This window comes from Euwallacea fornicatus, chromosome 17 (assembly GCF_040115645.1).
Source record: "Euwallacea fornicatus isolate EFF26 chromosome 17, ASM4011564v1, whole genome shotgun sequence".
NCBI classification, from domain to species: domain Eukaryota; kingdom Metazoa; phylum Arthropoda; class Insecta; order Coleoptera; family Curculionidae; genus Euwallacea; species Euwallacea fornicatus.
In genome coordinates, this window is record NC_089557.1 from 4099510 (window position 1) to 4387867 (window position 288358).

The following is a 288358-nucleotide window of genomic DNA, read 5'->3' on the forward strand; positions in this document are numbered from 1 at the left end:
ATGAACTAAACCCTTTCATTCTTCCTGCGATTGGCTCAAATCCCTAAGTGAGTTTTAAGGGATTTTCTCTCTTTTTAGCATGTAAATCCATGAATGAATCCAAAGTCAAGTGCAAACACACCATCATAAAACCATTAAGTAGGTGGCTTTGTCATCCTATTATATATTCCAAATTCGGTGAATAAAGCTCGTTTTGAACTTATCTCGAAATGTCGCCGGTCTTTTGTGCCTCCATCTACCACAGGAAATTGCGACGTCATAATCTTAATCTGACATCGAGACAGGTATAAATAATATACAAGGCGATTGCTTTAGAATGATCCAAGCTTCGTCGTTGCGATCGTTATGTATTGATATGTGTCTCTGTATGAACGGTAGTGTTTTGAGAGTTTAAGTGTTCATGTTAGGAGATATCAATTTAAATGTTAATTGATCTGATTCAGCAGTAATTGGCAATGATAAATTTAATACCGTCATCGATTTTTCTTCAGGCAAATACCGTCATCGAGTGCAATGGTGATGACCAATCGATCTCGAGTATAATTTGCATGTCTTGCAACCTGTGATTATTGGTAAATCATGGTGAAAATTTTCCTTTTTTTTCTATTACTAATTAAGTTTACTCAGATTCCCAAAAAATTCATTTATCCCAGCAAACAAGATAATCGCCCAGCATGATGATTAAGTCGATCGTGAGATCTGAAAAATCGTATGATGGTTTGTCAAGAATCCTGAACAGTATCAAGAAGGATAAATTAGCAATGCATTTTTCTCCACTTCGAGATGTGTTGAGGATGTTAAATGAAGTCGGCATCGTCCTGCTTAATCTAAACTACCCAGAAAAACATCGGAAAAGCACATTTTTCGATCACCTATAAGAACTCAAACTATGGAAACGCATTTGCCGATTTTCATGAAGAGCAAAGATTCTGAACCTTCGTTACCTTCAGAATAATTAACGATCACAAAAAATCCGCAAATGCGTTCAGAGATATCATTCACGGACCTTCTTATTGCGTTACAACGACACCTCTAATTTAAATTTATATACTCGTGAGTACCCCCTTAATGTAAATGTAGCAGTTGTGCATTATGTTTTCTTGTCTTTGACTTCGTACAATAATGAAAAGGTTTTTTAATGCAAACGAGTCTACAACACTAATTCTGCAAAATATGGTCTTTCAGGCATAATTTATGGTGTTTAAATAAGGTGAGGGGCATCCTAGATACAGATAATAATCTGAATTTTTTAGAATTTTCGAAAAGACGAAAATCCACCAAACATATTCTGAGATATCGACGAACGCCTTAAAAGACATTACAAGGACAGTTGTTGTGTCAATAGTGGATTGAAAAGTAACGATTTTGCAAGATATTTTCCTTCCCCCTGTATAGCATTGAAAATACTTTTTCCACATAGGGGTGCGGCAATAATTAGAGGAAACGGGCTCTTTTTGCTGAAGTCGGCCAAGGCGTTTCGGAAATATCATCATTGAAAAACTGAAAAATATGCCATTACGACTATTTTTGTAAGCGGTTGATTTTAGCTTTAAAAATACCTGAAGGTTTTGCACGACATCGATTCGCTACAACTCGATATTCCCCATCTCTACGCCTACAGATGCAAATTCTCATAAAGTAGGTAATTCTCGCGTGGTAATAATATTCACGATGTCGCAAATTTACAATGATTAATGTGCCCTTTCTGTTCGTGGCAATAGAGCCGATAAAAATCCTCTAATTTATATCAGACACGGCTACAACGTATATTCAGTACCTATTAATTAAAACCCTTGTCTTGGGTTTGCGTAACGAAATTAATAAACGCTTTCGTTTTGCTCATGTGTGAGATATGGACGTACTAAATCGTAATAATGTCCTATAAGTTATACGATTATGATTGTTGTTCGGCGTATTTGTTAACGCTTATAATGGAATTATGATTCTTTCGTTGTTAGAGTAGTCGTCCATCAAGAGTAACACCTTCTAAAATCGTTATTAGTAATTAAAATTGATTTTATAAACAATATGACTCATGATACAGTAATGGGCTCCATGGGCGATATTAAGGTGATAGCAGAGAATCGTCATCCTTAAACCGTGTTCATTAAGCCGACTCTTAACAATTTAACGAAACTTCATCGATAATTATTTATCCGCAAAATGCCCTCTAATTGGCCAGTATTGTGAATGCCTGACCGGAAATGACCTATAAGAACACAATGGCGCAATTTTTTGGTTTGATCAGCCGTTACATTTAAAAATGTCGTTTTGTTCAGCTAGCGTTAGGTCAGCGAAACCGAGATGTCTATTGTGGTACTACTACCAAGGCAAAACGATTTGATCGATTGAAAATTGTTAACAAGTAGATGGTTCCAGTCGAGTGTAAAACTACGTTTCCATTTGGCACATATGGTACTACGAATTTATGAGAGCAGAATGGTAGAATGACGCAATTGGTTTAATGGCATTAATACGGGGTCAACTATTTAGAAGGTTATAACTCTAAGTGTGTATGTGTAAGAGTAAGAAGCCATTATATTCTTCGCCAAGAGGTCAGATAACCACTCTACATACAAAAGGGAGCTAATTGATTGCCGCAGGATGTCCGAATGAATAGAGTAACTTCGGATGTATGCGATAAATTCAGTGTAGGCAGCAAATGTTCGGAAACATGAAGCCACAGAATATCTTCTAAGAAGTTCGATGATACGCGAACAAATACACATGAAACATGAAATCATTTCTTAAACACAATAATGTAAAGAATGATTCAGATTTTTGAAGTTAGTACCTTGAGGCTGAGGCTGTGAACAAACTTTCAGCAAGGTTTATCCAACTTTTCAACATACATTCTGAAGTTTTTTGGAACAATTGACCACTTTGGCTGAGAACCTGATTTGTCGGGTAGTTCACCTTACTCCAAGGGCTTTTTTATGATGATGCTATGGGTTGTGCCTTCGGCAGACCCTTGTTCAGGCTCTCTAGTTTTACCCATTGAATATCCATCCTTCTTTCGTCCGCTTCTGTCACCTCTCTGTTCCTCCTATGGAGTTGGTTGCCCGGAGTGGGTGGAAAAGGCATCCAGAAATCACCACTTGAAGGTGCGGGTAGATCTTTGATTCCCTTATCTGTCTGAAATAACCTGAACTAACTAGGGTATTTACCTGGCCGAGACAATAAATGCTCTAGAAAAATATAGCAGCAAGTTCAAGGGTTGGAGGCCATTTACCACGAAATTGACCGAATCTCTTTGTCGCCCCTGTAGTTTCATTACAATTAGGTTCTTATGCCGAACCAATAAACTCCCTGGAAAACTAAAACTAAAATTAACATGCCATGAAATGTGTGGATGATATTCACCACAAGTCGCTTTATATTGCAAATTCACGAAATTCTTAAACGTGCATTTATTAAAGACGCAATAATATCACAGAAATTTACAAGAATATGTTTAGCAATCATCGCTTAAGAACACTGCTAAACATGAGTAATGAGGGGCGATTAACTGCGTTTATCCATGATTATCTAAACGCAAACATTAATAGTTGTAACAACGTTTATGGATCTGAAAAACCGTAATAATTATTGTTGATCAAACCTGCCTTGTCCATTATAAAAGCACCGACAACACACACTAAACAACCAATTTAATATTTGTGTGAATAATATTTGTTTCTTTTATAAGCATGAACGAAGCCGAATATTTGCAATTAAGATAATTATTTAAATGATAAAAGGCACACGTTATTCACTATTGTCATCTTAAATACGTGACATTTTCTTGCTTCACCTCTTCATAAATCAGCCTCATTATTTAGTAACAGCAGACCAATTTCTATATACAATACGGCTCTTTACGAAGAAGTTGTGTCACATTTTATACCACTGTAAAAGTCCCAAAAGCACCGAGAAGATCTTAACTCAGTAGCGGACAATAACTTCTGCTTGACCCCGAAAACTCTTCGGTCGTAACTTTGTAGTAAACTTTATTTTATATGTAAATTAACCCCGGTTTTATATGATGTAATAAAATTGAGATTATAAAGTGTCACGCCATTGTCCACGGGATTAGCGAAATTTGTAGGTTGCTTATTTTGTGGGTCCCCATTGAGGTTTCACCTGTCGGCATAGCCAAAGAGGACAAATAATTAATAAAAAGTACCTATAACTGGAACTGTACCGGACGTTGATAAGCTTAAACCAAATATTTGTTACTTTAGTGAAACGGATACAAAGCGTGTCTGTTAATGATGGAACAATATTGACAGTTTTAGTTTTTTCGTCTATATTACGGGAAATAATGAAGATTATCTTTTAGTGTCGTTTCAGGAAAAATTACTTTTAGTCAGCTCTGCAGATAAACCAACTTTAAACTCAATATTTCTATTGGTTTTAATTAGCCATAAACCACAATTAACCGAAACCAATTAATAGATGCCAGGCGGAAATTAAAGGCGTCCCACACGGTCGCGGTTTTCCATCATCGAGACAAGTTAATTGGCTCGCGATTACAATACCTCCAAAGAAATGAATTTTTTCAGTAATAATAATTATTGTAAAACATCACTTGAACCCTCTAACAAAGCGGCTGATGGACGTCTTAATCTCATATTATTAGCATCTCTTTCGATGAAATTGGAACCACCTTTGAACCCATCATAGAACGCACAATACGGTATTTGACCTTTTTATTATTTAACTTCGAAAGCCAGCGAGAAAAAGATTATTGAAAGGCCTGAAGAAGTTTTTGAATTCTTCAACTGAAAAGGACTAATTCAACTCCTCACGGAAGGATTTAATGCTAAAGCCTCTTGAAGAATCAAGAATCGGAAAGTATATGCGGCGATTCCGTATCTGAAGACTTTCTGCTTTTATGGGCTTTTCGGCACGAAAACCGAAACAAACATTTTTCACCCTGCTATAAACTTTATGTCAACCGATGGAGAGTCACTGAAGAATTTTAAATGTAAATAACTAAAAGAGGGCAAGTTTTCATTATTTAGAAAATGCTCCTTTCAATTCTAAACTGAAAAAGGTCATTATCTTTAATTCTTATAGATTTGGTCTCATTTTTGAGTATGACTAAAGTAATTTCTTCGAAGAATTCCCGAGAAATTCCATCTAAATAATCATCTTAAAATTCATCATCTTCAGGTTTTATCTAGTTAATTCAGACTAGACCCATTCCTTATTCCTTTTCAAGCCAGTTTCAATTTTAATATGATTGAACGCGAGCGTCAAATTTTAAACTAAAAGTGAAAAAGCCACTTTAATCGAAAAAAGAATGTAGGCAGGTGACCTTAATGGGCTCTAATGACTCTACAAGTTTAACAAGTTTAATCCTCTTTTGGTGCAAAAACCCGAAAGTGGCTTCCCCTGAAAGACTGCATTGCCTCGTTTGAATTTGTTCCGAGTACTTCTATTGGCTTTTTGTTTGACGACTAATCAGACACGTTTAGATAATTTCTTGAGAATCTTTATAAAAGCAAGGTTCTTGAGATCATCCAAATTGAGTGATTAGCTCGGTTCTGAGAACTGAAAAGTTTTTTCCATCATGTTTGGAACTCAGCATGAGAAATATTCATCTAGATTAGTTCGGATTGGTAAGGGCTGAAGATATCATCTTCGGGGCAGAAGAACGAAGATCTTATTTTTGTTGGTTCGTGTCTTTTATCACTCATTTCGGAAATACAATTGAATACATTCATCTTGATGGGTCCTCTTTTTACGATTTTTCACTTAATATTCTTGATGATTTAAACTACTTCATTTTGATCACACTATCATTCAAGAGAAAAATATCGATAGGAATGTTATTAAACAAGACGAAAACAATAAAACATCCTTTAATGACATTTTCTCAGTTGACTCAGTACTATCTCATTTTTCCACTGTTATTAGATAATATGCATTTGAGCAGAAATAATTGCAGTTGGGTATACTTATTTGCTAAAATTATCCACAATCAGAGGCGTATAGCAATTAATCATCACGGCTACTTAAGTATGATTTCATAGGGCAGCCAAGTATAATTATTTTTCGAATGTTTGCCTTTACTTAAAGTGGTTTTGCGTGATTGGGTTGTTATTCCACGTAAGCAAAAATCACTACAACAATAACCATCTCATCATCTACGTGTATGGTGGTTGTATGATTGAAAATCGAGCATAAGTCTATGTCAACTTGTCACGTAATGATTTTTTTATTATTTACTTTTTTATAATTTGTATTGTTGTCGATCCTGCTCTGCTGCATAGATACTCTTCACTTCTTTGTATCTGGTATAAGTATGAGGGGTAACTTTCCTGAAAATAACGAAAAAGGAAACAAGCTAAGTGCTGCTGGTAAAATCACAAAGCTTTTGACGAATTTTCACATTTCCTTCTGCCTTTTTTCAGATAAATTAACAATTAACCGGGACCACAGCAGTGGCGATTGTTGCAGGCACAAACCATACGAAATGAGGTTACAAGGTACCACCCTATATACCCCTTATTTGCTATTCTCCTTCCTTATCAAGTAAACTCGTTACTGTTTGAAAAATGTTGGTCAATTTTCCTCGCGAAAGCTATATATGTTGTATATACAGGGTGTCCCACAAGTGTTTCATTATATTTCAGTGGGTAATAGTACATTGAAAAATAATATGACTCCCTATATAAACCATATTCCAATAATGCTTCATTAAGAAGATACAGGGTGTTAAACTTTACTTAAAAAATCTAACTTTTATTGATATATTCAAAACCGTTTGAGATATGTAAGTGAAATTTGGCATGTTTTGAGAGTTAATGTAGACGCATTTATTTATGCAAAAGGGCTATTTTTCGTTTCACCAGTGACGTGCGTACGGACACCTCTCAGTACATTTTTAAAGAAAAACATGGTGCGCCACTGGTTTTTATCAAAATAAAAATTATTTTTAGAAGTTTAATTTCATTTAGAAGAAAAATGCTCACTTGACTCTTTTTCGTCCGACGTATCGTTTGCCAGTAAAAAATTGAATACCGTCTATATGCACGATATTCTCTAAATGGTTTTAATAATGTTAAGTTTGTTTTAAATATTATTAATTTGCTATAACATTATAGAAATTGTTCAAATTGGTGGCCATTTTGTTCAATACATAATTGAGCTCGCCTGTTCATTGATACTCTGATACGTTGAAATATTCCAGGTGTGTTTTAAGTTTAACACCCTGTATCTTCTTAATGAAGCATTATTGGAATATGGTTTATATAGGGAGTCATATTATTTTTCAATGTACTATTACCCACTGAAATATAATGAAACACTTGTGGGACACTCTTTATAAAGCATCTCAAAATGAACCTAACAAATTATAAGAACGTATGCTGCGTATTTTCTTTATACTTGCATCGTGGGTCTACAACCCGCATCTGTAGCTGGGTAAATCAATCTACAAACTTTGCCTACTACTGGGAAAGATCGGAGGAGGGCTGTGGAGTTGGAGTGGAAGAGTGTTTTCTATTTTAGCACATAAAAAAAATAGTAAAGTTTGACAACATACCAATTCCATCAAACTAAAAGGTGAATTTACCTTCAAGTTAGTCGTCGTTTCAGATATCAACAATCAGCTTGAAATGGCCCAGAGTAGATGTAATTATTTGAAGGGTCAGCTCGACTGCATGAAGAAGATGTACGGAGCAAATCGGAATAGGCTGCCTCATAGGCAAAGGAAAACAAGTAATGTACAAAGTTCGATTGGCTCCTTTGAGGCTATTGGTAATGTTTTCTTTTTTTTGAATGAGGTGTGTGTGATTGAAAATGAAAATATGTACATATGTATATTAGTGATATCAGAAGTCGAGGGGAAGGATTTTTGAAGACTTCATTACTGAGATGCAAGTAGGTATTTAGAAATAAAATAAAATTGAAAACAAGAGAGAAAGAGCATAAACTAAAGAGTTAAAGAAGTTTTAACAGGTTTTACTACTTGATAAAAAATACGAACGTTGAAGTAGAAGGCTGGGAATAATAGCATCGATTACTGATTGAAATAGTAATGATGTTTTCAGCTATTTTCCATTAAAGTTTCTGCTACTTAGTTTTTTAGTAGCTAAAAATTTTTCAAATGGAACTGTTGACTTTGAGCTTCGCGAGACCAGCATCGGCCCTGTCTCATATGAGAGCAAGACCGAAATCCGTAGACAACATGATCGAGAAAAAAAATTCTATCGCAGTATGGCAACATAATTCATAATAAAACTATTAGTATGGAAAAAAAGTAGCTATAACCGCTCTAAATTAGAGAAATGCATTACATCGGTGTTTTTTCGGAAAGAGTCTCCTCACCTGCTTTACATATGACCTCTTGCTTCTACAGGAAGAGGGGAAGATTCTTCGAATTGAGATCTCTCTAAAACGAGTTTAAATATGACGATAAATTCGAATTTCAGTCTACAAGATGATTCTCTCAATTTAAGCCCATATTACTAAACTTTCAGCTATCCAAGAGGAAAACCCCCAGGACCAAGAAGCCACGAAAGCGACTCAATCACCGAGAATACTAGTAAACTGTCCAAAATCTAACCACATCAGCATTGACAATAGAACTACCATCAGGACCATCAGCAACATTCTCAACAGAATAACCAACCCTGTCAATAAAATCTCAGAGATCGACTCTCAACTGACCACACCTTGTATGAAAATACCTTTTGAAGTAAATGCGAGTAAGGAAAGATGTCATATTCCAAACAACACTTTCTAATGGTATGGTTTCTAGTTGCTTCTGTGAAAACTAAGAACATAGATATAGTCCCAGAGCTAAAAATCGAGAGTTTAAGGAGCATAGCGCCAAAAGATCTTGACTTGAAGAGAATAGTTCGTAAATCTGGAAAGCAAACCACCATAACTAATCTGTCTGCCAGAATGGAGAAAAAGATCAAGTCTGTGAGTGCAAAGTCCAAGACAGGATTGGATGACAAGTGTTCTGCTGTAATCATGAATCGGTTGGTCAGCAAATTGAAATCTAAAAATACCAACCTAGTGGAGATTTACCACAATGAAGCCGTGAAGCATAGTTATTCTGATGAGAGTGATTTGAAAAAGTCCCGGGAACAGTACGAGAGGCATTCAAAAGAAGATGTGCCACCTCTAAACATCCATGCAATTAATGAGCACAGTGGCACCGAACAAACTTCTATAACCAAACTGACTTACCCGGCCGAGTTAACTGGACAGTTTACCAATAAATCTCTAGAAGCGCTAAGAACTGAAGTCAAGTGGGTTTACAGCAAAAACTATAAACTACCCACTGTGACTTCCAAGATGAAACAGGTTACCAAAGCCTACATTGGAAATGTTAACTTGAAGACGATCCCTTTTTGTGCTGCAATTTCCACGACGCAGAGCCACAACATCGGAATCAATATTCAACAAGTGATGAACATTATCAAGAACAAGCAGCCCGTGAATGGGATTTCACCTACTTTGATACACAACATTGGCTTGGCTGCAGAGAAGCTGAACAACAAATCATTTTTGGCGTTTGTGTCCAATATTAATTCTCATATGTCGTAAGTTATTATTGGTGACAGTTGAGTTAAAATTGACTATACGTTATGATTGCAGGGAATCTGTGTCCAGGTATCCATTAGCGAAGACTGTTTTGAACATTCGACAGCTGCGGAAGCAGGCCAAGACTATTCCTGAAGGGGCCATAGAGGAGGGTGATGCCGAGGTTGACATGGATACTAGAGAGGGTCCAAAGACTCAGACTATATTGATTACCGGTGGGTTATAATTGGGATAAAACACTGCTTCACTGATACGTACCAAGATTGTTTCAGTAACGGTTAAAAATCTTCTAAATTCTCATTAGAGAACCTGTATTAACAGGTTCAACAACATGTTGATAATTTGAGCAGCATTATTCTGCAATGTCTGGCTTTATCGGAATTTATGCTCATTTCAATATTTTTTAGCGTCGAAGGAAACTTATGACGTCACCAAACTACTGAAAATTAATGTCCAACCAGATCAGTTGCGTAACTAGAAAGTTCTAAATTTAATTTAAACATTAACACTAATTATGACTCTCATACTGATGAGAATTTCTGTTAAAACATTAACTTTGCGTAATTAGATGTCCTAGAAAATCTGTGAAAGGTCTTCTGTTTAAAGATTCGTTTGGTAGGTACCATTTTTTGGTTAACCAGCAATTTATTTTAATGTTGAGTTTATTGCGATTCGTTCTCCAGAGCCATCGGGAAATATGAAGACAACAATTCTTTCAAATTGGAAGGCTGATAAAAATTTGAATACAAGGCAATGCGCCTGTTTGACACAAAATACCAAGACTGTTACTGAGAATAGCTCAAACTTCCAGGAAAAAGAGCTGAAAAAGAGTCTTAAAACAACTACTGGAAGTCAGCTTGATACAGAAATTCAGCCAAAAGTAGCTGCATTTCGAGAGATTCAAGTACCCACCAGCACTCAAGGGAAAAATTTTTACGCCAAGGAAAAAAATCCAAAAAGATTTTTGTCAAATCTGCATACTGATTTTGAGTATGTAAACAGATAATTTTGCTTTTCATAATTCTAGTAAATTTGCCGAGAAGAATGCCATACTATAGTAGATTTAAGGACTTAATCCAAAAAAAAAACAAGCAGCTGAAAGTGAAGGTCCAATGAGGGAAATTTCAATAAAAAAATTAGACTCTCTGGAGGAGCTGCAAGAGGGAGGACGCGATCACTTTGGAGATAATATTATACAAAGAGCTGTTAGTATTGAAGCAAGAGGTGAAGCAACCAAAAGAGAAGCGAAGCCAGTTGTGTTTGTTATCAAGAGAACACAATCAAGATACCGAAATTAGGTATAAAGAGTACGGAAATCCTCAAGCCACGTTGCTGTTGACTAAGCTGTTGAAGCAAATTCAACACTGCCAGATGATATACAAATCAAGCTTAAGCGAGGAATAACTAACAATAAAAGTACGATGGTTTTTGTGGGTCATGTGTGGTGTTACTGTAAATAGTACCTGCAGAATAATGGGCACTTTTACCGAACCAGCGAATAACAGTAATTGCGGCAATCTTTCATGGGACTTCGCTCTAACCACAAATTATCAGTCTTTATGCCATTGATGACACAACCGGGGTCTGCCCTGTAATTTTGTCGGCTGGGTGACAATTATTTGCCTTTGCAAAGCAAAAGTGCACGGATTTAATTCCCTGTATTAACTTAATGGGCATTGATTTGTGGTTGCAGACAGGTGAGAGATGATAGAGGGCTCTATCTAGACCCCATTTTAAACATTTACATTTCCCACAAACCACACGTCTCTTCTGCCATATTTACGCCGTGCTTTTTTGTATGTCCAATTCATTAAGAAACCTTTTAGTCTTAATGTAGATTGATGCCTAGCGGCTGTCCTGCACGCGACTATTATTAGAGGGGTGAAAAGGTGAAAATGTCCCTTTGGCTAACTCTATTCTTAATGGGGGTGACGTGAGGTTACCTGGGTGTTAAACGATGACACGTGACTCTGACCCTTCTGCTGGCCAGACGGTTTCATTTAGTTAAAATGGGAGATTTTTATCTTTCGGCTTAATATTACGGATCTAGTTTCATAGTTTTTTGATTAATTGAACGGCACGGGATTATTTTAGTTTTCCATGAAAAACCCAAATTTGAATATCTAATCTGGGATTAGCGACCTCACTGAAGTCACCATATTAAGGAACCACAAAAACATAAATGTATTTTTAGCAAAATTAGCCTTTTAACAATGTTACTTTGCATGACTTTGCCTGATGGTTAACATATGTCTACGTGATGTAATTCCTATACCACTTTTTGAATATTAAACAGGTTGACTCAGCGATGGTTCAAGAATATTTTGCGTTGTTTTACTAAAATAATTTAATTTTAAGTGGTGAATACATTTTATAGAAAAGAGAAGCCAAGAAATTTTAAGATAGAAAAAGTGGTTTCACTTATGAAGGAAGTTCACCAGGCATCAAATCCTTTAATGGAAGTGTCTTAAGTTCCATTACGACTTTTGTAGACTCGGTTTTTTAAACTGCTGGTTCAATCTTTGCCAGCAAGGCAATTCCTATTGAAATTGGGAAATTAACCAATGCTTTGAGTTAAAAATTTCATCGTTTCTATGGTAATTATCGTACTAGCAAAATTACCAAATCATTAAAAACGAGTTTTAGGTGTCGAAAACTCGAGGCCTTTTTGTGGCAAGGAAAATGTTCAAAAGACATCCGGGCTGGTGTTTTGGCAACCTGATAGGATGGGATTCACCAAAGCTCCTACCTACTCAAAATATCGGGATGAAAGAACCTTCTCCGATTCCGGAACTGTCCGTCGGGAATATATCACCAAGGCCAGAGAGGACTAGAAGTAGTTATTATCAATTACTTCACTTGTCTTTTGCTATTTGATTCTATGTTCTTCTCTTTTTCATGTTTTTAGAAGATCTACTCTCTTTTCAGATCATTTCTGTCGGGTTGTACTTCTTTTCACCGTTCGTGCAATCGAGACAGCCTTTGTGATTGTTGCACACCTCCCCATGCTCGATATATTTCCTTTCAAGTTATAGGAAGGACCCCATTCTTCCTTCTTCCAATCACTTTGTCTACTCCTTTCTGTCCTGTATCTTGATGTATGCACCCGACAAAAATTTTTGCTTTTTATTTCGGCAACAAAAATAGTTATGCATGTTTACAATATCTCTTGAGATGTTTCTCTTTACGTTTTAGCATCCATACCTGTATGGCCGTTCTGGGCGTGTTTGTCTCAAGGGTTAGTTTCTGGTGATGCAATAGGTCGTTCCTTCAGTGGGCCTGCGATTAAACACTCTCCATCTTTAGCCATTGAACATCCATACTTCTGCCCTCCGTGTTTGTTACCTCTCTCTTCCTCCTCCGGGGTTGATTACCCGGATTTGGAGGAGGAGGCATCCAGAGGTCACCACGTGGAGGTACGGATAGGTCTTTGACCCCCAAACTTAAGGCTTGATCTTGATAACTTGTTAAGAGAGTAATTTCCGCAGAGGCGATGATATAAGGATAGATTTTTATATACTTCCGTGGTTTACAAGAACATTTTCTTCACTCAAAAAGATATCTGTCATCTAATACTGAATCTATTCCTGTTTTTTTGTACAAAGATGAAGCATTAAGTACACTGGACAACTTTATCAGCTAATCAAATATGGTTTTTGAAAAAAAACATAGTTCCTATCATTTTTACCATATGTCTGCTATTTTTAGGACAAAGTGGCCAAAGTTTGCTATACCATCTTAAACAATTTCTTTATTCTTTTTACAAACGCTCGCTTAAATTTTAAAAAGTTTTTTGAATATGCAGGAGACATGATCCTTGAATATGGATAGTTGAAGTCCCCTTGGAAATGATGTTAATATGACGTGTGTTTGCTGATATTGCGCAGGACTGCATTGTACTGCTTAAACCATATTGACGTCATACACGGGGAACTTTCTACTCTTCAGATTCAAAAATCTTATCCCTACTGCCATCTCGGAGCAGTATATTTATCGTTCTAAAACTGTAGAATCGAAGGCTTCAACAAAATCATCGTTGCTCGATAGGCTACGTTTAGATGGCGCCACGTTAAACCCTATTTAACAATAACCTCGACCTTTTTCTTTTAATGTACAGGGCACCTTCAAAAAGTTCCCTTGAAAAAACCCATGGCGGGCAGAAAATATGGTTTTTACACTTTTATGGTAAAATAGCACCAACTTCCAAGTTTTAATTCAGATGTTATAAGTTTTTTAGCAGTAATGCTACAAACTATTTTGTTATCGAAAAAGCTTTAATGCACTCTTCTTGAAAACAACACAAAATGAATTAAAGTACTTTATTAAACATTGTATTAAAAGAATACTTGTCTTGAATTTTATAAATCCATAATTTAAATACTGTATTTGTAAGATTGTTCTTTAAGCAATATATTAAATATATATCACATATAAAGCTTTAATTTTTTTAAATAAAAAAGGACTAAAAGTATATAAATATAGTGCACGATAGTCATAATATCGAAGCTCTTATTTGATTTTCCTGCTGGTAGTACTTAAGTGTACAAAGTACATTCCAACCACTCTTGCAAATTAAATGTGGCAGTGTCGGTTTCAGTTTTGTCTTTAGCTTTAAATGTGTCTGAAATCATCAAAATTAACTTATACTTTCCTCAGCTTATTGCATGATCATACCTATCATAGTTTTCACTTTAGCTCCACACATGATGAAATCATCGAACTTAACTTCACCATTTTTGTTTCCGTAACGATGCATCAGCACATTGACAGCCCGATTATTGAGGCGGTACCCTGCAGATTGCAGTGCATTCCTTAATTCAAATCCACTGAAGGTACCCGATTTGTCAATGTCGTACAAAGACCAAGCGTTCTTCGAATATAAAAGGTAATATTATATTTTGTTTTGGATCCTATTTTTACCTTCCAGTTCCTGAGAGACACCCAAAGGGACTTGAATTCATGGTATCCAAGTTTGCCTGATTGGTCAGTGTCCATCATAGCTATAAGACTTCTGCAGACGTCTTTGGAAAAACCTGATTTTGTTAGTTCTAAAAAGGAACGTAAATAAGATTTTATTTTGATAAGAAGTAACTAGGTTCTGTGCAAATTTTAAAAAAAATCCATGCAACATGCATTATTTCGATGTGTCATTTCCGTAAAAAAGAATTTCATAACAGCATGCAACACACATGTCCTCCTCACCGGCAAATGTTGCCAAAACAGGTGTCCTTTGAGCAGATTTAGGCACTATTTCCGCCAAAGGTGTGTCTTTGCAGAAGTGCCCGCAAAGTAACCCTAATAGTTGGGTCAAAAAGTTGTTTTCATCCGTAGTTTGAGACACTTCAGTGAGGGGTACCGATGAGGCATTCAGGCCGTTCTGTTCTTTTTTGTAGTAGACCCCACTTCCCGCTATCAGTTCTGCGCGAAATTAGTACTGGTTATAGTGTGATCTTCTATGTTTAAATTTTTGAACACCCCTGTATATTTATTATAATTACATTACAGGTAGCCGCAGTAGGCCAATAAACCTGACCGGTTGGTTACCTTGGCGACGGCTTCAGCGTGTCAACAGACCATTAGCATCTGACTTTTGACTTCATTTGTGTAGAAGAAGTGACCGTAGAAAACGTGTGAATTTGTTTACAGCTCAAAGGGCCTTGATAATGGTTTCTGAGTTGTGAATTTCAATTGTGAAGAGAAAAGGTTTCAGTAGAAGATGCGGACTATTCCCAAATGGGTCGATCGGATACAGGACAGCGATAAAAATGGTCAAAGGTAAGCTGTTTTTTATTGCAGCGGTAAGGGTGTTACAAAAAAGTAGACTAATTTGTTCACCACAAATTCTCTGTGAAAAAATAATGGGACTTTTATTATCCTATTTTTTATTTTGGAGTCCCGTGCTCGTTATACAGGGTGTCAAAGTTGTAACCTTTAAAATGTTTTTAATTAATATGTCAAATATTTCCCGCAGAATTGATTCTACATTTGCTAAACATATTTAGCTTGAGAAGTTTTAAATTATAAAAAGAATCTAATATTTATTGACAGTAAACAAAAATAAGGGGTTAAGATACATTTTCTCTCCCCACCCCTCTTTCGATCTCGTTTGATTCTACGCCAATGGCTTCCAATCAAAATTTATTTAAAACACCATAAATTTTCACAATTTTTTGTCTCTTAAAAAATTTTATAATTTTTTGTTTTGGAAAAAAAATTGAAATTAATGCATCTTGTAAAAGAAGCTTGTAAAAGGATTCAAAAACCATTTGATTGCCAATGATAAAATTGATAAAACTAAATTTGCATTTAAATGAAGTATTTTTATCATAAAAATTGGTCCCATCCAGGTCTAAATCCTTTCAAAATTTAACAGCAAATACTGTTCAACATACATGTCCAACACATAAACAGTAATTAAATAATAAATAAAAAAGTTTTTCTTACAAGTAGCAAAGCATTAATTTTAATTATTTTTTCTCTCAAATAAAGAACTCTATTAAAATTCTGTAAAAGATAAAAAGTTGCGAAACATGTATGGAGTTTTAAATAAATTTTGATTGGAAACCATTGGCATAAAAATAAACAAGTTTAGGGGTACAAAATGCACCTTAACTCCTTATTTTTATTAACTATAAAATTAATATTGGATTTTTTGTTTTTATAATATGAGGCTTCTTAAGCTAAATATGTTTACCAAATAGATAATTAATTATTTGAGAAATATCTGACTTATTAAATAAAAACATTTTAAAAGCTGCAACTTTGACATCCTGTAGAGCGAGCACGAGACTTCAAAATGAAAAATGGGATAATAACAGTCCTATTCTTTTTCCTCAGAGACTGTGGTTAACAGATTGATCTACTTTTTTTAAACTCTATATTGGATTATCTTTTCAGTCACAGTTTTGAAAATTCTCCCTGTATTTTGTTTTATTGTTCAAAAATCTTATAGTCTGAAGAAAAATTGGCAATTTGGTACCCCAGGAACTAACTTAACGAAAATATTTTTTTTATTGCAGATATATTCAATTAAGAAACTGTTTAAAATATTTGAGATGAAATTTGACAACATGATTTCACTTTTGACTTCTCAACTCGGACATCATAGTTCGCCAGGTAGAAAAAAAGCTGCTGCCAAATTGCCATTTTCAACTTTTGAATTAGGTACGTTTCTTAATCCAGGGTGGTAAGGCTTAAACTGTTTTCACAAAAAACTCACATACATACATATATCCAGAGGAGACAGAAATAAAATTAAATACATGGAGAAAGAAAAAGGAACAATGTTTTTGAAACAGAATTTTTTTTATAATATTTGACACCTCATGAATTCCCAAAAATCTTTAAACTTCTCTCCAAAGATGTTTTACCTCATAGTTTTCAAAATCCTAATGATGAGCAACAAATTTGTAAAGCCCCGTATAAATGATTTAAGAAATGTCTAGCAAGATTTGAGAGTTTTAGACAAGTTTGATCTTTCTTCCCCCAGTTTGTGGTAGGACAAATCAACAAAACATGCCATTTTAAATTTTAATCTTAACCATTTAAATTCTTTCAGTATCTACGATCTGTGCTTCAATCCCGACGGCACTCAGCTAATTGTAGCCGGAGGCAACCATGTCCTGGTCTACGATGCTTCCGAAGGGTCCCTTATTCAGCTTCTTAAAGGCCATAAAGATAAAGTTCACACTGTCTCCTATGCCAAAAACGGAGAAAAATTCGCCAGCGGTAGCGCTGACAAGACAGTCATCATATGGTCTAACAAACTGGAAGGGTTGCTCAAATATAGCCATGGTGATTCTGTGCAATGCGTCTCCTTCAACCCTCTTAGTCATCATTTAGCCAGCTGCTCCCTCAGCGACTTTGCTTTCTGGAGTGCTGATCAAAAGGCTGTACAAAAACACAAAACTAACGTGAGAATCAACTCTTGTTCCTGGACCAATGACGGTCAATATTTAGCGCTGGCGTTGAACAATGGAACTGTCTCTATAAGAAACAAATTGGGGGAAGAGAAGATGAAGATTGAGCGGCCTGGAGGAGCGGCCATTTGGGCTATTGCTTGGAACACGAATAAAGGGGATCAAAGTGATACTTTGTGTGTGACAGACTGGAATAAGACCCTCTCGTTTTATACCCTTGGCGGGAAGTTGGTAGGGAAGGAGAGGAGTTTAGGCTACAATGCCTTGAGGGTAAGGTACTTTCCTCAAGGAGATTACATTCTGATTAGTGGATTGAACAAGTGTTGTAAATTGTATACGAGGGAGGGGATAAAGTTGGGGATGATTGGGGAGCCGCAGAATTCATGGATTTGGTGCTGTGAAGCTGACCCTACTGGTAGTTTTGTGGTAAGGTTAATAATTAAGAAAGAATATTAAGCAGTATTAAAGAATTAAATGTAATGTAGTAGTGTAATAAGTAATTTGTTAGGCTGTTGGGTGTGAGGATGGGACTATAGCCTTCTACCAGCTGATATTCAATATGGTACATGGGCTACACAGGGAGAGGTATGCTTATAGAGAGAACATGACTGACATTATCATTCAACACTTGATTACGGAACAGAAAGTCAGGATCAAATGCAGAGATCTCATAAAGAAAATTGCAATTTACACTGACAGACTTGCTGTAAGTATCCACATGAATGCTACTCCATATGAATTTCTGTATCATCAATTTCATTTTTCATAATTACAAATTGGGTGGACACGATAAATTGTTGTATAATTTTGTGTTTTAGGTTCAATTACCAGAACGAGTGGTTATCTACGAGCTCTACTCCAAAGACACCAACGACATGCATTATAGAGCAAAAGAAAAGATTCCTCAAAAGTTGGAATGCAGCCTTTTAGTAATTTGTACTAACCATCTCATCATTTGCCAAGAAAAAATGTTGCAAAGTATGTTTTTCTCCGGTGATAAGGAGAAGCAATGGACTTTCGATAGTCCTATTCGATACATTAAAAACATCGGAGGACCTCCCGGAAAAGAGGGTTTACTTCTTGGATTGAAGAACGGGCAAGTCTGGGAGGTGCACTTGGATAACATTCACCCCTTACTGAAAGTAAGAGTGAATGATGGAGTACGGTGTTTGGATATGAGTCAAAAGAAAGAAAAATTGGCAGTGGTAGATGAAACTGGTCTTTTACAAGTCTTTAAAGCGAAAAATGGCGAGCTATGTTTCCAAGAGAATAATGCCAATAGTGTAGCTTTCAATAACTTATACGAAGAAATGCTGGCATTCAGCGGTGCCAATGCTCTTTCTATTAAAGTAATGGATTTTCCTGCACACGTACAGAAACTAAACGGCTTTGTAGTAGGGGTCTCTGGCTCTAAAGTATTTTGCCTCAATGATTCCAATATGACAACGCTAGAATTGCCCCTTAGCTCCCCAATGTATCAATTCATAGAGAAAAACATGTTCACTGAAGCTTACAGAATCGCATGTCTCGGAGTTACTGATGGAGATTGGGAAGAGCTGGCGCACTCCGCCTTGGAAAAAATGGACTTTGAAGTTGCTAGACTGTCTTTCATCAAATTGCAAGACTTCAACTATTTAGAGTTAATACAAGAGGTGCAGGACCAACAACAGAAAGGCAGCTACAATAAGGATGTTATAGTTGGTGATATTCTTGCAATGAAAGGGAAGCTTAAAGAGGCTGCAAGACTGTTCCAGAAGTCTGGACAAGGAGGTAAAGCCTTGACTATGTATACCGACTTACGCATGTTTGATGAAGCTCAAGATTTCCTGGGATCTAAAGACAACAACGAACTTATCAAGCAGAAGGCAGATTGGGCCAGAAACATCAATGAGCACAAAGCTGCAGCTGACATGTATGTGTCTATAGGAGACTTTGCGTCAGCAATAGAGGTCTACACTGAAAAAGGTTGGAGCGATCAACTGGTGGACCTGAGCAGGCGCCTGGATAAATCAGACAAAGCTTCATTAAACTCCATCGCCCAACACCTTAAAAACATGGGACAAGCAGCTTCGGCTGCAGAAATATATCGTCGTCTTGGAGACTCAGCTGCAATGGTACAGCTACATGTTGACGCGAATGAGTGGGCGCAAGCTTTTGCCATTGTAGAGGATCAACCAGAATACAACGCCATTGTTTATGTGCCTTACGCGCAGTGGTTGGCAGAGAATGACAGGTTTGTGCAAGCCCAAAAGGCTTTTCATAAGGCGGGAAAGTCTGAGGAAGCCTTCAAGGTTTTCCAGCAACTTACCACGAATGCAGTAAGCGAATGCCGGTTCGATGACGCTTCATTCTATTATTGGATTATATCCAGACAGTATTTGGATCTATCCAAAGATAGCGGGAATAAGTTGGGGTGGTACTTGCAGAAATTCCGAGATAATGAGCTGCTGGCGCAAATTTATTATGCTTACAATACTATTCATAAGTACCTAGAAGAGCCATTTACTTCTTATATGCCGGAAGCGTTGTTTAATATCTCAAAGTTCCTGTTGGTAGAAACCGCCAAGCAAAAACCCCAAGGAGTATCGCTTTTTGCCATATACTTCACCCTAGCCAAGCAAGCGAGGAAACTAGGTGCTAATAAGTTAGCTAAGCAAATGTTTGACAAAATAACAAACTTAAAGGTGCCTAAAAAGTTTGAAGAGCAAGTAGAAATAGCTACCATTGCCTGCAAGGCCAGGCCCTATAATGACTCGGAAGAGTTGCTGCCCATGTGCTACAGATGCTCTACTTACAACCCTTTAATTAGCGGAGTGAATTCTTGCATTAACTGCGGGCAACCCTTTATTTTTTCATTTGTAAGTTTCGAATTATTACCTTTAATAGAATTCACCCTAGAAGAAGACATTTCCTATGAAGAAGCTTTAAGATTAATTGACACCCCCTCTACATCCAAAGAAAATGAAGGATTTACTGAATCTATAGAACAAGACCAACAAACCTTACAACTTAGTAACTTCGAAGAAGATTCAGATCCTTTCGTTTTTAAACCAGATTTCAACCAAGAGGAAAATAAGCAATATAAACCTATAATTCTGAATAGAAAGCAATTACTCATGCTGGAAACGGAGACCGTACTGGTTTGCAAGTGGAACTCCCCTTTGCCATTTCAGTTCTTCAAGAATATATTGCCAGAACTTCATGTAACTCTTTGTCATTCATGCTTTAAGGCGTTTCACGTAGATGACTTTGAATTGCAGCTGCTACAAAAGGGATTCTGCCCTTTTTGTAGGGTGAGTCCTGATAGTATTGAAACGGAGGGTGCTACTGCTGATGAGTTAATGTTTTAAGAGTTGTTGCCTAATATTGTTAAAATAAATTTTGTTAATGCTTATCATATTACCTAATCGACTATAAAATTGAATTTGTTACTTTGAGGCCAAAAAAAATAATTTGAAGAAAAAAACGACGATGATTAAATAACGTCATCATTAAATGTCTTGCATTTTTTTACGCTAACATTTCCCAAATTCCAATGATTTATACTCACCATCTCTCATAGAATAATCTAAAATCTCCTTCAATTCCTTCCAGTCCACTTCCTTATCATCTCCAGCCAACTTCAAAAAAACTTCAAAGACCTTATCGGTTTCCTGCTGCTCTTCAGGTGAAGGCTCCGCCTCGATCTACAGGTTATAACTCCCTCAAAATTCACCTTTTATAATAATTATAATATGAATATGCAACTTTTCTTCGTAACCTTACTGACTCTATAATTAACACTCTTCGATTTCTCGATGAGAGGTTCTTCGAATGGTTTGAAAGGAGAAAAGCTAAGTTTACGTGAGAGATCGATGAGGGAAGTGGTTTATAAATGATGGGGTGCGACTTACTTTCTCGTCTAAATCGCCGTATCCAATGGATTGGTCATTTTCCCTATATGAAAAGAAATTAGCGTTAATGAAACATATGGGAATGAGAGTGTAAAATATTAAAGTGCTGCAGGGGTTATATGTTATATGTGAGCATAAGAGCAGGTTAAAATAAAATTGCATGTCTGCAGCTATATTTGATTTATTGAGTTGTTAAAAAATAAATAAGAGTAATAAAAGTGAAACAAAATATATACATATTGTATAGCTCTTTTTGAACTTATTGTTGGATGTGTTAGGGTGAGAACTTTTGCACTTTGGTATGCTCAACTCGATACTAAATTGCAAAACCTAAAAAATATTTAGGCTCTTCTTGAAATATTGTCTTTAGTGGTAACAATAACAACATTGGGAAAGCATATATTAGGCACGTACAAACTGTAAAAACAACAAACAAAAAAATGCGGTGAAGAAATGCAATTAAACATAGATAAACAATAAACAAAAAACAAAAAATAAATTCGAGTATTTTACAGAAATCCTATTTTCAAGTAAATTGTAAGTACAAAAACAATGTTTACTAGTCATAACCACCACCATTTCAAGCCTTAATATATTAAATTAGTATTTAAAAAGTCTTAATCAAATAATGCAGAAAATGTTCAAAGTGTCGGAGAAATGAGGGGTTTCCAAGGAACTAAGAATGAAAACCGCTCTCAATGATTTTTTGTATATTAAACCTTCATGTTTTGCCGTTTTATTTTCCAATTTCAATTAATTTATATTTAGAAGTAGTACAATGTGCAGGAAACATTATTTAAAATATTATTTAAAATTGGACTATCGGTGGCAAATTTTGATGAACACATGACATTTCCCGAAAAATCGACGATTTGAATATACGAAAAATTTTCCCTTGAGGCATACTCTTCATTCATCTAGCTGCCTTGCACCTTCATTAATTACAAGTCTTCGAGAAAAACGATCACGTTGTATAAAATGGAACAAAACTTATATGCAAATGTTATAGCAATAAATGAGTAGGAATAGAGGTAAAGTTGTCATTTAATAGCTGATTTTTTCAAGAAAAAATGGTGGATTTTAATCATGATATCTAATAAAATTGTTTTGTAAGCGTCTTTAACAATTTTTTTATTGATAGAACAAGAGTGGCCTTTAATAGGTTTTATCTGGGGAGAAAACTGGTTTGAATTTGAGCGCAAACTTTGGGTAATTGGATGTCCGAACCCAAACCACTTTAGCATAAAACAAACCCCCAGCTTACGAATCAATAAATCAAAGTATTGTTAAATTTATCAGCGGTATAATTTCTATGCAATCTCATGAATTAATTAATACGCAACTTTTATTTTATTCGTTCTAGGGACACTACCTCCCTAGTAAAGATATCTGGATTTTGGTTGTTACGCTCTTAGAGCCAAATTACATATTGAATTACTGACAAATTTTGTGGAAGGGTATAGCCACTGTTAGGTTGCAAATAGACGCTTCAGACGATTTATTCCCATAGATACTATCTTTCCGATAAATCTACCCAATACTTCAATTATTTACTTCTTAGATATCTCATAACTTTGAAATATCGGATACTACTACTTGAACAACTTGCTAAAGAAATTGATAATCGGATCCCCTTTATCTCTATTCCTAGACGGCTGTTGTGGCTGTGAAGGATACCCTGGATACCCCGGATATTGCGGATTCGAATACCCAGGTTGGGGATAACCCTCTGGTTGTGCATAACCTCCCGGCTGAGAATAAAACCCTGGTTGAGGATACCCTCCCGGTGGTGGATACCCTCCTGGTTGTGGGTATCCTCCCGGTTGCGGATAAGGATACCCCCCGGGTTGAGGATATCCCGGATGAGATGCGCCGGGACTCGAGGGATATCCAGAGTATGGAGCAGAAGGCGTATCATCCGGAGGAGGTGGAGGATGATAACCGGGAGCCTTCTCCTCTTCGTCTTCTTCTTCCACCTCCCGCGGCACCCTCGAGGGTATACTATCTGAAGCGTACTCCATTTTGTTCTGGTTCTCTGAGAACACTCTAAGCATGAACTCGCCCTCTTCGTTGGGATCGAAAGTGGACGGTACGATACAGTAGGAGCCAGGGGGTAGTTTGAAACGACAAGAAACCTCCCTTAAGTTGATAAAAGACGGAGATCTAGCTACTGAGGCGTTGTACTTGAAGAACTGCATGTCTAGCGGTTTGGGGACCCTGTCCGGGTATGGAAGCTGGAATTATAATAACGTAATGACTGGCAGAAGGTGGTGAAATCTTAATGAGCTTACATGATAAATAGCAAAGCCTATCGTCAACAAATCAGCACCAGTGTTGCGGATTTGTCTACGATTTTTCTGCATCAAAGCCACTATAGCGGTGCAATTTCCTTCTTCATCGCCTTCGTCCACTTCAGTAAGGGTTACTCGGTATTGAGGATTGTGCCAAAAAGAATCTAACGTATAGAAACACCCAACAAATCAATTAATAATTAAATACAATAATAATTAATACATAATTGACACTTTTATTAGACATTTCAACATTTGTTAATGTTTTGATGATAGCCGCAATATAACCTACCTAAGAAATTTCTGCACCCGCCAGCAGTAACCCCTCTAACCCATTCGCCCTCAAACACTGACATTTCCCACTTCTTCTTGTTACCCTCCAGTAGCTCCTCTTCAGATAGAGAATCTGGATTTAAGTTGCAGATTTCTACACGACTGAAAAACTTCTGGAATTCCTTGAAAGACATCCAGAACTCCCCATCGGTATCAAAAGTGAGACCCAGTTCTTCCTTGTCTGATTCGGAGATGAAGCGCCATTCAGGAGATCTACAGTTAAATTCAAGTTATGAATGATCAGGCGGATATATTTATCCATAGGAACCGTATATAGCTATGAAATGCATAGGGTTGGAAATTAATAATTTTCTATGGAATTCAAGAACAATATTCTTTAATTATTCGGGAAAAAACAGATGCTTAGAATTTTTTTGTTCCTGATAATGGGCCAAGATCCAACCCAAGATTTTTCTTTTATCATTAGGCAAGATCGAATTAATTCTAAAAACTTACCCATCACTCCAAGCTCCATTCCATTCGGACTCATTTCCCCAAGGATTCCTCAGCCTTAACAGGGGAATTTTTCCAGTAACGTTAGGCGTTTGGATATCTACATATTGGACTCTCGTTATGCTGTACGCGTGACCCCTAACAAGACCTTCGGGAGTTTGTGCCTCAAACACATTTGGATCAGGCTATGAAAGTAATTAGCGTAATACAATTAACTTTAAAACAAAGAGAGAAATAGGTTAAAAAGTAATTTTAATATCTAAAGAACATACTTCAATGGAACATCCCATAAGCGAAGCTCTTTCATATGCTTTAATCATGATCTGGAACAAATTGGGTGGTGCAGCCTCCAATTCATACATTTCAGTTACTCCCCCAGTAAAATCTTCCATCGCTTCGCATGTAGAGCCCCCTTTCAAGGCTTCATAGGATCCATGCAATCTGAAATTGGAGGTTTTGTTATAGAGAGATATTGGGGCACAAAATGCGTTTACGCATACTTAGCGTAAGCTTTTTCTAGTAAGGCACTCCAAAATTCATTTTCTTCAGTTGAATGTAAAAATATAAGTTGGCCCCTGTATGTAGGAAGCCTGTCATCTATCACTACATCCACCCATTTTCCATATTGCCAAAATCTGAAACATAAATCGTCAAAAATGGTAAAAGTTGGAGATACGAATTCAAATGATAAGTTTTATGACTCATTTAACTACTAAAAACTATATAAAATATAATTATTTACAGATTGTTACACATTTTTGCTTATATATTGCCCTGAAATGTGTATTTAGGTATGAATAAACGTGTGTCTACTTCAACTGGCATTAAATGCGGAAAAGTTATTTTATTATATTGCTCACCTAAAATGAAATATCCCTGCATACTTGTCATCGAAATCCTGATCATCAGGTACGATTTGCAGAAACAATCTGTGATACAAAGTCAAATTCGCTGCTGCAGCTAATAACCAGCAATCCCCCAATTCCCCTTGTTGCACGTCAAATCTAGAGTAACCCTCAACGAAAAATTGTGGGTTATCGCATAATTCCTTAGAATGGACACAAAACCATTTAGTACCGTTCATAAATTTAGAAATGAAAACTTACATGCGGCCTCTTCCATTCATAATGCCTGTCGGGTCTCTGGCTAAAATAAAGGGAGGAATCTGTGGCTGGAAAGTCTGGATCTTCGAACAATGCGCCATTTTCGATCTGCTCGTCCCTGAGTTTGTAGAAGTCTTGTGGCCCACCTCTGGATCTGAAGCCGGAACCTTTTTCACCAAACTGGAAAAGTGGACTTTTAACTGTTGCTTTGTAATATAAATTTGATGACAGGTAAATGAATATTTGTCGAAACACCAAATCTGTATTTGATTTTGTGGGCCTTCTAAATATTCATTGCAATTTGTGAATCAATTTTTGCTTTCCTTCTAAAACGTTAGGACTTTCCGTATTATACGAATTTGAATCGAGAAATCGCCATGAAAGCGGCACTTCCTAGAATACTCATAAGTAGTACTTATTGAAATAATTTAATATTCTATTTTAAATATTGATAACCCAGAAGATATGTGATAAATTAAAACTAAATTCACTCAATTTAATTGTGCTTTAGTGTAACACACGTAATTAAAAAATATGCGTGATCATTCTGTAGATGAATGTGGTGATTGATATTGTATGAGCTTGAATAATAATTAATAAAATACCTTGTAAATTGTTTTATTCCTGGCAAGACTGTTTTTAAAATCGCCAGAGAGTAAGGTTTCCTTAGAAGTATGCCGAAGGTTCTTTTCCAATTCTACCCTACCAACTGACAAATTTTGTCCTTCTTTGGCATCAATAAATTTGATACTATCATTCTTAAAAATCCCGGAAACTGCTTTTTCAACCTCTGTATAATGCTCCTTTTGCTGTTCCTCGAACTTGAAAGTAATTCTCTTCAAAGGCACCGGTTTGAAATTCTCTTCTACCGGCGCCACCGAATGCTTCGAAATTTTTGGTTTAAAAATGTAAGTCGCTCTCGGAGGGTTTTTAACCGAAACTTTAACAATTAGATCTTCGGTAACAGGCTTGAGTTCCCTCATAGTTTTAAACCGAACGCGTAACACTTGACAGGATACGAGATACTGGCCCTTATCAACAACCGCACTCTGTATTATGTAGTGAATGTCGATATTAAGGCGTGTATGATTTTTTTTTTAATTTGAGAGGGGAAATAACATTTAGCTCGATTTTAATAGGGTGAAACTGGATCGTTCTTATTGTTTCGTGACTTTTTTCCAGGCGTTCAGACCTTTTCTAAATGCCATCGTCCCCGCGCGAATTAGGACGATGAGGTTTGCAACAGGTCTGAAGGAAGATTGTGTATAATCGATTATCATTGAAGTGGGCCAAGGATTTATCCAATTTTAGGAAAAAAACTTAATCCCCCACGGCCTAGTGACTCTTTTGGTCTTCAGAATTCTCAAAGCTCATACATAGTATGTATCATTAGGAATTGCTTAGAGTCGACTCTCCCCCAAACTTACTTGTTCGTTTGCTTTTGTATAACAAAGAATATCTTTAAAACTGTTAAACCAAATTAAAGGACTTGAATAAACAAAATATTTTCAAATGCCAACAAATTATGAATGAAGATTGGAAAATAATAAAATTTTTTACAGTGGTTTGCAATTTTACAGCGCAACTGAAAACTCTGAGATCAAGGTCAGAAATCTACGAAAATTGGGACTTACCCCCATAAAAAGTTCCGTCGTGTTCTGAGGTAGCAGTTAGACATTTTGATTAGTAAGTAACAAGTTTTAGACTATAAACTCACCCAAGCATTCTGCTTCTGCACCTTTTCAACTTGAATCACAGGTTCCTCAACGACCTCGTCATTGAGAGTGGGATAAATTGGAGGAGTGTGCCAGGATTTAGGGTCCAGTTGCCAGCCATACCCGTTTCCATGCCAACCGTAACCATTGGCCACACCTGGTGGTTGCTGGTAGTGAATGGTTGGGTATGCGTTGTGGTATTGTTGCCACCCGATGGCGACTGGATGTTGCTGGTGGGGGTACATCGCCATTGGCGTTTAGGAAGCCTGGAAAAAATTAATAACTGATTTCATTTTTAAAATATTGCGGGTCAAGTAAATTTTTCGATGGGACATAATTTGCAGAGGTGGGTGGCATCGAAAGACGATCTGTCAAAAGAACATCGCAACATACATATAGTTTACAGTGCTTTAGCCCAAAGTTTGTTATAACTTATTTAAAACGTGATTGGGTTAATGTTCGGGCTAGGGGGGTTCGTTTCGTATTCGGCGCGAGTAACCACCCTCGTGAATTGTTTTTTCGTGATTTGAAATAGTGAGACTCATGAAGTACTCGGTAACTTATTTATTGATTTGTTTGACCCGAAATACTTAATACTGTGTGGAATGATAAAACACCCCTTTTACACAGAACAGATCACGGCAAGGCGTGTGATGGGAACCGGTGTTGAATAGTAAGTGAATATCGGTTCCCGAAATTTCTTAACGTAAACTCAAGTGCTGACGCTGATATACAGGGTGAGTCGGGAGGATCGTGCCAAACTTCAGGAGCGTGTTGTACATGAAAAATAAATGTAAAAAAACTCAAATATTGTTATCCGATTTTCGTTTGTTTACAAGTTATAGCGTAAATAAAATTAAAACATAAAATTTAAAAAATTTATAAATTTCATCAGAAAATTCCATAAATTAACTTGGTTTGGATATCATAGTAATGTGTAATGTTCAAAAATATTGCCATTAACTTCTAAACATTTTCGGCTTCGTCTATGAAGAGCATTCGTTGCGCTCCTGATTGTTTCATGTCTTTCTTTAATAGCAGCTGCAGCATTTCTAATGCGTTGAATTAGTGCATCTTGAGAGTCCACTTTTACTCTGTACACTTCAGTTTTAAACCAACCCCACAAACAATAGTCTAGTGGTGTGAGGTCTGGAGACCTTGGAGGCCAACTAATAGGGCCACCACGACCGATCCAACGTATTAATTTATGGAATTTTCTGATGAAATTTATAAATTTTTTAAATTTTATGTTTTAATTTTATTTACGCTATAACTTGTAAACAAACGAAAATCGGATAACAACATTTCAGTTTTTTTACATTTATTTTTCATGTACAACACGCTCCTGAAGTTTGGCACGATCCTCCCGACTCACCCTGTATTTATCCCTATGTCTAAGTGGTACCGCGATTTATTGCTTGCGCCCTCTTTGATCGTCGGGTTGATTAGGCCGACTAAGGCCTATCGCTGAATACCCATACTGAGCAAATTTCTCAGCTGGGGACGGTTGGAATAATTTTATCGGTGGATCGTGAACATAAAGAAAAATAATTATTTATTTTATAAATAATTTATTGTTCAATGGATTACGATCTGAATATATTGAGTTGATTCGGTCACCACATCAGCTTAAGAACTAACTAGGAAAAACATGCTCGTTTTGAGCCCCTCCCCGAAAATACCATCGTTAGCCAGACTAATAAATCTGTTGGTCTATGTTATGACTGTAACCAACAAACCCATGTAAGATCCGAATCTCCCTCGGCATCCCTAACATTAGCCTAAGACAATTTATGGTCTTCTAAACGTAACACTCGGTCATAGAATTATGTATATGTTTATACCATCAAGGCAATAAGCCTTTATGGGGTGATCATATAACTGAACTACTGGCGGAAAATTCCTTAGCAATATCGCTAATCAAAACGCCATATAGACAAAACACAAATCAGCGCTGAGAACAGCAATACAGCAGGTGGGCTACATGGGCGTAGCATTGGGGAGAGCAATATATCGCTAAATAATCCACTAATTACACTAGACTTAACAGTTAATTTTGGCGATTTATATATATGTGAGCATTATTTGTCCATATTAAAACTATTAATCAATTATCTGAAAATATTACGGGGTTCTGGTTCTAAATTCCTCCCAAGATAAGTACGAGAAAATGTTAAAAGGGCTGTCATGAATTCTCTCGCATTTCTTGTTTATGTCAAGATCATTAATTGGCATTAACTGAAAGTGGTACAGGCTTTTGGTGCCAAGCTCTTCCCCAGATTAGCGTGGGAAGAGAGGGTTGTGTATAAATTCCTTTAGCGTAGGTGAGAATTACGTTTAGGGGTTTGGTATCCGTGGGAAAAAGGGCGGACAGTCCTTCCATCTTATCGGTTCTCTCACAAAGAGGGGATGTGTTCTGTGTATGGATACCGAGTTGTATCGGAATTCCATTTTTGGTTCACGGAGAAGAAAGAAGTGCTCTGAGAATTGTATCGTTTCTCTCCACCTTTGAACCGCGAATCTTACATATATTTCACATTTATCCCATCGTTCCAAATTAATTGTGTTTGTAATTTAGTCATCAAAATTCTCGTAATTTTGTTTAAAATTATTTTTGTTTTATGCTATTTTTATGAGTCCTGGGAAGTCTTCAATATCTGAAGATTTCGAACGCATAAATAAAGTTTTCATTATTTACTTTGGAAGGCAAGTGTTAACAACTACCTCTTAATGTGCGCATGGAGCAGATGGGAGGTGATAAATGGAATTTTAGCACTAACAGTCTAAATATTGACTAATACATTACTGGAAGCTTAATAAACGAGGTTTAAATAACCATTCGTCCAGATCAAATAAATGGTACTGTTAATTCTTTCAGCGTCCAAACCTCCTTGATCTCTGAAGAATTGGACTGCTCCTGGGTAATATTTATATACTTATTATCCACTTGATCCTAAATTGGGGACATAACTGAAGGTCTTACCATGTAAGGTGGTATTGCAATATATAACACTGAAGTTCATTTATGCATACGCAATCTGGCTTGATCACTTTAACAACACCAACGTCATGATGTACATGAAATTTCAGTATCACGAACTTGTATGCACCAATACGGCAGTGACAAGAATTTAATGTTTAAGTTCTTAATTAGCAAAAATTAAAATGCAAAAACTTAATACGAGTTTACCACAATTCTCGCAGATAATGAAACCCATAAATTTCGACCTACGTAAACTAGTTAAATTAATTTGAGACATACGAGTAGGTGGCTGAAATTTACGGCTATTTATACGCACAACAGTCCAAGAAAGTTCAATTAATCTCAGTGCAGGCTAGTTTGACAAATACATTGTAAATAATAAACAATAAGCAATTATTCAGGTAGAAAGTTTGGGAAATTCTGGAAATCCGGTTAAAAATGTGATGATAATTAAATTAAATTCTAAAAATAATATAGAAAAATAAATGTGCCAATTCTTTAACATCTATGTTGGATATTGGCAAATACCCTCTTTTACGAAAATAAAACATCCATGTGAACAAACCATTGTGATCAGTAGCTTCGTCGAGGCTGATTGGTCTGTTATGCTGTCTGAACGATCGATATTCCACACATGTGACATCTTTTTCCAGGATTGAACTTGTTTTATTTTAAAATGAGATCGCTTATTGTGTTTTTAATTGAAGAATGGGCTGACTACGTTCCTGTTCAATACTTTTGTCTTGCACAGATTGCGTGCAGGCGGCATACTTCCACTGTAGAAGTCATTTTTGGATGGCCTAATAATGCTTAGAAAAACGTGCGTTGCTATGTTGTATTATGCATGTTACGCACATAAAAGTAAAAGAAACCATGAACCACACATGTGAAAATAAAAGTTGAACAACCGATAAATTTGAAAAGGTTAAAATAGCTAAGTTGAATGAAAGGATGATTAAAACCATTTTTCCAGATTTCTAGATACTAATGAAAAAATAATAATGGTGAAATTATGTTTACATTTTTTTCAATGGATTCCTTTAAAATTTGTAAGTGCTGATATTTCAAAATGTTCGGAAATAGAATTCAAGGTGAAAATACTTGAGAAGTTGAGAAACTCCAGAGAAATGTGCTAAAAAATACGTAAACAACATAGCTGTTATTGTAAAATGGGCTGAATTTTTTTATTATTATTTTTTTAAGTATTAAAACTAAGAATTTTTATACATAGGAAAAATTGGGATGTTATCTGTGTTCAAGAATTATGGAAGTAATTTTTTTGGAGATTTTCTGCAAATATTCTTTTTGCATGTTTTCATCAAATTTTTCGATCATATTGATAAATATTGGAAAAGATCTGGGAAAGGCCATCAGGTAAGTAGTTGCTTCATCATATTTTCACAAAAAAAATTGAAATAACTAAAAATTTAGCGAGTGTTGAAATATTTTTTCTTTACCTTATACTTCACCATTTATTCCTGAACTTGTGCCCTATCACCTTCCCAAAGGAATTCGTCCAATTATCAGTAACCCTGTATACAATATCCGAAATCATTCCGTTTCTGAGATATCGACTGTTAAAGCATAGAAGAAAAAATCGGTTTTTCATCATTTTTTTAAAAATGCTTTTGCCGATTTAATTGAAATCTTCGCTATTGAAAAGCAACACGATAGTGTGTTTTTTAGAAATAAAAAATCATCTAGAAATTTCTGAAGTGTGCCTTTGGAATCGGCAGTCAGAATTTTACATACAAATAGTCTAGTTGATTTTAACAATTTTCATAATTACTTTAAATAAAGAAACTAAAAAGTAATAAAATTAAAAAATGAGAATTTGCAATCAAAGGAAGACAAATGACGAACCTGTAACTGTATTTAATACAAAAATTTCTCGCAAATGCCCTTTAAAAATGTATTAGGAGGACAAAAGTAACCCTAAATCTCAGAACTATTATGATATTTTGTAAGTTGCTTTAGCTATTCCAGAGGTCAAAGACATAGGCCTATCCCTTTTATTTAAATTTAGATATTTTTAGAAATGATTTTCAAGGTAGTTTATCTCATTATATCTTACTTTCTTCTTATGTCTTATATTGTTATGAGGACTGAGAAGTCTGATCAATGTGTTTGATTTATAGCATTGTTCTTGAAAGGCTATTCAAAGTTACTAACTACTCAGAAGTAATTCATAGAGTCCAACATGTATCAAGGAACATTAAGGAAGTGTGACAATTGCTTTTGCATAACGAATGTAAAGCTCCCTAATGTGGTTCTTTTCAGATATTTCACGAGTCAGATTGCTTCTCAGACGTTTCTAGGTGGCATGGAACTCTTGAATATTTTTTTTACTGATTAGCAGCATCAAAAAGCTTCAAATAGTTTCATTTCTTTTTGAGAATCTTCATGAGCTCCACTGGAACTGAAATTGGATTTTATTGAATACCCTGAAAACTTCTATAAAGATGAGGAAGTCTCTTTTTGTAGTTCTCTTATTGCATTGACAAGGGATATTGCTTTCTCTGCTATTGGTTTTTCAAAGTTTAATATGTTTCCAAGCCATTAAATTGTCTTTATCTTTCCATTTGTTGTGGTGTTACCATTAAGAATTTAACTATGAATCATATTTCTCCTTCTGTTGAATAATAACTTCAAGGAACGGTGAGGTAGCAAAAGCAGCAAAATCGTGATTTCAAATGACCTCATAGGCAACTGCAAATATAGTATTGTCTATTTTGAAACAGTAGATGAGGTTAGGCATGTGAACGATTTGTTAATTTGCCCCTATGGCCATTTTACTATTTATTTTATTATTGTTTTTTTACTTTCATATGAATTCAATGGCGAACATGCGTCTCGCATGCGACATGGCGCCGGCGTCGATGCATGACGCCCATCACGATGGCGCAATTGCCTTCAAATTTTGAGGCTAGGTCCATCAAATCGATATACAAGACATGCCCCACACGTTAAAAACAAATAAATTCTGGTCACCGCTTTAGTATATTCATTAAAAACTACTCAAAAAACATCCCTTAGGGCCGTCCCCATGCGACGACATCACCCGCACGTAATGACTTGACGTGACATAAATGTTTATCATCATTCATGATGCCATACAAACCTCTCGACACACCTAACCGTTGAGAATACTTGATGAATGTACCAGCTGATAAGTTATCACCATAACATCACTATCACGTTGGATGGATATTTTTTCACTAGGCACGAGCAAATACTTATTGATTGTTGTCTTCACTAAACAAGCGGATGAACGGGTATTAACAACACATCAGTAATAAAATTCGTGTACTGCCGCCGTTGTAAGTCGTCGCGATGTAATTTTAGGCTAAGGAGAAAACAGTTGTCAAGGCCGCCTGGAGATCGCACAAACGGGGGGGAATTTGGTCAGTCAGCGACTTGGGTTTTTGTTGTTTGTGCGTTCCTACATGAAGGCTTATAAACAGTTTTAGAATTCCCTGAAGTCTAATCTGAACTCTAAAGTCTTATAGGTTTAAAAAAAAATTGAACAAGAGAGTGGAGCCGTCACGACGCAAAACCGAGACGCCGTGTCTAACCGTCATACGGCGATCGAGAAGCTCTGCTATGAAAAAAAACCGACAGTATTTTTATGATGCCATATTGTCTTTGTTTTATTAATAATGGTGACTAATACACACATATTAGATAGAGAAATTTATGACTCTTTAGATAGCATCCGTGTTTGTAATGTTATTATAATTTTAAAGTTACCAAATTCATATCCCACATTGGTTTTTAATTAATTGTTTGTTGGCAATGCCATAACATATCCATTGCTGTTGGAATTATTAGAATATTAAAGTGTTAAAAAAACGTTTGTTCAATTTCAAAAGATTTATTTACATCTTGATGTTCTGGTGAAGGACATGTATCAGTAAGTACTTAATTCGTCTTGTATTGAAAAATCTAAGTATCACTTTTACTACAACACTTGGTTAGGTACTGTCCTTCAACGTGTTGAGACTCGTAATAATATGTTATGTTAATATTTAGCAGTAATTTAAACGAAGCCAACAATCTTGAGTACGCCCACTTTCCGATATTCAACGAGTCAAAATAGGAACAGAACATGTATGTTATAATGGAATGTATTACCAAAATTCTAGGAGGTATTCGAAAATAAAATAAAATATACAGGAGTTGCCATTGAAGAAAAAGATGCAACACATCACGAATAATCATTTCACCTATAAATGAACTCTGTTAGAACAATTCAATTTCAAATTCGACTGTATAGATTATAGAGATAGATCGATATATTAGAAATAAATTGTACAGTTCGCGCGAAACATTGAGTGTTACTTACAAATAACCAATAATTCCTAAACATGCAGTTAGCTATGTTTGTTCGCCATCCCATCAAGAAAAATATTTAAAACTTTATATTTAAAATTTAATCATTGTGGTGTAAATTTGTTTTTGCATTGCTTACAGCTCAGTTGACTGATAATGACCTTTTTTTTAAGATATGCATTAAATAAAATTTATCTAATTGTAGTTAGTACTTTACTATAACAGTAATTTGTAATGTTAGTAATAACATTACAATTATAAATCAACTCTTAGTTTGTATAAAAACCTTTAAATGTTTTTAAATAATACTGTGTCTGTAGCAAAGCAAAATGATTGTAGATATTTCTTTTTAAATGTAATTATTTCTTATAATGTCTATAATGTAAAAGCTCGCATTCGCTCGTTAAGCTTATTTTCTGCAAACGCATTCCCGATGGGTTATCATAGTCGGTACAATAAGGACAATTTACTCGACTGTCATGTTGTGTCTCCTTCATCTCTTGAGCTGAAGAATGACAGAACATACTCAGAAAGAGTCAATTAGACTATTTCTTTTTTTTTTCTATTAACCTTGACGTGTTTCGGCAAAGTCTGATTTCATTGGTGGTTTAACGTTTTTTGCTTGTCAAGCATTGTATCTGGATTCACAATTTTTAGTTTATGCTATTTACGTGACGAACGTAGTCCTCCTTCCTTCGTCTCCTTAAACCAACATCGAATTTCTCTTGATATTGTAGCTGTAAATTGATGTCAAATACCATTTAAGTAAATGTGAGGTGGCAGTGAAAGCTGTGTTTTTGTACAAGCAATTCGACATCAGTAAAATTATGGAAAACGTGTACAAAAAGCAAAAAACCGGGCTTCAGGTAGCCACAAATGTGACGAAACAGGATCACATTGTGACTCGTGCCAAACGGGGCCAAATCCTAGGGAATCTTCGTGGGTTTAGAGGATGCACTGTTTGGTTCACAGGTAAGCACTTTCTAATATATAAATGCTCTCTTTTCTTACATGAATACTTTAAGGATTATCTGGGGCTGGCAAAACTGCAATTTCCTTCGAATTGGAGGCCTATTTAGTTTCCCATGGAATCCCAGCTTATAGTTTGGATGGAGATAATATGCGCCATGGTCTAAACAAAGACTTGGGTTTCTCAAAAAAAGACAGGGAAGAAAATATCAGACGTGTTGCTGAGGTAGCCAAACTCTTTGCAGACGCTGGCCAGATATGCCTTTGCAGCTTTGTTTCCCCTTTTGCTGAGGATCGAGAGGTGGCACGCCGCATTCATAATGATAGTGACTTGCCCTTTTTCGAAGTTTTTGTTGATACCCCTCTTGAAGAGTGTGAAAGGAGGGATCCTAAAGGCCTCTACAAGAAGGCCAAACAAGGGATAATACAAGGTTTCACTGGAGTTGATCAGGATTATGAGACTCCAAATAATCCAGAATTGGTTGTGAAAACTATTGAACACAATCAGGATGGTGTTAGACAATATACTGTGGCCGAATCAACTCAGCTTGTAATAGAAATGTTAAGAGATAATGGCATTATTCCACTGTTTCAAGAAACAGAGGGGTGGGTACCTGAACTGTTTGTACCTAGTTATAGGTTGGCTAATGCTGAGGAGGAGGCAGCATGTTTGCCTAAATTGGAGATCAGTGAACTGGATCTGCAGTGGTTACAGGTGAGTGTTACAGCTGCACTTCTCTTGGTGAAGTATTTCTTGCAATATATTATTATACAGCATAAAAATTATTGTCCCCCAAACAATGTTAACAAGTATTAGATTTTCAAAGACCAAATTTAGATATTTAATCCCTAATAGATGAGTATGAGCTGGTATTAATTTGGATAATTTCTGATCTAATGGTAGTAGAAACACCTAAATTGCTGTTTTAATACCTGTTAACTAGTTTAAGATTGAATCATAAAATAGGTATTTATAAATGTACAGACAATTTATAATATTTAATAAAGCAGTTAAAATAATGTTTAAAATTTTGCACGGTTCAGAGTAAATAAATTAAACACTCATCAAGTGTAAGTTCAATGTGATACACATTATCTAAGGCTTGGTTGTATGCTAGAAGTTTTTACATTTTTATACGTATTACTAAATCATTAATATTTTTTTCTAGATTCTTAGTGAGGGATGGGCATATCCTCTAAAAGGTTTCATGAGGGAAGACGAATTTTTGCAAACAATTCATTTTAATTGTCTACTGAAAGAAGGTAACCCCATAAATCAGAGTATTGCAATAGTATTGCCTATGTCAGCATTTGATAAAGAACGGTAATTAATGATTTAGAAAATGTTCTAATATATAAAATTTAATATATAGTTTCACATAAACATCACATTTTAATTGTCTTTTTAGGCTCAAAGATTGTTCAGCTATATCCCTGTGTTACAAACAAATTTGTTATGCTATTTTACGAAGACCGGAATTTTATTATCATAGAAAGGAAGAGAGGATTGCCAGGCAATTCGGTAAGTGATTATAGAAAAGTATCCTTAGGTACCTATTTTAACTCTTTATTTTACGTATTTTAATAATAAGGAAGTGACTATTAATCTGATAGGTTTAATGAGTACTAAATGAAAAGTAATTTTTATTAGGTACTACACATAAAGATCATCCTCATGTGAGATTAATCATCGAGTCAGGGGATTGGCTTGTGGGAGGAGATCTGGAGGTACTTAAGAGGGTGCAGTGGGGGGATGGACTTGACGAGTTTAGGTAAATACAGTTTGGGCACACATTCAATTCGTGTCCCACTTTTTCATTAGAAATATTAATAGAATAATTATAAGAATTTCCTTTTGGCAATTCACCATGTTCCTTACAATAACCTCACCCTAAGTCCGTAATAATAATTGTTTTTTTTTTAATTCTTTGTCTACACAGATTAACTCCCAACGAACTTCGTCAAAAATATAAACAAATGGAGGCAGATGTGGTTTTTGCTTTCCAATTGAGAAATCCGATCCATAATGGACATGCGTTACTTATGAACGAAACGAAAAAACAACTGCAAGACAGAGGCTACAAGAAACCTATTTTGTTGCTTCATCCTTTAGGTAGGTAGGTATGTGAAGAAAATGTGAATTGAATGCATGTTTTCCAAATATCACCAAAAACATTTTCTTATATATTAAAATTTAAATTTCTGACAGAAATCGAACCAATGTATTTTTCAAATATTATCAAATTTTTTCTTAGACCTCAAAATCATATTTCTTACAGTGTAGCAAAATTCATTTAGTTTTCCTTTCCTATTATATTAAAAGGTGTCATTTTTACTATTTTAAGGTGGTTGGATTAAAGACGATGACGTACCTCTCCCAGTACGAATCCAGCAACATTTAGCCGTTATGGAAGATGGTCTATTAGATAAAGATTCTACGATATTGGCAATTTTTCCCAGCCCCATGTCATATGCGGGCCCTACTGAAGTCCAGTGGCATGCTAAAGCTCGAATGAATGCAGGTTTGTGTAGTGTCTATTTTTTACCGATTGCGTTAGTGTGTGTGTGTGTGGGGAATTTTTCTGAATTTTCGTCACCATGAAATTCGTTTCTTCAGGGGCCAATTATTACATTGTGGGTCGTGATCCTGCTGGAGTTACACATCCAGCTGGAAAAGAAGCATCTGCTGATGGAAATCTCTTTGATAGTACTCATGGTGGAAGGGTTTTAAAGATGGCTCCAGGTGACTTTCTCTTATACTTTTTACTATAAATGAATAATTCCTAGTATTTGCATATTTTTTTAATTTATTTTTACAGGTCTCTCAGAATTAGAAATAATTCCCTTTAGAGTGGCCGCCTACGATCGTAATGCCAAGAGTATGGGCTTCTTTGACCCAACCAGAAAAGAGGACTTTGAATTTATTTCCGGTACTAAAATGCGCACTTTAGCCAGGACTGGCGAAAATCCACCTGACGGTTTCATGGCCCCGAAGGCTTGGGACATCTTGGCTGGATATTATCAGTCTTTAGCCAAAAGTTCGTGTTGATTAGTGGTCGGTTATAGCTTTAATTAAAATGTTAAATTTCCGTTATGTATATTTCATATTGTGTATTGTTGTGTTGTCCTGAAAATAAGGGCATGTTTCTGTTTTTGCTGAAGATGCAGTTCCACTAACTGGCATTTTGCGATGTCGATGGCATTTTAAAGTCAATTATAAATTCAGTTTTGAACGATTTTCGCCGATATCAATGAGTGATTTGTCTAAATTTTGTTGATAAATTTTATTGATAACTGTATGAAGTCTAAATGGTATTTTTGAAAAGTATTGCAGTTATTTGATAAAGCGAAATGAAGAATTGAAGAAATAGTTTTTGTTTCTGTGCATTTATATCATAGGTACATACTAAACGTATTCAGGGTGATTGCAAAATAGAGGTGAATCATTTTTTAACTATTTCTGTTAACAATCTTCTACCAGCTAAGATCCGGTAAATATTTTTTATACATTTAAATACCTAAATACCTCATTCTGGAAAAGATGTTCATATTCGTTCCCTTAGAAATCTTGGTCAAGATGAGGAGAATTGAAAGAACATACATAATTTCTTCAGAAAAAGTGAGATCTTTTACAAAGTGTCCGAATTCCCCGATATTCTTCAAATAATTTAATTGATTATAAGCAATTTCTATCATTGTTGAAACACTTATTCTTATATAAACATTAACGATTTTGAGATTTAGGTAAGTTCTTCAGAGATATGAGAAATTATTTGCTTAAAGGGTCCTTATTGCTTGCTTCAGTATTGAAAAGATTTTTTTATTTAAAATAAGTCAATGTGTCCATTCCAGTCAATTTTCGTGTTATAGATATATTTTATTACAATTTATTTTATTATATACCTTATTTTTTGTATACAAATATGCCTGGTGATATACGAAGTGATAAATCGAAATAACCAAGTAGTATTAGTTACTTGTATCGCTTTTGATGCGACTCTAACTGATGGATTTCAAAGGCATACCTTGCATTTACTTTTAGAAACTGCGTTTTTATATTTTTTAAATTACTTATAAGTGGAATTTAAATTTAAAAAAGTATTTCAAACCCATAATTTGGTATATTTTTTAGCAGTTGTTAAATATAAAGTACCACGTCCTCTTCTGATTAAGATAATTATTCAAGTTATAAAGGAATAATTATGTTTCTTAAAATAAACCTTTACTAAGTATTGGTGATGCTATTCTTACTTATAATTTCATAATCTTTTATATATCTTGTACAGATATATCATTTTGGAATTTTACATCGCTGTACAACTTACTTGAGTTTTGCTTTTTCGAATTTTTTTTGGAAATATTCTTATACTTTATCCACATATTAAAAATTCTAAAATTAAATAAAAGTTGCAAGGCATTTCCAGTTCCCGTTGTCACCCGGTATAATTACTTAATTGTTATTGTTAAGCTTGAATGTATATTGACTCATTATATTCTGCAAAGATTTTAACAAACAAACTTGTCTTTATTAATTATGGGGAAATAATTAATAATAATCCTGGCCTACGCATCAGTCGTTTAAAAAAATTGCAATTTCTGATTTTTTTTTAATGTTTTACTCAAAATTATTTATGTTTTAAAGTATTCTTTCCAGAGTAGGTAGGTATTATATCGGTGGAGTTTCGTTTTCTGGATGTTTTTTTCTTTATGATATTTGGAAATTTTTTAAGGATCTAATACAAATCGCTTTAAGAGCCAAATTATTAATGTGTTGTTAAGTTATCCATCAAATCAGTATCATAAAACAAGCGCCCATGAAAGCCACGAATTTAACATATTTCTGTGATCTGATTTTAAGGAAATTATTTGTAGGTGAAGTTGAGAAAATGTTACTAAACTGAAACTTAAAGTACAGCAAATAATTTAGCTTCTAAAGGATTTAGGCTTTTCTCATTATTTACAATTTTTATTTCTTATAGCTTCTAATCACCTTAAGAGGCTTTTAATAAAAATTAATCAGTTTTTTGAACGATTTTGTGATGATCTGTGACAATTTAACCTTCTCTGAGAAGCGAGTCCACGAAAAGAACGACGGATAATGTGATTCCTCCTACCCGAAGAGGTATAGCAGGTTTCTTTTTGCAAGTTTTTTCTAATTTAAACGAATTTCCTTCATGGTTTGTGATACTCAAAATCTTTGGTATCTGAGATATGGCTCGTTAGAAAAAGAAAAAATTTTAACAACGGTTTTAAGATTTTAGTTTATTTAAATTTGTGGCGGAGGGGGAGCATATAGTAGGATGATGTATACAAAAAAAATTATTATAGGTCTCTCGATCTTTCAGATGAAGTACATGCACATAATAAGAAACCAATATGGAAAATCAAAATTTTAAGGAAAAATCGCAACTCTGCTTTTGGATGAAACAGTTATATATGCACAGCAAAGCTCCTTTCAGAATATTTGGCTGCATAATAACATAATAAACAAATCTTGGAATCTATAAGGTAGAAATCGGAAACATTACCTAATTTAATAAAATCTTGGGATCGAATGTACTGAATATTGTTTGAGGCATAAATCCCTTCATTTGTTTTACAGAGAATACAAATTTAAAGTTGTCGAGTTCTTGAACAATCAGGTAAACGTTTAATGGTCAATAATTATAATCTACACTTTACATATTCTGAAAATTATTTGATTTGGCTGGTTATGAAACGAAGACGAGATATCGCCTTATGTAACACTTAAAAAAATGTCCTCGGAACATAAAAGTTTTTTTGTTATTTACGAGTTTTATCTAATTTTCTTTATCAGTTTTTTGTCATGTTTCATGTGTGCTCTAAAAGCTTTACCAAACGATTTTTTAATCATTTTCAGTTTATAGGAAATGACACCAATATTAAACGAAACAGCCACGACAAGGGTTCTTCTTATTGATTTAAAAAATGTAAGGTTCCGTGGAATTATTTTGAACGTCTTGTTAGAGACGAAAGGTATCGAACTATGTTTCATAATTTCTCTCTTAATTTTGTTACTTATTTATTAGGAAACATACTGTATGAGTTATTAGATATATTATCTGGTTTATCAGAAAATGTTTTTGTCTTTTTGGTACATTATTTGTAATTCTAATTTCTCACGTGGAAATCATGGCCCATGAATCAAAAGCGAATCTATGCGTGAACAAAAATTCCCCTTACAACAAGAAATATAAGTGTAGGAAAAATGTCTCTAAAATCACCCATTTTCTCGAGTAGCAACCGAGTTATGTCTCCATTCCAGAGGTGGAGTTTTAATTCCCACGGCTCCACAAGTTTCGCTTTGCCAGGGATCGGTCGTTCTATTCGTTTTCCTTTTTCCCGCCGGCCTGCTAGCGCCATTATGGAAATTGGAAATTTTTACACCGTTTCTTTTTAAAATTACTTTTTGTGTCCCGAGGCGACGCCTAAATGATATTGACGAATTTTGTGTTGTTTTTAGTCTATTTTTACTTTTAAAGACATTTTAGACTTTTTTTACCAGGAACCAAAATCTAGGGAATACATCTACACATATCTTTATAATTAGTGTTTACTGACAGTTAATAAAATATTTTCACAATTAAGTAAATTTCAAATGAATCAAAGTCCCTGTGGGAAACGTGGTTGTTTGAAAATGTGGTGTTCGGGTAATGTATTTATCAGCGTGTATGATTGCTTACATATATCAAGAGCTGACTTTACGTATATTGAGTATGTTTGCACAGTAACGTTTGTAACAGTATCACAAGTATGTTAGTGTTTCTTTATGAGTCATACTTATATGTTAGTGTTTTCTTATGAGCATGACTCATAACATCCTTTTCGATATTAATTATCAGCAGTCTCACAATTTTGTTCGAAATTTTACAGTTTAGTTAAACCGACAATACTTCATCATTTAACGATTTCTTCCAATAACTATATGGCAAGTTGATCTCCTTTGCTATTTGTCTAATTTATTTTTATTATAACAGCATAACTCGTAATACCGATGGATTTAAATTAAATGTTCAGCACATGAAAAACTGGAAAGTTAAACAATATTTTGTTGAAGCGCCTGCGTCCAATATTCATCTTTCCAGGCATATCCAGCCGATCCGAGTCTATCCAGTCAACATTTGCTTTCCCTCTCTCGTGCTTCGCGTCCTCTGGATTCGTTTAAGCCAGAAAACCCGCGAAAGTTGACTCGTAGAGCACAATTTAAAAAGAAGTATATTTTTATTACCCGTTAAGTAATGTGAGTGAGAAGAGTTCTGATTTGTTGGAAAATTTATGGATTAGAAGGAAAAATATATACATAAAGCCATCATGTAGACACCTTCTTTGGAGCAAGAAGGGCAAGGCTACTTATCAACACAACATAAAACATGCTGGAAACAAATTTTGTGCCAGAATTACAATAAGTGTTAGATATTAATACTTAGACCACACACAAATTTAGTGTATCGGGCAATCGACAGTAAAATGAATACTGTGTTAGTGTTTGCATTTGTAGCTTTCGTCGCCTTCTGCGGTGGACTTTCTACACCAGCTTGCGTTTGTGACAAGCGAGAATGTGAAATTATTAATGAGGTGGATTGCCCTGGTTTGGGGGTAGTTGTTTGGGATCCTTGCAAGTAAGTTTATATGCTTTTCATGGCGACAAGGGGAGAATAGATAACACCGAGATTGGGTTTAGATGAAATGGAATTATTTAATTAATTATCAAAGATTTTGATGTGTTCCTGTCAAAGAGGATTATCTCTGGTATTTAATGGTGTGTTTGCCCTTTTGACTTTATATGGAGATAGATCCGTACGCATTTGTTCAATTTAAAATAAACGACTTGAAAAATGTAGCCATAAAACTGGAATTTATCTTCATAGGAAATAGCATTTGCGAAAATCTCATAAACCCTAGTCTCGAGGGGCAAATTAAAAAAAAAGGTAGTTTGTATTAAAGAGAAACATGGGGATCAGTTAAAGTAAAACGTTGAAAATATGAGTTATGCCTTTCGTGATGTATAAAAACGCCATTACAAACTTGAAAATTAATTTTATATTGTATTAGTTTATGTTTTCATTATTTTGGGATGTTTAGTAAAGTATTAATAATTAATGTTCACGTTTTAAATTTCCAAGAGCAGACATTTTTAGAGAGATATTGAGTTAATTCAGATATTTCTTAACATTCTTTTAATCCCTTCCAAGAATTCATCAGGTATTATTGAATTAAATGTGGGGTGAGAACTATTTACAGAAGTCTATATCATGTAATAACAATTTAATTAGTGCTGAGAATCTGCAGGATGTTGTTAATGAAACAGATTGTCTCGCAAAATAAAAAATGAACATCTTGATACAGACCTCCTACAGTGCTAGTACCTTTTTATGAGTGTTAATTAGTAGGAATTTGTATCAATATGGGGACGAAGCTTCGTCTTTGAGATATGCCCTTGTCATTAGAGCTGTTTGAGTCTTCGGGTGTGTGTAATCTCCACCAATTTTTTTCTGTGAGAGGTAATTCTGCTGTGGACCTTACAACGCTGTTAGTCAGTTTGACGTGGTAAAAAATCATTTAAGCACTGCAATTGCAGGAAGCCTTTGAACCTCGATTATTTTGCAATTGCTAGAAAATTTCCAAAGTAATTTTCGTAAAATGCTATATATATAAAATCTTTATTTCCACAAGGAAAAGGGCTATCAACCGTTGTTGGTCTTTCTGCCCATGATACAAATTACTAAACTTAGCGTTTCATACTGTCCAAGAGAGAAAAGAAGAAAGGACAGAAATATTTTGAATCAGTTGCACTATTTACATTTACAGGCTGTAGTGCTCTATCAGGGTTGTATTGGGGAACTGGAGATTTGACTGTTTTGTTTGTCTTGTCAAACACAATAGGGTTACTATTGCCCAACTGTCAGGATTGTCCTTCCATTTCGTTTGCATGTCCAGAATTCTTTCCGTTATTCTTGTCATGTTGGTGCTTTGGTATAGTAATTGGTTGGATGGGTTATGTAGGGGGTTGTCGGGGTGACGTATCTTAGTAATTAGTCTGAGTGCGATTTGGTCTGTCGTCTGTATATGTCTTTTTGTTTTTTCTATTGTATTCGCTCTTATTATGTGCCCGTAGTCGTAAAATGCTATTTTTAGTATAATATTATAATCCGAGTCCTACAGTGAAATGTTGGTCAGTAATTGCTAGCTAGAAGTTTAAGAACCAAAGCCATTTGCATCCATTTACTTCTACGAAACTTTCCGACAAATACTGTCAGTTTGTCCTTATCATTTGTCGCTAACATGATTCTGCAAATAAAATGACATGGGATGTTACGTAACAAAGACATATTGCCTAGGAAGTGCTACTCGTAATTTCCTCTTTCTTGAAGTTTTCCCGAGGACTGTGCATTTCCTGAGGGGATGGCTAATGGTTCTTTTCTTGGAGTTTTGACCCGTCATACAGAACTTTATATCTGAACCTTTATTCATAAATTTGAACTTATATGAACTAAGAAAATCAAATCCGAAAATGTCTCATTAAATTCATTTCGAAATTGAAACATTGAAGTGCGCGTCAAAAATTATTCTGGAGCGATTTTGTTCGATTCAAAGTTTCTATTTTCACCCTCAGAAATCTCGAATTTCTAATGCGCCGCCTGAGATTTATAAAGAGAGTTTTCCTGCAGCTTAAAGTTTCACCGAGGCTTTACCGAAATTTATTTGCCAGGCAAGTAGGGAAGATTCGAAGAGGATTTTAATGGGCCGCTGATTCGATATTGGGAGATGATATTATTTTGTCTCGAAGACAAATATTGTGAAAATGTGTAAAAGTCGTTAAAGTCGATAAAATTTAATGAAAAGCCCAACTAAAATTAAACGGGAATTGGGAAAAATATTACTAATGGCTCTCCAGGCTATAAAGGTCGAAATTTGACCCAGTTGCGAACTTTAGGATATTATTGATTAGACTGGAAAAGGCACCATTGCCTTTGGGGTATTTTAATTTACCTAAATAAATTAATGGTCTGGTCCTGAGAAATATACAATTTCATTTCTAATCCATTCACTTTCACAGCCAAACTCTAGGGCTATGTAGAGGAGCACTGATAAGGAGTTTTCAAACTTCTTTAAAGGCATTTTGTTGCAATAGAACTTTGGAGTTTTTTCTTAAAAGCAATTAAACAGTTTCCTGCAATGCGGAGGGCTGCATCACCATTATCCTTTATTGACCGATTTCTCAACAAAAACCTTCAATGTAGTGGCCTTTATTGGTTCAACGTTGTGTATATTGTACGTATCGATAAGTTCTGGTCGACATCTGCTTAAAAAAATTTATTACCCACACACTTAAAGGCTCTGTAGCGTGAAATATGATATTCGAAAATCTCCCTCTCTTCGCACTATTTTTATCCAAGTAAATCAATCGCTTTTGACATTTCGTTGATATATTCAACGTACAATTTTATAGCATTTCGTTAAAGCAAATAATTCGCCGGGTTTTTATAGAGCGCAGTGATAAATAATAAAATAAATATTTGGATATTTTCTTATTAAAAACAAACAGTATTTTATAAAAAGTCAATGGGAAATCGTTTATTCGAGGGAATAAAATGTATTGAAACACAACTGCTGAAAGTGATGGTCTTTTCTCTTTCTTACAATTCCAGGGAGAATTATCGTGAATCCAAGATGCTAAAACTCCCAGCTCCAAGCTGGAAAGCTTAAGAAACTTCCAGGCTGTCGCGTTGTGGTTTGGGAAGGGTTCAAGCTAAATAAAATTTAAGTGGGTAGAAGGGTCTTTGTGCCAGATATAATTGTTTAGAAGATGAAATCAGAAGTGGAAAATTATTGCCCCTAATCCATCTGTTTACATCACCCATTTAGTACCGCAACAGAAAAATTAACATTAAAATCCAGGAACACTATTCTGTCCAGTTTATTAAAGATCAAGATATATCTTGTCAAGAAACTGGTGACGGCCAAAATGGATGATCAACATTGAGCCAAAGCCATTTTAATCGTTAGTATTATGTTTCCTGGATTATCCGACGCTAATTCAGAGCCATTCAATTTTATGGTGAAAAGCGAATACTTACATAATAGTCTTAATCAGAGTTTTAAAATGTAAATACATTTTTGCACTGTGTTCAGCAAAAATTGCCTAAATCCATGCTCTGAACTGATTTGTGAAGTTTTAAAATAATAATTGTTCTATGCAAATAAAGTTACGCATTGAAATTTATGGAAATAAAAGTTCGTGGAAGTTGTGATGAATGATTAAAGTTAAGCTTTGGGTATAAGATAAGTTATATGCTATAATGAAGAACGGCATTTAATGATGGATCAAAGTTTAATTCAGGCCTTAAATTTCTGCTTTACATCGCTTGGAATTCTGGAACATTAAAAATTGTTGTCACGAAAGTAGTTTTAGGAGATACAGGGGCTCAACGAAAACATTACACGGCGAATCTTAGCACAAACCTTTTCAAGATTTTATCGTTTGAAATTGGCTTCCTTAAACAGCGTGTCTGGCATGCAAAAATCTTGTGTATAAGAAAATTTTTATAGCGGAACTAACAAAGATAGGACAACTAAAATTTTCCCGCAAAAAGTCAGAACATTACACTTCATTTTTCTCATTTTCAATTATGATCAGTATCTACAGGTTCGCCTGCCAAATAAATTGAATTAGGACAATGCACAAATGCCACAAAGTCGTTTTCTTCAAATGGGACGCCACATGTTTCAGTACATGGGTTGAAAGACCATTTCATTCTGCATTCAGTAACGTAACTTCGTATTCTTACATAAGACTTTTTCTGAGTTATTTGAGTTTTGACCGGGTATATTTAAGAATACAAAAATTGTTGGAAATAAATGGTGGACATTTTGAGTAATTATTGAAAGAATTTGTAGCACTAAGCGACTATGTTTTAAACATATATTTTTTTAATATTTAAATTTCAAACTGCAGCAGGAGAGTAATTCCAAATTGTTAAGACTTGAAGTAATAAAATATTGCTTATTTTTCCCGCTGTATTGCCTAAAGTTTTCATTTTAAACTCTACTGTTTGAACTAGATCTAAAATTCTTTTAACGGGCAAATGACGATTAAAGCCATTACAGATTAAGCGAATATTTCAATATTTCGAATTGTAGTATAATCATTTAGTGGCCTCAAGTCATTGTTTCATTGCTTTTCTTTTAAATTTGGGCGATTTTAGAAACGCATGCAATTATTAAAATATGAATTACATTAAATCAATTCTTCAACGCCAAACGTGCATTATTTTTCTAATAAATTTGGAATTCTTCCCCTGTCTCATATTTTCTCCCATTATGCTTTCGTGCGAACAACCTAATAAATCCAAATGTAACATGAATATTAAATTAGCTTGTACAAAGGGAAATATAAGCAAAAGGTTGTATTTTATGTGCATATTATTGCGAGTGAAGCTGTAGAATTGTAGCGAGGTAGCATGTAGAGGAGCTCTGTGTTTGGATTAAAATTGAACGAGAAACACACGAGGCGCATGAAAGTTTTATTAGCGTAGAATGAGGTGCTGTCAGTTTTCGAGTTATAATAACAACAGTTTGAATTTTAATATATGTATGATAATAAATATGGATTTACGCTTGTGCAATTCTTCTCTCAATCTGCGACTCTGATTGTTGGAAACATCATATTTCCTAACCACAGAGTTAATGCCTTAGGATCATTTAGCATAGCAAATCATATATTGGGTTGTTCGATAATTAATGTCGTATTTTTTATGTTTTTTCAAAGTGAATATACTCATATTAATAATGAATATTAATCAATGATATAGTGGCCATATTGGTGGATGACCTTTTTCCATCTTTCGGCAAGTTGGAAAATTCCGCGTTCGAAAAAGCCTTGATTTTTAAAAGTAAAAAATTGATTTAACTCATTTTTAACGGCTTGATCAGAATCGAAATTTTTACCATTCAAATGATTTTGAAGAGAACGAAACAAATAATAATCTGATGGCGCCAAGTCAGGGCTATATGGTGGATGAGGTATCAGTTCCCAATTTAGTTTCAATAATTTTTGACGCGTTATTAAAGACGTATGAGGTCTAGCGTTATCATGATGGAACAGTGCCCCTTTGCGATTGGCGAGTTCAGGACGTTTTCTTTTGATTTCTTCGTTCAATTTCGATAGCTGACGACAGTAAACATTCGAATCAATAGTTTGGTTTCTCGGAAGCAGTTCAAAATAAAGAATACCCTTGTAGCCCCACGACACAGATAGTAAAATCTTCTTTTGATGAATATTGGCCTTGGACGTCGATTGCGCAGGTTTATTTTGTTTCGTCCATGATCGTTTTCGGACTACGTTATCGTAGACAATCTATTTTTTATCACTCGTTATGACTCTTTTTAGAAGTGGGTCGTTTTGGTTACGATTCGGCAAAGAATCGCATATGTTAATGCGTTGGGTGAGGTGAATTTCCTTCAATTCGTGAGGAACCCACACATCCAATTTGCTAACGTACCCAAGCTTTTTTAAATGCAGAGAAACGGTTGAATTCGATATGTTCAACTTTTCTGCTATCTCTCGAGTGTCATACGCCGATTAGTTTCGATTAAGACCTTTATTTTATCGTTATCAATGGTGATTGGGCGTCCAGTGTGTGGTGCATCTTGGACATTAAAATTTCCGGAACGAAAGCGAGAAAACCAACGCTGCCACTGGCGTTCAGTAAGGCAGTTCTCAGTCACAAACTTCACAAAATTTCTTCTGAGCTTGTACTGCATTTTTGCCCTTTCGAAAGTAAAATAATAAAATGTGTCGATAATGCTCACTTTGATTTTCCATCTTTAACTTAAACTTTAAACAACTTCTTGTTTTCTAATCACCTTCAATTTTCGATCGAAAAAAGTCTAAAACATAACCTTTAAAATGGCATATAATAATATAAGCGACGAGATCACTATTACTCGATATGTATAAATTAAGCCATCTATGAGAATAAAACGACATTAATTATCGAACAACCCAATAATACTGACTACAACTTCAGTGCCTATCAAAAATGTTTGAAAAATATTGAGAGAAATTTTTTATTTCTTTAATAACTACTGTGGACAAAAGATTCACATATCGAAATGTAGATCATGAATATCTTTATTTTAAAAATTTTTAGAGGTAAGTAGGGACATGTTATGTTAAGGAAATTTTTGGAAAAAAACGTGATCTTTAGAGAAAACAAATCCTGTAAAGCTGGTGCTAATAGATCAGAAGTTTTATACCTACATACTTAGAAATTTTGACAATTCCTTTCCTTCGTCAATTTGAATTATTTTAATTTGCAAATATTTACAAAGCTTTGGTGAATAGAACATTTTTCCTCGATGTTTGACAAATAAGTAAACAAATTAAATGTCTCGATTCATTCCGTAAGACGACAACTTCTTTCTCTACCGAGTAAAAAAATAGAAAAATATTTTAAAGGGCTATTCAAATAAACAATAAAAAAGCTCAAGACTTTTTGAGGAATAATTTATTTTCAAGGAGTTTAGTGTGCAGAAAAACTTTGAGAATAAAAGAGACCAACATATTCATCATCTTCAAGTAGTAATTTCAAATGCAAAGCTTTCCACATTGTTCACCACCGGAAACAGCTTTACATCAAAGGGTCCCTTTGTATTTCCTTGTAACATACATAATAAATCTCAATGTTGCATAATGTTAGGAAATTGATTTTTGTTATGGTTTAGTAACAATAATCTCCCCATTGGAACGATAATTAATCTAGAGCTTTTGTTGTGTTAATTAAAAAAATGAGTTACGGCTCTCGCTAGATATCTGGATTAAACTGATCTTTCTTATTGTGCAACCGGATTTAGGGGATGAAAGACCTAAAAATAAATAAGTTTAATGGAGTTTCATAGAGCAGAGCTCCAGCCAACAAATATTTAATGACGTGCCTTAATCCGATTCTTTGGAAATGGGATTAACATAGAGTTTACTTCTTAATCAAAAAGAATAAAGAATGTGTTTTATCACTAGGTTGTTTAATTTAGGGGAGATTACTTAGAAATCGATAAAGTTGGTTTTTGCTAGGTTGTACCCTTGTCAGCCTATATAGCTTCAACCAAAAATAGATCATGTAAATTGTTATACAATTTGCATACACATTAAATCAATTTATATTAGCATTTCAAAAGCTCTAAATCATACAGGCAGATATCGACCACAATTCAAATAATAGGTAGACGAATAGATGGAATATGCCAAAGGGAATATTTACAATTGTTCTGGATGTTAAACTTAACTTATGGACAAAATAAAATGGACAATTTTTCGCAAGCCTAGAACCAAGGAAAATGTGACTTGACTTCTTTCTGGAAATACCGCAATTGAAAATAGACATCCCTAATTTAATACGGACATCTTTAACTTAAAAATTTGATAAATAAAAAGGAAAACTGTTTAGATAACCAACTTGACAGAAAAAGGGGGAGAGAAGTATAGCAGTTCGCAAAAATCTTCACAGTACTGTTGACTATCGATGGAATGTTCTATGCTTGCTAGGTAGAAAATGGAAATAATCCTTTTGTTCATGAATATGCAAATTTTCTATTTGGAAATGTTCAGTGTGAATTACAAAAAAAGTCGGCAATGAAACTAGCATAAAACAGAAAACTAAGGTATTTCGAATGAAAAATTCCCTTTAGAGCTGCTGCCATCAAATCGCCAACTTTGTGGGAATAAACAAGCTTGGGTCATACATCTCGGAATATATGAAATATAAAAAAGGTTTTTATTTAATTTCATCCTGCTTGTTTAACTTGGAGCAGGAACTAAATAACATTTTTATAGGACTAAGTGATACGGTTATGAAGAAGTAATAATGGAGAGATATAGTTTTACGAGCCGTGGAGCAGGAAAAATGTAACTTAATCTATAACAATTAAAAGGTCCATTTAGTTTCCATATGAAACTGCTACAAGGAAATTATGGGAAACGGAGGAGCGTCCATGTAACTAAACACTTCTACCAGTTTAACGACCTTAAGCACCGGCAAATTACGTATTAATGTTCAGCTCAAGATAGCAACATACCGAAATTATAGTGGTGCTAAAAACTTTCCAAAGGTACAATAATACATTCTCCTAAGTCTTATTATCGCAAATTACCTGAATGCATCGAAACTGGCACTCTTACCCTGCTTGTAAGGGGCAAACTTACTCAATAATATAATGGTTGGAAAGGGGATAGTAGAGTTAGATTGACTTCAAAACTAGGCGATGGCTGTTTATCCAGAAGGAAGCTACGCAACTCTGGCTCTCAGACTTATCCAGCCCTTACATACAAGTACCTTTATACTTCACCTAACAGGGTTTAGTTTCTAAAGCTCTAGTTAGATTTACTTCCTCCGGTAGCCGGTTAAATTATAGAGTTAAACAATGAGTTAATCTGTTTTAAATTAATTGTATTGTGTTCTAGAGGTATTTGTATAGCACCTAAATTAAGTGTATGGTCAAGGTAAAATGCAGATTTTATTTCAAAACAGGTGGAACAGAGCTATTTACTTTAGAATGTAGTATTATTATAGGCGCAAGGGCAAGAGGCAATGTTTGATCTTATTTAGTTCGAGGGAGAGAACGTGATCTTGGGCAGAAAAGGGTTGGAGCCCTAGGGTGGGATGCGCCAGTAACACACATCTTCTAATATATGTGTGTTTGCCTTTGTGAAGCAGCTCATATACGTTTCAGAATTTACAGTAAATTTAAACGTCCATTTTATATGCACTTAACGTTAACTCAACTCAATGGTAATTAATATCATTAATTGCTTGGAACTCTAAATTCCCATGACATCGTTGTTTTTAATGGTTTTCCACTGGTATAACAAAAACATGGAGTTTAATAATATGGAGTTACACAATGAAAATGTTAATTATATGATAAATAATTCATAGCATGTAATTATATCCCCCGATTTCAATTTCCATAATTCACATAAAACTTAATAAAATTTGCATAATATATCGCGCATTCGAAATTTTATGATAATTTTGTAGAGTTGTGTTATTATTGAGAACCGCTTTGTTAATTGGATTGAGTGACAAGAAATATGTTCTCTCCTTTCTATATAAATAGGCCCATCGGAAATGTGTATTTATAACTTATAAAAAATTCAGCATCTGACAAAAAAAATTGTAGGTTTTGAAGTGCCGAATTCATTGTTCTATAAAAGATTTAATAGTTATTAACCTGTTTGCGAATTTTTATTTATTTTCAAGGCAAAGTATTCACTCGAAACTCACGATCACTGCTTAACTAATATTGACTAGAAGAAATGATGAATTTTTTTCATATTGAGAGACAACTTAGTTCATCATTTCAGAGATGAATTAGTGTGAATTTTGATACGATCATACCTGTATACATGTGAGCTTGTGAAAAGAAGTTACCTGACTCTCAAAGCTTTTACTTCACTGATCAAGTTAAACATTTTTCAATATTGAGCGATTACTTTGAGTCGCTTGTGGGTCAAATTGCTGATGTAAATTTGTTGCTCGTTCTGGGGATATAACTTTTTCATATGTAACGTAACAAGTGCATTGAAAATGATCGATAAATTTTAGGGCAATCTGCATGAAAGCCTGGATGAAAAAAAAAAAAAGTGAATGCACGCTGTCGATGAATGTTTTTCCTGGTGCAGATTACATGAATGCGTATTGTTCCAAAATTTATCGATAATTTTCAATGAACGAGCTATTTTCGGAGGATTTCGTGAACCAAATGCTATATATCTGTTATTCATTTGGGTAATCTTTGAGCTCGTAGACATACAAAGAAATTTAATTTTAATAAATATTATCGTGATGAAATTTCCATTATGGTTCATCGCAGTGATTAACGCATTTGTAAAATTAAACTTCTGAAAGATGCACTTTCGAAATTCGAATGACGAACGAATCTGACTTATTAGCATTCTCTTTTGTTCTGTTTTATGCTGAGATCAATTGGCGTGTAAATACCTATCTGAAAACATTTATCTGGTGCTATTAAATATTTCAATAGAGGTTGGTAAAGAAATTCTATTAATGTTCCATAAAGGCATAAGTGGGTAGAGGGCAAGCTGACGGTTATGCTTAACAAAGGTGAAATACTCGTATTTTTCAAATCTGTCATTAAATAATGACTTTCTTTGAGTAATAATTTTCCATGGCGGAATACTCAATAATGTAGGCATTTTCCTACTAAAACCGTTTCGTGATATTTATTATTTCCCTCGTGCAACCTAAAATAAATAGTAAGTAGAAAAACTGTGGATTGATTCATTTCAATATCCTCTTTTATTTTACTTTAAACTATTGTAAATAATAAAACTGAATTTAATAAACAACTAATATATGTAGGGTCAGGACAAGTACGGCAATTTAATATTCAATTTATTCGAGTATTCAACATTTAAAACCAATTTAGAGCCATTTAGAAGGCCATATCTTCTAGAACCACAAAATAAACTCCCCCAGCGCAAATTTCACGATACAACGTAAATTTCCTGTATATATTTCACTACCTGAGATTTACGTGACAATGCAGATAAAATCGTCATGCAGTCGCATTTCTCTGCATTTTCGCCGTCACTCTTACCATGACATTGTAATTCTCTGGCTGAGATGTAACACGAAATGCAAAATTCAGTGTTGACACTTCAGTGCCAACGATGAACATTAACTTTTAAATTTTTAGTGAGTTGTGAGTTGTGCCATTTTGTGCGTCAGAAATAGAGACTGCAACATAGAAATACTTACTTTGCCGCTAGATTTTTAGATTAAATTAGATTTGCTTTGATTGTGCCGCGTAATGGAAGATGTATCGTGTTTAAATACTTCTCTGAACCTCCCAGAAAGTGGTTCGTTTTCAAGCTATACGAACACATTAAACTGAACAAGACCGGTTTTCAGTACATTTAAATTTAAATGGTTTTTTAAGTACCATCGATCTGTTTATTTCCTCAGCTGCTCGAGAATGACACAAGAGAAAGCTATGAGGGCTATTAGACATATTGGCAGATGAGGCCCGAATCAAATATCCCACTCAAATAACTCAATTGACTGTGATAAAAATAAAAAAAGGACCTGAAATGAAACCCTGTGGAGCAATTCTTTTTACTCCACAAAATCGGAATAATGACGATTATTATTATTTTTACTTTTCATACGTACAGTAACGTTTCCTCTCACTTAAGCGTTACTGAATTAGTCTTGATGCTACGCCTCTTTTACCATAACATGAAGTTTGGTCAGTGAGATCGTGTAAGCAACCATATCAAAGCCCAAATTGAAAAAATTGAATTTATTTGAACAGAATATTTAATATAATGTAACAATCTGAATAATTCAGAGACCTGTCGCAGATGATCTCTTTAAAGAATTGCTAGAAAGCCGATGAGAGAGATATTGATCTATAATCAGAATTAACTTTGTATTTTTAAAAGTGAAGAGAATTTTGAGTAATGAGGCGTTGAGTTATTAAAAAACTTAGTCGAGTCATCCCACTTTCGGTTATGAATTATGACCCAAAGATGAATGAATGCAAACGTTGAAGAATTTTTGATTCTATTGTAGTTCGCCATATTTCGTGGTTTTCGATTCCTGAGTATTTTTATGGGTAATTATAGTCATTTTCGGAAACCATTAACCATACGAAGGGCACACTTGATACGTATTTCTGACGAATAAAAATCTATATTTTTGGTAAATAAAGAATAAATTTTAATGGCTTACTGAAACTCAAGTACTTTCCCTTAACCCTGCAAATCCATGATGACATTATGGAAATAAAAATAATATCATAAATAATGAGAGAAAACCTCCAGAAGCATTGTTTGAGCAACTTACACTGGATTTTTAAGTCGTTGCTAAAAGCTAATTACAATTGCAGAAAAATAGTATTTTAAATGAAACTAAATAATAATTAAATGTGTTTCAGACCAATGTGGCTCATTCTCTTTTAACTCGATTGAATAAATGTTAAAGGGTAGAGGAACAACATAATGGTTAATCAACGTATATTTCAGCCATAAGTAATGAAAAATAAAATATGGATATTCAAATCCCCAGCGTTTAATTAAAATTTAAAACTGCATTAACTTGAAAACAGCTTGTTATTTTTAGCCCTTTTTAATGGAGGAACACTCCAATGAGTAGATTTCTCGTCTCATCAAAAATCTATTCCCGACCCTCAATAAGAATGTCTTTAAAACTTTGGAAATTAATTTAAAACACATTTGTTCAAAAACTCCATTCTTAAATTTCCAGAGCGAACCTACTTCAAAAACCGATTAATTAGAGACTCCTGTTGAAGGGACTATTGAATAACTTCGAAAAAGTTGCCTTCTAAATGAATCCCGAGCAGCAATTTTAGGTTAATTAAAGGTCGAATTTGACCCAGTTAGGAAGTTTGTGATAGACCAATATATGTATTGATTGAGTACCGATGGACTGGAAGATTCGGACAAATGCTTCGGGTGATTAAGTCAAAAAATGCGAGTTGGTAGGAAGTCTAGTTAATCTTCAAATCCCCTTCAGCTTTGATAACTCTGCCAGTCGGCTATTTCCTCAATTTACCCTTATCTTAATGAGGGCTCATTCTTTGGTTACTAATTGCATTTTAGGCCCAGTTTGCCATCGAATGCGTGATTTTCAGGGTTTAAAGACGGCACTAACAATAGCAGCCTCTAATTACACCGGAGGTAACTTTCTTTGACATTTAAGCTCGTTTCGAACTTCTCGAGGGAGAAAATTACAAACAATACCTTCGCTATGCCACGCTGCTGTTATATCATCATTCTCGTTAAATTGCGACGTTAAATTTACGGTAGGATATCTGCGTCAAAAGATAAAGACAAACTTAGCCTATTTGCTTCAACAACAACAGGAAAACTTGCCTTATTCAAATTAAAACATTGCGTACTTTCTCGGATGGAGAAACTCCATTGTTAGAGGATGTTCAACCCTTTCAGTGCTTGCGAACTCCGAATTTTGGCTTAAATATAAATTAATATAAAATGGCATAAATATTTATTCCTTAACCTCGTCTTAAAGTACCTTTAGATGTTCTTGGGATGTGGAAAAGCAAGTAATTTGATAAGCAGTAGTCAGGCAAGTTCTATTGTGCGACTCTAAATTGTCACCCCTTATTGATTTTTTAACAAATTATTTTTTTTTAATTCAAAAGCAGCATTAAAAAGGACAAAATATATAATCTTTTGACGTTTGCTCAGATTTTTTAATGTCACTAAAATCATCGGTAGCGCAAATTAGTCGATTTATTAAAATTGAAACATAGGGCAAGTGACGCCTCAAATTAAAGGCCCGTCACAACTACAGTTAATGGTGTAGTGCAATTCAAAGGCTATCGATTCGTTTTTGACAAAACGGGTATAGATTTGATAAAAAAAGTAATATAAACTCAATTAAATAGCACGTAAACAATGGAAAAACTTGTTTGTTGATAGAAAATTGCTTTTTTTTTCGATTTTGTGCTCACAAACAGTCTTTGGTTATCTTGGTTAAAAAAAATAATAATAAAAATAAAAGTATCCAAAGTCTGTGAGCATAAAATCGAGCCCAAACCAATTTCGTATTAACAAATAACTTTTTTATTTATTTACATACTATTTAACTGAGTTTGCATTACATTATTGTACTAAATTTATACCTGTTTTCTCAAAAACGAACTGATAGATACATTTTGGATCGCAATAGACCATTGAATGTAGTTTTGATACATCTTCATTCATCCAAGTCAAGTGATACCCTTTGTGGTGTCACTTGACCAAATTGATCAATAAAAAACATTTTATGCTACTGGTGACGTAAGCAACATTAAAAAAACAAACATCAAAAAACCGATTTTTTCCCATTGAATGGTGCTTTTGAGTTTTAAAAAAATACTATTTTCTTTTTAAGTTACGAAGGAAGGGTACTTTAGAGCCGCACGGCATACTAAGTCAGGCTTGTTATTAACATCTTTTACAAGAATTTGTATAAAGTAACAATAACAGAGAAAATGGTTATTCGTGGGATCCTGCATCATTTTCACATTTTCCATCATAGGAGAATAATGTTGCACACAGCAGTAGAAGTTGTGATAGCAGTAGAATTTTGCTCTACTCTCATTTAAAACTGACTGTGAATAATATTCATCATTTACTAAATTGTCGAAGAGGCACCCCGTTAGAGGCTCATAGAAGCTCATTTAATTTTATATTTGCAAAATTCAAATGCAATAATTTCCTGTTAAAAACTCCCTATCTAGATCAATCGGATCATAATCTTATGTTAAGCATAAATATTTTCACGTATTTCTCAGGAAACTAACAAAAAATCTCGGATAGTTTTATATGTGCATTTTATTAGATTTTTTACTGAAAACCACCTATTTCGAACATCAGAGTTAATAAAAATCCAAACCAGAATTCAAAACCAAGCTTGAAAATACTGGAAAATCCAACTGATTAAGTATTATAAACCATGAAAACTTTTGCTCAACACTGAACCTCAAAATTCTAAATTAATGTCTCAATTATCACTGAAACAGTTAAATTCCCACGCCTTCCTTTATAAGGCTTATGAATATTCAGCTTTAAACTAACTTTTTAAATTATGCATTTTCTCCCGATTTCAAGAAAAATTTAAATTTCATTAAAGTTTTTCCCTGAAAGAAGGATTATTATTAGTTTCCCCAATAGTATGAAAATGTTTGCGCTTTGATTCGTTACAAAGAGAAGCGGTACTCTGGCATAATGTTAAGCCAACAGCCTCGTTTTGGATGCTCATTAAAAGTGTGAAAAGGGCAGTTATAAAAGGGCAGTGGACATTAAGGGAAGAGCACCGCATTTTAATTTAAATAGGATATTTCGGCCACCAACGTCATGAGGAATTCCGACACAGAACGTGCAATTAAAAACAAGTTTAGACTGGCAATTCTTTTGCATGTCTGCCCACTTTACATTCCTCTACTTGTTTAATTATTTTTAATTCAAGGGGCATTTGCATAGCTCTCTGGCAGATGCATTATTTCAACCTAGAACCACTATAATTAGACTCTCTAGAAATGGAAGTTCCCGGACCACAAAACTTATGTTGCAGTTAAAGTATACGAAATATCTATTTTGTTGTTTTCTGTGACATAAGTATGCTCAAATTTATTACTAAACTTTGAGGAAACATTACTATCACAACTTAATTATAACTCAAGTTATACTCTAACATACACGAAAATTTCCTGGTTTCACATTGAATCCATGCAACTTTAAAATCCAACAAACGCCCACATGAAATATAAAGCAAATTAAGTGGAGTTTTCTGTGTGTTCTAGTTACCCGTTTGCGGTTTCACATTGCATGTAAAATATGTGCATTTATGGGTGTGGACCTGCGGGTTTAATTTGATTTAGTTTGAAGCTGTAAAATAGCATTTCGCTCTGCTACTTTGTTGAAACACGACAAAGGGATTTCGGAGATTACCGAATTTAGAAGCTGGAAAATCATAAGTTGAAGGCATATTTCGACTTCAAAAGAGCGGGTACTTCGTTTTGATCCAGATCTTGGAATGCTTCTGGAGGTAATTTAAAGTGTTAAACTGTTGAGTTTCTTTATAGAAACTTGGACTGGGAATTTAACACGTTTTATCTATAAGCTTCAAATTTATATTTCTCGTAACTTTTCTTGAGTTTCTTAATGTGGAGAAACTGAAAATTAGGAAAAACTAGGTATTTGAAAACGGTAATAAATGTATATACGTTCTGTTTATATTGTAAAAAGTGAGTGTTTAATATGGAAAGGTTAACTTAAAAGCAAAACAAATTTTAACATCCTTCTCGTTATATCGCCTAATATTCAAATCATATGAATTACTCACAAACACCAGTCTCAAAATCATTTTTGAGTGTTTTACTCACCTGGATTTTATTCAACGTCAAACAATCTAAAATTCAGTTCTACTGCAATAACTTCGTAATGATTCAGCAAGTCGCATGTCTCCCTAATTTAATTATAATGGAAAATGTAGGGAAGGCATGTGAGCTTGTGCTAGAGTCGACCATTAATAACATTCCCAAGAATGGGAGCAAACGATTTTAACTCATATAAATGGTATTTCAGATTAGAAACTTGACTTAGGACACAATTTCCATTAGACAGGTTTATGGAAGTTGCTTTTATGGGATTGAATCGATAACTCTAAAGAAATATTAAGTCCACGTTTGCATGCAATTCGTCCAGGAAAAATAGTCAGAGACACAAATATTTCTCTTGCAATAACATAATATTAAATCTGTATGTGGAGCCAAATATTATTCCACATGTAACAGGGAAATTTTCATAAAAGCTTGTATTTTATGGCCATGTAATTTCCAGAAACGTTGCACACGCTGCAACTGGTATCTAATTTGCCACAAGCATACGTAAATTGTGTTGATTTGATTCTAAATTTAATGTCAAAGGCTTTTTCAGTTTTTTCTTTGGGCAATTATATCAACCACCTCATCGATCAAATGGAAAAGGAGAGGAACGGGGAGGTAGCAAATAATCCGTGTATTAGAAATTCCATAAATAAGTAAATTCTCTCTAGTGTTCGAATGCTGCTACAGACATTCCGACGCAAAGAAACCCTACATTATTAAATAACTTTTTATGGGACACTCAATTTTGCCTTTATTATTGTGAAGATTTTGGCAGGTGTTGGGAATTCCTCAAAACCTACTTTTTTGTCTCTCAATCAGACGTGGCAAATTGGCGTTTTCCCTGTTTATTCCTTTGAGCTATAAAAGACATGTCTTTCCAGAATAGATTTAAAACGGTATATTTGTCTCGAACCAGTCAGCCGTACAAAAGCAATCTACTGTTGGTATACTCTTTGCCCTTCACATCGGTTCTATAAAGAAACACAATGGAAGTTCTGATGGAAATTCTCTGCTTTTGTTATATCTCAGGACCAATTTTCACTAATATGAACCCATAAAAACTCAACAAATACGGCAACATCCCACATATCCCTTCAGCCCTTTTGAACTGCACCGTTTTATATATACCTGTGATGACGACGTGCTCAAAGTTTATCTCGACAAATCTTCCTTTATACCGGCCCTTTTAAACGTCATCGAATAAAGGGCTAGTCATTTGCATGCACGAACTTAGGGCCGAACTGTGGACTTGTTTCCAGGTACAAAGAGGTGATTTTGTTAAGCTAACCCAGAAGGACACAGGCTAATTTGTCTGGTTTCGTGGCTCTTAAGTGACTCTCTGAATTATGCAGTTTTGAGTGGTTAAACGAGAATGAAAATAGTAGTAAGCGAATTTTTCTGTTGTATAGTCACGTAATAGCTTATGTATTTGTCAAATTTTATTGTTTTGATTGATATCAATTTGACAGTGGGATTAGATGTTTTTGGAGCGCCAAAAATTGAATTTACCACTGTTATAGAACAGATTTTGCCTATCGATCTATAAAAATTGCCCCACTCTAGCTTGATTCTGGCACCTACAAGAATTTTTTTTTCGTATATTTGTTCAGTATATTTGAGACTAATGAGGATAAAAAACGGTTTTTAGATCTCTTACAGAAATGATGACTTTCTGAAAATCGGCTTTGTTAACTTATCATTTTGGGCCATGCTTTAAGTTCATCCACAGAGGCATTCATAGAGTTTTTCTATTTCTTTTTAAAAGCTCATATTAAATACGGTATTATGACAGAACTCGAACTAACGGCAACGCCCTAATTACCCTCTGTGTTCCGCTGCAATTCTCGATACGGCATTATCGAATTTTGCATTATTATAGAGCAGAATTTCCGCCATCGAGGTGCAAAAGTTCGCTTTTGTATTAAACAGCATTTACGAGTTCTTGAAAATTGCCTCCTTTGGTTTCATATATTCGGAAAAACTTGAAATGTCCAGGTTAGTTTAGATTTCACAAAGGTCAAACTGCGAAATCGCTTCTAAAGCTCATCTCTAGCCGGGAGTTACGATTTTTTCAGTTACTACTCGACTAGCTCGGATTGAGTATACAGGATTTATGGACTGAATTTCAGGTTATCGACCTGTAAAAAATTCAATCCTTTTTCTTCAACCACTAGTTATAGGTTACTAAACCTCTCAGCTACTTGCCCTTGTGGTTGGTAATCCACTAGACCACTTTAAAGGTGACATTTTTTCCACAAAACGAACTGGTTTTATATATAAGGAAAAAGCTTTTGAATGCCCGGAAGAAACTTACCAATAATTGCCGGATTGTGTAATTTCCAAAGGCGAATCACCCGAGGCTTGAATAAGGGCTAGTCGTGACGTCCGGTTAGGGTCATTGTTGCGAACTCGAGCCAAGTTTATTTAACCTAAAAAAGAACTGTCTGGGGATCGCCCTAAATAGGCCAATTTATCTGGTGCCCTACGGTCCCTTTCGTGGTTGTTATTTTTATGTTCAGGCACTCTATGTGCCAAGTCAGCGTAAACTAACTCCTTGCCATGACGACCTAATAGGTGGATTATAAATTGATAATTAAGAAATCGCACAAAATTAAAGTCAGTTCAGATTAAGACTGGTCAAGAACCATGTTGTAATGGAATGATCCGAGAAACTAGTTTTGTGAGTTATTTTTGAGTTTACGGAGAAAATCGGGTGGGTGTGGTGAGCACGAAATGGAGCTCTCTTTTCGATAATATTGTTGCATTATATAAGAGTATTTCCACACTTAAAAATAAATTCTAAAATAGCAAATTCTGTGGTGGGAACGCATTCCAACTGAATTCTGCACGAGTGGGTCTGCCTTTACAAAGTTGTGTCATCGCTCCATTCGTAATTTCCCACATATAACGAACAAAAGGAATTTGGGCTTTGTAGAGGACTTTAGTAAATACACTCTCGCGAATTCCAGTAAATTTGCCGCAAAATGCTGAAAATAGCTGTTAAGGGTTGAATAAGATGAATCGTCCTTTCCTAGTTCCTGGCAAGCGTTAATAGGTAAGTTTGTTTGACCTAAAACCTAGAAACTTAAGTGAGTTTTTAATTTGGTAAAGGAAAAACGAGTTAAAGTACTTTGAAGATTATACAAACATCCTTGAAAACCGAAATTAAAGTTTCTGCCCTTTAATGCAAACGCACAGAAAAGTAAACCAATTTTGAGCTATTGAGATCGCAGCCTCCAGATCAAGGAGATTTAATTTCTTGCATATTAATGTATCGGAGGAAATTCTCTAATTATAACCAGCAAAGTTGTTAAAGGATTGTAAATTTTATGCGAAGTCTTAATTGATTTATCTTTGCAATCAATTTTCGCAAATTACGATGAAACTCGTTTGCGAAAATATTAAACTTCTGGTATAAATCTAATAAAACTTAATCGCAAGTTTGCTGTTCAGAAGTTAAACAAATTTTAACAGTTTTAGTGGCGAAAAACGCCAATTTTCAGTTGGGTATTACAACAAACAGAAACTAGAGGAGATGAATTATGGAAAGTATTGAACATTTTTTTCTTTCTTTGAAACCGATATTCTCTTTCAAATTTCTAGAAGAAATAATGCGCATGTTTCTCCTTTGACCACCACATGAATGATTTTCCATTTGCGTGATCGCCCATTCATAATGTAAAGAACGTGGCAAAATTTCTAAAGAACTTTCCGTAACACGCAGAAGTATACTTTGTAAAGCCAAGGCTTTATCAACCGATAGATACCATACCGTTACTTAAATAAATTGGGTAAAAAAATTTATTTGGTTTTGAATTGGAAGTCAAATCACCTGCTTCTGTGCAAAAGTTAAAAATTTCAGAGTTTACATTTTTAAATTGGCAAAGTTTCTTATTTTCTTCATTATACTTTTTAACAGATTTGCTCCACTCTTTGATTAAAATTTCAAGCAGATTCAGAAGATTTAATTAGGAAACAAAATAAACGAGCAACTTTACTTATTAAAACGTTTTCATAGCAAAATAAAGATAATTAATAGAGTATTAATGGCAAATTAGTATAGAAAAAAGCACTAATTAGACATTTAAACCGGGCAAATTAGGGAATCATTAATGACGCCGCTATTGGATAGAATCAACATTGTAGGTGGAAAATCGAAACACCCTGTGGGCGGGCTTATTTATATGACAGCAAAACTGAAATTTTGTTGATTAAATAAACGGAACGAGTAAATAATTTATAATAATCGGTACTTACTGCGTTCAAAATTCATGCGAAAATGGGACTTACTAAGCTCGCTTTGGACTAATATTTAAATTTTAGATCAATCAGCGAATGGTGCAACCTAAATTTCCAGAATTGAAAATAGTTGTTGAGAGGGGAGAGGGAAATACGAGAAAAATTGTAAGTGCCTCTTTTAGAGCGTTTAAGTCTTGATCGATTTGTTAGTGATCGGGGAGCCCCTTTAAAAATAAATTCCCAACCACTGTACCCCAAAGTGTCATGCTAATCTTATTGTTAAATAAATGAAGTGAAGACGTGAGTTGCCATCAAAAATCGATGTACAGCAACACGTTTTGCCATCTTCGGCGCCGTCCTACGTTCCCGAAATTCAATTTCGGCTAAAAGTGCTAATCTTGCAGAGCGAAGTCTAAAAATGTCCCTGAAAGTTAAGTGAATATCGAAAAATCCCCAACGAGGGGAATTCCGCACGATCATATTGAAGCTTGATTTATGGTACTTTCAAAAAATTTGAACATGCACCTCATGTTCATTTTTACACACATCTGATATAGGTGTTCCAGATCACGCGGAAACAATGTCGAAAACTTTCCAGAGAGAAAGTGATTTATCGAGCAAGTTTTTCGCAAAAGTGCAGATACGTAAGGGCTGCTCTACATTAAGGCAAAACAGTTGGATTTAATCCCGATGTAAATGAGCTCTGAACTGATTACGTGGACAATAAATTCTGAATAGAGCAAGGTTTATTGTGGAACATATATAATATGATAAGCTTTATCGATTCAGGTATAGTTGATCTAGCGCACGAACGTTAAATATGGCACGAACCTGTTATTTATATGCGATTAGTTTGCTTCATAATTTCCTTATTCATAAGTTTCCAATATAGCGATTCGTGCGATTTTTTCAGATTTAAGAACACGTGAAAAGCTCCAAAGGGTCTCTTTAGAATGCCAAAAGTGCCTTAAGAGAGATGTCTCTCTTTTTCTCCGTATCGAAAAACAAACTGCGAAAAAGGAAAATAAGTCAATCGCGAGTTAATGTTTTTCACGGATATTTCTGTAAATACAGGTTGTCCCAGATTCGATTAAAAATTCCCCCTGATAGATTATATAGAACTTAAATCTCGTTTAATCTTATGTTGCTCCATTTTCTGTATCTTAACGAAATAAGGAATATAGTCTCAAAAGTAAACGAATATAAGCGCCTCTTTCAACAGTGCTGCGTGTCAGGAACATTAATCCGCCAAAGCGTTTCTTCTTCGGGCTTCCCTTTCGGTCTGATCTTCCTGCACTCCTTTTTAATCCCATTCTTTTTAATAACAATAAAAGTAAATCAATTTTATCGACACTGGAGATTGTATACCGGGCCCTCAGATTAGGCTTCCAAATGATTAATTATACACCAAAGGCTCAAGTTTTTCGCTTGTTCAACCAGAATCGCACACCTTAAGGATGGGTAATATCCATTAACATAAATCTTTCCGGGATGCCCCGATTACACTTTACGAGAAAAAGTTTGTGTACAGATTCGCTGATGGAGGCTTTTTTTTTAACGAAGAAAGCTTCCATAATTAAGGGCTTAATTAAGCTCCTTCAAGTTGAATGTAAAGTTCGCTAAGAACTGTAACCAATTAATTATACTGGAAGTTAGATGAAATTAAAGGCGAATAGGTTAATATACTGAAACTCTGTTTAGAAAACAATTTCTATGAAAACCGGGAAATCGCTCAATAATCTGCCCTTAATTTGTATTTCCTATAGGAACTATCCTTTGGGTAACTCACACTGACATTGATTTTTCCGCACTTAAAGGAAATACCTGGAATATCACGTAGTGTGCAGCTGACTGGGAACATGCAGGTAACTTTGAGCTATAGAGAACATAGAGCAAATTTTGTTTTCGCTAAGTTGGATGCATATTCCGCTCTGTTCCTGCGATCTGGAACAATGCATGTATTCACTTTAGGGTGTACATACAGCTAATCTTCACTACGGATGTCGGCGGTTGCTTTGGGGCTGTAAAGTTGTAACGCGTTATGTAATTTGAATTGTGGGTTTTGTTCTAGTGGAAGATGCTTTTGTGCTCATTAATGAAAGGGATTGGGTTGCTCCAAAGGAAAAGTGTCTTAAGTGACAATTTTAAGTTTATCAGTTTTCAGTTACGTTTTATAACAGCTATAAAAAAATTATCAGCAACAGAATGCATAGTAGAAGTCTGAAACGCTCACAATACCGTTCAAACGAAATAGTTTTGTGCATTCGGGTCTTACGTACTTCAGTTACGAATTTTTCAAGTGTGCCAGAATTTTTGTCCGTAAACATCCTTTAGAGAGTATCTGTTTCTGGAGCTCAATCATGAGAATCTCAGTAACCGTAAGAGAAACGAGATCGATTGAATTGTCGTTTTAAACTTTGAATAATTCCAGTGATATTCAGAGACATTAAAAGAAATTGAAATTTCGGAAGAGATTTTTACGTTTCTTCAACTTATTTGACGATATAACTCAAAATTATTAACACTTCGTCATCGCAACTAATTGGTGAGGACACGGGAAAGGGAGATTTTTCCGATTTCTTTTCTTCCTGGAAAATTGGCCACAAAATTTCAGATAGTCACATTTATTCCAATGAGAAGCTTATTATTTCGACGTTTCCATGCAAATTGAAAGTGTTTTGCAAACGTTTCCAGTTTCGAATTTTGCCATACAAATCTGTTTTCAAATCGTATTCAATATCGCTTTGCTTCAAGGTCGATTCACCAACATTCGAAGTCCTATTGGAATTGAAACAACATGTAAATGTTATTTTATGGTTATCGAAAGGGGCGTGAGCTTGTAATATTGCATAAGATGAAACGGCCAATTACAGTACATCTTTCATTATTCATACCCTTTTGGGAATTGATAGAAAAAGGGGTGCAAACCCTAACCAAATAAATATGATACTCAAGTGGATTCTGCACACATTTGTTCTTCGAGCCTTTGCTGTGAATCCTAAGTTTCCATGCCCCAATTTGGGCTGATCAATAATACTTGCTGAACATTCTTTGATTGAGACGTGTTTTCAGTGAACTTAAAATTTAAATATTTTTCTGTTACAATCGATTGAAAGCATAATAAAATCTATCGCGGGAAACGGAAGAAGGGGTGTGTCTTCATTTAGCCGGATACGCCTTTTGCAGACGGAAACCGGTGATGATGGGTGTGGCCTCAGGCGATCACTTAATTTCAAGTGAACAAAAAATGCGAACTTGCTGAAATTATCTTTGTTACAAATATTTTGAGCTGACGTTTAATTGTATTGCGGCACCCTTTCTTTTTTATCGCCCTGTATACCATTAAAGGAATAACTTTTGACGGAATTATAATTAATATCCTGACTTTTGCAGATAAAGCTTTCAGACACTTGTAAGTTTATGACATTTTTTAAAACCCTTTCAGAGACATGAACTTTTAAAGTTTAGGTAAAATGCTGTTGCACCAACGTTTACCATCACATCATAAAATGTAGAGTTTTCACCTCTAAACTTAAAGCGTGACAATTTTTAACCAATTTTGTGATTTTTGCGACATTTATTTTCTATGTCGTTAAACGGAAATGTGACCTATCATCTTGATCGATTACCCACTAATTTCTCCCTTAGTTTCGTGACTAATTCGCTTCAGATGAATAAAAAAAATAGCAACCCTACGCTTCGGCACTTTTTTAAATATTTTCAATCCGTTGCTGGCAAAACAAGCCAAAGTACGGGATTAGCATATTTTTCGGTGCCGGAATTTTTTGGCTTAGAGCGAGCAAAAGCGTTGACATAGACAAACTGAGGCCCGTGCTGCTTTAAAATTCCTCCAGATGCGAGAATTTGAAAAGAGCTTTTTACTTGGGGTTGTTTATTTTTGATTGATGCGTTAAGTCTCGCATTTCAACTCGTATCAATCCAAGGGCAAGGACGGATAATCGCAAATTAAGCAAAGTCTCTTGATTTGAAGTTAGATAAACAAAAGGAACTGCCATTTTATGCGCACCATCGTCACCGAAAAGAAAAATTGTTCCTGACGAAACCCACTTTGGGGAAATTAAAAGCCCGTGGAGATAATATCTGCTCTATAAATTACCTGTCGTATAAATTGCAAGTTCTAGAATTAAATAAAAACCCCGGCATTTCTTCCTTCTTTTATGCCTTAATGGAATGATACTAAGAATCTCTCAGAAAATAAATTCTGCTTTCAAACGTGATGGTTTTAACACTTCACAAAAACTGGTTCTTTTTGTTAATTAGAGTTAAAGTGCCGAAATAATTCTAAAAAATTGTGACTAAGATCGATCGTTGTTGATATATTTGTTTTTACGTGCCATATTGATGTTGAGCAAGCATTGCTGGCAACTTCCTGTAAGAAAAATGATTCATCGACTTGTCACTTGTAAAAGAGGAAGTTTTGTGAAAGTTTACATAGTAATGAAACTCCTAAAAGTTCCTCGAAACTTAAAAAAATGTACCTTGGAAATAAAACTAATTACCCACCTTTTTCAATGGCATCAAATTTTTTTTTGCCTGCAAGGTGCACACCTGAATACAAAAGGTCGAAAAATCGATAATGAAATGCAAGGACCATTAATCTTCCGACCAAAGGAACACGCTTTTTCAACGTCTACTAATGAAACCAATTTGGGGAAACAGAATGTCGGGATTATGTGGGTTTCTTTCAATAGATAAAACCGGTTCGGTTCGATTATATCCACGTGAACTTACGGCTTTGATCGGTAATTAGGCTCAGATATCTGGGTCAGTTTTGATTAAAGACTATCTATTATTTGAATGAAATGGGCGTAAGAAGTCAGGTAGTCGCGAAAAAACGCAGCTGCCTTAGCTACTGAATCAATTTTCCAATTAGATTTAGGTGTTGAAAAGTTTGGAGATATCCGGAGGAAGATGCTGGAAAGTTTGGCGCTAATGCCGTCTGGTACAGATTTTGGGACGTGTCTTTCCGGAGGCTGCAAAGGATTATTTTGACTTATTTTCAATTCACAACATGCGGCGAAAGAAGTTCGGTTTGATTTGAATAATCTTTAAACCAATAATTATGGTTACCGGAAAATCTGAGACCTCTAATAGAACTTAGCTTTTTCCAACTTTTCTCTTAGGCCATGTGTCCCTTCAGGCCAAAAACATCAACAACTTATTTATTAGTGAAGGTAACATTTACTAGAGGAAAATTTTCTAGATTGTGGACCGTCCGCTCAGAATATATATATTTTTTTATCTAAATGGGTTTTGAATCATCCTTTATATGAATATTGTGGACCCGGGACATTTTTTTTTGATTTCAAAAGCTTGGCTCAAATACATTTTGAGGACTTAAAAACATAATTTTTTTGCAGATTAAAAAAAAACAAATGCGGATTAACGTTTTACCACCCATGATTCATCACTGGGATATGCAAACTCTTGTAATATCCACTTTACAACCCAAAAAGACCTGATTACTGAAATAGAAATTTCCCATAGGAGGCTCCCTTATTTTCGTTTCAATTTCAGCAACTATTTTATGCATATTTACTTCACCTGCGGCCTTCTTCGCGCTCCACTGCGACAAAGTGGCTGAAAAGTATTTTAACTGCCTTAAAATTTTTAATGAACACGATGCATTTGCCCTCGAACCTAAACTTTACTTAGATTTTTACGAAGCAATTTCCATATTAATAGAAACAACACACGTGTAACTTTCATCAGTTTATTTGATGAAGAAATTAATAATGCTCAGATTATATCTATTATAAATAAATCCCTACTCTCCTGTATATGTAGATGCTCAAACTCGTTTCGAGAAAGCCCCTAAGAAACTCGTTAAACTTACAGGTGCGTTAAAGATTGAAATAGGAATTAGAGTGATTGAATCAAAGCGAATGCCGAGGGGATTAGGGAAAACGGGACAGAGAGAGGATGATGTGAGAGCAAGAGGTGGAAAGGGTTTATATTAGATTAAGATAAATGTTGCTTTCCTGGCAGGGCTTTTAGAGCTTTGGACATTGATATTGCTCATCAGGAACCAATTGCTGAAATTCTTTAAACTATATAAAAACCAATTAAAACTTGAACCTCTTTTTATGGTATTTTTTGTGTTTACTCTCAGCCTTTCGATGAACTTAGCTCACAAATCTCCTTCTCTTTGCGAGCAACCATTTCCGGTTAAAGAAACGTTAATGAAGAGATTCATCCCAGAAGGAGCGTCAGGAATTACCTTTCGATAATAAAGGCACTGTATCTTCCCTTTATTAAAAGTATAATATAGTCCGTTCTTAAAAATTCTATTTTTGAGCTTTAATATAAACACGAGCAAACTGGGGAATATAAAATGTAAAACGAAGCCTCGTCCTTCAACTAGATGGCTTAAATACAATATTTTCTTAAGTTCTTTAAACTTGGGACTGGAGTTTGCTTGCTTGAGTGTTTTAAGCGTGTTTTATGGAAATCAAGCTTTAGAATATATGGTGATGGGTTTTTTGGCCTGTGGCACGTTAACTAAAGTTTCCATTTCCATTATAAAGAGCGAGGCCTAACCAACTCAATTTGAAACATAATTAAAACCGGAAATGAATGAAGTATTCAGTTTAGTCGTTAAATGAAGTTCAAGGTAATGTTTAAAGCATAGATATTGCAACAAAATAAACCGAATTCACTATAGGTGAATTTGCGTTCCAGATGTGTTGGATGGATATGTATCCAGAGGCTTTACATATTAATTTTCAATTGAATTTTGTATAGAACAATTTGAAATTAGGAGTTCGAGAGTTTATAGTATTTGATAATCGATTTGGTAGCTTTTGGATTTGCCTTCATTGTTTGATGAAATGGGTTTATGCGTATGAATCTGAAATTATCAATTTGAAAAATTTGATATAAGTGATTTTTTCCATATGTCAATTCTCTAGTTTAAGAACTAAGCTCAAATTTCAGTTTCGTTGACTAAAAATAAAAAAATGCGTGTGATGCGTGAATTCTCAGTAATTTGTAATCGACAGCTTTAGATTGTCAATATTCAGTTTAAAAAATGAATTTATCAAACAAATTAAATTTGAAAAAGAGCTAAAGAGTATTCTTTCGAAATAATAGTAAGAGCATTTAATATAAGAATTTTGTTATTTAATAAATGCAGGTAATCGCAAAGTAAAATTATCAAAGAGATTAATGAATACGACCGTAATGGATTATATTTTGCGATATAATCCAAAGTAGTTTGAACTTAGTATAAGTACACATTCTAAAAATAAATGGAAAATAGCTTGTGCCTGTCAAACGTTTTGGAAAGCGTCCATGTTTTCGGTTAGGCTAAGTACTGGAGACCATTAATCTCACTCACCTAAAAAAATCACGCCACATCTTGTTTCTGCTCTGAATGACTTTTTAGGCATTCTTTCCCCTCAAACGAAAACATTAAAATCCATTTTCGAAGTTAATTGATTAATAATTGAAAAATTAATATACTTATGAGTTTTAAAGGCTCTTTCTGCCTGATCTTCTCACAATGTCAATAAGGCGCAAAGTGAAACATTTTCAACCAGATTTTCACTTTGATGTTACGATTTTTCTTCGGAGCTAATGCAAATTTCTCACAATTCCCTGCTTCACCTCTTCGAGCCTTTGTGAATATTAAATTTCCTTTTATTAAAATTTTAAAACATTTCATTTTTAAAATTTAATTTAAGCGTTGTTGCACAATTTCGCTAAAATGAGGGCTAAAATGCAAAACATAATAATATCGGCGCTTCGCGTTTAAACATGAGAAAGGAAAATGTTTATTTTTGTTACCCTCGTTTCCGAAAGGAGGTTCTTAAGATATTAAAATTCTTTAAGCATGAAAGAATACATAAATAAATAACGTAAAAATTCTGCCTGAACGTCAGACAATAAAGAATACTTTATGTGCGTTTTTCTCGCAAAAGGAGCAAGATAAATATTGAGGAATAATTGGCTTTAACATTTGTAATCGCGACAATAAAAACCCACTTTGGCTCAGGTTTGGTAAACATAAGCTGGAAACTTTTTTTGCAAACAGCTTGCAGACAGCACCTCTTGATCCGAATCAGTCGATTCTATAAAAACTTTTAAAACAACTTTTCGACTTTTATGCGAACGTTGTCTGAACACTCCAAGAATTTATATCATCTAAAAGTGATGAAATTTGTGCTTATTCTCTGAAGATTTCTATTTGAAAGCTCAGGTTGATTCAGTGGTAGAAATTTTGGAGTTCCTGGTCTACAGTAACTAAATTCTATGCCGACCACTTTAATGATGATGACATCCTCGCTAAGCTCTTTGTCAGGCCATACAATGATTAAGAAAGTTTAATTTACAACTTCATATTCGTATAAAAATCAACGACATATAATTTACAGCTGCATAAATGAACGTGTTTGCGATGTAAACAAAAGTCGTTCGTGCCATTCAAGCTAAACTTGTTCAATTCCCATTGTGGCATAGTTAAAATTCTATTGTGATTGGTTCAACTTATTCAAATGAGGTTTCATGGCGATTAATTGCTCCGAGATTCCATCAAAAATAGATTTTTGAGAACTAAACCATAATACTTAAATACGCTCTAAATAGTTAAGCTGCAAAAGTTCCTTTGAAACTTGTAACTGGTCGACATATACAGGCATGTTCAAGCAATAACCTGATTATCTGAAAGGTTACTTATACTACCCGAAACTTGTTCATTTAAGAAGCCTTTCGAAGCACATGCAAGACAGATTACTGTATACCGTGCCTCAAACTTTAATAAAGTTAAAGTGGCAAGTCGAACACGTAATTGCTGAAATTTGCAGTAATCCCTGACGGTAAAAATTTGTAGATGAGAACTTGCTTTTTATTGATCAGCTTAAACCGCGATAATACAGAAATTTTAATATAGATGAAGCTCGTTAAACTGGATGATTTGACGAATAGCATTACCGTGTTACTTTGGTTATTGGGTACTAGTAAAATCAATAAATAAAAGTTTTTGCACTTATTTGGATCAAAATAGATAAAAAGCAGTAATTTTTAATCTATCGGGCTGGGCAACTAGTTCTTAAATTTATCATTGAGCTATGAGATCAATTTTATGGGCCTGGAACAGACGCGAAATTCAAAGTATTCAGCTTTACTTAAAGGGAAACATAAATTTCAACCATTAACACTTATATTACGAAAAACTCGGAAATACACTTGTGAGATTTGTTCGCTGCCTTAAAGACATGAAGATTGTAGTTATTGTCAAGAAAAATCTTTTGTAGTATTGATATTCACTCAAGTTTATCGAATATAAATGACGAAAATAGGTTTCTCATCCACAATAACTAAATGTAATACCGAAAATATTATTAGTATGTTGCTTGGTGCCTCACTACATCATCCTGCTTCGACTTTTTATCAGCCCAAGCAATAATAATTACGAAAATTTATTTTCCAACTTCGTATCTCCATAAGAATCAGGCGCTGCTAAATTAGAGCTGCATAAATGTATGTACGTGTTTGCGATGTGAACAAAAGTCGTTCGTGATATCCAAGCTTATTCATTTTCGCTAATTTCCATTGCGGCCTATTTAAAATTCTTTTGTATTTTCTTCAACTTAGAGACGTGACCAAAATTCCATTAACTAATTTTTGTAAAATATGCTGTGTCCGCAAAATATAATATACAATCTATGATTTGATTGACACTACCTGAAACGTGTTCATTCTGAGATTTCGTATGACATGTAAGACACACTATCTTGTAATGTGCCTTAAACTTTATTACTGATCAATTGGCATGTTGAACACGCAATTGATCGCAATACAAGTTCAAATTTGCAGTAATCCATGACCTAAAAATATTTGAATGAAAGCTCACTTTATGCCCATCAAATCCAAACATCGATAATATAGGAGTTTTAATGCAGCTGAAGCTCGTTTGAAGCGTTATAGTTGGGGGAAATCAATAGCTGAATACTTTTGCAGTTATTTCAGGGGATAATTAATATTAAACGGTAATTTAAAATTTTATCTGCAAGTTCTCAAACTTGCTAATGAGCTACGATATGAGTTTTGTGAAATGGAAATCTAGGTGTATTTTGGAATATACGGGTTTATTTGAGGAGAAACATAAATTTAATTTATTAAGGTTTGTATTAAGTCAAACTGGGAAGTGATCTGGGATATTTCGCTGTCGTTAACTTATACGACCCGAGTAAATAGAAGCTCCAGATCAAAAGAAAATTTAATAAACTCCGAAGCATTCTCGAAGAAGCAGAACAGTTTGGTTCCAAATATAATTAATTGTTTTCTTTTGTATGGAATTCGTTACTTCTTAAGTCAGAATCGGCTGCTTTACGCCTTACGTGAGCTTTGGGGACAAATGGCCGCACACATGGGATAACAGGAACCTCATTAGTTTGCGACAAACTCAGATTAAGGATTAACAGTTCGAAACTAATGAGCTGGATTTGTCCTGGAGGACAGTAATTTAATCGGCAGCCGGACAAATGTGATCTGGTCTAGACTCAGGCTTAACGCGAGTTTATTGGCAAAGTTTTATCGCTGGGATTCTGGCAGATTGCGCTTAAAGTGGGTGTCGTTAGTAAATCCAGAATTGGGAAATTAGTGGAAGTAGGCTGTAGTTTCATTTTTTTGGCGGATAGATTTAAGATTTTTGTCTCAGGTTACCACGCAAATCGTAGCAAAAGTTAGCTCGAGTTCTTCCCTCAAAGAGAGTATTACAGCTTGAAGTCTCTAACTTTGAGCTTTCACCATCAACAATTGTAAGAAATTAATAGTTTTGTTTTAGTGTAAGAGAAGTAATCCAAACTAGGCAGATTTGAACAAGAGGTGACAGAAACGCAAAGGAAGCGAGTATAAAAAGTGACATTAAGATAAAATAAATCGTGAAAGATGGCAAATGTTCATCGATCAAGAAATCGTTGAAACGAGTTTTATTCTCATAAGGGTTGAAAAACTCTAATACGTTTAAGATATTAAATCCAAATAGAAACGAATCCAGGATTGTGTTATTGAGAGAACTGTTTCCACATAGACTTACTCGTACCCATTTATACAAATTGGAAAACTCTTGGTAAGGATGTTCAATTATGATCGGAATACTTATCTACTCCATTTCGAGATATAAACTAAATTTCGTTTAATTTTGTGATACCCCAAAGAGACTTTTAAAATCAATTTCCACAGATATTCGAGGAAAATAACTTAAATGTGTTCTCTACTGTTTACTACAATAGCATCAGGTTTATTGATGACGCCGAAATAACCCAGTACCTAAATTGAGTTCTTTATGTAGATAAATTTGCTGATATATTCCATAAACTCCAGTGGAGTACGAAGTTCTGATTAGAAAGGACTGTTCAAGTAATTTCCGTAACCTCAACAGGTTCTTCAGAATAGGAACTGAATAAACAATTAGTATCCTTGCAGTAATTAGTGCATCTAGATGTTCTTTCCTATGTTGTTCTATCCAGGCCATTTCTGGACACGAACCAAATTTAATTTATTCGTGTGACCCGTTTTAAGAAACATGATAACGAGCGCATAACTTACAACGCCCAAAAAACACAGCTGCAAATTCACTTTGAGGACTCAGGCATGATTATTTGCAACCAAAATTCTCTATTTATTTCCGCAGTTAATTGCAAAGCTGCACTCGTTTAAATTTTGTTCTTTTTCTTTATTCCCCATTAAAAGTTTAACGACCAGATAATTGATATCGAAGTTTTTCAGAGCCCAATGGTTGAACATTGAAATCCCACTATTGTGGATGAAACTGTAAAAGTTTCTAAAACCGAAAATTATTTGTAGAATATTTTTCAACAGCACAAGCAAATAATTGCGTTTATTAAAATGTGTATTTAATATTTTTACGGTGTTAAGTAATGTGTTCGACATTAACCTGAAGATATATTATACTGGCCGGATAAATGTGGAACAATTACATAACAGGAACAAACTGGCCAATGCAATTTCGGCTGCATGACAAATGATTGCCCTGCAAATTAATCCCTTTCCAGGGAATAATTATTCGCTTAGCATGTACCTAATTCAAACCAAAGCTGGAAATATAGCGTCAAAGATCTGGATTGGCGTGCAATCACAGTTTGCGGTAATGGTTACCACGCAATTGTACCACTGTTTTAACCTCGTGGTCAATCGATTTGGGAAATGTTCCAATTCCAAGCAAAACGAGAGTCTCCTGAGCGGAATTCGTGTTTCCTGCCTTAGAGCTAGATGCAATACGATATGTCAAGTGGAAAGGGCAATATATGGCTAAAAGGGGAAGAAAATGCGTGGGGATGTGGAGAACGAATGCCAAATCATTAGAGGTAGGCGAAAGTAATATTTCACTGGAAATTTGCTCTCTTGAAGGCCTTTTCGAAAGGATTTTCTTCAGCGAAATAATTCGGTATCAAAATATTATTGACAGTGGCATCCTAGAGGAAATTGCACGAAAATCAAACACCTCGGGGCGCCCGAGAAATTAATTAGAGCTGATGCAAGAACTTGCTTAGATAATTTAATCTCAAAATCCGTAACTTAATTTACTCACCAATCGATATCGTTCAAATGCACAGAGGCCAGTTTCGCGAATGACGCGAACTGCGGTGATTCGAATTTATAATCCCACGACACAAAAGCATCAGACTCGAACAAAACGATTTCAAAAACCTTTTAAATCCAACTAAGAGAATTGATTAAATTCAAGAGACCTTGACCTTCCCCTGACCTTCCTTTATACACGCACTTATAGACGTTTTCCTTTATTTTTCCTTTTCAGTCAGTTTATAACTCCCTGGCACGCATATGTAGGATCCAAATAAAAACAGAACTCAAGATACTCGAAGCGGCATACTCTAATGTTAGACATTCTAATGCCTTCTCAGGGGCCTAATTTCCAAAGTAGGTTATTTATGAGGTGGCCTCAAATAGGGTCTTGAGGGAGCAATTGGCCAATAATTTGTGTCAGCTGAGTAATCCACTATAGTTTTAGGAAATAGTTGAGGAGGATAAAGCCTACATAAGCCGCAAGTTCGTGGCAAACGTTGGCAAAGACAAATATTCGGTAACGTGGATTTAGGATATTGAATTATATGAATTTTAGTTAAATGGAGTTTGCTACACTTTTTGTGGTTCAGGGACTTAAAGGTTTAAATGGATTTTTTATGTATGAAAGGGTTTCTCAACTACATTATGAACGTGTTTAATGATTTTATAATGATACGTTACATAATTATATTGCATCAAGATTCTTAAAGTAATGCGGAAGTATAGATCTAGCCCTTAGATCATCAGTCTACTTTATGTATTTAAAACACTATTAGTACTAATCATGCTTCTCTCATAAAATTAATCTTCTAGAAGGATCCGTTTTTCTGAGATTACTTGGAATTAGGTATTGAACAATTTTCTTCCCAAGGAAGTTTAATTATTTTAAAGTAAAGTATAAAACTGAATGCAAAAGCCATTAAAACCATGAATGAGGTCAGGCTGGGTTGCCTGAAATCGACATCCGTATGAAAGCAATTTTTAACCATATTACGAAAGTCAAAGCTATTTACACATTTTTCTCTTTTTCAGGTGCTGTCAAGAGTGTGCAAAAACAGAAGGAGAACCATGCGGTGGCGATCTGGGGTTCAGCGGAACCTGCGAACCCGGTCTCTCCTGTCAACAACCAGGAAGAACGCCAAGTGAAGGGATCTGTCGGCCAGTAATTTTCGACAATCACGAAGATACGTGAAATTCGATTGTACATAATGTAAATAATGTAAGTAATGCTTATTTCACATAAATCGATGTCGACAGATTTATTTTCCATATAGTTGCATTAAATGTATTTGGTCGGAACAATTACTGCATTCATGGATGCGGTTACAGACCCGTGTACACATACGAATTCCCCTTGTTTTAAATTATATGATTTAAATCTAATGAATAATGCTGATATTACATGAATGCCGAAGGACCAATTGGAATTCGATTTTATCTTTTACAACTTGTTTTTTGCACTTGAATATTGTATTCGCTGCACTTTTCCTTTGTTAATTTAATTATCGTGCTCCTGTAGCAAAATAATATTGTTATAAACTATTATATTCCCATGGGTATATGTGGCAAATAACGCAATATGCAACAACTATTCCTGGGTGATTAATGGATTTTGAGCAATTTATTACCGTAATAACTTTCCACTACATAGCACACCCTTGACGCAGTCGAAATGAAATACTTAACGTTAGAAAATGTGCACAATAGTAAGAAGGGCGTATTCAACAAACCTCTGCTGTGGTGTCACAAAAGGGTATCTATTTGTGGAGCTAAATGGATATTTAAAGAAGGTTTAGCAGCAGTTTTGTAATAATTAGAAAATTTTCCTCCGTCATCTGTCTGCATAGTGGGGTGTAATCTGCTTAATTTAGAAGCTAAATTCATTTTTCTCAATTAACTGCATATCAAATTTTCAACTCTAAAGCACCTCTAACACTAAAATTCTCTTGTAACGCCGATAAGCAGAGAACTCATTAATAAAGTTGGGATAAGCAAAATCCATTTCTTATCTTTGGGATAAGTTAGCTCTAGTGGCTGTAAAAGTATCAGGTAACTCATGTGTACGCGTGCTTTATCAACTAGAAGAATCCCATATTTCATATAGAACTTGGAGAATATTGAAAGGGGTGGAAGATGTATGAGACTTCAAGTAAATTTATGTCCAGGTTTGGTTTTTATTCGGGTGAACGTGGTTTCGGTTTCTTTGTTTTATAAGTGAATCAGAAAATATTGCAGCAATTTGAAAAAAGTATAGGGAATGTTATATCGAATCGCAGATCTCGCAGGTCATGCCTATGACATGAATCGTCCAAACGAAACCAAATATCGCCTTTTATTTAGATGATTGATGATCAGCTAAATTATTAAATTACATTTCATGGGTTGGGAATGTTCCCTTTTGCCAAATGTAAAAAATATATTTGGAAAGTTATTCTCAAAAGTAGGTGCAAAACGATGACAGCCCAGTAAAGCCCACATATTCTCACAACATACGAATATCTAATAGCCATTTAACTATACAATACATATAGACAATCATATATCATAATAGTTCCACATATTATTGCTTAATTATTTTGTTTATATTTATATTGCGTTTATAATTATATTGCAATAAGGAAAAAGAAGAAAGGGAGAAGGATAGTTCAATAGTGAATCAAATTAAATTGCGGCTATGGCTTTTTTCAATCTGGTTAAAGTAAAATAGGTATTTTTGTTCTCAAACGGATTTTTATTAACCTCCCAATTTCAATATCTACATAATAAAGAATTTTGAAACCTTATTTATCAGTCGCCACTGGCTTAACGACAATCAGATGCAGTTCTGTCTTACGCACAGTATTTGTTTTTTTCCTCATCCTGTATTTAATTTGATATATTGTGTTAACTAATTTTAGCTGTGTTTACTCTTACTTGTGTAGCTAAACATAAGTTAACGCAGTTACTTTTTTCATTATCGTTAATCAAGTCTTTTAACGCAATACTCAAATGTTTTTTTTTATTGAAACAATATTACGTGTCGTGTAATCGTTAGTTCCCAGCTTTTCCTAATTGGTGAATTGGAAAAAATAAATTTGCTAGTTATTTTCAATTTGAAATTCGACCCAGTAAATTGTAAAATTCTTTAATACTAATTTTTTCACATTCCCTGTAGTTTCCCTGAACAAAAATTATATGGAAACATCGCGCTCAAATTTCAATTTAACGTTATCAAATATTCCAGACAGGCTCTACGAGATTACACTGTTTGGTCGCCTGATCGAATCAACTCAATTTAAAATAAAACACTATATGACGAACGCTCGTTCCCCAGGGATTTACCCGGAAATCATGTAAATGTTTTGAACTTAATTGGTTTTCAATATACACTCATCTCTCTACCTATTTTACAAATTAAAATCGTGACTAGATCCAGAAATAGGGATCCTATTTACATTAAAACAGGGTTTTTATTCTTCAAAGTCTACACAGATGGCTGTAAGATCCCGATAGCAAACACAGGCAAACTTCATTTAGTGCACTATAGACTGTCAGTAAAGTTTCAGCTAGTGGCTGTTCCTATTTGAGAAACTTCCTCCTCGTAATCGCATTTTAAACTATCTTTGTTATAGTTAAATGCGAGATATCTAGGCTTCCTTGGATGCTTGTTTGAGAGAGGAGCTCCAACAAAGTTTCAGTTAATTCTCAAAAATTTTGGAACTTATTTGTATCTCTAAAGAAATATCTATCTCCTTTTTCAGAAATCCAGATCTGGTTGCATCCAGAAGAAGTTTCGAATCTTGAGACCTGCAGACCAACCCCTGTAAAAACTGTGAGTCTTTAAGGTGTGGTTAACACGTTAAGGCAATGACTATGAATTAATATTTATTATGGTATATAATTTTAGTTATAAGGTAGCTGCTCTGAGGTGTGAATAAATTTGCTGAAAATTGCGCTTTGCCAGAATTCTTGTACATTTGAATCGAATTTACAGAGTTAAGAGCTCTGGCTGACCATAACTACCTATGTACAAAACGTTTTCTTTGAATCTACCGTATCTTCCAACCCAGTTAAAGCAGGCTTTCATAATTAGAACTTCACCTGGAATTATGCCAATAAACCTGCAAACAGTTTAACATTCGGATGGAAATTAAATTTCCCTTGTTATCAGGTATATATCAAATAAACCACCGCATATTTAGGGTTCTTGGAACTAATCAGCAACTCCTGTTGTGTAGTTTAAAATTTGGCTGCAACTCCTTCAAATGCGAGAATAAATCAATGAAATGATAACTAAATCCTAACGCAGTTAGGAAACTTTATACGTAGATTAGATATGTAAGAAGAAGATCTTCTTAGGCCTCTTTGGTTTCTCTGCTACCCTTGTGACTGCTGAAATTTATGTGTATAAATTTATGACAATACTCTTAGGTGAATTATAGCTTTTAAGGTTATTGTAAATGTATATTCAAATGGTGTTTATTTGTTCCTGAGGATAATGTATCTATAACATGATAACCAATAAATTGATTTTATTTATATAACAGTTAAAGTTTCATTTCATATATACCATCAAAGTTTGAGAACTCTCACCCTTGATCGGTTCGCATTATAAAGCAATGTTGGTATATCTCTCCTGACAAAACAAATGTATCCTCATTAAAATAAATGGGCTTAATTTTATTTAAGACTCTTTGTTCCAATTTCAAAATCCTATCAAACCTTCTACATTGAAACTACATTAATTTCAACCCTATTTATATACTTCGAAGGGTCTAATTAGAGCTAACGAAGTCTTTGCTAATAATGTTTATCTAATCCGCTTCCAGATTGATTTCAAAAAACAATTGCCATCCCAAAACTAATTTTCTCATAAAATTACTCCCTTTAAATCTCGATATAATCCCGACTTGTGTAAACAGTTTTAGGCACGCAACGTTTAAGCTGAAACCTCTAACCCCACTTTAGATGTTCCGATACTCTTCTGCTTTCAAAGTGCGATGTAATGGGTGTATCGGATAAAATGATATAAGCCATTTGGTTCCCCAACAATTGCTGTTCAACCTAAAATTGGTTTTCGTGTACGTGATTATGGGTTTAATGCTTATTATGGTGAAGCCAGTCGAGCAAACTGGGAAGGAAGTGGGTTTTAACAAGTTGGAAATGTTTGCTAAGTCAAGAATACAGAATATTATTTGAAAAGAGTATACAATTTGAAAATTCGAAAGCAGTATTACCCTATTCATTTAACTATTCAACGAGAGAATTATTTGCTTTGCACTTTGCATTGCCTGCATCTTCATGTCTTCTGGTTTTGTCATGTTTTAAGGGCAGAATAACTTGAATTACCACGTATAAAGAGATTCTGATTGTCTCTCTGGGGGTTCCCTGAAGATCTCAAAGAATGTTGGAAGGAGCTTTACTCTCTTTTTTAGAGAGATCCGCTGCTCCTTTCAACTATTTCAAGACAAAAAAATTATTCTTCATTTTTAAATATGCTTAATTCAATTTTAGGGAGTCTTCAAGGATTTTCATAGAGAAGTTTTTGAATTATTGACATCCTGGTTTCCCATTCAATTAACTTAACATACGGTCTCTGATAATTTTGTTTTTCCAAGTTTTTTTTTCGTTTCCTAAATTTCTTCCATCTTTGTTTCTACTTTTTCTATAACTTTTTCGGGCCTTTTCAATATCTTAGCGTTTGCCTTATCAAAAAGCATGTGACTTCTATACTAAGGTTTTTTTGTCAAGAGTTCTGTGCGGTTTAAAAAGACACTTTTAAAGACGCATATTTTTTCCAAAACACCCTCTATATTAATTAAAAAACTCACACCCTTCATTGACCTTTTCAACACGACAGTTTCTAACCATTTAATATTTCCCTCATTTCGAAATAAAACGCTCGTAACTTGCGATTCTAACACGAAACATATTCTCCTCTTCAAAATCACCCTCGATAATTCACCTTTAATCAAACGAAAAAAACCCTTCAAAACAGAATTGATAAGGGATTATGCCCCAGAGTAAGCATTATCCTCGCCTCGCTGGTCCGTTATTTCGAATTTAAAAACGCAAGGAAGATAAAATGTGGTGGATTTTTAATGAAGGATTGTTCAACGAACCGGTTGAGGCAAAACCTTATCTACACACAAATAACGATGTAAAAACAAAAACGAACCCGAAGAGTTTTAATCGAATTTTAATGAGGTAAACAATTTGAAACAATTCAGTCTTCAGCAGAATGTGTTTGTGGAAATTATTTATGATTACAAGGATGAGGTATGCAGTGTGGTTCTGAAATAATTTTGGTTAAAAGTTGTGATTTTATGAGCACACACAAAGCATACATGAACATATACAAATGAAGGCATTTTTGAGGGTAGAAGTTGGCAAATTGGGTCATCTATTGCTTTCTGGCGCTCTCACCACACGTAGTTTCATATTTATTTATTTATTTCAATGCCGTTAAACTGTTTAGCAACTTGTCTAAATCTAAACTCCTCTGATAATTTTTTAGCAGCCCTTTAACAACAATTTTTTTGTTCGAGTATTTAACTGAACTTTCTGATAAATAATGGAACACGAAGTAATGTCCGATAAGCAGCTTTAAACTCTGTCAAATTTTCAAAACTTTTTCCATACTTTTAGGCTGCACATTTCGAACTTGAAAAGATAATTTTTACGTTTAATTAGGTCCATTTTAAATTTGAACAATCACCAAGTTTTCTGCGACATCTCGAAAGGTTGCGAACATTAATTACAGTTAGATTTTATTATTTGACCACTTTCAAAGGTTTCGAAGGTCTTATTAACGACCGACAAGGTGAAAAATAGGCCTTAACAAGTTTATTATTCACTCGTATTAAACACCATTTATTACTTTGATTATCTTCTAATCTTCCTGAACCAGCTTGGATCAGAACCAGTGTAAAGCACTCATCTTATCATCAGTTGGATGTTTAAGAATCATCAGGATGTTCTGTTGCACTATTTGTATCTGTTGCTTGTCTTCACTCAGAATCAGACTGACGGCTAAGAGTTTTTAAATAAATTTTAGTAGCAGTCAAACTATCAACATACCAAGACATTTCTAGAGCCACGTCCTTCCACCAACTTGAACAATATTGTTGCCAAACTTATTTCCGTCGTCTATTCGCCATAATGCCGAGCTAAATCGCTCTTAGCTAACTTTAAATCAGGGTCATCGTGTCAGAATATTAAAGAGATCTGTCTGGCTTTCAGCAGATTAAACTTCGGTAAGCACTAAACACAAGTTTACGACCGCCAGTTGTGCTTAATAAACACTAGGGGCGAAAACATTGTGGTGGGTTCGGTTACAAAGTTACCCAGCCTGGGTAGCTAATGAAGAGGGAAACTTGCTAAGAGATAATTTTGCTTAAATAATTAGAAAAATTAATTTGCTAAGTACCAATCTGTAATATCTCAAGTGTAGTCAAAACGAAGTCTGAAGATTTCTAATTAGATGGGTAAAATAGGAATTAGTTTTGGAGCTAATCTCTTAATGGGACAGATAAAGGAACGTCTCAAAACCAACGTAATTACTTTGTACAAGAATTTTTAAACCCACTGCAAACTTTTAGGTCAAACTGTTATCGTAAAACAAATTAAACTTGGATGTTGGAGCTGAGTCCATGGAAGAAAAATTCATCGTTGCAAGTGCCATAAAATGTGATCCTTTCGCGAACATTTAATGATACTCCAGAGGCGAAGCGTGCGAAAAGGTTTTAACTTTTCGTTGAGAATATTCTCTTTATGAAATTCAATTACTGTTTTTCATTTCTAAGTAAAAATTCTCGTTTGGAGAAGGGATTGAAAAGGAGTATTCATATTTCTTCGTAAAGGCCATAACAATAAAATAAAAAGGCCTGGGTTTCCCTAATGTCTTGAAGGGCCGGTAAAACCATCTGTGTAAGGAGTTTGGCAAATTTTATTGCCCCAATCTTAAGAATATGGGAAAGATGTATTGGTTATTAATTTTGTGCGCCAGGTACATGCGTCTTTGACATTTCAACTCATTCAAAATTTGAATTTTTTTTTTAATTTGCAATAAATATCCAGTTTAACGGAACAAATGGGCTATATCAAAAGTCATGAAAATTTAAATCGCAAACTTTTCTAATTACTGCAAAGGCTTTTCATTATATGATTGGTAAAATTGCTTTTCGTGGACATTTGCTTTAGAGCGCAATAAAAGCTTCTAATATAAACTATTTCAGCATTAAATCCTCGTTTATAGGCAAATAAAATGTTTGATTAAATTCATGAAACGACGCGACGTTTGATTTCATGAACGATGTGGATGAATTATTTAGTATTAAGTACTATCAATTTTAAACCTGATTAGTTAAGTTTTCTACCGAATATTCTAACATAAAAGAAGTATTATTTAAGCAGCTTTATTTTCGACCGAATTTTTCAAAGTTGTTTCGGAGCATTTCATTTACTTGGAGTTTTTACATCTTTTACAGCAATTTGGAATATCCATTTCGAGCTTGACAAGATAATTTTTCAGTTTATTGAGGTTTAATTAGAACCATATTCGAACCTGTAGAGCCAAGTTACCCGCAAGTCTCGGTTTGTGAAAAGCTTGAGGTTTCAGGGTGAAACCAAGCGAGAGAAAAATAACATTTTCTTACTAGTCTAAAGGAGGTGGAATAATGCGCTCGTGACAGTAATGATGAAATATAGGCATTAACGACATAGGGTAAAGCAAAATAGTACCCACAAATTATTCCCAAAGCAATTTGCAGAATGCTTTATTTTGCATTCGTGCTAGAAGGAATTAAAAGTTTAATTGCATTGATAAAATAATAGATCTTAAATAGCTTTTGACGCTAAAAAACGCGGTTTAGAATGCCAAATCCAAATGTGATTGGCATTTAATGAGAATCTCCGAAAGTCTTTTATTTCTATTCAGATTTTGGCAATTTTCGTTTCTGTTTTTTGAGACACAGCTAGTTCTTTCCGATAAAAGAAAGACGAGGACAGAATTCAGGCGATCTATGGTATATGGAAAACTCCTAAAACTAAAGCTAGAGGCTAAATAACATTTGTAACAAAAAATCCTTGTTCAAGAGTATTTTGAAACAAGTTTTGTCTACTGCTTGCATGTAGTGAGTAATTTTAGCATTAAATTCGATTTCGGCTTGAAAATTCAAGTATTATTACCGAAAAAATTCTGCGTTTCCAAAGTGAATTAAAAAACCATCACATTACTATAAGGTAAAGTACGAGAGATCAAGAAATAAAATATAAGCTAAACGGAGAAAAAAAATACAAAAACTCCAATGGTCAAAAAGGAAAAGAAAATTCAACTTAATATATCTTAATGACGCATTAATTTCCACATACATATAATAAGCTTTTTTTGCCTTCTGTAATATAGAAACATCTTTTGTATAATATGGATTATATAAAAAAAAGGAAGCAGCTAATCATGCCACTCCGTACTGTTTTAAGACCTCCATTATTCAGTATCTAAATACAGCTGAAACTCGAGTATAGTCGGAAGGTATTGTGAAATAAAATATTAATGTACAGGCTAATATGGGGAACGTTTGCTTGTTAATATTTAATTTCTGAAAATTTAACTTCCATCACGTTTCCCCTTCCCACCTTGCTCTCTCTATTTTTCATTACGAAGACCGCACCATATCAGATTTCATCTAAATTGATCCTCCATTATTTCCACTTATTAAATATCCCATCAACCAATTTCAAAGGAGAACTCTCTTATAAAACACATAATATAAAATTCAGAACACTTCTCATGTCACAACCCCCTTGCTACTCACATCGCAAATAATTCAAATTGAATTCTTCATTCCGCTCAAATTTCATAATAAATAAAAAGGAGCATTTCATGTTAAACTTAAGCAAGGAACGCTGTTCCACATTAATACTTGTACCCGTTTTTCTTTGGATTTTGTGGGCTCACAATAAGAAAACAGCAGGTGATAAATTAAGGTCGAGGCGAAAAAATTGCACGGATGAATTAAATCTCGGAAAGAAAGGACTGGAGAGTGGGCAGAATGGGTTTTAGTTGGGCTTGGATGTGTGTTGAATTAAACCAAGATTAGTCATGATGAGATCCATTGATTCTTTTTGCTAAAAATTTTCGGTAAATATGAAAAAGTTGGGATTTGATGAGAGAATTTTCTCATTTCGAAGGAAACAGACTGAATCGATCAAAACAAATTTAAATTCCATTCCCGGTTAAGATGAGTTTTGTGAATGTCTCGATAAATCGACGATCGAAAAACTGGCAACTGTCATCAACTACCGAGGATTTACTGCTGACAGGCCAATTTTAAAGTTAAACTCGCACGATGCTTCTGCAAAAGTGAAATAAATGGATAAATCGGAGAGGGGATACATTGCTAGTTATTAAACGGAATTGTTCTCAACCGTCTACTATCACACTCAGAATCAACGTACTATTAAGGATTTAAATAGAATGGGAAAGCAACATATAGGTAGAAAGATTAAGAATAGTTAATTTGATATATCACAGTCAACACATATTTAAAAACTCCCAGCCTTAATCTGTCTATGTAATTGAAGCAGCGTCTAAAATAATAATTTGAAAATCTAGAAATTATCTTTTATGATAAATAGTAAATTTCCCATACTTCGATATTTCAAGTTTCAATATCTACGCTTTAATACTCACTGCAAACTGGAAAATCAAGGATAGCTGAAAGCAACTGAAATTCCTGGGGGTATGTATTTAGCCTAGTCAAGTAGCAGGTTGGTTAGAGATATAGCCAAAATTTATTAGATCAATGATACTTGCCTGTTTGTTTGAATTTTGCTGCTGTCACTTACAATAACATTTTCGTAAAAAATTACACGATTTTAATTAAATATCTTAAACCGTCTAGTGATGAAATTCCTTTGAGTCGATGTGCTTAACCAAAATTATTAAAATATTTTTGTTGGACTAAAATGTTAAGGGGTTCCTTCGATAAATGAAACCACGAAAACACCAATTTGATTTACATAAAATGGACTGTATTTAACTTGCACTTATATCAAATAATGAAAGAGTTTTGGTCTAAGTAGGAAGAGGGAGAAAGCTTAATTGGGCCGGTTACACACTATGATGTCGATCACATCCCGACACAGACGCAGCTTCTACACGAAGAGAAGAAAAAAGAGAAAGCAAAAATTACTTCGATTATCCCTTAAGTATTAAACCCGAGGAATTCCAACGAGAGGCGCACCACCACCAAGAACCCTTGCGGGCTGTGGCTACGTCGGCTCCCATAAATCGCGGCATTTGGAGAATATCTATACTAATCGCTTTTCTGGAAATATTGCAGGCCCAACAAATTTCCCATCATGGCAATAGTCCCGACCGAAAAGCTTCCTTTGACTAGTAGCATATTCCCCAACCAAAACGTACCCTTAGTTTTGGCCTGATGGGACATGTGGTCTGGCACTCAGATGGTATTCTCAGAATAAGTATCGCCGTACATGGGCGTAACATAAGGGATAAAATACAAATACATAACAAAAACCACAATTTACAACAACAAACAAAAAACCAATAACTTAAAGTCCATAACATCTTCCTTTTTGAATTATTGTATAATTCTATTTTTCTCCACTGATTTTATAGGCGAAAATAACATTATTGTGTACTAATACTAACTCAAAACTATTTATCGCTTGTTTTCTGTAAATCTTTTAAAGGGCCTAGGATTAAACCGTTCTTAACTTATTCTGCTGTTTACATTTCAGAACAAACAAAACGGAGCTTTCTTCTAACTAGTTTCAATGGAAATTAGTCAATTTGAACTGGATTTCAAGAGGAAATCCTCTGCATCTCACTGTAAATTTGCATTTTGAACGGAATTAAATTTGTAGTTAAGAGCATACTTTTGAGAAGAAAGCAGTTTGTGTATTCCATCGATGGCTTAGTGAAAAAAAATTTTCCTACTATTCGACCTTTTTCTTGTAATATGTTAATTTATTCTTAAACTTGTAAAACTCTGATGGAGAATGATATAAATCTCATTACTTGTATTTTTGCGGAAAACATGAATTTTTTAGATAAAGAACTATTATTGTTTGGCAAACAAAAAAGGGTAAGGACCACAGTAACCACCTTGATTAAAAAATTTAATATATTTCAGGAGGTAACTTTCGCTCAAACCATTGTGGATTTGCTGTGCCTGCTTACATTTTTATCGTAAAGCATATTTATTCAATACCCATTCCGCACTTTTATGTAACATGCAATATCATAAAGAGTTCGGTATCCCCCCTCCCCCCCCCCTCTTGAACTTTTCAACTCCTTCATCTTTCCGAAGAAAACTTTATTCTCAGTTATATTCAAAGCCGTCTTACGTTAGGCGAATAAAGCAAAGTTGCAGAATTGGGAACTTTGTTCGGGATAAGCTGTCGATAAAGGTTGGCACACCGTACTTTTACCAAAATATTTATATTAATCCTAAAGTTATACTGATTTAATATACAAATAAATTATGATTGCGAGTTTTTAAACTTATAATATGGCCTGAACGACGATAAAACAAAGAGGAGCATTAGCCATTTCCACAGACATCGAACTTCAGTTTTATCTGTCTCGAATAGAGCTTTCAGCCCCTCTAAGCAGGCAATATAGATACGGTCCTTGTGAATATCTTCCTGTTTCCTCAGTTATATCAAGAGATAACAGCTCGGCGGTCTGTATTACCATATTACACATTCTAGCAGCGAAATTAGCCTCATAACAGTCTTGTTTGGCCTGCAACAATATAAGCCCCATAAAAATAATTTTCAAAAATAAATTGCGGCTTACTTTCGTAAACAGGCTTGATTGAAGCGATGGCAAACAGTAATCTAACTGCAGCTGAATTTATTCGGACGTGTAACTGCGGGCCTGGCAAACTCAAAGCTAGTTACTTTATTCGGGAAACAGGAAACCATTTGCAAGCCAAATTGTCATGGAACTTAAATGGGAAATGGTATATCGTGTCTCATGATATTGGGGACCTCACATCTCCCAACGTTTTAAGAAGTTTAATTTAAAATTTTACCGATATTAGAAGGAAAATATTGGTTTAAGTGTTTACAGCTCCCAGTGGTAAGGGATTTGTTATTGAGCTTTCCTTAATTTGATTCAATTTCCTATCTGTATTTTCCTTTCCTGCAAAGTAACTGAATATTAATTACATTCAGTTACTTAATTATAATTTTTTTTCTTGTAGTCTGCAACGAACATTTCGCATGAACTACATATTTTTATTGACTTTCAAGCCGACATTTTCGCTGTACTTGAGATGGTCACCCGAGGGAATTAGAAATATCAGGAAAGGAATGGAGTGGAATGTCTACTTTGAGAGTCGAATCCCCTCGAGGTGTCTGCAAATGCAAGATGATTTCAAAGCTTATCTAGGAATGAAGAGACCTTCAAAAGCTGGCGGGCATAAAGAGGGTCACCCCAAGTTGGATTAGGGTCGTAAACATGCTTCAACGGAATTGAACCACGTCTGAGTGTCAGTACAGAGCATGTTTTCCATACGCTGACCGAATGAGCATGGGAAAGAAAAAAGGTCATCTAGAGGCAGCTAATAGGATGCAGATAAGCGAAGGATATGTTGCCCGACCCGGAAACATTAGAAGAATCTTGCCTGCTGAAGAGGAGTCGGCAATACACTGGGTAACTCAGAAGTGTCTTCACAGGTCATTTTCAGGTTAAACAGATCTCCTGGGAATGGAGGACAATGTGTTCTGTAGATATCCCTTCTTTCTGATATCAGGTATGAGGAGGTAAGGGAGCCATGGACTCTCCCTTTTTATATGAGGATTCCTATTCCACATCGTATTGGCAAAAAGGGGACTTCCCATACCGTTTCCTAGACGTGTCTAATAGGTGGGCACGTCTTAAATGCATGTGTTTCGATGCTGGCTTCCCCCTATAAGAAGCACTTCAGACTCAATTGAGAAATGAAGCCCTCTTTTCCACGTAAAACTTTTTTTACCACTAATAGGAGGATCTAGAAAGTTTTTATTTGACTGAAAAAAAATTGCTTACTCTCCAAATTTGTGTTGATCCGCAGTCATCTGAGTTTATCTTGAAGTGCCCCCTTAAGGATTCTAAATTGCTCAGAACAAACTCTTTCAACTGTAACATTTCAGTTGAATTATTAACAAAATTTTATAATGAAAGCCTCCCTGCCGTTAAGATAAAAGATTCAAACAGATGTTACCGAGCCGCGGCAGCAGCCAAACTTCCATTTTAAATTATTTCCTCCCCAAAATACTTTGAATGAATTTGTTGAAATCGCTTCGGATTATATTAATACTGCGTGGCGGATTAAATTATTAAATCAACCCACAGTTAATGTTGAGGAGGCTTAAGCACGAAATATAAAAATAAATTGGCGAAAAACTGGAGTCGTAATTTCTGCAAAAATTTAATATCTGAAAGCAGTTTTCTACTCTGTATGCTTGGTAAACGCAAAATAACCAAGTTGATGGTTAAATTGCTCGTGTAAGATGGCAGGATAAAAACGGCAATTTCCCTCTCAATCTAGCTCGACTTTTTATTTTGAAAAGCTATTAATGGCCGTTTTTGAAGCAAAAAACTGGCACAAAAAGATAGTTTATTGTTGCCAAACGTTTGGATGACCCTGAGGCTAAATATAAACCAGCAATGCTAGAGCTTTATCCTTAGAGGCACGAAAAGCGTATATTTCCAGCGTTTAGGTGGAAGGCAAGTTAAGTGTAAAATATGGTCTACGTGGTCTGGGGTTCGATTTAATTTTAAGGTATTAGGTGCCCCGGAATTCCAGCGAAGTTACTTTGTAAGACAATTTAACTCCTTTAATTTTTCCCTTTTAATTCTCCTACATTAATAAAGGAGAAGAAAATTTTACGACATTGACCCTAAGAAGCATTTTGCGTGTCACAACTTTTTGATTGACTAGGGAAGTCGGTACGTGTTTTTTCCTGTTTCATTTTCAAACAAACCACCATGCTACCCATTGAAATAATACACGTGCACAAACTACGTCCCAGAAGTGAATCCCCAGTTTAATAATAATTTATCCAGGACTAGCCGAAAGCCTTATTCCAAGAAGCTTTGCATGACTCCAGATGCTCAATATAGCCCCAGGATGTTCGGATAATAATTTTCTTCGGCTTTGTGTGCTTGCGTAATCGATTCCCCCGCTAACAAATAGTTTCCAGGGTTGTAAGGGTCGTGTAATTACGCAAACCAATCCCTTTGCTACGGCATTCCATATCGGTATCGGTATATCGAATCGGCTTTATTTCTACGCAATTCAAAAATAGCCTAATGAGAAACATATTGATACAATGCTGAGCGTTTTTTTGGAGTAAAGTGCACATAATTTCATTATGTCTAAATTTATTTGCACCAAAAAGGATCATTTGAGGCATACACGCAAATGCAGCTAAATTGGCCGTTATGTGCTCCTCTCTCCAGAACTTCTCAGGGAATATAACGTTATGAGATATTAGCCTATTAACGTAACATTGTTCCGCTGAGAGTAGCTTCTTCCTTATTTAATGCTCAATGCATCAGCTTCAAGTTCCCTTATAATTTACAACAAAACATACGCGCGCTGTACTCTGAAATTATTTATTTTGTCAGGTATGTACAAACAGGAGACAATCTGCCTCTTTTAACTGTTAAAGAAAGACGAGAACGAGAAACAACTACGCTTACAAAAGACGAAAAACAAAAGTCAAAAGAGAATATGAATATGGACAATTCAGATTGGAAGAAACTCTGAATAAAATGATGGAATTTGAATTTCGTTTAACAGTCAATTGGTCAATATCAGAAAGTTCTCGAGCGCCTTACGTTGAGAATTCCTTGAGGTCCTTTCTTTGCCTGACCGAATCGGCCCAAACTGTTGAGGCGATATAGAGCGCAAAGAGATCACTCTAGTTGAAAGAAATAAATACACCCCATCAATCAATCAACTAGCTGTAGATGCTCTCTAGTGCTTCTTCTATTGTTCAGAAATTTCATTGCTACGATTAATTAAAAATATCTGAAACATAGATTTACGTGCACTGCGTTCTTTCCATATTTACAATTTATTATTAAATTGTGTTCAATTAATAATTAATTAATTGAATTAACCCTACAATTTCAATACCGATACTGGCAAAGTCTGCCTTAATTTTCTGCTCACTGTCCGTTAAAATTACTTTGAAGTTTTCATTTCCCCCCTTTCTTCATCTAAATGCCTTTCTCTTCTATTTCATCAACGCTAAAATTCTTTTCCGGATAATATTTTCATACTTCAGTATTAGTTTTTGAGAAGTTTATTTGGAAATCGACGTGAGCATGTTAATCAATAAATGTTCAACCTGATTGTTCCATTTTTTTAGGGCTGGCTGATAGCGATGCGTTAGATATAAGAGTAAATTCCATGTTTTTGAAGACTGCAATTTGAAAGAAAATTACTGTATAAATTGTTCCGTAACTTAGCTGCATTAAAGTGACGAAAATGGCACTAATGAAATAACTTTACTTCATTCCAAGCAGCGAGAAATTAAACGCATTAATTTTAGGTTAAAGGCAACAACAAATCTTCGTAGACCGATATTCCGTTGCTACCAGATTGTTGTACAGAATTAAAGTGGCCACACGTTACACATTCTGGAACATTAAAGTGAAAAATCATCCTGTTCGCGATGAAATGAGACGACTCTATTAACTGCAACCAACACTCATCAGCGAAGATCCTATATGAGCAAAAAGCTCGTCAGTAGCCATCCACGTTAAGTCGGCAGTGAAGTTTTTCCCAGTATTTCCTAAAATTTCGATAACAGGAACTGTCCAAATGCACGTCGGGCTCTAACCATACGAAATCGCATATTCAATGACATTACAATGCTGTGACCAGACCATGATTTGACTCATAACACAGGAGAGAAAATTCAAATGAAGGGAAGTGCTACTAAAAATGAAAGTCGCTTAAATAAAGTGATGATTAAAATGGTCGAATATGGGAACTGCATAGCTCTCCACGGTATTCCACTTTCATTTTTCCGCGTGACAAGCGAGATAACAGTTTATATAGGCCCATCAAATTTGAATTAACCAATTTAGCGCAATGACCAAATATATGTTCGCAAATGAGCGAATGAGGACGACGCTGATATTTGTGATGTGAACGGCATGCACGTTCATATTTATTGTTCTCCAGATAAAAGCCATCGGTGTTTGATAATACTGTGGCAACCTGTTTCCATTCAAATATTGAATGGTTATATTGCTTCAGAAGCCAGAGGCGGAGAGCAACTTTTTGACATGAAATCTATAGAAATAAAAAAGTATTAAGAACGAACCGAGCAAGTGAATTGGTTAAAGAATTCCTACCCCATATCGGTCTGTAAAGTAAAACTTGTACGCTGCTTTCAAGCAAACTATAGAAAAAATATAATTCATCGAAATATCCCACCACTGTCATCACAGTTGAAACTTGTATCGCCTTGACATGTATATTGGAGGCGTTCATGTTGCAGTTTTAACCTTTAAATCACTGTCATGCACACGACAATTCGTTTCATATCGACCCATTGACATGAAAAGCACTTTTATGTTCGTTTTGAATATCTGTTTTGTGGTTGCGGGTAGAGATGAATGAATAACCATCACAAACAGTTATCAAGATTCAATCAATAGTAGGACTTTCTAATGTAATTAAATATTAATTAAACTGACTAATCGAATATCAGCCGTATAGAATAATTTATTTGTTTTAGACAATCTAAATTCTCCGGAGTTTAATGAAATTATCATCGAATAGAGCATTTGTCTAAAATATTTAAATATGTCTAAATGTAAAGCTGGCAATGACAGCTATCGTGCAGTTAATGTGTCTTATATCAGACAAACACGATAATTTTCCTTTGTGTCTTTAATAACTACTTTGAACCACGACAATATTTCCATGATTAGGATACGCGAAACGAAGTTCCGATCGGCACGCGGAGGTTCAGAACTTTGGTAAAACAATTAGTTATGTCAAAAAAGGGGTTGGATAATTTATCTCTCTCCACCAGCTATTTAACGGTAATTGCGAGGAATTGTCCCGTTAAATCGCGACTAATTCGGGAAATAACCGTGTCCGAGAAACTTTGATTCTAACCCAATGACCGGATTATCTATAACTTTCATTGTGATAAAGCAACTTAACGCCTCTCCATTTCTTGCTGATGAGGCGTTAACTAACATATTGAGCAAGGTTAAAACGATACTTAAAGCCCCCATTAGCGGGATACCTTTGGACGTGACCGAGACAGGTCTCTCGATATCTACACGAGGGTCGGTGCCTAAAATTTCGCTAATTTGTCAAACTTCAGTGAGGATAACTGTTCCTGAACTAAGACGGTTATTGGAACGCTTTTCTAGAAAGTTTGAGTGATGGACTTATGATGAATGACTGAGCATTCGTTAAGAATTTGTTGTTTCAGTTAGTTTTGAATTTGAGAAATTACCGGGAGGTTGAAAATTCATTGAGATTTTCCACAACACGACGATTTCCTTTTGTGTTCATACATATGTCTTTAGAACTATCATCATTGCTTAGTCGACTTCCTTACTTTCACGTTCTTCTTTTATATTTGAAATTTCATTTTATGAGCTTAATTTCAAGTTTTGATCGCGTGTTTTTCGTTTTCTCGTATACTCTTTTCGTTTGTTTTCTGCCGTTTACAGCTTGGTTTGAATTTCGGTTTAATTTCAGTTCTACTACTTTCATCTTTCTGCTTTGTTTTATCGCTTTTCTGAACTTTATAGCTAATGGGGATACCTCAGTTTGGTTCGAAAGCGAATAGCTTCGTTGATTTTTAAAATGTTCTTCTACGTCGCGTCGTTGATTTCCTCTTTGCATCCTGTCGACTTTTGATATTGATATACTCAATATCTGTTGCTTTTTAATCAAATTACCTTTTCTTATTCAACCTTTCTGTGAACTATTGTGGTAATTTTTAGCTTTCTGCAATTTATCAACTTACCCTTCGACAATTGGATTTTGTCTTATTCTAAACTTTCCATTTTAAATTCACTACAGTTTTGTTAATATTTTGACCCAGTTTAAATGAACCATAAGCAATTACGAAGCACTAAATTTCAAAGAAGAATGTTGAGTTAATTCTGCCAACTAATTTGGGGCGCAGTATATACCTCGGGGAATCTCTGCCAAGATTTCATTAGATTACCATGCAGAATTCTTTATTTATTTAAATATAGACCCAAATTTAACTGGAAAATACTTTTAACTTACTAAGCTGAATGATACGTACCCATATATTTATTTATTAATCTCACGCTATATCGAGATTATTTCTATTTTTGGTTTCATACACTCAAGAGAGGAACGCCTCAAAGCTAAGAACGTCGGTAAATCTGTGCGGAATGCGTTTGCATTAACACCTAGTTGAAGGCAGTCCTTAAAACGGTTCGTTTTACCATCAAGCCGAGTGCTCGGTTTTACTGAACTAATTCAAACGAACCGTTTTTGATTAACTTTACTGTTTTCCCCCATCTATTTCGACCCTTCATTGAAACAACCTGCACTTGTCCCTAGCGATAAAACGGTTCCTTTGCAGTCCATAAACCGGAAATAAAAGTTATCGACTGACCATTACATTTCCCAAACACATTCGCACCATTGCGAGTTTCGATGCAATCTTGGAATTGTATCGAAAGCAAGAATAAATTACTATGAATTTAGAAATTTTCGTTTAAAGAGAAGTTAAAATTCCTTGAAAGAGAATATACGTTGCAATAGCAAAAGGTGGTGGAAAAGTGAATAGAATTTTAAAGCACTTTTACGTGTAGATACCCACCGAAGAGTTTCCGTGATCAAAGACTGAAAGGCACTACAAATTCTTCAATCATTTCTACATAAGTTTTCTAGATGAGATTTTTCCAAAATTTTTGTATTGTGTCTTCAGTGGTGACGCAAACTTGGCCGGAGGCCCACACTAAAATAGTAAAGCGAATAGTCATCTTTGATTTTTTATTAATGATCCGAGATGGGTCCCAAAAAATTTACGAAATTTCGGCGCGGAAGCACTAGCCCCTTGGTACTTGCCTCACGGATCCGCGACTCATAGGAAAATTATAATTATTTCGGGAATTTCGTTAGAAAAAGGAAGCTTTTGTTTGGCATTGAAACCTGATGAAAATTTTCAAAATAATATCTGCACTGAATGACGAAACCCAAAGAAATTGTGTAGAGAAATTCTCTAGCACTCAGCTGGCGCCATTTCGGAAGAGTTCATCTAAGGATTGAGTCAGAAAATTAAAAGTATTAATAAACGGTTTAAGGGCACATTTGCATTTTAAATACGCCGGAAATTTAATTGTTATTGAATAATAACGGCTTGTAGCTTTATTCATGCCCTTACGAGAATTGAATGAGACGAATGGGAAAAATCCCATTTGGATAATTCAGTTGCATTCGTCTCAACTCCAAGCTAACCCAGTATATCCAAACTTGCATATCGACCGTCCCAGTACCTCCTGTATAATTTTCCGGGTTTAAATAACAATTGACTCGAAAAGAGCTACCGAAACGGAGTACAATTAGCCAGCAAAATGAAACAACTGGAATGCTTGACCCAATTTACACTCCCAAATGACCGTCGAACAAATCTGCACATTTCGTGCATTTACATTGCAAACTCGAGCTTTCAGAGACCGAAACGGAGTTAAGATTGAGACTAAGTGCGATGGTTAATTTTGCGGGTTAGTTAAAAGCTTTAGATAAGCCAGAAATTCCTTTTGCTTAACAAAAACCTAGTTTGAAAACGTATTCGATTTTGCATTTACCTTCAGGGACATAAATCTCATTTTCAGTGGGGTTTTTGCTCTCCCTGCTAATTTGCAAATCGCCCTCTAAATTTACGAGGCGAGCAGACTTTTTCCATCGTGTAAGACAACAATTTGCCCAACCAAATTGTCTTGTTTATATTCATGAATTGCCTGGATTTATGGTATTGTGCAAATATAATTATACACGGAAAACATCGAAAGGGTCGTAACATTTACAACCTTCCCGCTTTTCCAATAAATGACTACTGTTTTTATGAGAGAGGACCGTTGAACTGTTACCTTTCTAAATGTTATTTTTTTCAACCTCCATTTTTTTTTAATGGAAATTTCCTTAACTATGACTCATTCCAGTGATTTACTTGTTACCAGAGAGGCGTGCAAAGGAGGAGGCACAATAAGAATAATCAGCCTAGATGCAAATCTCCGTGAGCTGCCTCCAAACTTTCGCTGCATCCTGTAAATCATACTGAGAGCCCCATAGTGACTCCAACCCTATATATTTCCTTAATGCCACCTTTTTGTGGCTTATAAGCGCGCCTCAGGCATTATTCTTCCTTCAGGCAAGGAGAGCGAATTGAAACTAAATTGGACTATATTGTATGAGTGTCTCATTTGCCTTGATATACTACTTAGTTGCCGTCATATATTTTACCCAAATGGGCATATATGGTGCCGTTAACCCCATAACTTATACGGTGCTTCGTAGGATTAATGTTAATGTTCACTGGTGATCAGTTTGAATGTTAAGAACCTTGACACGCACATGAGATGAAAACCTCATATGCAGTGGCGTATTATGATCTTTTGGAGTCAAGAGCTTGGCTGAAGGAACCATTCGCCTCCATATAAGCCAATATTTACTTGTAATCCTGTGTCTCCAAAAACTTGCTTTCCCAAGCTCGGGGATATTCGTAAGCTTCTATCTTGGTAGGCTTACATCGTATCTGCTGCTTGCTAAGTACCTTCTCCAATTATCGCCGGCTTGCGGTCTGCATTCGTGGATATTTCTACGCCTTATTTCTATTCCTAGATAGATGTATTACAGATCTATAACTTAGATTAAAAATTTGAGAACTTTGCTCAAAACTACATGTATTTCCTTATGAATTTCTAAAACAATTTCAAATATTGAAAATATCCACGATGCTTTCTGGGCCACTTTACTGACCACATCTTTTAATTAAAAAAAAAATTAATGGAAGTTCCACGGATGAAGAATGAGAGCTTCCTACAAACTGTATTGAACTCGCCTTTTTTAACCAAGATTTTTATTTCTTTACGAGTTAAAGGTTTGGCGTTGTATATCTCCCAATTACACATGTTTTCGTTGATCTGCCTAATTAAATTTCTACAGTGATAAGGCACTCAAATTTTCCGGATTAATTCCGTTACAATTGACGTTGAAGAAGGTACATAAGGAAATGAAGATGAAAACGTTAAAAATCTCAGCTAGATGAAGAATATCAGAAATTTTCTGTAAAGGAACAAAGAGTAAAAAATGATTTAATATAAAATAAAAAATATCTTAAAAGGCAATAAAGGTCTCGATGTTCAAAAGCCCATCAGAGCTTTTAGCACTTTCACATTTCGCAAGAGGGCCAGGAGATGGCTATTGAGAGAGAAAAAAATGCGAAAAATTTGCGATAAAAAAAAGACGTGCACATCACAACTTAATTATTTCGCTGAAAGCGAATTTTCCAGGCCGATAAGCTGCGAAGCTGAACGTTACCAAATAGGAACATCCCGTTTGCATATTTAGGCCTTCGAAACACGTAATTTTTGAATTTAGCTGGACGATGCAGGAAGTCCAAACAAGCAGGACGTGTCGGGACATCCAATAAGCTCCAAATGAGAGTTTTGCCTCGCCTGTCGCCATTTGTGTTTCAGTGCATTGTTTTTTAGCAGCGGTTATGAATAGAAGTAGTGAAGATTATCTATTTATGAACTTCTGTAAAAAAAACACAAAATTCCAATTTTGCGAGAGTTTTAATTGTGCTTTAAAAGCAAGCTTCGCACTTAATTACACGATAAAAAATTTACCAGCATCTTCTTTAATAATTAAAATTAGTTGCTGCATCTAGGCAGCCGCTCAGTTACGGCTGAATTTCATCCGTCTAATTCACAACTCAATCTCTACTGAATCCATCAATGAGGCTTTATGCACACTAGTGGCAATTTCATATTCCATTGCTTGCCATTTCAGCGTCTGTTCTAATTAATTCGCCTTCATCTGGAGAAGACAGTTACCGATTTTCCTCGTAGGAGGGCAATTTGTAAATAATCGCATTTGGGGATTGCGAAAAAGTCTTCACTAAATTATTGACCTGAAAGCCAATTTCATGTACATTCCCTTGAGTACAGTGAAACAATTTTTCCTTATCGCGGCTCCTTGTCAAGCAACGTCTACGAAATTAATCCTCCTGTTCCCTGTGCAGGATAATTTTCTAAATAGTTTCCTTAAGACCGGAGTAAAGGCCTTTAATTAATTTTAGTACACTATGCAAACGAAAATTCATTCTTACTGGATTCGTTTTAAAGGGCCTGTGGGGAATTACCCTTAGATTTCGAGACGGTTGGAAAATTAATTTGCTTATGTTGCTAGACGCGTTGAGGAGCAACTTCCATAGGGAAGAAATCAGCCCTTAAAATCAATCTAGGATTTCCGGTCTGTCTGGGACTATTTAAGAAGTTTACTGCTCGTGCTAAAAATGATTTAAAATAGTTTCTGATTCGTATAATGAAACTATTGCAGTTGAGACCGCTGTTGTGTTCAGAAGGTTTTTGTCAAGATTCGGACTTGAAAAAACGTCCAGATCACTCTAAATTTACGGTTTCCCAGATGCAATTTCGCACCAAAAGCAGCGACCTTTCTAACTGTAGCCAAGATCTATTGGTACCCAACCATAATATATGTAGGGAGAAACAGTTTTGAGGAAACGAGTAATTTACATGAATAGCAAGACAAATCGGGCAAAAAGCATCTGTTGTATCGTGCGGCAGCAAGAGCTCGTGCAATAATAATGTCTCACCTCAAACTTAAACATGGAAAGGGCATTACGACAAATTGCGACGCTTTCCCATTGTCTTGGGTTACATTTGTTTATTTGCACAAGTCCTAACATGCCAGCCCCCTTAAAAAACATTAACTCTTTAAATTTAAATAAAAACTACCCCAAAATTGCTGTTGGAGCTGCTGTAATCGCTCTCAACAAGATAAATGAGACGTAGCACTGTTCCAGACATCGTGTTGAAATAAACTTTCCAGTGACTCACCAATGGAAATGTATCGGAGTTAATGGTGAATATTCATTCATGTTGTCGAAGATCTGCATTAGCAGACGCAAATTAAAACAAGCCTACACCATGGACGAGCCGAAGCATGAAATTTGGTTACACGCAATGCTTTCATGTGCTGGTGTGAAATGCCACTCGACCTGAGCATCAGCCACCAATGCAGCCACAGTATTAAAATACAATTGATAGTTTACTAAAATATAAAATCCCAGAAAGTATTATATTTCTTGAAAGAATTGGCGAAACTAAAAATGCTAAACCGACCTCAGATTCGTTGAATCCGTATATTCTTTTCGCGTGCTTATTAATTGGCCTTACTGATACTTGATAAAGAAAAATCTGGTTTTTGAAGATGTCAAAGTAGCTTTTTTGGCAAAAGATTTGACTTATGAAATTTGATTGGCATGTGCAACAGAACAAAGCATTACATTTGTGTCTCTTTCCGTCCTTATCTGCAATTAAAATAGTCTCGGTATATACAACATTTGACTTATATAAGAACTAAACGAGAATATTGTCAAGGGGCCACGTATAGTCTGGCACGTGTCATCATTACTCTGGTCCATTGGGAACATAATAGGCCATCTAGGTCTTTCGTAATATTCATCAGGCTCGTCCTAAATCGCAGGCGTTAACGAGGTACTGCTTGATGTTTTGCGCATATTTAGAGTCAACGGAGGCGCATCGTTGCCGTCATTATCATTATATTTTTTTAGATAATAATATTTTAGTAATCATAATATTAAAAATAATTATGATATACCAGGTGAACAAACAACTTCGACGAAATGCGTAATTTACATTAATGAGACAACCCGAGAAAAAAGCAAAACCTCGAGCAGTAATAATGTCTTATCTCGCACTTAGATTTAACCACTCAAGTAGCGCTACTGTGAGTCGGTACATTCTCACGTTGATTTGGCTCTATCTGCCCAGGTCCTCACCTGCATTACCGAAATATACATTTAGATGTACTGGGCTCTGCACCATCCATATTAATTATCTGGTCGTAAAACTTTTAATGGGGAGTAATACAAAAGAACAAAACTTAAACAATTGCAGCTTTGCATGGTTTAGAAAATTAGTTGCTGCCTGGAAAAGGAAATTCTACTTTGAAATAGATGAACTCATCAAATAAATCTGTTTCTGCGTTAATATCAAAGAACATAACTGAATTTGCCGGCCCTTTACGTTCAAGGAATTCACAAAAAATTACTTCAAAATCCACAAAATTCTGAGGGATCAGTTACGGCAACAAGAATACCTGGAAAAGGGTTACGCGAAGTCAAGCCACCTCAGGCAAAAGCAGATCACATCTGAAAAGAAAAAAAACATTTTGGGTTATGTACGTCTTGAGAAACGAATGGCCCGACTTGAGAATGAAATTGGAGCAATCCATGAAAAGCTAAAAAAGCTGTAAATGAGACTTTTCTCAGATGTGTCGATTTTTCAAAAGGTTTCGACTCTGCAAAGCCCGATCCTTTGCAATGCTCTTTTATAGACCGGAATATTGAAAGCTGCAAAGATTGAACAGGCACTTTGATATCGGTCTATGAATTCACAACCGAGGCACTAAACACGTATTGTCATTTAATTGGGAATTTCAAAGAACTTAAAGTCATCTCTGTCACATGTGTATATTTTCCCCACTAGGGTTGCAAAGTCGAAGCAACAGCAGCTGAGCAAATATTGACTCTTACGGCTTCACAGCAAACAGAATTTATTAGGTTAAGACAATATTAAATTTTCTGATGGAGCCAATAAAATCCAGAAATAGGGTAAACATAAAACTGGTGGCAGAAGCTATATAAGGCAGAGAACACAATATGCTTCGAATGTTCGCGATCATCTTCGACAATTTATCCCCTCAACTGTGGAAATCTAATTGAATTTCCTTGGATATCTGTTTCTTTTGCATATATATTTGCCTGGGCTTCTAATAGATTTCCTCACATTTCTCTCGATTTGCCGAGCAAAGCTCCTTTTGTGTCAGGATTCTGAGGTATAAATTACGATTTACGTTTTGTCGGGGAAAATTTCTATTTATTTGATACTCTCTCTGTGTATATAAATCTAGAGGCATATAAATTCGCGTCAGGTCTATTTGGGACGTTTCTAATTGATTTCGCCTCAACCCTTGAAAGTATCTTCATTAAATCAAAGTAAATTTACGGAAAACTCTGTTTTCGTAACACTCATTTCGTTCTAATCCGCGGAAAAACGTTTTTCCTGTAATTTGGCCAATCCGGGTTGAGGGATAAATTTTCCACCTGGAAAATAGAGATTTATTTTGTCTCGTAATCGTATCTTTTTGTTTTGGTTGAATAATAATTTCCCTAAAGCAAATTTACAACTTGTGCTCTGTTCGCTTTTCCTTTACATAATATGCGTATGAACGTCCCTTGGGATATGGGTCGGATCCAGGACAAAGTTGGACAACGATTTACCCAAGAAAAAATCTGAGAACATCATATAATTCATGAAAATCCAGGCAGTGGTGCAATACAAAAACATTTGGAGGGATTAATATCGTCTCATATATACATGGTGTCCGACATTTTTTTAGTAGAATTTGAACCACGTATTTTACGCATAAAAATAATGTGAGTTTGCTACACAAGCTATATTTGAGAAACACTGTATTAAAGAAATACAGAGTGTTGAGGTTTTATATTTTTTTCAATTTATTTGTTATAGACAAGTTTAACACGTGCGTATATATGAAAGATACATTACGTTCTACACATAAATTAGAACGGCGCTATAAAAGCAGCCGAAAATATCTAAAATATTGAACAGTTATTTTAGAGCAGAATTTCTTATTCGTCTTATAAGTTCTTTTTGAAAATTTGAAAATTTACAGGAGTAGAGTATACATTTTCCTTCATAAACCCCGAACCATAAAAATCTAGCAGTGTTAGATCGGGCAATCGAGAATGCCAAGCAATAGGTCCTCCGCGATCTCCCCATCTCTGCGGATACTTCGCATTTAGACAGTTCTTCACCACCACAGAATAATGTAAAGGACATCCGTTTAATTATGCTATTAACATATGCTCAAAATTTGAGCTAAATATTTCAAAAATTTTTCGACCCATCAAAAATAAATTGAAAAAATATAAAATTTCAACAACCTGTATTCCTTTAACGAAGCATTCCTCAAATATAGTTTAAATAGCAAACTGATATTACTTTTGAGTGCATATTAAAATTCTGCTCGAAACAAATCCGGGCACCCTGTATATACATTAAAATGTTTTGTTTACAGGTTATATTGTATACTGACACCATAAGGATTTAATTTTGATAAAAGATGCGCATCGTTGGGCAACGTAGATTACTTATATTTTGATTCTTTGTTTAATTTAGATACTTATCAGTCTTTCGCGTTTTCTGCGTATTTTGTACCGTTTTCGTGTTATTTAGTATTGACAAAAACATTAAAGTGGTGGTCTCAGATAATTGGAGGAGATGCGAAGCTGTTTGCTGTCTCGACACGTCTGAAGAAGCTTAAAAGTATTTTAAACCTCGCAGGAAAAATGTCGCTAAAACTTACTCGTTTTTTTTTTATGAAAGTCTATGAATTATTATAAAATATACAAATTGTTCCCAATTGCATCGAATGCGGACCTGGAAATGGCATTTAAACATAAGCAATGAATTTCACGTTCCGAATAGCAAAATAATCTGCAAGGGTTCCGTTTCGAATTTTCCTGCTCGGAGTTACGGAACTCTATTTTTGAGACTTCCGAAGCTCCCATTCCTGGTCATTTTCATAATTTTTCCTGGAAATTGTGATTTATGTGCACCTGCGAGTTGTTCCTATCTCGAAATAAAGCGCAGTTCTCCGTAATGTTTCAATATAATCAGGAGAAATATTCTATTTGAAAATGCTCGGCCTTAATCTGCTTGTTGTTACAAGAACACTGCTAATTTTAAGTTACCCACCGTCATTTCTATTGACCTGCAAGATGCAGGGGTAAAAGGGACATTTCCTCTTCATAAAGAGCTGTCACGTTGTTTTCGTACATACTGCTCTGGAAATAGAGCTAAGCCGATAACATTCGGTCTATGGATATTCGGCATTGACGGAAATCGATTCTTAGAGCTTACCGCCTTACTGGTGACACCGTACACCCAGCCATGTTTACACGAACAAAAATATCAATCTCTGACGTATAGAAATCCTGCCGTTGCTCCCTTAAAAACCAATTTCCCTGGGAACTTGTGCGGGACGGAAGTCTGCTCCTGCATATGTAATGCATTAGCAATTCGGCACTGCAGTAACAGGCAATAATCTCAGATCCGACCAAATCCAGATAATCCAGAGATACGTCGTTATCCTTCTTGAATAACATCGGAATCAGCATATTGCCTCGGGTTCAAAAAAAGTTATGGAGTTCTATTTGTTAAGAATTATACAAATATCCCTGAAATTAATATCTGAGGACAATCGATCTATTCAAACATGATTTAGTTAAGGATAATTTAAGAACTCTGGAATGTATTTAGTTAGCTAGTCGTAGTATAATCAATTTTGTTTAGGTTTAGTCTAGGCGATACCATGAGGTTCTAATTTATTATTCTGGGAATATTTAGAACCCTTTGTTAGTTTTTCGTTAAGGAACGACGCGAATGGACTTTGAAAAGACAGTTAGTTAGGTTTCAGACTTGAACACGAAGATCACGCATCGCAGCTCAGATGCTAACTCACAACTTATTTATACCTGTCATTATATTGTAATCAATAAAGTTAAGTGCAATAGTGAAGGTTACCATCATAAACAGTTTCTCTGAGACTGCAAAACTCAGAGTGGTCCTCCCGTATTAATCCAGTCAAATACCAACAAAGCGTCAAGAATTTCTGCAACTTATAGGACCAAAACACTATTTAGTATCTTTTATTCTTTCTGTTATTTTCTGGCTGTTTTATGTTACTGTTTTTTGTCCAGAATAGGTGACGGATAAAACTGGAAATGCTAACAAAAAGCCGATTTCGCGGGCAATTAACCGAAAAAGGGGAATAAAAACAGGATACATGAGGAATTTGATTAGACTGCTCGAATTTGATATCAGAGAGAATGGACAATCGACAGTAACAAAATCAGTAATTTGTTCAGGTTAAAATTCATGGATATTGGAGAAGAGTCAACACTCGATATTTGTGTTATTTATTAGAAACAGCTTTGTTACTGGATGTAAAATTTTAAATATGTGTAAAATGCAGAGGATAATTTAAATCCGAGCATAATTTTTAGGATCTTGGAAACTACAGGCAAAATAGCATAGGTAAAATTACGTAATTAATTAGGCGACAAAACGTCTTTGAAAATTCTATAAATATCCAGAATTATCTGAAAATTTGAAAAGTTGTTCTTATTACATCAGCAGGAAATTACTCCAAACTATGGTCTCTCCACCTGCATAAACGACCAAACTTGGCTTCATATCGTTATATTCTAACAACTGAGAACCGGGAGAGATAAATAGAACAGTTCATTCAAAACATCTGTCCGTCGAGCAGATGTTCAGAGTTTCATGGCATCTGCACTCTGGGCCTCTGGAATTGTTGATTTGCAGAGATTCAGCCCCAACACAGAGAAATAACTGACACAAGGTCAATAAATGCTTCTGTAAACATCTCCCATAACAATATTCAATACTATAATATGAAAATAATAATTAGCTATTTTAGCCATTTTAATTCACATCCAAGAAAAGTATGATTATTCTTAAGGGAAATCTCTACCTCACTATTATGAAATATTTAGTTTATAGGATATTAATGGTGGAGGTCGCATTTTCATAACCTTGTAAAACAACATAAGGATAAGCTTATATTAAATAGTTCAAGTGCGATACCCCAAATTTGTCATTCAACTTTGACAATTATTATGAAAACAAGACACGTATTTAAAACTTCCTGGCCCTAATCGCTTTAACATTACCATTTACAATTCCAACCATTTCAAGCCCAACTAAATCTGACCTTTTCAGATGATCTTTTATCAACTATAGAACAAATCCACTCACGACAGTTTTAAAAACAAACAGTATCCAAAAAAAGGGAGAACATTAAGTAAACATATTTACCCTCTTTCATTGAGTTTAGTGAAATTGACCTTACTAAACAGGACCCTTCTGCTATTTATAGCAAAAAATTCCTGAATTTTCTGCGAACATCACTCGTGCGGCGGAAATTATCACAAATTACGAAATAAACAAGATAATATGTTCGGGGTTATCCCACTGAATTTTGTTTGGTTCTTTTGTGGAAGATCCCTCCTCGATATAAGTATTGTTTGAAAAAGGTTCATTTTTTACAATGTCCATTACCAACCCTCACAATAAAATAGGGTAAAAATAAACATCACAGCAGTTTCATGGAAGACATCTAATTTCGTCGACCCCAATCCCTTGGAGAATCAGAAGTTTGACAAAAACCAAAGAGACGGCCAACACAAATTTATCTTGTTAATGTCCGAGTCCGGGATTATTTAGCTGGACTTTTCTGGGGGTTGGAAATGGACAACATAGAGGGTTTAAAACTTTTTCTATGAATAAGGCCCTGAAGGGATCGTAGCTATTTTCCGGTCAAAAAAAAGGAGCATTGAGGATATAAATTTAATTCAGATGACAGGGAAAGAAAAGAAGGAACACTGCCCTATTTCGATTTACTTTGATGGACATACTTTACAAAGAAAACTTTGGATCCTTTTTTGGCCCTAATAATAATGGGGATCAACGAAGTTAAACCAAGAGGGCTTATGGAACGTCTATCTATTTTGGTGATGTTCTACATTTTGTATGCCCCCTATAATAGTTGTCATTGTTGAAGTGGACGACACGTAAAAGCTTCAATTTTTCAAATAAACAAACTGTACATATATACCTATCCCTGTAGGAGCAGTATCAGCATCAGAAGTAGCATTATTTCTTGATGAAAATTTTTTCACTCATAAGGGAAAAAAGATAAACATTTGAAAATTTGGAGCAAATTACTATATTAAGTGTGGCCTGTCATGCGAAATTTGCTGTGTCTATGTAATTTCGTTTTAATAAGTCACCAATGCCGCAATTTTGCTAAAAATGACTCGTTATTATTCTCAGTTCTACTTGATGTTAATAACTCCAAGACCCCCATTATTTCCAATGCAATTACTTCAACAAGTTCTAATCGACTACTTAATTATCATCCCCAATAAAGGAGGACAGTCAGATGATTTTGTTCAAAAGTTCCTCATTAATTAGTCAATTTTCCGTTTCGGAAAACGAAAAGGGGGAAACATCCCTCTAGTTATTGACGATTCTCCAGTTTTAATGGGTTTAATTGACAATTTCAGAGTCGAACTGAGCGATACGTGTGTATTTGCCAAAGGGAATATCAAACGCTCGCCGAAAGGGCGGATATTCGAAGCTTTATTGGCTTGATTTTAAGTTGGAAAATTGAGTTAAATGAGTTCAGGAGATCCTTTAAGTGAAGCTATTTTGCACACAAAATTCTTTATTATACTATTTTTATTTGAGATTCCTTTGTCACCTTATTACATTCTACATATCCAATATGCACGTGCAAAACCCACATCCACATGTATATATCCATGTATCACCTATCATTGTTATCTAGGAAATATCCCACGTAAAAGACATATTTTTGTATTATTTTCATATAGTTTCAAGGGTCCATAAAAAAATTGTCTTTAAACCTGCTTTAACTCACCCTTTGTCTAAAAATAGGATAGTGATACCTACATACACATAACTCAATTAAAACTTATTACACCAGCGAACTTTGGGAAACGCATAATTTCAATGCCGAAAGCAAGATTACAAATATTACAATTAAAAGATAAATAATTGATTTCATGAAGAGCCAATTTATTACCCCAAAACGTTCTTCGCTGTCCGCAAAAACATTCCGAGTAAATTAAATTAAAACCTGTACATTTTTCGTGAGTCTTCGAAGTTCTTCGGTTAAACGAGCTTCCTTTTAGACCATCAAGAACGTGCCAGGAGTACGGTATGAGCTAAACAGCAACATCCATTATACTGACGCGAGGAAATTATGATCCTTTATCGGAGCCACGTTGGAACTTGGGACGTTTTTCATAAATATGTCGGCCTAAGGAAAAGTTTCCTTCGAAACGACCCACGTGTTTACGAAAGAATATATAAAACAGAGAAAAACAATATTAATCAATTATTTTTCAAATATTGGTGTGCACGGTGAAATTGCATGCATGCAAATCCGAAATCACAAAAAAGTCTATAGCCAGATCTCAATTCAAAAACTTCTCTGAACTTGAGTATTGTAAAATTCTTAGCCCTCATCGACCTATATAGACACAGCAATGGGTTCGTTCTAACTTTGATAATAAAGAATTTCACATCCTTCCTCCATCAAATTTTCCAAATCTTGATACGTAAGCCACCACTGAATCCTCCGACGCCTAATATTACTCAATAATCTCTATCGAAGATAAAATGAACTAGCTTATCTAAAAAACTCGAAAATTATATATTGTAAAATTCTTGTTCGTCATCTGTCTATACAAACATGCATACGTTACGAAAATTCATAGTAAAAAATTCCCGTTTTATTTTTTCTTCGTTTTAGCGAATCCAAAGGTGAACTAAAGTAAAAAGGCGTCTTCTTTGTTACGTCAAAATTTATGATTTTTATGAAACAATTAAACCGGAATTAAGCACAAAGTATGAATGGGTGAGACGTATAAATTAGAAGTTTTAACAAGTTTGCGTTAATTAGAAGCTATCGCGCTCGTAACAATTCGGCCTGTATTTTCAGTTTGCACGTTTCGTTATCATGTCGAAGCTCTCGTCTCTACTTTGTTGAATAATTTCAAGAAATTGGTTTTAGTGTCAAATATAGTTGAAATTACTTGAACAATTGCTAATCCAAGAATTACAATAAATTAAACTCTCAACTGAATGCGTCTTCATGGCTTAATATAATGAATAATGAATGAATTTTCTCTGCATCGCAAAGTTACTTTAATAAGGCTGCTTAAATTTAGATTTGGCAATAATTTCTCGTCCGTTCATATTGCCGGCTCCATAAAGACACATAGAAATGAACGATTTGCTTTCAACTATAACGCTACCTCTAATTTAATGGAATAATTTATCTTGTTTTGAAAAATCGAAATAAGTTATTTAATCTGAATCTTAAAGTACTCGAAGCTTACCCCTTGAACTGAAGATATACTTTTTTGACCCCACCTAATATCTGTCAATATACTTATTTCCTCTTTATTAAGGAATCATGTATTATTATAAATTTTATGACAGGTAATTTTCCAAATATTCTTTTGCTATTAGAATTTTAAATAGGAATTGGTTTTCATGACACCTTCTAGGTCATTAAATCAAAATATTTCGTTCCCAAACCCTTAATTTCAAACGTAATTTCTTTCCGTTTTCGTAGTTTGATTTTCGAGGCTTACCTGAGGGTAAAAACCAGGGACGTTGCAATTAAGAAGTTACATTTTTTTTAGTATTTATGGAGCGGTTTACAGAATATTACTTTTTATGTGGGTCATTACTATAAACTTATTTTTCACATACCCTTGCTTTTCGGGATGTTTTCTTAGAATTTGAAAAGTTCGTAGACTCTAACTTGGCATCTAATTAATGGTAAAACACAGCGACCTATTTACAATTACTTTTCCCATTTAATTTGAAATCCAATTATCCAGATTGTTATAATTTCATAAAACAACAAATATTTTCACTAAACTCTCATTTATAGTTTCCAACACAATTTCAGCGATTTTAAGGTTTTAGTATCTCAAATTAAATATATTTAACTAATAAACATGCTGGATTTTCGCTTGAACCTTTTCAATGTAAATTCATTAATTTGATATTTTTTTACTACATTTAAAGATTTCAAAATTATGAAACAACTGGCAATTAAATCTCATCATAAATTCATGCATTTATTGTCAAATATTGCAAATTAGTAAATTTTGCTGCCAATAAGACTTTTCGTTTACTGCATTCAATTCTAGAGGTGAAAAAAGTAATGTAATTCTTAGAACAATTTTACAGTATTTTTTTTAAGATCTATATGAAGTATTGTGTGTTAAATTACCTTTTTCTGTATGGCAATGTTAAAATATTTTGTTTATGGAAAAGTTTTGTTTTCATCTCTCTATGGGAACTTCATTTTGAATTCTTACACGTATGTATTAAAAATAATAAATTTAAAAACCCAAGGATCCTTCGTGGCTATCGTAACTTTTCAGTGACAATCACACTATTTTAACGTGTTTCATATATTGTTAAATACAGGGTAAGTCGGGAGGATCGTGCCAAACTTTAGGAGCGTGTTGTACATGGAAAATAAATGTAAAAAAACTTAAATGTTGTTATCCGATTTTCGTTTGTTTACAAGTTATAGCGTAAATAAAAAATTTTAACTAGGATTCTATTTACCATAAACGTACCTTTGGTATTAGTGATACTGATACTGCTTGATGTTTATTTTCGATTTCAATTAAAGTGTTACAAGATGTAAAACATTTATTCAAATTTAGAATATGCAAATATGGTTTTTATAATGGGAATGCTAGAGCTACTGCTGAAGAATATAGTCAACGGTTTCCACATCAAAGACATCCTTCTAAAAACGTATTTATCCGAGTGTTCAACAATTTGTGCGAGACCGGAAAGCTTCCCAGTGCCAACATATCATCTGAACGATCTACTGAACAAAGCTTGGAAGAAGTAGAAAATATCCTGGATCTAGTAGAAAAAGATACAACGACCAGCTCATGAAGAGTTGCTACTCAATTGGGCATTCCACAAAAAAGAGTAATAAACACATTTCACGAGCAAGGCTTATATCCATATCACCTACAGAGAGTACAGCACTTACAACCCGGAGATTATGCTAAACGTAGGGAATTTTGTGGATGGATCAATAATAATTATGGTGTTGTATCAAGAAAGACATGAAACAATCAGGAGCGCAACGAATGCTCTTCATAGACGAAGCCGAAAATGTTTAGAAGTTAATGGCGATATTTTTGAACATTTACTATGATATCCAAACGTTAATTTATGGAATTTCTTATGAAATTTATAAATTTTTTAAATTTTATGTTTTAATTTTATTTACGCCATAACTTGTAAACAAACTAAAATCGGATAACAACATTTGAGTTTTTTTACATTTATTTTTCATGTACAACACGCTCCTCAAGTTTGGCACTATCTTCCCGACTCACCCTGTATAACAGTGCTGCATCTGAAATTTCAGAAAGATGATACATTTCTTCAAAAGCTACAATTATCAATTAACTATATGAATAATTTTTTCATAATTGCACAGTAGCCTCTTTTTCTTACCATAAAAATAATTTTTACACTTTTGCGTTTGAAATAACACGACCATAATAACTGGAAAATTGAATCTAGGAATGCGAAAAAATCGCGGATTTTTTTTTAATACTGTATAAAAAATCCTTTCCATAATTATTTTTGCTTCAAAAAATAAATTTGGCAATGTTGCATCTGAAGTATGCACCGCGTAATAAATAGGAATCTAATCTTAAAAATTGTAAATAATAATATATTTTTTATGATTAAAAATTTTTGACAATGATAAAATGAAATTTTATGATGAATAAATATTCGCTAAAAGACTATATTGACTTCAGTTTTGAAGCGTTATGCTTTTCTGATGAGATTAAAAGAATTTCAATTACCAACCCGTACTACTTATGGTAGATAGATAAAAAGTTGTTTATCAATTCCTTCCCCTTAAGACAAGAAAAGATAAATGTGATAATATTACAGTTGATATATTAGGACCACAATCAATAAAACCTATAGCCCAACATTTTTCAAAGTGATGTTTTTCTGAAAATTTGATGTTTTTAATTTAGCGTAAAAAAACTTCTTCCCTCATCGCGTTAGCTGTTATCAATGGACGACTAGATCAATAGGGATCATGAATGTCATTAATTTTCCATTAAACCAATTTAAGCACATTTCTGACCAAAAACCTTAACACAGTACTAACAAGAAAACTTGGAGAACAAACGACGAAAAGATACAAGCAAATGAGAAACCGATATGAACCCTATCTGGCTCTCTGTTCAGCTCTCCGCCTCCTCAAAAATTTCACTTTGATCTCCTTTTTATGGACATTTTTATTCCCCTATCTTTAAACCGTTGGGCCTTTCCGAGAGAAAGAAACACTTTACAGACTCGCGAGTTTAAAGACGGAAAGATGTGCCGCTATCGTTAAAATTGAATTAGGAAAAGTTTCGAGAGGAAACATTATATGTTTCGAGGGCGCTTTAGATAAAAATGCATTACAAGGGATGTTATCCTAACAGAGGGAGTTCACGTGAGGGTACTTTTAAGGGTGCACTATTTGGGTTTGTTTTGTGTATAAGTTATGGCCAGAGCTCGAAACTGAAACATCTGGCGAGATAGGGAACATGCAACATCGTGTCAGCTGAGTGGAAGTGTTGTTTCAATGGCTCCTCTAATGGGAATACTGAATGGCTCAGGACGATAACGGGATGATACGTGCATACAAAACTGCTACTGACATGTTTAGAAGCAAATGGAATTTCAATGACAAGTCCGTATGTTTCTATAGACTGACGACGGTTTAAGAGTTTTCAAATAATTGCAGTGGAAAAGAGCTGATATTTTCGTTTCGGATTCTTGTGGAGTGTCAAATATTTTCACACGATATTCAGGCAGTTTTAATTTGACTTTTTTCAAATATTTTAAAATAGTTGAAGCATCTAGGTCACATTAAGTCAGATGAATGGCGGGTGCATCTAAAAACGATCGTTGAAGGGCTACGTGCAGGAAATATTAAGTGACGAATCATGAAGGTATTAAAAATCTATGAGATATGCTGAAATTCTCTAGCCAGAGTGATTTATGTCGTGTTGCTAACGCATTTTGCCTATTTTGTATTAGTTGAAGTATGAGTTTATAGGCATTCCCAGAAGTATTGAGCACGAGGGATGTCCTCATTAGGTTCATGAATAAAATATTCAGATAGACAAGTGTCTATCTGAAGGTACAAGCTTTTCAATGATAATGATGTTGTGTAAAGGTCATTAACTATAATAAAATTGTTTATACAAGATGAAGACTATCAATTTTCTCACGTCTCTATAGACCGACGACGGGTATGAGTTTTCGAATAATCGTGGTAAAGACGAACTGATATTTCGTTCCAGTTATTTTATATCATATCAGAACAGCATCAGTACGGTTTTTTTGCATTTGTTTTATGTTAGTCGAAGCATCAAGCGAAGCGAAGGCATGAATAGAATGAGGCAGGATATTCCTTACATTTTGGGAGGAGTTCGAGAACTTTCTAACGCTAATTACATTACGGAAGACTTATTGATTATGCTGAAATTCTACTATGGAGGCAATGACTTATATTGGCATATTACTAATATATTAATAACATATTAGCTTGCATGTCTCCATAAATTTACAAATTGTAAAGGTTCAAACATTATTGTGATTTAGAAGAACTGATGTTCTCCTTGCTGATTGGTGTGAGATGTCAGGTATTCTTTTGGGTCGATTGAAGCATGGGTCTAAAAGCAATAATACAAAACTAAGTTCAGGAACTGCCTCGTTAAGTTTACGTATGATCAATTTAGATAGGGAAGTGTTTGTGTAGAAATACAAAAATTTGTTTAATAATTGGGTTGTGGAAAACTTATTAGACTTGCTGAAATTTTCTGTACCATCATGGATGCTATAAGTTTTCTAATAACATTTTCCCGCATAAATCTAATTTCTCCTTTCATTGCATTCCCTCATAAAATAATAACCTCAAGGTGGAAGTACACGTAATAAGAAATCTTGCTGCTTTAGAGGCACATGAGTTCTCCTGCACGGATCCGCTATATTTTTATAAAATTCGTATTTCGTGCAAAGGCAAAGAGCAGGAATTATTGGAATCGCAAAATTAGATGGGAGTGCAGGTTTCCTTTAAGCCTCTTTGGGTAAAGATGACGAGACTCCTAGGAGAAGGCATAATTTCATTGCAATTTATCTCTGAAAAGGAAATTGGACATGCTTTGTTAAATTTCTTATTGAAGATAGCGTTCTGATGGCTTAAAGGATGGTTCTGCAAGGCTCAAAGGTGCATTCCTCCTAACCTTCTCAATAAAACAGGCTCCACCTCCCTGTTTAAAATGTGACATAGAGCCGCTCGGGCGTCTCTATCCGAATGTGGAATGGCTGGTGCAGAGTGTAATTGAAAAAGAGCACCACGATAGCACGTTTTAATTTAAACTACGTGCTTACCCATTGCGGCACGTCTCAAACATCTTTTGAATTTAAAGCTGCTTCGGGATATTTTTCAGAGGATTTTTAGCGCGTTTGTACCGACAATGGTTTTGCCTCTGTGATAGGTAGAGAAAGGACCGGGTTTTACGAATAATGACGGCCGTTTCATACAGAGAATGTACATCTTTACTGCAGAATTTAAATGCGAATTCTTTGGAATTATTTACAGGATCCTCAGCTTGTTATTGTTCCCAATGGTCCAGATTAACAGACATGAGAAGACTTGAACAAAAAGAGTAAGTTGAAGGAGGTAAGATCTGATGTTAACCTGATCGATGCGATAATCATTTCATGAGATGAATTAAGGTGATATCCTCAAAAGCGCTTATTTTGCTTTGACGAGGTATCATTCGAAGTATGATGCGTATGTCTGCGGTGTGTGCGGTGAGGAGCTTTTTAATAGTGCCTTCATCCTATATAAAAAATTATTCAGATTTATGTTTGGGAGTTTGTTCAAAAGAATGAACCAAATGTTTGCTGTTAAAACATGCGATTGCTTGTCCTACTGATAATATAGCCACGGGAGTTCCATCAGCCACGAGGCTCATGATATGACAGGCATTAGCTTGCTTGCATTATCCCTAACTAGATCTTCACAAATGAAGCACTCTTTAGTGTATAGTACGAAAAAGAGTTACAATAATTTACCTTCGATCGTCCAGCAATTGCCCAATCTGAGGTTGTTTCCTAGCGTGAACACCCCAAAATGACCAATAGCCGGACCCCGAGGGACAGTGGAAAGTTTCTACTTGTTCCGAGGACTTACTATACTATAACACAGAACCATTTTTTGTTGACTAATAAGGACCAATAGGCTGAGCATTAGTTTAGGTGCATGGCGAAGCTTGCCAATTTGCTTCTTGGAAACGTATTGAGAGATTTCAATCCAAGATTGAGAAGACAACGACTAGCTTGCGAGTCGAGATACCATGAAAATGTTTCGAAAATCTTCAATATTGGTTAATGCTAGAATATACATCTACGCTGGAAACCAGAAAACTTGAAATACATGTTATAACAAGAATTTATTTCTTTTCTATGATATAAATGAGGTATAATTGCTTCATTCTGTTGAATGATAAACTTTAACAGTTCATCATCTCTCCGGTGTTGCTCAAAAGTAGCAGTTATTAAATTTACCAATTTAAAGAGAAAACTAACTTTTAGCTGCTCTATAAATCGCTCGTGTAGGTTCGGGAGTTTAAACTTATAATTGGAAGTTCTTTAACTGGTTCTGTTACATAAATTGAGATACATGCACACGAGAGCTCGGACTTCCCTGAAAGCTTCATTAGAGCTTTAGTACTGTTACTGAGGAGTACTTTAGCTATTATTGCCTTTTTTATATCGTAAAAAATTGTTTGTGCAAGTTAATAATTTCCAAATAAGAAACTTAACTAGGTCAATTTTCCTTCATCAATACCAAATGAGTCTTATTTACATCTTCGAGTCTGAAGATTTCCATTCATTCCATTCAATATTCCTGATCGATTTTCCTCAGTAAACATTTTATTAAATTGAAAAGTTTCTGCTTAATTGGCAAACATAAAGCCGCATCCGTAAATTCCGCAAAGCATTTTTTTCTGTGCCAATTTCCTCAGATTGAGTGAAGCCTTGAGAAAAGAAATAAGCTGACATTAGTAAGCCACATTAATTATTTAATTAGTTTTTTGATTATTTAATTTGTACATGTAAGTGACACAAAAAAGTTCTCCTCGGGGAAATTGCAGTATGAAGCAAATGCAAACAAACTGAATTGGCAAACTTTTCATGTACGCCAACAGCACGTGCAAAACTTGCCTGAAACTCCCAGCACTCTCATTACATTATCTTTGAAGGGTGTTTTACGACGTGCATCGAAATTGACGAGAGACGCTGTTTACCAGACACAAAAACCGAAAACAAAAGCAATTTAAATGTTAAAATATCAAAAACGAAAGCCATTTACCCCGGACACTTTTTGTCTGGGGCCTAAAGAGGACAAAGATCAAAAGCAGATGAAATTGGAGTGATGGAAAAAATTGTGGCAGAAAATTGAAAAGCCAGAAGCAATAAGATTAGTTGGCATCAGATGGATTTAGATAAAGGAGGGCGGAATATCGTTTAAATTGGCTTCTTTGAAAATTGACCTTGACAGGCCTACATATAAGGGAGTAGCAAGGCAGAAGGGATTTTCCTATTACATTTTTTTTTCATTAAAGAGCTAACGCCCTTAGAGGAGCGAATTTGCAACAAGACACCAAAACGAGGGCAACACAATGGCTTTTGTTCGACTATTTAAAAAGCCGATTTGCTTTGTTCAGCAGCAGGTTTATCTGAAAATAGCCTTTTGTTTTTCAAAGAATGCGCCTCTATAAATACGAAAAAAAAAACATTTTTCTGCAAGAAATTAATGTCTGCTAAAAATGGCCTTTTGGCAGTTGCCGTAGTCATCAAAAAATTGTTTCGTCCTAATTTTATTTTCAGATAATATTTTAATAGTAATAATCTAGGATTGTTTTTCTTGTTAACATCTAATTATTTTAAAACGAATATTTTCCATCAAAAATTTTTTTTGTGTTAAAGTCAGGCATATTCTCCAAAAGCCTACGCCTTTACAGGCTAACATCCGGCAGAAGCTTCCATTTTATTATGTTAAAATCCTGTTTTTGATAATTACTTTGATAATTTGGTCGGAAAAAGTTAATAAATAAATTTTTATTAAAAAACTTTTAATGAGTTACATGTAGCAATAATATACGCTTTTTTTGCCACGACAGATGACGCCTTTAATCAGCCTGATTACATGAAAAGAATAATGTTATATGGCCGCCATAGAAACCATTACAAGGTTGTCAATTTTTCTACTGATAAGCAGGTGATTAGTTTCTTTTTATTAAAGTACTTCCTTCACATACATCAACAGATTTCATCAATGTAAATTTATTTCTGTGTTCATTCGACGAATTTGTACTACTTCGAGTAACCAATACTCGGAACTCAGGTTTACATGTGATTTTTTTGGAAAACGAAACATGTTGTTAGCTGGAAAAAACTAAGACTTTCTATAAATGTTATGAGCTTAAAACATACCTACATAATTCTGGCAAAACCTCCCTCCATCTAGTATTAAAGACAAAAGCAAAACTTTTTAATAAAAGGCTTATAAATCTGCAATTGAAAACGGAAACTGTCATTAACTAAGCAGAATTTGCGGTTGACAGGGCAATTTTCGAGCAAAACTCGCTCCGTATGATAATGAAATATGAACAGAAAGTTGGGGCTCCCGAAATTGAAATCAGGGAAACTAAAAACTGCTTCGGCGTAGTTTTGTTCCGCAGCTTGAAGTTGTAATCAATTAAATGAAAACAAATTGTGAGTCGCCGATTTATTTTCGAGCGAGATTTATGTCTTAGTTCGGGATTTTAAAATCTCAAATGTAAATAAACCTGCATCAAGTTTTAACTCACTGTAATCCACTTTCAAAGCCGATTTAGCTCAAGTATCCCGGAAAGTGAAATTTGACACCGTTCCCTTGTATGATTCCGTCATTCCGGGTCCGGATCCCTAACGTTTATAGGGGTAAAGCGTTATAGGCTCGGGCACAACACACATGGGAATGGACAATCAGGTTTTATGTATTTTGAGCCCTTTCAACTTCCCGGATTACACTTTAAATATTTCCCATCCGGCAGCTTTCGTTCGACATTAACGTCTCTTCCATTTCAGCCTCGATCTACCCTTGAAATATTTATTTATTATCACATCAGAAGCACAGAGATGTAACAATTGAATTTGCATTTAAATAACGTACTTAAAGCTCCAAAATCCGCGAGAAAATATTTTATGCTCATTTACCCTAGATTTATTGTCCCTCATGAAAAAATAAGCACATTGACAACATTGTAATTGCTCAGGTGCCAGTAATAACGTCATAAAGGAATTTGCTCTGTGTCAATCACTCTTTTAAAGCACGACATGGGTAACTTTTGCAATTTTTGTTTGAATGATACGAGGTCGAGATCGTGAGGGCTCAAAGAAATATAATATTTGGAGGTTTGGAGATTCGATACTCGTAGTGAATTTTTGTAATTTTTTTTTCTCAAATTTTCGAAGCTTTGCGCTTAAACCTATGACCATGGACTAATAATCACTCGAAATTCATTGGCGTAGCTACTTTTATTTTTTTGAGGTTAACCAGTAAACGAATTATTTATACTGACATTTCTCTTGAGAAATCCCAACTAATATCATCAAGCAGACCTAACGACTTAAAAGAGCCGTTTTATTTCAAGCGACTGGATATGGCGAGGGATTTTTTGGGCCCTTTCACTTTAGACAAATTAATTTGAAGGAGCGGGCACGTCCAGATTACGGAGCACTTACAGTAATAAAGGGGCGGCTTTAGGAAAACTCTTTAGGATTGGATTGAATAAAATCAGAATTCGGCCCAATTGCTTCGTTTAGCTCGAATTACACGGTTTTCCGGGGGATACGTTATTAAAAACTGACTTTCCAGCCCGTTTAAATCCATTGCGCGGGTGAGAATAACGACCCAAGAATTAGTCAGTCTAAGTAGTTTTGTCAAAAAGCGAATAAAGTGGCAATTTCGAGAAAAACAAAAATATTTAATGGACGAATAAGAGAACGGGCACCGAGCGAGGAATAAAAGAAATGCAATCTAAATTAAAGAAGTTGTAAAACGAGTTTGCGACCAGAAATATTCGTACCGTGAAATTGATAATCCGATCTCGCAGAGCTGAAATTCCAGAAATCCAAGATGCATTAAATATTTCACGCCTCAAGTAGTTTTACGGAAAATGCTTCATTTATTAATTGCACAAAAACAAGCGAAAAGTAGTCATATTGCGCTAAAACTTTGAACTACCTACTTGCAAAAAATTAGAAATTAATAATTTTTTTACTAAGTGAAAATCAATGATTATACTGAAAAAAAAAACGATTTTATGTCATTCAAAAGGCCAAAACATGCGAAGCTTAAAACTGTAAGACCTAAATGCCGTCAACTTTCTGGAAGCTCAGGAAGCCCACTAACCAGTACGGAAGTCTACAGACAGCCTGTCTACATATAAATAGAATACACTCACTTTCATGTGAAATGCCCTACCCAGTAGTAATAATAATTAAGTTTTGCAATTTAACAAAGTAATTCAGATAGTTTCAACAAAAAAGAACAACATTTATTAATTAAAAAGCCAATAATAGGTGAAATGGCCTCGTGTAACAATGCAAGCATGTATTCTTCGCGGCATGCACTGCAACAGATGATCAATATCCTCCTGGGGAATTTCATTGCATGCTACCCCAAAATGGTGTCGTAGGCCATCCAAATTGTTTGAAGGCCTCGGCAAACTTCGAAGACGGCGACTCATTATGTTCTGAAAATATTCAATAGGTAATAGGTCCGGTGACCGTGCAGGCCAACACAGCTTTTCCAATTCTACTTGTTCTAATACTGTACTATTCTAATGCTCGCCTTCACTCTTCTGTAACAGAACTCGTTGTTTGAAACCGTTGTTCTCCAGAGACCATCCATCTGAGAAGTCGATTTTCGGATTCGTCGTTGATACGGAGTGGACATTCAGCTGGACGATGTCGTTTTGTCAGACTTCGAAGACCAAATTCGCGCAACACTGGTGTGATTCCGACGCATTTTTCGAGCAATTTCACGAAAAAAAACTTCCGCCCTCCTTCATGCCGATAATTGGCCCTCTATCAGAATCCGATACATGGGAGAAATTTCAACCCCTAAGGGCGTTTTAAACTGTCTCGATAACGATTCAGAAACAAAATAAACTAATACTTCAATGTAAAGATTACTTTTTTTATTAACAATCGAATAAGAAATCTAGAAGATCGATGGCAAAAAACCCAATGGCGTTCGTTCTTTTTCACTGAAATTCGTATCATTCGATGAGGCATTATTTTGCCAAAATTACAAGACTTAATTATTATTATTACTCGGCAGTGCATTTCATATGACACACTGAGTGTATAAAGGGTGGTCCAATAAGAGCGCCTCGGATGGTTACGGCTTTATTAATGGTTTTGATGAAGAATTGTTTTTACACTTATATGTACGACCTTATAGGGCACATTTTAAAAATATTATCATTTATACAGGGTACGCAAAAAAAAAGATACAATGCAAACTTACGTTTTTTTAAATCTAACACCTTATATTTTTTTAAATATTTGAAATTAGATTTGCCCTACAAGCTCGACATATACAGTAGCGACTAAAAGTTTGGAAACTTTCTTTAAAATAAAGTATTTAATAAAAACGCCATCGTTTCTTTTTTTTATATTTTAAAAAAGTAATATTTTTAAATTAAGATCAAGTATTTATACCTATATAACCTAAACAAATGTTTCAGTCTAAATATAATTATAAAGAAAAGTATTATTCTTAGATGACAAAAGTTTGGAAACCATTTTCTAAAAACTAAAATACCAAGTAATAATCATTTTGAAAATAAAAAATATCAATATTTTGTGGCATATCCCTTGGCTTTAATCACAGTTAAGCATCGTTTATGCATTGATTCCACAATCTTTTGACAAACATTTACAGGAATTGCCTGCCATTCCCGTTGAAGAATTGCAAATAATTCTGCACTATTAAATGTCAGAATTACGAATTTTCTTCCCCAATTTATGCCAAAGGTATTCAATTGGGTTAAGGTCAGGTGATTGAGAAGACCATATTAAAACATGCACAAATTTTTCTTTTAACCAGTTTTTCACCAAACGCGAAGCATGTTTTGGATCATTGTCGTGTTGAAAGATCCATTGTAGGGGCATTTACCATTCTGCAAATGGAAGCATATGATTTTCCAATATTTCTTTATATTTAAACGGTCCATAATGGTATCAATAGCCACTAGAGGGCCCACACCAGATGAAGAAAAGCAACCCCAAACTAGGACATTACCGCCACCATGTTGAACGGTAGGTATTTGATATTTTTTTTCAAATCTCTTCCTTGCTGGTCGTCGAACATACTGTATTTCATCACTTCCGAAGAGTTGGAATTTACTTTCATCATTGAACAAGACAGTGCCCCATTTTGCAAATGTCCAATCTAAAATTTGCAAACTGTAAACGGGCTTTACGATTTTTGTTGGATATAAGTGGTTTCTTTGTAGGTCTTCGTCCAAATAATCCTAGATTATTTAGTGTTCTTTTTACAGTTGTTACTGACACTACGATGTTATATTTTGTGAATAATTCACATCAACAGCGGTCAATCTAGGATTTCCATTTGATAACTTTTTGATGATTGCTTCTGCTTTTGCTGTTAGCTTTTTAGGTCTTCCACTTCTACTCCTATTAGCAATGGTATTATCATTGCGATACCTCTCCGAAATCTTGGAAACACTGCCTTTTGGTATTTGTAAATTTCTTGAAATGTCGATTAATCGCTGACCGCTTAAATATAACTCCACTATTTTATTTTTCAAATCACTCGAAAAACATTTGGTTTTAGGCACATTGCTAAACTGATCAAAAATAATTTGCGATATTAACCCAATATAATCGAATAATACTCTGTTTTTGAATGCAGTTTCCAAACTTTTGTCCGCCGACAAACTGCAAATATTCAATAACAACATTCTTTCGAACCATAAACAATTTTTTTCTTACTGGTATTTGAGAAAGTGAATTTATGTTTATCAATATTCTAAAAAAAATAAAATTGCCCTTAAAAATTTTGAAATAATTCAAAATTTAAAAAGTTACTAAACTTTTGGTCGCTACTTTACGTGTAAAAACAATTTTTCATCAAAACCATTAATAAAGCCGTAATCGTCCGAGGCGCTCTTATTGGACCACCCTGTATAAGTGAGAAACCGAAAACCAAGCATGCCCGATCAAGGCTTAGTCAAACTATGCCTTTTTTGGATTAAAGATTGTCAGTTTTCTTCCCTCTCCATGACCTTTCACGAATTTTGATCATTCTCGACCCCGCCGATTTCTTATCTACAAACTGTTTTTAGGGATTTCACTTTCCATATCTTCTTCCCCTCGAAACCAGCAGCTTCGCGTGGTACCAAAAACATTGAAATCATTCAAAACCAGAAATATGTCAACCACAAAAGACAAGATTACGGCGAAGCGCAAACAACCTCGGCGGTTAAGGCCTTATCTCCAGCTCACCGTTATTGTTTATTAGTGTAAATTGCTATTGTACGATCCTGGCAATGTCGCATAGGTGGCGTTTCCCGTTTCCTTCTTCAGAACAAAGAGGGGTTTGACGGCGCGTGAAAATTTACGGGAAATTGTTTCGGAAAATCGCGACTTCGTGTCGAGCTGCTGTCGTTTTGTGTTACTTTTTAAAGTTTACGTGTTTCCTACAACACGAAAGCCCGCCTGGATTTCGGAGGACGCACGCTCTCCAGGTCGATCAGCCGTGTTTCTTATAGTTTTATCATTTCCCCCGTTATAGACAGATTGAAATTTATCCTAAAACGAAATATGAAGTGTTTTTAACGTCACAGCTTTGTTTTATCATCAACTCCTTAAGTTGGCACAACGCCAAGGCACATGGACACCGACGATCAAGGCCTGGACCTTAGCAATCCACAAGGCTTTCTTACTGACCATAATAACAATGAACAGCCAAATGTCGACCAATCAACCACACCAGGTGGGCACAAACGGAATTATGAGTAATCCGCATAAATTCATTTGACTTAAGCGTAACACCATTAAAATAAAAGTTGAGAAGGGACCTTCTCAATTAATTTTCAGAACGGGAAGAGTTTCGAAGTTGATTAAATTAGAGAAACGTTGCCATTTTTGGAACGTTTTAATTTGCAGGATGTACAATATTTCCAACGTAGCGTTAGTTTATGAGGTTTCGAAAAAACGTAAATTGACCGATCATTTTGCCAATGTTTAATTTTAAAACTATATGCGTAATAAAAAGTGTTTAATACAGAAAATTCTTAAAGTTTTCCTTTCGCCAAGGGAGAATTTTCAGTGCGTATCTCAAAATCATAGTTAAGGCCCGAAATACCGGTGCTAAAACACGATTTTTAAATACGTTTTTTTTTGCCTTTTAAGTAGAAACCCGGTTAATTTATAAATATGATCTCCGATAATTCATCAGCGAAAAATCCATCATTAGTATTTTTTAATGTTTTATTATTCCGACGGGATCAAAACATAACATTTGACTAAGTACTAATCTGAAATACTAATAAGTGTCCCCGTGACTACCCCTAGGTTTTTTTTTTTTTTTATTTGATATTATAGTGCCTCGACTGCGTTGTTCATTGGCACTCGGTACGGTGTTTTACATAATCTGTAACTTACACTATATACAATTATATATATCAATGTCTTTTAGAAAGTCAATGACGTTTCTTTGATTTTCTATCGTGCTGAGATTCTCTCGTAGATCCGGTTTTATTCTATGTAGGGTTCGGCATTGGCTATATTGGGGGCAAATTATCAAGATGTGCTCGCATGAAAGTGGTGTATTACAGGTTATGCAGTTAGGGGGTACCCCTAGGTTTATATATCCGAAAAACTATATATATCCTTAAATTACAAGGGTCAATTTCTTCGATGTAAGTTTGTTCACATTTCTATTAAGTAAATATAGAAGTTAAGTAAAGTTTCGATGCACATTAATTAATTATTTTATTGACTTGATGGCAAATTCTCATATTGAGTTAATAATAGTATAATATATTTAATGTAAGAAAACGCTTAAAATCAATATATCGTACTTCAATTGATCTTTGATAATAGTTCAAATAAATAGTTTATTTTCGATTCGTACTAAATTATATTTTCAATTTAAATGAATTTAGTTAATCTTAACAAAGGAAATTGCTTGAGGAATAAATTATCCCATACAAATATGAATTAAAATTAACATACATTTATCAAAATTACAGTACTTTGAAATTTAAATTAATTTGTAACAACTATCCAATGTTAACCACCATCACCATTCAATTTCAAATACAAGTTTGATCGATTTCCCGATATTTGCAACTGGATGGTGCATGGTAGCAAGCGATTAATTTTAATTTCAATGTTTGCTATGTATGGTTTAGTTCTTCAAAATATGTTCTGTTTGAAGTTTTGTTTCTCGCACTTTAAACATTTTGCACCCCGAAGATGAAATTAAATAACTTCCATCAGCTTTAAAGTTTAGTCTTTCGCTGAGCATCTCTTAAGACAGTTAATGGCCCTAAATGCGTTTCTATGTATAGAGATTGTTATACCATAAAATGGCCAAAATTTGTTAAACATTTATTAAAGCTTTTTTTCAGTTCTCTGCAGTATTCATTTGAGAAATTTTATCGCATGCCGGTCTAATTTTTAAAGTTAAAATGTGACATGAAAAAAAAAATCGAAAATGCTTATGATGGATTTTTCACATAAAAATAAAACAGAGAAAATCGTGGTTGAAATGCAAACGAAATGGGCTTCAGTTTAAGGGCAAGAAATCCAGGTCCGGATTTTAAAAACTTGGGTGGTATTTCGTGGAAAGATTTATTATCTGCGAGGGGATAAATCTTAAAAGAAATAACTTACGATAGAATATTCGCTCGATTAGCGATATTTAAAAACATCCTTCATGGAAGATAAATTTTTCCAGCTGTTTCTTGTAAATTTTCTGTTAGACATATTTTTTATATATCAAAATTTTCCTTAAAAATTTACGAAATCTTCATTTTTTCCTTTAAAAAAATAGACGATGTACTCAGTGTGATTTTAAGGAGAAATTAGAAACAATTCATCGTATATTTTACTAACATGTCTGTTTCATTGCACGACACTGCCTAAGAAGACTGCAGTCGTGACAAATAAAACTCGAGTTTCATTATTAGAAACCGGACCTACAAAGCAGTTCTTTATAAGTTTCCTTTGTTCAGGTGAAAACTTTCAATTACTGCAGCAATCTTTTGTTTGAACTTGAAGGCTATTATTCCTGGAAACTTTTAATAAGCTTACCGTTTAGTCCGGGTTTATTTCTTGCATAGACGTTTTAGACGGGGCAAAAAAGAACCTCGAAGACGAAGAAGCGATCCCCATAATCGAGTCCGAAGATGGCGGTTCCAGTGACAACACAAGAAGGATTTCTTTGTATGAAATTGCTGGGAAGAAAACGGCTGCACAAGGTAAAATTCTTTAATAATTGAGTTTTAAATAGGGAGTCTCATACATAATATAATCCTCGTTTCGAAACCCAATTTTCCAACACGCCTTGAAAATTATCAATTCCTCTTCTCTGTACCTTCAGGAAATTTTAATTCCCTAATAGACTTAATGAACTGAATTTCTGTCCAATTAAATTGATTCCACTTGGCATTCGTACTTGAAATTTTGATAACTTTCCGTTTTCTCGGCACGTTTAATGAGCTAATTGTGTTTTGATGACTTCTTTAACTTCGTTTCCAGGTTTAATGGACATCGCCCTTATCACAGCCAACGCTAACCAAATGAGGTATCTTCTAGAATTCAACAGAGGAAGCCACACCTATCATATCACTCTCACTTTAATCATCGCCTCACTGACCCTTCAAGTGGCAGTCGCCATGTTTCTGATCTTCAAAGGACGGTACTACGTCAAAGGGCAGTCAAAATCTGCCAGAGCTAAATTAATCAAGAACTGCGTTCTTTTCGGAGTTTTTCTCATCACTGTTGTTAATATCTTCATTGCCAGCTTTACTACTATGGACCGCACGTGAAATATATCATTATCAGCATCATTACAACATCTTCTCTTATTTTCGCACTTAAAAGGGATGAAAGTGTCGCCGGCAGGGAGGAGCACCCTTAAGGCCCCCTTCAAGTCGAGGATTTTTCGTGTCAAATAAATAACACGGTGTTGCGTCTACGATGTATAAAACTTTAGAAAAGTTCTTTCATGGGACAAATAGCTCCACTTCCTGTCTGGGCTCTTATATTAATGAAGTTTCACTTGTGTTCCAAAAACCACATTTCTCAGGGAAGAAGAGCTCGAAAACTAAATAAATTCAGTATATCAGATCCCGGAATAATGATGCCATGAATTAAAATATAGGCAAAAACTGATCTTTTACGAGGGTTTAATGACGCTTTGGGAAATTAACTCTAGAGGTTTCGGTCGGGGTCTGAAATCGGTAAGAAGTTAGATTGAGGGTCAGTTGGGGCTATAGAGGCGAAAGTCGTGGTAATTTTGTGTGAGTAATTTGGATGAGAAACATATGTATTTACCGTTTAGTATTAGATAACTCAATGAGGATAATGCTTAATTGTAAATTTTACGGGCGTAACGCCCCAAGAGAAAACTGAAATATCCAATTTACTTTGAAGCAAAACCATATGGGAAAATGTTAATTCAGCCCAAATGGACATATTTCTCAGGAAAACTCTGCCGTAACCCATTATTTATGCTCGCACACTTTTGCACACAAATTGGAATTAGAAAATGTGATAATGAAATTGAAAATCACAAATCAGAATAATAGGTAGCTCCTGGATTTAACCCACGATAACCCAAACCCCGGTTTAGACGTGACCTACATAACTGATCTATAAATTGACCCCTCAAACAAAATGTTGCATCTCCATTGCTATTTTCATCGAATGCATTACATTCGCCATAAAGCTCATGCTAATTAAACTCTGTTTAACTAAACAAACAATTTTACTCTTCCACTATTAGCATTTCGCCAATTATAACTGCTAACAAAGTTCTCTAAAACAGTCTACACTATTAAGTACTGCAGAAACTTAAACTGTGCAATAAGGCGTAAGAGGGTACGTTTTAGTTCGCTAACTTAATATCATTATATGCATTCCGAGTGCAACTTTTCGTATTATCTAATTCTGTAGGAATAGTATATGCGAGTAGAATTCCTTCGTTTCAATGCCCAATTTACGGATAAGTTTTACGATTTATTTATATCCAAACTGGTGAAAAATATGGCGCACTTACAGGTGGCGGAATTTGTCCTATTATTGATTACTCATACTTTTATAAATTGATCTGTTCAGCGAAATGAGAGAAAATCGTTTAAATTCTAATCTAAAACACAGCCGAGCCGAAACATTGCATTTCTTCCTGCTTGGTTGCACTTCCTGCTGCAGACGCCACTGTGTCTTCCGTGATCGCGTGTGCATCCGTACCGTTAGAGGGCGCCAAGGTCAGACGTGCCTTCTTGGCCAAATCATGCATTGGCGTCACAAAAGGACTTTTATTTCAGGGAAAAGTGTCCGGAGTGACTAAGCATTGTTTTCAACTGAAAAAAAATCATCACGAAATATTGTATGGTAACACAATAAAGACGCCAACTCTTTGCAATAAAAGTGTTATTTTTGGCGTATTTGCTACCTAAAAAGTTTTTGAATTCGTGCACTTTATAGTCGCAAGTTTGTAAAGAGTTGCAGATTAAAGACGCCCACCAGGGCGCTATTTGGTGCTTTACACGAGTTATTGGATGCACGAGAATTTAAATTTTCCGTTTTACGGCAGCTAAATTGTGTTTAAGGAACGGCAATGAAACAGAGAGTATTTTTGTTTCTACATGAGAATACCTAAATTTGGATTGTGTAAGGTATTTATCGTAGCAGCGAGGAAAATGGAAACGAATCAGAAATGGCGAACGCAAATATTTTTAACTTCACTAAATATGGATGAAATCCGACTCACTGCAAAGAGGTTTACTAAATTCCCAATTGCATCAATTTGAATAGGAGGGTATATAAATGAAAATATAGGGAAACTGCAACGCAAGACATTAGTTAAATATTAATCGGACAGTTTCAGGAGTTTCAATAATAATACCCCATAAGCTGGATTTCCCTGCTCTTCTCTGCAGAAAATTCGAATGAAAATTTTTTTTTTAACAATTAGCACAAACTCTCTTCAACTTTCAGCTCAACTTCCAGAATTAAATTAATTTGAATTAAGTTTGGTCCTTTGCAGTGCAAGATTGCAAGTGTCAGATTCGCCGTGTGAATCCCTAAACTTCTAAAATCCCCGGAAACAGCGTTGGGACATAATAAACGTAGCTAGAATTATCTCTGACTTTAGCCTTTGGAATTACTTTACTCCCTCGGTGTTGCACTTGAATATTTCCTAAATGTCTTTTTGTGTGGAACAGTTCTAAACGATCTCGAAATCCCCCTCAATGAAATAAAATTGCATCGAACGCATCCCTAGGCAGAATATTGCAAAAATTCACTTTGTTTCTCCCGGACTAGAAGAGGTGCAAATGAACAACTTTTGACGAAAAACAAACCGAGCAACATCAATATTATGATTTTTCAGTCTCGCAAAGCCTTTTTAGTTTTTATATCGATTTTGATAATCCTTTCAAATTAATTGTAGGCGTTTTTATTTTAATTATTATTAAATAATAATTTCGCCAAAAGTTCTAATTAATTTGTCATTACACAGGATGACACCAAAAGGTTGTTTTAGTTATTTTATATGAAGATTGGTCAATCTGAGCCCCTCGGGTCACAGCAGTTTGTCTCCATGAACTCACCCCAAATCTCCGCTTGGAAGGACGGATTCCACGACAGTAGACTTATCATATTAAATAGAAATACTTAATAACGACAAAATACTGATGTCTTAATTCGGTTATTCTGAGTTTTATAATTCAATAAATCTTGTTTTGGGTAGGGCTGTATTAAAATGTTGTGTTATATGGTCATAAGCCTAAAAGATAGCGACGAAACGTTATTTATTTGGATCAGCCCATTAAGGCTGGCGCCACAGGTGATTGATTTATTTTAAGTATAAACACTAATTCTCAGTTTATACATAATATTATAAAAGTGCAATAACACCATGATCGTTCCCCAAATATCTACGAGAATAGCCAGAAATGTATTTGGAAATCGGATTGAGATAAATATCTCATACAATGTTTACTCATCCGAACTTTACTGCCCAAATTTTTGGCACTGTCCTGGTGATGATTGTGCTTTGCAGTCGTTAAAATTGGAACGAAACGTAGTTCCTGGATACCCGAATAAAAAAGAGACAGTTTATTGGAAATTTTGAAAATAATTCAGAGATTCATCTGACAAGCATAGGGCAAATTGGAGACTGAAGGAAAATTTGTGGGCAGGTGCTATGAAAAATTGGAAATTTTAGTATCTGAATGTCGAAAAATTTAAATCACCGAAATCAGAAAATGTACTCAGAGAAACTCTAAAAATTAGAATTTTATTAATTTTTAATACTCAAATGCATCTGAAGAATAACAACATGAACTACGCATATACTGAAAACTTTGTAAATTTCTTCACTTAAAAAATATTATCTTTGATTAACAGATATCCGAAATGAACGATTAAAAAACTCACTCAGAACTCAGAAACCAATATTTGAAAGTTTTAGATTCTCGATTGATCAGTATTTCTCTCTTTATATAGGATCTGTATATTTTGGAAATATATACTTATAAAATCATATACCCTAAATATGTGAACAATATGGCACTCTGTATAGGCCTAATAATTTTATACACAATTTTTAATGCGTTGTCTGATTTACATAATGGATGGATTGGAAATGGAAATCTGAAATAATTACTATTGACTGGCTATGCATATTTTAAAATATTGTGCCTGAATATTCATTATCCCTTTATGCATAGTTTTCATGTAATCTCTTTATGAAAAATAGGACAATTTTGAGATTTATTTACTATGAGTATGGTACTTGGAATTTTTATTATTTGCGAAGCTCTTTTTTGGATGAGTTTTGGAAATTTCCTAATAATTCTATCTTCAATATCTATCTGTAATTGTGAATCTGAACCAGTAGAATGTCCGCAAAGCGAATTTGCTTCCACGTTTCTGTTATATAATTTAATTCATATTCGTTCCACCTAATTAATTAATGCGTGTGTGTAATTTTTGAAAAATTACTATCAATTATATTTTCCCATTTAAACTGATTGTGCTTTTCTCCGTATGCATATGAAATGTACTCAAGAATATTAAAAAATCTGGAAATGGATCGAAGTTCAATTTGCAAAAAGCCTCGTTAAATAGGCGCATTACTGCTATGTAGGAGGATTGCTACACTGAAATTTTTCTTCCATCACAAAAATTGCCACACCTTCTTATACATTAGTTTTATCAGTTTTTGCCAATATCTGGATGTTAGGCCTTGTTGCCGATTTTTCGTTGTTAAAGGACAACTTTCAGCGAAGCATGGGTAAGTAATAAGAAAGGTATTTTAGTGCGTTGTTATGGCGACATCTCGCCTTAAAGTTATTGGGTTAAATGCGCAACATTTCCTGTTTGCTTTGTTAATGTTCACGTTTTGATGCAGTTTTGCCTACAAACATAATTTTATCAGTAAATATTTGAATTGCACATTTAACATATTGTTCACCCTAGAGAATGAATAAATTCATAATCTTAGCTAATATTTGAAACCCAAGATAACTAATATTTTCTAGATAGACAATCATATATTTTATTTATATTTTGCAATAATACCCAAGATTATGGCAGTATTATGCTTTAAAATGTTATATACGTTAGAAGGGAATGATCATTTTTTCTTTTGTTTTGTCCGGGAACAATGACTCACACGCAAGTAAGGGTCTTTGGGGCGGTGAAATTGCACATCATTTTCAATTAAAAGTAACTGAGAATAACGTTCGCCTTAGGACTTAGACGAAAACCCCTGTTACTGATTCAGTGAAAAAACTGTGACACTCTTCAGAATTGATTGTAATTTACATAGGATGAGTTTTAAATGGCAGATCAACTCTGCAATATGTTACAGGGAGATCTTCAGGTAGAATGAGAAAATTAGCAGAAAAAGTCTATTTAAAAAAATGACGATTTGTATTTCAGCTGCTCATCCACATATAATTTTTTACAGAATTACTTACTAAGAATCCAGTCTTCTTTTTAATTTTAGGGTTCGTTACATTATGTGATGCCATATCTTGTGGTACCCAAAACGCCTTTTTTCTAACCGGTTATTTCGCAGACACGACTACAGTTATTACACATGCTGTTTCTTAATTACGTGTAACCAATTTAAGGGCGTAATCTTGGATACATTTCATGTAGAAAGTCTCTAAATAAACAAATGCACGCAAATGCTTCGCTTTCAAAACACAGAGTATTAAAATATATATTAAAAGAAATCAAAACGTTTTCTTTAGATATTTCTAATACGGCTCCACTTAGGTTTTCAATTGATATAAAAAATATAAATATAATTTTTTGCTAACGTTTAAGTGGCAGTTGGTTTACAATCAGGGCAAGGTTCACTTAAGACACATAAACGCCTTGTTGCCATAGGAACGAATAATAAGTCTTTATATTATAATTTGTTGAATTAACTTTTTTGAGGTAAAAAGAAGTTAAAAACGATATCCTAAACGTACGCCACTGTCGCATGGAAAAAATATGAGTAAATTTAAATATGTTGAGCTTTTTACTAGAAAATTGCAGGCTAAAATTCACAAATTGAATTGGAAACATATTGAAATTAATTAGAGATAACGTTTTTTTATGTATATTTTAACACCCTGTATTTTGAAAACGAAGCATTTGCGCACATTTGTTTATTATACATTTTTTTCTTGAATGCATCCATTCCTGCGAATCCATTATCGATGAAATACATCCAATATTACTCCTTTAAATGTTCTGCACGAAGTTAAGAAAGGCCTTGTATAATTAATTTTCTTCTTGTTCTAAAATACACGGCGCTTTATTTTAAAAATAATTTTTTTTATTTCCAACACAGTACATCAACCTCTCCAAATCACAAAAAATCGCCTGTGTCTTTATGTATATTGTGTTCAACCCCGGACAGTGGTTTGCAACACCCAATTTCAAGTGCTTATTCCCCATCCGCCATTTTCTCCAAAATGAAGCACGCACCGCTAAAAATCCGCGTAAAACGCAATCGCATCGATAATATCGGTGCCCTCACGCACCTCCGACTAAAATATTCGAAAAAACGCGAACAAAACGCGGCAACAACGTATGCAAACACCGTTTAACAGAACTAAGCCGCTTCCTCCAATCCTCTGGTTAAGTCAGTCTGCCGGCGTATATAATCACGAATAGACGAATCGTGCGTCGATCATTCGACCGCAACATAACCTGCAAAGGCGCGTAATCCACCGGACACGGGACAGTGGGACTTTCAGTGACGGATACCCCCAAATTCGGACACATAATTATGCGTATTTGGACCGAGAGCGTTGCAAATCCGACCGCTGCCCCTGTTTGAGTACTCTCAAACCGGAAGAGTTCCCCAATACCGGAAAGTTACACTTGAATTGTTGTTTTGCCCGGACGCCATGAGGACTTTGACCATTTGGGTGTTCCTCCATTTGGGATTTAACAAATTAGGTGAGTCCCCATAAGTTTCAGAGGCGCAGTTTGCGGGAATAAACATAGATTTATGCGTGTCTAATTTGGCCCTCATAAGGATTAAATAGATGGGTGATAACGGTATAGCCGCTGATAAAAAAAAGTTTGAAAACACAATGTACTCGAAGGGAATCGTCTAAAAAAATTGATAAAGTTACTCCTCTGGGGTCTCTAACCTGATGATGATCTGAAGATCTATACAAGGCTCCAACTATGAATATAGTGGTGTCACTGTAAGCGTAGAGGTAAAGTTAAATCAGGTGTTTCAATAGTATTGGAAAAGTAAACAGAGTTTGATCAGTGAGTTGAAGCATGGAGATAAGAGAGCGATCAATAAAAATTCTTTGAATGATTAATAATCCAGGATTTGCAGTGGAACAAACTGGCGAAAGCGCATTGATTGCCGGATTCTGACCCCAATACCTGCTACATTCTTTAGAGGGTTATGAAGGACGACAAACTGTTAATGGGGTTGAGAAAAACGCATGAATTGACTTCCATCTACTTACCATAAGTAAGCAAGAAATCGATCATTTTTTTCTAAACGAGTTGAAAAAATAAACTAATCTGAAGTAGGTACCTGGGAGCATGGACATTTGTAACAAAATAATGGGCCTTTCATTCAAATTTCCAGAAAAATTATTACATTTTCATCTAACGAAAAGCTATTGAAACCATAATAAATCTTATTCACAAAGTCAAACTACATAATCCTGAACTATCTGCTCAGGATCAAATTATCAGCAGAATTAACTGGTTGTTTGCTTTATTACTCTGAACGAACGTTACGGTAATAGGGATTTTTGCATGAGCAAGATTTCATTTTATCCAAAAACCTTATAGATACAATCAAAAGCAACGTAAAATGTTCGTTTATAGAAGCTTCATTATAATACTTCCAATTATTCCAAATTTATGCTAAAGCGAAATCTCGTTTAAGAAGTATTGAACAAGTTTGGAGGAATACTGAAATCGTTTTATTAACAATCCCTAAATTATTCATCTATAAAAACATATGAAGCATGCAAATCCCTCCAATAGGATTTTTAAATGCAACAACTGATTGTATCTTGAAACAAACCATTTCGAACAAGGTACAATCCACTCATAAAATCATAAAGATGTGTCTCGCAGGGGAAATAATTTTAGGGATGTGATGAAACAATTTAAGGCAGATAATAAAATATTACATTATGCATAGAGATACAACAGAACTCGTCACTCCAAGTGCCCTGAAAGTGCCCCCCACAGGTTATCATATTAGGCCTACAATGGCGCACCTCTTGATTGGCACCTTTTCGCCAGAAAATTCTTTGTAAATCTCGTTGATTTTCGTTTATCCACCCTTGGAGATATCTTTTTTCCTCAACGCCAATTTCGTAGGTATGTTGTTTAAATTTAATCGTTTCAGTTTATGGTTCAATTCACTTTCTTTCTTCGTTTAGACACTCCCATCAAAAACTACTCTCAGCTTTAAGGTACTGTTCATTTTCTTGAGTACTGCGTGATGCTGTAAGCAATAATTCAGAGTATTGCTATTCTAAATTTCATACTCTGCGATCAATCATATGTATGCGTGTGTTCCGGCTCTTGATGTTCCTGCATGAATCCAATAAAGCTCTTACTTAATGTGTTTCACCATTTTTATCACGATATAGAAATATTAATTTTTTTCCTACTGTAGTACTGAATTTCCTCTTACATTAATGTCCGTTTTTTCTTTAAGTATTTCAATCAAGTACCATATTTTGTTCTCTTGAAATTTTCCCGACATTCAGCGTAATACCATGATAAACAATTATATAATGCAATTACACGTCATTATTAGCTAACAAACTGCAATTATTGACAATAAATAGTTCGGATTATTTGCCATTGATAAATGTGTAAATAAAACAATGGCGTTAAATGAATGCAAATTAAGACCGTTTATATTGTTTCCAGACATTCCGATATTGCCTTCGTTGACATGGCATTAACACCTTGTATCGGTTGTTTTATAGTAATTAATTATGACAAGGCTCCTTTGCCATGTCAATCTGAAACGCTAATCCTGTGTCTATACATTTCCACTCAAATGAGATGAAGAGAGACTAGAGAAAGAGAGGGATGGAGGAATTTGATTCAGAAATAAACTAGAAGAACTAAATACTCTTATTGTGATAAATGATGTCTTTCGTCGTCCATTTAGTTCAGATTTTTATCATCGTCATGATCAAAGGTATTTTAAAATGTCCGCAGAGACATTTTTTATAACCGGTAAATTTCCCAAAACGTCCGGTTGTTTGGCAATTTTCTGGACAAGGAATGCGTCCTCCCACATAACATACGGTCGATTTACATACATAAACTGAACGTGGTTTTTAGATTTATAAACTCTGCACGAAATGCCCGTTTCAAAGTTTATTTAGCTATAATAATTCTACACATTTTATCGGTGGAAAGGAATTTTTATCGTGCCAAATTCTATGCTTTTGTTTCAAAACGTTCAATCTAGTTTTGCGCAACAATCCTTCCTCCAGCTAAATTGCATTATATAGAAGACCCCACACATACAAAACTTTGTTCCAGAATATGGCAGTGAACATCAGCAAGTATCTCCTTGAATACATACAGGGTTCCGCAATAGTACGTCAGACTTCCTTAACTTATATGCCAATAAATTTAACAATATTTTTCTTCTGCAGCGTTACACAGCACATGAAGGCGAATTTCCCAGAACTTATTTTCTAATGTGCAAGGTGACCCCAAAAAAATGTGACGATATACGACTTCGTTATTTTAAACGGAACTCTCAATTTTTTATGGTATTTTTTCAGTTCTCGTAAAATTTTAACGAGAGTTTATGTAAGGTGTCCTACCTTTAAAATTTACCGTTTTCGAGTTAATCGGAACAATTTGGCGAATTTGACGGCTGTAACGTGCCACCGAAATCGGTATAGTGCGGTAACTGCTGTGAATTTCGGAATTAGTTTCCTGGGGTCCAAGTAGGGCCTAATACGTTTTGACGTGTTTTCATTTTAAAAGTCTTCCACAAGCCCTCAAAATAGGAGTCCGAAGTTGCCTGATCTCAATCCTCAATAATTTACTTATTTCAAATGGAATACCCCCATTTTCTCAACGGCATCGTGTCCAGAATTCAAAAAGCTACAACTTTCGCTAACATTAACCTATCCCTAATCCCAGACATTTCTAAATTCCCAAAAACTGCCACATTTTAGCTTTTAAATGTTTGGATAGTCATGAAAAATGTCATTTTGACAATTTTGTGATTTCTAACATCTTCTGTGGTTGATGAAATATGCTTATCATAATGTGCAGTTTACCGTTGTCGTGGACATAAAATAATAAATAATTATTCATTTGTCAGAACTTTATGTGTAATTACTTTCAAAAATTGTGGATATTCTTATTGAAAATAATGAATTTTTGAAAGAAAGATTAGATTGATATGATTTTTGTTTTGGGAGAAAATTAAAAAAATGTTTTCTGGCCAGTAAATCTTATGTTACTCGATTTCCTGCGAGACACCACCTAGAAGCGATCAGCTTTAATAGATTACTGGGGTGATTTCTGCAAACTGGAAGTCTCAACTATAAAAAACAGCAAAGAACAAAAACTGTCAGAAGTAAGATGAACGAATTAGCGATTTTAATAAATGTAATTGAACATTCAAACATTAGTCAGCCACGGGTAGCAGGAGAAGTTAGTATAAGTGACAGGTCAGTGCGGGGAATATGAAAAGATCATTTTCAAAAATTTCCGAATAACTCTGAAACGATAAGTTTTGAAGATAGGGTACGTTATATAAATTGACTTTAAAATTTTATGAAAAATTCGAAAATAACAAAAAATTGAGAAGTTACCTTCAAAGCAACGAAATTTTATATGAACCTTGTATATTAAAAAATAATTTCCGGCAATACGTCTTTATGTGCTGTATAACCCTGTAGAAGAAAAAAATTATTAACTATATTGGTACAGAAGCTAAGGAAATATGATGCACTATTGCTGGACCCTGTATTTACTCCCGACATTCTCAAGCGATACGTGTTGATTCGCGTCAGTAGTAAATAAAGTCAATGTAAACTACAAAAAAACGTTATCAGTGCATGTGACATTCCTAAAATTCCTCAAGAATTAGACGATTGTAAATATTTGCAAAAAAATGACATAAAATGCTATTATTGCTTGTTTTATAGGTGTATTGTTTTGGGAATTTTATAGGAAACGATCAACAATTTATTGCAAAACTGTGGTTTATGGCTTAATTACTGAAATAGTTAACATAATAGAGTAAAAAAATGCAGTAAAAGGTGATTGAAACTTTTCAATAAAAAAAATATTCTAGAGTTCAAGCTGGAGATAAAATGTCGGCTATAAAGTTGATAATATGATTTACTAAGTGTATCAATGACCTTTATTACCTAACGTTGAAACAAAACTTTACTGTTCAGCAACAAGTACTTACGTATATCATAAGAATGATAATAACAATCATTACAGACAACGACATCAGGACTATAATGACTTCCACCAGGTATGTTAATGGTTATTAGAGAAAAGTAATGAGCATCATAAAAACAACTTTAGAACCATTTGAGGACTTACAGAATTCTTTACGTTAATTCAGGTTTCATAATTTATATATTCAATGTTAAAAGCTATTCTTAGGGCACAAAATCCTGTGCTGATCTGCGTCTGATTTGACTTGTTTGCTTGGAATAATATAAATCAATTCACTGAATTTCAAATCCTTTCGCTGCTCAAAATATCGATAAAAGTTATTCGTGGTTAAAAACATCGAATAGATTCAGGTTAATTTAGGATCAATTTGGTTTCAATTGCATACTTCTACGAGCTTGTTTAAGTTCGGCCTTGAAATCGAGAAATCTTAAAACTATTTTGAGTTAATCAGATCCTTTAAAACTGAGTTTAAAGTTTCAGCGAACCAATTCAGCACTAATTGAATCCTTTTTCTGACGTAAAAATTGGCTTTGGGAATCGAGAAATCCTAGAATGATTTGAGTCATTCAGGTTCTTTAAAAGAGCTTCAAGTTTCAGCGAATAAATTCAGTGAATTGTCATTTTTCAGACCTTTCTAGGATTTGAAATTGAGAAGTCCTACAATTTTTTTCTTTAGGGTTCTGTGCATAATTCAGATCAGCTTTCATAAAACGAATTCTTTACAAATTTGCCATCATTCAATAATTTACTTTGGGACTTTTTATTATTGCTGTTGTATGTAGTTCGTGCTGCAACACAAACTACATAGAATGCATTAATGAGCATGGCCTCCACAGAACAAAACGCGGACAACTGACTAGAGTTAGTTCGTACTCTTAATACTTCAAAGTTTTCAAGTTTTTTGGGGAGTATATGCATTTTTTGCAAAATTGAAATAATCTGTGGTGGTATTTTACACAGTGGTATTCTCAGGGCATTTTTAATATGCAAAATAGCAAGTTTCTAAAGTTGAAATCAAAAGCGGTCTAGACATATAAAGTAAAAAAAGAAACAACACGGAATAAATGAAGCTGAAGTATTTCACATTGTGGGCAATTTAAAAAACTTGGAATAAATATTTTCTCCAAAGTATATCTATTCAAGCACGACTTGATTAAATTCGTTATTGAGTCCCTTATTTCACAAGCAAAGAATTTATCAATAAGAAACCGTAAACAATCAAAAGTTCGAGAAAGATCGAAAGAGACCCAGGTACTACTGATACATTCCTTAACATTTTCAGGCAAAAGACATATTAGCAAGTCTCAGTTTAGATCTAAATCTTTCTCTTCTTGTATTATAGACCCATGATAAGTTAGTAATTTTCCTCTAATTTTTATTTTTCAACCGTCGATCAGCACCGCATCCTGTTTCCCAAAACGTGAAATTCATTACAACCCATTGTCGGTTTCAATCAGCAAACTCGATTAGTAATTTTGCAATTATTGTTGTCAGCAATATACAGTAAAATCTCCATCTGGCAATTGATGATGAGGCTAAAAACTGCCAGATTGCTCGGATAATGCGAACCCTCGTTCGGCCATATAGCGAAATTACGATTTCCAGGACCGCATTATCGAATTTTGCGGACAATGTGGAAATCATTATTATGTTATTGTGCAATGGCTGACGTTAATTTGTATTTTACGCTAAAATCTTCCTCAAACATGTTTATGTAACCGGTAGTTTTGTCACTCTAATTGTCTTAATTAGTCATCCGAATATATTGCGGCTTTGTGACCTAGAGCGAGGTCGATAACTCGTACGTCAGATTTATTCCCGTTTTAACAAAAATAACAACAAATTGCAAATTTTGAGGCCTGCCTGATGCGATCATGTAAATTTAGATAACAGCCTCGAGTATCCACTTAATGACTGATATTTTTTTATATGTATACACAACCTGAGGCTGCGTCAGAAAGCTAAATGAACAGCTGATGTAGATGTAACGGTATTCCCTCGCAAATTTGGCAGCAAACGAAATATTGGTGTGTACAACTTGTCGGAGTCGGATCCTATAAAAATACAATCACGTATTCGTGTAATGACAAATTGTTATTGGCACGAGGATCATTACTCGGATTTATTTTTGAATTTATCGACTTGGACGAAAATCAGCCTCAAACTTTTGATACAACACTGAAACGCATTCGCAATAAAAGTTTCAGGGCAATCGCTATTTATACACTTCCACCAACAAAAGAACATTAGGCTCTAATTGTGAATCCCATTGTTGCTGTTTCCCTTTGGAAAAAAAAGTGCCAGACGGCCACGACAGGGCAGGAAAGTATTCGTAATTAAGCCCTAAGAGGAAACTCTTAATTATTGTATTGCGAAATAAATCAAAGCCTGCGAAGTAAGTTTTTTTTTAATTAACCTTTGAGTTCCGCAAAGGACGAATCCAAAAGAAGCTTTACATTGTAGTTGTTGAGGGAAATAAAAAAACTGCGTCAGCCACATCAAAGCGCAAGAAAAAGTGGAGCTCTGGTTAATCTGGAACTGTGGGAACGTCTGGATTTAACTCTAGAGAAACGTAAACGCATAATATGAAAAACCGCCCAAGATAAACTCGGAACCTTCTGCTTGGAAGATTTGTCCTAGAAAAGTCCAGGAAATAATAATTCAAAGATTATTACTTGTTCCCTGTATCTTCAAGATGCTGATAATTTATACCATACAATGACGCTCCCGAGAAGTAAATTTCATATAGATACACGGAAAGATAAATTTAGTACATTGTAGGGATTAATTAGTTGATATTAAGAATGCAACTACCCACAAGTCCGTTTCTGTTCACGATCGTTCGGTGCTCATCAGTAAACGTTTGTGTAGTTCAAGGGTCTAGTAGTGGGGTTTCACGATTTCAAAAAAAAATTAATCTATGATAAGGTTGCACTCACTTTAATTTGACTTAGCCGATGGTAGGCTATTTCCTATTCAAGCCTTGATAAATTTGGAAACCACTCGTACGCCTGTTAAAAAAAAGACTGACATACAAGTACATCTTTTTTAAGTACGCGTATACATAAACCCTTAAAATAGAAATATCGATGTTCACGATAAGCAAAACACACCTTTAATTCAGACACGCAAGTATTTTAAATCAACATTATGGTTTCGGTCATAGATAAGCAGTGAGTGTATGAAAAAATAATTAGTCATGTATCTATTAATATTGCATAACTAGAGTTTTGCGCGAAAATTTATAAGTCAGTTGTCCCTTTACTGGTTTCTCTTTGATCTATTTTTAAAGATTGTAACGCAAAAAGTTGTAACAAACATTGTTACTTCTAATACGTTTTTCTTATTTCATTTATTTATGTTGATGTAAGCAAAATCCGACACCTGCTGCGATAATGTAGTGACAACTTTGTATGAGTTAATGCATGCATGTAGCACATATTTCAGAAGTGCGGTTCTAAGCAGCGATTCGAACAATAATATGCTTAAGGTTGGTGTGGACTTTGAAACGATATGAAATCATGATAATGAATATCAACAACTAAGGCGATTGTCGCAAAAAAATATCGTAAACAATGTGCAAAAAGCTGCCACAATGCGCACTATTGCGCGCAATGTGTGAATAAGACTCAGAATTAATATTAGAAAATAATATTTTTACGAAATTACCCCAGAAATAACGGAGGTCCCTTCCACATTGGACTACGAAATTTCCATTTTTCAATACCTTGACTCTCAAAATTCTAATGGTATTTGCGTATGGACACTAAATCTGGATCACCCGTCAGTTTCATGTCTTTAAGCACATTGCGTTATCATACCTCGTTATCCTTATGCATATTGAATATTCGAAATCCAATATAGCAGTTTCCAACTATATCTCTAATTAATTAATGTTAATAGATACGTTGTTATCATAAACCGCAAAATTGGCAGCCATGCAACTGCACTTCTAGCCCAAGCTTGAAACCTCAACCCAAGCACTACTATAGCTAAATTGTTTATCAAAGGAAGATAATATTCCTTAATTTAGTGCTAATGCTTGTGTGTGTATAAAACATTAATTCATAAATAAACCTCACTTCATAAAATTTCTCGGAAGCTTTCAATTAACTTTTAACTTTTAACAGACGATTTGCTGATTAAAACGCATCAAAAGTAATGATCCCTATAGTGAAACGAAATGGGAGCGTATTATGCCTATTGAGGGCCTTTTATGGTACAATTTCTTGAATTATGTAACTTGCAGAAGATGGATATGTGGAAATCTAAAGAAATTTTCAAACCTGTTTCAATATTATACGAGACAATAAGATAAGATAACGTAAAGTGGGTCAAGATTTGTGCCGAATAGTAATAGTGGTTCAAAACTAAGTTAAATAGGGTAGTACCGTGTAGTAGAACCTACCATATAAGGTACATAATAGAATAGAGCTTTTCAGCGGAATTTATAGTTTTATATAGATTTGCTCGAACGGTAATATCCTGTTGACTATGTCATTGTATTCTGACTGAACAATGGGCAATAAGTTTGAGAATTTTTGCTGAAATTATTGATGGTTTACCTTGATATGGGTGTTGTTCGGTGTTAAAGTAACACCTATCTAGAGGATGTTTGTAGGAGTCATATATCTAGGAGAGTTTGTCATTTAAACTTTAGGTAAAGATCCTTGGAAGAGTGAATTCCTACTGAATTAGTGCCTCTTTCAAACAGTATATCGTAGCAATTTCTTTCGAATCTGGAAGTAAAGTGCATGTAAATCTCACATAGGATACCATGGTCAAATCTCTGCTATAAACAAATCCTTAATATTTTTAACTACAAAGTCCACTAGTAGAAAGGCGCGGCTTCGTGGCTTGTTTGATTTAAATTCTCGTGAATTACCCCGCAATCCATTTCCAGATTTTCAAAAGGCGCCTCTGAATTCAAATTTACGACACAATAGCCGTTAGCATGCCCCTTTTGTGAGTTTGTGCCCTACATAGGCAAGAGAAAAATTGAGCGAGGAATGTGGAAAATAAATTGACTCGTGGGGTTAAATGCAATGGGACTCGCTTTAATTAATAGGCACCAGCGCCTATTTTCAATCTTTTATCGTACAGTCTTGGCCTCGGAAGGGGGCTGTTTCCGGCCCTGCACATCTCGTTAACCATTAACAGATTTTTCACTCGCGATTTGCGTAATAATGAACAGGATCGGATCACCTGCACAAGTGCATCGATATTTTTAGTTCGGCACACACACGATCTGTTTGCATTAAACATTCCAGATTTGCTTATTTTGCACGTCTAAAGCATGTTTGCACATTTTTGATCAATATATTTGTTGATTGTATCAAATTTTTCATCATTCCTGATGGAAGCTTATTACATAATGCGTTTGAGCCAGAGTCAAGGTTTCCGTAGGAAAAATTTCACCGTCAACTAACAGTAATTAGTGATTTATTATGTTGTCACGAAAACAAGGCGACTCTTGTCGTCCTTTTTCTTCATACTAATATATAGTTATATTACTACCTTGTACCCAGCGAAATGTTTGTTCTTCGTTATAATAATAACCACCATCACTCCTCATCTCCACTTCCTAAACGGTGTTAATATTATTATTTACTTAACTCGATAATATTATGTCATGCCATTAAAGTAACTATAATGTAGTGTTTACGTACACTTATAACCCAAATATGGGTACCATTATTTCAAGATAACAACACTTCAAACTGCCATGTGGGTACAATAATTTTCTCTTTGAGAAAAATCTGTTTACACGTAAATGGCTCTTTAGGCAAGCTCATTATACGACGGTACTGAGGGGGATTAGGTCCTGTTTTAAGTTGTGTTTTCCTATATAGTGCTTAATTAACTGCTTAATAGCAGAAAAGTTTTATTGAGTGAGTTGTGAGTTTGCTGCTAATTTTCGTATTATATTTTAATGCGAGAGCCGAAATTGTGCATTTATGGAATTGTAGAGAATTGTTATAAACTATGCAGCAGTTCTGCAAATTTTGCAATTACGATCTGCTAAATCTCACTACTAAATCAGATTAGAAATTTACAGCTATAGTTTATTCAACAGAAGAATGGATGGCATAGGCACCTCGTAAATGGTAATAGATACAGACTTGGTTATATGAGAGAAAACGATACTTTGTACAACAAATAAAAGATTAGTAGGTGTGACATCTGGGTGAATGCGATTTTTTCAATTAATGCGAAAAACTCACGAATTAAAATTTAAATATCCTCAAATATCCTCATGATTGGTTGGCAAAAAAAACAAAGCAATTAAAATAAGTTATGATTCATATCAAAAACTGAGGGATATTTCATGTTGCTACATTTCAATTACATTTACCCTTCCTCTTGCGCCTATTATTTCATGCATCAATAGATTGTAACATGCAGAGCAAATTTGACATCAACTATAATCATTATCACAAAAATATTAATTCCATTTGCCCATCGCTCAAACGTTGAAACTCGTTTTAACGCCAAATTAACTTTATCGGGCTTTTGGCCACATTTGATTGCAATACTTTTAATTGTTTATTAAGCCCATTTGTTCGGTTTTTTTTAACACAATTTCAGCACACATCAAAATGTTTTAGGTTGCTACGGTATTACAGGCCATCGAGGCCATATACAATCGAACGGGGTTACAACGACACGATATCAGAGGTTTTGTTCGCTATAGCCGGGCGTCCGTTATATCCAATTCTAGTCAATATGTCCATACATATACAATATTCGTCTTGGCTGACGCTAATTGTGTTCACTTGTGTTTGATTAGGGATGTAAACTATAGCTGAAGGGATTAACATTAATTTTATATAAAGTCAAATGGACATCGACAGATTTGTAGGTTGCTCAAAGTTTAACCTCCAATACTAATAAAATGCAACTAATGGAATCGAAAATCGGGCACAATCGACTATTATATGGGGATTCCTCGGTGACAAGATTATCCCCACAAAAACAATACTCTAAAAAATTCTTCCTCGAAAAGCGTTCGCTAAAACCGATGGTTCTTATAAATGTGTTCGTTATATCCGAACAAGAATAGCACATAATTAAATAAACACTTTGTACATTCGTGACATTTCGTTCGTTATAGACCAGGTTCGCTATAACAGGGTTTGAATGGTACTGAGCAGGACTTTCATGCATAAGCGAAAAATATTATATTAAGGCGAGAGGGCAGTCCTGCAGCAAAACTGGAGGTGCCTCATTTTGCAAAAGAATTCTTACCCGGTTTTTTACAGTTCCTCAATAAGTTTTTCCGGAAGTTCAACTTGTACCAGACATTTAACTGAATATTCATTTTAAAAGTAATGTTCTCTCATTAAATAAGGACTTCCTGTGCTTCAAGAATAGCATTTTTCACACTCCTCTGGCAACACTAATCGAAAATGCAATAACAGGCTCAGTTACCATCATCTCTTGGGTTTTGTAATCTTTTCCACAGCATACAACGGGACGATCGTCCACTCCCTTAAAGTAATTTAGTTTATTTCTTAAGGTTACACTGCACTGTTTATTACAACATTAAGGAATATTAATTTCAACGTAGTACATAGTAAAAGGCAAATGCCTGAGTTAGACTTCATACATTTAAGTTGTAAATAACGTAATATTAACGATCTTTTAATTAAACCCGAATCAAAATAAATATTTTGAGGTTATGGTGGAACGAATAAAAGAGACATCTGGGAGAAAAACCGCAATATTATCGTCCTGTCTCTCTCTCTCCGTGCCTAACAGATATTCTATCCTTATTTGGCATTCGTCTGGACGTTTCGAAACTCTGTCTTACCTACGATGACACATTGACCCAGTTTCTTCGGAGCTATCTCTTTATTAAATGGACTCTCCCCTTTAGCGGGCGCTAACGACTTCGCAGTGGAATGTCTGGAATGTTTACGTGACATAATATTTCGAGGCGCCATGTGTTTTCCATTTATTCGTATTCACCTTGAGTTAACCTTCGCGGTGGATTGTGGAAGAAGCGCGGATATTTCAACATTAAGAAACCCTTTCAGTCTAATTTGGCTTTCAACCGAAGTTTATTTAACTGTTTAACTTAAAATACAAATAAAACTGAACTAAAAAAACAATAAAAACTGTTGAAAATGTTCTCCTTCCAAGATGCAGGACTCTACTCTTTGCCTCATAGACCAACAAACTATCGAATCTTCTTTTAGAAGTATTGCGAATGATGATTTTAGAAAATTTGATTAAATGTTACGAATTGCTTCAGATTGTTGATAACTGAGCCGGATAATTATATTTCCTGACTTCCTTTAAATTTTTAATTTTTTACATCGTTAAATATTTTTACGAATTCTACAAAAAAAGTGAAATATACGAAAATACATATTTCACGCCTCTCAATCTATTACGCATGAATTATAATTGACGTTTCATGCACGCTGCAACGTGCATAAAAAGGATTTTATAACTCATGCCTAATTACTAGTGAAACAATATTAGAACTTTCAGGTCCTGCATCTCCAAACACTTTGAGATATTAATAACATTTTTTCACTGCTAAAAGCGTTAATTGATTGAAATATTGATGCACTTGTAACAAAAAGTATTGTGTAGTATTCTTCTGTACGAGCCTTTAAAGTCCTGGGAGCGTACAAAACTTTCTGTTGCGCGTAGCGTTTGGCAATATGTCGCGTGTGCTGCAAAGACCTTTTTATAGACTTACAATATAAGATTCTATGTTATGATGAATCTGTGTTTCTAGCTGATTGCAACAATTTTAAAGCTGATTTTATCTACGTTGTTCTTTCGAAATAATTTTAGAATTTCCAAAAAAATATTCGTAAACTCCTTGAAAACTCGATATAATCACACACTTCGTATCCTCATTACTCGTTTACTTGTGTCTCTACGGAAATTTCTGATATTAGCAAATATAATGTAGCTTATTTTTTCAACCTAAATAAGATAGAGAAAATCTCTAAAATTGGCAAAACTTTCCAATCTAATGTCGCTATAATCGCAACAGTATAGTAAATATACATATATGTATGTCCACGTTTGTTCATATACGACGTATGTGTTCATATTCTACCTATTACTATTGAAAATTTCCATAAAAGCGGATAAAAGCGATGTTAATCATGCATTTTTCTTGTTTTAGTAATGAAGCAATTAGTTTGTTAAAATTCCGTCGATCTAGTGGTCATTGTTCTAGAAAAATGCGCTCGTTCATTAAAGGCTAAATAAGGAATCTGAAGCACTCGACGTAAACAGACAGAAAAATAAAAATAGCTGGTTATAATCTCAAAGCAGGGTTCAAGAAACCAATAATGGTATAACGTAAAATTGTACTTATGAATAATTTCAAAAAATATTAAGAAATATATTCTAAATTGATAAAGACTGAAATCGTCTTAGTCGTACTTTCACTTTTTCAGCTCAAATTTGATTGATATGATTTGGATTTGTTGCCGCTTTTGTTTACGTTTTTTAAAATGCAATTTCACAAATCAAATTGTTTTAAGTGCCTAAGGTACAGATCATCAAGGCCGAGCCCATAAATCCCATGTATTTCACGCCTCTCAAATTAATATTCTTTTTATGGTGAACTCATTTTCTAGCCGATCTAAAACACTAATTGATGTTATTTTGTGAGAGATAAGTGCTCGTGTATCGATGCCCGCTAATTGCCATTGGAAGAGGATTGAAAGAGTTTTTGTACATCAAAAGAAGCAGATGGGCCTGTCAAGAGTGTTTTCATGTAACGCAAGACATTGACACAGATGATGTTGGATTTGTGGGTCAGTCTTCTCCTGCTTAAATGCACAAATTTTGATTTATCGCTTGACGCAATTCTAACCAATTAATAGGCCTTCACGATCGTTTAGTCTGATATAAATAGACAAGAATATCTGTTTCAGAACAAATTTCTCGGTCTATTTAATTACCTAAAAGTGAGATTTGTATATACATACAGGGAACGATTAAGATTATCGCTTTACAACCGCCGATAAGATCTTTGACTTCAAGCTCAGTTCACACTTAATTTGTTAATTGGAAAGGTTTTTTAAATTATTGTCAGTAGTGAGATAGCATCAACTAAATTACGTAACACAGAAACTATTATAGATTAAATGCGGTTTCAAACGGGCTTTTGCCCTTGAGGGGTACGTTATCTGATTGTGATATCCAGGAGTGGACTGGGGTGCCATAATTTAGGGACATGACCCAACGCCCCACGTGACACGTCCAAAATTCGTTTTGCAATTCATTAAAAGTCAGTAATAGATAGTGTTTCAATTCAAGATTTTGCACACTTGCTGACGTCCGTAAAGCAAATTTGAATATGGCGGAATTTGTACAGAACTATAGAGAAGGTGGAAGCATTTCACGACTCTAATAATATAATATAACGTAATATTATTTATAATGTTATATTGTTGATATGGATTATTATTATTTTGAAATTGACAAGAAAGATTTTTAAATAAAAACCTCTCTCATAACTTTTATTATTATTTATTTATTAAATCTAAAATCTAAAAAGAAAATCTTATTTAAGATGGCTTCAAAGAGTATTTAGTGAGGATATAGGATAGGTCTACAGTTACTGAAAGAGCAGAAAACTGCCCTGTATCTTCCAAAAAAGCCGTGAGTCATCAATTCTCTTTTCACCATTTCTCATATATGCGAAAAATAGCCCTTCGCCCTGATATGATTTATTGTTACCGTTCCTGAGCTTTTCATTAATAGGTAAAATTGAACCATACTGTAGGAGTGATTAATATCGAGGGTGGTTTTATTTATTCCTCAACCCCTCACTATATTTCGTTACAATCGATCGATACAGATTGATAATGATTATTTCGAGTGAGATCGTGAAGTTTTAGAATTCCAGTTTTAAGCTTATTTATATCTGGTTTCCTCAAATATTCCCTGTATTATACTAATTCTAAACTTAAGAAAATTATCCTGGGGTTAGTTTGGGTTAAGCACATTGTCTCGTTTATTGAACTATTTTTCCCCCAACTTGGACTTGTTTTTACGTAAATATCAATTTCCCTCGAAACTTTTTTCCATTTTATCATCGATATTTCCTATATTCAACGACTCTATAAACTAAATTGGTTTACTTTGCAAATATTTTCAATATCATTTCAATTAAAGTACCATCTCTATTGATGTCAATAGCACATGTACTCAATCTGTATCTGTGGGTGTCTGAATTTTCAGTTTCTTCAATCACATGGGAACAGTCTTCATCTAAGTGACTTTTGAATTTAATTAATATCGATATAAATCCATTATGCTAATCGAAATTCTTGAGCATCAAAAATAGCTTGATTATTAAGCCCGATTGAGCGGATCTGCCTTAATTAGTTTGTATGTTAATTACCCTGCCGGATGTCGATATACTCTTAATATGGCGCTTGTTTTTGATACAATCATCCCAATCGGGTTTACTAGCATATCAGATTATAGATGTAAATTTTTAAGCTAATTATTCTCTGTTTATTAATCCGCGTAGTTTTTACGTCAAATCCGTGGCTTTAAACGGAGGGATTCTCCTTGGAACAGCTGCGCACTTCGTTAACATTCCTGTACTTGTATACATTGTAAGTACCACTAAAACCACGGCCATTAAAAATCGAAATGGAAATACATATTTTATTTTCCTGAAACCGTGTAATTAGCGAAATAATCGCAAATAACTCTCGAAGTCTTCCAAGGTATTCATTATCGGCAAACCGAACGGTTGGGGCACTTAAATGGCAACATTTTTTACGTTCCAACTCGTAAAGTTTCTTTCCCCCCGGTCCCCCCCCTTTTGAAAAAACTGGGCTCTGTTTAGCCTTTGCCTGTAAAATATGGGATTAATTACATCTCGGGTAAAGGGTAGGAAAAAATTAATGAATATCTGAGCGATAAATTATCGATGCCGCGTTTTGTTTAACGCGTCGTGAATAGCGATAATTACGAGGTCATAAATTAGAAGATCCCAGCTTCAGTTCCTGGTTAAATTAATCTCTCTAACTAAATGGAATGTGCAGTATGTTTCTTATTTCTAAGGCACAATAGCTAATCGTCTTCAAGTTGAGATAAGAAACTGGTAAAATTCTGGAGAGGATTAGACCATCAAAAGATGTAAATAAAAATATTTTCCCTATACAATACGTTTAATATAAAATGTGATTTTACGTATTTGCTTCCACCTTTTAGGTGGATGCAATCAAAAAACAAGTTTTTGTAATGAGCAGAAAAATCCCAATTTTCTTTGCTCAAATTAACACCTCTTTCCTTGTTAAACTTCCACAGAATTTCCTAATCCTCTCCATTTCGCAAAGTTAAGAATATATAAAAATCAGTAGTGCAGTAACATTCTCCTTTAATGCTAGGATTATAAACATTTAGTATTTTTGAAGAGAAACTCTAACGAGTCTTTACCTTGAAATTCGATTTGTCACTTGCGCACCGTTCTTTTCTCATAAATAGATCAACTTGGATTAAGTTTGCGAAAAGAGTAATTGAACTAGAGATACCAGTATAGTGAAGCCTACAACTAGCTAATTGGATCATACATACATAGCAATTTTCTTGTAAATCTATCATCTAGGCAGGAAAGCTATAAAATATTCCACGTAGCAAGAAAATTGCTGTGGCCTAAACTGGTCTCGCACGTCGGTAATTTAGCAAAATATCTCTCAGTATTTCACATTTTCTGAACTTTTCCCTTAATTTAATTGCAAGTTAAATTAGCAAAGTTCAGAATTTGAGGAATTTTAAATCAAAGACACACTGGACATGTGATGTCAAGCATCAAATGAAGCCGAGACACCTCATTTTTTTTTTACAGTTCCTTGGAACCAAACAATGACGTTCATCATCCTAATATTCGCCTCAAAGATTCGCTATTTTTAATAAAAAAAAAAAAAAAAAAACTGCAGCTGGAAAAAACCGAAATAGTGAACTAAACAGAGGTCAGTGAGAGGGACCAACGGCTAAAATATTTACACATAACCCTGATTGCAAATGTTTCAATTGTTGTGATTTAACAGAACCAACACAAATTGCGCTTCGTGACGTTCACTTATTTTGACATTGAAACCTCAAGCTCTCTTCAGGTTTCTCCGACAAGAATGCCTTCACAGAGGCCGACAGCCCATTAAATAACATATTACGAATATGTAAATCTGCGGGTCATACCTTATCTGTTGTTAGTCACACGAAGTGTTCGCAATTTTGAGGTCAACAACTTACGGCTGGATTGTTTGTGTTTGCCAAAAAGAAGCGTTTTCTCGCTTTATGTGGCGTTAAGACTATTCCTTCCATATGAAAGCCGTTACGTAACCCTCGAGGTGCAACCGGTTTTGTTTGGTCTGCTGTTTGCACATCCCAACTCGTCCAGATACTCTTGCGATATCTAACAGTGAGATCATTAAAATTCAAAAAGTACATGATTCAGACCAGGTGCAAGGATGCACAGTCTGTATCCCATTTTTAGCATTAAATTCAGCAGAACTAATAAAAGGAGGGTTATTATAAGATTGTAAAGCCACAGAGGCAAAAGCTCCATTCAGGAGTTTCAGGTATTTGGAAAATTACATTTAACGATTGTTTCTGACTGTAAAATCTACACTTCTCTCAATATGTGAACCTAAGGCGATAAATATATGGAAAAATAATTTCTATCATCGTTATAAAGCACTTTTCTGTGAACGTTAAATCACGGAAATCAAAAGGCGCTAAGTGTCGTCCGAAAAGGTCGAGGTTGCCATATGAGACAAACTGTAAAGAATGCAGCCGTGACACACTGTATGTGCTGGAGACCCGTACTTGATTATTTTTAATTAAACCATGAATATTGTTCGACATTTGACTTGTCCATAAATCTTACAGGTAAACAAATTGAATCCCATACACAAGGACGATTAATTTTGAAACAATCTGGTGCCTGCAGCCGTGAGAGGAAGTGGCGACAGTCTGTCTCCAACATGGCAAATTAGAAATTTTCCCAGTTTAGAGCCTGCTCCCAACTAATCGCATGTACTATTCGAATTTTGGAGAGAATTTTGCATATTCCACATCCCAAAGGAGACTAAATTATTCAGACTTGTTTAGAAACTTTCAGGGCAGAAACGCAATTTTAAATTTGAAGTTTCCAGCACATCAGTCAGAGAAACAAGGAAACTAATAATAGATGATGTGGGAAAAGTGCAGTTTGATCGCAAATGAAAGATATACAAGGTGATTCACCAAGATTGATCAAATTTAAATCTCGAATACTTTTTTGATTTTTAGTGAGTAGACTGCGATTCGTATAAACTGTTGGAATGGGAATCTGTCTCAATTAGAAACCATCAGCGATTTTCTAAGGAATGTGATGTTCACAGATGAAATTTCATTTTTTCGTAAAATTGTGGCTAAATTTCACAATAACCACATTTGGGCGGCAGAAAATCTGCATGCTCTCATAAAATAATCATAATCAAGCACAATTTTCCTTTAACATTTGAGTTAAATTTATCGGTTATCCGTCTTGTGATAAAAGTGAGTAAAAATTTGAGAGTTTCCTATTACCAACTTCTCCGATGTGCAAAATTTTGTTGGAATTCCGCGTTACCGTCCGGAAACATAATAAAAATCAAAATGAAAATTTTAATTTAAATATCCCGCTTCTCGAAAACATACTTAGAGAACTTTTGCAGATCCATGTCAATATGACTTTTTTCCTAAAATTCTTTGAAAACAGATTGACAGCGCATCCTGATTCTTGACTAAACGAGCTTTAAACATTTTTCTAGCAGAACGGAATGGCTTGAACGCTACTGATTTTTCAGATAAACCATAAATGTTCCAAAAAAGTTGAAGTTGAAGCCATTTTCGAAATCATAATTATCAAAATAACGAACAATGAAGAACTGCTAGTTACTTACCTCTATTAATGAACGTGTTAATGAGTTACTCCAATGGTGGGTGGCGTTATGGAAACAACAGTTATTAAGTTAAGTTCACGCAGTGGACTACACAAGTCATGAGTGTAAAAACTGAATTTTTAGTTCCCAATAAAACCTGATAAAAAGAACTTATGTAAGACTAAAGGTATTAAATATATACAATTTTAGTTTTATTTTCTAAAAACTTTGTTCCAACCAAATGCAAGTTAAGATTTAAGAGCTACGAATCTAGAATCGTGAAGTTTACTTACTAGCAAATCCGATATCACACTTTTCTAACGTTTTCCTTTCCTGTTGGTATGGAAAATTATAGGCTGGTCCTCGTTGGCTTCCTGATCTTCTTCTTCATGAAAATAGTAACTATGAAATAAAAAACATACCATGTGTCTACATCAAAAATGATTATAAAAGAGATGAGGAAATATACCGAAAAAAGTCGATTTATTCAACTAATTTCACGAAGCACGGAAAAAGGTGGAAAATGAAAAGACTATATCAAGATTTAAAGTTATGCTCTTCGAATAGCGGAACCCGTTTAAAATTTAAGAATCATCCGTTCGGATCATAAACCAGAAAGAAAATTTAAGAACCACCGAAAAGTTACACAAAAGCTCGAAATTCGCATGTCCGGGAAATTCACCAACCAACGAAATGCGACAACCAAATGACCACTGTACCATTCCATCTAATATAATCTCATCGAAACGAAATATTTTGTCTTTTTCTTCACAACGCCTCGAAGTGGAACAAAATGGAGAACTACGGCTACATCCAACTGTTCACGATGAGAAGATATTAAATATTAATGGTTGACTTTCATTAATTGGAAAACAAAACAAGAAAACAAATTTATTTACATTAGTTAAAGCAGCAAGCAAATTCCTTAGTGGCCGCAAGTAAAACGGCAAGCCATCACAACTAAATACGAGGAAGTATCAGTGCACGCCAGTACTAGAAGCAGAAGAGAGAACCATAAGACAATCAGTCGATCGAACGTAAAGAAATCTACATAAATAAAACTGACGAAACAAAAATGACACAGTTACATTCAAAATACAGAAATTCAGAATTCAGAATACAGAAACAAAAGATACACGAATGGTAATCCCACCGGTACTTATTTCCAGGGCAAGTACTTAACAAGGACACAAGTACGACAAGGACTTCTCAATAACTACCTACAAATGCACTGTGAAGGCTTCTGGGGGCTTATCTATGTAATATTCCTTCTAAATACGATTAAATCATGAAGTTACTATTAAATCACAAAATATCATTAGCAAAATTTAGACTATGACAATTGCGCAAACGGAAGTTTCTAAATGAGCGTCTTTCTGGATAATACATGCAAACGAATTCACAAGTTAAAGGTGTCTAAATTAAAAACGAGTTTTCCTTAATGTCCTCTATTTTTTATATCAAATATCAAAATAAGAGAAAATTTACGTTTACTCAAGTTACTGATGTCTTTCTGGAAACTAAACAAAAGCAGATACTTTTCATATAAGTAACGTTTCTTATATTAGCCAACTAATTTTGAGCATGGACCAATATGTTGGAGTATGGAAAACTTAACAAGGGAACTTGGCATCCCCGTTTGATTTATGGCTCCTTGCTTCTGGTGTAATTCCCGTTGCTTTCGGACATTGCAACTAGTCTCAAAGACCCTTTGTATTGTATAATCCGGTGGATGTACCATTTTATCGACTCATCACTGTATCAACGTCTGACCTCTTCTCGTCCTCATTAATACGTCGACCTACGTGAATAACCAAAATCTATAATACGTCAGTCAATAAACACTTTTTACGTCTTTATTGCCCAGTATTAAGATGAGATCATGCCAAACCCAAACATCTTGGTAAGGCACGACAGTTCGACATTTCTGATTGGGTTAATACACGAAATTCTTGCTCGGTGTGTCAGACAGTTTTTGTAAACATTAAAACCCATAATGTAATTTATTTGCCAATTACATGACTCATCGGTGGATATATTGTTAATATAAAAATAACACTCTATAAGTAACGGTATTTAAACGGATTACGAAGAGTCATGGACGAAATGATAGGAAAAAAACGTTAACTTTTTTTTTTAATGCAATACAACGGGTTTTTGCAGTAGTCTTGTTCCTAAGAATGACGCTTTGGAAGATGATGTTTCTTTTGCAATTTCCGAAACAACCCTCAAATAGACGTATAAGCGATGTTTCATATGCGGATAGGTGCAAATCTATATTTTTATAGCTGTGAAAAATGCCCCCGACAAACTGCGCCAATCTGCATTTAATACCCTGAGAGACCAGTGACCATTCTTAATAAAATTCCCAAGTAGCAGCATCCGGCTGGACGTAAGTGGTCGCATTATTCATCCAAGTAACGACCCATCTCCGACCGATAGTCTTATTAATATTCCAACAAGTAGCACCACTACTACCAGAGCCGACAAATTTGCATTTCATTCGCTCAAGAAAAATTGTATTGTGCAATCGGTTGGAGAAGGAGAAAGAGAACCTGATGGCGCCCCAAGAACTTAATGGTTTTTAAATTAAGCATTTCGAGAATGTCCTTCAACAAGCCGAATTGTATACGTTTATTGTGTTCCTTTTGCCGCGATCCGTTTACTTAAGATTAATGGATTAGGATATTCGTTCGGAATAAATCAGTGAAGAACAATCAGCGTCGTCACTATCGGGACCTAGCTACGACGTCTTAAATTATAGAAAAATAATCGAGCTGTGATCAAATTTCGGCCCCATTCGGAACAATTTGATAATCGTGTTCAATACCAGAAATGATCAGATATGCAACGGATTCACGTAAACTACACACTTAAGATTGTTTGGTAATTTTTTGCCTTAAACCCATTCTGTATAAGGTTTTTATTCAGTTTCCCTTCTTGCGATGTATTGAATGAGGCTTTCAAGACTCCGGCCGGATTTATTTTACAGCAAAATGCATGAAATAAAAAAACTTCTCTGCAAAGTAATCTAACAAAGCCTTTCCATTGAACATTTTTCATTCAGAATTCATTAAAAAACACACACACACACACACACATATAATTCTTTAGCATAATGCGTTTTTCTCTTTCTTCATTGCTCTGTATACGTTGTTCGGAGAACTCATGTATACATATTTAAAAATGTTTCAAATTTATATTCGAGTTACTTCTGAATACCCAAACAATGAATATCACTGAAGGTCAATATCTTGTATGAATATTTTCTCGCTGATCCACGTTATGTGAGATACCTTCACGTCACTTCGGGTTACTCACGGAAATGAAACAAATTTAATAAATCATATTTTCCATAGTTTTCTGGCCAATTCCAGTTAATATTTCACAAATTAATCCCCAACAAGTATCTCAAATCTTAATTCGAGTAAATTCGAGTTATTTACATAGCCTAAAATATCTTCATGCGAATTAGGATTACTCTGAAATTGCCCAGAATGTTAGAGTTGATCAAGGGGTAGATAGCATTAATGTAATTTATCACAATTTAATTCATGCAATTTTCCGTTTGCGCAGTTAAAAACATCAAATAAAGCTGTAATATATTTTGAAAACTGGGATTAAGCAGCTATTAATTCTTCCAGGAAATTAGCCATTTATAATACAAGCGATGAAATCTGAAAACGGCTATATAAATTAATAAAGCAATCCGATTAAATCTGACCGGACTATCCCGTTGGCAAGCTTTATCCATTTCGCATCCATGATTTAGACGTGGCTCTTTTTTCATAACCCGGCTCTCCCATTCCATTCCCATTAAAACTGGTAATTTTTAAATGGAAGAGTTTTTAGGGTCCATTAAGGCTTAATCGCGGAATTAATGATAAACTCGGCCGAGTTGTATTTTACGCTGCCAGACTTTATTATTTTTACTCCTCCCTCGCCCCCTCGGAGTTTTTGATTGCTCAGCCCCAACAATCACGAAAAACGCAATTTTGAGGGCTTCCTCCTTGATTTCCCGATAAAATCGACGAACCCTTAATAGCATCTTGTCTAGACGGGGATATTGTCTAGCCACTTTGAGTTACAATAAGTTTTTGATCTTACACAGAAGTATAAAAAATAAAATGCCGTTTAGGAAATTATTAATAAAATCTCCCAAAGCCGAAAGAAGGAAAAGTTAATGGGTTCATAAAAGGCGCATTGCCATCTCCGGAAGGATCTAGATCCGAACTTTTAATGCGGTTAGACTATCTAGGGACTTGCACTGCTTTCATGAGGGAATTTATAGCTTTCAGATAGGGCCCATATTTAGAAAATCGGCTGATGGCGCTTTTTTCTTTCAGCTTTTCCGAAGGTCAAGAAACCTCTATTCATGAAAACCATAGTTATGGTACAGTAACATTTGTTGTTTTAGTATACCACTTCTAAGAAAGTTCGTGGAACACCTTTTGTTATTGTTTTTGCACTAAAAGCTCCTGTCTAGGGGAATTTATTATTATTACCTTGCTGAAGTGCGATTTATTGTTGACTATGCAAATTAGATTGTATTTTATGTTTTGCGTTGAAGTTTAAGTTTACTACCCTCTCCATATGTTCACCGGTATCAATAGGTCACCATAGAAAACTGGACTAATTAAAAATGAAAGTTTATTTCTTTTGGCATGAAATTTCGACTGCGAAATACATATATCAAACGACCCGAAATAACTTTATGGTACAGATGCGGACTTTATTGTTTGAAATGTAAACATTTAACTCTATTATACAGGTGGTAACTATTAAAACTGTTGGCACGCTTCGTCGTGTTTGCATAACATTATATTTCATAAAGTATGCATTTTCTGTACAGGGCCTTGTTTATTTTGGCAGTGACCCGAATAACGGAGAAGAAAGGTTGTCCCACAAAAAGTGAACATTTAACGTTGCCACGTAGAGAACTTTTGATTTAAGCATGGACAGAACGTTCTTTTGAAAAGAGACTCGGTGCTAGTTTAGGCTCGAATTAGACCGAAAAGAGATCATCGATTTGGGAATACGTTACAGTGTGAATGAAAAATACGTTTTTTGCAGCGACAAAACATACGTCGACCCGGTACCAATTGATGACTGCATTTTTTATACCTGAAAATCTGTTCAGTCCCGATTGTGTTTCAAGTCATTTTAGCGACCAGGAATGACTTCTAAGACTGTTTAAGTGATATGTGTGAAAGACCTGTCCTTCATCTACCTCGAATCTGTGTTAACTTTTTCTGGAGATGGCATTCCTCCACTCCTCGCTACTGCGACGATCTGAATAATACCCCATTTCTTAACAATTAAGTAGATGATTTCTCGGTTTAAATGGATCCATAATTCAAATATTTTCCGAATGTGAGCTTGTGGTGCTAATACTTCCATTCATCTTTATAAGGCAACTGCAACGACATATATTCCATTTCTCGTCGAAGATGTATATTTCCCCTTATCGACAGGGTCGGACTAGGTTTCGGTCTTTCGGCGAAGCAAACAAATTGCAAGTAAAGAATTATTGTGGCACGAAAGTACCAGATAATTTTGCAGACTCATCTGAGAAATCAATCAAAAAGAGCAATTTAGAAATCGGTATTCTTAATAGGAAGATCGTCTTAAAAAAATGCAACTGCTATCCTAGAAAAGAAGGTTCTTTTTTCGTTTTCCCAGTGTCATTTTCATTAATAATTCCTTCAGAGATTTATAACCACCTCCTTTTTCCTACAAGCTGGCTAAGATGGATAGTTTAAAATGGATTCGTGTTCTGGCAGCTTTACCAAGATAATATTATCCATGGAAACGTTGAAATAAAGGCCGAGTAATGGTCAGTTTTGTGGTTACCATGGCAGTTATCTTGCAAGCACAGTTAACAGCAATGGATTTTTCGATGTCGAAAATCCAAAGGTGCATCAAGAAAAAATCTGAAAGTATTTAGGGTGTTTCCTTGAGGAAATTGCGGATGAGCCAGAGTTGTCGACGTATATTAAATTTGGAGCGGGCGCCACTGCTTTATCAATACAACCCTTGTTTTAGATCTCGGCTTTTATTGAATTATAGATTTCTGCGTGGTTAAGACGCAGAGGCGTATCAACAAAAAAAAAATTCTGAAGACGGTGACAGATTTGCCACCAAAACATTAACGAGGGCTGTTCATCAAGCTCTTAGTTACAGGCTGAATAGTTTTAAATGCAAGTAGCATCGCTCCTGTAACGGATACTAGAGTGTGAGGTGTTATTTCCAAACAAAAAACACACAAAAAATTAACGATTCGCCTCAAACGTGTAGAATATATTCTGAATTCATTGTACATTTTAATCTTTGCCAGTAAGTTCACAATCAAATTAAGTGGACTAACTCCATTTACTTTCTTCGACCTTGATTGAACCTTCGTCCCATCATCCCGTGCTAACAGAGTTAGGCGAACCTGCGTTACTTCTGGTTAACTCTCCGTGTTAATAAATTTGTGAACAACTCAAGAGCAGATTTAAATAAATGTGCTGTTGACCTTTTGAACCCTTGGAAGCAGACAAGCCAATTTTGTTTAACAGCGTGTCCATAGTCTGGCAACCCAATTTATCTAGCATTTGTACTAATAGTAACTGATTCGTTCGGGCTTTTGTTAGCTCGTCTGAATGTCACACGAGTGCTTATAGGTGAGGAAATGCACTTTCACAATGCATTGAAAAGAGCTGGTATGGCCACAAGCAGTGAAGAATGAAAAATAAGTACCTAATGCAGATAATAAATGGGAACATTAATCATGTATAAATTTCTGCTGATTGTTAGTGTCTGTGCTCCCATAAATTGACTGAAAATCAGGTGCCAATTTCCATTTCAAACGGTGTGAAAGTGTGTTTACCTGCTTATTGTGTTCTCAATGATCTATGTTGAACAGGACTTGCATAGAATTCAGTTTTTCTCTTATCCATGATTTATAATTCAAAATAGAGCATTCCCGAGCAAAGTTCTTAATTAACAGCCGGTTTTTGAAGCGCGAATAACACGATCGAAGGGTAATTGGGTTGATTTATACAAAAGCGATAAGTCTGTGCCGATTTCCAACAACGGGCCTATCATTTGTTTGATTTATTGGTTTCACAGCATTAATATTTAGCATTAATTTTTCACTCTCAATGGCAATGACAAGTTTTAATTAAAAATCCAGCTGTCCAAAACATTCCTTAACAACTGTCTAAAGGTACCTTTATTAGCATGTTTGCTCGAGATAATTAACCGTATCTAAAAAAAATTACCAAATAGACACGCCTGGCGCCATTCAATTTCAAGCCTGCTCAAGTTTCTTTGCTCTGAAATATTGACAAGTTAATGCGGCTTTATGGAAAGCGAGGGCGTTTCTTTCACTCCCTTTCCATTCGATTCTTGACACATCAACATTATTTTAATTGATGGCAATCAGGTCCGTTTCGCTCGGAGGCCGAGAGACTCTCGAAGGTGCCACGATGAAGTTTCATTTGTGGCGCTTTCATTGATACTAAAAATCCAAAAATTCTTAGCTTGTTTAATGTGGGCTGGCGCCATTTTTGTGTAATATTGTTTCAAGAATGGCTGTGCAAATCAAAAGTTTTAACGTGGTATTTATTCAACGATTTTCGCGGTCGAAATATCCGGTATACTCGATGGTTTACCTCTATTTGGATATATGGTTTCAAGCCGTAAAGACTGTGATATATGATTACGCTTTCCGTACTGACTTTTATTTGTCCAGGTAGGTGTATGGAAATTACTGAAAAATGCCAAATAAATATTTGCCTTCGTTTCTACGCCTGATATGGGGAACTTCGAACGGGACTTTATTTCGTTGATAACCGAAGAGATTCATAAAAATTACTTAAAAAATGCCGGTTTTAAAGATTTTGGCCAGGTTTTATATTGGTAAAGTGCATGGAGACTTAAAGGAGATAAAAGGTTTTTTCGTGTGCAACTCCGCCACTTCAACATCTCCTGCTCGTGTCTGGGACGTAATTCACAAACAAAGCAAAAGAAAAAAATAAGCTTGTAATATCTCTGTTAAAACTTGTTTAGTGTCTGTGGTATCGACTGGATCGTAAATAATAAGACACGAAATTTTAAAAGAGTCGTCTTTGTACACGTAATTTAAATAATTTTTTTTTATATTCAACTGATTCAAACATATTTTTCCGTTTAAAACAGGATAAAAAGGAAGTAATAAAGAAACGTTCCAAAAAGTATTAGTTCTTTATGTCAACTTAGCTTAATCTGGTCGGAAAATTCAACCATTAAATCCCGGGAGCAGTTTTACCAATCTTCCTCCCTTGGAGATATTTTTTGATTTTGAAATATTTCAGCGTAAGAGTTTCTAGGTCATGCAAATCCGATGATACTTAGTTGGTGATCGAGATTGACATATCCGAATTCGACCTAAAAGATGATTAGAGTTTTATCTCCGAATTTAAGATTTCTATTAATTGCATAAAACGCCCGTACAATACCTTTACCCTTCAGATAAGTATTGCCCATGCTTGTTCTAAACGATACTAGAGCATTAAACGTCTAATGGATGCCGTTCTTCATTGTGATTTATTATTTATTTTAAAACTCCCTCACAGATTTGTTCCGTATTCAGATATAATCAGCACTGCTTGCCCCTTCTTAGCCACGAATATTCTAAAAGCTACGGTTGTTTAATGATGAAATGTCTCTGGTCATCTACGTTGCTCTTCTAACACTAACTGTGGAAGGTCCATTACAGTACTTATTTTAAATTTCTAGTGGTAATGCCGACAGCATTGAGATGAAATTCGGAAATCCGGCATTTTTGAAGTGAGAGTGGTACCTTCAATGTGATCATTCATGAGTGTTCGATGTCTCTAATTCTTCACCTATCTGGACCTTTCACCAGGATAAATGTGCATTACCTCAGGGATTGGCAATTTTCCATGGAGGTGAAAGCACTACATCACTAACTTTCACCGTTTGAGTGAAAAACACTCCTACTTCTTCGCCTCCCATATGTAATGAGTAAATTGTCCCAATGCACCGTGACTTGAATAATTTACAATACACATTTACTTATAACAACACGTTTAATTAAGCAATTAACCAAACAATTTCTCTTGCCACGTCCTAAAATATTGTTAATTAACCTAAAACCCTGGAGGTTTTATACAAGCTAATATATCACGGCGATACAGATCACTTATATAGATTTGCATAAAGTACGTACTCGTGTATGTTCGCCGATATGGTCACTCGGTCGTAAATCTGGTTTCGAAGGAGGCTTAAAAATGTTTTTGGGTTAACATGGTCACGATAACTTACGGTTAGGTTATAATTAATAACCGTGGAGGTCGTTCGTTTATGTATGAATCGAATGTTGTTTTTTTGAGATTCTGGAATCGAAATCAATTATATTCTGGTCAATCTGAACATCAAACGTGGGCTATTTTAAGAGCTGGAAGGCTATTTTTAGCACCCATGCCACGGCCATATGGCTAGCCATCATTGATATACGTTTATAATTCAGGAATGTAATGTGAATTTTTCAGGAAATATTTTATTAAAAACGAAAGGAAATTGGTTACATATTAGTTGATTACTAATAAATAAGTAGTCGTCATTACTGTTATCAATGTCATCAGTAAATATTTGGCCCGATTGATTGGACTTGACCTCCGGAGGAGAAATTTGTTTTTATTTATCGCCTACCCCATAAAACAAATTTGTTTCTATACACTAAAATTCGACCGTGGAAAGAAAATAATAGAAATGACCTTGATTCTCAATCGCAACTAAACACATATGCGCTTGTTCCTCTATTTATATCAGTCGGTAGGTTATTTTGAGCCTTTCGGTTATTTTCAAATTGCAGGAACTCAAAATTGCAGCTCTAATTTACTTTTGGAGCGGGAAAGGTCAGTAGCCATCCTTCAGTCAGCCGTGTATCCCTGAGTTTCTTGCAAAGCAACCTTTCTACCTTCCGCGTGCTAGAAAAGGAAAATCGCTGGTCTTCTGGTTGAGTTGTATGATAGAGTCTCAACATTGTATATCTGTTTCGTAAAAAAAAAAAAAAAAAACACTTCACTGAAAAATTTTGGATGGAAAGGAAGCCGGAAAAGGCAGAGAGCTCGAAAAAAATAATCAGGAGTTATATAAACATGGAGAAAATTTAAAAAATGACCTTATAATCTTCTTGTCACGGCGGCAACAAAAACGTGTGAAACCTTATCAGCTAATTACCATAATAAATCGACCTAACCAAAAGAATAAATTACTCCTGACAAAAAAGCGATTTACTTACTGTTTTGATTACTTTTACATTAATGCCTGCTTCAGTTTTATTCAGAGCTTTAGTGTCGTTTGCGATAAAAACCACCAAAAAAGCACTTTTTGAGCTTCTGAAAATGTTAATTCGCCAAACCAAGAACACACTGCCGTTGTCCGTTCCAGGTCGGATTATAGTGAAACCGACACCCACTGAAAAATGTTAAGAGTAATCGAATAATCGACCCACGAGTCTTGCAAACTTCTGTATTATGCAAACTAAGCTCTCAAATTCTTCTAAAAATGATTTATTGGGTTAATAGATTAGGACCCGCTAATGATTGTTAGTGTGGTATTGCTCAGAAAGGTATCGATTTACCCTAGCAACGGCGATCTGTCTACACCTAAAATGCCATTAATTCGATATTCGATATGCGTGCTGCCCGATAATGCCAAGGATATCGATTATCAGTGGAAAATCTGATACTTTTAAAACATTCGCTTAATGTTTTACACGTGAACGGAATTGGGATCGTTTACATTGCTGCTAGGTATCTTCTCATATTATAATCTCGGGATTTTAGAAAGTTAAGCTGTGATTTGCGAGAATAATGTGATGTCTTGTCAGAGAAGTGCGAGATAATTTTATCATTGGAAAGAGACGTTTCGAAAGTCATTCTCGTAAAAAATGAATATTGCATTCTTCTTAGTTTTTGTTTGCTGTCTTGTCCTTTTCTCTTTGTCTTTCGATTTTTTATTACACCCAAGAAGTAAAAGATATTTTTAGAATTTTTGAAAATCACTATTAATGTGAGAACTTTCCAACAAAACTCAAAGAAACAGATAAATTTATCGCATTTAAAACGACCCAGTCCTGAGCTCTCAGATGATGGATATATTTTCCAATAAAGAACAACGAGTTGATATCTAATATTATTTATCGAGAAAGGGTGTTTTTCATCTGAAACGAAGCAATTTGAGTTTCTGAGTAATGAGACTGAAGTGTCTAACAGAGAGTATTGCATTTTTTGTGGTCACCCCAACCATGTGTTTGTATCTGAATAAAAATTTTGGAAATAAAAAAAAAACTGTCGATTTTGGACTTCCTAATTATTAAACCCATCAGAGAAAAATGAAGGCAGATTTTATGAATACTAAATCCAGAGTTTTCAGTAGGTATTTAATATGGAACGGTTACATTGACAACGCTGACACTAAAATGCTTAATAGATTTTTAGTCTGAAGGAAAATTTGCCATTTTTTTAGAATTTCCATATATTTTTTACATAATTTCCAGAACGAGAAAAACCAGAAGGCAGTTTTCTCTTATTAACTTTTCATCACCGCTCATCACAGACCTTTGTCCAGCAAAAAGACAAGAGCTATGACGAGTTTGTACGAGCCTGAAAGGCACAGTAGTCACGATCTCGCATTTACCAACGTTTGAATGGCGTTAAAGACATAATCAAATACGATAGCATGAACAACAACGTTTTTTCTAGTTAAAAAGCCCATTTGATTGATGGTGGGTAAGGTGTGTGACTACTTGTTGTTTGTGTAACAATATAACTCTCACTATATCAAGTGGTGTTAATGACATTCGTTAACTGAAACCTTATATACCTATATCTCGCTCTTTCTCTCTCACGCGGACAGACTGTAACTTATCTACTAACATTTGATTTTAAAGCAATATGTTTTGTTAAAACTATACAGGATTAGTCGGCAGATTCGTGTCAAATTTTAGGAGCGTATTGTACATGAAAACTAAATGTAAAAAAATTCATAAATTTTACAGAAATCATAGTGTTGCGTTAATAAATGTTCAAAAATACCGCCATTGTTTTTTAAACATTTTTTACTAACTTTAACTTTAACTACGTCTATGAAGGGCATTCATTGCGCTTATGATTGCTTCGTGTCTTTCTTTAATATAAGCAGCAGCATTTCTAATACGTTGAATTAGTGCACCTCGAGTGCCCACTTTTACTCTATACACTTAATTTTTAAACCAGCCTCACAAACAATAGTCTAATGGTGTGAGGTCTGGAAATCTTACAGGCCAACTAATAGGACCTTCACGACTAATCCGACGCCCTGGGAATTTTTCGTTTAAATGTTACTTAAGCTGTCGAGCAGAATTTGCATATTCTAAATTTGAATAAATGTTTGGCATTTTATAACACATTAATTGATCTCGAAAATACAGGTCCAATCAGTAGCGGAATCACTAATAACACGGGTACTTTCATCGTAAATAGAACGGTACTTAAAAAACTATATACCCTGTAAGTTGTAAACAAATGAAAATCGGATAACGACATTTCGGTTTTTTTACATTTGGTTTTCATGTCCAATGCGCTCCTGAAGTTTGAGAACATCTTCCCGACTCATCCTGTACACCTGTACAGATGTGCTAGCTGAAAATTAATTGCAATTTCGATATGGGTGAATACTTGTGTAAAATTGAAGAGCCATGAAATGTCTTTTCGAGTTCTAAAAGCGATAAAAGCTCAATTTTATAACTTTTATGTCGCTGTAAAAGTTTACCAGTCAAGGATAATCTTTCAATTTTATGGGATTTCTCAAGGGAGATGAATAAATTTATGTGATTTTGTATTTGTAGGTGCAAAAACAAAATCGAACTGAGAAAATAAAATTGATCCTGCAAAAACAACCACGGAGAATGTAATACCGGATAATATATTACCTGTGTTGTTTTCCCTACTTGTATTACATATAAATCTTTTCTACTTTCCGGACAGCTGCACTGATACTATATTGATAATTTTTTATTTACGTTTTTCCCCTTTTTTTTCGTAATTTAAGAATTTAAGAGCAATTGGAAGAAGCTCCATGTCCTATAATTTTTAGAATTTGCGAGGAATACTGCTAAAATTTAGAAATTTGTAACAGCAACACGATTAACAGAAAGCTTGTATATCGAAAAAACTGTAAAATTTTTAAAGACGAAACTTTTAACGGTGAACTGGGTCAAAAACTAGACTCTAGACTGCCCCAAGGCTTCACTCTGGTGAGTCGACTCATGTTTAACAAATACACAAAAAACTGTCAAAATTTAGAATCAAGACATGTATGCAAATTTCAAAAGATATCACAGTATCGCACTTAGTCCCAATAAGTCGAAAAAGAACGTTTAAATGATTCACATCAACATATTTCTAACCTTTTTACATTATGAACTTTTATTAATAATTCGTCGGGAGTGAATGTAGTTCTCTGATATCAGAGTAGGAAGCAGTTAAAACCTAGCAAGAAAGTCCTGCAAAGTATAAACATTTCAAAAGGACATTCTAAAAATAACAACTTAAACTATATCTTAAGAGGTATCAAATTACGAAGAAGTTGCTCGAAATCGAGTTTTAAGCACTGCTTTTTAACATGATAAATTCGGACTGCTAAGAACTTGTGCGATGATGCTCATATTCAGGCATTGCTTTCGATCGAGTTTCAATCGGAGATAAATTTGAATCCTCATTAATTTTAATCCGGAACACTGTTAACACATCAATTATATATTTGTTATCGATGTTTTGGAATTATAATACGTCGACATTTGATAAAGAGGAGAAGGAAATGAGGATCAAAACTAAAAAAAGTAGATAAAACCATTGGTAGAAAAGAAGTGGGAGAACTACGCAGTGATGAGAAGTGAGCACATCGTAAAAGGATCGTTGGAACGACATTTTTTTGCAAATTGCTAAGAGTGTAACACTTAGTAGTGTCTAGGGCCAAATTTGTTATTCAACTGATAATTAAAACAAATTGAGGAAGAATCACAGAAGAATGAGATCACGTGATGTAAAGAAGTTGTAGAGGTAGTGTTATGCAATCTCTGAAAAAACACATTTTTAACAAACATGATCCGTTTGTAAAAGTCCCTATTTTAATGCTTTAATGTGAACAGCACCATTTCCGTATTTTTTCATAAGAGTTGAATATAGCCGATAAAAAAAGACGACAACCTCTTGAAACGATTAAAAACCAAATTAATCCCCAAAGCGTTAAGGTTGACGTTCAAAATTTTCTCTCCATTTTTTGCCATTCATCCAAACAGCATATCAATTTCAGCAACATACACACCGTGGACCGTAAATCATTTTTACGTCATTAACATTGAACATACGCGACGCACGACATTCTGTTTATTGTGATTTGCATCCATTTTATTATTCTCCGTGTCAAGGCGATCATAACTCACTGTCTCTTGTTACCCAGGAAATCTGACCATCATTAAACTGATCATCACGTAACAGATACGTTTTTCACTCCAGTCCATTATTACTTTGACATGCAAGCGTTAAAAACAAACGTGTCTGGTCTACTTTAAATGACAGACTTTCGTCATTTTGTTGATATAGTAATGAAGAATAATTATACAGGGTGTAACATTTAATCTGTAAAATCGGATTATCTCCAAAATCACCATATAAAGGAATGCTTAGTGTTAAGTTGTAATCACTCTGAGACGGAGAGGAGGAAATGTATTGGTGTTAAAATTGATTCCCCCCGCCCTCACGTGGAGAGGGGATATCAATTTTAACGTATTTAACTTTTTAATTGCAAATGGCAATCCTATTTTTTTACAAATTCTAACACAGATAAAAATACGAAAAATTTGCCTGAAACATGTTTTTCAATTCATGCTAAAAACACTGTAATTAATGAAATTCAATTTCTCTTTCGTTACTCATTTACCGAAAGGTTTGATGATATCTGCTTTGGAATTAATGAAAACGTGAATTTTTGCATAGCTTTTATTTAAAAATAAATCCTCGAACTGGTGTCTCTGAACTTCAACGGACTTATTTATCTGTGCGTTGGAGAGCCCTTCACTTCTACGAAGTTCGTCTTCTGTAATATTGTTTATAATTCGCAGAACCATATGCTCACGTGTCGTTCGTATTTTTTTATAAGCCCAATCTGTGAGATATCCCCACAAAAAGAAATCTGGCGATATAAAATCTGGAGATCCAGCAGGCCCATTCACCGGACCAAGTCGGCCGATCTATCGACGACGGCTAAAATTACGATTGAGAACTCCCCGTGCAACCGCAGAATACTGACCTGAATGTGAAACCATATGCTCGGATACATCTTTAAGTTTGAGTCCTGGAGTAATACGGGAGGTTCATACTCCAAAATATTCCAGTATAAGTTTACTGCGAATGAGTACCTATCCTACGTTGACAGTTCAAAGAAGCTGGTATTCAATTTGTCAAAGCTAATGCGGATTTGCAACGCTCCAGTAATGCACGTTGTGCTTTTTAACCGTACCATAATTTCTAAACGATGATTCGTCAGATGATAAAATTGAGATTTCGTTCTATCTGTCCAGATGCCCACTCAGAAAAGTCTAAACGATTTTGAAAATCTACCGCTACGAACTTTTTGTATAAAGAGATATTATTGGGATGAAACATGTACATCCTCAGCATTCTCCACACACTCATATGAAAAATTCATGATAATCCTGATATTTCTTTTGTGCCCACTTGGGAGTTAAATGCCACACCACCCAGGAGTGCAATTTGATTGTTTTCTCCACGCACAGTAGTAGGGCAAGTTCTTTTCTTCTGATTTAGAGTCCCTTTATTATTAATTTTTTTTTAATCACACGATAGAAAGAAGTTCGGGATCGTGTTTTTTTTTTTCGGAAAATGCTTAACGTAAAGATCGACGGCATTATCTAAATGCTTAACAGTTTCTTCATATCTCAAGACCCTTTCGATTTTCTCTTCTAGGGTCAAATGCTCCATCGTGACGCGGTATTAATAACAGAATGTTTAAAAATAGATGTTTTTTTTGTTTACGTTATTTTTTATTTGTCAAGTTTCATTACCATAAACTTTTTTCTTCAATAATTTTTTTTTAATAGAAGTTTCAAATTTAAGTTATGAATTGATATTCGCTTATTACGGTATTTTCTAGCATGCATCTAAACAAAGTTTCCGACAAATTTTTCTTTATTTTTAATCGTATTGTCCGAATTTATAAAAACAAGGGTTGCCATTGGAAATTAAAAAGTTTACCCTCACCCCGCCCACACGGACAGTGGAGGCGAATCAACTTTAGCCCCAGTACATTCCCTCAGAATGATTACAGCCTGATACCAAACATTTCTCTACAGGATGCCTAGTAATGGAGATATGTATTTCGATATTCCAGGTTAAAAGTCTCATACTGTATACAGAGTTTCCAGGCGAATTCTGGACATAGGAGATTAACAAGGCCAATCGGTTTTTATTTTTTTACGCCTGCACGAATCACCCAATTGAAAAACTTTTACATGGAGGTCTTAGTACTCAAGATCGGCCATCATTTCGCAATTTTTTCGATCTTTTAGTTTGAGCGGTTTTAGCTTAAAACGCCTGATAATTTCAAAAATTTCTGAAATTGAACGTCCCCGGTAATAGTTCAATGACATGATTGGTCAGAGTCGAGACTTGGTGCTTGTTTAATTCGGACCTTGACGCTGACCAATCGTGGCTTCGAACGGTTAAGCGGGACATAGAAATTTTTGAAAAGTGGAGACGTTTTGAGCCAAAACGGCTTTAATTAGAAGATTGAAAAGTTTGCGAAATGATGGTAGGTCTTGTATAAAGAAAAAAAAAATTTCAATTGAATAATTCGTGCCGAAGGAAAAAAGAACCAATTTACCATGTTAATTTCCTACGTCCAGGGTTCGCCTTGTCCCCCGGAATCAGTTGCGCATGTGCATTAAATTTGGAAGCAAACGTGTAAGACATCTATTATATGTATTAAAAAGTAAAAAGCTTTTAGATGCTAAGTCAGTTTAAGTTCTCTATAATGCAATCCGAAAGCTAAGTTGACAACAAACTGACATCTCTAGAAGGTTTCTATTGAATTGCTGTTTTCAAGCAGTAAATACCTATCCTTCAAGCCTATTTGCGTATACGCCGCGAAGCGAAAGATTGGCAATTGAATTGAACATCGATGACGTAACAACTACAGTATACAATTCGTCAGATACACCCGTCAGATGCAATTTGTATCAAGTGGGAACGCGAATAGTTGTTCCTCCTGTATGCAGATGGGATTTTAGCCGATGGCGTGTAGAGTTGCGATCTCATTGGGTTAATGGAGCAAAGGGAATTTTTTTTTGTTTTTTCCACCGTTGCCGTCCTCACACTTCCCTGTAACGCAGATTCAAGCTCAGCTCTTAACGTATTTGGAAAAAGGATTTATTTGGAGCTTAGCAACTAAAAATAAGAGGAAATCGTTATATTTATACCAATTTAGGATGGTCGATCACATTAGGTGGGTCCGAAAGTAGTGGCATGAAAACCACGTAATGTAAATCAAGAAATCATATTACACACAAGTATTCCCGGTACACCGCTGGATTTCATTAAACTAAAAAAGCATTATTTTATTCTTTTAAAAGTTAAAAAAAATAGCCCACAATAAATAAGTTCAAAGCGATTTGATTGCCTGTAATTAATTGAGCTTTACAGGGGCATCCATTTTTATAATTGAACATATTCCGGGACATCCAGTTGGATCACACAGAATAAGTTCGATATGGCTGTAATTTGTGCAGAATTTTGCAGAGTTTCACATATGTGTGAGTGTATGAAATGATTCAAAACGTTTACGCATCAAAATATTTGCGGCCTTTGGAATTGATCAGATTAGGGCCTACGGCAGTGCTATTCGTGGACATGGTAGAGATTTTTACGTTTTTAAAACAGCAGCTCTTTAATCTTTTTTTATTCCTATGTGGAACACCTTGTAGAGTTTTGAGGATGTGTTGAGACTAAACAAGTAAAGCTTTATAAGAGATTCACTGATTTGAATAAAACATTCTTAACTGAAGTGTTTTCTAAGGCGGCTTATTGCGCCTTGTCTGAATAATTATTTTTAAAGCATTTCTTATCTTAAATGTTGCTGTAATATTCCATTCTAACAAAGCCGTTTAATACAGAATTTAATTCCCAATCCCTGGATCTCTCGAAGATTGAGAGCCCGAAAAGTGCTCGATATTAAGTCCCTTCGTGGGACGTCACTTTAAATATTTTACAAGAAAATCATCTTTCAGACGAAGTAATTAACTTGCAGCCCACAACTTGCCCACTCACTCATTGCTCTGATGATTGCATCCATTATTTAAATACGTGTGAATAAAATAAGACAATTTCCGATCTAATTTCAGTTAAAAATTACACGGTTTTTGCCTTTAAAGAAGTTTAAAGTCTGAACAATCCGGGCCAATGAAGTTTCCTCCTGAAGGAAAAAGTAGTTACTTCTTAGGAGTTTGGACTGAAAGGCGAAACTAACTCAGTCCCCACAGCTCCAAATTTAATAAATTCAAAGTTTTCTCTGAATCACCAGCGTCGTATAAAACTTTTAAAGTTTAAGTGATTAGCGGTGTATCTTTAACCAAGTTAACTTGTCAAAACTTTCGGCCAATCTTCCTTTTAGAAAAAGAGGGCAGTTGTTAATCTCTTCTTTAGGAGCTGAACATATTATGAATAAGCAAACGCCTCTGTGGGGAGAATTTTCGTTATAAAAAACGTGTATAAATTAACCCTAAGAAAATGTGTAGTCAAATTTACGATCTTTCAGCCATGTAAACGAGATGGGAAAGAATCTAAATAAATTCTTCGTAGATGGTAAATCGGCGGTATTAGCACTTAAGTTTTATGGAAATGGCTTAGCAGGGTTGTTATGAGCATTTACTTTGGGGCTTACAACTAGGGTAAAAGGGGACGTAATGGCCCCGTTATTTCATAGTCAAATAAATCAAAAACCTTTTTTCTTCGCACCACCATCTCGGCTATTTTAGGTGTTCTGGGCCAACAAAATCGATGTCCATATCGCTGGTCTAGTCAGATTTAATTAAATATCATCAAATAGTAAAAAAAAGACAAATACGCGAGTATGTACTCACTAAAGACGTGCTTCCGGATGTTGAACGAGCTCTCTTTGCCTTTTGTGCCTCCTTGCTTATGTTTTCTGAGAAAATAATGGACTAATGGAGATGGATGTAAGAATTGTTGAATACACAAGGGGAGTGCAAGATGGTATTGTTATACGAGTCGCCGGAGATGTTTATTTAGCCATGGAAAAAGTGGCTTTCAAAAGCCAATAAGGCAATAAGGTCAGTTTTTTGTGCGCTGGCAAGTTCCTAAATAAAGCAAATGATGATGGGATAACTTCGTGATGGGAAAGAAAATTTTGTTTTCACCAAAATTCCCTGATGGTAACCGCAGAATCTGATACGCAGCAAAATGTTGATACAATGATAACAGATACTAAAAATTACACAGAAGATATGCTGCGGATCTCGATTGCGAGCGCCATGCCCAAGTTAATTGAAGAACAATAATGATCCACCTTATCTGACAATAATTCTGAACAATGTTTATTTCCAAATTTAAAAAAGTCAAATATACTATGGAATGCATCAGGCAGTTTTGTTGTAATCAGCGATAAGTGAAGATAAGTACATTAAATCAGACAACTTAAAAACGGCAATATTTACTTAACCTTATCAAGGGCTTTCAAAGGACATTCCGCAGGGTCACAAAAACAGGATAATAAAAAAATTTATTTTTGATGTGGTATTAAACAAAATTTTTACGTTTCAGTCCTTTAGAATAATGGAGTAAACCATTACGAAGCCGGTTAGGAGATACATAGTATATTGAATTTTGAAGATGTTTTAATAAAAAATAAACATTTTAAACAGGAATAGATTTATGGATACGTTTGAGAAACGCAGGTTTTGGAAAAACACCCTGCTGCTCTAAAACGGTGATAAATATAAAATCGTTAAGTTTCGTATTTTATATTCGTTCAGAATGTAAACACTTGTCAAGTTCGTTGGTACGAGTGTCTACAATTTATTTGTTCATTAAAGCAATTTACATTGATGTGTCCTCCAGTAGATAGAAAGAAAATGTTTAAGATTGCTTCAAGGTAAAATAAAAATACCGTTAAGAAATTAGACAAAATTTTTTTTTTTTTATGTTATCGTTATGTTGCTTCGCACTGCTACGTGGAATCGGTGACATTATATTCGGAATTTTAATCGACAACCCTTATACAGGATCTTCATATTAAGCTATGCATTTTAAAAGGCAAATAAAACCTTTCTAATCAAAATAAAAAAATATTTTATTAGACTAATATATAGGGTGTTACAAATTAGTAGGGCAATCCGCTAACCACAGATTTTTTGAGCGGAAATAAGTCGACTTTCCTTATGCGATTTTTTTCTTTGGAATTTTATACTCACTATACAGAGTGTTAAAGTTATTAAAAAATTAATTTATTTGGTAAATAACTTCGGTACTTCTTATCGTATTTTAATGAAATTTTGTAGTGATGCACAATTCGATGAGGCGTTCTTTTCCTGTAATTTAGGTAAAAAAAATTTTAACCGGAGAAGGGAAATTGGGGGTCACGGTCACGTCCACTCCAAACTTTTTTTTGCGCGCGTCAATGGTGAACGTGTTTAATTTTTTAAAAAATTTTTAAAAATACTCTTTTATCTTAATTTTTCGTTCTTGTAAAATTTTGATTTACCGCTTACTTTAGAAGATATTCCAGCATATTGCCTCTCGATACATGATAATGTGGTGGAGCACCATCCAACTGAAACCACATATTTTGACGCACATTTAAGGGCAAATCATCTAGTAAAACTCTAAATGAATTTCTTTAAAAAAATAAAAATTGTTCGACATTTAATCGCGGAGGCATGAAAACCGGACCTAAGAGAAAATTGTCAACTATTCCTGCCCAGATATTTAAACGAATATGTGGTTTCAGTTGGATGGTGCTCCGCCACATTACCATGTATTAAGAGGCAATATGCTGGAATATCTTCTAAAGTAAGCGGTAAATCAACATTTTACAAGAATGAAAAAATTAAGATAAAGGAATATTTAGTTTAAAACATTAAACACGTTCACCATTGGCGTGCGCAAAAAAAAATTTGGAGGGGGACGTATCTGTGACACCCAATTTCCCTTCCCCGATTAAAATTTTTTTTACCTAAATTATTGGAAAAGAACGCCTCATCGAACTGTGCATCACTACAAAATATCATTAAAATACGATAAGTACCGAAGTTATTTACCAAATAAATTAATTTTTTAATAACTTTAACACTCTGTATAGTGAGTATAAAACGCCAAAGAAAAAAATCGCATAAGGAAAGTCGACTTATTTTCGCTCAAAGAATCTGTGGTTAGCGGATTGGCTTACTAATTTGTAACACCCTGTATAGTTAATTCTATATGATTTATATTTAATTTGAACAACTATTCAATTTTGAAAAATCATGTCTTTCCAATGCCCTCCGTCAACTTTAATGCGATTTTCAATTCTAAGTTCGAAACTTCGCAATTATTCAACAAAGCAAATCTCCATCTCGGTCTTGATGTGCGAAAGAAAAAAAAATCAACTTTGTTAAAATTTAAATTAATTATCGAAGCGGAGAGTTCTGTAATAATTTTTTTTTAAATTTATCCCTGCTTGTTAGTAATTAGCGTAAACATTTTCGCCAGCTGTTTACCAAAAAACTCCACAGTCCAAAAATCGTTGTTTGGCGCCGCGTAGCAGCAATTCTGGAGCTAAAAGGGCAAATTCGAAATGAAACTGCAAGAATAGATTGAGATTTATTTCACCGAGCGATGCAAAATGTTAAACTTAAAATCCAAATTTGTATTGAAGTTGATGGAGGGCTTTTAGAAGGCAAGGTTTAAAAAATTGAATAATTATCCAAGTTAGCAATAAATTTTCTAAAATTAGATGTATGTAGATTAGTTCAATAAAAGATATTTTTACTTTGATTAGAAAGTTTTTCTTTCACCGTTGAAGCGCATAGTCTAATACGAAGAACTCGGTATTTGAGGTCATTTTTGCATTACAACACCTATAAGTTTTATATTAAGCTTGTTTCTTAAATTAGGTTTTTACAAATTTGGTTTTGACGAATAGACAATTTAAACGCGTGTACCCCGTTCAGTGTTTTCTGGAAAAGATTGTTTTGATGGTTGAACAAATTCAGAATAAAAATAATTAAAATTGTGTATAAAATGATTCAACCGGCACTACGAGTCAGTATGTACATACATATATTTACTAAAAATATAATGCAAGATTTCGAGCAGTTTTAAAGATAAATCTTTCTTCCAAGAAACATTACTTACCCCGTGGGTAAAAATCTGTATTTTTATGAGCTCTGGGGAAAACCCAGCTTGACAAGGAATTTGTTGAAATTTCATCAAACATTTGAACAATAGATAATCGCGTGCATTCCGAATTGTTTATCGGTTAAAGAAGTTCATCCCTCATTGCGCAGTGACTCATTAAGTAATCCAGGCGCAATCGTACAATAACGTCGCCTAATAATGCCAATTTCTGAATCTGATAAAGGTGACAACAACATCTATTTTAGTCTCTAAATTCTAGTGAAGACCGAAGACAAACTAGGTCATCGGATGCGGTTTTTATCAAAATTTACTGAGTAATTTGCACACACATTTTCAATATCCGCACTGACTTATAGTCATTTTTTTACAGAAAATTATAATAATTCTATGCCTTTCGGCAATTAGTAGCAGTCGCTATAGAATAGAAATAGCAAACGATGCACGGTCGAGATATCCGAGGTATAACCTTAAGAAACAATTTAATTGGCAGCCACTTTCGAACTGTCTTTCCGAGAAAACGCTTCCTGAAATAACTATTCTGTAATACCTAATTGCGGTGCTTGAAGCCAATTTGGCAAGAGACACTTCATGAGCTCAAAAGTTTACTTCAACTTCGAAAACTATCTCATCATTTACGAGAAAAAAAGACTTTTATGGGTCAAGCTTGAGGATCGCAAAAATCCTATCGAAACTTCGTGACAAAATCACTATCCGGGGGCTGTAATATGACAATATTTCATGTATTTAGGTCTGGCATTGTGGTACGACCTACTTCAGCGGAAAAATGGTCAACTGAAGCGTTAAGAGTCGTAAACTCTTATTAGCGGGTACCAGGGGTCGATAAATCGTCCCATCTCGCCAATTATTACTTATCAAGGCCGGAATACCGCATTACACGCGAATAAATTCATTAAAGAGATAGGCGTTCTGATTTATTAGCAGAAGCCAGCCGGTAATTACTATCGGCAACAGCGCGAATCTAACTTGCAATTAATGGAATATGTATGTGTTGACGGGACAGTTTGTTAAGTGCCGGTTGGATGGATACCGAGGTGCATTACCTTCAATAAAATAATGTAGTCTCCATGCTCCTTTGAAGATGATGTAAACCTACCCTAGAGTTGCAAGAAGTAATGTGGCAACACTGCCCACTAAGCCCAATTTTCCAATCGAACTCCAAGAGTCTCACAAAAAATCTGAATTAAAAAAAAAATACACATTAATGAGAAATTATGTAAAATGGTATCGAAATTGGTCAGCCACTTGGACACAAATTCCCGAGATATCGACGATTAAAGTTTGAAAAATATAACAAAGCATTTATAAAATGTAGGAATTATCGGTATTAAAAAAACATATTAAGTGGAGTGATTTGGAAATTACTGGAATGCATTTTTAAAAAATTCAAATAAAACGTAGCATTACTGGAATTTATCTGCTAAAAATGTGTAAAAGCAAATAAAAAGAATTAGCACTATGAAGATAAAATTATAAATACCAAATACAGACAACTTTGAGGATTTCCTTAGCTACTTGAATATTAAGGCTGTGCCAGTTCCTTTAGGTTTTGTCATGTCCTTCCCACTAAAAATAAAAAAAAAAAAAAATTAAAACGGACTCAAAAATGGAGATTCCAGGGGCGTACTGGAGCTCCGTCTCCTACATAAACTAAAAAATATATAAAACAACTTTTACAAAAGAGACAGGAGCGCATTAAGGTCAGATTTCAAGGAATCATTTACAAAGGCAATTTAAATTATTTAATTACTGTAAAAATAAATCGCGTACACTGATGGTTTTTAGTCTATTCGTTTCTAACAAACTATTTTGCATTGTAAGCGTTGAATAGTCCCGAAAAATGGTCAAAGGTGAAAACTAAAACGGGAACGTGCTGGAACGCGGATGGTAGAAGCAGCAGCTTCTTACAAATCGAACTCAACATTTTTGGTCGAAAATTAATGATTTTCTATCTTATTTTCATTGAATAGTTTCAAAACATGCCAAAAAGCAAGAAAATAAACTGAAAATATTTACAATTAAAAATTTTCTATACTAAGAAGTAAATGATATAAATATACATATATATTATATAATAGCGCACAACATTTTATTCAAGACTTAGAAAAACATCAAATGAAACAACTTCCCGGATTTTTTAAAGCCAAAGTATGTTACACCGATTTAAATCGGGTTTACACATGCAAGGTTTAATGACACCAGTGTCAGTGAAATATTGACACAAAAGAGTTTAAACTTACGGAACCAAATACACAAAAATAAATACGCCCTGTCCATTTGGCGCCAAAAATTCAATCATGTATAAATTCCTTTTAAAGCAGAATTTACACATACACGACTTATTGGTGCCAGTTTAGTAGAGGCAATTTAAATCATACTTTCATGAAATACGCTTTAAAGCGCTTTGCACATGAATGAATCAGCGTCGTTTGACTCTCAGTTCGGTAGTCTTTTTGCGTGTGGAGTCATGTAAATTTTGAAGTTTCCGTAAATCGGCGCCAAAAATTCGTACCGATAATGATGCTATGAACAGTTGAACTTCTGGCTCCGGTAATAACTCTATCACTAACGCCAATAAACCATACATGTATAAACCCACTTTAAGCATAATTTATTGAAAGTCATAGCTTATTGGCGCCGGTGTAATTACTGGATCCAAAAAAGTTCTGGTGCACTCAGAAGTTTACTGCTGCTTCAAAATTTATCAACACTGGCGATACTCGATTAACGCCATGATTCATGCATGTGTGTAAACTACGGTTAACAAACACTTCCGACAAAAACGCATCCATCTGATAAATTGAAGCTTCTAACAGACAAATATGCGCAAATTCAAAAATCTAGAAATTTTTTTAGATCAAAAATAAATAATCTACGATAGATGATATTCATTAAATTTCGTAAAAACATAAAAAAACAGTGACATGTGAGAAGTCGAAAGGAAAAATATTCTTATAAACTACAATACCTGAAGAAAACTAATTTTCAGAATCTTTTACCTACATAACAGTGTTGCCACATTTGTGACGTTTAAAATTAAGTTTTTTCCGCGTCCAGTTTATCGCGGAGAACCATCCAGAATATCCAACAATATCTCTAGATGTTCGGTAGAAGAGTGCTACTCAATCATCGCTGAACCTAAAAATTGCAATCAAAGCATTAGAATTTTAGCTCTAAAAGTGAAACTTGATTTATAGTAAAACATTAGGTTATTGTCTACAGTATGTCAAAGACAATCTGCCAAAATATCTGCTTTTCATTGGGTTAACAATGATTTATTTTGACACATGTCAAAGTTGTCACACCACCACCAGCTCTCCTGGGGCACAATAAAATATGACGATTTATGACGATAGAAATGTGGTAGTGGGTATTGTTACTGGGTAGATACGCGAATATCTCCAGATATTTTTGAAACCCTGCATACTAGTAGAATAACTTACCAGAATCCATCAGCTTTCAGTTTAAACTTCAATCGGGTTCCCCTGAAAAGTGAATACAATTGCTGCAGCCTCAATGTCACCATTCTAAGTGAAAGCTGGCCCTCTTCACATTTTCGTGTCACTTCTTGCACAATCCTCCCTCGAGCCACTAATTGCTGGTCCATGGGGTGATTTCTAAAGCAGTTGGTAACGCTGTAGCGCCGCATCATGGAAGGACCCAAATTGTCGATGGTACCCAAAGGGTGCACATGTTTGTCAATAAATTCTAGGAAAAGATGGTCTTCAGTGGTCACTACGCGACATATGCAATTGGGCTGCGAACACGCCCATACGAGGTTGCCGTTTGGGGCCCTTTCATCAAGGCTGATGGGGAAGAGAAAACCTTCCACCGAAATGCAGCGCGTCCTTTTGTGTTTATTATTAATTTTGATATACCGCACGAAACTTGGGCAAGGGTCGTACTTCTTCACTTTACGTTTTTCCATGGTACCTTCGAAGAAGTTCTTTCAGTACTGGGTGCTTGGCGACAATGAGCGCCTGACAAGCCCTTTCAGGTAAATAAATGTTCACAAAAGTTCAGAGAAGTTTGCACGCAGAAATTTTTGTACCCACTATTCAGGGTTCCGGCAGACTAGGGAAGGTAAATCGTTTTATGGCTATGTGGAGCCATTAATATCGCCTTCGTCGTCCGCCCTGCACTTGGTACCTGGATTGCACTTACATTGCCCTAAGATGCTGCTTTTTGCTATACATAATATTTTGCATATTTACACATTACACTAATGTTGCATTACGCGGTCCACGATCTTATTGCACTTTTCCAATCCAACTCTGACAATGAAATGTTTATCGGTCAAACCTAAAATTGATATTGAACCATTAGAATACTGATTAAACAGGGTTCGCACGGCTTATATTAACATTCTGTATTAGAGCCATTTGCATCGCTTCAAGTTAAACTAGACCGAAACATGGCGTGTCTAACAGAAATTGCTTAATTCCTAGAAATAATTGTCGCTTGTGTAAGTTTAGTGAAGGGACAAAAAATTCTCGATCTCTTTTCATTTTCGAGCTAGAAGCAAAAGTTCGAATTTGACCATTTTTTACACACCCTCGCCAATTATTAGGTTAGTTCAGGTTATTTGGCATTGAAAAAAAGCTCTTTTTTCCCCTACAAATAAATTACTGTTATGTTCATACTTATTGTGAACGTGTAGTGCGCTGCAGAGCAATTGAATAATGGGTGTAATATGGGAAACGATACATAATATATAACTCTTCCATCGCCATGTATGCTAGACCTACTTGGGAGAATATATCAGAAGAAATCACAATTTTAAAACAACCCTTAGATCATCGACAATTCAGGTCAGTCTATTGGCTAAAGTTTGGACCCTGTAAAAATATTGACCTTCGATTTTACCCAAACAAATGAGCTGTTTGCATACCTAAGGTGCTATTTCTACGAAATAAGTTCTTTGCCGCGCTTAATGACTTCCTTAAAGCTCCTCATTTTTCAATGGTAGATAATATATTAAGATAGCTGATACGGTCACCAGACAACTTCTCTATGGTTTTAGGAAATTTTCGTGCATCGGCAACGTCGCATTTAGAATTCCACGCATGCGGTGTCGCATTTTTTGTATCTAATCTTGAGGCTGCACAGATCCTTTTTCAATGTTGTTAGTCTTATGTTCCATTGTTTTTATAAATGTAAGTCTGAGTCAATAATATTTATAAATTGATCGACGCGCAAGCCAAGTGCGTCGAGGCCTTATCTGTAGCCTTAAGGGCATTGTGAATTTTGTGTAAATTCGAGGTCATTTTGTTGGAACTAAGTTCACTGTTAAAATTCAGTTTTGGTTGTAAACATTTAATGTAAATCGCACAACATCAATATCTGACTGCACTGATACGAAAGTGGAAATTTATTTTATAAATCCAGCTTTAGTTCAACGTTGACCGGAAGTGATGCAAATTCCCCTACGTCTAACTATACCAAAATATTAACATTCCGTTACTGTAAATACTTACCAAAATCCACTAGGTCGAATAACTTTGAACTTCAAGCGATTTCCTTTGAAAATTGAATACAACTGCTGCAACCTCAAAGTCACAATTCTCAGAGAAAACTGGTTTTTTTCACATTTTGTCGCCACTTCTTGAACGATGAGCTGTCGGGCCTCCAGTTGCACCCTCAGGGGGTAGTTTCGGAACTTATTTGTGTCGAAGTACCGCCTAGTTACGCTAGGCCTCGCATTTTCTGTGATGGGGTTGAAAAGGTGCGCATGCTGGTTTTTGAATTCCAAGAAGAGACAGTCATGAGTGGTCAGCACGATGCGTCTGCAGCCTCGATTCACACAGATCCAAATTAGCTTTTGTTTGGCGCCTCGTTGAGTAAATAGAAAAAATAGGAAACCTTCGACGGAAATAACACGCATACGGTGAGACTTGGTACTAGAAGTTTGAACATATCTAACAAAACTTCGACAATAATCGTATTTTTTCACTTGGCGTTTCTCCATGGCACATTTTCGTCAAGTTAAGTGCGTTGGGGTGCTTCCGGTACTACCTAGGTTCGTCGCGGTACTGCGAGCCGTATAGCACATTTAGGCCAAAGTCGACAAAGATATGCACTGTTGAGATTAATCGCCTTAAGGGTTCTGCACTAATGGTGCTGCTGGCGATTTAAAGTATTGTTAGTTTGCTGATAATACGTTTGCCATTTGGCAGTGGGTGTCTTGGACGAGCACCCAGCTAACGAGAAACTTTAAAAATTTCTGTATTTAATGACAACAACATTATATTAGTGTTACATAATTTTTCAGATGTTCATTACTATTTTGATATTCTGATGAACCGTTTAAGCGTTATGCTCCACATTTTAGTCGATATTTTTAATACAATAAAGCCTCCTTATAGTCATCTATTAAACGTCGACAGAATCCGATTATTGAAGTTATAGCTGTTGTAAAACTGTGATTATGAACTCATCGAGTCAGCGAAGTTTATGAATGGGTTGAGTCTATTTTAAGAAAGATTCTGTAACGGATTCGGGGATTTCCATAAGACGTTGTAAGAAACTGAAACGTATAAAAAAATAGCGCTAATGTTGGCGTTTACAACAACTAAATTCGATTTTAAAAACGTCTCGAAAAAATGCTTGCAACGACCCTTATGATTTATAATACAAGCAGTTATTAATCGATCATATTACTCACATGATGCCTAGAATGATAAGTAAGAGAGGTCACTAACACGAAAATAATAATTTGAAAAAATATGATCCCGTAAACTGTAAAGCAAATTCAGAAACGCTATAAGATAACAGACATCTCGTTTATACCAATCATAGGGCCGAGAATTTCTCTTTATTTGCAAAATTACAGTGACGTGTCGGAACAATAGAAAGAAAGTGTAAAAGTAGGAAAAAAGCTGAAACCGCTCTCGACTTTTCCTATAAATCTCACTCCATTTTCCTAACTGTGAATTATGAATAGACATTTCTTAGGTATTAGATCTCATGACTTTCGAGCTTTTATGACAAACGAATTGGGATTCAAGGGCTCGAGGGCATTTCTTGCCCGTTGGGGAAAATTCTATTCGAAGAGATAAGTTTCATTACGTGTGAAAGGAAACTTATGTTTTTGTTCGAAGAGTCCTTTCTTCTAGTTTAATTAAAGTAAATACCTATATCATCTGATAAATAAAAGCAGGGAAAATCTGAAAACTTTTCATTTGATTTTAAATTAAAGTAGTAGAAACTCGAAAATGAGATGTCGTTAAGTTACAAACTTCATTATTTCGCTATCTGCGCAAGAATCGTTCAAATTTTATTCCCAATACTTCCAATCTCCAATAATTCTGTTTATGTTGGGGAGATTGATTACTGTGGGAGAGAATAAGAATTATGCTTGATTTATTGTATGAATATATTGTTCCTTTTTACACCTCCCCCATATTTGTGGTCAGCTACTGTATTCTACTTTTATTTTTCGAAAGTATTTCTTTTTTCAATTAGGAGACTTTTAAGCGCTCTTGTATTCAACTGACGTCTCCATTCGTTTTCTAGATAAGTACATATTTGCAAAGATAACGAATAATAGATCGAACAGAGTCCCAGTGATCTTTCGTACTTTGTATATACAGTGGCGAACAAAAGTATGGAAACATTTTATAATTTTTAATGCAATTTAATTCCTATACGTAGCAACATACATCAGTCAAGAAAAAAGTTGTTTTTTGGAATATTAACTTTATCTAGAATATGTACATAGATAAAAATAAATATATTAATGTATTTATCAGTCTTAAAAAAAACAATATTGTAAAAAATGTATAAATTGACCGAACAAAAGTATGGAAACATTTTCTTCATTTTAGTCTAATCTCAAAATTTGTTGATTAAAGTGACTATATTAAGGTTTCTGCTTCTAAGATTTTGTTGAAAATGCCGAAGTGTAAATATTACAGTGCTGAGTTCAAGCGAAGAATAGTGACCATGTACACAAACGGAACAAAACAAATTTATATTGCAAATGCATTAAATATACCTCGGGGAACTGGTCATAAAATAATTAAGAGGTATTTGCAAAGAGGAACAGTAGATCCAGCAATGACATGTGGAAGACCTCGAAAAACAACCCGTAGAGTGGATAGTGCAATCGTTAGAAAAGCTAAAGTCGATCCAAAAAAATCTGCTGTGGCGATAAAAAAGGAGTTAAAAGAGGAATTTGAAGATATTGATGTATCGGATATGACAATTAGACGTCGGCTTGTAAGTGAAAATCTTCATGGTAGACGTGCAGTTAAAAAGCCACTTCTTACAAAGCGACATACACAAGCGAGATTAAAATTCGCCAGAGAACATAAGAATTGGACTGAACACCAATGGTCATTAGTAGTTTTCAGCGATGAAAGTAAGTTTAATTTGTTCGGCAGTGATTCTACAGAATATGTTCGAAGACCTCCAGGACAAAGATATGACCCAAAATATTTAATTCCCACCGTCAAACATGGCGGTGGAAATGTGATGGTTTGGGGTTGTTTTACACGATCTGGTACTGGACCACTAGTGAAAATAAATGGCAAAATAGACTCCAAGATGTACTGCGACATCTTACAAAATCACCTATTGACATTTGAAGAAGATCTACCGTTGGCATGGATTTATCAACAGGATAATGATCCAAAGCACACCTCGCGATTATCTAAAAATTGGTTTTTAGAAAACAAAATACGGGTGTTGGAATGGCCGTCACAATCGCCTGATATAAATCCGATTGAAAATCTGTGGTACTATTTAGATAAGAAGGTCAGATCCAAAAACGTTAAAAATCGCGATGAATTTTGGGCAGTATTGGAGGAAGAGTGGAAGGCGATTCCCAGGGACCTCTGTACAAAGCTTGTTGCCTCTATGGGACGAAGTTGTCAAGTCAAGGTAATTGATGCTGAAGGGTATCCAACGAAATACTAAAACTTTTGAAAAACCTTTTAATAAAATAGTACATAATATAATTTATTTTCAACAATTTGTAAGTAATGTTTCCATACTTACGTTCGGTCAATTTATAGATTTTTCACAATATTGTTTTTTTTGAGACTGATAAATATATTAGTATATTTATTATTAGTTATGTACATATTCTAGATATAGCAGATATTCCAAAAAAAGACTTTTTTCTTGACGGATATTTATTGTTACGTGTTGAATAAAATTGCTTTAAAAAATAGAAAATGTTTCCATACTTTTGTTCGCCACTGTACGTATATGATACATTGTAAAAGTGATTCTAAATGGTGAATGTCCCAAGCAAAACATACACTTTTAGAAGGTCTCTAAGAATTAAATTTCAAAGTAAGTCGGGTATACCACACTTGAGAATAAGAATAATTCAGTTTAATATTTGCATAGAAATCATGAAATATTGTCTCAAAAGGCCCGCAATAACGTAAAATGTAAAATATTCTCTCGGTCGTGTCTCGGCACTGTAAAGAATGGTTTTATTTCCTTCTGAAATTTAATCAATATGCACAAAAATCTCCTTAGAGGGCCAAAAAAAATTAATTCCCTATAGATTACTTATAAAAATTTGTAAAAATATATCTTATAAAAATGATTAAAAAAAGAACCTCAAATGTAAGTCCATTATTTCATTTCTGAAAACAAAAAAGACATTTCAACAACTTTTAAAAAATTTTTCAGAATCTCCGACACTGTAAAAATGGTACCAAAACTTCTCTAATACTCGAGCAAAATGTGCTTGGATATTGCCTTAAAATTTCGAAAGAATTCCTGATGAAAAGGCCTGACATGGGATATTAGGATGTTTTGAAGAATCTGAAGTGGAAAAATATGCAATTTTTTCGAGTTCGAATTTCTAATAAACTTCAAGAAGTTCGAACTGAGGAAACCAAACGAGAAACAAGGAAAATTAAATACACATTCCGTTTTCATCAGTAAAATCACATCCTGTGTGGTATATGAAAACGGTTTTAATTATGTGCTTTCTGTTTCAGGTAAGCTGCAACCAAAAATCAACCAAAAGATTCGGTAAGTAAATATCTACTGCGTAATTGACTTTTTTTAGGCTGTTTCATTAAAGTTTGGGAGTTTTTTTGAAGTTAGGTCATCTTAAAGAATCTAATTCCGCGTGAATATTATTATTTAAGCCAACAAAGTATGAAACTTTCCAAGTCAACTCATGCATAAAAAGCTCCCTATTCTTTCGGCTTTCCTAGTTTATCCAGGGCGAGAGCTTAATCAGCTAAACTACATAGGCAGCCGTTGAAACGAGACCAAGACAGAAAAAAGTTACAAGATTATCTCGTTCTAATAAAAACAAAATCCCATCCGATAGGTTTTGCGTTAAAAAGCAGGAAAACAAATTTAACTTTTCTCATAATAGTAAACGACATTTTGTGTAAAAATGTATTTTGCCCCCTCGGACTCTTCGTCTCGTGGAATATTTCACGTTTGCTGACGTACTCGTAGGCTTTGGCCAATAAGTCAGGTACTTCCTTGAGGTGGGATATAACTAATCAAAACTTCACGGGAGGGCGCGAAATAAATCGGCTCATAAATATTACTCACGCGTTTTCCCCATAAGGATGTGAAAGGGTGCGACTATATGACGTCTTCCTTATTTATTACCGTATTATTCCTGAACTCTTTCGGCTTCATTTTCTACTTGCACCCACTGGTGACTTTTTCATCACCTTCTCCAATTTTCCCTTATTTAATTCTCTCTCCGTTCCTTAGTAGTTAGTTTATCACTCACTTTTCAATTCGAAATTACGAAATTTAAAATTGTTTCCGGCCTTTTTCTATCGTTTCCATCACATTCACCTACACAAATCAAGGAACTATTTATGTTGCAAAATCTGTTTCATATAATCAGTATTTTAATTGATGCAAGGCTTCTTCAATGGGACTCTCAAAATAGATTTAGTAACAATTTTAATTAGAAAACCACTTGTCTAAGCCCATACAAATAATTTACAAATATCATGTGGGATGAAGGAATGTTAAGAATTTTAATTATGATCTATTTCGAGATGATAATTCCTATTTGCACAATCTATATACTTCCATTGCTATTGGGTGAGAGTGAAACAAAGTGTGCCCCAAATTGCAGGAAGAAGGAACAGTTAATCACGGTCATTTATAATTTGTCAGTGTTCATGTTTTACGTATAAATTATAAATTAAAAATTCCTATAAAGACAGGATTTACAGCTTCCGAGGTACTCGGTGCCTGAGGCAAAGCGTGGGCAATCGAAACCTGCGTCATTTGATTAAAGCTAACTTTCCACTGCAATGAAGATGGTTGTTTTAGGTACAAATGTGCGTTAATCAAGGGCGTTTAATCAACTATCATCCAAGCCAATCAACATGCACTGATTGCACTAACAAACGGTCAAACCAATTAGGAGTGTCTGACACAACAGAGATCGGTAACAGATCAAAGGCCTTCTAATAGAGCTAGGAGAGACGATTAATTGACAAAACAACCAAACGAGGAGTACCAAACAACGTGCTGGCATTCGAACTTTTCTTTTTCTTTGTCGGTATTATTCAATACACGAACCCGACTTAAGCGGCGCTCATCCTTTTATCTTACAGTGATTCCTTGTTTGATTATCTCTCTTTGACACACATTTGGTCCCATGCTTCAATTTGAAATAATGCGAGTCTGAAACAACTCTATTAAACAAATAATTATGCCTTGAAACTTAATTTTAGAATCATCAAAACAACAAACTAAAGTCGATCTTCTTATCTTGTGTAAGAACTTATTTTTGCGGAAGAGAAAATGGGAAATGATAAGATATTTAGGGGATTATCTTAAATAAATATTTCCCATCGGCTTAAAACTGCTCCAGACCCATCTCGAGTCTCTCGTTGAAGTTGTGGTCCTTAAAAGTTTGCAAATAAACGTAATAGGAAATGCAAAGTTTATTATGCTATTTCAGATTCAAGTGTTTTTAATCCTACATAAGAGTTTATTTGTCAGATACAAGATACATGATTCTCTTCAATGGATATATTTGCAATATAAGATGATTCATATGTGAAACTGCGAGTTGGTGCCATCCTACATTCCGTCAATCCATACTGCAGCAATTTTTAATTAAAAAAGATGATCTCTTAGCTCCCGCTTAAAACCAGGTCCATCATAACCTCCTGCTTCGTCCTCTTCCTCCGGATCCAAAATCAAATTAAGACATATTTTTCGAGAACATATATACGTTTTATTGTTTCAACTGAGGATCAGAACGAAAAAATACAATATAGTAGTGAAGATTCCTTGGGACGTTACAGTCGGTTCTGCCATCATGAAAGGTTTTATTAACTTCGTAGTTAAGTGAACCTTACATGATGGATATTTGGCTAAGATAAGTTTCCCTCACTTCCTGAAAATCCTCTCTTTGATAGCGTTTGTCCGTGTCGTCATTGATGGTGTGGTCCATCTCCATCTGAAATATCTGGGACAGAAATAAATTGCTCAGTTGTATAGAACACCAGCGGCTTGGCAAACCATCATTTGAAATTTACATAGAATGTTCTCGGTATTTCAGCGGACTAACAGCAACTGCGAAAAAAATGTAAACAATACTAATGGCAGATTTGAGGGTTCGTGCATGTAATGGATATTTTCCAATCACTTGAATTGATGTGAAATATGTAACCAGAAAGTCCTATTGGCGACTTATCGGAAGGCTTCGGAAATATTCCACCGTGTAAGTCCATTTTCCCAGATGTCAGAGTAAGAGCTGATTGCAGATATGATCCATTTTCTTCACAGATACAAAAATCCGTTCCTTTCGTCGTCTCCGGTTAATTTTCGTCCCTTCTAGCGCTGAACATTTTAGTTAAAAAACAGATCGTTTTTCAAGAATTCTGTCGGCTTTTGTAAAGTGCAAATAAATGTGACAATCTTGTAAATCGAGTTGCACTCATGCTATTTTTTTAAATTTCCAGATGCATAAAATCATTGCCGATTCCAGAAACTGCTCCCAACTCCAACGAGGCAAAACTAAATTTTGCCCCAGCACAATCACGTCCCAAATCCGCATAAAAGGCAATAGCACTTTGCGTCTTTGCATGCAAAATAACGAATGGCTGCTTCTTTTTCGACAAAACAATATTTTACGAGAATCGCCCACGTATCATTCCAGCCTAAGTGCAGATAGCTCGCTCTAAAACATTGATGAGATTAGAACGCTCTCTGCATATTTAGAGCCATTGTGTACCTGCTTAACTTAAATGACGAACACGATATGTCGTAAATTTTCAGACACGTCTCCTTATAGCCTCATCATTATCTAAATTTGAGTGAACACTGAGGAGTAATAGCAAAATTCTCGTTATGTGACATCGCCACTACTCTTAATCTTCTAAGTGTTTTTATGGAAAATCCTTCGAAAATCCTCTTGAAAACCGCAAAGTGGAATTACTTTGAACGAGTTTTTATGCACATGTTGAAACAGCGCCTAGTCATATTATAAAGAACTCTTGTGGAATTTAATTAAAACCCAGCTCGCTTAATAATAAAAACACTCGTTCTGTTAACCTGCCCGGCTGGATGTACACACACTAAACTATAGAGCACGGAATTTTATTGCCTGGACGTTGGTAGAAGCACCCTTTTATAATTTGATTTGCAAGAAATACGATAAAAGCACATGGAAAGTGTATCTACACATTTTGTTTTCTTTGGCAGGCATCGAACGCATTTCGTAATGGGAATTGACAAATCCTCTCTTCCACGAATATATGTGAATACTCAGATGAAAATCGAAAAGCTCAATTGAATGCGTTATATTTTTCCTAATTGTCGAATGTTTCCAGTCGTTTCCGCAACAAGTGCAAAAGGTGAACTTGGATACGGTTGCCAGCTCTTCATCTTTCTGCAACACCTTCAAATTGATAGACAATTTCCCCCTACGGCCTCCTCTGCTTGTCCGAACTGCCCTCATTTCATTTGAAAAGTTTGCGCTGTAGAGGTGTCCCGTGTATATTAATTTTCCACTGCGGTTTGAATCAGATGGTCTGTGATCGTGATGGTTGAAGTTTCTTCTCGACAGGATCTGCATCGATGGTTTTGAATGCAATCGAAAATTGCATAACTTGACCCGAGTATTTCCAAAAGTATAGGGTGTCTCATAATACCGGCCAAAGCTGTGGCTCTGTCATTTATAAACGAATTTTGATGAAGTAAAAACCGGACGAAATCACATTTTTCAGCAACTGAGTAACGTCAAAGTTGTTTTTTTCTTAACTCAACTTCTGCTTCAGGATTGCAAATAGGACTCCATACTTTTTTTACACTTTCCGATGGATTTTTTTCTGATATTAATTGTGTATGACAATTTAATGTTAAAACAAATACAAACTGAAAAAAAAAGTTCATTGAGCACAAATAGACACATTGGCTTAAGTATTTCAAATCCGATGTTTTTTCTGCATTTATCAATGCATTTATCGAAGATTTATACTTAATAATTGTCGGCAATAACAACACTAATAACCCTTTTTGTTGCACTAAAAAACGAATTTGCGATAATCACACTTGCAACATAAATGCTCACAAAAATTCATAAGGAAGACTGATGCGGTTCCAATAGTTAAGGGCGGCTTTATTTTGTGTATTGAGATAGAATTAAATACCGATGATCGCAGAATAATGCAGACGGCCCCATGACGATATAGGTGCTTACATAACTCACAATGTCCAGGATACATACGGCTACATAACGCATGTTGTGCAAATTTTTCAACTTTTTCAATTAAAATTTTTTTCGACATTAACCTGTCGTACAGCATTGAACTCAGGAGAATGTTGTCTACGAAAAAATGTAAATATGGAGTTCTATCTGAAATTCCGAAGTTGGCGCCTGAAGCAAAAGGAGTTGAGTTGAAAAAATCAACTTGCGCGTTACTCGGTAGTCTGAAAAATGTCATTTTAATTTGTTTTTAGCTTTTCAAAATCCGTTCATAAATAACTGAGTTAGAGCCTCACCAGTTTCTTTAAGGCACCCTGTAAATCTCTGTCAAGTTAAAAGGTACTTGAAAGCCTTTTCTGGCGGTTTTGGTGTGATTGTCTCTCCGTGCCTAAATCGAAATATCCTTTTAATGGTGTTTCGGATTGGGACCTAAAAAATAGTTTTCTGTGTTCCTTCTATGGGAACTCCGAATGAACTGAGCACGGCGAATTCTTTGAAATCGAAAAGGAACAAATTTCTGATTTAAAAAATTAAGTTTTACGTATAATTCTAGTATTCTTTTCGCCGCGCTTCCCTTGTTGATCAGTTCAGGTTAATGTCGGCGAGAGAAAATGATAGTAGCTTAACCCGAACCAGCCCGAATCGGGTTCCACAACCCTTTGCAACCTCCTGAGGCGTGAAATTTCAGAAAAAAAAAACATACTGTTAGGAAAAAACTATACTCTTAAGGGAAAATGTGCCAATAAATATTTAGTACCAGTATGCGAAAAGACGTAATCCCCGCGTCTCTGCATAGCTTTTAGATATTCCCGAACTACTCCGCGGAGTATAAAACACGCTGCAGCATAGAAACTGGCTGCTACATGTTAATGTAAAACGGGACATAGCAATCAAAAGTGCATGTGTGCCTGATTTCTTTGGTGCATGACCCACTTGAATGCACGTGACGCTGATGGAAATTTTTTCAAGTTATGGGAGGAAAATCCAACGGCACTCTCCTGGCTTAAATGCGATTTACATTCCCTTAAAAACCAAAGTGTCCACGGCTCTGCGCTTTAATGCCTTATACGTGAAATCTGGCAAACCTTGGGGAGCCGCGTCAATCACGTAATCCTTCAGAGACTTTTCTTCACAGACACACATTCCGCGATGCAACTCACTGTGATGGAGCCCTAAGGGAACGGGAGATATTTCAAAAAAATTGTTTAACGTATTTCAATTTACTAACTGAATTGATTTCGCTAAAGCATTCAGGAAGCTATTCCGCGGGCAACTTTATTACGTTTCTTCTACGAGATACGAAAGAAATCACCTGAGAGTTATGTGACAGGTTAGAATCAGTGAGCTTGAAAGGATGTGATATTATCCCGGCAAGATTTATGAACCTTCACGATGGCAGCATAATTATTGCAGACTCGTACTTAACTGTATTTTATTAGTCCCTAGTGACGTATCCAAGAAAACACGCCGTCGAGGGGTGTTTTTGGAGCCATAATCGATGTGCCATTTCGAATCAACAGCTAGAGACAGGTCAATTAATGCTCTTCGGATGCTGGAAAAGTTCCTATGCAATTAAGACTAGTGGATAAAAGATAGCGCTGTCATTAGGGAGCTGACTAAACCAATTCAGAGACGTTGCTGCATCGCTAACAAGAATGTCGCCTTAAAACTAATTTTCCTGGGCCTGGAAATTACGTCTGGCAACGTGGCTGCTGGAATTAACAAACTCGAAGTCGCAGCTAATTGATGACGTAACAGAATTAGAAAAGAGGAGGATATTGGAGAGAGACGCGTCCAAAATGTTGACAAGACTCTCAATCGGGTGGGAACCGGAATTAGTTTTTTGCCGCAAAGGGAATTGCGTTTTTGCGGCCTCTTATCGGGGCTTATGGGAGCGAAGATCACGAGTGCCAATTAAGGCGAGACTTGAGAAAAAATCTATTATTGACCGAGGAATAGAAGGGGTAAATACGGTTGCTGGAGGAATGAAAGTGCAGGCCGAAGGGGTGTTCATACGTTATATGCATTATAAACCGTCGACGATCATAGTTCTTAGGCCGCAGATCCGATTGCTGTTTCGATATTCCTGAAAAGAATGATCAGTGTAATGGATCGTGTAATTTTACAACTTGAACGGCAAGTTATTGCTTGCCAGCCCTTGCAGATTGACCTCATGTTATTATCGTTTTATGTGATCAATGTGCGTAAATTTCGCAGCATCTGCCCGTCATCGTGCTGCCGCAACCGCAGGAACTATGACAAAGTGGCCGTAAGATCGTTACTTATGATAACTTTCTTTATACCAAAAACGTTTTAGTGTTATAGCACACAATAAATCTGGCATTTTCCCTATATATCCGTTAACGGCCAGGGCCCCCATCAAAGAATACAACATAAAATTCCTAACATATGTTACTGACTGATGGGGTGGACGACCATAACAGGCACCCCCGCTTTGTTTTGACACCGGTTGGATCGAGTCCAAACATCTGGCTCAATTTATATGTCCGGATTTATTTGGATTTTATATACAGAACAATCCTAGTGGGGAAATATTTTTATGGGAATCATGTGCTTATGATGGGGGACTCGATGAAAGGTTTATGCCTTATTCGCCTTCCGCGGAGAACTAATTAGTCGGAGCGTAATGGTTAACTCGTTGATGGATGCTGACAACACTTACATGGATCATTATCCTGATGTGACGGCACTTGAAGATAATCCAAGCGTCTGGGTTCTTTCAGCACCTTTCTAACATCACCTTAAGTGCCGAGATATCAACGTCGTGATAAATTTACCAAACGGCGATGGAAACGACGAAATAAGGGCGTTTCATAAGCTTGTTTCCGTGAAAGTTGTCTTCATCAGGTGAAGTTATCAGTAGTTTGATCTATCGGCCCTGAAGCAAATAAGTTTCAGTCAGTTTTACAAGCGACAAGTTTTATTACCGGAGAAATCAAATGAAGCGGAAAAGGAGGATTCCTTCGTCAACACTTCAATTTCTTTGAGTCGGGTTAAATTTGCCCTCAGACAGTCGGCATTTGCTTTTGTTAGAACTAGAAAAGCGATTGTGGATTTCCTATTCGAAAGCCCCGCACTTCCTGGTTTTGTTGACAAGTCTCGTTTAGTTTTATGCACCATTTGTTTTGATGCAATTACATTTTGGTCGGAACAATTTACCAGTTGGCCACAATAATTGTTGAAAGAGAATTTGTATATAAAACTTTTTCGAAAATTTGCCCAAATTTGGACTCGTGCAGAAGACGAATTCTTGAATCTGGACTCATGACCGTAACGAACCTTTGGCGTAATTCCAAGGAAAAATGTGTTATTCACTTCAAGGTATTATTCTAATCCCTCTTTCTTGCACTAAAGATCTTCTGCACGAGTCCTACTTTGACCGTAGAGAATTATTCCATACCAGAAGAAACGCTCAAAGTTTGCATGGCACATCAATCTTTTCATTGGTTATTCACGTTGTTGCTGAGTGCCGGAAAGCTGTAACAAGTCTGGTCTTATTAATTATTTTCGAAACTACATTATCGGCATTCTTTTATCAAAACAAGGTATTATCTAATTTTATGCCCACAAACTTTGAAAAATTACTTATGCATGCAAAAGTTTTTACTACAGGTGCGTGTTCATTGGCATTATCTAAGTTTGCTTTACTTATCCGTAATAGTGTAGCACTCGTTTCAGTTTTTGAAAAATCGTTTATTTTCCACACTAACAAATAATCAGTCAGCATCACCACAAAGCCCATTGCAGTCCATCCCTAACATTAAGAAATTAGTGTCTTCAGCAAAGTCGGTAATGGTTCATGCTATATTAGGGCGTGTCAAATTTGAAATACCATAAATATAAATTACGAAAAGTAATGAACCCGGTGTTCTGCCTCGGAGAACTCCATAGTTCATTATAAATCCTCTCGACTTAATTCTAATATGACCTTCATGTGGTTTCTATCAGACAAATATGCCTTTATACTAAGGTTTTTTAGTTCTACTATTGTAATTTTGTGGGCTATCAATGTCAAAAGCTTTAGATAGGTCTAGAAATGCCGGATGTCCCGGGCGAACCCTGGACACATGAAATGAACATGGTAAGTCGGTTTTTATTTTTTTCGGCTGCACGTATTATCCAATTGAAAGACTTTTACGTGGAGGTCATAGGACTCAAGACCGGCCATCATTCTGCATTTTTTTCAATCTTCTAATTAGAACCGTTATGGCTCAAGGGCTCTCGAAATTAAAAAAAAATTAATGTCCCTCGTAATCGTTCGAGGGCACCATTGGTCAGAGTCAAGGTCTGAATTAAACACGCACAGAGTCGCCAACGACATAAGTGTAAAAAATTTTATTCAAATGCAACAAGGAAAAAGTGAAAATAAATAAATTAACTACCTACATATTAAAGTTCAACCAAATAAGTGGATGAAAACAAAAAACATTAACATCATTCGCAAAAACATTTAAAGCAATTGCTCAAAGAGACCACCGATAAATCTGACCAATCGTGGTCTCGAACGATTACGCGGGACATTCAAATTTTTGAAACTTGGAAGCGGTTTGAGCCAAGACGGATCTAATTAGAAGAATGAAGAAAATGAGGAATGATGACCGGTTTTGAGCACTATGACCTTCACGTAAAAGTCCTTCTATTGGATAATTCGTGCAGGTGGAAAAAAATAAAAACGCAATTTCTCATGTTAGTGTCGCATGTCCAGAGTTCGCCTAGACACCTGGTATTGCTTTCTCCAACGACATTTTCTTATGAGTTAAAACGCTGTTAGTGTTGATTCGCCCTTCCCATGTTTGTTCAAGATAAAATTGCCAGAACCTTAATATACAGCAGACGTTGGATAATGTACACTAATTCAAACGAATTGTTGTTCACACCATCGAAATATTTACATTAGTGAGCGTGATTTAAATAATGGACGATTTATTAAAGGAACGTTTAATACATATATAGTATAACAAAATAAGCAAATGTTCTGATAGTATAGTATAGATAAGTATTTTTGTATTAAAAGAAAAATAATCTGCAATTTTAGCCTGTGTAAATTGCCGCTTACCATTGTCTTCCAATGTTTGTGTCCGTAAGTTACGAAGAACTAAAATATCCGAGTGTATGATACTCCTTTACCTTCAGCGCAATCTAAAATTTGATTAAAAACTTATATAGCTTGCACATCAGTCACTACACTTCTAACTTCGATGGGAACGCCCTCATCATCTTCATTGTCCATATTTTCCTCCTTATTAATGTCATTCGTCTGCTTGTCTTCGTTCCATAAATTTATATTAGCTGGAGTGCAAAAAATGCCGAAGTTCACTATTTTCAATGAATCAAGAACATTAGTATAGGATCGCAGTTGTTCCCTAATTACGCTCAAGGAGCCATCATCTTCATCTTGATTATTGGTACAAAAGAGATTGTTCCAACATTTTTAAATAGTTTGTTGATCAACTGCCTTCCAGGCCATATGCAAATTTAAATTAACTTCTGGTAATGTTACCTGTTTTAAAGCCTCAGATATGCTTTTGAATTCTTTGATCAGACAGACGAACGTAGGAATTTTTGGTAGTATAGTTTGATGAGTCTCATTAAGTTCGGGTCCATAGGTTGAATTAATGGAATTACGTTCGACTGCACGTACGTGGCAAGAATTGACCCATCCCCATTCCTCAGCTGTTACTCTGGAGGATGAACTGGTGCATTACCTAATGGTAACAACGCTTTTGTTAGAAGCTTCTATTTTTTCAGTTAATTTCCATTCATAATCAACAGGGAAGTGGAAATATTTAAATGAGCGCGAATTTTTTGATTTTTCTATTATCATTGGCTTTATTTTGCGTGTCGCCAAGAACTGTTTACGTTACCGCGCGTTCCGCTTGACCCTGTTGTACGAATTTTGTGTTAACATTAACGCAACATTTTCATTATCGTTTGTTTACGATATCGAGCATCGACTGTATTGATCCTAATGTACATAGACATCAAATTGTCCTATTTTCCTTTTCTGTTTTCGTATCAATACGTCATGGGAGAATTTAGCATCTAAAATGCTTTAACCACCCTTTCTTCTGACAATCGATGAGTACGAGATGATGTTAAAGGAAATTTTCATTTACTAACCCGAATTAATCTGACTTCTTGATGCAATGTCGCTTAGGCGTCGAAGTGTGCGATTAACACCGTCTTCTGGATCTCTCCAGGCCTTATGAATGACTCTCCAAAGTGTTTTCCAAACACCAGCGAAACTCCTATTGAAAAGTCACACCTTGAAATTACCCCAAGCCTGTATCTTGTCGTAAATTCCTTCAGGGAAATATGGTAATGTTGCAATGATTTTATCTTTTATCGAGCATTGGCATCTGGATATCTTGCCTTAAAGTCTTTGGAATCCAAGTTCCGCGAAGAGGGCGTTTTATGCCTTTATTTGAATAAATGCCTCCTAAATTATTTCGGGCCATCATTTATTTTATTGAGCCCCGCCAGAATAAATCTAGATCCGGAATGATATAACGACCCTAAAAACTGGAATTGTATCAGATGAGAGAGTTTACGGGCGAGGGCATGAAACATGAGATTCTGGTTGGATTTTATGAGCACACCATTTGGTTCAATTTAACTTAAAAAGGCCGGTTAAGCCCCATGGTTATGTCAATTGAATTCCGAGGCGACTAACGTCAATATTTGGATTTAGCAGCAATATTTTCGCTTTGGCTGGCCTCTAGAGCGATAAAAGTCGATTGAAAAATAAGCCAGTCTCGCTCGATTTACTTTCGAATCAAATTTCCCTCATGCTAAAAATAAATCTTACAGGTTTGGTGGTGCATCGATATAGGTCTTGTGATTTGTGGGCCACTACGGCCGAACTAACACTGCGATCAATAGCTGACGTCAAAAGTGATCGAGAGAATTTTTTCTTTATAGACTTGCTTATAAACTGAGACATGAAATAATAACTTTCTCGGGCGGGATACTTTTAACGCCCTTGAATCCCTTGTTTAGGATCCCGGTCGACTGCCGGAGCACTATCCATCAGGGACCTTTCAGGCTTCTAGTTAAAGGTGCCGTATAACGTTTTACTTACGTTTTTGCCCACGTAAAATACGACCCAAAAATTTTGCTGGGCCTCTAGGGAAATATGATTAATTCGATGAAAAACCTAACGAACCGAAAGCTCCTTCCTTAAAGGAAATATTAACACTTTAAGAACTACAAGCTCTGAACTGGCTAGTTTTTCTTATTTAGGAAAATTTTTAAACACACGCATTTTAAGGATTTCCTCCAAGGAAAATGATGAGACTATCTCGCCCTATTCACCATGAATCATCACCCCTTTTTCAACCCTTAGGGAAAGATAAGACCGAATTTATGTAATTTCCGAGCTTCTGATGCTGTTTTAAAGGCAGGATTTCGCAGGTTATCATACCCTAATAACTCAGAGATCAGAGCAGTGACTCACGCATCAACCGGGCACATGTTTGAATAATGCATTCGTGCACATCTGGTCGTGGTTATCCGTATTCCTGTGACAAGTTTATTGGGTTTTTTGCCCTTACTGTGTCACTTGATAAAGCGCGTTCGCACGGTTAAATATGCGTACCCAAACGGCACTCCTGCAGTGAATCATGTCGGACGTCTTCTATTACATCATGTCGCTGAGTAATTTTGATTTAAGATCTGTTTAATGGCCCCATTTGCATAATGTAAATACGAACAACTAGTTTGAATTTAGATGGATTTTCTGTATATTTGAGAGCGACAATCTTCATTAACAAGGTTGGCGACTGCAATGACCACGCTCCCAGCTAACAATGAGACTTCGAGGTGGCATATTCAGACCCTCAAGGGAACATTTAGGGCTTCGCATAAATTCCTGTACTGCAGGACGCGACACTCGGTCCGCACAATGCATTTTGACAGCCCGTTCCGGCCATTACATGATTAAACAGGTTGTGCCCTGCCAGCCCCAATATTACGCTTTAATTCGCGGCAAACTTCTGGATATCGATTAAGTCAGAGGAATACTGGAATAACGAACATATCGAATACTGATGAGTTTGTTCTACGAGAAATGCATGCTTGGAATAAACACCTTCATAGACACCCTCCTTTACAGGCAAATGAAACAAAGAAATGAAATTTCATTGCAGTTAAACTAATTCTAGATCCGGGCCTTCAAAATCACTCCCTCTGAAGCGCTGAATGCGCTCCTATATCTCTCGAATTTTCAAGTTTAAAGTTTAGCAAAAACTTGAACTAATGTGAGGAGCGAGGTGTCTTCTCCTTTACTTTTAATTTAATATCTGGCCCTATTTTGTAGAAAAACTAAGGATGGATAGTCGCTTTAAATTAAGGTAAGAAGAGATAGGTGTCTTCTGCAAGTTGCGACGTAAATTTTCAACTTGATATGTAGAAAAAATTAAGTAAAAAAAAAAAAAACAATTTAAAGTAACGCGAAAGAGGAGCCGCATTATTGTTCAGCGTGATTTCTAAAGAAGTTGAGAAAAGCGAATTAAAGTGGCTAAAGTTAGAGGAGAGGTTGTTTGAGCGGAATTTTAACAGGGAAGAGCCTCAACTAACGTTAAAATGCAAGTGTGGGCCCCTCACACTTGTGTCACAAATATTCATTTTGATTAACAGGGAACTTAAGACGTTAGTAATGGATCTTGAAACAGCAAACTTAGGAACAACTGACAAAGTGATTTATCGTATTCTTAAGTGAAAAAGACATCTAACATGTCAATTCGGGAAACCCTAGTTTTCATGTTTCAAAAGGTCTTATACCTGTTTCTATTTGTAGATATAAGAACAGCGGCGTACTAAGGACTAAAACGCTATTATCGACTAGGTTTATTACAGAGTTTCTAAAACGTCGCATTGGACAAAACGCAGTAAAATAAGGGTTTTATTGAGGTGCCGATGTCGTCAAAAGAAAAGATGAGGTATATGCGATTTGAGGTAAATGGGGGCCTGTTGACCTAAAATATTCAGGGTCGTAACGTACAGATACATTACACCTGAATCGTGTAGCCAGAAGGGTAGTTCCTGCCACACTCTGACGTTTCATGCCTGATGTTCAATGTCATTCTCGGTCTATCTATTATCATAATTTGTAATTATTCCAGCCACTCTATTAGCCCCAAAGGAGATTTCCTTGCAAATTTTCATTTTCTAATTTTACCTCTTACTTCAGATTTATTGTACCTGTTTCTGCGTAAACTCTAGAGATTCCAAACTTCCTTAATTTGTCTTAGTGCTTTATCTTGATTTGTAGAAAAACCAGGCAACGAAATAAGCATGAAACACGTAAAGAAGCTTTTCAATAATTGAACCATTCTGCCATTGTTCACGGTTGTTCTTGTTTTGCGAAAGGAATGATTTACTATCTATTCTAAATTAGAAAGTTATGAACAAAATCTCTGAGAAAAACAATCATCCTACCTAAACCTCCTTCGAAAAGAGGACCTTCAGATTGTGGGTACATTTCGAGTACATTGATCGTTACAAGAACCTTACTGGTAATCTCTGTTTACTGGATACTTATTCGAGTATTCTCCTTTTCGCAAGGTAAATCTTTCTGTGGCGTCCGATTTGCAAAAGATCTTCCGATTCTTCACATTAACAATATTTCAATTTAAATGACGAGTTTTGGCTCTGTTCGCCCTCTTTTCTCCTATGATGGCTACTTGCACTACCCTTTGCCTTGATCCGTTTGCGCTTTCAAACATTCACCTCATATACAATTCCATGATATGCAATAAAGAAAACAAACAAAATACATTTACACAATCTGCATGGAATTAAAAAAAACAATTCTCTAGGGCAAAACTCCATTCCGAGGACATAATATCTGGCTGGAATTTCCATAGTTTGTCAAAGCACTTTTGTTTACATTTCAATTTTTTGCTAATTCCATTATTGGCGTTTTTCAATTTCAGAGGGCACGTATATATTTCATAAAGGATTACACATATTGTCAATTAATAAATTCAACAATTTTTCAGTGCATCGTGCAACACGATTATGAAAATACACTTAGTTGCCTGATGGTTTTCAGTCTCGTGCCACTTTTCCTGTAGCCTCCCAAGAGACAGAACGTCACGAACCAATCAAAGTTGCTTAATTTAAATGCAATTACCTTCGATTGAGGGGTTATTTCAGAAGTGATTTTAAACGCACATGTATAATCACAGCAATTATGTCCAGTAATGGCCCTGATTTGCCTTTATTAGCCTGAATACGATCGCTTTAACCGAAAGCTGGGTGGTCGCCAGTTTTAATGGAACGTGTTTAGTTGGAAAAAGCTTTACACGAGAGGTCTTTTCAGAGGGGAATATCGGGCAGAGCTTTCAGAACAACAATCACATAGACTTCCTCTCCACAAAAGGGCTTCATTGAACGAAAGCATGAGTTTCCCTATGAAATGTTTTAGTACAGCAAAAATCAGAAATGGTGTCGAGACTATTTATGGACTGATTTTTTCTCTCATAAAATTTGATGAAATGTGGGCACTTTGGCAAAGTACTCAGCAAATGTGTTGAAAGACCACAATTCGTTTCAGAACTAACGAATCTTTCAGGATTATCCCATAGAGGCATGCTATGCATAGTCAACAATGAGGCAACGCCTGAATCAGTCCTTTCCAGACGGTATCACAAGCTGGAAGTCAGTACAAGTTAGACAAGAAGGGACTAAAGAAAACCAACTAAAGGTGGAGAGATTAGAGTGGAAAATACACAGGAAAATATCTGACAATTCAACACAAATTTTACTTTACTTTGGAGGTAGTAATTAGTTGCTGTTTATTAGGTGTCAATTCCCACTAATCAGAGTCAAGTGGCAAAAGCTCTCATAAGATTTTTTAATTATTTCTTAGAAAGCAAATGACAAAGAATGATGTTAAAGTTAACAGATTTCTGGATTTTGGAGTGCATCGGAGGTCTCCTAAATGGAGTTCCACTTTTTTCCTATACAGTGTCCATTAAACATACGACAAAAATTCAGAGAGGTATTCCCTGCACTATTCAAAGCATATTTTACCCTTTGATGATTTTTGAAAAGTCCCTTTGTTCCGAAGATGCAGAGGCGAAATATTTTCGACAATAGCAACATTTTATCACTAACATGTAAAGCTTTTTAATCTACAAGAATTGTTGAAATTTGCGATCTCCAGAATTCAAGAATTTAATTTTCTCCTCATTGACTGCCAAAATTTTTCAAAAACACCAGAGTCGTTTCTTATTTAGTTAAACCAAACAATAATCCGATTTTTCAAATCTTCTACATTTTCCACTGGAGTGTTATAAACCAATGACTTTAGATGCCCCCACAGGAAATAATCCAGGGGTTTTAAGTCCGAGGACTAATTAGGCCATACGTGAGATCCATCTCAACCAATTCAACAATTTTCGTATGTTATTTTTAAAAAAGTGGAGAATTAGGAAGGACAGTGACTGTAAGAACACTAGAAGTGGAACACACTGTGCTGGACTTGTTAGAGAAAGATCCAGGTATTCCCGCTGATTCTTTTTACCAATCAAGCAAATTTCTCAAGAAATGAATTGGTCGAGGTGAACCTGACAATGATCACTTCGCTCGAGGTAGTCATTTTCAACAGTTCTTAAAAATCAGGAAGGTTTATATGTAATATTTTGTAATAAAATCTTACTATTGCCGAAAATTTTTCTCGCTCTGTATCTTCGGAACAAAGAGGCTTTTCAAAAATGATCAAAGAATAAATTATTCTTAGAATAGTCCAGGAAATAATCCCCCGAATTTTTGTCATATGTTTAATTGATATCCTGTAGAAAAGGAGCTATCTAACGGGAAGTAATATTGAGTTATTAATCGCTTCTAAATCTATAAAACGACCTGCATATTTCTATCTTTCCTCGTTAGTAGTGTAATGTCACGTCTTTGGAATATGGATCAACCGCATGAAGTTCCCCACAGAAAACGAACGGAATCAGATCCCCAAAAAAAGACTGAGCGGGGAAATGCAAGGATTTTTCCGCTATCGATGTAGGAAATCCCAAAAGATTCCTGTTCCGCCATTAAGGAAAAGTCTTATTGGAAACTGGAATATGAAAATATCAATCTGTAAACTGAAGATATTGCATGAGGAATGATTGTTAGAAATAATGCGAGGTACCTAATAGAAACGCTAAAATGAAGAAAATCTGAAGGTGAAACTGATATTGCAGTCGAAGAAAACTGGAATGGAAGCCCGGATATTTTGATTGTTATTCAACATGTAAAAGTACTTACATAGGAAATAGATTCAATAACGAAATTATTAGATGGAGAACCTTCTTAAGCTTACCGACAGATCTTTGATGATTTTCTCGTTTTCGAACAGGATTGGCTGGAAGCCAATCACATCTCATTAGTAGAAAACTTCCGCACATTGTCCATTACCCAGAAGTACCTACTTGTTAATTCCGAAAAATCGTGTAATTAATCGAATAACTGCTTATTTATAGTAGATTTCTTATAGGTAGTCGGTCAGAAGATGAATAGATTACACACGTATCGTTAATCTCCAAGTTGTTTATGCGTTATTCATTGATACAACCCAGTTAAATTGATTAATAACGACGACGCGCATATCTGATCAGAGCTTAAAGCTAGGGTTCTCACTGTAGACTAAGAAGCAGCATTTCTCCAGTATCGATAATAAATCATTACTGCACGGGGAGTAGAAAAAAGGTTTGGGAGTGAAAGCAGTTTATCATATAGGTTTTCGAGATTCTACATTATCATTATTATCATTCAGATTAACTTCTCGATTTGCAAAATCGAAGTAATATGTTCTCGCGCATGTAGGCAGCCAATACCAGATCATTTTTCACCCATTGTTATGTATGGCATATAATATTCTTTTAAGAATTTGATAGATTCGAAGGTTAACTTCCGCCGGCTCGGTAGATATTAAAAGTCGTAACCTTGCAGGTTTTATCCGGGAATTTATTGGAGTAGGCTTCCATATATGACAGAAACAAATTACTTTTCCAGCTCCCTGTTCGAACACGTATTTATTTTCTTTCATCTTTCACATGTTTTGGAAGGATAGAAAGAGATGTTTTATATTTTCCAAAACCAAAAAAAGGTAAACTTTAACATAATCTCAAACCGACATTCATGATATGTCGCGACCGCAACCGACACCTTAATTGCCGCATTATCCAATTAAAGAACTAGCAAATATTAAACTAAATTATTCTTTTCAGGCTTTTATGATTTAAATGATGAATAAACAATCTGCCGAGATAATGATATTTATTCGTAGACTATTCAGGTTTATTGAGGTGTCTGTGTAACAGGTAATTGAACCTCAATATAGGATTTCTTTATTATACATATCTGGTTAGTGCAGAACTGTTATGATTGCGCAGGTAATGCATATAAATTATCAATTAATAATTGAATGAACATTAATTATTCCTGGGTTTTGAAATTTTAGATGGAGATGTATTACTCGATGTTGTGTGCTGTAAATGGATGAAAGAGTTCTAAACCATATTGTTCAACGCATTTTCCTAATATTCAATATCCGTGCATGGAAACTGATGTTTCATTACATTAATCGAAGTATAAATGAGATTGTTTATGCATGTGTACTTCATGGTAAATGCGTGGGATTCAAAACTAGTAACCATATTATACGTATAGTCAGATAATGTAGGGTGTGTGCTTTGGAGGAATAATTGAAAACTCGTTCAGGACGAGATGGACGAGCAATGTCTTTTCACTAGAAGAAAAGGAATTTTCAAAAACGTTATTGGCGATTTTTGGGTTGAAAACCAAAACAAAAAACGATTTAAATGTAAGTTCTCTCAACGTCCTCTCTACCAAAGAGGGGTTAGGCATGAAACTGTTTTTCGCTAGTTGCTGCGTGTCTCAGGAATTCGTTCAAACATCAAAAATGTCCACATGGAGGGATTTTTAAAAAATGCATGAGAAATTTTGGGAATTTGGGCAATTATTTTAAGGGAAAAAATTTATTATTTCTGACGATGACCAGTGATCTCTCTCTATCTAGACTTGTCCTTCATTGCAAGTATATATGATTAAGTAGTAAATGTTGAGATTGATTCTCAGTCGTGCGCAAACGTCCGGTATGTTGTGGGTTTGTTAGGGAAAAATCACTGACACATTACAAAAAAACTGAACTTTATTGGTCAACGAATAGAAACTTTCACTTTTTTAAAATTAATATTCTCACCTGCAGCAACGGGTGCAAAGTAGGATGCGTATAGAAAACTTGATTGTAATATCTGGGTGTATCTGGTGTAGTATCTACAGGGTGTTTCCTAAACAAACGGCGCAACTTGAAAGGAATATTCTTTGGCTCAAAATATGAAAACACTCAAAATTTGGTAATGTAGAGTATGGCTTGCGAGTTCAGGAGGAACTCTCTAAGAGACTCTTGAAAATTTTTAGTTCGAAGTTTATAAGAAAATTCTGGCATCTCATCAGAACCTGGGAAATTTTTTTATGGAACTATTGTAGATTTCTCCAACGAAATTAAGAGAATGCAGAATTCACTTAAATTCATGGGAATTCATGGGAAAACATTTCGCTATTTGCTTGTTTTCAAATTTCGGAAATAGAAATACGTCGAAAACTAACATAACATTAATAAATTCCTATTCTGGGGGATTTCCCGAAATATTCTTGGGGAAAAATTCAGAATTGCGAAAACTCCTTTGAAATGAAGAACTTGTAAAAAACTAGAATTTGTTTATCCTTTTAGCACACGCAACGATTGTAAAGGTCTTTATTGAAACAATGCCTCGAAGCCTGCTCTTTATCTTTTTTTTTTTACTTTTAAGTTACGAAGAAAACGAGAGACGTTCGGAGTAGGTTGATGGATATTTTCAATTAAGAAAAATTGCTCTCCGTACTTCAAGACGCTCATTCAAAAATAATGAAAATTTCAGTTTTGAAACTGTTCCTGGGGGACGCATGAATAAGAGAATCTCCAAGATATATGTCTGTGAAGATTTGCATTATTACCACATATTTGCCGAAATCTGCCTCCGATTTAACCTTTTATAGAGGATTTATGGACGCCTATTGAATTATCTTAATGTTTATAACTTGAAATATCGTGCACCTAATGTTTCGGCACTAAAAAAAAGTCTTAACCCAATTAGTTTTCTATTAAAACCTGCCCATCCAGGGATCTAATAATAATTAGTTTCTCTAAGAATCTTCCATCATCTCCTAAACTAGCAGCCGCCTCACACACTCACTCAAATCTTTGCAGATCCCCTTAAATCTTTCTCCCAAAAGGGGTTTTTCCTGGTGCTACAGGCACATGCCATTTCCCCGTCTATAGAGCCGGATCTATTTGAATAAAGTTACTTTTATCTTATTTGACAAGCCCTGAAAAGTTTATATTATGCATAGCGGACCTACATGGGTCGCGTTATAGTAAATCTCCCGTGTAGAGGACGTATTTCCCGATAGATTGGAGCGAAACATTTGGGGTAAAATTGGCTTTTTCCACGAAGTTGGGGTGCTGAAGGCGGCTTGATATGTGGTTTAATTAAAAACTCAACCAAGTTGTCCATCATCAAGTTAATATCTTTATGGCATTTCCAGTTTGACTGCAATGCTGACGCAAATTGAATCAATCAATTTTTAGGATGTTTATTTTGTTAATATTTAAGAATTTATTGCTGTCGAGGGTGGCGAACTAAATCCTTCCTCCTTCCACTGAGGTACGTTATGGACAAATTTTCGTTTTAAAGTTCAATTTTCCTGGAGCAATAATACCTTCCATATAAGCCTCCCAGATTAAGAAAGCTCATATAGCTGCACGCGCCTCCGGGCTTCATAATATAATATCTGCAAGATGGATGTTATTTTTGGCAAAACATCAGTGTCGGGTGTAATATTTCATTGCTAAACGACTGTCACGGCAGTGGTCCGAGAGCTCGAACTTTGAACCTCAATTAGCCACGGTTTCCGAACTGCTTTGCCCTACATTGACCCGCACCTTTGCCTTAGAATAAAGCCGCCTAAAATCCCACACTTACTAGTAAAAATCCAGCTAATAAGAGAACTCACTTGGCCAACAATTTCCAGATTTTAGCGATTCTAGCCCGCAGGATATCGTTTTGTGTATTAGGCTCGTTGACGGAGGCGTTGACATGCTCACAGAGTGATGAGAATGTTGACAAAGCATTTTATTATCCAGGGATCTCCCCCTTTCCAATGTTTACATTCATAAGGCTGGGAACAGTGGAACGGGCACAAAACTTGGAAAAAAACAACAAGTCCCTAGTGAGAAAAACAAATGTGTACCGAATTTGTTTGTGCCAACATTTACCCAGATGAAAAAGAATTTTTTTCAGAGGGCTGGACAAGGCCTAAAAACAGGGAATTAATATTCCTCTTCGGATCTGATCGCCATTTTTATCTGTATGGCACGTCTAATGGAAACGCCGCAGATTCGCCGAAGGGGTATGGAAATATTTATACTATCGCGTTGGAGGGGGTCCTCTGGAGGATTTCCCAGTAAACGATTATTTGGAATTTCCAAGCGATTTACCTCATAGTTGCCAAATACTGAAGAAGATCATTCAGGAAATTAAATTTATCTTTGAAATCTCTAAATACTTTTCACACAGACTTAGGATCCAATTATTGGGTTGTTCGATAATGAATGTCGTTTTATTCTCATAGATGGCTTAATTTATACATATCGAGTAATAGTGATCTCGTAGCTTATATTATTATATGCCATTTTAAAGGTTATGTTTTAGTCTTTTTTCGATCGAAAATTGAACGTGATTAGTAAACAAGAAGTTGTTTAAAATATAAGTTGAAGATGGAAAATCAAAGTGAGCATTATCGACACATTTTATTATTTTACTTTCGAAAGGGCAAAAATGCAGTACAAGCTCAGAAGAAATTTGCGAAGTTTATGACTGAGAACTGCCTTACTGAATGCCAGTGGCAGCGTTGGTTTTCTCGCTTTCGTTCCGGAAATTTTAATGTTCAAGATGCACCACACACTGGACGCCCAATCACCATTGATAACGATAAAATAAAGATCTTAATCGAAACTAATCGGCGTATGACACTCGAGAGATAGCAGAAAAGTTGAACATATCGAATTCAACCGTTTCTCTGCATTTAAAAAAGCTTGGGTACGTTAGCAAATTGGATGTTTGGGTTCCTCAAGAATTGAAGGAAATTCTCCTCACCCAACACATTAACATATGCGATTCTTTGTCGAATCGTAACCAAAACGACCCACTTCTAAAAAGAGTCATAACGGGTGATGAAAAATAGATTGTCTACGATAACGTAGTCCGAAAACGATCATGGACGAAAGAAGATAAACCTGCGCAATCGACGTTAAAAGTCAATATTTATCAAAAGAAGATTTTACTATCTGTGTCGTGGGGCTACAAGGGTATTCTTTATTTTGAACTGCTTCCGAGAAACCAAACTATTGATTCGAATGTTTACTGTCGTCAGCTATCAAAATTGAACGAAGAAATCAAAAGAAAACGTCCTGAACTCGCCAATCGCAAAGGGGCACTGTTCCATCATGATAACGCTAGACCTCATACGTCTTTAATAACGCGTCAAAAATTACTGAAACTAAATTGGGAACTGATACCTCATCCACCATATAGCCCTGACTTGGCGCCATCAGATTATTATTTGTTTCGTTCTCTTCAAAATCATTTGAATGGTAAAAATTTCGATTCTGATCAAGCCGTTAAAAATGAGTTAAATCAATTTTTTACTTCTAAAAATCAAGGCTTTTTCGAACGCGAAATTTTTCAACTTGTCGAAACATGGCAAAAGGTCATCCACCAAGATGGCCACTACATCATCGATTAATATTTATTATTAACATAAGTATATTCTCTTTGATAAACATAAAAAATACGACATTAATTATCGAACAACCCAATAGAATTTTTGGAGTAGAAACTACAACACAACAACTTCCCTTGAACTAACTTAGGGCAAACTTAACTCGTGCATTGGGATTGGCTTTTCATCCCTAATGCTGTTATTGGACGTTTTTTCTAAAATGACGCTGAGTTTCTTTCCATTCCGTTCTGAGTTTTATGTTTCCTTGACCTTCTTGTTCTTTGAAGACCAGCTAAGGTAGCTTTCTAAGTATTTTAAATTACATTATTTTTATCCTTTTCTTCGCTTAAAAGGGTCTGCCGTTGAAAGCAGGTTTTACCATCTAATAAATACTTTAACTAAACTCCTATAAGAACGAAAGTACTTAAATTCCATCTACCGTAACGTTTCTCAGAACAGAATTTCATGTGGAAAAAACCGTGCCATTACTGAGCACATGATTTTTAAAGAAATTCGAGGATATTTTTACGTTCGAAACTTGAATTTTTCGTAGAATGTTACTATAGGAAATGATTTTTCTGAGATCTAGTATGTGATGGAACATTAACACTTTTTTCCAATTACCACAAATTTCGTAAAATCGAGAATTTGAATATCTCCAAAAATTCCAATATTAAAAGATTTCTTGAAGATGTCGTTAAGTAATTTTCGAGATATTTCATTATTATGCTCTCCAACATGCTCTTCTCATTTTCCGCGTCAAAGAGGTTTTTCTTGTCGAAAAAAGACGTTCACAACTTCTACTTTATCTCAGAAATTGCTGGTTCTAAAGAAAAGTTTTATGAGCAGCAAGTAACAAATATTTTCTTACCGTAGGCATACTTCAGAAAATTAGAATAGCCTTGCATGAACACTGTCTACTTTAGGAAATTTAGAGTTAAAGTTTTCTGGCTAAAGTTTCTTAAGAAAAAGTCGTACATTTTTGGGAACACACTTATCACCAAAGCTTAAAAAAAACATAAAATTTTACTTTGAAAAAATTCCTACAAAGTTAACTAGCAAAATTGCGAAAACCATTTCAAAAATAAATATTATTGCCAAGTTTTAACAACATTTTCGATATATCCAAAAATTTTAGATAGATTCTTGACGAACTCAAAAGGAGCGCGAATTTCTAGTTTCATAAGAGATTTTCGCAATTCATACGACTCATAAAAACTTTTTGAAACTTGAATTTTCAATGAAAAAATTCCAAAGAAGACTCCATGACTTCGAAATTGGAGAATTCTTGAAGACTTCGTTAAGATCTTTTGAGAATTTCTAGATTGATGCTGTCCACGGAACGTCATATAATTCAGTGAAATGTTTCAAAACCTTAAACTTCCGAGAAAAATTACTGAGAACTCATTTAAAACTTCCTACATACTACAACTTTTGATTAACTCCTAAAATGTTAATTATGAAACCTCGAGAATTCCGAAGTTCTTTTTAAAGAGGATATAGAAGGGGAAAATAGATGAAAATGTCTATAGTATGTTTATTCTCTTCCTCTGCATTTCTCCTTCTACAATATTTCCCTTGCTCGAGGGTTTGTTCTCCAATGGCAAAAAATAAATAGAGAGCTAAAGAATAACTTGAAGAGAGGAAAATTCAAGTAGAGTGAAAAATCGTCAGAAAGAAAAAATTTGAAATTTTAATAAGTAGATGTGAAAAGGAATCAAAAGCAAAAGAAATAAATTAAGAAAACAAAGATTTGCATCTAATGATGAAATTGGAGGTTGTAGCTTCTAATTATAAAATTCTGGATATTCCCCTTTTGGTCGACATTTCAAGCGAGTGTGGCTGTGGTAAAGGTTTCTATTTATATGTATAAAATATTTGAGATATATGAAAATCAAGCTTTCTTAAAAATTACCTCTAAAAATGATCATTTTCCACCAAAGAAACCTGCCACAAGCCAATTGCCCATATTTTATTCATCCTCGAACTCTAAGTGCCTAAACATTATTTGCTTTAATCAAAAATTCTTATTTTCGTTTAAATAAAAAAGTATCACTTCGATCACAGTTTGCAAACTTCGAATGCGATTGCTCGATTTCTACTACTGTTCTTGGAATATTCGTTATAAACTGCTTCTGAAATGAACTGTTCGTTAAACTTTTAATCTGGTCTAAAGGGTATTAAGTTTTATTCGATTGCAAGTTTACCGTCAGACCTTCAGGTCCATTTCGGCAAAGTCAACAGAGGAAGATCAAGGTCTCAAAAGGGGCCAAAGTAGACGTTCCTGAAAATGTATTACTGTACTATTTGCATATCTCTAAAGCAAATAAGGCATACAATATATATCACGTTTCGTTGGCAGGGATTTCCTATATTCCAGATGTGCTTTGCTCTAAGATGCGCATATTTTTTTTATTCATTTTTTATGGAAAGGAACTTTGAGCATGAAAGTAGTAACTTAAAAGCCATAAATATCCGAGCGAATATTCCAATTTTACCGGTCAATTTTGCACTTGACTGAATAAATAAACAATGTCAATAAACACGGCCCCAAGTTAGTAAAACTTCCACAGCATTTCCTATTTCCTTGGGGGAAGAGATGTTCTCATGCTACATTGACTTTCACGTTTATAGATCAGGCTCATTCTAGATGGATTCCCAAGCAACTATTTATATTTTAATTGTGTTTGACCATGCTCTGAGAAATAACCCAAGGTTAATATTCAGGCTACCAATGGATGAGTGTAAATTATAGCAAATCTAATCACTTTATCAATATCCCTTTCAGGAAGGGCCGTTTCATCATTCTCCAGAAAGACATAAAGGAAAACATTACTGTCGATAATGGCCTGACCCGTTTTTAAGAACGGGCCACTTAAAATCACTTGCGACCAGGGCACGTCCTAACCACGACCTTCATTCCAGAAACATCCTATTCAAAGGGCCCTCCTCCAGTTATTAATGGTGCCCCTTTAACATTTAGGGCCGCTGTTTTATCAATAACCGCCCATAAAGATGTTTGCCACAATGTCTGCATAATTTTTACGGGCTCGCTGGGATGATGACGCAAACTCGCTTTTATTCTGGAAAATGCCACGGTTAATTTAGGATCTGGAAAAGTTTAGTTGCCGTGTAAAATAGTTTTAGGAACTTCCAGGGCTTTTTACGATTTTCCGGATACACCTACATTAACTTTTAACAAGTAGTGGTAACTAGACTTTATAGCATTTTTGGTGATTCCTCCAAGCAGGTGCACTGAGATGTAGAAAAATGATGCGGGGACACTGTAGATAGACAATTAATGAGGAAATCAATCGGAATAATAGGTAAGTCCTCATGCATCGGCCTCAAAACAATCAACAATAACTGCGGCTCTCAGCTCTGACGGGAGCAAGCAAAAACAGTGAGGTGGACCACTTTAAGGCTAATTATATCGCCTTTAGACACCTCGTGTTACCAAGAACATGTTAACATCTAGCAATCGCAATAACTAATCTTTCTCTTTCACGAAAAGTCGCGTAACCCTCAACTTTTCACGAATTTCTAAAAAGTTCCCTATGGAATCTGAAGAATCTTACAAATTGTTTTAACAAGGAAAACTTGTGAGAAACGGAGTGTATCAACTCGACCTATTCTTTCCTCTTTAGTAGAGCAAATACCTAACGAATTCAAAACAGATTTCGAGAGTTTCTATTTTCGATGTATCCAAATTAAATTTCGGAAATTTCTAACTTTAAATCCCCAATTTAATTAAATCAGCTCCGTTTCTGGAGATTGCAAAACAACTAATGAATCGCATTCAAGAGGTGGAAAATTCGTATAATTTTCCCTAACGAAATATTAAATGGAATTTTCCTTAGCTAATGACGTCAGACTAAAGCCGTGCGGCGAAAGAGGCCATTTTTTCAGTTTACGTTACATAACTCCGAAAGAAGAGACAATACGTCCTGATATCGCGGACATATTTCGAAATATACGGTCCCACTGAAAGCAATGGAAGCAAAAGGTCTAGAACGGGAACGGGGTTATCCAGCAGGAAATTGCAGAGGGCCGTCGGAATGTCCTCTCAAATTATCAATATTGCAGCCAATAAACAATTTATGGCTGAAAAGTTGAGTTTGGAAACGTTCGATAAAAGCCATGATGTTCGGGACAAAAGGAGAAACCCATTTTCTGTATGAGCCATTTTGTTAGGGGAAGATATCGATTTGGTTACTGTAATAGTTTAAGTCGCTTCCCAATTTTAAATGTTACGGCTCGACAATTTTCCATAAACATAGAATCCCATAAGAGAGAGAGGGAGAAAATTTAGAAAGACTCAAGAAATTTCCATGTACGTCTTCACACATCGCTGATTTTAAAAACTTATATAAGACGTGGTTCCTTACATCTCGTCTCATCTTATTATTCCAAAAAGCTACTGTTCAAGTTAATACCCATCAGTTCTTTGAGAGTTTGCTAATTCGTACAAGTCCCCCGTGTGTTCCCCACATACGTAAGTTAACAGCTTTTGAGAAATAGAAATTCATGACGATTAGGTCCCGATCCCACGTACCCTTCTTATGTTTTGGCAATTTCAAAATTAATTTTCTTTTCCTAATTTTTCGGAATAGCGTATGATTGTTGTTGATTTTTTTAGTCGTCAATCATAGATTTAGATTTCCGAAAAAAGGAAAAAAATCCCGGCATTTACTTCTTTATGTGGACAAAAATGTTTAATAAACAAAATATTCGAATCATGTAGACCTGCTGTATTTCGTACGTTTATTGCTGACATGTCATTCATTTCATTTTTGTCCTGAGCCGGAAATTCGAATTGGAAAAACGAGCAGTCGCCTTCGTATTCCTGCAAGCTTTTGAGAGATCGACGTCGTATCTATCAACATTCCTGGAATTGTCCGGAAATTTCATAAACTTATTCATGAATTTGCCAGTTTTGTTTGTCTTGCCACGAAGGAAAACTCCGGTTTGTTAACTGCTCTTCCGGGGATTTACCATCGTTTAGTCAGCAAATGAAAACGCTCAGTGCACTTTCTCAAAGTCTCTTACCAGGTCCATTAAAAACGAGTAAATTCGTTCGATCTCAGCAGGAGAGTTGAAAAAAACTAGGCCAGCTTTCAATTTAAAATGATATACGAGCTTTACTAAAACAAAGCTCGGACCATAAATTTCTTATTTGTTGAACTATCGAGGACCGAATTTTGCTCTCCATTGTGCCATCTTTATAGGATTTTGTCTTCTGAAGTTAGCTGAATTTGATTAACAACAAAATAGGAATTATTGCTTACAATAATTCAATTTTTGGAGCAATAAAACGTTTCGAAGTAAAGCAATAAATGCGTCAATTAGCTGTAAATTTTAGGATCCGGCTTTTAAAAAATAAACCGAATTTAATCGGTTTTATGGGGTACGTAATTCAATTTTTTTAATTGTTCGAAAATCACTGAAAACTGGTTTAAATTGTTGAAAATGAAGTTCTGTCAGGACGAGGAGAGGATTTTTGAATTGTAATTTGACCTGAGCACATTGAAAGGAAGCAAACATCACCGAAAAAGTTCGTCAAACCGATTGTAGAAAATTGATTTTCATCTCGGTGAATTTGCATGTTTAAGTGCTAGAAATTTGAGGACTTAAAGGGCTACAAAAAGATTCTGAAATCGTGGTAGACATTAATATATTCTAAGGAAATTATTATGCGATGCATTTGAGCAAAATTAAGTCCACAAAGCGGCAATCGTGAAACTATTCTGCTTGCAGCGAAATTGACTAAAAGCTGTTTCCTCTTACCATAACAATACACACCGCATTTTCGGAACATTTATACTAATTGGTATCGTGTGTTCAGAAACTTCACAGTCCGCAATTCCGGCACTATGGCTTCGCTCTTATAAAACAAATCGACTCATCTGGCGAATACCGAGTGTATGCAAAATATAAATCCGGTAAACGACGTCATTAATTTTGAGGCTCAAACGCGTTTCGAGCTTGTTTTTGTGCCATTTTAACGATGCCCCGGAACTATCAATGGAAATAATAGACGTAGACATAATGGCCAAGAAAATGGAGTAAATTATTGCTCTTTGAAATTACAACGGCGGGAATTACAGTCGGAAATTAAGACAAAATAATTTTCACCACGTAACAATTTAATAAATGTGGGATTATTAAAAATAGGTTTGTAGCTGATCCTACGGCAACATACGTAATCACTAATGCTCAGACCGCCCTGAATAATAAATTAATAAATAATCTCTTAATCGGTGTGAAAACGTGAGGCGTGGCATGTCTAGACGAGGTTTACCAGTTTTTGAAATACAGTGGTGGCCATAAGTATGGAATATTTTTTGAAACTTTATTTAGCTAAAGGGCCCTTACTTTTTTCCTTCCATTCTGGTATATTTAAATTGGGATAGGTCAATTCTACATTTTAAACCATATAGTATTTATAGAATGTTGCTATTAAAAATTTCACCGATAAACAAATTTTTTTAGATGGACAAAAGTATGGAATATCGTAGATTTAAATTTATTTTGCATTTAGCATTCAGTATTGAGTGTTACAGTTCGATAAAATTTTAAGCCGAAATGGTTAAAAAATATATCTTTCGGAAGATCTTCGATCACGAATAGTGGAGATGTCAAATAACGGGGCCAATCAGAAGAACATCGCAAAGACATTTAACGTGAGCCAGGAGTGTGTATCGAAAATTTTGAGGAAGTTTAGGGTATTCAATGTCGTTAAAAACCATCCGAAAACAGGACGTCCCAGAAAAACAACAGCTCATACAGACCAACGTATTAAAATTATATCCTCCAAAGATCCCGAAAAATCATCGCGCTTAATAAAGGAAGAAATTACAACTAATAGTGGTATTGAAATTAGTGATCGTATTGTGAGGCGTTGTCTATGTGATACTGGATTGTTTGGACGATTGACAGTGAAGAAACCATTAATTTCCAAAAAAAACCGAAAGGCCAGAATTAAATTTGCACGCTCACATATGTTTTGGACACCCGAAAAATGGAATACCGTCCTTTTCAGTGACGAAACCAAAATCAAGCTTTTTGATTCGGATGGACAAACTTATGTTCGGCGACCAATAAGGAAGAGATTTGATCCCAAGTACCAAAAGCCCACTGTTAAACATGGCGGTCAGAGTTTAATGGTGTGGGGATCTTTTTCGAGATCTGGAGTTGGCCTATTAGTCAAAAAAGATGGAATAATGGATCGGTTTTTATACAAAAATATCCTAAAGCAGCATATGGTTCCATTTGCCGAGGAAGAAATGCCACTGGTATGGTGGTTCCAACAGGATTATGATCCTAAACATTCTTTGCGGTTGACTAAAAATTGGTTTATTGAAAAGCAGATAAATGTTATAGAATGGCCTTCACGATCTCCCGATTTAAATCCCATCGAATATCTGTGGGGCCATTTGAAACGAAAAATTAGACAAAGACACGTGTCAAATACTGAAGAATTGTGGAGGATCATACAAGAAGAATGGAAAAACATTTCTTCCTCAACGCGCCAGAATCTAATTGATTCAATGCAGCGTCGATGTCAGGTTGTCCTAGATGCTAAGAGGTATGCCACAAAATATTGAGTTTACTTACGATGGCAGGCTCCATACCATGATATAAAAAATATTCCATACTTTTGTCCAAGTGTAATTTTTCATTTTCATTTTTCTAAAAAGTTTTTCAATTAGAAATCTTAATTTTATGTTATAATTATAGGAAATTAAATAAAGTCCTTCAAGCATTTGTGTAATTTTCGTTTAATATTTTTTAATAAATATTTTATGAAATTAAAATAATATTCCATACTTACGGCCACCACTGTAGGAGGTTCATGGTTTCCGAATTTTATTTATTTTAAGGCTGAACCCAAAAACAGACACGCAACTGAGTTATACAGGAATCAGTCTGACCAGGAGGAGAATCATTAATTGTTTAAAAGAAAGGTGAAGAATTGACACCAGTATATAAGGTGTCACAAGTTAGCGTATCTGCTAGCCATAGATTCCGTTTCCTTTTCTTTCCTATGAGTAAAAATAATTAGACTTTCCTTTTGCCATTTTCTTCTTTGGCGTTTTATATTCACTGTGCAGAGTGTTGAGGTTGTTGGAAAAGTATAATTTTCTTCTTGTAAAAAAATGGATTTTGCAATGATGCACTTTTCCTTAAATTTGCACAAAAAATTTCAAAGCAAAGTGAAGAAAATTGAGGTTCATGAACACGCCACTCTCCCACTTTGTTTAACGCACGCTAAGGGCGAACGTGCTTAATTATTTAAACTAAATGTTAGTTTATCTAAATATTTTTATTCTTGAAAAATGTTATTTTAACGCTTAAAAGGTACTACAGCATATTGCCTCTAATACATGGTCCCATTTTTTGTTTATACTGGGAACATTTATTTCTGTACAAAAATAAATTTTGGTTTCAAGTTTTTCCATCCAAATTATAAGAAAAGTGTGCCTCATCGAGATGTGCACTATTGCAAAATTTTATTAAAATATGTCAAGAAACATCGAAGATATTAAAAAAAAAATTGTTTTAACAACTCCAACACTTTGTATAGTGAGAATAAAGCACTAAACAAAGTCGCATAAAGAAAGTGCAATTATTTTCACACAAGGAACCTGTGGTTAGCACATTGTCCTACTAATTTGCAACATACTGTATAAAGTTAGTGGTATAGCATGCGCCCAGAATAGCTATTTAAACCATTTTTAAATGAATAGGTTTTGAAATCTCTCAGGTGCTTTACTGTAGACACCTCTCTCAGTACGTTCCTAGTCTCTGGATAATAAACAGGAATATCATCGATTGCTTAGAGGAGCAAATCTTGAACATATATAAGTTCAGTGGCGTACCATGTTTGGCAATTGTGAGATTCTTGTTGAATTGTGCAAAATTTTACAGGTTTTATGTACGAAAAAAACACCCTTTTTCTCGGTCGTTATTTCAGGTACAATAAATGCTGTATCAGCAGTGTATTGCAACATGTATGCTGTATTGTATATATGTTTTTTGTCCTTTAAGCCATGGCTGTATATATCATGGCAGCATAAATTATAAAGGAAGGATGAAGGCCACGATTCCTGAGGAAACCCTTGTTAGAGAGAAAACGGTTTTCCTTCTTCTTTAATTAGTGTCGTTACTTTGTACTGTTAGTCGTCTCTCCGTCAATAGATTTTGAAGATTTGGCATTGAAAATTGATAATCTAAAAAAATTAGGAAAAAAAATTAATAAAAATGATTAAATGTCTATAAATAGAGTTACTTATCTCCTACATGAACAATTGAATTGGGAAAAAATAGACAAAAAAAAATAGAAAAATAATACTCAATTAAAATTTGTAACCTCAAATAGCCGGGGGTCTTTTACCAACTAAACCTTTAAGTAGTACTCTCTTCAATTTATCTCGAAACTAAAAACGTAATAATTTGCCCACCGACAGCAAACTTGTAAATTACAGTAGTTGCTGCTGGCAAATAAGTAATTAGGCCTTAAAAGCGAGATTATCCCCGAGCTAAACGATGAATAATCCCTGAAAAGTTAGCAATATCAGTTGTAGTTTTAAACTGGTCTCGAGGCGAACGGAGGCCTGTTGTATGTAATTACTTAACGTTAGTTAAAAGCCGCCCTTACTTGGTCCAATCGAGGGAGTTTCCAGGGGTTTTCAATCAAAACTCCCACGCTTCGGCGAAGACCGATCAAAATTACAAGAGTTGCGTTCTGTAATTGAATTAAGATGGTGGTTTCGGGTTCCAGAAACCTCAAATGGTCGAAACAACTGTGGAGTTATCGAGCCAATAAAACAGATTATTTCCGTTCTGGTCCTTTCGACATGCACTTTTACAAAGTGCCCTAAATCCCCGAGAGCTCTCTTTGGTTCCCTTTGGAATTATCTAATTTATTACTACTTGGCCGTATCCATTAAAGCTTAAGAGTTCGGAAAGCTTATATAATGGGAAAGCACTGATAGCCAACATAGGAAAATTATGGCACGGAGTCTTTTGGCGCATCGATTTTCTTCAGCACTTTTCAATGCACTTGCAAACGCACTGAAGTTCATTTATCAATGATTTTACAAAATAAATATATATGACGCCCGTGAATTTTTCGGGAGACCCACATCAGCATTGTTTGCGAACTGAGGACAAGATAAATCACTTCGGACCTGTCAGGTGCGACCGAACATCTATCTTGCGGAAATAATGAAATCTGCGCCGGTATAACTTCGTTCGGGGATGATAACCGAAACCCAACGGGTTATCTTGGTGGGATAAACATGTCGAGGTAAGTTTAGAGCTGACGAGCTTTATTTCATGATTTTACAAATTCAATATTTTAAGGCTACCCAGCCCTAAAATTCGCTTACGTTTTTTTTTATAAAACGGCATTAACAGCTTGCCGAACACATCGTTTCAAAGCCCAAGATCCAAAGCCCTTTTTCCCTACCTTTTCTACAATGAAATTCAATAAAGCAAGGGGTTCTCCCTATAATTTTAACGCAGAACTCCCTATTTTGATAATTAATTTTCGATAATCGATAAACTTTTCGACCGTTTTTGAGTTCGAATTTTTGCTCGTTTCATTTGATGACTCATCAAAAACTTCTCTTAAACCCATTAAAAGCCTGCTAGAATTAATTCTCCAATTCGAATTGGAAATTCTGAATTACGTCATGTACACAAGTGGCTTTGAGTATTAGTTGACTGTTTTTTTAGGTCATAGAAAATGATAAGTACGATTGTGAACTATAACATAGCCGATTTTTTTGCCCGCTTGAGGGGAAAACGTGAATGATTTACGGAAATCAGTAGCGCCAGTCCGGAAAAAATCCGGAATGGACCAGGAACATAAACACCACGGAAATGCTATTGATTTTCCAGAATTGAGACACCAAAACAACCGAGGAAGCGCTCAAACATTGACGCATTTAAATGTGAAAATGACAAATTTAATTTATCAGGCGAGTCGCTTTGCATCAAGCGTGAAGAACAACGTAAGAAATGAAGTGTAACAGTTATGAGAGAAGGTCGCACAAAAAAAAACGAACGTCCTTACAAATAAACGACCAAGGGAAATTTAAGGAAAAAAAATACGGGGAACTAAAAGGGAAATTTCCATAACTGAGTCGAAGAACGAAGTGTATGATCAGTTTGCTCATTACATATATCCGACGAAGCGAAGTACTTGAGCCGCCAGACCTTAAAAATGATATAAGAAGGGCTAATCCCTAGATAGACCTAACGCAAGGAAGATCCCAATAATCGGTTAGGGAAGAAAACTCAATTTGTTTTAATAACCCTTTTCCACGGCTTTTGTCCGTATCCTCTTTTGTTGAGCCTCTTTTCTCTGCATTTTCTCGTCGATAACTTAGACGCTTTGCCCCGAATACCCCGTAATATTTTCTTTTTACTTTCTTGGAAACAAGAGCAGAGCTGAATGGATTTTCTGGCTCCGAACATAACGAAGTCTTATTAAGCCGGAATTTAATCATAGCCATAGCTCCTCGGATCCTACTTATTTCATTGGACCTTTTTGCTTTCTTTATTAGCTTCGTCTTTGACTAAATTTCGCATAATCCACACGTAGTTTGAACTAAACGTTGTACTCTTAAAGGGCTGATTAGTATGTCAAAGAGACTCGTCTTACAAACCTCTTGATTAATTCGCTTTGGAACGCCATTCCTCTAACGCCCCTTAATAAATTTTAAATCATCATCCTTCCGGAATAAATTAATAAGACAGAACAAACTGTGGCATTACAACCTTTTAACGCATTTCGACTTTTGTGAAGGCTTTATATCTCGCCCTTTAAATCTCTTCCCTTTTTCAGATGGAAATCCTCCAATGTTGGAGAATGCGTTATTTTCGGTCGATTGGACCAGTCGCGCAGCCTTCCATTAGCCTTGACTTTAATGTCTAGGACTAATCCACCCCAAGTACATGCAGAGAATAAGACACGAAGTATATGTATGTGAATATGAAATAGCCCTTTACATTAACAACAAATTTCGCTTTAGAAGCTTTCGGTGTTCAGTTGTTATTAAATTTTCACTCAATACCGGAGATTGCTTTTTGGGTTAATCCTAGAAGTTGCATAAAGCCAAGTAACAAGTTATGGGCATAGTTTTGCTGTGAAATTTACGATGTTGGTATTTATGGATGGTAAGTGACACTTCGGGGTGATGCAGGTCAGGAGTTCTCTAATAATGTTTTTGTTGCCCTTGTGTAAAACCCCGAGTAATAGCTTGTAATGGGTGCAAAAAGGGTGCACTCCAACATCGCAAAACGTGAAAGTGCTGGCAACGAAATACGATTTCTCATTTCTATTAGTGAGTCCCAGGAATTGACATGCCCCACGTTGTTATCGAATTGCGATTTTGATGCAAAATTCTCATTGCTCTTGCCCAAATCAAATTTACAACTGTAAATTGCACTTAAAATCTTTTATTTTCAGCTTTGTGTACTCGAAAAACCGTTTTAATTGGTCTCTCTTAAGCGTCTCTTTAGAACGGTAACGTTGCACACAGTCATCAAATTTTGTTGCCAAAATAATATTGATGCAGTCCCATACGCACGCCATTGCTGCCGTTCTTCATTCAATTTTCCATTACCTAAAAACCAAGGACGTACTGGGAAAAACGTTCATCTATAAAAGATAAATTTTGTTCTCTAAGGAATTTGTCAAAAAAAGCAAAAGGAAATTTCGCCCCTTAAATTGAATGACTTAGATCAGCGACTACCCCAGAATCATTGTGATCAGATGCTGAATTCCGGACCTGAGGACGTTATCCTGAACTGAATTGGAAAATTCGCAATAGTCAATTTTTCACTGTTATGAATAAGTTATTCTCTGACTAGAAAATTGTTAAACAAAGTTATTCTGCTGTTTTTTAACCTTTAAGCCCGTTCCTTCATACCAATGATGAAAACTGAATTACATGGAAGAAGGGAAACAATTTCTCGCCAAAGAGGGCCCAAAGGGCCAGCAAAATCCCCTGCCATTCGACTGGCTTTCATTCGTTAAATTAACACATCAATAACCCTGCAACAGCGTTTCGTTTAGAGCAAACACAGAATCGAATTCGACCGCCCTAAATCAGGCCAATTGACAAATTTTACGCCTCCGGTCTCGGTAAAAGCTCATATATCTTTTCGGACAAACGCGATAGCGGGCAAATACTCTGCACGTCAGAACAAATTTACAATTATTGGAAATGGCAAATCAATGGAAAATTCAACTTTCCAAAGGAAATCGACCGTGGACCTCTGAAATTAACATTGTAATAAATCTAAATCATTCTTCCCGGACAATGGGGCGCTCTATAGGGTATCCCAGGAATAATGGTACAAATGGATGTTGGGTGATTAGTTAAAATCTCCATCTTGAAAAGGACACAAATTTAACTTAAATAAATTATCAAAATGTCGACTGTCTACACACAACAAAATCAAATAGGTTTAAGTCGGGATTTCGTGGTGGCCAAAGATGTTCAATTCCCTGACCAATCTGTCGACGTGGAAAATTCATGTTCAGAAACTCCCTTAGATGTACGGACTAACACGCAGAAGCCCAATTTTGCATAAACCAAGAACATGATATTAATAACAGGGGGATATCCTGCAAGACTAGTTTTTTCTCAAGAAGCAGTTTTCAGATTTCAAAAATCAATTCTGGATTGAAAATCCCTCGGTAATAAATTTTAAACAAATGTGAAGTGTTACGAAAACTGTTCTTTCCATAGACGTTTAGAAATTAAAGATTTTTTGACCACATCGCTTTAAAGATACGTCTAGCCCAAATGTCAAAAAAGTGGAATTTTCCGAGATGCGCCCAAAGAATTCCACTTCTCGATCCACAATGGGAATTCTTGATCGTCAACCATTTGGTGCTGAACTAATCGAACTAATCTCAACCAGTGTACTAATCAAAAGAGAAACCGTAAACACCCTGTAGAATGCAAACAAGCAACTTCTTATAAGGCACGTTTAGCTGAATCGCTGTATTCCGTTAACACGCTATATCCATTTATACCAATGTTCGTGGGACAACCTGTATAGTGATATTCCAACTTTTCTGATGTGAATTCTTAGAATTTTAAAGCAGAATTTTACTTGTCGTGCTTGATTCCTCTTCGATTTCCACCACAAAATTGCAACAGGTTAGTGTTGATCTGGGGCAGCAGAAAATAATATATGAATGAGAGTTTCGAGAGGGGAATGTCATTTTGTATTTGGGGTTAATCTTGGAATTGATGTTATAATATGTATGAACTTAAGAGTTTCATTCGAGAGGTCCAAACATCGTCGACGTTTGAACCTTTGATGACGAGGAGGGTCAGGAGATGACTAGGAGAGTCGATTAATAATTAATGCTTGCATATATGTTTGGTATGTAGGATGAATAAGTTATATGGATCTAACCACAGCAGAAGTGAGTCGCTCATCGCCTTGGTCTTAGGACAAGAAGTACAATTTCAACCCTCATTAAAAAAAGTTGAATAGGGTCATAAATGTAAGTAAATATTGCGGGCAGTATCAAACTGCCGGCATCCACCGACAGAAGTAATGAAATGCAAAATTATACATGAATTTAAATATACGGTGGAAGGTTATTTAGGTTTTAAATTGCGAGAATTTGCATGCTGAAACCCAGGTGTGTCACTTTCGCATCTGTTTATTTTGACTTGGGGTTTAAATGGGCAGAAAATAAACCAGAAAATTAAGTTTCTTCGTATATCGAGGAAGAAAGTGGGGTTTAACGAGGTTTTTTTGGTGATATTTCGTCCTTTGCAATTTTCTAAATCCATGGTTTCAAAGCTGAAATAGGATATTTCATGTCGAGACCCTTGGATGATTTTCTTTTCTGTGCGAGTTTGAATAATAACATAAATATGAATACACAGTTTCATTTAATACAATTTTTGCTTATTCGTACAAAATTAACGTTACCGATTTGATTTCGCAGAAACTATCGACCCGATCTGGACAGAACACTTCCTCAATTTCACACGTTTTTGAAGTGAGTGCGACAATGTGGCTGTGAGATCAATGGAAATGACGCCATTTGTTGCACTACATAAAGACGGAAAACACTTAAAATTTGTAAGAAATTTTCAAAATTTAAATAGAAGTAAATTAATCTAGCGAGCTTAAGTGTATACAGCAGATATTACTGAAACACCTTTCATTTCAAAGGCTTTTAGTTACCTCCAAATTCGTCTATTCCTTAGGGGCCAATGGGGATCAAGGTGCGGTTAACTTTACCAGGAAAATAATTTACAATGGAAACCCTCGGCCTTTTTCAGCCTTCAAATATCCGGGTTTCAGTTTATCGTCTCTATGGACATTATTCTCCGGATAAACTTATTTGGATTTTCATTTTTAAACACTGAGAGAGGGAGTAACAATAACAGTTAAAAATAAACTATAAAATGTAAGCAGAAGTTCAGTGATAAGGAAATTTTGTCCAACGAGGGTTCATATTATTGTGTCATAGAAATTAATAATTTGAACAAAATTCTCAAAAGACTCAAAAACAAAATGAAGATTCATGGTCAAAACCTTGATGTGTACCCAGGTTTGCGAGGAACAAACAATCACAATTAAGCCTAAAGGACTATTTCTCAATTTGAATTAACGTTACGTTAACAACCTCTTCTAAACTTTTCTTAAATCGTGTTCTTTGACTGAAGAACCACCACCAAATACGAGATTGCTCCACTAAGCAAAGTAAACAATGTAGACATATCAATGTCAAATAAATTGGCGGCACTGAATCGAACTTTCCTATGAGCAGCCAGCCGGATTAAGTTATCCAGAGCTCGATATTCATCGGAATAAACTAAATACTTTTCCTGAATATCATAGCATAACGGAATTAGTTTTTGGGACTCTGCTACTGTCACTTGACTGGAATATGTTACTGAAGTCAGCTCAAACTAGAAATAAAGATGATTTTTTTTGGTTGTCAGTGAACCTCCAAGGCACAGCAATGCTTACCAAAGCTACCAGGATCAGAACTAAATTGCTCATGTAGGTGTGTCGGGAGGTATTTTCAGTTTCTAAAAGTGCTTCTGCAATACTGACCAGGCTGGTTAATAGCCGGCAGGTAACCACAGCACTAACAAATAATATGTGTTTTCCACTTAGCTGGTTAAACTGCTCTATAACGTTATCCATAACAATGTATAATTGCTTAATGCTTCTTGTGCGGCCTAAGGCGTTAGTGTTGGCCAAGGTACTTGCATATAGATTTCTATTTATCTGGTTATATTTGTGGCAAATTACAAATATAAAGTTTGCAGTCAATACAACTGCTACTGCCTCAATATAATTTAGTATCAATTTGGCGATTCTCGCACAGTAAAACGCGGGCTCGTAAAAAGGTTCCAAGCAAGCTATAGCTGCAAGCCCACCAATGGTCAGTAAGTTGAACAATATAAATTGGGGCACAGGTCTCCTCCAAAATCTTGGTGCCTCTGACTTGGCAATCATCAACTTATTGGTTTCCACTTTCTGTAAGTTAAGGAAAAATGCCTGCCAAATGTCGGTTTCAAATCCAAGAGACACATTCAAGAAAGCTCCAGTAATCCAAAAGATGGTTAGAGTGTCGTTAAGGACGTATAAGAACGCTTTAAGTCTATTTCTTTGAAAAGTTGTCATTGCTCGAGTAGTCTGGATTATTCCAAACACCTCCACTCCGATGAGGGAAATGACCATAATACTTACACAGAAAATTTTCAATGGCCAGACAGCGACTTGTTCCTGCTTAAGATCATATGTAGGAAGAAGTCCCAACCAACTAGTGAATGCGTATATGGGAAATAGAGACTTAACGCTTTCACGACCAATACACATAGGCCTCGTCATAGTCAAGTTTTAGCTTATACTTTTCGCTACTAATTGAGCACTTTTAGAGCTGGAATGGGTATAAATTAACTCACCTATAAAAGGTCGTAATGCATTATTCAATAATTCAGGATATTCGTAATCTAGTTAATGCCTTCGATCATGCAGATATTTTTATTTGGATGATGGTGGGATATTGAAATATCATAAGGGTCTTTAACTATCATAAGTTTCATCAAAATCGATTATAAATAAGGGTAGTTGTCTAACTGCCCTTAACAAAAATTTTTGGACTTTTTTTTTATTTCTTTGAATTATCAAATAAACAATATTATTTTTTAATGAATTAAACTTTTTTGAAGAAAAATATTCTCTACTTTTTTTTATTTGGAAGTTACCAAAATGTAGATTGAAGCATCGAACTTAACAAGGTTAATTGAACCAAAGAGTTATTTTCTACGAGAAATAGCTTAGGCTTGAAATTTTTAGTCTTCACGCAGACAAAGGGACAATGAATATAAAGTAAAAATAAAAAATATAATATATATATACAGGGTGTCCCGAAATTAAAGCACCATATTTAAACAACGTAAATTAGGTCAAAAAATAACACCAAAACTTTAAATAAAACAATGTCGGAAAATGCTTCCTTAATGAGGTATGCCTCTTTAAAGACGTAACTCTGATGATGGTAATTTTGAAATATTTCCAAAACGGTGCAAGATAACTTTATGAAATTTGGTACGATTTTATACCTTATAAGCCTCAATTGACTGATGTGGCTGAATGGAAATTATTTCGTCAGAGGCGTGCTGCACGGGTAGTGTCGGGGTTAAAAAATGCTAGATTTTTTTTATGTGCCCCATTTTTTAGTTGCTGATGCAAAATTATGAAACCATATACGCTTCCAGAAAAAAAAGACACTCTTGGTTCACGATGCTAGGACGCTTCGTTTTCGAATAAAATGAATTTAAACATTACAATGCATGACAAATACAAATGATGCTTAAAGCGATATTTTATTAAACACATCAAAATGATTAAACAATAATAAAAAACGAACAAGAAATTTAAATGACGCACTTTCAAAGTAAGTTTTCAAATAAGTTTCCGTTTTGTTGGATACACAGTCTAGATCGTTTTTTTATGCTCTGGGAGGCACGGGAAATTTGAAACGTATTTTCTTTTATTTGATTAGCAGCTAAGTTGATTCTATCCAACAGTTCTTCCCTCGTGTTTATTTCTGTGGCATAGATTATGCTACACATAAAGCCCCAAAAAAAATAATCCAGGGGATTAAGGTCAGGTGATCGAGGGGGCCAGGTTATTGGACTACCTCTTCCTATCCACCTGCCTGGAAACTTTTCATCAAGCCAATTTTTCACGTTATTTCCAAAGTGAGCTGGTGCCCCATCTTGTTGATAATACATTTGCAATCGGGTATGCAATGGTATATCTTCTAATAGGCCTGCCAGCTCATTTTGAAGAAAATGTAAATAGTGTTGTGCTGTTAACCGGTTTGGAAATACAACTGGTCCTATTAATCTATTTCCTATGATACCTGCCCAAATGTTGACAGAAAACCTATGCTGAAAATGTGTTCTCCTTACGACTTTTGGATTTTCATACTCCCAATAATGTGTGTTATGGATGTTAAATGCTTTGTCTCTCGTAAAACTAGCCTCATCAGACCACAAGATATTATGTAAAACATTTTGGTGATTCAAAACCCACTGGCAAAAATTCATCCTAACTGTAAAATCTTCCTCTCGTAAGTCTTGAACCCTTTTATAGTGAAAGGGATGCAATCCCTGCATCCGAGTCATTCTTCCTATCTAAAAATTAATATTCGAAATAACTGTTTATCTGTTGTTATTTTAACGACTGTATTTACGATCGATTTTGGTATGTTTGTAATGTTTTCAAGCGTTCTTAGAGAAATTTGAGGATTTTCTTCTATTCGATTAAGCACATCCTCGAAATCGTAATCTACTGTAGGTCTTCCTTGGCCTCGAGAACGTTGAAAAGAACCACATTCGATTAAATTTCTATGTACTCGACTAAAAACAGATCGAAAAGGTATTCTTCTTCTCGGGTACCTCCTTCTGTACTCTTCTACGGCGGCTCGCGAATTACCATTACAGAACCCATAAATAAAATGAATATCGGCAAGCTCCCTACTTGAAAATTTCTCCATTTTTCACTAACAGCTTAATAATGACACAAAGAAACTCCCCAACAGAATAAATATAAACATCAAATTGACAGTCAACATTGTTTAATATTTCGTAGCCTACTATTAAGTTTTCACAGAAAGTAAATCATTTGTATTTGTCATGCATTGTAATGTTTAAATTCATTTTATTCGAAAACGAAGCGTCCTAGCATCGTGAACCAAGAGTGTCTTTTTTTTCTGGAAGCGTATATGGTTTCATAATTTTGCATCAGCAACTAAAAAATGGGGCACATAAAAAAAATCTAGCATTTTTTAACCCCGACACTACCCGTGCAGCACGCCTCTGACGAAATAATTTCCATTCAGCCACATCAGTCAATTGAGGCTTATAAGGTATAAAATCGTACCAAATTTCATAAAGTTATCTTGCACCGTTTTGGAAATATTTCAAAATTACCATCATCAGAGTTACGTCTTTAAAGAGGCATACCTCATTAAGGAAGCATTTTCCGACATTGTTTTATTTAAAGTTTTGGTGTTATTTTTTGACCTAATTTACGTTGTTTAAATATGGTGCTTTAATTTCGGGACACCCTGTATATATATATAAAGTCAGCATTGTCATTTTATTGCTTTATATTTTATTACTAGTTTTTTACATTAACTTAACACTGGAATTTTTTTACTATTTTGGAGTCTTTGTCTCATTGTACCTCCTTTTGTGAAAACGATGTAAATTCTATACTTAAAAATATTGAGGTAGTTGTAAAGTTCTTACAAGTAATTAAGAAATTCTAAGTTTCCAGTAATTCATACCATTCGAGGTAATAAACACTAAATAATTAAGAACACAACAAGTGTATAAGTTCTTTTTTTTAATTCTTGTATTTACTGAAAATTTTCCCAATAAACTATAACATTTCTATTTTTTACAATTATTTCTACGAAATTAACGCAAATGAAATGGCTGAAAAACAACAATATTGAATCTCTATTATTTTCCCCATAAACCGCAAAAGTTAAGTAACTGTTAGACCTATAAATTACCCACCAGGTTCTGTTATTCCTGCCGGGGGACCAGAAAAATTATTATATCTATATAGGCTCGAATGGAATTAATAAATAATCACGAATTACTAGAGAGTTCCCATTAAAATTTATCGCCTTTATGGGCTTAAACCTATGCTGAAGTCGTTATTTATTCGAATCCGCGTTTGCCTACCAGGATTTTATTTATTAATGTTACGTGCCCGGAGGGATATTTATGGACTAAAAAGGGCTTCCTCCAGCTTAGAAGATTCTCTGTGATGTCTAGTTCACTCAGTACCGAAACAAATGCATTTAAATCTCCCTTTTACTTATTTGCCAGGCGATGTACCCAGCACTGCTTTAAATTAGACAATTATGAAACCAAATAGGGAACCAACTGAGCCAATTAAAAATAAATTATTGCATGCGTACAACGAGCCAAAGTTAATGCGGAAATGCTAAATTTATTTGAGGTTAGTGCTGATTATAGACGTTTTTACTAAGTACTTGTACAAACTTTAAAAAGTGAATATTTGACTAATTTCCAGATGAAAAAGTCATATGAATATGGATCCCTATTGGCTTGGTTCTTCAGATACAGGGCGTCAAAAATAATTGTTTGGTGTTTTAGTTATTAGAATAGCCGAACTCGGTTATAACACGAAGAGACCAAAGATTTTCTTCTCTATAGCCGGACATTCATTATATCCGATTCAAGTCCATACATGTACTATGATCGCCTTGGCTGATGGTATCTGCGTTCACTTGAACGGTGCTTCATAGAGGGTGTGAACTAAACGTAGACATATGCACATTCATTTCATACAAAGTCAAATGGGCATTTACTGATTTGTAGATTACTGAAATTTTAACATCCAATACTAATAAAATGCAGCTAATGCAATCCAAAATCATGCAAAATCGACTATTACATAAGAATTCCCCCGTGTCAAGATCATCCGGACAAAAACAATACCCAAAAAACTTCTTTCCCAAAAAGTGTTCACTAAAGCCGATGGTTCGTTATATCCGAACAAGAATAGCACATAATTAAAGAGACACTTTGTACATTCCTGACATTTAATTCGTTAACGGCGACTGTTTGCTACAACGAAGATTCGCGATAACCGAGTTTGAATGGTACTGAACAGAACCTTCATGCATAAGTTGAAAATATTGTCTTAAGGCGAAAGGGCAGTCCTCCAGCAACACTCGAGGTGCCTTATTTTGCAAGAGGCTTCTTCCCGGTTTTTTACCTTCCTTCCCCAATCGGTTTTACTGGAAGTTCATCTTGTACCAGACATTTAAATGAATATTCATTCTGAAAGTAATATTCTCTCATTAAAGAAAGATTTCCTGTGCTTCAAGAATAGCATTTTTCACACTCTTCTGGCAACAGTAATCGAAAATTCAACAACAGGCTCAGTTACCACTATTTTTTAGGTTTTGTAACCTCTTCCACAGCATACAACGGAGCGATCGTCTACTCCCTTAAAGTAATTTAGTTTGTTTCTTAAGGTTACACTGCACTGTTTATTACAATATTAAGGAATATTAATTTCAACGTAGTACATAGTAAAAGGTAAATGCCTGAGTTAGACTTCATACATTTAAGTTGTAAATAACGTAATATTAACGATCTTTTAATTAAACCCGAATCAAAATAAATATTTTGAGGTTATGGTGGGATGAATAAAAGAGACATCTGGGAGAAAAACCACAATATTATCGTCCTGTCTCTCTCTCTGTGCCTTACAGATATTCTATCCTTATCGGGTATTCGTCGGGATGTTTTGAAACTGTCTTCCCTACGGTGACACTTGACCCAGTTTCTTCGGAGCTATCTCTTTATTAAATGGACTCTCCCCTTTAGCGGGTGCTAACCACTTCGCAATGGAATGTCTGGAATGTTGACGTGACATAATATTTCTAGGCGCCATGTGTGTTCCATTTATCCGTATTCACCTTGAAGTGACCTTCGCAGTGGATTGTGGAGGAAACGCGGGTATTTCGATATTAAGAAACCTTTTCAGTCTAATTTAGCTTTTAACAGAATTTTATTAACTATTTAACTTAAAATAAAAATAATTCTGAACTAAAAAAAAAACAATAAAAACTGTTGAAAATGTTTTCTTACCAAGATGCAGGACTCTACTCTTTGCCTCATAGATCAACAAACTCTCGAATATTCTTTTAGGGGTATTGCGAATTATGATTTTAGGACATTTTATTGAATATTACGAATTGCTTCAGATAGTTTATAATTATGCCGGATGATTATTTTTTCTTTACTTCCTTTAGCATTCCTAATTTGCATCGACAGATATTTTTGCAAGTTCTACAGAAACAAAGAAACATCCGAAAATACATATTTAATTTTTTTTAATTAAAATTAAATTAAAAAGTATATAAGTAATTTTTTTTAATATTGAAAGTAAATATTTTTAAACCCGTTTTTTCCCAAAATGGCTGTTTTCAGCGACAAATACTAACAGTTATTATCATTTAAATCCTAGCACAACCCTGTATGTGGCACCCTTTCACGTTAAACGAAAAATTAGTTAAATATTTAAATTTCTCATTCACATTAAAAAAATCATCAAAATAACAAACAAAAATTTTTTTAAGTCATTTATATCAAGAACCAAGCCGATAAAAACCCATGTTCATATGAACTTTTAATCTTAAAATTTTTCAAAAATTCGCTCTTCAAAGTTTCTACAAGTACTTAGTAAACACCTTGTATAGATTTCCAGATGGAATAAAACCTGGTCATCGTTTGTAGAGTCTCGAATTTGGGGGCAGATAATAGTCGAATGAATGATAGATTTGTATGTAAATAACGGTAAATATAGTTAAACTTATGAAAGTTTCAAAGAGAATATTTGCCTCTCAGTATACTCTCTATTCTTTGCCTTGAGTCTGAAAATTTCCGGAATAAATGTCTAGTGGGTACCGTCAGAAAATTGAATTTTTTTAAAAATTAAAAATGTAGGAAGTCCAGTACACTTAGATGCTGACTTGAACTTAAGCACGAGGAACTACAGGCAAACTCTCATTGGAGAGAAATGTCTGATTAAACCTCATTTCCCAAATTCTGGAAAAAACATTAATCGAACGTAGCCATGCCAGCCATTTGCAAGATTCTTGGATACGACTGTTTTATATGCAATCGAGGTTTTCGATATGACTATCCGGTATTCCTTCGGCATCGGTACTCGGATCGCAATTCATATAATTTATATGGACATGGATCGGCTCATCGGATTATTAATATATGGATATTAGAACCCTGGAAATTGGGGTCAAGTTCGTTCATGTTCAGGATTCAAAGTGAGGATTGATGAGAATTACTGAAACGGGGAAGAAAATGTTTTATTCACTGAGTGTCAACAGGTGGGATTGGGCCGAGCAAAATTTACGTATCAGAAGGAATTTCTTAAAAACCGAACTAACCCATTGGTTTAAGACTTGACCCTACGTAACCCCACCTTCAGACGATATTCTAAAAATTAGTTGCGTCATTACTTCTTTATAATAGCTTTAAAAAGCCCTTTCAGGCATTGATAGGCCGCCCTATCCGTTTCATCTTAATGCCGAGTCATTATTTTAATATGCAACACCCATCAAAGGCCCATCACAAGTGCATCAAAGTTGCATCAGAAAAGAACTGGTGAACTGCGCCCCCCGAGATTGATCGGTTCCAATTACGAGCTACAAATTTTTATACAAACTGTAAAGAGAAAGAGGAAAAGAGAGCGAATTATCATCAATCAGCCAAGCCGTTTGTTACCTCAGTAAGATAAATGAAACTCATTTCGTTCCTATTCATGTATCGGGGGTCTTAATTGGCCAATGTATAAATTGAGGTTCAACGTGGCAATGTGGCGGTCAAGGAATTATCACTGAAACAGGGGCGGAGTTCGTGTTTTCATGGAGAATATGGAAATGAAGGAGAAAATTACTGAGGAGAGCACTTGTACGGATCATCTATCTATAAGTAGATACTCAAGGTTAATTAGATTTGGTATTTAGCATTATTGGTTTAGGATACGATGATAGATATTAAAAAGAATTAAGTTGAAATTGCAAACTTCCATTAATTGTATGAAGTACCATTTTTGTCATATGGTATCTTTCTCTACTCGCTTTTCTGTGATTTTAACTTTGTTGTAAAAATTCCGCTATGTTTCATTCTTGTCGCTCTTCATCACTCAATTAAGGAAATTTTGGAAATTTTCAATGACATTTTTATATTCATTGAAATTGTTAAAATGTGCGGGTTTCTAAGAAATTTATGGTATTGTAAAAGCATCAATTAATGGTAAAAATTATTCCAATAAACGATAATTATTATACTTTTCGTATCTGTTAAATTTTCAATGCAGTTTATCCACGGTTTTTCACTTGACTTTTGGAGAGTTTGAGAGAACTTTAATGCAATTTTTACACATATTTTGAAGACCAATATAAATTCATATAGTTTTACTCAATTTTTTTAAAGTGTACAAAAATTTTTAACTAATGTGCTCTAGCAGGCAGCCACAAGAAAAAAACAGTCAGTGTGTTATTTAGGTACGTAACCAAACATCAAGAGATGATTCTTTGGATGATTCTAAGGTGAAAAATTTATATAAATATCGGTCCGCTAATGCTTCGTTTTCAAGATACAGGATGTCAAACTTTTTTTTTAATCATCACAAATAAAAACTCCTAAATGACAAAAAGACGCAAAGTAATATCACACTGAAACTTAGTGACACTTTATAATGTATTATAGTACAGAGGAATCTTTTAAGCTACAGATTGCTCATTTTCTTTTACTAGTGGCGTGCACAGGGGGATTACCAGAAATTAAAAAAAAAATTAAAAAATAAATCGCTTTATTAAAACCATGTTTTTTAACAAAAAATATATTTAATAATAAGTAACACGAAACTTATAGTAGTCGCTGAAAACGTGCTCCTTCAATTTCAATGTAAATATTGGCTCATTTTATCATTAATTGCCGAATACATTAAAATATTTCCAACGTATATCTTATCTGATTAATTGAATCCTGTATCTGTTGGATTAATTATTTTTCAGTATTGGCGGGAGATCTATAAACGAAGGACTTTACACGCCCCGAAAGGAAAAAATCTAACGGATTTAAACCTGGTGACATGAGTAGCCATGACTGTGCTTAATGCGAAAAAATGTAATAGTTTTAAAAAAGTCAGAAGTGCGTAAATAACAATAATAACCATAACTAACACTATGGGATTTCAACAAAATTGGCCCAAGGATTATTAAGATTTTTCAGATATATATATTTTTTTTAAGTTTAACATCCTTTATCTTCAAAACAAAGTACTACCTACAAAGTAAATTTATAAAAATGTTTCATCTTTGAATCACCGTTAGAATCACCCCTTGAAGTTTGGCCACGTACCTAAACAACACCCTGTATAATCGGTATGAAGTCAGATACCCGGCATAGATTGGTTGGATCTATTTTGGGTGCCTGAGTAAAAACTAAGGAAAAAGTTAGGTCTGCTAAATGATGTGTTAAAACTAATTAAAGACTAAAAGCGGAAACGAGTTTTCTGCTTTCTAACTCACAATAAAAAAACGAGTTTAACTTGGGTCTCTATGTAGAAGGAATGAACAGACAATTCAAAGCTGCTGTAGTTTAATCAATATTAATGCAGCCCTAAATTGCAAAAGCTACCCTGAAAACTGCTTATTTTGCTCCGCATTGCCGATGTTGATCGATTTAGCATGAGTAAATATTTCAAAGTGTACGGCACTGGATATGTGGAAAACCAAACCTGGACAAGGAAATGACCATAACCGTGTGCGATACAGGTGACGGTTTTTAACTTTAATGGAAATGGATGGGTTTCGGTTACAACGTTTTGTTCTTTATCTCATCAGCAAAGTATGCGTGTGTGTATGGAGGGGTTCAAGCCTCGGTTCAGTGCGTATTATGCGTGTGATCTGCCATTAATCATTGTGTCTTTACCGTTGCTGGTATGGATATTTCTGGTGAGTGCTTTTCAATTGGACTTCGCGCCACGAAGGGAATTAGACAAATTTATCAATGTCTCAATCAATGATTTAAAAGGCCTTATTTGAAGCCCTTTTGGGGCGAGCAAAAAAACGATTTTCCAACCGATATTCTTCATATCGAATATGGAAGCCATTCGTCTTTCTTGCAATCCTCTTTATCTGCTATTTATATACGATTCCATATGGGTCAAAAACGACCTCAGTATTGGGAATTATATATTTTCATAGGAGAAATGAATAAAAATGGTTCGATTTCGCACATGCCACGGTTTGCTGAAAATCTACATATTTTCTCTGTTAGCTCGAATTTGAATTTCAGGTAATTTGAGATACCAAGAAAATGGCCAACATGAAGAAAGGATATGTATATAAATAATAAAACCGAGCAAGATTTGAATCACATAAGATTTCCCCGGAGATATTGCGGTATTTATTTGTTGGTCACTTTGCACTGACCATAGCTGAGAGGACTTTTATTTCCTGGTTGTTATTACATCCGGAGGAAATTTATGTTTTGCCTCGAGACGGTCAAGGAACATCTTTACGATGATATCAGCTTCCTAAACGTTTATTATTTACTGGAAACCAGAATGTTGTTCTCCGCAGATGAGAAACTCAGTATATGATACACCACGCCATTGTAAAAATAAATGGAATCGCAAATGGCTATCTCTCATTGCCTTGAGATTTGAATGGTTGCTCTGGCGTTAAGATTTCCCTGAAGAATTTTTGTTCCGCAAACGTTTTATTTCCTCGTTAAAGCTTATTCAAGACACCGAACTGTTCTTGTTTTCGACCGCAAATTATCCCTTTAACTTTAACTGTCTGATTGCATTGCTGCAGAAAATTCCCACAGTGAGACTAAAACTAAATGCCTCATATCCTGCGACAATACGGTCTTTACAGCACCACCATCAGGAAAATTAAAATATCTCTATAATACCATTGAACTAAGTTGAGATTTCCCAAAGAAGACATTCTGTTTAGTTATGTTAATTTGAGCGGTAAGGTAATTGAACTCTCCTTCTACTGGAATGAAATTTTACGTCAGCACTAAAACCTGGAAGATCACTCTTCCCGCATTTCTACCTCTCAAGACCTTCTCCCTTTAGCTTTGCCAGACTTTATATCATTCGTTCTCGGATATGCGCCGCATATTAATATATTCACTTTTATGTTGATCTTTATGCACTTTGAGTCAATGCTCCACACTTTGCATAAAAGGAAAACCTGGTTGGGTTAAAAATATTTGCTTCGGGTGATTGAAACGAAAGTCTGTCTTTCAGCCTTGTACAGAAATTTGATGTAACAAAAGAGAGAGAGGCAAATATTATCCTTCTGCAAAATGAAGTGAATCAATAGGCCACGAAGAACCATCTTGGGGGGAAACATGGCCTTGTGAGTATAAACGTTGTGTACATACGATTCCCTTATCAAACAGAGATGTCAGACAGGGGTCGATTTCGTTAGACAGGAAACATGTTGTTGTAAGTTCGTGAGAAGCAGTTTTATTTCGAAGCCAGCGATGTAGTACTAACACATGTCGGTGAAAAAAAAGTTTAAATAAAAAAGCAAAAGGAAGAATATACAAAGAATCCTAATCTATTTCTTCAGGACGTAAAATCGTAAGAAGTGCAACTAGGTGTCCTGAATCCGCCACAGAAAGAATAAGCACAATGCTTTCATCAAATATTGAAAATACCTCAACAAATATTGGTGGAGAAAAGGCATGAGACAAGAATGTCGTCATAAGCAACAATTACGCTAAGTGATTTCGTAAGGGTAGCTTTGGAATAACATCACCCGATATATAGATGTGATGCAATTTAATTAAACATATCCAGTTTCCAATTTATTCAAAATACATAGCCTATTCATGAAATCAATTTTTTGTACATGAGATAGGCATTAAAACGCCCCAGATTCGATATTACTCTCATATTTCATGGTTTTAACATATAAAATTCAATATTGCAAACAACTGATGGATATATTTATAAGTTTATTCCACAAGACTAATCTATTTTGCGGTCATAAAATCAAATTACGACCTTTTTGTCCTCCTTCGTCAATATTTGAAAATTATATTTAATATTCCACTCGTAACGACACATTTACTCAAACAAAAAGCATTCCTTCATATATGTATATCTACGGTGAGAGATTGTTTCTATTTCCAATTAGGGAAACCACAAGTTGCCTGCACCAAAACTTCTTACTATCCATTCCCAGTGTTATTTGGCTTTTTTAAAACAGAACTTACAAGGATTTTCAAATAAAATCACTTTTATTTTCTGTAACAACACTATAATGTTTAACTCGTATCATCAGTGGATGAATTTTACCAGTCCAATTAACTGTCGTCTGTCTCAAGACTACGATTATTGGTTGTAAGAGCAGGTTGATGTCACAGAATTCGGCCGGCCAGTAGCCAATTGTTCCTAGCATCTTCTATTTCACGTGAAAATGCATTAATGAGAAGTCGACAATCTCACTACCTCCTTTGAAAGTTCAAAGCTCCAACGTACTGACAAGGAGCTTTAGTCTCAACATCTCCAGGGATTCAAAGACAATCAGAGGCATTTGTATTCCCGTAACAGTTCTATCTAAATAACCTCGTCCTGTTTATGTGGGCTTTCATATATGGGTCCGTCGCTTAATTCGTTGCGTTAACTTCCCTAACTCTCGCCGACACACGGCTTCCATTGTGTTTGTTAGAGGAAGTTGAGAAGAGCGTATCCTGTGGGCCACCGATTCCGGCATGGAAACTTTGCCCATAGTTTGAGGAAACGAATTTACGAATTTTCCAGCAAAATTGATAAAATTAGGGCATGTGCCGTATGTTTACCCATGGTGAAAGCAAAATCGAGTATAAATTTAATTTTTCCATTATTGTGTGAATTAAAATTGTAACGCGCACAAGGCTTTTGAGCGCTGCAATATTGTACATTCATGTGACATGCATTTTTAATTACCCGAATAATTGGATAACCTGTAGGTGCACGTGGCATTTACAAATTAATACGTACGTGTTTTCAATGCATACAAAATTCAGTTAATCACATTTTGTCTGGAAAATTTGGTCACGATTCTATGAATAAATTAGAAATCGTCATCGCTAGAAAGCGTGAGGTTACGTCTTATTATCCTGAAAGCTATGCATAATTTCAGAGCCGCTGATATACATTTTTTGAATAGTTTCTCGGCTAGGAATTCAATTTTCACTCGCTCGCACTATGACTTTTCCATTCAGATCAAATAAATTTATCTTTCAATTAGAGAGTGATTCCTTTCAAGGATTACTCAATGTCTTCATTGAAAATTCCCAGTCAGATTTGAAGGGGTTTGATGAAATAAACTTTTAACGCGATGAAACGAATATTTTGATGAATTCGCAGTTTTTTAATGAGACTCTAGCGACCTCCCAATATATCTCACAGCTTGTATTCTGGTCGTGGACAAACAATTGGTATTCGTGCCAAAAGAACAACTCTGAATCTTGTTTTCTAGCCGCCATTATAACCAGTAGCAACGTAAATGTATTCGAACCTTTATCCTTCGTTAATTGATAGTTATAAACTCTCTGTTTAGAATAAATTTCGGGTGCAATCACCTTAAATTACCTGACGAACGCATATCGAGAAAGTTTCCAGTTTCTGAGAAAGTTCAGTTCTAGAAATAGTTGATAGCTGTACGTGGCATATAGTGTATGGTTTTGGATAGTTCAGGTTAGTTCAGATTGCGGTTTTGGATAGTTGAATATCACTCCAACCTTCAAATTTTCATTTCTTCAGTTTTCCTATTTTGATTTTTTCAGTTAACTCAATTCTAAAGCCTCTGTCCACCATCTGTCCAACACCGACCACAATTTTAGGCGCTAAACCTGTTCATGTTGCCGCATGCCGAAAGTGGCCTAAATCCCACGAAGCTGTTAATGCAGGCTTAATTATTATCGCTTGCAATGTAAACTGCAGTAAAAAGTTTTCGCTTGTCTAGATAAACTAAACCCGGATATGTTCCAATTAACCAGATAAGATCAGTTATCCCTGTTTGCCAATAAACTGCTATTATCTGATAGTCGCAGTGCCATGATTGTTCTAAATAATATTATGGCTTTCACCTGTAGACCTGTTAGAGACACATCTCAAGATAGAAATTCGCATTGAAATCCATGAGTAAATTTCGCTAATGTAACTTTGTTGAGAACAGTTTAGAGCCAACCTTTTCTAAATCAAGCTAGCAAAATCTCGGGGAAATGGATTAGCGATGAAAGCGTTAAGCCGTTAAAACGTCTCTCCTCGATATAAATTAAAAGAGAAGGCATTGTTTTCAAAAGGGCCGTCCCTTCTTGTGCTAATGAAACTAACACGGTCGGCCACTTCCACTATAGCTGTTGAAATCTTAACTCGTTTCAGTGGTTCACGCTTTGGATTTTATTTTGCATATTAATTTCCAGACGTTATTTCTACAGACTCTAGGGGCATCTATTTTTAACCAAATTTTTCTCTGGTCTCGAAACTTGTGAAATTAAAAAAGTAAAAAGGATAAAAGTATGATCTTTAACCACATTAAATTCAAGACGAACGCAAAACTTCCTAATTTTTCCAGACGGCAAATAACTTCTATTGAGTTACCAAAAGATAACATTCCAAAGCAATCCGTTTTTGGTATCCCTATACTAAAGACTAAACTAGTAATAAAGCTTCACAGAATCACTACCCATTGGTTTTAGAAGGCACAGATTTAGAGTTTTCACCTGCACGTATCTTCTTAATATTTTCTAAATATCCACTAGATTTTGCTTAATACATCCATTAAAAATCGAAATAAATTTTAACCACTTTTAGAAAACTCCTGCCCTGTATCCGTCTAAATATTCTAATTTGGGCTTCAGCCTGAATCAACGTTTTAATAATAATTCTCTGTTCATCCATTGTGAATCGATTTTCTTAAAATTTAACTGAAAATAACTTCACCATCAGTGTGGTATTTCTTCGGCTAAACCTTTAAATCTTAATTTTTAGCTTAATCCCTTACCATCTGAAACTTGATCAAGACTTGACAAAATTTGTTAAATTTATTACTGTTTTTTGCCTTGCGAATGTACACTGAAGATTATAACATCCTTCTATGTGGAATAAATGAAAATCGTATCACTTAAAGAGTCATTTTAGGATTTCAAATTGGGCCAAAATTACTTACTACTACATCTTGAATTATAATTTATCAAAATTTTAATACATTTTGGTAAAATCTTAATTTTTTCGTTCTCAATACTTCACCAAAAAATATGAAGTATTGATATAGTGAGAAAGACTTCCATTTAAACATAAAGCAAAATTGCATCACTGTAGACTATCGAATTTAGCTAAAATTACTTAATTAACTAATCTCCACCTACAGCCTAAATGTTTTACTACTTTTATGCTTATGAGACATTTTTATCTTAGAATGAATAATATATCCCTACATGTATATATATATTTCATTTTCTTACTTTTCTATTTCAGTTCAGGCAGCGCCCTCAATGGAAGCCTGTCCTCCCGACAGCAAACTCATCGACGATGCTTGTACCTGCAACCCCGACTCTTGTTTTAAACCTCCCTGCCTTAGCACCCTGGAGCTGGTCCTCAATGGTACGAATGAACCAGGCAATTGCTGCCCTCTTTACTCCTGTATCGGTAAATTATTAAACTCTACGTAATTCCTGTAAGGAATAACCGTAAAGTGATCCTGCAGGATGCAAGAACGAGACCCTCATCGAGGGGTTGTGCCCTTGCGCCCCTGGAGCCACCCTCAACAACAAGGGGGTGTGCGAATGTGTGGATAAAGAAAGACACTTGGTTGATGGGGAATGCAAGTGCAATCCACAACAGTGCGAACTACCAGAAATTTGTGATAGGAAGTCCGTTCCTACAATGGTTGAAGATGGATGTTGCAGGAAGACTCGGTAATAAAATTTTTCCTATCACACATACCTTGGACAGACGTATAGATTATCCTGAGCAACACGAACTAAAACTTTTGTTGTCTGATTCTGCAGAAACTCACATTTTAAATAATTGAATTGTCATTAAGGAAAACTTTTCACCATCCTTTAATTAAAGAACCAGATGAAAATTTCTCAGGAGATCAGAATAACTTAGACTACGCAGACTGCCTTGGAGTCACTAACTCAATATACTGGTAGCTTTATCGGGAAGAATACTCCCATGGAAACCTTGAAACTGACCTCTCCTATCTTAATTTAAGCATTCCCATGGATATTATTCTCTTGTTAAACTTGCCAATACATTGATCTAGTGACCTTATGGCTAGGAGAATTATTTTCATGACTCGAGAAGACTTTAGGAGACAAATTTCAGGAGCTTTGAAAAAACTAATTTAATCTTAGGAAAGAGGAAATTTAACTGAATTGCATTCTGACTAAAGTTGAGCATTCGCCGAATTTCTGAATAATCTGAACTAAACCTGAGAAACCGAAGGAATGTTTTATTTTTTAGTAACTCAGACCTACCTTTCGATAACCGTTCTTTAAGCCCCAACGCCCCCAACCCATTCATACGGCAACCCTCAATCCTTTTAACACTTTTTACTCTCACACTCCGTTTAGATGCGTCCCGTGTCCCCAAGACAGCGAATCCACAAATCTGGAAACAGATGAGTTGGAAGACCACTGCGTCTGCCTACCTTGTATAAACGATTGTGGCTTAAACAAGACTGTAGACATTAAGAAAAAGGGTACTGGGTTTCCTGGAAATTGTTGCGACCTTTATGAATGTAAACCGAAAGTGGAGGAAATGGACTGCGTGGTGGGCGACATCATTTACAAGAACGGAGATGATTGGTCTACAGACTACAAGCAGCAGTGCATGTGCAAGAACGGGTTTTCCCTGTGCCACAGCAAAGTGGAAGAGGTAGCTCTCATAGTTTGAGGGTTAGGGATACTATACGGTATTTTTGTAGCCTCCCCTGCAGAACTGTTGGGACGAGGCTGTGATGTACAGACACAACGACACTTGGCTCAAAGATCGTGGTTGTACAACATGTACATGTTTGAATGGGGAGCTGAAGTGTATTAGCCACTACTGCGACTTCAAGGAGAGTCAAATCAAGAATAATGGCACCGTCTCTTGTACAAAGAACAATATATTGTACAATCACCTGGAAAGTTGGACTGAGGTTGATGAGTGCTCCGAGTGCCTTTGCGAAAATGGTGAGTGATTTTTAGACGAATATTTAATAGTTACAAACTCAATATTCTTTAGGAGAAATAACGTGCACATCCAGGCCCTGTGAAGAACCTAAGGAGTCTTCAAACGTAGGTGAGTGCCAGACGCTGTTCAACTGCACCAAGCAGTGTGCTAACGGCTTGAGAATTAATAAAAAGGGCTGCGAAATATGTAAATGTAATCCATCAAAAGTCAGTCCGGAATTGCTCACCAAATATAACATCACATTGGGCGAATTGCTTAACATACTAGAGGATTACAGTAAAAGTAGGACAAGCACTAGTGCTAGTGACGAAAGTAGTAACTTAGAGGGTAGTACTTCGACCACCACTGAGAAGATCACCCTTATGCCCACTGTGGTGATCATTAGGCGCAATGGAAATGACCAGAAGACTGCCATTCGGGAAACCATGATCACCCCAGCGTTCTTACCCAAGGATGGTAAGTTCTGCTAAGTTGGTTTTCAGGAGTAACTTTGTTCAGATTCATAGTATGGGGCTTAATCATCATCTATTTGTATGTATTTTGTGGGTATTACTAACATGTTATTAATGTGGAAAACAATCATGGTGTAATACAAGAGAGGACCATTTTTGCAGATTCCCCCTTCTGGATCATTATCACAGTCGTAGCCATTTCAATAGTAATAATCTTCTGTGTCGGCCTTGGAGTCTACTTTTACAGAAATAAAAGGAAGTACAGCGTCACCCCCTCAAGGGGCAACTACCACTCAGTATTAAACACAACCTCTGACAACAACAACACGATAAAGAAGAATTCGATCAAATTCGAGAACGAATAAAACCCCAGAACTTTCTGTTGGTTTCTAATTTGTGATATTTTGACCGTCGATGGTGTGACATTTCGTTTCTAAGCCCTATAATGGATTTGTTTTGTCCTTTTGTGACAGTTTTTCAAACGAAAATCGCGTGCAAGAGGTGCTTTAGGGACATATTGACGGAAAATGTCCTACGGTTCGGAATGCAGGGTCTAAGTACGCATCAAAGAAATAAAAGCGACACAAAATAAATAAAATATTGAAAAATAACATGACACAATAGTTGCTTATAACTTTCGATCTCAAGAATTCAAAAATTGTTAAATACATTTTTGTATGTATCACAATTTTGTGAGTGTTATCTTTGTTCATCAAGTAACCTATCTAATTGCATCTCCAGCACAGTCACTTGTCACTTTTAATAATAGTTGTCAGATTGACGTCATTTATGCTGTCAGATCATTGGCAAGCATAGAAGCGAGGTTACTGACAATCAAGCATTATTTCTGCAAGAATTTGATAATTGACTTGAAAAAACTTTTAGCATGTTTTAATATTCTTTGATAAAAAATTTACCAATTCTTTACATTCAGATTCAGTTGCTCAGATCAAAAAATCATAAGTGACAAATGACATTTAAATACCTACGTTTCAAGTTACTAAATGGAGCCTCGCTTGTTAAGGTGTTGAAAAATATTTTTTTTAATTACAGTGTTTTGTTCCTATGATTAAGACTTTATTTACGTTAGTTCTGTAATGTGTTAAATTATTTTCATGTAGCTTTAAGTATCTTTAAAATAAGTAGTGCAATGCCAACTTTCCAGACTGGATGGGAGTATACGATTTTTTCGAAAATTTATCTTTTTTTTTATTGGCCGTTTTTGTAAGATATATTTTTGTATTTGCTTTATCCGTCTTTTTATTTTAGTTTTGGACTGGTTTTGGCACTCAGTATTTCAGTACTATATTAAGAATTTGCATATTATTGGGTAACTTTCGGCATAAACGTAGAGGGAACCATTTTTTGTTAGTTTTACATGGTACAAAGAACATGGTGATATAAGAGAGTAAGATATGTGTTTCAAGCGTGAACTCGAGTTAGTGATCCAGAGAATTGAGCCATCTTCATTTGTGCGATATTTGAAAAATTGCCACTCTTTTTTCTGCCTATAACCATTTATCCTGTACCCCGTAAAACAAACGAAAAATTAACACTCTTATATCTTTCAAAAAATTTATCTGGCTAATGGCTGAATATCGATATTTTTGTATATACTTTGTTAGTTGTAGTTTAAGTTGAAAAGTGATTTTTTTAAGTTTAGTAAACCCATTACTATAGTTCCAGCATTGCAAATTTTCAATATCTTTATAATATGTAGATATTACTCACTATTTTACCTATACCATTATCAAGTTCCAGGAACCTGTCACATTCGTTATGTACTAGAAAAATAGCACCACAAAAGCTCCATAACTTTTAGAGTAAAATTTCATATTACACTAACTGAAAAGCTTTTATAACACTATTCAATATTATTTAAATTTTAAGATAAATAATTATACAAACTATAACGAAGTATGAGCTTTGGGCAGTGATTTAGACGTTTAGTGTAGTGATGATAATGTAAATATCCTCAAGTTTAACATTTAAAAACTGTTACAATGCTATCCTAAAACATTAAGGAATTAAATAAAAACAGCTAAAAAGGTTGACAACATTTATTTATCTGTATTTTGATCCTTTATTGCATAAAATGTATCGTGTGTTCGGTTACGATAATCCACTTCACATCGCTCATTGCATTAATTTGCTCTGAATATATTAATTTAAATTTATCGGAACGCAGACCTAATAATAAATGAAAATATCAGTAATTAATTATTTTTCAGTTAATTATTAGCAAATCCTTGTGTTTAACAATAAAAAGTAAATTAAAATACCCGAAAACCGCTTAACAATCTGCAAATAAGCCTCGGGAAGAATTATTAGTTACAGACGCATTCCGTTAGGTGGCTCTAGGTATCTCATTTACTTTTCTGCTGGAATTAGATAAACCAATTGAAACCCGCTAGATGGGGCCACGTGCATAATCTAATAATTAAAATCTTTGTTGATTAATTGACATTCACCGTTGTCAAGAACTCAAGAACGATCCTCTACTGAAATTTGTTCCTTTTATTCCGTTCCTTCATACAACAGATTTGAAAAAAGATAGTCATAAAGGTAACTACAGAATAAGTGGATGAACTGACGAGAGGAATAAAAAATTACTGCATTTGATTTGAAGTTGAATGGAGAAGTTGATGAATGGGTTAAGGTTCCCCTCAGTAATGGGAAGAATGCATGTACAACCCATTCACGTGATAACTCGCAGTGGAGATAAATTGAAAAACATCAGCGAAGTGGACTTTATTCTGGTTTTAAACGAGACGGTCAAGGAGTACAGACTTTCACCTTATTGTGTCGAATTTAGGATACACACTGTGTTGCTGGTTAAAAGAGTATCGTTATCTTACTTTCTTCTCTTGTTATTAACTAATTAAATAAAATCATTGACCTATATTTAGAAATGTTTATTACTAAAATAAATAAGAAGTCAGGTATGTACATGGAATTCTAAAATGGCCTTAAATGTACGACACATATTAACCGTGTCTCAAATAATATTAATTAACTAATTTAACGATAGCTATTGTCAACATATTATGTTTGCTTTATAAAACACAGCCTAGGTAAATATATTACTACAACCTCAAATTCAAACCTCCTGGGAGTTTGATTATATTAATAATTAGATTATTTTATTCAGAGCAATGCCTCTAGTTTAGTAAACATTTGAACCTATTTTTGAAATTTTAATCGACATTATCCTAATCCCAGCACGTATTTGGGCACTTGCATCGTCAACCTGGGTATAGACATTATCACCGAAACCCTGGAATGTATTTACGGACTCTTAAATAGTGCGTAACACAAAATCTTGATAAGAACGTGTTAATATCTGTAATAGATGTTAATAAGCTCATTAAGTTACCTACCTTGTAAAACCTAAATCAGGTTCAGCAATAAGGCATCTCGGAATTTCTACATTATACTATAATAAAAGTAGATTAGTAAGAGGAATATTTACAAAAGTTTTCAACAGGCAAACCCGCCGTCACCTCCATCATCCACAAAAAAACTTTATGAACAAAATACTCACGAAACGGAGATGGTATTGAAGAACCACTCTCTCCATGTGGTTGAGGAAGAATCTACACGAGACTCAATGGATTGGCATAAGTTCTTACGATCGTGCGACCTTCCAGAATGAAGATCGCACAGAATCTTTTTCTTACAATCGATGTCGCAGCTTGGTCTTTCAGGACTCGCTTTATAATAATATCTGAAACCAAATCTAATATTTATAATACTTATTAAAATGGTTTAAACCATACTTGTAAAATAATTCAAACAATTTCGAATCGCTGGACATTCTGGCTACCAAATCGTCCCAATCTCTCGGCCTAAGAGCGTCCATCCCAAACGACTGTCTCGCACTGTATAACTGAAACCAAATGGGGTATCCATAGATGTTCGCTTCCCGCAAATTCATAGTCCATGTTTCATGATCGACAACGCCCTGAAAGTTTGGATAGAAGTGTCAGTAAATGCTGGAAAAAATACATGGTCATTACCTACTCTGGTTGTTTTGTCATGGTCACCATCTACATAATAGATCCTGTAACCTGGATTTAAATCATAGTAGGGTGACACTGATGGACCTACGTATGCTACATTGATGGGTCTTGCTAAAAATGATAAAATATGGTTTTATAATTTGCAGGCAATCTGATGATCGCACAACAGCTATTCGTGTAACCCTATCGTTAAGCAACAATTCATTAAGACCCAAATATTAAATTAAATAATCATAAACTAAAATATATGTATATTAATTTTAGTTCGCATTTATTTGGACTAACTTACTTAAATCGGTGTGATCATAAAATACTTCAAATTCATCAAAATGAGTGTGTCCAAAAAACTGAGCTATAATAGTAGCTTCATAGCGACTGATGATGGCGTAATAGTTTCTGGACCATACCTTTAAACAGTCAGAGTGGCCCGGAGGGATATGGCCTAAATTAACATAATATCTATCTGGTTCAAACACTAAGTTAAAAACAGAAATTACCGATGACATGGACTTTCTCCCCATTAAACTCCGCAGATTGAAGCTCGTAAATGAACCACTGCAACTCTGTTGCAGGATCTGTGCTATTTAACAGAAGCCACCTACCAAAAATGTCTATTTAACCGTATAAAAACCAGTCATACCTCTACTTACCAGTTCTTATTGTTACAGTAATTCATGTTCAGAGAAATGAGCCGAAATCCGGGTCTCACCAAAACAGAATAAAACGCCCCTCTTCTCACAGTATTGCTTACAGAACTTGGCAACCATTTGCGCCATTGAACGTCCAATTCATCGTAAAGCCAAGCAATCGAGCTGTCTGGGGAGTTCACGAACGGTGGGGGAAAACTGAATTTTAACTTTTAAAAAGGAGGGAAATTAGGAAGCAAATTGAGACTACCTGTTTACTGGGGCTGCCTCATGATTACCCAAGGCAGGAAAGATAGGGATACCAGGGAACATGACCGACATTTGCATTACTGTTTCTTTAAGGATTTTTATATTTTCATCCTTAGTTTGATTCCAGATGTCATGAGGAGGCAGGTCTCCAGTCCAAAGGATGTAATCTATATCCTTAAAAAGAAGGCGTTAATTCAAATTCTTATACATCATATATTTACATTTAAAGCACTACAATTTAACTAATATTTTTTATGGTTTCAATTAACACTTACATGGTGTTTGTCTTGAATATGCTGCAGCATATTGTCGACCGTGATCTTAGGAGTGTCGCATTTTCTGTAGTCTCCCCACCTAAGAATAAGAATTAATGATCTGCTACAAGTGCATTTAAGAACTTACTTTCCGGCTGCAGATTCTTTGGTTACGGCATGTCCATTTGTCAAGCGGCAACAAAGGGGTTCCGAACAATCCGCGTTGGCTCCCTCCATATAATATGGATCGTAGTGGGTGTCGGAAAGGTGGAGGACTTTGAATGTTGGAGCACTAGCCTATTGAGAAATATTAATAACTACAGAAGCATTTAATGAATGGATGAAGGTACCTCTGGTATTTTTGGTTCAACCACAGAAGGCTTAGGAACTGGTGGAAAAACCACTTCCCATTCGTGGTAGGGATTGTAAACGTCACCGCAAGCGTCTCCGATGACGAAGCTGCAAATCTCATCGGGGCCTAAAACGGAAGAGATGTATGAATAAAACACATAACAAATCATATGAAATGCCTAATAGGCAAGAAGAAACGTAATGTAGTTATTTTTCAAAGCTCACTCCATATAAGAAAACGTGTGTGGCTAAATCATGGAGTAAATTCCATATAAAACTAGGTAATAGATTCTAATAAAATCTCTTCAAGTTAATTTTAATTTTCAATTGTGCATTTGTTTACATAAAATCAACATATACAAAGGGGCCAATATTGTACTTAATAGTTATGTAACTTGTATGAAAAAAGGCGCTCTTAATGGCTTTATATTAATTACGAAAAAACAATTAAGCCCTGAAAAAAAACTGAAAAAGTGCTAAAGATATTCCTGAAAGGGCTGAGATAGTGTTACTGTTATCAAAATGTTTATAAATACATCTAAGTCAAAATTTATTTCCTCCTTGCCTTTATCAATATTACTAAAACGAGCCACTTAAATGAAATAACCTTTCACTTCATCAATTACCAAGTATAAACCAATTAAGTGAACGAAGCCTGTAATATAAATCAGCGTCGACCAGCTGCATAATTAGTAAATAAACTGTAAGTCATCAAGCCCTGTTTGGGCACGAAAATCGACTTGCACAATGAAGCAGGCATAATGTGACAGAATACATGCAACAACAACGTTTTAACAGATTTAACTAAGTTTATTACCTGTTTTAACCAAACTATTGCTATCAGAAATGTTTATTGCAGATAGAAAAAAGTCGTTGGCTAATTAAATGTTATAGTTATAAGGATAGCAGATATTGCTATAATCATCCAAATTACCCCAAATTTATTCCTACAAATAGATATATAGAATCTGGGAGATAAATTTCTTTTAGTCGCATGCGTAAACCTTGCACTAAATCAAATTTCATCTAATAACAATTTAAATTTGTAAGTTAACTTACCTATATCAACTTTTCCTAAAACATAGATAACTTCACCGGCAAAAAGCTCGGTAATGCCCTCACAAACCCTGGGCGATTGTATCTTCAAATTGACACAAAATTGGTAAATAGTCTTCTTAATTTCTTTCTCGGATTTCCCCGTTTTCGTGTAGTGTTGCAAAAGACCGGCTCCTAAAACCCAATTTACAAACATTATTCTGCAAACCATTCAATAAAAATCGCACCTGCTCTGCATGCAGTACACGACACTTTGGACATGACCGAATTCTCAATTTCGAAAGCGACCTGCTTCAAATTCAGTAACTTTAAAGCTTTGTCCACGAAGGGGGGCAGCGACGACTTGTCTTGGTCCAGACCCCACATCAATCTGCCCTAAAACCGATGCAACTTCAACATGCCTTCACGTAAAAGAGGGTGGAAAATATGTGTATGCCATAAACAGTCAAAATGAGTACCTACTTACAGTACTGCCACCTGCTGTGGGCGGTAAAGTGTGATTTCTTATCAAAGAAGAAAGCAGCGGTACTTTGCTGTGTTCCACCTTGTAGTTCCATTCGTCCCGGAATACTTCTTCGTTGGGTTGTAGCATGAAACCGATCTCATTTGTGTAGTTTATTTTGTAGCCAACAGGGGATGCTAGAAGGGAAAAGGTGCTGTTATTCGAAGCACATAACTTTACTATAGATATTCGAAATAATGGGGTGTCTCACCAAATTAAGGAGCACTAGATTTACTTAGATCTTTGCTTATGCGTGTCTTACCTTGAATATGGATGTTGCAAAAAGCGCATAAGGCCAGAACGAAGAGTTTCTTCAACATGGTGGTCTGAAATAAAAGAACATAACTGTGTACCTAGCTAAGTTATCAAGCGGAGTGCATGAACTAAATTTTGAATTTTCCCTGCAAAGATTTTATTAAATTCCTATAAACTGAGCTCCGCTGATCATTACAGAACCAGGAAATACTTTATTCTTGCTACTAACACTTCCTGAAAATTACTCAACACACAATGTTAGCTTCACCTACATGACGTAGCCATGCGGGACGAAAGTCGGCTTTAATTAAAAAATTCTGTATACGCTAGTCATTTCATGATTGTTTATAGAGTGAACAAGACTGACAAATTATTCAAATAATTTAGGGTAGACCGTTGTTTTTGGTTTTGGAAGCACTGACCTGGCTGAAGTGTTAGTGTGTTAATTAGATTTAATTGGTAGATAATTGGGTTTTAAAGCTAATTCATGCTATTTATGCTTAATAGACCTGACACTCTTTGGTTAGCAACGATGATATAGCAAAAATATTTAAATACTATATATGATCTGTTGATCCCCATAAAGAAATTTTACGTTTAAGCTGAAAGTCTATGGTCCCATATATTGCAAGTTTCGGTTGTGTATTATGATAGAACAAAAAAAAATTTAAGACCTTTTTATTGTCCGAGTCATCATAAAGTTGAATGAAATATAAAAATACCTTTAGTGGATATCGTTAGTTTTAAACCGCAAATCTTGAGTTATTACATGCAAAAAACTTACCATGACAATAACAAAACGACAAAAAGGATTAGAGGAAAATGATAAGAGCGCAGTAATGACCTGGTATATTGAATAAAACCCAGATGACCAGCACTTGTGATTGGCTAAGAGAAATCGTATTTACCAAGTTCCAGCTGAGATCAAACGAGCTTTAATGCATTTGCGGTGGGAAATGTAGTCAAATTTGAGCAGATAAGACATCAGAGAACAAAGAACGCGTTTTGGTAAATATGTTAATTTGAAAAAAAAAAAAATTGTTGTTTGATGGTGGCTACTAACCTCAATTAACCAGATATAATTACTATCAAGACACAAATATGGCAAGAAACTAAGACCAACTCATTCATGTATTGTCAATCAAATAACTGAACAAAAATGTTGCAGTTTTGAAATATATTATAATATCCCCTCAAATTATTGTATTTAGACTAAAGATTACCAAATTTCATTTACGATAAATTTTATCGTCAAGAAGTTAATTCTGCCTCACTCAGTCACATAATTAATTATTGACCAATGGCAATTCAAACATATTAATATCAAAACCAAATTTATTTCATGTACAAATTATCAACGTCTTGGACTTGGGTCAGTTAGTTGTTAAAATAGAAACGAAGTCAAATGTTTATTGAAAAAAAAAACAAATATATGGTGACGTAAAAAGTTAATTGACAATCGACTAAAAGTGAAGAATGCAAGTGGAGAAACGAAAGTGCATTCATCAAGGCCGAGATATTCACGGTCAACTAATAATCGACCGCACGAAACAGCCTGATGTTGCGTTTTCTCTTTTTTTCTATTGTGACAATGATTGAGTTTGGAATTCACAAGGTAGATGACCACGTGAGGTGAACAAACTATCATTACAATAAAGCTCCAAAGGTTCCTAACGACGTGGAAATTTACTTATACAATTATGATCAAAACAGTACTCTGTGATTTAATAATGTAAAGTTACGACACTCTAGCAGAATTATAGTGAGATTGCATAAGTCTTTAAGAAACGAATGCTAAACACGCATTAAGTCAGTCGTTTGCTTTCAATTTGAAATAAACAGAAAACCAATAAAATCTTATAAAAACCCTGATTTCTTTACAAAAATAAATTCAATTACTAGTAACCGTCCGTCGATAGGTTAGGATAGGTCCGATGATAATCAAAAGTCGTAATTCATATCAGCAAACCAGTTGATTTTAAATCGGCCAGAACAATCGGGCTATTTAAGGATAACTAGGAAAGTCTGGCAACATAACACGTGCTGACCCTGCTCTGATAACTGACGTAACCCTATATGTGTCTATTATACTTACGAAACAAAAGAAGCGTGCCACATTGCCATTTATCTAGCCTAAGAAATAACCAGAAAGATTTCTAAAAATTTCATACTTACAAAAATTGCAATAAGCAAACTTTCTTGAGATCAGTAGCTTCATCAAATAAGCAAAACTTGCAACTATTTCTACTTTAATCGCTTCCTCATTTCAATAAAACGATAGTGGGACACAATAATTATTCAACACATCTTCATTGAATATTCACCAAGACACGCAAAACTCTCAGACCTTCGCTGACACAATGTAACATACTTAGGTGTTTTACATTCTGAGTAGGTTAAAAAATAACAGTACTAACTTCTAGTAACTTTGATAATATTGCATATAACACGCGGATGTATCAGGTATCATAACATTCTGATGAACGAAAATAAAATATGTGCCCGTCAAGAAACTAGTCACACGTTTATTTATAGTATATAAAATCAATCATTAATAATCTACTTTAACACTTTATTTTTCATTTATTTTATTCGAGTGCACGATTTTATTATAGGCAGCCAAGCCTACAGAGCAGTAAAAAGGGTATTGCCGTCTTGCTCGACGTTTACTGAACAAACAGGGATAGCTATGAAACATTTAATTCTTGTAATCCATATTTCTGTTTCATGTAATGGTTCTTTCACTATTGCGGGGATAAAACTTTTTAAATAGGCAACTTGCCTACTTCCAGCAATACTCGCATGTAGGGCCGCCTGCGTTCACACGTCACTGTGAAACTATTTTTTAAATCGGAATCACGAATTATTTTATATACATTAAATCCGAAATTAGATCTTGAAGAACCTTAACCATTACCTGTACTTAGCCAAAAAATATTCTGACCAATTGGTGTATTAATGGGCGTTAATAATTTTAACCCTATTAACAACACCTTTATAATCAAAACACTCTATCTGAACTTAAAATACTTTGAAATGGAAAGGAATTATTACGTATAAACATGATACCATATATAGATATAGCAGATTTCGACAACTACCGATTTTAAGAATTTCATCTTGCCATATTATAACTACTGAGAAATCGGGTACTTTCTCAATCTCGCGCAGTATCGTCAAATATACGTTAAGTTTCGTTTAAGTCTGGTACATTATAAACAGATAAACAAAAATGAAAGTAAATATAAAATTATGTCGTTCTTGGTTAAACGAGAAGTATGTGGAACACGGAAGTAAACAAAAAGATAATTGGTACTGGTGTCCTACCATCATCCTTTAAAGTAAACTGGTAGACACACATCAAGGAAAATTGGGGTTTCCTGGTAGAATTTATGAATAATAATTATAAAGCTGCCAGAAATTACTTTGATATTAACTCGATTTATATAGGTAGGTATATTATATGAGGAATTTGTTATAAAGCCTCTATATCATATAAGAAATATCGATAAGTTTTATCCCAAACAAGTCTCTATCAAGCTGGTCAATAGTACACATTTTCTCCTGCGAGACAAGCGAGAGCCGCGTTTTTCAAAATTTTGAATACACGCCACTGGGACATATGAAACACAGGGTATCTCGAATTACGAAACAATTGAATATTTTTTCCTGAGTAACACCAATCTTTTATGTAAATTTTATTTTTCTATTATGGCCTCATTGAAATCGGATTGGTAGTTTTCATCGCAGTCTAAACCCTAATAAAGCCGGATTAAATAGGAACAGGAAACTATGCAAGGGTCTCGAAATGATCTGTACAGAACTATACGACACACCCCTGAAGTTTATCAGAAAACTGTCTGGAAAAGAGGGCTTTTAAGGCTTCAAAGATTGGTCTCTTCATAGAATATCCATCTGCTAAGCAAATATAATTTGCTAATTGTGATGGTCAACACATTCAAGAAGCCTGCTCGTAAGATAGTGTTAATAATATTGCAGAATATAGATTATTCTTCGTAATGTAGTGTTAAGACAATAGATAAGTTACTAGATGTTTTCTAATTATTTCATCAGGTAATACAGCGCTCATCCCAATGATTGAATACTAAGACCTATTTAACTAATTGAAAATTAAATTAAATTGCGCCAAGTCTGGCTTTCGTATCTCCTTGTTACACATATGAAACTCGCTGATATAACATTGACATCAATTTATTTCTTATTAATCCTCCCTCTAGCATAGGCAAGTTGGGCGAAGTAAACAATAATATGCTTAGGCAAAAAAGCACTTAGAGTGCCTAAAGGATCCTCTTAACATACTAATGTTAAACATCAACAATAATTGACGAATAGCAACTACGAGGCTTTACATGAAGTGACCTTCTAAGAATTCGCAGCAGTACATAACACCTGCTCCTACGCAATATCATCGGTTACCTGACTAAAACCTTTGCAGTTCTCTTATGAGTTTCACGTGTACATCCACATACCGTTACTTTTTTATACGTCTGCACCGAATGCCAATAATTAAATTGGAGTTTAACAACGCACGATTGACAATGACCATAAAACTAAATACTCACCGGAAGCAAAAAAAATTTAGAGCCAAAGGATAAATTATAGGTTTGAATCAGCACATGAGGTCCTCAAAACTGCCTCAGATCAATGGAGTTATCCCTGAAGTATCCTCACATAGGAATGTAGTTGCAGATCAGCTGCAATTCGCTCTGAACCGCAAACGAAGGCCGCATCGACCTTTCTCTCGCACCGTCATTCGTAGACTGGTGAAGACAGTGGCGGTGTGACCCCTTTTTCATCTGGGTCACAGATCACTGATATTTCGAACTTCGGTGTGAAATTTCTCCAAAAGTATTTGTTTTCATAGGTTTATAAGACGCTCGTTACTTGACTACACAGGTCTGCAAAAAAGTGTCACTTTTTATGGATCATGATGACATTGACCCTCTTAGTTGAAAGTCTAGCGAAAGTAGATCTTAAGGAGAACAACGAAACTTACACCCTGACTTCATTAGGTGCTTTCTGATTCTTACCTGGGGAGATAGTTACTTCCTGTTTTCCAAGGATACACTTGGTAAAGCGTGAGAGAAGGACAGGATTTGAGTATCATCCCTTATTTCAACTGTTTCTACTAAAATGCTTAAAACGTGTAATACATATACGACTTGCATAAAAAAGTGGCATATTATAATATAGACCTAAATACCCACTTTCACTGGGATGTTCCATAAAAAAGCTCTGTAATATAAATAAGAAAATCATGCGCATTAATTGGCATTTTCAGTAACGCCACATTAAAAACTCGCAATTTTAGATCAAAACATTTGATAATCACTGATGGAGTTTTAATTTCACCCATTTATTCTAAATAATAAAAAGTAGGATTCTCCTGACAGCTTTAAATATTTTCGTTTCATGAATTACACAAATACTTACAAATTAACAAAAAAAACTCTATAGTGGAAATAAGCAGGTGTAAATAACTATTACCACAAGAAAGATGTACGCATTTGCTATCGTCTTATATTTAATAGTGTCTTATGCGCAATGCCAATGTAAGTAAATAAGTATCTGCAGTCACTATATCATATTAAACGTTATCAAGTGAATGCAAAGCCTCAATTGAGCAATTGTTCGGCTACTTTAATAAACGAGACAAGGCCATTTCCATATTCTACGAAATGACAAATTACTCAGAAAATTACTTTAATTCGCGTGAAGATTAAGAAAACAACAGTCCTATTCTTTTCAATTATAGTAAATGTGCTAATGGATGTTTCCAATCAGCTTTCGTCATGTTGGTGCAAGAAAATGGAAAATTGATAAACTTTAAGGATGTAAAGGTTCAGACTTTTACTTGCTTTTTTAATATAAGGTTTGCGATAAAATTGATAGGAATGCAACAAGAAAAAACTAATATATATATTAACACCATCCATTCTTGTTAACCCATATTTTATAGAGTTTCTGTACAAAATCGTCTTGTTTTACGATGACATATCACCCTCTAAAAGAACGCAAATCAAACCTGGTATCCAATTCCAGCATCCTCTGAGACAACAGAAATTAAAACAAATCCTGTCACCTTAGAGGCACTTCCTCAAGAACAAGAATTATCTGGCACCGGTTTAGCAAGCAGTGAAGGGGAACAAACCGAACAAAAGACCACTACAATAATCACTGAGGACTCTCTGACTGCAACTAAAAGAAATTCTATTCGACTAGAAGAAAATCCCATTAGAGAGGAGCAACGTCCATCAACGACAACGCAACAAATACCAACAAATCAAAGCCCTGACATCCCCATTGGTTTGTCTCAAAACGAACGACCAACAGATATAACGATCGACCTTCCCACTGGCACTGATGAAAGTGTGACTTTAACAGAACAAAAAGAAATAACCCATGTTCCTACATGTGGCGAAAATGAAGATTATGATTGTCTTCCCCTGTGCCCTAGAAGATGCAGTTTGTTGTCGAAAATAGTTTGCAGAAAACTACCCACTTTCATTTGGCCTTGCCACAAAGGGTGCACTTGCAGGCCTGGGTATTCTTTGGATAGGACCACTGACACATGTATTAAACATTGTTAAAAAACATTTACTATGTAATAAACATTTATAATAAAGTAGAAAAAATTATAACTTAAAGTTTAAGCCAAAGAAAACTCACTAATCTGCTTTGCAAAGTACCATCTCCTCTTTTAAATACAGAATTTCGTCTAACAACAACTTAGTATCTTCTTGCAAAGTTTTGATTGTAGATTTGTAAATTTCCTCATTCGCCTTATGTTTTTTCAATAACGTCAATGCAATTTCGTTAGTTGTCGTTTCAGATACTGAAATTTCTGAACTAAATTCCTTTTACTTAAAAGCGCTAAAAGCACCTACCAATATCCTTGCCGCAAATCTCCCTCAATCTCTCAATTTCCATCTGCATCTTAGTCACGTTATGCTCTAGCAGCTTCTCCTTTCCATTATACATTCTCTTCAAACATTCAATTTGCTCTTTATTACGTTTCTCGCGTTGTTTAAATTCATTGATTTCCCTGACGAGATCAGCTTTCCTGTTTTTCAAAGCCATGCAGCTGTTTTTCAAAGTCTCTAAGCTTGATTTATACTTGTCTATTGTGTTCTAAAATTGAAAAATTTTGATGACACAAAATGAGTAATTTTTGGTTGATTTTACATAGAGCTCTTTATGTTTATTGTCACGTGCAACAGTTTGTATGTTTTTATCCTTTACAAGATTGATAGTGTTGCGGTGTATTTGTACCAAGTCCCTAGAAAATGTGACGACTTCTTCTAGAATTTCGGGCATTGTTTTTTCAAGATTGATAGGGGATAAGCCTAAGGAATCGAATTCCTGAAACAAATGTGTACATAAGTGAAGAATTATCACATTTAAAAATCAAATAATGTATGGTATACAGGATGTTATTAAATGTCATATACATATGAAAAGGAGCACTTCTATAGCTTATTTCACGTCTAAAAGATGACATAAATATAGATTCACAAACGCTTTATTACCTATTAACATGGTTCAAATTTAAGAAAATTTTAGGATTTCTCTTTATAACTACTGCAGTTTTTGAGATATTTAGCTAACATTTAGAATTTAAATCATTGGGCAACTCAAATGGTTTGATTATGTACAGAATGATATTTTTTCAGGAGTCATGTCTGATAGATTCTAAAATACAAAATTATTTTTTTATTTTATTTAGAGATTTTTTGGTCTTTTGTAGTTTTTCCATATAGATATCAGTTATCGAAACAAGAAAATTAAAAACGATTTTCTGTAATTTGACAGATGAAATTAAAATGTATTCTGGGTAAGCAATCATTTATTATAGGCAATTCTCTATTTTTAAGAGTTTTGAGTTTATTTAAAATTATGTTATAAAAATTGCAGCTAGGATGACCTTATACATAATAATAATAACTTTAACGAGGAATGTCTGTTCCAGCAACTGTTGAAAGTGACATCGTCCAAACCACACACATGCATCTGCCCTTCTCATAGATGCACATACTCTTGGAAAATTTCTTACAGTTTCAAATAAATCTACTATTAGATTTCGTAACTTATTAATAGTATTCATTTTTAATTTGTTAACTTGAACCCCCTGTAGTTAGTTTAAGGTAAAGAATCATTTGTGGATCTACATATGCTTATATGAAGTTTTACTCATGAAATAAACTAAAGAATTACTACTTTCTATATGTACATGATATTTAGGTACACCCTCTATGTAGTGATAGAATAATACAATTTTTGGCCATCAAATCTAGTACCTCTTTTTTAAAAATAAATTCTCTCATACATTTTCAATCTAAACTACCTAATTAAATATCTCATAATTTGAATAACTACATAGTGATCAATTTAACCCTGCAGTGAATACAAATAATTAGTGAAAAAGCCTAATAACTCAAAAACTAAATTACTTATAAGAATGGTGAGCTAAAATGGGATTGAAATAGATATGTATGCAGAAAGATTCAATGTTGTTGAACTTATTACAATTTCTATAGTACATGAGTTGCTATACAAACGTGAACATCATCACGAGAAATACAGACAAATACCTTGGAGAGTACTGCCAAACTTTCATGCAAAGATATGGGTATCTTGGTGCATTTTCGGTTAATTTTATGAGTATATCTCGAATCGATTTCGTCCAATTCTTTAGCAATTTCATCCATATCTATTTCCTGATCGGGACTGTGGGAATGCATTACGAAAAAAATCTTTAAACACTCTCAAAACACAAAATTAAAATACCCTAAAATCGTAACCCGCTTTTTCTTTTAAAACATAAATAAATAATTGACAAATTGATGCTCATTGAGAGTGACGCGACATACTGCCCTGAAAAATTGAATATTGATAAACGCATATAAGGTCAACATGATGCACTAGCATCACTACAAATAGCTGACGATCTCTGTTCAACAGTGTTTATGAAACAGAGACAGAATGTCAACTAACAAGAAACTCATCGTCAATGTCAAATCACTTACATCTACTCAGCTGCTACTGTTATTTGCGGTTAGGTTACGCTGTATTGTTTTGATTACAAATGCAAATAATTAAGACCGTAAAGCAGCCTATTTTAGAAATACGATCTATTTCCTCTGTCATATTAAGAGCCCTAAGTGATTATTTGACTCAGACGCAATAATGCTTGACGGTTGGTACTGCAGAACCATGGCTAGTGAAGCGGCTCAAGCCGAAGAAGAAGAACAAGCTCTTGAAGAATCAAAGTTCAAGAAAGAGTACAAAGCTCTAAAAACACGATTTCAATTCCTTGTTTACGTAATAATATCACTCGTGCCCTCCTTTTCAATAGCACTATACAGCATCTCAATTGCAGGAAAATGAAAGCTTTCAGCTGGCTTTGAGAAAAGCCCAGAAAAGACTCCTTCAGGTGACAAGAGACCGGTCATTTCTATTAGACCGACTTCTAAAGCATGAAAAATTGGATCACTCCACCTCTGAATCAGAGGAGACCGAATCATCAGAAGATGAACAGCCTGTCATTAAAGTTGAACCAACCAAAAAGTTCTGATATTCTTAATTAAGTATATGATTGAAGATACATATTTTCTTCTTTAATACAGACGCAAAGTGGAACCCTCTCATCATTCAGCAAGCAACTCTACAACCAATTCAGGAAAGCCAGCATCAGCAGCTAAGAAGCGAAGACCTGCAACTCGCCCTTCAAACAAACAGATTCATCCTCAAGTGGTATGACAAAATTTGTCAATGTCAAGAAAGATTTTCATTAGTCTTGTGCCCACAGCAGCAACTTCAAATGCCCACTACAAATGTGCTCTCAGATGGCCACATGACACCTGAGGAGGTGGAGAGGCATTTACAGTCACAAAGTTTCCTGGATTTGGTGCCTGAAAGAGCTCCGCCTACAGTACCCACTGAAATGTTTAGTAATGAGCCTTCATTGGACAGGTAAATGGATTAATTTTGCCTGAATCAAGTTTTCACTTTAGGATCTTTATAGTGAGTCCAATGATATGATGGGAGAATTGGAGATGTCTCCAAATAATATTGAAGAAGAAATTAGCATTGATTATCTTCCAGAATGAGTTGTAAGTGTTGTTATTTAGGAAGGTAATAAGGTAAATGCTGAGGACAATGCTGGGTTATGTGTTTTGTATTTTATATTGCAGAGTTATAATTTATACAAATAAAAATGTGAACTCTGCTTGGGTGGGTTTTTGTATCCATGTTCCTCTGAATTATTACAAAAACTGTTACAATTTTCAGATCTTGAGTAATAAAATGATAAAAAATCATTGATTTACATATGAGAATGATCAGGTTATTCAATATTTCCTAGCATTCCAATTTGAAAATCACAATAATATTCACTTCCACAACATCTGTACAATGAATTATGTTGGACAAAATTGTGGTTTTGTATCGCGTATAGCTTAAAAAACTGAACTACAGACATATCCTTTATTTTCAATGAGATAATTCTTGTATTCCTGAATTTCATGTTTTGGGTACATTAAATCTTGAACATCCCAACAAGCTCTATTAGACAAACAAAAATCACATTAACATATATGTGTGATCATGGGTTGTTATACAGAGAATATAAATGATTCAATTGCAATAATTTAAAGACATTTACTTTTAATTGTATAGTCCGTTTTTGTTTTAAATGAAGATTACGATATAACTATTTTAATGCATCAATTTGGCCAAAAATACAATATCTAACTCTGGAATGTTAAAATGCATTTTCCAGTACTCTTTTATTATTTCAAGCCTTTTTTGGGTTACGTTCCTCTGTCCCTTTATTGATGCAAATTTGGGCGGTTTAACTGTCTGCAACACGTAAACGATGAACAATTAACATTTTTTGAAATAAAATTTCAAATATTTGCAAGCAACAAAGACCTTGAAAGTTTTTTGCTGAATTCGTATTTGAAAAAATATTTAAAATATAATATGCCGATAAGAGACATCCTATACAAATAGAGGTAATGTATATACTTACTTTCAGTTCAAGAAACACTACTATATACCACTAATATATTCATAAAGATAATTATTAATGCGTTCCTCATACTGCCAGTAAAATAAGAGTGAATTTAGTTTGTTGATTTTATATTTAAATATTTTAGGTTTAATTATTAAACTTTTCCTCTTAGCAATGCATAAAAATGATACATATAAATCAAACTATCATCTTTGCATTTCTTACAATCCATAATTTTCGTTTCTGAAGGCGACCTACAAAGTGCTAAAAATAGTTTTTGTAATGGCATTTTTCCCGTTTATCAGTGTTTTATGTTTGTATACTTACTTGTAACTTATAGCTATAGTTAGTGATACTGTTAGTGTTGACCCTGACGAATCGTTTTTTTATTCTTAAGCGATTACTGAAAAATGTTTAAAGGTGTAATGCTCGGTTTGATATAAGTGCAAGTAATTAACTGATAAATTATATACACGGATTTTGGTTCAAGAAATTGCATATTTGTTAGCCATATCTTTTAAAATCTTTCATAGTAAACTCGAAAAAGCATAGATAACTTCAGAGTTATTTCGCTTGGAGTCACGTTCACAATTGATATTTATATACACCTGAAATGCCTCACCGAGCTACTGCAAAGCAAAGCTACCGTTGCCTCAGTGATAACACTAAGTAAATCTGGTGTTAGCTTGGAGCGAGAGTTAAAGGAATGGTACAAACCCCATATTAACATATAGGATGCTCCAGGGAAAAGTATCCACCCTGAATGGAAGCTTTATCATGTAAAGAATAAAATTACCTTTCAAATGAGGTATAACGTTTAATTTTATTGTCCAATTTGAAATTTTCAAAGGGGCAGTTTCCAGAGTAGGGAGATGACATTTTGAAAACAATTTTTTTACGACGATAGAAAAGATATTCAGGGTTGAAACTTTTTCCTGGGGCACCCTGTGTAAGTGCAATCATAAGTTGCTACAGAGAAAATAGAAGTTAATTAATTACAATAATTTTTAAAATATTTATTTTAAATTACGTAGTTGTTACACTACATCAGTTTAGCCAAACTGTGCATTAAAGACTATATTATAAAAAGATATGATATCTAACATGCAGACTTTAGAATGCAATCGCCGTTATCATTTCTCACATAGCCAGGTATACAAAAACATCCTCGCTTGCAAGCTAGGATACAAAATTCTGGGCGATAGGTGCAAGTCTCCTCACAATATGATCCACATCCACTATATTCTTCATTTGGTTTAGGACATGCTGAAAATTAAAAATTCAAAAGATAATAGTGTGATTAGGTATTCACTAAACAACGCACAAGTTTCAATAAACTTATGCAGGCAAATTTTAACTTGTTTAGAAATTCATAAAGTCCAGTTGTATAATCGTTGTTCAAAAGCTTATTTAACTAAATCAGACCGGGGAGCGGTTGGCCTAAAAAGGTTCGTGTACCAAAGTTAAACTGCAGAGCAGCAAATCGGACAATCCCTGAGTTTGATCCAACATGTCGAACGTCTTTAGTCTAAGTTTGACCTATAAAATTGTGTCTAAAAGGGACTTGAACCCTTAAAAATAACATTCTAACGTTATGAAAATTCCGCCTTGCTACACGCCAATATTTAAATAAACTTACAGAAGAAAATAAAGTTAATTCATATGCGCTCATAAGAACAATATTGCACTTAACTCGTGCGAAAGTGTCTTTACCACACTTGTTAGGGAAATCATAACTATAGGATTTTTTTTATGTTGACCATACGTTTAAGAAACATCTTAGACAAGAAAGTATTATTTCATTTTTGCCGATATGTTTTACTTTGTTAGTATATAAATACCTGGTTAGTAACTCACCTGATGCGGTAGCAGGCCTTATTTGATTCTCAAAAATTGCCAATATGGCTAATAATACCACAAATGATGCCTTCATTTCGGATCAGGAAATATCGTTTCAAACTCGAATTTAATCTACTCAATCGAAGCACTACTACTGCTGCTATATAGTATTTTTAAGAATGCGCAACTGGGTTTTTCCTTTTTCCTGATACCATTAATTGCAGTGCGCCCGGCTTCTGAATTGAATCTATAGAATTTAGCAGTGTTTCAGTTGTCTTTTTATACAATTCAGGTGTTCCTTTGATAAAAACAAATATTCGTCCTATTCACGATACGCCTTACAACAATTGATGACATTGAATTTAATGTTTAATGTTTGTTATATTTATTATCCGTAAATATGGAAATGTTTAACATTATTTCAATACAATAACAGAAATTTACAACGGCAATAAAAATAAGAAATATATCACAGGCATGGAACGTTCTAGCTCATAAAATCGAGGCAATTTCAAGCAAAACAATCGATAAATAAATTAAGTACTTAGAAATCGTATACATTTCAACTACAAATTATTAAACTTAAAATACCTTTTGAACACGATATAGCACGATAAATAATACTATGTTACGGTTTTTTGAGATATTTGGCGCTGCAGGCAATAAATTTCATCCCTCAACTTGTTCAAACACCCCCGAATTTCTTCGGCAACAGGTTTCCTACTGGCAGTTGCTCGATTCTCTGCCAAAAGCTTTTGTATATATTCATCATTGTATTTCCCTAATGACAAATTATCTTCAAAAATTGAAATCGATTCATTTGAATATTTGGGTAGAGTTGAAATCTGGGACAATTGTTCCTGTAGTTTCTGCAAAAATTTCATTATATTTAATAACATAATTGTTTTGTTTTAAGCCCTTAAGTAAAACACACCTTATTGTAATCTAAATACGAATTCAAGGCTATTTTCAAGTCGTTCGACAGTCTTTGAAAAAAGTATTTGTCGTTTTGCAAAGCATTGATATTACTTCGAAGGGACAAAACAATTTTTTCTCTGTCACATAGATTTTTTTCATATTCATGGCTAACATCAACAGCCTGTTTTTCCAATTTAGCAATCTTTCTTTCCAACTCTTGCGAATATTCAACAGTTCGTTGTAGATTTGAAGAGTTTATCTGAAAAATAAAGCTGTAAGTTTTGAAAATTTTATCAAGGGGAAAAAAGACTTACCTCATTTTCACTAAATAGAAATTGGATTTTATCTCTGGCTTCATTGAGATCTACCTGTAATTTGTCAATGTCTACTTGAGAAGCTTTATAAAATTGATCTTTTTCAAATAACTGGTTCTCCAGGTTTTTCACTAGTTCTTCTAGGGAACGTATCTTCTCTTGTAGAGCAGAATTAAAATTGTTTAACGTAAGTTTAACGCCACTGTTTTCTGTTTTTAGCTCAGACAAACGATTGATATGATCTAAATTGTCTCGTTCTAAGTTTTCAATCTGCCAAAAATTAAAAAAATGCAAATAAAGTTTAAAAATAATATTTCTTTTCTTACATTTATCATATGATCAATTGCCTCCTTTTCTAGTATTTTATTTCTATTTCTAAGCTCTTCGCACAATGTCTCAAAGTGGAGTAATTTTCCTTGAACAACTCTAAATTCACCACATAATTCACAATTATCATGATTAGCTGCCTTTAGTTCCATAGAAGCAACGATGCCTCTTAGCTTTTCAATTTCCTTTTTGTAATTCTTGCAAAGGTTTTCTAAAGTTTGTATTTCAAGGTCTTTGGAAACCTGATTTAGCGTGACTGTATTATGTGAGTCTGCTAGACTATTGTACATGTCTTGAAGATATTTCAATTCTTTTTCTGCTGCATTTCGCCCTCTCATATGTTCTTTCACTTTGCGGAGAAGAGTGCGGTTATTGCGATCCATCCTATGAAAATATAATTAAGGGTTTTCAAATTTGAAATGTAAATAATTCTTAACACGATTTATTACCAATAATGAGCATAACTTACTTCTTTTGTCTTTCTTGTATTTCCCGGTCTTTCACATGCAACATCACCTCCAACTCTTTAATCTTCTCTTTTTCATTTCCATTTCTCCGTGTTTCCTCAATGATCTCTGACTTCTTTTTAATAAACAGAATCCTTTCGTCCAGATATTTAAGTCGAATATTGACTGTGCTCTCAAAGTCTTCCACGTTCAAATTATTAAAAAAATTCGCCACATACTGCTCCATTTCTTTAAATATTAGTCCATTAGGAAGTTCCCGAGATTGCATGTATCCATTAACTTGAATACATGATAAAAATTTTACTTTTTGGTCGTCGGTAATGCGTTTTAGGTATTTCTGCCAATCATTTTCCAACACAAAAAGTTTGTTTTTTAAATCTGATATAGATTGGTCTTTGCTCTTGAAATCGTTGTTATATTTTGCTTGAAGAGCTTCATAAGACTTTTGAAGATTATTTTTTTCTAATGATAAAGAATTGAAATGCTCTTGATGCTCCACTTGCAATTGTTCTATGGTTTTTACGGCGACTTTTAAAGCCAATTCTTTACTATCCAACTCAGAGTTCATTTTCTCAAAGGCATCATCAAATTCGCTGGTCTTGTCTCGGTATTCTTTTAAATGATGGTCAAGAAGGTTCAATTCTTTTTCCTTTTGTGAAATCCGTAATTCACTCTCAGTGAGAGCAGTAGTGAAATTGGATATTTTAAGTAAGTTGTCCTCAAGAGTCTGCTCTTTATCTTCTAAGGTTTTCAAAAGTTTTGAATGTTTTACGTTTATATTTTTTAATTTTTGAGACAATAATTCTGCTTCACCAACTAAATTTTCATTTTCTCTTTTTAGTTCATTTATAATGATATTGTTGTGTTTGGAATTTTCAAGTTCACATATAGTCCAATTGTTATTCATGAACAAGTCTTGCTTATCTTTTTCAAGTTTTAATATATCTTTGTTTTTGGAGAGCAGTTCTAATTTTATCTAAAAGAAGATTTAGTTATTTATTTCGCGATTAATAAATGAATGAATAACTGTTAAAAGTTGGTAAAAACAAAACAATCTTAGAAAGTTGACTAAAATGTAATTCTCAAAATACAGAAAACTACTTTTACATAAATTACCTAATTTGGTGTTTACATTTTGGAATTTAAAAACTGTTATAGCTACATTCTTACCCTTTCATAATTTTCTTTTAACTTCACAAATTGCTCCCTAATAAGCTGCACTGATTGATCCACATGATACTTTTCCAAGTTTCTTGTCCTTAACTCCACTTCTAACTCCCCAATCCTTCCTTTTAGTTGCATATTATCAGCCAACTTTTCCTTTTCATTGTTTTCTACATACTTCAGTTTATTTAACACTTGTTTGTGTCTCACTTCTAAACATTCTATATCACTCTCTCTTTGTTTTAATGTATTTTGTAATGCAATACACTTAGCTATAGCTATTGAATTATCTTGGTTTAATCTCTCAATTTCACTGTTTTTATCTTTCATCACACCTTTAAGTTTATTAATTTCTTCTCTCATATCCTCAATTTCATCTTCAGAATGACAGCCATTAAACTGAACTTCAAGTTTATCTAAAGGCATTTTTGAAATTTTACAATCCAGATTTAAGGTTTCTAGCTTTTGAAGGAGCTCTTCTTTTTCTTTTAATGCCTGCAACCTTACAGCATCAACCTCATGCACTTGCCTACTTAATTCTATTTTCAAATCAGATGTTGTGTCAATGAGTTTGTTTAGTTGACTTCTGCATTTTGTTAATTCTTCATTAAGTTTAACTTTATCACATTGGCATTGAGAGAGCTGGTCTTTGTACCATAATTTAGCCTTCTCTGACTCAATTAATTTTGTATTCAATAAACTCAATTGCCCATCAGATGAACTCACCTGTTTATGCAAATTTTGAATTTCTATATGCAGTTCAGAAACTTTCTGCTTCAAATTCCCAACTGTGATATCTTTGATTTGTCTTTCAGTTTCAAGATCTGATAATTTAATTCTAAGGCTTTTGGCGTCCAAATCTAGCTGCCCTTTTTCTTCTTGCAGTTTGGCACTATTTGCATGTAGCTTACTGAGCTCATTGCTGATTCGATAGATCTGATTTTCAAGGTCTAATTTCTCAGTATATGCTATGACATCATTATTTTGCTTACAGCTTTTTATCAATCGATCTATTTGGGTTTTGGCACTTTGTAACTCTCCTTCTAACCTGCCATTAGCCTGTAGCAGTTGGTCAATCTTGTCATAGTACTTCAATTCAGTCACCCTTTCTAGATTCTGCAGATCGATTTTGTAGTGCTCATTTAGTTGTAAGCTTTTTTGCAATTCATTTTTAAACTGTGTTATGAGGGATGGGTCATGGTTATCAGGTGTAGGAGTACTGTTACGTTCTAAATAAGGTTGCGGATACTTAGCTGGGTTGATTAAATGTCTCAGCTCAGCAAATTCATGTCCATATAAGCTTAGTCCTGATAAGCTAGAAGCATTAGAAACGAGACTATCTGAGTTGCATGAATGGTTTGATTCAGTTTCAGCGTTATCCATGGCCCATGACGATTTGATACTACTAATAAATTGGGATAAAAATAAATATTACATCAATGAGAATGATAATGTGATAATTAAGCCTTGCAAGAGTTTTACCTGACTTTCTGGGTGTGAATTGCAGTAATAGTTCAAGTTTATTACTTACCGATTAAAAAGTGCAGTTACTAGTTAACGGTTTACGCGTTTCACTACTTGGTGTCATTGCCATTTTATTAATTTATTGCAATTTTCGTTCCATTAAATAAATTAATAAACCTCTCACTTTTGTTATTGTAGTGTAACTGTCGTGTAAACGTCAAAACAAACAGAAATATATCAGTAATCATAGATTCAAGACGAGAATTAGTCGCGATAGAGAGAGACACAACTAGTTGGGGCAAGATGAATAAATTCAAGAAATGAAAAGTATATTTTAACGCAGTTTAAATATCCATTAAAAACGTTTGTTCTAAGAAAATTGTTTTATTATGAATATTCAAAATATTGATTAACAATATTAAAAACAAAAAATACAAAGCAAATATTATATAACAGGCAGTGAACATATTGACAGTTCTTAATAAAAATACAGGATCTATCCAGATCTATGCTGATAAAATTTGGTTTGCGAACACATCCAGATTCGCAACTACAAATTTCGCAGTTGATAAATTGGCGATGATAGCAAAATGCAATATAAGGTGATGCACAGGATTGGTATTTCTCATTAAACCCTCACTGAACTAGAAAAAATAATTATTGGTTTTTAAACCAAAATACTGAAAAAATTAAGCTTTTTTTCAACCATCTTTAGTGTTTCTCTATGGAGATATTAGACCACTGGATTACCCACACGCTATTTTATATGACGATTTTCTACATCAAAATAACGTCACTATCAATAGAATCTTTATTATTATTATTATTATTGAAACTTATACACCGTAAAAATGTAAGTTATTTTTTTAAAAACACTAAATGAATATGAATAAAATAATAACAGCTTTATTTTCATTTTCGTTTTGATCGCCTAAATTAGCACTTAAGACACTAGCCTTTGACCGGCAAATAGCAATAGCAATATGGTTACAATAGCTCTAAAAAACCCATTCTTTTAAGTGAATTAATTATATCTCAATAATCAAATAAACTTCAAATAAATATACTCGAGCCACAATTTAATAGAAAATCACACTGTTTATCTTATATGCCTACACTTTTGACTTTTAATACCACCTACAATGTAAATATTCAAATTTTATGATGCGCGAGGTTTCCCGAAAAAAGCTAAACCTTAAAGTAGTTTCGTAGAGAAATCCTAAATGCAAGAAAACGCACGACTTATTATTCTGGGTAACATTAAAAATTAATTATTTAATCACATAACTTGTATTATCATTAGTAATTAAATTTATCAATTATTTACTAATACGTGACTTCATCAACTTAAAATATGTGGGTTACTCAATGGGCTATACATCGATCTATAAATACAAGGGAAACTTCAGATCTGCCGCGTTCACGCAAGACATTTTCTTTTAAGTGAAAATATGGTTTTGATTTTTAAAATCGAATATGCATTTACGATAATGCTGACTCTAGCGCTTGCAATATCTGCTCAGAGTAAAATTGAAGGTACAAATTACTATTAGTATTAAATTGTTACAAATTTCTTTAAACTTCAATATTATAATATCGGATGTTCTTTGTCTTTAATTTCAGAACTTAAATGTGGAGAAAATGAAGTACTGAACCCAAAATCCCTTCCGTGTTATGTACATTGCATTTACAGACACATAACCACATGTCCTTATCCACCCAGACCAGCCTGTGAGTGTAAAGATGACTTCATTCGTAGGACACCAAAGGGTCCATGTATACCATTTTCAGAATGTGAGTTTCTTAATTAATAAATAATACTACTAAAATTAGCTATTAATTATGTAAAAAAGTAGTCTATTTTGATGAGAAAAATAGAACAACACATAAAAATATGAGCAGATTACAGGTGAATTTTTGTACATCCAAAATATCTGTCAAGACCTCGGCTAAAATATTAGTAAAAAATTCGGATACCTTTTTATAATCTGTAGACTATCCCAAATTAATAATAGATGCAAAAAACTTTGTGAAAAGGTAGCCCTTTCTCTTCAATCTCCTTGGCATGTTTCCTTCTAAAATCCCACAGGAAATGATCAATCAATATGGAATTTATTTTTTTATCTTTAAGCCTTTCATTAACATAAACTTTTAACAGCTCCACTGCATGAATTGAGCAACCCCTTATTTCCTGTTCCTCTAAATCCCCATTGTTGAAAATATAATTCTCTTTCAATTTTTTATTAATATGCTCTCCATATTCAATCACTCCAAACCACAGCAAAGTTTGGGGCACTCGATAGTCCGCAAACATAGTAATTTCATCTAAGTCCTTAAAATAACCCAATCCCTGTCCTTGAAAACAGGCCCAAACATCACCAACTAAGATTTGAGCTCTTTTATAGTATGCTACTTTTTGGCCTTTATAAGTTGCAACATCTTGAAAGCACATAAAATTGCTTACTATAAGTTCCAGCAGCTTTTTTGCACTGTTTTCACTTTGTCTCACAACAATCTTAAAACTTCCCTCAAAATTCTTTAAAAGAGCAGTTCCAACCTCATGTAAACATTTAAGTCTTTCAGAAAGAAGTGGCACTTCCACTTTTGTGTCACTGCGTAAAATATTTTTTAGTTGAGCCTCAGTCAAACTGGAGTAAAATTTAGGGTTGAGGATATCAATGTTGTCTTTTAAAGCTCGGTTAATAGCAGCACATAAGGCATAGTAACCAGAATGCCCCTCAACCTTCCAACCTTTGTAACATGAATTATTGAGCTTATTAACACTTTTATTTAGTAAGTTTATTACCTTCTTCTCTTTCATTGCTCCAAAAACAAAAATTAAGAGTATCAACCACAAATAACCAATCAAGAGCATGTTTGTCTTCAGCTTTGGGATGCACTTCAGTTTGGCTGAAGTTCTCAGGTTTAAGTTGTCCTGAGTTTAATTCGTCGAACAGAACATCCCCCAGTTTGGTAATGCCTTCTAATTTTATAGTTACATTATTGGAATGATTTGCTATATATAGTCCAGATTCTTTAGGGGACAGGTGCATAATGAAGCCGTTCTAAAGTGTAATTTAAGTAAGGTTAATGAATTAAGAATCACGAAACGCGGATAGCTTCCTGTATTTACAAAAGATGAGAATACAATAAATTAAGAGAAATAATTAACTAAAATGTAGCTAAAACAAAAAGATAGACAAGCTCAAAAGTTGAGGTTATGAATATGGAGATAAATGAGGAAATGGTATTGATAGCATTTGCGGCGGAGCCAGCAGCGCGATGAGCTGTCATAAGTCATAAGTGTATTGTGTAGTATATAAATATACATATTTACAAGTACCTAATACCATTCTACATTTTGAAGATAATCTAAGGTCGGACAGCGAAAACACCACGACCGCTAAACCGACACTATTATACAAAGTGTCACGCATTTCCGGATATCGCCATTTTTCTGAATTTTACCAAATTCCTTGTTTACTTCCGTGTAAGTTATATTAGGGGTACAAATAAGTTTCCGCCGTTTAACAAAGCATGGTCCCACCAGAAGGTTATGCTGAAATTGCTAGATGTAAATCTTACTATCGCAAGTTTGATCAACTAGTAACAACATAACCTAGAAGTATTAGTGGTTTCGTATCAGCATCACATTTTTTTTTCTTGCAAAAATGTCAAGTTTTGTGTCGAATAAGCGTCATTTGCGGGAACTTTTGATTTACTTCTTTAATTTGAAGAAATCTGCAGCTGAGGCGCATCGATTGCTTGTAGAAGCATATGGTGAGGCTGCTTTGAGTGAGAGAAGTTGTCGTGAGTGGTTTCACAAGTTTAAAAACGGTGAGTTTAACGTGGAAGACAAAGGACGCAGTGGAAGGCCGAAAACGTACGAAGATACGGAATTGGAAGTGTTATTGGAGGAAGATTCGTCTCAAACACAAAAAGAACTTGCACTTACATTAGAAGTGACGCAACAAGCAATTTCACATCGTTTAAAAATGTTGGGAATGATTCAAAAATAAGGGAATTGGGTTCCTTATGAACTGAAACCCAGAGACGTCGAACGCCGATTTTGCATGAGTGAAATGCTGCTTGCTTGCCAGGCATAAAACAAAGGGTTTTTTGCATCGTGTAGTCACTGGGGATGAAAAATGGATCCATTATGATAACCCAAAGAAGAAGAAATCATGGGGTCCACCTGGCCATGTTTCAACATCAGTAGCCAAATCAAATATTCATGGAAAAAAACTCATGTTGTGTATTTGGTGGGATCAACTTGGTGTTGTATATTATGAGTTGCTCAAATCGAACGAAACTATTACTGGAACTCTCTACCGAACACAATTAATGAGATTGAGCCGAGCACTCAAGGAAAAACGCGCTCATTACTACTCTAGACATGACAAGATTATTCTCCTACATGATAATGCTCGTCCGCATGTTGCGGCACCGGTTAAAACCTATTTGGAAACACTTAATTGGGAAGTCCTACCCCACCCGCCATATTCACCAGACCTTGCCCCATCCAACTACCACTTGTTTCGATCAATGGCACACGGTCTGTCTGAGCAGCGCTTTACATCATATGAAGATACCAAAAATTGGGTCGATTCATGGATAGCTTCAAAAGATGAAGAGTTTTTTCGCCGTGGTATCCGAATGCTGCCAGAAAGATGGGAAAAAGTAGTGGCCGTTGATGGGCAATACTTTGAATAAAACGTAATATCCCGTTCTTTCACAATTAATTACAATTTTTTTATAGAAAACGGCGGAAACTTATTTGTACCCCTAATAATAAAAATTTAATACATTTGTTGCGATTATCAATTTTTGCATAAACTTTAATATGTATTTTATCGATATCAAACGTGTAGTAGTATCTGCATATGAAAAAAAATGTGATGCTTTAAAATTCCTAAAAAAGGAATTTCTGTAATATCAAACCTTGTCTTTATAAGTAAATAAAGAGAAAGATGCAAATGGAAGAGTCGTTTAAATATCTTTAAAAACTCCTTTAACCCGTGACTAGTCGTGACAAATTTTTAATAGATTGTATGAAGAAATTCGGTCCCGTTTGGTTTATTCCCTGTTCCGAGAACTACACCGAAAATTATGGAACCTTTACCTCCACGTTGTTCCAGACGAGAAGTCGTTAGAAATAAAGATTCCACGGATGTTCTCTTGTCGATCGACGACTGAAATGACGTTCTTCTCAAATTTTGAATGGGGAAATAATATTTTTATTTCAAACGTAAAATGGTAAATAAATTTCCACGTTTTGATTCGTCAAAACAAACGAAGAACTCTGACGAAGATGTTCGTTGTGCGATTTAATGATTAAACGTGTGTATAACTATGCGACTTAATTCGAAAGTGAGAAATTTTCAAGACGACTGAAAGTCCCTCTTCTTAATCTACCTAAAGTAAAATACTCTAAAAAATTACCAATAATGAACCGTTGAAAGTTCGAAAGTTCCCGTAGGAATGGATTTCTTTTCTAACTTACCTTCTAGTTCTGTAGATATTCTCTGCCATCGACGACTGGGATGACGAATCCTGATATCTTAAATGGCAAAATATTTTCAATTAAAAAGTAAAACGTTAAATTAAATTTGCCCATTTTAATTTTTTTAAAGAAAACGAAGTTCGGCGTCTAGAAACCGAGTCATAGATGGCGCCACAGATGAAAAATTAAAAACTTTGCTGACGGTTAGCACCCTGATCCACAGAGGGCGCTAAACACGATGCATATGTTTAGAAATCTGACTCGTAGATGGCGTCGCATGAAAAGTGCATAACATGGCTGAGGTTTAAAATCGTAGTCGACAGAGGGCGCACGCATGAAACTGGCGTTTTCAAATCTGACTCGTAGATGGCGCCACGGACGAAAAAAAAAATTAATTACTTTTAAATAAAGGAAAATATCCGTTGCCCGATTTAATGATAAAACAAACTACCCAAAATTAAAAAAACTCAAAATTACCGATGACGAGGAACCACTAGAAATTCAGGTAGTAATGGGTTTTTGTTTTCTTTTTCACCTTCTTCTAGTTAAGAGAATGTTATTCTTTCCATCGATGACTGGGACGCGATGAACGCTTTTCAATTTTAATTTATGACAAAACTTTTCATTTTGAAACGTACAATATTTTAAATAAATTTCCGCTTATCGGTTTAGAAAGGGCTATTTGGTAAATTATAATATTGCTTTCACGCAAATAAACTTTCGGTGCTTCCGGGCCAAACCACTTTATACCACCCGCAAGGACTTGACAAATACGTTCGTTATTTTAAAAATAAAGATAAATCGATCGGAAAACAAGTCGGATTTTGTCAAGAAAACGATCTTCAGAATTTATTACGTTATGATTGTTAAGACTTGAGGGGCCAAGACTTGATATGTTAGTTAATGTAAGTCCCAAAGCTACGCCCCTGCACATCTTGTATTTGCTTGCTTCCCAGATGTCACGACCCGCCATAGTTGATACAAATGTTTTATTAGTCAAAATTCCTCGGCTTTGTGTTCTTCCAAAGAAACTATATTGCGAGGCAATCAAACTATAAAATGTGCATGGGATGTAGTCCTTGAGTGTCGAAATATCCCATCGTTACCCTTAGCGGTAGACAAAATTGAGGGTACCGTCACGTTCCGTTCGGAACGACGGCCATATTCCGGTCACGGGATAATCTGTTCTGGTCGTCGTTCTGGGCATAATGGGATTCCTTCAAGGGAAAGTCATCCCGAGTAGTAGTACGCCCATGTCGGTTGGCCATTACCTCCCAGTACTTAAGGGCTGGGAGAGGGTGGAATCTCTCTCTTTTATTTCTGCTCGTCTACACAGTTACAACTCTGACCATTATCGCTGACAGTTCAACACCTCAAACACCCGACAAAGAAAATTCGTACTAATACTCGGCCACGTAACCAAGTAATCTCGTGTTCGCTTCAAGTTTAGTTTAGTAATAACTATTTACGAATCATTTAATAAATAGTGCAATAGTTTGACGGGTTGTCCTAATTCCGAGATTTTCGGGAGATCCCACGTGTACCTCGCTAAGCAGGTATATAGTCCGTCCTGGACTCTCGTAACATAAAAGTACAACGTCGGTAACGTGAACCGACAAGTACTACAAGTAGTGCTCGCGTGTAAGCGCTCTCGTATAATAACTCGCGGGTGGTATCTCCAACCTCCAAGGAAGGAACCCCTGCCTATCGTTCAACAATGATCGTCATTGATATTTGTAATAACAATGACGACAAAGCCACTGTCCACCTTACCGTCGTGTCACCATCTTTCCCGAACAAAATCTACTCCGCCAAATTGTCAAGATTTCGTGATTATTATTAACCTTTCGTTAGTCGCTGAGAAATTTGAATAAACAATAGTCGCTACGGTGTGGTACACTAACAGAAAAAAAGCAATGCTTAGTTTACAAATGTCATATATAAAATAAAAATTAATTCTTTATTTCGAATGGTTCAGGTACGTCAAAACAATACGAAAGCAGAAGTAAAAATACAAATCCTCTATGTACTAAACCTAAAACAAGTTAAAACTTCAACTGGAACGCTTTAGTAAATAGCGTCTAGTACTTTTTTCGTGCAACTACGTTATTTATGCAGTTTTCACGTGTGGCACGAAAATCTTGTAATTCTATTCTTTTTTGATCTACAAAACGAATGGCGTCCCTTTGCCTCATTCATAATAGTTTTTGAAGTTATTGGATTCTGAATGTTACAGATTTCTTTGATACGAGACTTGATAGCGACTGGTATGTTCCTTATTGTAGTTCTAGTAGTACTTAAATGGGGCCTGATAAGTTGATGTGCTGAGACCCGCAAAAACTCGCGTCTCCTAATTTTAGATTCGGGGTTATTAGCTGAATGAACTACCATTGCATTAATTCCAGCTACGTTCAGAATAGTATAAAATATAACCTTTGGCCATCGTTTAGTGCTCCGACCATAGTTATAATTTGAACGTAGTTGGTCAATAACTTCGACTCCAGCTTTCGTACAATTATATGCTGTTATGATTTCGGGTTTACGAAGATCACCTGTATGTAGTGTATCTATGGTATCATCATGATGATGTAGCGATGAAATTAATATTTCATTTTTATTTTATTTTTTGGAATATATGATACAAGCATCTTGTTCTCTTTGAAGCCAAACGTGCTCGATTTCTTTGGGTGTTTGGGTTTTCTAAATTCAATTGGCAATTCCCTTTTGTTTTTTCGTATTGTTACCACTACAGTTATTTTTCTATTGTACAATTTATTGACCAATTGTCCAGAGTCAGGTTTTTGCTTCTATCATATATAGGTTCACGTAGCCTTTCTACTACTGCAAAGGGGCTATTACTAACTTGAAAAGGTCTTGGGGGTTGCTGACCAACATACACTTCCGTATTGGCGGTATAGTATATTTTCGCATTTGCCATAGAAAAAATTTTGATGCCATATTTGTTTGGCTTGGAAGGGATATACAGTAGTGGTCATAATTATAGCAACTTTAAAAATTTTTAAATAAAATTTATCTATTCGGCTAAACCCAATATACGTTTTTATATTATTTATCTTCCACAACCGTTGATGTTTAAAATGTATCCAAAAAAATATCAACAATTCCTATAAGAAACTATCAAAACATATTTTTTCAATACCGAACAAACATATAGCACTTCTTGGAATTTTAAAGTTTCACTTGATTTACAGACTTTGGTGTTTAAATACGTTTTATATTCTAAATTAAATCGACGATTTACATTTTGGGTCGAGGTAAAACAATCTCATTAGAGATCAGGAAAATTATCATTGAGCGTTATAAAAGTGGCGAACGGCAAAGCGAAATTGTGAAGAGTTTGGGTGTGCATAAGTCAATTGTATCTTGAATTATTTACAAATTTAGACAAACAGGAAGTGAAGTGGCTGTAAAAAATTTAGGACGCACAAGGAAAACTACAAAAAGAACTGATAAATGGATAATTCGAATGTGTCAAAAAAATTCATTTCTATCATCCACTCATATAAAATCACATTTAAAGGAAACGAGCCTAGCTCATATCAGTTTCAAGACCATAAGAAGAAGATTAGTGGAAAATGGATTATTTGGTAGGCGACCAGCGAAAAAACCATTGCTGTCTAAGAAGAACGTGAAAGCCCAACTTCAGTTTGCGCAGAATTACCAACACTGGACATCTGAACAGTGGAAATTGGTAGTTTTCAGCGATGAGTCCAAATTTAATTTATTTAAAAGTGATGGCTCATCATATGTTAAGCGATCCAAAGGCGCAAGGTTGCAAAAAAAGTTTGTTTTATCAACCGTAAAACATGGAGGAGGTTCGATTATGGTTTGGGGTTGTTTCTCTGGTTTTGGTATGGGTCCGCTTCACGAAATAGAAGGTCGCATGGATCAGTTCATGTACCGAGACATCCTCAGGAATCAATTACAACCATTATCTTGAAGAAACCATGTCACTAAGAAACATTTTCCAACAAGATAATGACCTCAAACATAAATCGAAACTTGTTTCAGAATGGTTTAGAGAGGAAAGGATAGAAGTTCTTGCTTGGCCATCGTAATCTCCCGATCTCAATCCCATAGAAAATTTGTGGGAATATGTGGATAATAAAATTCGGAGAAAGTCTTGTAGCAACCTAGGTACGAACAAGACGTGTTTCGGTGCAACTGTAATTGATTAGTTTCACCGTACAAAACAGTTTTTGTTGTCTTGTTTTTCTACGGAACAATTCCAACTATTTATACGTTCACGGACTGATACAACGCACAAAGCTGAACTAAGAAGATTAATACTGGAGTTCTTCCAAAAGAAGGAGGTACCCTGGCAACTCCAAAGAATTCGAGTCGGATCGAGCATCCCAGGACGGTGGTTTTCGCCAACCGAGAACAAAAAAAAAGAGGCAGGAAGCCTAACTCCACACCCACTACACCAACAATCCCGACAAGCCAATCCAAACGGCCAGCACTTGATTTAACACCTTCCAAGAAAGAAACAACATCGTCCAACAAACAAACAACAACACAACTTATACATCTGAAGTACAAGCACACATTCACTATCATTACAACCGCCGCATACACCAGAACACAATTTGTTGTTAAATGGGATGAAATCAACGAAAAACACAAAGACATAATCACCAAACAAGAGGAAAATTTCATAATGAAAACGAATAATGAAGAGAAAGCCACGGAAACATTGAAGCTCCTAGTCAATCGTAAAACAGTGGCATCATTCAAGGTGTAACACAATAATGTAACAACACCACAAAAACCAGCTCACGATCGACGAATATCAGCGTCATACTCAGTAGTGGCAACAGGTGTCGATATGGACATAACAGATGAAATGTTTGCAAACCAACTGAAAGGAATGAATCTCCAAATTACATTCTGCAAAAGAATCATTTCGAGACAACGAGGACTACCAACACTCATTATGCAGCTAATTACAGGAGAACTAAAAACGTACGAGAAGTTAATGAACGACCGAAATGTATACTTCTTGGGGAAAGTGTTCCGGATAGTAGAGAGCAAACCACCAGCACCCATCCCCGCCCCCTGCGGACGTTGTAACCAGTTCGACCATCGAACAGAAGATTGTAGAACTCCCACAAAGTGCAGTAAATGCCAAGAACCACACTTGACTGCGTCCTGCAAATCAACTCTCCCGGTGAAGTGTACCTCATGCCACGCCGAGGACCATGCTGCCTGGAGCACGAAATGCCCGAACAGGCCCGCAGCCCCCATCAACGGAATACCAAGTGTAAAAATCAAATGTTTGAACAAAAGAACAGCTGAGGTATCAAAGAGCATAACCGAAATCAGCAGAATTCACTTGCCAATCACCATACACGATCACATCATTAACAAATATAAACATTAAATAAATAAAACAAGCAACATCAACAGAGAAGAACTGTTCAAAAAGTTACGGAAACAATTTATAGACGACTTTAGCATTGACACCTCGGTTGTCTTCTTTGGAAATCATATACAGGGTGTCCCAAATAAAGTGAGTTCCATGGGGATTATGGAAGTGGTAAGAGATACAAGGTGACTCAAATTGGAAAAAAGAAGCGCATTTTTGTGCCCATTCAGAAAATATTCTAAATTTAAAAATATGCACAGGGGGAGTCAAAATATGAGCAAAAAACTGAAAACTGCGATTTTTAAAAATCATAAATTATGAGTACACTGTTTGAGTAAATTATACCAAATTTGGCAGTTCTTTGTTATCGACAACTACCAATTGAATGGCGTTTTCAGAATTTTTCCAGGCCTTCTAGATTTCGAGAAATTATATTCAACTTTGTTATTTCTTATGGCCGCCATATTGGATTTTGGTACCATCGAATAGACAACAAAAAAAGTTTTTTAATCATGTATCACAAAGGTGCCCTTGGACCTGCCAAAGTAAGAAAAATAAATAAAAACATTTTTCACCTTAGTAGGCTTAGAAACAAGTACTTTAGTGTTGCTATGGATACTTTCGTTACATGCAACGAATGTCAACAAAAAGTCTTCACTATTGTTTCACTATTATAAAACGAACCAAACACTTTCCATCATTGACTTACAAAGACAAAGGAATTAGTACAAGGACGGCTACAAGAATATACAGGGTTCGCCATTACTCCGGCGTTGGTTCCTAGTGTCTTTGTATAAATATCAATATGAAATATTTAGTGCAGTACTAATTTATATCGGAAAGCTGCGTGATTTAATAATATTTTTGTTTATACAGAGTGTTCCGTTTTCGCTGGGCAGCATAAAGTTATAATTTTTTAAATAGCAACCTATAATTTTTTTTATGCCATTTGATGAAACCTTAATGTAGAAGGAAAATACATTAACAATTTTTTAAATTGGTTGCTGCATTACCATATTAGAGAATTTTTTTTTAATGCAGCATAAAAAAAAATTATCACAAAACTTGTGTTTTTTGAAATTTGTTGTTGTAAAGTAGTAAATGGAAGTCAGAGGTACTTAAAAACTTTAAAACATTTTTTTAATGCACCATACTTTTTTTGTATAAAAGCGCTAATTTGCAAATTTTACAAATTGCTGAAACTCGTTTTTTTTTTAAAATGGTACCCATGATTTTTTTCAAGCCTTTCTAATGTAGTTTTTAATTCTTTATTAATTTGCAATAACATCCTTTCATCTAACATTTCCAGTTATGGAGATATTTACAAAATTTCAATCAAATTGCAACAGGCATTATCATAATCTAACAGAGTTATTCTAGTAGGCTTTGCTTCTATTTAATAAAAGCATAAATGACTTATTTCATTTAGTTGTCATATCACCTGTCACTACCTTCTAATATGGCAACGCCGCAACCAATTTAAAAAATGTTTAATGTATTTTTCTTCTAAATTAAGATTTCATCAAATAGCATAAAAAAAATTATGGGTTGCTATTTAAAAAATTATAACTTTATGCTGCCCAGCGAAAACGAAACACTCTGTATAAACAAAAATATTATTAAATCACGCAGCTTTCCGATATAAATTAGTACTAGACTAAACATTTCATATTGATATTTATACAAAGACACCAGGAACCAAGCCGGAGTAATGGCGAACCCTGTATAAAGCAATATGCAGACTAATACTTGACTACGGCCACATAGTGTTGGCAAACTCTACTGAAAAAACTAAACAGCACATACAAACAACAGAACAAATCGCACTAAGACTAATTACTAAAATAAGATATCCCAATAACCCTCTCCACAATCCCCCTAACCAATTACTGTACCAACGCATAAACATGACACGAATTACTGACAGATTACTAAACAATCAAACAAAATGGAAGAACAACCCAAACAATAGAACAATATTAAACCCACTCTGCTTGACGAGACGAACCAGACAATCCCGGTTCCTCTTACCTGCCAATTCCCAGCAAGAGCACTATGGAATATAGAGTTTTTTTTGTCTTTCTACTGTTGCTGAAATTACTGTATATACCTAGAATGAACTTATAAAATCACGGGCAGAAAGACCCAGTGGTCGATAGCCTTTTTTTGGGAAATAAAGATGTGATATATACAGTGGCGGCCACTTATTTAAAAACGATCCAAAATTTAATTTACCTGGAAAACTACATTTTGTAATTTTACATATGATATTTATTTATAAAGGTTAGATATATACAACACATTTTACCCCAAACCAAACGTCATTTATAAAAGAATTTAACAAAATTTATTTTGTTTTCAAAAAACCAATGGACAACAAATTAAAAACGATTTCTATATTTTAATTTTTACAATAAAAAAGTTAATATTTGGTAGGATAGCCTTTAGCTTCTATTACTGCTAGACATCTTCTTTGCATAGACTCAATTAGATTTTGAAAACGACTGACTGGGATGGAATATCAAGCTTCTTGAATACCCTTCACTAACTCGTCCATGTTTTTAAATTGTTTTGGCTGAATCATTTTTTTAAGATCATTCTACAGATTTTCTATAGGGTTAAGGTCTGGACTACATGAGGGCCATTCAATTACATCAACCTCGTTTTACTCAAACCACCTTTTTACTGACCGTGCCGTATGTTTAGGATCATTGTCTTGCTGATATTTCCAGGTAACGGGCAATTTTTCTTCTGCATATGGCAGCATCACATTTTCTAATATACAGGGTGAGGCGGGAGGATCGCGCTAAACTTCAGGAGCGTGTTGTTCTTGAAAAATAAATGTAAAAAAACTCAAATGTTGTTATCCGATTTTCGTTTGTTTACAAGTTATAGTGTAAATAAAATTAAAACATAAAATTTAAAAAAATTATAAATTTCATAAGAAATTCCATAAATTAACGTTTTGATATCATAGTAAATGTTCAAAAATATTGCCATTAACTTCTAAACATTTAAAAGTGGACACTCAAGATGCACTAATTCAACGCTTTAGAAATGCTGCAGCTGCCATTAAAGAAAGACATGAAACAATCAGGAGCGCAACGAATGCTCTTCACAGACGAAGCTGAAAATGTTTAGAAGTTAATGGCAATATTTTTGAACATTACACATTACTATGATATCCAAACGTTAATTTATGGAATTTCTTATGAAATTTATAATTTTTTTAAATTTTATGTATTTATTTTATTTACGCTATAACTTGTAAACAAATGAAAATCGGATAACAACATTTGAGTTTTTTTACATTTATTTTTCATGTACAACACGCTCCTGAAGTTTGACACGATCATCCAGACTCACCCTGTATATTTGTATTTCTCTTGATTCATAATTCCATCTATTTTATAGATTGGTCCAACTTCATACTATGACATGCAGCCCCACATCATGATCGAACCACCCCCATGTTTAACAGTCAATTTTGTGTATCGTGGATTATATTCTTCATTAGGTGACCTTCGTACGTACGTACGACCATCTGATTCAATGCGATTAAGCTTTGTTTCGTCCGACCAAAGTATATTTTTCCATTGAGCAAGTGTCCAACTCGAATGGTCGCGTGCGCCCTGCAATCGGATTTTACGATTCTTTTTTGAGACAAGGGGCTTCTTTCTGGAAACTCTTCCAAATAGTTCAAACTCATTAAGGCTTTACTGATGGCTTTGGATCGTTTTTTGCATACATTTCACGTCTAATATCTACTGCTGTTAAATGGGGCGACTTTTTCGCCATAAGGACCACAATTTAGTCTTCTCTTTTCGTTGTTATTCTAGGCCTTTTTTTCCTAGGAACATTTTTAACAGTACCATGAGTTTGATAATGTTTAATAGCATTATACGCCATAAACTTGGAACACTTTAGAAGTGATGCAACTTTACTATAGGAATGACCATCTCGAATCAAATTTAAAATTATTTGCCTTTTTTCAGAATCACAATTTTTCTTTTTTTCCCTTTTCTTTGAACAATGTACTACTAAGCCAAGATACCAACTAAATAATAAATACCTTTTACACATTGCATTCGACAAATATGGCTAAAATACAGGTAAAAAATAAATCGTTTTTATTTAGTTGTCCAAGATATTTATAAATTGTTTATATACATATAGGATACAAAACATTTTTCAATTCTACGTCTTTTTCATATGCAGACTTAAAATGAAGTGATAACAATATGTATAAATAGAAAATATACCGTACGTATTATAACATAAAATATTGAAAATTGTATCGTTTTTAATTTGTTGGCCGCCACTGTATATATATATATATGTCGGAGATTTATTAGTTCTTAAGTTTTAAATGTAAAATTTGAGTTAGCAATAAGGCTGAAGAGCAGGTTGACAGGTTTATCGTGGAGATAAAGCACTGTCGAACGAGGTCACTATTACCGACGCAATTAAGGGCCATGTGTGCAGTTTCGGTCCGTGGGAAAACCAGGACGAACAGGTACCATCCCTTAAGTCAAGAGGACCACGGGGGATGGGAACTGTGAAGAAGGCAGTAATTGAAAAGAAGGGAAAGGTTGCGGTCGAGTAGTGGTGAATTCGTTAGCCTTGCCTTACTATCAATTTACTTAATAAAACATCAAAATTATCAATGATGGAGAATATTCCTAATGTTACCCCGACATATATATATATATACAGGGTGGCCCATTGAAAACGAAACAGAGGCATTTGCGGGTACTTAGAAATGTATATTTGAAAAATGCTCGGACACGTAAACTTTATATTCGAGGGGGACACACTATAAACGTATACTCGCTCCTTTCACTTCAACACCCTAGCCGGGGTGAGTTAAACCCTTAAAATCTTAAATGGAGAGTATGGTCGAGTAGCACCTTGTTTGAAAGGTCTTTCGATTCTTGTTATAAAGATACCCAAATTAACTAACTTTTATTCAGTAGTTTTCGAGAAATTTGGAAAATTGTGATTAAATTGCCAACAAGTGGAACGCTCTGTTAAAATCGTAAATTAGGAAAATAATCAGTAGTGACTATTAATTGTAAACTGACCAGATTAAGTTCAGTTGTACTATTTCACCAATTGTTATTGCTTTCGAATAATAAAAAAAAATCTACTACATCTTATCAGGTAGGTAGAGGAGGCAGAGGAAGTAGAAAAAGGCGAATGGAATTTAAACTTTGAATACATTTAAAAAAAAGAGAGATAAAATATCACCGCAGCTATTGCAGTGAAGTATTCAAATGTTAGATACCGAATAAACTTCAACATCGAGTTTAAGTGAATTAAATTTGAAAATAGGAAAAATGTTACAATGGTGTATTTTGTAGAGGAAAGAGTGGAAATAATTTCTCTTTATTTCAAAAACGACGAGAGTGCTAATCGCACTGCGGGTTTGTTCAATGAACAATATCCAAACAGACATGTTAGTAGAAAGTACATTTTAGAGCTAGTTGCAAAATTTCGACTAACCGGATCAGTACTCAACAAAAAACGGGATCCTAAACGTGAATTTACAATTAGAAATGAAGCTGCCGAGATTGAAATCTTAGGACAAATAGCTGCAGACCCAACTTTGAGCACGAGGAAATTAGCTACAGTTAGTAACATCGCTAGAACAACTATTCAACGAATTTTGAAACATCATAAATATCATCCATACAAGATTCATCTAGTGCATCAATTGAATGAAGATGATTTTGATCGGCGGATGGAGTTTTGCGAACGTATGACTGCAAGGATAGCTGCTAACGGAAATTTTTTATTCAATATCTGCTTTTCGGATGAATGTACTTTTTTTCTAAACTCTACTGTCAATCGTCATAATTGTCGCTATTGGGCAGATAATAATTCCAGAATTTTTCACGCTGTCCACACTCAAACTCCCCAAAAATTAAATGCTTGGGCAGGTATTTTTGGGGACCATTTGGTTGGACCAATCTTTCTTGATGGCAATCTGACAGGGGAGACGTATGTGGAATTACTGGGGAATACTGTTTATCCCTTACTCATTGACATTGTTGAACATGATGACCGCTATCAAGACAACCAATTAGTGTTCCAACAAGACGGAGCTCCTCCACATTATGCACGACGTGTTAGGGAGTTTTTGAACAGAGAGTTTCCAGAACAATGGATTGGGCGAAGAGGTCCTATAGAGTGGCCGGCTAGGTCTCCAGACTTGACTCCGTTAGACTTCTTCTTATGGGGCCATTTGAAAAGCAAGATCTACGCAACAGAACCGGAGTCTCTGGAAGAATTGCGACGACGAATTGTTAATGAATGCCGTCTGATAACTCCACAGATGCTTCAAAATGTTAGGACTCATTTTGAACAGAACTTGTATTACTGTATGGAAGCTAATGGTGAACAGTTTGAGTATCTTATCAATTAAAAGAACTTTTGTTAATGTTTTACTATTCATTTTCCTAATTTATGATTTTAACAGAGCATTCCATTTGTTGGTAATTTAATCACATTGTAATGGAACTCGCGAAACAAAACTCGGGAACACTTTAGTAGATTTTATTCCACTCGTTATGACACACACAACACTGAATCGTTACAAAACTAAAGATCTTAGGCTTTAACTGGCATTTAAATGGAGAGAGTCAAGAGTTAAGGATGCAGGATTTTACAAGATTCAGGGAGCGTCGAGCTATATCAGTCGTATCGTTATTATTAGAAAAAAATAGAATAGAATAGAGTTTAGTTTTTTTTTTTTTTTTTTTTTTTTTTTGGGGACGCGACCCCGGGGATAAAAAATCTTGGCGGAAGACGATACTGGTGCTCGTGCATCCCGCCTGTGTGGGGTTTCACCCACTAAAAAACCCCGTAAATTGAAAGAAAAATTGAGTAAATTCAATTTATTCTTAATCGCGCTTTTTGGGTCGCTTTTGTGTTGGGTCGTTAATTATCAGAGTCAAACGGAATCCGCTCTTTGCTCTGTAAGAGAGTTTAGTACAAGTTTCGGGGTATCTTAAGTACTAAAAATGGGGGTCAGTACCCATAGGCGTGTTCCGGTTTTAGGCAATAGGCAACATAACCCACAGATGGTAACTTTCCAAATTCTTAACCCGTAAAGTCAAGACAATGGTAAGAAAGGATAATTTACGAGGGTGTTGCAGCTGTAGTCTGATTTTAGCAAAAAGGAGGATACTTTAGACTTTTGTCTTGACGAGGAAGAGGAGTGAAAGTCTTTATGAAGGGTAACCCTTATTGGAAGATAATGGGTTCCCGACATATGGCCATCCTGGACATACCACTAAGGCAGTGGAAATCCATAGGCGTAGCCTAAGGGTACATTACAACATTTTTCCAAATTTCTCGAAAACTACTGAATAAAAGTTAGTTAATTTGGGTATCATTATAACGAGAATCGAAAGACCTTTCAAACAAGGTGCTACTCGACCATACTTTCCATTTAAGATTTTAAGGGTTTAACTCACCCCGGCTAGGGTGTTGAAGTGAAAGGAGCGAGTATACGTTTATAATGTGTCCCCCTCGAATATAAATTTTTGTGCAGCCATGCAAAATAGTGAAATTGTTGTGTTAATGAAATACGAGTTCCACCGTGGAACCACAACAGCTCAGACGGCTCGCAATATTAATGATGTGTTTGGTACTGAAGTCACTTCACAGCAAACAGTATTTCGTTGGTTCATGAAATTTCGTTCTGGCAATTTTGACCTAACAAATGAACCACGTGGACGACCTGAAACTCAAGTGGATAACGATCATCTGAAAACCGTGGTGGAAGCGAATCCACGTTAAAGTGAGTTAGAATTTTCGTTAATATTCAGTGTAACCAAAAAAAAACAATATTGACTCATTTGGCTCAAATTGGTAAGGTGAAAAAGCTGGACAAGTGGGTACCGCATGAGTTGAGCGACATACACAAAGAACGACGTCTCGAAGCTTGTGTTTCTTTGTTGTGCCGGTATAGTAACAATCCATTTTTGAATCGGATTGTTACTTCGATGAGAAATGGATCCTATATAACAATACTAGATGTTCATCGCAGTGGTCGGATCAAGATGAACCACCAAAACATTGTGCGAAAAAAAATCTTCATCAAAAGAAGTTTATGGTGTCCGTTTGCTGGTCCAACGAAGGAGTCATCCATCACAACTTCATGAAACCTGGTGAATCGATTACGGCTGATGTCTACTGCCGACAACTGACCGAAATGATGAGGCAACTGACGGTTAAGCAGCCAAGATTAGTCAATCGAAGCGCACCGCTATTGTTGGACGACAACGCTCGGTCACACACCGCAAAAGTCACCTTGGCCAAGCTACAGAAGTTGGATTTGGAAACTCTTCGTCATCCACCGTATTCACCCGACTTAGCACCCACTGATTACCACTTCTTTCAAAATTTGGATAACTTATTGGTAGGGAAAACATTCAACTCCGACGAGGCTGTCAAAGCTGCCTTCCACGAGTTTATAGACTCCCGGCCTGCAGGCTTTTACAACAGGGGAATCAATAAACTTCCCGTTAAATGACAGAAGTGTATTGATAACGGTGGTGCATATTTCGATTGTCAATAAAAACATTTCATATGAAAAAAAAATGACTAAAGTTTCAATTCAATTCTACTCATTTCATACTACATGACCTGATATATTTAATGTTATTATTGAAAATTAAATAAAATTTCATATTACGGGAAAATGGTAAAAGGTAGGTATAGAACACTAAAGTATCAATTGAAAGGGAATTAATTAGTGATTCTAAGTATTACATAAAAATGTATATATTCCATTTGAAATAAGAAAGTTATGCTAAATTATAAGGCAGTAAAAATTGACCAATCTTTTTGCTTACCCTGTATATCAGTTTAGTAAATAATTCATTCCAGTTTGAACATTAGTTTGTACTTAAGAAATAATAGTCAAGTAACTCATTTCACCTAGCAAAAACAATTTTTCTTAACACTTGCATTTTAATATTTTCTAAAATTTCTCGAGAAGCGATTGTTTTAGACCCAATGTGTGTTACGCAAACTTGTACTATTTTCTTCTTATAACTCCAAATATGTAATAAAATATAGGGTATACCATTAAAAAATATGTAGGATACGTTTGTCAGATCGCTACAATATTTTGTAAATATTAATCAATAAGTATAATTGTTGCCGTCTGACCAAATCGAGATGCAAATTGGAAGATGTACATTGTAAAGTAACTATAATTTAAGCTAAGTTAGGGGAATAAAGAGTGAGGTACCCTGATGATACGCCCATGTGTATGGTCACAGAGTTCATGTGGTTCGCAGCATTACTGGAATTTTCCCTGTAATTACCCTTGGTCGAGAGCCACATGAAGTAAGAGAAAGTCGAGCATCTCTTTGTTAGAATCAGGAAAGAGGGTCGAAGGACAGTCGACAACGGTTCTGACAAAGGATGGTTCATTATGTTTAGGTAGGGCTGGCCACATGGCGGATCGGGAATCGGTCTCTGGTTAGGGTACGCCGCTGGTTTATTGCCCCAGTAAGTAGCATTTAAGGTATTGGAGAAACGGGGACGCGCTCTCTATTCTCGAAGTGACGATTCGGCGAGGTGTCGGGAGTGTCGTGAAACAACACAAGCATCCTCTTAGTTAAGTTACTAAGTAAGCCCCTAATTGTAACAACCCAGAAATAAAACCCTAGACAACTTAAGAAAAAAGCCTACAAATATATACATTTCAGATGTATCTCTTTTTAAATACACCTTGTATAAATGAAAATATTTTTAAAATGTTATATAATAATGTAATATAATGTGTACAAATTTCGATCAAATTATTAATAAAGACGTAACATCCCGAGGAGCTCTTGATGCCCCACCCTATAAAGTACTTTACGTGCTCAACCATTCAACTTTTGTGACTTTTCCAACTTTGAAGCTTGATAACTTCGGCAAATAAACTGGAAATTTCTTACACAAAGGCTCAAATGAACCAGCTCGACGAGATATTTAACATGACGTAACAAATAATAATTGCATCTTGTTGAATTTCCATGAAAAATAGTATTATATGTGCTCAAACACACAACTTTTGTGACTTTTCAAACTTTGAAGCTCGATATCTTCAGCAAATGAGGACCAAATTTGTTAAACAAAGTGTCAAATTAATCAACTCGATGAGATGTTTAAGATAACATAACATGTCATGATTGCACCTTGTTGAATTTCCAAGAAAAATAGTACTTTAAGCGCTCAAACACACAACTTTTGTGACTTTTCAAACATTGAAGCTCAATATCTTCAGCAAATTAGGACCAAATTTGTTAAACAAAGTGTCAAATTAATCAACTCGATGAGATGTTTAAGATAACATAACATGTCATGATTGCACCTTGTTGAATTTCCAAGAAAAATAGTACTTTAAGCGCTCAAACACACAACTTTTGTGACTTTTCAAACATTGAAGCTCAATATCTTCAGCAAATTAGGACCAAATTTGTTAAACAAAGTGTCAAATTAATCAACTCGATGAGATGTTTAAGATAACATAACATGTCATGATTGCACCTTGTTGAATTTCCAAGAAAAATAGTACTTTAAGCGCTCAAACACACAACTTTTGTGACTTTTCAAATATTGAAGCTCGATAAATTCGGCAAATGAGGACCAAATTTGTTAAACAAAATGTCAAATTAATCAACTCGATAAGATGTTTAAGATAGACCAACAAGTCATGATTGCACCTTGTTGAATTTCCAAGAAAAATAGTACTTTAAGCGCTCAAACACACAACTTTTGTGAATTTTCAAATATTGAAGTTCGATAAATTCGGCAAATGAGGACCAAATTTGTTAAACAAAATATCAAATTAATCAGTTGGACGACATCTTTAAGATGACAAAACAAGTCATGATTGCATCACGTTGAATTTCCAAGAAAAATAGTACTTTAAGTGCTCAAACAGACAACTTTTCTGACTTTTCAAACATTGAAGCTCAATAAATTCGGCAAATGAGGACCAAATTTGTTAAACAAAATGTCAAATTAACCAGTTCGACGAGATCTTTAAGATGACACAACAAGTCATGATTGCATTTTGTTGAATTTCCAAGAAAAATAGTACTTTAAGCGCTCAAACACACAACTTTTGTGACTTTTCAATCTTTGAAGCTCGATATCTTCGGCAAATGAGAACCAAATTTGTTAAACAAAATGTCAAATTAATCAGTTCTACGAGATCTTTAAG

At 35.0% G+C, this 288358-nt stretch overlaps 14 protein-coding genes, 2 long non-coding RNA genes and 1 pseudogene across 36 annotated transcripts; 9 read left to right on the forward strand and 8 right to left on the reverse strand.

The window, feature by feature from the left end:
- The first annotated feature begins 6191 nt into the window (after positions 1-6191).
- Positions 6192-20961, forward strand: Oseg1 (intraflagellar transport protein Oseg1). 3 transcript variants are annotated; one of them, XM_066292338.1, is made up of 7 exons: positions 6192-6347; positions 6402-6476; positions 7588-7710; positions 8472-8699; positions 8753-9545; positions 9601-9761; positions 10230-10832. In XM_066292338.1, the coding sequence occupies exons 1-7, from the start codon at positions 6293-6295 to the stop codon at positions 10550-10552; spliced, it is 1758 nt and encodes a 585-aa protein (XP_066148435.1). In that variant the 5' UTR covers positions 6192-6292; the 3' UTR covers positions 10553-10832. The 3 variants fall into 3 exon arrangements, with proteins under 3 accessions (XP_066148435.1, XP_066148433.1, XP_066148434.1); XM_066292336.1 differs by lacking the exons at positions 6192-6347; positions 6402-6476; positions 7588-7710; ... (2 more) ...; positions 9601-9761; positions 10230-10832 and adding exons at positions 15121-15321; positions 17105-17891; positions 17974-18171; positions 18284-20961; XM_066292337.1 differs by lacking the exons at positions 6192-6347; positions 6402-6476; positions 7588-7710; ... (2 more) ...; positions 9601-9761; positions 10230-10832 and adding exons at positions 17759-17891; positions 17951-18171; positions 18284-20961.
- On the forward strand, positions 10963-13968 carry LOC136344673 (uncharacterized). The gene is made up of 3 exons (XR_010732991.1): positions 10963-11243; positions 11924-12143; positions 12193-13968. It is a non-coding gene; the product is annotated as an uncharacterized lncRNA (long non-coding RNA).
- On the reverse strand, positions 13851-33817 carry CalpA (calpain-A). 3 transcript variants are annotated; one of them, XM_066292340.1, is made up of 16 exons: positions 33358-33817; positions 27256-27519; positions 25542-25718; positions 25296-25483; positions 24936-25070; positions 24708-24876; positions 24439-24620; positions 23942-24195; positions 23650-23813; positions 23375-23592; positions 21359-21401; positions 21016-21151; positions 14749-14964; positions 14467-14594; positions 14221-14416; positions 13851-14167 (listed from the first exon to the last, which is right to left on the reverse strand). In XM_066292340.1, exons 2-16 carry the CDS (start codon positions 27502-27504, stop codon positions 14082-14084), a joined length of 2541 nt encoding a protein of 846 aa, XP_066148437.1. In that variant the 5' UTR covers positions 27505-27519; positions 33358-33817; the 3' UTR covers positions 13851-14081. The 3 variants fall into 3 exon arrangements, with proteins under 3 accessions (XP_066148437.1, XP_066148436.1, XP_066148438.1); XM_066292339.1 differs by lacking the exons at positions 27256-27519; positions 33358-33817 and adding an exon at positions 26144-26828; XM_066292341.1 differs by lacking the exons at positions 14749-14964; positions 27256-27519; positions 33358-33817 and adding an exon at positions 26144-26822.
- A 1299-nt stretch (positions 33818-35116) lies between these two features.
- Papss (PAPS synthetase) lies at positions 35117-40055 on the forward strand. Its single transcript, XM_066292342.1, has 9 exons — positions 35117-35540; positions 35594-36252; positions 36707-36861; positions 36947-37059; positions 37189-37309; positions 37478-37650; positions 37883-38059; positions 38155-38280; positions 38357-40055. The coding sequence occupies exons 1-9, from the start codon at positions 35396-35398 to the stop codon at positions 38584-38586; spliced, it is 1899 nt and encodes a 632-aa protein (XP_066148439.1). The 5' UTR covers positions 35117-35395; the 3' UTR covers positions 38587-40055.
- A 2629-nt stretch (positions 40056-42684) lies between these two features.
- On the forward strand, positions 42685-80829 carry cmpy (crimpy). 2 transcript variants are annotated; one of them, XR_010732990.1, is made up of 4 exons: positions 42685-43177; positions 77337-77523; positions 80045-80128; positions 80191-80829. XR_010732990.1 is itself a non-coding variant. In XM_066292343.1 (3 exons), the coding sequence occupies exons 1-2, from the start codon at positions 43026-43028 to the stop codon at positions 77494-77496; spliced, it is 312 nt and encodes a 103-aa protein (XP_066148440.1). In that variant the 5' UTR covers positions 42685-43025; the 3' UTR covers positions 77497-77523; positions 80045-80829. The 2 variants fall into 2 exon arrangements, 1 of the variants encoding a protein (XP_066148440.1); XM_066292343.1 differs by having other exon boundaries at positions 80045-80829.
- Positions 80830-122984: 42155 nt separating this feature from the next.
- Positions 122985-126527, forward strand: LOC136344366 (ninjurin-1-like). 2 transcript variants are annotated; one of them, XM_066291751.1, is made up of 3 exons: positions 122985-123451; positions 125808-125945; positions 126226-126527. In XM_066291751.1, the coding sequence occupies exons 1-3, from the start codon at positions 123349-123351 to the stop codon at positions 126513-126515; spliced, it is 531 nt and encodes a 176-aa protein (XP_066147848.1). In that variant the 5' UTR covers positions 122985-123348; the 3' UTR covers positions 126516-126527. The 2 variants fall into 2 exon arrangements, with proteins under 2 accessions (XP_066147848.1, XP_066147850.1); XM_066291753.1 differs by having other exon boundaries at positions 125817-125945.
- Positions 126528-132827: 6300 nt separating this feature from the next.
- LOC136344591 (cysteine-rich motor neuron 1 protein-like) lies at positions 132828-243426 on the forward strand. 4 transcript variants are annotated; one of them, XM_066292211.1, is made up of 8 exons: positions 172036-172053; positions 184996-185029; positions 239211-239381; positions 239440-239650; positions 240314-240617; positions 240667-240916; positions 240969-241373; positions 241532-243426. In XM_066292211.1, the coding sequence occupies exons 1-8, from the start codon at positions 172051-172053 to the stop codon at positions 241732-241734; spliced, it is 1581 nt and encodes a 526-aa protein (XP_066148308.1). In that variant the 5' UTR covers positions 172036-172050; the 3' UTR covers positions 241735-243426. The 4 variants fall into 4 exon arrangements, with proteins under 4 accessions (XP_066148309.1, XP_066148306.1, XP_066148308.1 ...); XM_066292212.1 differs by lacking the exons at positions 172036-172053; positions 184996-185029 and adding an exon at positions 132828-133161 and having other exon boundaries at positions 240969-241025; XM_066292209.1 differs by lacking the exons at positions 172036-172053; positions 184996-185029 and adding an exon at positions 132829-133161.
- LOC136344452 (uncharacterized) lies at positions 176761-181133 on the reverse strand. The gene is made up of 3 exons (XM_066291931.1): positions 180511-181133; positions 178477-179335; positions 176761-178171 (listed from the first exon to the last, which is right to left on the reverse strand). Exons 2-3 carry the CDS (start codon positions 178959-178961, stop codon positions 178156-178158), a joined length of 501 nt encoding a protein of 166 aa, XP_066148028.1. The 5' UTR covers positions 178962-179335; positions 180511-181133; the 3' UTR covers positions 176761-178155.
- On the reverse strand, positions 223251-229262 carry LOC136344351 (uncharacterized). The gene is made up of 5 exons (XM_066291720.1): positions 229077-229262; positions 228903-228967; positions 224322-224511; positions 223593-224129; positions 223251-223531 (listed from the first exon to the last, which is right to left on the reverse strand). The coding sequence occupies exons 3-5, from the start codon at positions 224460-224462 to the stop codon at positions 223262-223264; spliced, it is 948 nt and encodes a 315-aa protein (XP_066147817.1). The 5' UTR covers positions 224463-224511; positions 228903-228967; positions 229077-229262; the 3' UTR covers positions 223251-223261.
- Positions 243427-244269: 843 nt separating the features above from the next.
- On the reverse strand, positions 244270-253429 carry LOC136344590 (sphingomyelin phosphodiesterase). 7 transcript variants are annotated; one of them, XM_066292206.1, is made up of 17 exons: positions 249490-249713; positions 248713-248776; positions 248415-248587; positions 248176-248323; positions 247952-248122; positions 246892-247019; positions 246690-246838; positions 246563-246641; positions 246289-246461; positions 246042-246236; positions 245889-245989; positions 245681-245833; positions 245393-245502; positions 245149-245333; positions 244914-245096; positions 244750-244805; positions 244270-244646 (listed from the first exon to the last, which is right to left on the reverse strand). In XM_066292206.1, exons 1-16 carry the CDS (start codon positions 249490-249492, stop codon positions 244796-244798), a joined length of 2025 nt encoding a protein of 674 aa, XP_066148303.1. In that variant the 5' UTR covers positions 249493-249713; the 3' UTR covers positions 244270-244646; positions 244750-244795. The 7 variants fall into 7 exon arrangements, with proteins under 7 accessions (XP_066148303.1, XP_066148299.1, XP_066148302.1 ...); XM_066292202.1 differs by lacking the exons at positions 244750-244805; positions 249490-249713 and adding an exon at positions 253289-253429; XM_066292205.1 differs by lacking the exons at positions 244750-244805; positions 249490-249713 and adding an exon at positions 250881-251230.
- Positions 253430-253703: 274 nt separating this feature from the next.
- Positions 253704-255316, forward strand: LOC136344595 (uncharacterized). 2 transcript variants are annotated; one of them, XR_010732983.1, is made up of 2 exons: positions 253704-253804; positions 254769-255314. XR_010732983.1 is itself a non-coding variant. In XM_066292220.1 (2 exons), exons 1-2 carry the CDS (start codon positions 254224-254226, stop codon positions 255314-255316), a joined length of 603 nt encoding a protein of 200 aa, XP_066148317.1. In that variant the 5' UTR covers positions 254138-254223. The 2 variants fall into 2 exon arrangements, 1 of the variants encoding a protein (XP_066148317.1); XM_066292220.1 differs by lacking the exon at positions 253704-253804 and adding an exon at positions 254138-254278 and having other exon boundaries at positions 254769-255316.
- Positions 255303-257591, reverse strand: LOC136344593 (intraflagellar transport protein 81 homolog). 2 transcript variants are annotated; one of them, XM_066292217.1, is made up of 4 exons: positions 257318-257591; positions 255942-256088; positions 255614-255857; positions 255303-255561 (listed from the first exon to the last, which is right to left on the reverse strand). In XM_066292217.1, exons 1-4 carry the CDS (start codon positions 257465-257467, stop codon positions 255395-255397), a joined length of 708 nt encoding a protein of 235 aa, XP_066148314.1. In that variant the 5' UTR covers positions 257468-257591; the 3' UTR covers positions 255303-255394. The 2 variants fall into 2 exon arrangements, with proteins under 2 accessions (XP_066148314.1, XP_066148313.1); XM_066292216.1 differs by having other exon boundaries at positions 255912-256088; positions 257318-257589.
- A 167-nt stretch (positions 257592-257758) lies between these two features.
- LOC136344594 (INO80 complex subunit E) lies at positions 257759-259045 on the forward strand. Of its 2 annotated transcripts, none has more exons than XM_066292219.1 (5): positions 257759-258047; positions 258106-258293; positions 258353-258479; positions 258538-258698; positions 258751-259045. In XM_066292219.1, the coding sequence occupies exons 1-5, from the start codon at positions 257913-257915 to the stop codon at positions 258833-258835; spliced, it is 696 nt and encodes a 231-aa protein (XP_066148316.1). In that variant the 5' UTR covers positions 257759-257912; the 3' UTR covers positions 258836-259045. The 2 variants fall into 2 exon arrangements, with proteins under 2 accessions (XP_066148316.1, XP_066148315.1); XM_066292218.1 differs by having other exon boundaries at positions 257760-258047; positions 258535-258698.
- A 152-nt stretch (positions 259046-259197) lies between these two features.
- Positions 259198-260841, reverse strand: LOC136344596 (uncharacterized). Its single transcript, XR_010732984.1, has 2 exons — positions 259759-260841; positions 259198-259586 (listed from the first exon to the last, which is right to left on the reverse strand). It is a non-coding gene; the product is annotated as an uncharacterized lncRNA (long non-coding RNA).
- Positions 260842-261940: 1099 nt separating this feature from the next.
- LOC136344589 (putative leucine-rich repeat-containing protein DDB_G0290503) lies at positions 261941-266507 on the reverse strand. Of its 2 annotated transcripts, none has more exons than XM_066292200.1 (7): positions 266301-266507; positions 264776-266171; positions 263608-264581; positions 263138-263522; positions 262812-263081; positions 262514-262756; positions 261941-262448 (listed from the first exon to the last, which is right to left on the reverse strand). In XM_066292200.1, the coding sequence occupies exons 2-7, from the start codon at positions 266150-266152 to the stop codon at positions 262203-262205; spliced, it is 3495 nt and encodes a 1164-aa protein (XP_066148297.1). In that variant the 5' UTR covers positions 266153-266171; positions 266301-266507; the 3' UTR covers positions 261941-262202. The 2 variants fall into 2 exon arrangements, with proteins under 2 accessions (XP_066148297.1, XP_066148296.1); XM_066292199.1 differs by having other exon boundaries at positions 264776-266174.
- Positions 266508-266593: 86 nt separating this feature from the next.
- Positions 266594-269483, reverse strand: LOC136344592 (queuosine 5'-phosphate N-glycosylase/hydrolase). Of its 2 annotated transcripts, XM_066292215.1 has the most exons (3): positions 269040-269483; positions 268211-268984; positions 266594-266877 (listed from the first exon to the last, which is right to left on the reverse strand). In XM_066292215.1, the coding sequence occupies exons 1-2, from the start codon at positions 269284-269286 to the stop codon at positions 268239-268241; spliced, it is 993 nt and encodes a 330-aa protein (XP_066148312.1). In that variant the 5' UTR covers positions 269287-269483; the 3' UTR covers positions 266594-266877; positions 268211-268238. The 2 variants fall into 2 exon arrangements, with proteins under 2 accessions (XP_066148312.1, XP_066148311.1); XM_066292214.1 differs by lacking the exon at positions 266594-266877 and having other exon boundaries at positions 267022-268984.
- A 421-nt stretch (positions 269484-269904) lies between these two features.
- Positions 269905-277314, forward strand: LOC136344531 (uncharacterized; annotated as a pseudogene).
- Positions 277315-288358: the final 11044 nt, after the last annotated feature.

What these genes read in the sequence shown, in the direction of transcription:
- Oseg1 (XM_066292336.1), top strand. Translation starts at nt 15,263, where the DNA reads ATGCGGACTATTCCCAAATGGGTCGATCGGATACAGGACAGCGATAAA. An exon ending in AGCGATAAAAATGGTCAAAG is followed by an intron (nt 15,322 to 17,104) that starts GTAAGCTGTTTT and finishes AAATTCTTTCAG; the next exon opens with TATCTACGATCTGTGCTTCA. An exon ending in ACCCTACTGGTAGTTTTGTG is followed by an intron (nt 17,892 to 17,973) that starts GTAAGGTTAATA and finishes GTAATTTGTTAG; the next exon opens with GCTGTTGGGTGTGAGGATGG.
- cmpy (XM_066292343.1), top strand. Translation starts at nt 43,026, where the DNA reads ATGAATACTGTGTTAGTGTTTGCATTTGTAGCTTTCGTCGCCTTCTGC. An exon ending in GTTGTTTGGGATCCTTGCAA is followed by an intron (nt 43,178 to 77,336) that starts GTAAGTTTATAT and finishes TCTCTTTTTCAG; the next exon opens with GTGCTGTCAAGAGTGTGCAA.
- LOC136344594 (XM_066292218.1), top strand. Translation starts at nt 257,913, where the DNA reads ATGCTTGACGGTTGGTACTGCAGAACCATGGCTAGTGAAGCGGCTCAA. An exon ending in GATTTCAATTCCTTGTTTAC is followed by an intron (nt 258,048 to 258,105) that starts GTAATAATATCA and finishes TCTCAATTGCAG; the next exon opens with GAAAATGAAAGCTTTCAGCT. An exon ending in AACAGATTCATCCTCAAGTG is followed by an intron (nt 258,480 to 258,534) that starts GTATGACAAAAT and finishes TTGTGCCCACAG; the next exon opens with CAGCAACTTCAAATGCCCAC.
- Papss (XM_066292342.1), top strand. Translation starts at nt 35,396, where the DNA reads ATGGAAAACGTGTACAAAAAGCAAAAAACCGGGCTTCAGGTAGCCACA. An exon ending in TTTGTTGCTTCATCCTTTAG is followed by an intron (nt 37,651 to 37,882) that starts GTAGGTAGGTAT and finishes TACTATTTTAAG; the next exon opens with GTGGTTGGATTAAAGACGAT. An exon ending in GGTTTTAAAGATGGCTCCAG is followed by an intron (nt 38,281 to 38,356) that starts GTGACTTTCTCT and finishes TTATTTTTACAG; the next exon opens with GTCTCTCAGAATTAGAAATA.
- LOC136344593 (XM_066292216.1), bottom strand. Translation starts at nt 257,467, where the DNA reads ATGCATTCCCACAGTCCCGATCAGGAAATAGATATGGATGAAATTGCT. An exon ending in GTTTGGCAGTACTCTCCAAG is followed by an intron (nt 256,089 to 257,317) that starts GTATTTGTCTGT and finishes CATTTGTTTCAG; the next exon opens with GAATTCGATTCCTTAGGCTT. An exon ending in ATAAACATAAAGAGCTCTAT is followed by an intron (nt 255,858 to 255,911) that starts GTAAAATCAACC and finishes TTTCAATTTTAG; the next exon opens with AACACAATAGACAAGTATAA.
- LOC136344452 (XM_066291931.1), bottom strand. Translation starts at nt 178,961, where the DNA reads ATGGAAAAACGTAAAGTGAAGAAGTACGACCCTTGCCCAAGTTTCGTG.
- LOC136344592 (XM_066292215.1), bottom strand. Translation starts at nt 269,286, where the DNA reads ATGCACCTGTCCCCTAAAGAATCTGGACTATATATAGCAAATCATTCC. An exon ending in GAGCAATGAAAGAGAAGAAG is followed by an intron (nt 268,985 to 269,039) that starts GTAATAAACTTA and finishes CATGTTACAAAG; the next exon opens with GTTGGAAGGTTGAGGGGCAT.
- LOC136344590 (XM_066292201.1), bottom strand. An exon ending in GTGTACTGCATGCAGAGCAG is followed by an intron (nt 248,123 to 248,175) that starts GTGCGATTTTTA and finishes ATTGGGTTTTAG; the next exon opens with GAGCCGGTCTTTTGCAACAC. An exon ending in GGAGAAAGTCCATGTCATCG is followed by an intron (nt 245,834 to 245,888) that starts GTAATTTCTGTT and finishes ATGTTAATTTAG; the next exon opens with GCCATATCCCTCCGGGCCAC.
- LOC136344351 (XM_066291720.1), bottom strand. Translation starts at nt 224,462, where the DNA reads ATGACGAGGCCTATGTGTATTGGTCGTGAAAGCGTTAAGTCTCTATTT. An exon ending in GGCCATTGAAAATTTTCTGT is followed by an intron (nt 224,130 to 224,321) that starts GTAAGTATTATG and finishes GACATTTGGCAG; the next exon opens with GCATTTTTCCTTAACTTACA. An exon ending in TTCTGATCCTGGTAGCTTTG is followed by an intron (nt 223,532 to 223,592) that starts GTAAGCATTGCT and finishes CTTTATTTCTAG; the next exon opens with TTTGAGCTGACTTCAGTAAC.
- LOC136344595 (XM_066292220.1), top strand. Translation starts at nt 254,224, where the DNA reads ATGTACGCATTTGCTATCGTCTTATATTTAATAGTGTCTTATGCGCAA. An exon ending in GTCTTATGCGCAATGCCAAT is followed by an intron (nt 254,279 to 254,768) that starts GTAAGTAAATAA and finishes ATCCAATTCCAG; the next exon opens with CATCCTCTGAGACAACAGAA.
- LOC136344591 (XM_066292209.1), top strand. Translation starts at nt 133,110, where the DNA reads ATGAGGACTTTGACCATTTGGGTGTTCCTCCATTTGGGATTTAACAAA. An exon ending in GGATGTTGCAGGAAGACTCG is followed by an intron (nt 239,651 to 240,313) that starts GTAATAAAATTT and finishes CACTCCGTTTAG; the next exon opens with ATGCGTCCCGTGTCCCCAAG. An exon ending in AGCGTTCTTACCCAAGGATG is followed by an intron (nt 241,374 to 241,531) that starts GTAAGTTCTGCT and finishes CCATTTTTGCAG; the next exon opens with ATTCCCCCTTCTGGATCATT.
- LOC136344589 (XM_066292200.1), bottom strand. Translation starts at nt 266,152, where the DNA reads ATGGATAACGCTGAAACTGAATCAAACCATTCATGCAACTCAGATAGT. An exon ending in TAAAAGAAAATTATGAAAGG is followed by an intron (nt 264,582 to 264,775) that starts GTAAGAATGTAG and finishes ATCTTCTTTTAG; the next exon opens with ATAAAATTAGAACTGCTCTC. An exon ending in ATACAAGAAAGACAAAAGAA is followed by an intron (nt 263,523 to 263,607) that starts GTAAGTTATGCT and finishes ATATTTTCATAG; the next exon opens with GATGGATCGCAATAACCGCA.
- LOC136344366 (XM_066291751.1), top strand. Translation starts at nt 123,349, where the DNA reads ATGGACACCGACGATCAAGGCCTGGACCTTAGCAATCCACAAGGCTTT. An exon ending in CGACCAATCAACCACACCAG is followed by an intron (nt 123,452 to 125,807) that starts GTGGGCACAAAC and finishes TTTCTTGCATAG; the next exon opens with ACGTTTTAGACGGGGCAAAA. An exon ending in GAAGAAAACGGCTGCACAAG is followed by an intron (nt 125,946 to 126,225) that starts GTAAAATTCTTT and finishes CTTCGTTTCCAG; the next exon opens with GTTTAATGGACATCGCCCTT.
- CalpA (XM_066292339.1), bottom strand. Translation starts at nt 26,521, where the DNA reads ATGAGGGAACTCAAGCCTGTTACCGAAGATCTAATTGTTAAAGTTTCG. An exon ending in ATGAATGGAAGAGGCCGCAT is followed by an intron (nt 25,484 to 25,541) that starts GTAAGTTTTCAT and finishes GTCCATTCTAAG; the next exon opens with GAATTATGCGATAACCCACA. An exon ending in GCAGGGATATTTCATTTTAG is followed by an intron (nt 25,071 to 25,295) that starts GTGAGCAATATA and finishes TTTATGTTTCAG; the next exon opens with ATTTTGGCAATATGGAAAAT.